The sequence below is a fragment of the Trichosurus vulpecula genome, chromosome 6 (genome assembly GCF_011100635.1).
Source record: "Trichosurus vulpecula isolate mTriVul1 chromosome 6, mTriVul1.pri, whole genome shotgun sequence".
In the NCBI taxonomy this organism is placed as follows: Eukaryota; Metazoa; Chordata; class Mammalia; order Diprotodontia; family Phalangeridae; genus Trichosurus; species Trichosurus vulpecula.
The window spans coordinates 168,553,398-168,841,755 of record NC_050578.1 but is presented as its reverse complement, the minus strand read 5'-3'; the positions used below and the strand labels follow the sequence as shown (position 1 = coordinate 168,841,755).

Here is a 288,358-nt window from a genome sequence, read left to right as displayed (position 1 = left end):
TTTAATTCTTTGTAGTTCTGTTTCAAAATATATTTCTTGTAATAGTATATTGTTGGATTATGTTTTCTAATCCATTCTGCTACCCTCTTCCTTTTTATGGGTGAGTTCATCCTTTTCCCATTCACTGTTGTGATTATTATTTCCCTCTTTTACAACCTCTCATGCTTTTTCCTCTCTTTTCTCTTTACTCTTTTCCTAATAAAGAATGGGGTATAGAAAAGGAAGGAATTTATTCAACACATAATCTATAATTGAAGCAATTTCTTTTGACTCATGTTCCTCCCTCTTAGCCAAGCAGAGGCCCTGATGTCTTTTTTTTTTTTTTACATTTTTATCTCTTTTTAATCCCACTTTATGATCCTCCTCTAGAGTTGAAATTTGTTTTGCTGATGACTCTTTCCTGTCCTTAATCAATGAATATTTATTAAATACTTGCTATGTGCCAGGCACTGTGCTAAGTGCTGGGGATATGAAAAGAGGCAAAAGACAGTCCCTGCCCTCTAATAGAGGAGTCAACATGCAAACAAATATATACAAAGCAAGCTAGATACAGAACAAATAGGAAATAATTAACAGAGGGAAGGTACTAGAGTTAAGATGGATTGGGGAAGGCTTCAAGTAAAAAATGGGATTTTACCTGAGCCTTAAAGGAATCCATGGAGGTATATGTATGGTGGGGGTGGGTAGAAGTGTGTACACGACATAATCAGACCTGCATTTTAGGAAAATCACTTCAGTGGCTGAATGGAGGATGGATTGGAGTGAGGAGAGACTTGAGGCAGGAAGCCCCACCAGCAGTCTATTGCAATAGTCCAGCAGTGAAATGATAAGGGCCTGCACTAGAGTGGTAACAGTGTCAGATGAGAGAGAGGGCATATTTGAGAGATATTGGAAAAATAAAATCAACAGGCCTTGGCACAGCTTGGATGTGGGGGGGGGGTGTGAGAGATAGTGAAGAGTGGAAGATGACTCCTAGATTATGAGACTGAGGGACTTGGAGGATGGTGTTGCCCTCTATAGTAATAGGGAAGATAGGGGCAGGGAGAGGGGTTAGGGGAAAAGATGATGAGTTCAGTTTTAGACATGCTGAATTTAAGATGTGTACTAGACATCTAGTCCGAAATGTCCTTGCCTTTTTGCCTGTTGCATAAAATGTATTTCTACACTAAGTCAGTGTGTACATGTTTGTTTAAATCTCCTTTGTCCAGTTCATATAAGAATGAGGTTCATGTGATACCTGCCTCACATCTCCTTCTATATGTACATATACTCTTTTTGTATTTCATTTATGAGGAAGAGTAATTTCTTTTCCCTTTTTCATTTCTTCTCTAATTTTTTTTCCTTTTCCCCCTCATTTTTCTTTCCTCTTAGAACTGACAGAACAGAACAAAACCAACTCAGCCTCTCTATTTGTCTTATTTAACTCCCTCTGTGACCGTTTTGATACTATAAGATTATGAAGATATTTGCCTTTTCTCCCCCAATTAAGAATGTAAGCAATTGATCATCATTTGTCTGCTTCTAATTACTTAAATGTAGTTTCCTTTCTAGTTTTCTCTTCACTAATGTGTTTACATTTCAAAGTTTTGATTCAGCTCTGGCCTTTTCATCAGAAATGCTTGAAAAGTCTTTTGGTAAGGATCCATTTCTTCCCAACTAGGATTATACTCAGTTTTTCAGGTTAAGTTATTTTGGGTTATATGTCTTTATTTTTAGCTTTTTTGCATCTTATATTCCAAGATTTTCTTTCCTTTTAAAGTATTTCAGCCTGGCCATGTGTGATCCTGACTTTAGGTCTTCTTTGCTGGCTCCTTGCTAAACTATTTGACTTGCTAAACTATTTGACTAGGAAGCTCTAGATTTTGACTATAAGATTTGAGATTGCCCAATTTGAGGTTTCTCTCAGGTGGTGGTGATTGGTACATCTATTTTTCTTTTTGCCCTCTGGTTCTGGTAGATCTGAGCAGTTTTCATTTATGATTTCTTGAAATCAAGGATCCAGTTTTTTGAATTATTTCTCCTCAACCAGTTTTCTAGGTAGGTTGTTTTTGATAATCATTCCTTACGTTATTTTTTATTTTTTCAACCTTCTGACTTTGTTCTAATATTTCCTGTTGCCTCGTGGAGTAATTGAGTTCTATTTGCCTAATTCTTCAGGGAGTCTGCTACTTATGAGATTTTCTACTTTCTATTCTATTTATTCTCTTTCCATTTTTTTCCTCCAGAGCTCCAATTTCATTAATATTTTTCCCCCTCTTCATTTCTTTTAGCCAATCTTGTAGTTCCTGTGGCCCAGCCATTTTTTCCCTCTGAGTCCATGCTTATAATTTTAGGGGGTTATTCTCTTCTTTTGGACTTACCTCTTGGACTTCTCTTAACCCATAATATTTATTTATTGTGTTTGGTGGTTCCCCCCCATCCCTTTTCTCATTTATAGCCTCCAATTCTCAATTCTTTGTACTCAGGCCAATTCCTTCTGTCACTCTTGGATAGGTTAGGAAATGCTGTTTGGCCTGTTCCCTCTGTATGGTGTATGCTATTCTATTCTAGATGGAGTGACTGGAACAAGGCCCCACACTCTGCTCAATCCCTGGCTTTTTTCTCAGTCTGCTGGTGTTTCACATTCCCCCTTGCTCCCCCCATAACATGTAAACCATTCCTACATATTCTCTTTCCGTTAAAGAAATGTCTTGTTGAGTCATTTTCTTTTTGGTCCATTCTGATTTTTAGGGCATTCAGTTCTTTAATGAGGTTTTCTACCATCTTTTCTAAGGTTTCAATATTCCTTACTATCCTTTCCTCCCAACTTTTCATTTATTCAAGTATTTCGGAAGTGCTGTAGCCAGGACATTTTTTTTTTCTCCAAGGCTTACCTGGATTTGTGCTGGAGTCACCATCTTCTCTGGGGTTTACCTCTTGAGCATTTCTCAAGCCAAGGTATTTCTTGTTTGCTCACTTCATTCACCTCAATCTCTAATTGGCATCAAACTTTTAAAAATTCTTAAGGAAAGTTAAAGTGTTAAGTCATACAATGGATATGATAAAGTCAGAAACAGAAAAAAAGAGTTGCAAATCTTAGCCCTTGTTTTATGTGTTTTTGGCTTTCATTTAAAAATTTTTCACTGTCACGTAATATGGCTTATTGTCAGTGTTGTTTATCTATCTAACATTATTCATTATTATTATCTAACATTCATTATTCATAACATTATTCAACATTGAAGTGTTTTGGTGAATGACCTTTATAGAAAACTAAAGTTTACCATAAACTTTAAATACTGAGCTTAAAATTTAATAGTTTTAATGAAAATATCTAAAATGATGTATTTCTCTGCTTTAGTAAGCAGAGTATAATGATCAGAATTTAACTTTTTCATGATGACTTAATGTTATAATTATAAAAAAATTATTTTATTAAGGAATTATATTGTAATACCCTTAAATGACTAGTGGATTTTGCACTAAGCATCCCTAAGCTGTTTGTACTTTACTGGTTGCTATTTCTTCTGCTTGCTTGTTGTCAAGCTGTCACTTTTTATTGCCATCCCTTCACTACATCTACTCTGCTGTCTGTAACTTAGAAACAATTGAAAGTCAGCATGGAAAACTAGATAAATGAATTTGCCAAATCACTAATATCAGTTTTAAAGATAATACATTGCCAGTTGATTCTGATCCAAGGATAGCTGTGCTTCTCTCCTATGGAGAAAAGTGCATGGATTTTATGACAAATATTTTTCTTACTGCCAGAAGGACTTTTGAAAACACTTATTAATGTGTTTACTGTATTCAACATGGTTAGTTTGCTGGAAGTGTGGCAGTAAATGAAGTATTATTGTAGATTTTGTCATAGGCTAGAAAATAACATTTAATTTGTTAATCTTCAATATGCACAGAGAAATTGATACTGAAATTCCTTATTTAAAAAAGTTATGACACTAGAAATTAAGTGTTTTGATGGCTTTGTATATGGACAGAGAAAAAAATGAAGTGCCACAATTTTATGTCATTTAGGATAAGTGATGTAAATAATTTTTTGTTCATTCTGTTTCTTTATGTTACCAGTCATATTCATCTTATCTTTTCTGCCAATAATAGCCTTAAGAATAAGATTCTTATTTGTTTGTCGTGGAGCCTAATACTTTTTGTTTCTTTAATAAACGTTAAATGATAATAAAGACAATAATTCTCTTAACAGTGATGCAAAATAGCAAAGAGAATAGATGGAGGGTTCACAGAATTTACTATTTAAACAAGTTATTGCTGAACTAATACCAAATGTTTGATTATGATCATTAGATAAGATCTGGTGAAGCTGAAATATAGTTATACAGATGTAACTAAACCAAATCAAGAAAAATTACATGTGTTAGTGAAACTATGACACACTATAAACATCCATTATAAATAGCTCACAATTAGTAATGAAGTAGGAACAAATTAGTAACAGACCTAGAAGTTATTTTCTCAGAGTTAATTAGTAATATCAAGCTTCAAAAATCTATGCATACTATACAATAACATGATAAAAACTGGGTTCAAACTCTAGTCTACCCAGAATGTACACTGATATCATTTGCAACAACCCTTTTTGTGGAAGAACATGGTAGTTTCCCTGCATGATGATCATCTCAAGAAGTTAATGACTTTCATAAAATTATCCAGGTTGCCAGTCTTTGTGTATTCCTTCCCCACTGTCCTTTCTCTCTCTCCCTCTCCAGTTATAACTTTTAGATTTAGTGTATTGTTAACAGATTAAACTTACCAAATTCCGTCATATTCTTTCCCTGTTCAAAAATCTTTAATGGTTTCCCATTGGCCACATTAACTTTTGTCTCCAATTTTAGGATCCAAGGAACCATAAGATGTATAGAAAGGTCAGGAAAGCTCCTCAGGAATAAAACAAAATAAAACAAAAACACTTATTTCTCAGCCTGCTAGGTAACATAAAGCAATGTGCCTGTCAGCGTATAGTCTTAGTATTCTACTATTTGGTTCAGTTGAAAGAATTTTGAATTTGGAATCAGATAACATGGATTTGAATTCAGGCTGAGCTGGTATGTGAACTTGGACAAGTCACTTAACCTCTCTGAAACTCAGTTCCTTATTTGTAAAATGAGGGGACTGAACTAGATGATGTCTGAAGTCCTGTCTACAAAATATTTGGTGTTATGATCCTAGTTCTCTGAGAGAATTGTCCCTTCCAGCCAAACTAATACCAGTTCAACTCATTGTTCCACAAATACTTGAGCTTTCCTACTTTAATTTCTTGCTCAGAATGGTCACCTTGCCTGAAATGCATTACTTCTTCCCGTTTTCCCATTTGAATCCTGCATATATTTAAAGGCCCAGTTCAAATTTCACCTCATCCATGCTTCCTTCCCTGACCTTTTCAGCTGAGAGATTTCTCCCTACTTTGAATCCTATAGCTCTTATCTGAATAATTTGTAAGTTCCTTGAAGGTAGTGATGATGTTTTATATTTTTTTCCATAACCTGCCCACCCCCATATAACATGGCATATAACATAGTACTTTGTATGTTACAGTCACTGAAGAAATATTTATTGTTTGAACAGTAGTATACTTTTCTGTAGCAAGGGGATAATTGGGAGCTTTTAAAAATTTTTTTGAACTTTAACACCCCTCCAAAAAGAGTGTTTTTATAACAGAACACAAAGAGGATTCCATGTGAAAATGTCTCCATTTCGTAGGCCTTTAAAAAAATTCCACGTGTTATTCTCAAAACAGTCTTGTCTGTGCTTCTTTCTGTTTTTTCCATGCATTTTGAAAAATGTTGCAGAGCTTTTCTTTTTTGGCATCACTTTTGTAAACTTCTCCTCTCCACAAGAACCCTACATTTAAAAAAAGAGAGAAAGAAAAAATAACCATTGTAACACATAAGCATAGACAAGTAAAATGAGTCATATAATGCATTGATCAGAGTACTTGTCTTTCAAAGTTGTTTTCTTTACAATATTATTGTCCATGTTCTTTTGGTTCTGCTCATTTCTCTCTCTATCTGATCATACTATCCAGGATTCTTTGAAAGTGTCTCTTTCATCATTTCTTATGGCATGATAATATTCCATTGCATTCACGGTTTGTTCAGCTATTCCCCAGCTGTCTAGTTCTTGTCTTTTCTCTTCCTCCCCATGTCCCCTTTAAATTCTTCCTTTCAAGATCAGGAAGTTTGTTTTGCTTGTAACTGTTCCCTTCCCAGTATTATTCTCCTTAAGTTAACCCATAATATCCTCACTATCCCTGCTTATTTTCTTGTTGAGTTTGGTGTGTTTCTACACTAAAATATGTGTGTGTGTGTGTGTGTGTGTGTGTGTGTGTGTTTCAGATAAAAGTGAGATTTATCTGGTGCCTGTTGTCTTTACCCCTTCTTCTGTGTTGGTACTCTCTTCTCACCCATTTCAATTGTGAAAAATAAAAAGTTCTCCGTTTTCTTTCCTGCAGTAGCCTATTTCTTTTATCCTGCTATCTCTTTCCCCTCTTCAAACCCTTAGAGCAGAACCAATTTAACCCCAGGACCGCTATTTTATTTATTTAGTAATTCTCTCAATACCTTTTAAAGACATTAAAGTTTTACTTATTTCTTCTCCCCCTTTTATAATCTTAGCACTGCATCATCATAGAGCTCTTTTCATTGGCTCAAATAAACTTACCTAAGTTTCTCTAGACAATTGTGTTTTGAATTTCAAGATTCCTATTTAGCTTTGGTCTTTTCCTTATAATGCTTGAAAGTCCTTTATTCCATTAAATGTTCATTTCTCCTGTAAGATTATATTCAGCTTTGCAGAGTAAATTATTCTTGGTTATACCCCATTTCTTTTGCTTTTTGGAGTGCTGTATTCCAGGGTCTCCTCTTATTTGTAGTAATTCTACCTGGTATTGTGTGATCCTGATCATGAATTGTTGGTATTTAAACTCCGTCTTTCTGGGTACTTGCAGTATTTTTTTTTCCTTTGGTGGGAGCTCTGAATTTTGTCTGTGATATTCCTGGGATTTTTCCTTTCGGGTTTCTTTCACGATATGTTTTGTGAGATCTTTCTATAATTTGCATGCTGATTCTAATAAACCTACACAGTTTTCACTTATGATTTAGTGAAATATAGTGTCTAGGCAGTGGTTGGCTAGTAAATGTTTAACAACTGGTTCTTGGAGGGCTTCTGGGCGGGGTGGAATGTATATGTAACACATTATGTTTAACCTGCATTATTAACATTTTCTTTATAACTTTTTAAAGTCAAGAACCAACAAAACAACAAACCAAGCCATGATTTGGAATGTTTGCCGAATTCTGAGGTATAAATTCTCCCATTGAAAATTTAACAATCAGTACTCCTAAGCCATAAACTAGTTTGAGCTCGTTCTAGCACACCCTTATATTTAAGGTTTTTTTAAAATCATAGTTTTTAGGGAGTCTGATGATTCTTAAATGATATTTCTTTGACCTGTTTTCCAGTTGTTTTGATATCAACTGTTTTGTATTTTCTTCTATTTTTCAAACTTTTGATTTTGTTCTAATATTTCTTGATGTCTCATGTAGTAACTGATTTTTTTTTGGTCTATTCTAACATTCAAGGAGTCCATTTCTTGGGTGGGGTTTACCATTCTCCCTTTCAATCCTTTCCTCTAGAGCTTTTATTTCATTTTTTAATCTCTTGCTTCATTTTTTTTAGGTATATATGTAGACCTAGTGGAAAATTTATTTTCATTTAAGTCTTTGAGAGAGCCAGGTTCCAAGAAGCTGGGGAAAGCTATGGTGATGTTATAAATAAACATCAATAAAAACTTATTTTAAAACCATATATATATATAGCCAATCCAGAGATCCCCCAAAGAAAGCAAAATGAGAGATGAGAATCTTTGTATACCATCCCTACCACTCAAGTTTGGAGGAAAGGGAGTATGGTAATTAATTTCATGAGTCTTTTTTTTTTTTTTTTTTTTTTTTTTTGCTGTAAAACACCCATGGTGCCTTCTGGAACCTTCTCAGTAACACCAAACTTCTCACATCTAATATAATTTCCACTAAAGCTGATGTAGCCTCTGGTAAGGGACCTCAAGACTGAACATAAGGAGGTTGATCCAGATTTCCTGGAAGTACTGCTTCTCAGAGAAGCACTTCCTCAGAGGAAACCAAACCTAAAGTTTCATCAAGTTGCTGATGTAAAACTAAGTATCTAAATATCTTAGTAACTAAGTATCTAACTAAGTATCTAACTTTACATATCTGCCTGGTTCTCAAGGGGAGCCAAATAGATTTGTGATTGGTTCTCTCAGTATCTAGAAAACTCAGGAAACTATCTGGATGATTATACTTGTCTCTAAGGGAAAGTGATTTTTTTTTTCTGTATAGTGCATCACCCTGCAGATGAATGGGAAAAGCCCAAATCTAACTGGATTTGGCTCAGGTCAGTAATATGGAATAAATGTCCTGTGTGTGGTCTATGTGGCCACATATGCCTACTGCTTAATAACATTTTTTTTCATAATAATCCAATGGCCCAGCACAAAGCCAAACTTAGTAGAACAGAAATTTGGAGGCTTTCATTCTGATTCATGGTTGTAGTAATATCCCAACAACTAAACGTATTACAACAATTCAACAAATCTAAGGAAAATTTCTAGATTTTAAATTTTTGTTGAATTTTATTTTCTTGTTAATGGCATCACCAGGTTAATTTTGATTAATTTGGTGTATATTAGAGTAATGGGTAAAGCAGTCATGCTAATTATTAAAATACACGTAACCTTATTTAGCTCACTTTTCATTTTTTACTTGCCTGCCACCGAGGCATTAGAACTTATATGAGCTTCAAGAATACCTCCAAAGACCATTTGGTTTTCACGTTATGCCACTGATGCTCTGTAAGCTCTCAGAAAATAGCCATAGCTATTTGGAGGGTTGCCAGAGAGGAGAAAATAATCACATGTGTCTGTGGAACTTGGCCCAGGGTGAGCAGATGCCTTCTGTCTTTGGGGTCATCTGTTAGTTCTTATTTACAATAATTGTGTTAAGCATATTTTATTGTGTGACGTGTACTATGCTATGCTTATTTTTTTTGTTTTTTATTTGTTCCAAATTTTGTCAGATCATATATTCAAAAGTATTTAGTTTACCCTGTACATATAAAATCTAAATAGCATTTTGTACTTTCTTATATCTTCTTTAAATAAAATAAGACTGAATAATTGAAACTCGGATACTGGTTTTTGTGTTGACTATACAGAAAGGAATTATGCTAAAGAGAGTGGCTGATACTATAAACCTTCCTTTTTAAAATCAGAAAGTTGATCAATTCACTGCAGAATTTTTCTAATGAGCTAAATAAGTGTATCCAGTTGTAATTTTTTGTAACTTTTCCTTTTTGGGTTTGATCAGACATGTTCATTTTTCCTGAAAAAGGTAGTTTTTTTTTTTTAGAATAAAGGTGGGGTGCACTATTTTCAATTGTCAAAATTTTTAGTTTTTTACATCAAATTATATAAGCACCTTCACTTTTCCTGTAGCACATTTCAGTCATTCATTTTGTAAGTTAGACTTTTTCCCTTTCTCAGTTTCTCTACTACTTTTTAAAATATGCCCTTTTGGTTATTAGGTGCAGTACATGGAGTACTTAGATTCAGGAAGACCTGAATTCAAATTTGGCCTCAGACACTTACAAGCTGTGTGATGCTGGGCAAATCACTTAACCTCCATTTGCCTCAATTTCCTCAACTGTAAAATGAAATAATGACAGCACCTATTTCCCAGGGTGGTTGTGAGGATCAAATGAAATATTTGTAAAGTGCTTAAAGACACAATGTCTGGCATCATAGTATATGCTATATAAATGCATATTCCTTCTTTTCTTCTAACAATAAACTAATTGCTTATAAATTACTCATAAATATTTACTTATTATTATTACAAAATGCCCAGTTTGGATAATAACTTTATTCCAAGTACATTTTGTCTTTTGCTTAAAAATGATTAATATTTGAAAGAATGAATTTTATTTGTAATCTTATCAGGTTTTTTGCATATACATAAGTCATTTCTCAATTATCTTCCCCCTCTCATACCTTCTTCTTATATTAGAGGAAAAAACAATCAAAGCCAAATAATAGTGAATGCATCTGACTAATAATGTATGCAGAATTCTGTACTGACAGTCCACCATCTCTACTGAGATGAAGAAAGTGTGATTTATATTATATATCTGGCACTAAGATTCACCATTACATTTAAACTGCTTTATGATATTTTTAGGGTTATTTTCATTTAGTCACTGTATATATTTCCACTCTCTTCAATATGCATAAGTTCATATAGATTTTTCATGTTTCTTTGAGTTTATTATATTCATAATTTATTGTAATTTGTTTACTATGGTAATTTATTATAGTGTAATAGTATTCTATTATATTCAGATACCACGTATATTTAGTGATTCTCCAGAGTGCACTTATATCTAAGACTTTAGCTCCAAGTTTCCAAAATCTGACATTTACAAGGCAAGGAAACTGAATGTCATCAGTATATGGATAACTTTCTCTCCTGTTTAATTGCTGGCTTTCTACTTGTTATTGAAGAAGAACATTTTTAGAGAAATTTCTTTTAATGTTTACTCATTAATAAAGGGCCTCTGACAAAAGTATTAAAATCAACTGAAGAGTAAATAACTTAATCCTAAAGAAATTGTAAAGTCAAAGAACTAATAATAACAATAATGATAACATCTACATACTGTCAGTGGTGTGCCAGATACTGTACTAAGTGCTTTATAAGTATTATCTCATAGAAACAATAAATAATTTCATTAAAGATAATGACAACGATGTGACAACATGCCAGAATTTCAGGGCTGTAACCAAAGTACTCCTAAGGGGAAAATTTATATCCCTAAACAGTTTTATTAACAAAAGATAAGAAGAACAGATGAATGAATTGGGGAGGCAACTAAAAATACTAGATAATCCCAAAAATTAAAAAAACCCAATTAAACACTAAAAAAAATCCTGACAATCAAAGCAGAGATTAATTAAATTGAAAACAAAAAAACCTCCTTTTAATTAATAAAACCAGGAGCTAAGTGTTTTTTTTAAAAGCCAATAAAATATCAAAGGAAAAGAAAAACCAAATGACTAGTATCCAAAATGAAAAAGAAATCATAACGAATGAAGAAGAAATAAAGGTTTTATCAGAAACTTTTGCCCAGATATGTGCCAATAAAACAGACAATTTAAATGAAATAAATGAATATTACAAAAATACAAAATACCCAGATTAACAGAACAAGAAATAGAAAATTTAAACAACTCATTTTCATAGGAAAAAATGAGTGAATTATAAAATGAACTTCCAAAGGAAAAAAAAATTGAGAACCAGATGTATTATTCAGAAAGGAATTATATCAAGCATTCAAAGAACAATTACTTTCAATATTACATAAACTGTTGCAAAAATACTTAAAGAGGGGACCCTACCAATTTACTTCTCTGATACAAATACGGTCTTGATACATAAATCAGGGATAACTAAAGCAGAAAAAGAAAACTATAGATCAATATCGCTAATGATCAAGGAGAAAAAATATGTAAGAATCATTGGTCTGACTGCACAATCTTATGAAAAGAAAGAAAGAGGAAGAGGAATACTGTGGGGGTAGAGGGGAAAATTTGGGAGAGGAAGGTTAGGGAAAATCTGACATAATCAGGGTGTACAAATGAACATCTGAATAAACAAGGAAGAAGGAAAGAGGTAGCAGCTGACACTTGAACTGCACTCAACTGAATTGGTCAAAAGAAGGACACAGAAAATACATACATTTCACTCAGGGAAATAAGGAAAAGAGAGGAAGGAAGGGGAACTTAAGGGAGGATAGATTAAGGGAGGGATTAGTCCTAAGCAAAATGAGGATCCACGAAAACAGATCTTTGAGGTGGCAAAGAATGGGAATCTTGAGGAGAATGCCTATAAATTGGGAATAGATGAACAAGCTATGATATATAAATATGATGGAATATTATTGTATTGAACTTTTATCAGCATAATGACCAGAGGACTAAAGATGGAATGTGCTACCCACCTTATGTTAGAGTGAAAGACTTGGGATGCCAGATGAGATAAAAAATAGTTTTGGATGTGGCTAGTGTAGAAATTTATTTTGACTGACTATACATGTTTGTCTTGGGAGGCTAGGTGGCGCAGTGGATAGAACACTGGGCTTGGAATCAGAAAGACCCATCTTCATGAGTTCAAATCTAGCTTCAGACACCTAACTAGCTGTGCGACCCTGGGCAAATTACTTAACCCTGTGTGCCTCAGAAGGAAATGGTGAACAACTCAAATACTCTTGCCAAGAAAACCCCAGATGGGGTCACAAAGAGTCAGACACAAGTGAAACAACAACATACATGTTTGTAATGGGTTTTGGTTTTGTGTTCTCATTTGGTGGAGGGTGAGGAGGATCTTGGTTGATTAAAACAAAATATTTTTTTAAAATAAAGAAATGCTGGCTCTAGCAATAAGATATGAAAATAAGTGGAGAGAATAAACATAGATAAGCAAAATTATTACTTTTGCAGATGGCATATTTAACCCTAAATTCGATAAAAATTAATTAAAACAAAAACTTGTAGGGTGTGTACTAAATCCATACAAATCATTAACATTTCTATATAATAGCAATAAAACCCCAACAGAAAGAGCTAGAAAGAGAAATTCCATTTAAAATAACTACAGATTATATAAAATTCTTTGGAATCTACTTATCAAGATAAACATGAGAATTATATGAATATAACTACGAACCATTGTTTATGGAAATAATTGAAAAAACATTAATTGCTCATGAGTAGGACAAGTCAATTTAATAAAAATAGCAATGCTGCCTAAACATATTTATGCAATGTCATACCAATTAAAGGATTTCTTCACAGAACTAGAAAAAACAATAAAAAAATTCATATGGGGGGCAAAAAAGATCTAGTATCTCAAAGAAAATAATGAAAAGAAGTGGAAATGAAGGGGAACTCTCAGTGCCAGATATTAAACCAATACAAAGCAGTAATTCTCAAAGCAATTTGATACTTGTTAAAAAAAATAGATTAATCAGTGGGACAAATTATATACACAACATACAGAAGCAAATGAACCTAGTATTCACTGAACACAAATCAGCTACTAGAATAAGGACTCATTATTTAACAATAACTGCTGGAGAAATTGGACAACAGTATGGATGAAATTAGAATTAGAACACCTCATACTGTTACCAAGGTAAACTCCAAGTATAAATGTGACCTAGATATAAAAGGTCACTACATAAACAAATTAATGAAATATTGAAAAATTACCTATCAGATCTATACATAGAAGAAAAGCTCATGACCAAACAAGGAATATAGTCATAGAAGATAAATTGGATAATTTTGATTACAGAAAATTAAAAGCTATTTTCACAAACCCAATACAGCTAAAATTAAAAGGGAAACAATTAACTGGGAAATATTTACCCCTTAAATTATTTGCTAAATGTTAATATCTTTCTACCTGTAATGAGAATTCTGTTCAGCAGTCTGGCCCCATGGTGATATTCTAAATTCCTTACAGAGTTGAAGATCAAATAAGATAATATAGGTAAAGTACTTTATCACCAAAAATTATTACTTAGATTTCATTATTATTACAAAGAATATATAGTAGGCCAATTTCCATAAATTTTTAAATTGCTTAGTTTTGTATGTATCAAGGAATGTATTTCATAATATGACTTTAGATCACTGAGCAAAAATAGAACAATTTTTGCAAACATTTAATCTCTAAACAGTGGAAATAGAAGATATAATTAATTCCACAAATAATTATCATTTCCTAGTATTTAGGCATGGTTCCTAGATAGATCTTGTGAAGGATACTTTGATTAAGATGAAGATAACACACCTTTGCTCCTTATCATCTAGAACAAGGGTGGGGAACCTGCAGCCTTGAAGCCACGTGTTGCCTTCTAGGTCCTTGGATGAGGCCTTTTGACTGAGTCCAAGTTTTATAGAACAAATCCTTTTATTAAGGGGATTTGTTCTGTGAAGTTTGGATTCAATCAAAGGGCCACATTTGAGGACCTAGAGGACTACATGTACCCCCGAGGCTGCGTGTTCCCCACCCTTGATCCAGAAGATTGTGATGAATATAGACTCCTAGAATTATAGAACTAAGAGGCATTTTATAGATAATTTAGTATGACCCTATAATTTTACAAATAAGGAATTTGAGACTAAGAGTTTTCAAGTATTACCACTCTACAATATATCTTTAATTCATTTCCTTTCCACTCACTGCTACTACCCTAGTTCAAGCCTTTCTTGGTTCTCTCCCAGTCTATTAAGTAACTGTTAACTGGTTTCCTTGTCTTTCCTTTTTCTGATCTATACTTCACACATCTACCAAAATAATATTCCCACTTTTTGTACAAATCTGACTATGTTGGCTCCTTACTTTAAAATCTTCAGTGGTGTCTTACTGTCTATAAGTCAAAATATACATTCTTTAACCTGGTATATAAGACCTTTCGTATGTTAGCTTCAGCTTTCCATTTCAGCCTTATTTCATGTTATACACTGGTTTCCCCAAAGTTAGGAGATTTTAATCTTTAAAAATTTATTTTTAGTTTTCAACATTCACTTCTATAAGATTTTAAGTTTTAAATTTTCTCTCCCTTGCCTCTCGCCTCCCCAAGATGGCATACAATCTGATAAAGGCTATACATATACATTCATATTAAACATTTCCACATTAGTCACATTGTAAAGAAGAATTAGAACCAAAGGGAAAAACCCTTGAGAAAGAAGACACCAAAACAAAACAAAAAAATAGAGAAAATAGTATGCATTGATCTGCATTCAGACTGCATAGATCTTTCTCTGGATGAGGATAGCATTTTCCATCATGAGTCTTTTGGAGTTGTTTTAGATCCTTGCATTGCTGAGAAGAGATAAGTCTATCAGTTGGTCATTGCACAATGTTGCTGTTAATACGTACCGCGTCCTTCTGGTTCTACTCCACTCAGCATCAGTTCATGTAAGACTTTTCAGATTTCTCTGAAGTCCACCTGCCCATCATTTCTTATGGAACAAAAGTATTCCATTGCATTCATATACCACAACTTGTTCAGCCACTTTCCAGTTGGGCAGCTCCTCAATTTCTGATTCTTGACCACCACAGAAAGAGCTGCTATAGATATCTTTGTACATGTGGGTCCTTTTATATTATGTACTTTTATTCAATATACATTCCAGTTCTAGAAAGACTAGACTACTTTTACCTTTCTATTTTCTACCCTTTTGCCTATAAACATTCATGCAGGCTGTACGCACTGTCTGGGATGTGCTTTTTCTTCATCTTTGCCTATTGAAATTGTTTTCTTCGTTTAAGTTCTCATTCAGGGGACATATATCCAAAAAATTCTTTCTGATCTCTCTTCTCTCTAACCCTGCCTCAGGCTGAAAATGATCTTTTCTCCCGAGCACTTTGTCTGGATTTCTCCTTTGCCCCTGTTACATTGTACTTTATATTATATGTATGTATGTTGCCATTCTTGCTATAAATAAAACCAAAGGTTGCGCTTAGTTCTCCTTAGGGATATAAATAAAGCAGGTGGCAGAATTTGTTTCATCACATACCCAAAGGCAAAAAGAAACAAGTAATTGGTCATCTTGCTCTGTAGTGTTCGTGATGAGCATAAGCAAGGAGACCACCATGTAGATGAGTCCAGTTTACGGGCAACCCTATGTGGTAGAGAAGGAAGAAATAGAAAAATTCTATAAATGACTTCACAAAGCCCTCCAAACTAAGTCAATCAAAACTTTACTCAATGACTTTAATGTAAAGGTGGGCACAGGGGATTAGGGTATAAAACATATTCAGAATTAAGAAATTATAGGCTAAAGTTCTTTTGGCACTACTCGAAAGCCTGACTCCTATTTATGATGTATATATACTTCCTTTAAAAGTTAAGAGGTATCAGACATGAAAAGCACCAAATATTATGTTGAGATTGACTTTATCTTGAATGCAAATGACTGTGTTTGGGAGTTATTCTAGAATTTCGGTAGAACAAAAGTCAAAATTGATGCACAGTTAGAATAAAGGATAAAGATGAGAAGATAATTCAGTGGATCTGTGATCTTATTGATTTAGGTGTCCCTTTCAATAGCACACATGACAACCCATCCACTCTTTTTTATCTTGTGTAGTTTCCATGTCTATCCTCACATACATTTTTCATAAGGAGAAAGAGGTGGGAAATCCACCAGATACTTGGAGGTCTTCTAGGGTCTTTGGACAATATATGAATACCAGTATAGCATTTGAACTGTCTAATCTCTTATCCCTTGATCTTGCTATATGATTAGCCCATCTTCTTTTCAAGTCATTCATCTCCAGGAAATCTTTTATGCCTTTTTGTATGAGTCATTGCTGGCAATATACAATGGCCTATTTACAATCACCAGCATATTTCTCCATCACCCTTTGTATGAACCACAATTTTAATTTTTCAAAGATCATGGTATTCTGTGATTCATCACTGAAAGAATAGTGATTAGTATTAAAAGATGGATAGTTGTACCAGAAAATATCTTGGAATGCCCTCAAGTATTTGAATAGAGCCTGCTCTTTCCATAAGAACACTAGTACAATTAAACTAGCTTTAAGCTCTAGCTATAAAACAAGGTAATGAGAAAAAAATGAGAAAACGCATTTGACTCTGATTATCACCATTTTTTTTTCAAAGTAGTATTGCTACCTTCTGTTCATAAATCATAGTCATTTGGGGGCATTACCTGCTTTACCCCCTCCTCACTGAATCCTTCTTTATAATAAAGAAAAAGAGTTAAGCAAAACTAACAACCACAAACTGACTATGATGCCAATATATGCAACATTCTGCCCTGATAATGTGTCTGCTGCTCTAATATTGATTATTTCAATTTTTTGTTACTTTTGCCAACTTGATGGGTGTGAGGTAAACGTCAGAATTGCTTTTATTTTTGATTTCTTACTATTAAGTTATTTATAACATGATTTCATGTGAGTGTTTGCTGTTCTTTTGAAAACTGTTCCTGTTCTTTGACCACTTACTGGGGACTGGCTCTTGGTATTGCATATTTATGTCAATTTCCTATATGTCCTTGGTATCAGATTTTTGTCAGTAATATTTGATGCGAAGATTTTTTCATCACCATTACTTTTCCCCTTTATTCCAGTTGCATTGATTTTGTTCACATAAAAACTTTTTAAACTATTTGTAATAAAAATTGTTTTATATTTTATGATCTCTCTCTTCTCCAGCCATATTTCTGAAATGTACTTCTTAAAATTTTTTACATCATGTGAACTTGTATTTTCTTTTTTTTTTTTTTGCAGGGGGGAAGGCAGGGCAATTGGGGTTAAGTGACTTGCCCAAGGTCACATAGCTAGTAAATGTATCAAGTGTCTGAGGCTGGATTTGAACTCAGGTACTTCTGACTCCAGGGCCAGTGCTCTAATCACTGTGCCACCTAGCTGCCCCATGAACTTGTATTTTCAAGTTGAATATCTATTTGAAGCTTATTGTGGCATATGTTATAAGATTCTGGTCTAAAAGAGCATTCTACAAACTGCTTCCTAAGTTTTCCATTCAGCTCTTTTCAAATAAGGAATCATGCTTTAGTCATTTGTGTTCTTGGGTTCATTAAGTACTAGTCTGTTTTCAATCAATCTTGTTCATCTAGCATGCTTAATCTATTTTTCATCTTTTTAATCAGTAGCAAATAAATTGTATATAAACACATATATGTATTTACTTTAAATGATAGTTTCAGGTCTGATAATACTATACCTTCTTTATACTTTTTCCTCATTATTTCCCTTGAGATTTTAGGCTTTTGTTCCTTCAAATGAGTTTCATTATTATTTTATCTAGTACTATAAAGTGTCCTCTCTGTAATTTGATTGTTGCAGCACTAAGTCTGTAAATTAAGTTAGGTAATAATGTCATTTTTATTGTATCTCTTAGACCAACCATGATCCTTAATTATCTCCAATTACTTGGCTTTATTTCTGTAAAGAACATTTTATAGTTGTACTTATATACCTAAAATATGTCTTGGTACATCCACCCCAGATATTTTATTAATTTTGTAGTTTTTTTATTTAAGTTAATTATTTTTAAACATTCTTTTATAATTTTCAGTCTAGATTCTCTCTCTCCCTCACTCCTTCCTCACCCACTGAGAAGGCAAACAATGTATCAATTATACATGTGAAATGATAGAAAATGTTTCTATATTAGCCATATTGCAAAAAAGCAAACAAAATAAAGAAAATTTGAATGAACTTCAGTTTGCTTTCACAGTTCATCAGTTCTCTCTCTAGAAGTAGATAGCATTTTTTCATCATGAGTCCTTTGAACTTGACTTGGATTGTTGCATTTATCAGAATAGCCAACTTTCACAGTTGATCATCGTTACAACATGGTGTTACTGTGCACAATTCTCACTTCATTTTGCATCAGTTCACAGAGGTCTTGCCATGATTTTCTGAAACCCTCTCCCTTCATCATTTCTTATAGCACAATAGTATTCCATCACAAGAAGCAGGGAGGTGGCTTGGGATAAAATGCTGGACCTGAAGTCAGGAAGACCTGAATTCAAATATAGCTTCAGACAGGGCCCTGAGGTCTGTCCACCTCTTCCCTACCTTTCCAAAGTCCCAGTCCTTTTCCATCTACTCATTCCACTGTAATCTCTGGAATGCCTGCTCTATAATGAACAAAATTCCTTTTATCTTAAACTTTATCCTTTCTTCATATTTATTCCATCCTCTGTACATCTCTTCATCATCTTCCCTCTCCAGTCTTTCCAGTACTGGCTACTGTTTTCCTCAAACTCCCTGACTTTGGTGGGGGAGTGAAATACTCCTTCCTCCCCATTGCCACTTTCAGGTTCTCTGATTCACTAAGCAATCTCTCCTCCTTTGACCCAGGACATTCAGATCCTTGTGACTATCAGTCTCCAGGACATTCTTCTCTCCTCAAAAATTCAGGATCTGACTCAGAGTCTTTTCCTCTTATTTCATGCCCTCATACTAGGGGATTTCAACTTACATATTTGATACTTCTTAAATACCCTAACTTCCATGTTCCTCAATCTACTCAATTTGCATTATCCCAGGTTCTAAATCTTTCACTTTATCTCAGCTACAACATGATCCTGCTATCACTAACAAGTGTTCCACTTTCATGTTCTTGAACTCCAGAACTCCTTTCCCTGATTGTAGTTTTTTATCATTTCATCTTTCCCAGTGTTTTATGATCACTAACCCTATTCTTCATCCTCAATACGACTTCAATTTTCTTTTCCATTCACTTCTTTCCCAGGCAATGCGTCCTGTACTATCCTATCCTTTCCCTATCTCAGACTCTTAATAACTCTACACTATTTTCTATACTCGAATCCCTTTCCCCTTCATCTTGTCATTGATTACAACTTGCAAATTTCCAAAGCTGGATTATGCCCACTATCTGCTTCCTTCACTTCTATTCATGTACTACGTACTGGACCTGGAGTACATTGCAAAACTATGCAGTTTGGCTTTACTACAAATTTTCTATCTAATTTCAAAGTAGCCCTCACTACAAGGCAAAAATTCTTTTCCTTCCTAACTGACTTGCTTTCCCACTCCCTACAATGGCTGTTCCATACCTCATTTCTCCTTAAGCCTCTCATCCTATCCCTACCTCCAGCTGAGTATCTTGACTCATATTTCACTGGAAAAATTGAGGACATTGGCCAAGAACTTTCCCTCCTCCACTCCTCATCTTGCACCATTCAGATATCTCCTACTGTCTTCATTTCTATCTCAGATGAAGAGGTAGGTGGCCCTTTTCCTTACCATAGTCAGTCTCTCCACACGCATGTTCGGTTCTGTCATCATCTGCTTCCCCAGCAGATTGCACCCAACATTGTTCTCACTTTCTTTCTTTTTTATTTTCAATCTCTCCCTTATGGCTTATTCATTGCTCCCTATAAGCAGATTTATGTCTCCCCCATCCTTAAATACCCTCATTAGAACCTAATATCGCCATTAGCTATCATCATATATCTCTTCTCTTTGTAACTGAATTCCTGAAGAAAGCCATTCACACCTGGTACCACCATTTTCTCTCCTCTCACTTTTAGACCCTTTGCTGTCTGCCTTCCGGTCCCATCATTCAACTGAAACTACTTAATTACCAAATCTAATGACCTTTTGTCAGTTCTCATTCTAATTGAATACAGCATTTGGTGCCATTGATCAATTCCTCAATATTCTTTGCTCTGGGTTTTCATGGCACTATTCTCTCCTGGTTCTCCTCCTATGTGTCTAGCTGCTCCTTCTCAGTCTCCTTTGTTGGATCTTCATCCATGTTGGGCCTGCTAACTGGGTATTCATTCCCTCAATACTCTGTCCTGGACCCTGAATTTTTTTATCTCTAAACTATCACTTTGAGATCCTATCAGCTCTTATGAGTTCATTTACAATCACTGTGCAGAAGATTCCCAGTATGTATTTACATAGCCCTAGTCTTTCTCCTGAGCTCCAATCCCACAAATTTAGTTACATGTAACAACATGCCTGGAAATGTATGATAGGCATCTCAAACTCAATTTGTCTAAAACAACTTATCTTTTCCTAAAAACCCTGCATCTTCTCAAGTTCCTTATTACTGTCAAGGGCACTATTATCTTCGTAGTCGCCCAGGCTTTCAACCTCAGTGTCATTCCAGACTTTCCCCTCTTGTTCATCCCATAGACATCCAATCTGTCACCATATCTTGTCATTATTGTTACCTTCACAAGATTTATCTCACCTCTCCTTTCTCTACACTCAATAATCACTGCTCCTTCAGGCCCCTATCACCACTTGTGACTGAATTTTCATGGTGGCCTTCTAACTGGTCTCCTGGCTTCCCATCTTTGCTCATTCTGGTCCATCCTGCACTCAGCTGCTAAGGGTGTATCTAATTCTGTTACTCTCCTGCTGAGGGAGCTAGTGTGGGTCTCCAGTACTTCAAAGATCAAATATAAACTCCTTTGGCATTTAAATCTCTTTATAACTCTGCCCATTCCTACCTTTCTAGTCTTATCATACTTTACTCTCCCCCACAACTTTACATTCCAGCAGCACTGGCCTAATTCGTTTTAGTTCTTTGAATATAGCTCTCCATCTCCCTACGCTGCACCTTTGGACTATAACTGTCTTTAGTTGTCCCTGCCTAAAATACTCTGTCCCGTCACCTCCCCTTTTGATTTCTCTGGTTTCCTTCCTAATTCAGCTCAGATCCTACTTATTCCAGAAGGCCTTTCCTAGTCCTCCCAGCTGCTAATACCTTCCCCTCTCATATTTTCCTTCCATTTTCTCTGTATATATCTTATATATACATATATGTGGTTGTTTACGTATTGTCTCCCCTATTAGATCATAAGCTTCTGGAGGGCAGGGACTATTTTTGCCTTAGCATAGCACCTGATATATAAGTTAAAGAGACTTGCAGCTTAACTTTCAAGATAGTGTAACAGAGAAGTACTTTAAAATATGGGGAAAAAATCATGAACAGTACTATCATTCTAAAAATGTCTGCTGAGATAATATTAGCAATGTCAATTGGACTAGAACTGGCCTCTAACCTGTGGGTGGCTGGAGCCCCACAAAGCAGGCTAGAGACAGAGGAGTCAGGAATCAAATAGAAGTTTAATTTCAAAGTAAGGAAAACAGCTTGTAAGCAGGGACCATGTGCAGGAGCCCCATCCCTAGTGGGGTATGGTGGCCCCAGGCAATGTAGGGAGACCTCAGTACTTATCCCTATGGCTATGCAGTGAGCTCTAGCCCTGACTATGAGGGGTAACAGTAATAATGTGACAAGTTTGATTCATAGCAGGGTTTCATGACTAGAAACAATTTTGGGATTTTGCTGTGGCTGAGGTCATCCAGAGTGTGAGTGCAAAGGATTGTTGATATGCCAAGCTCAGGGTACAACCTGCTTTCTGGGCCTTAGCTCTGGAAAACAGGGTATCTCTTAATATCTTGACAGCAACTACCACCTCCTATGTCTACATTGTTTTCATCTCCCTAAAATTGTAAGGTATAAAATTATTGTGTTATAATTGTATCTTGTTCTGGTCCCCCTGGCCATCCCTTACCCTTCTAGTCAGTGACTTGCCAGGGTCACACAGCTAATAAATGTCTGAGGCTGGATTTGAATTCATGAAGACTAATCTTTCTGACTTTAGGACTGGCACTCTATCCACTGTGCCACCTAGCTGCCCAATACTTGTACTACCTACCCAAAATTATTATAGGGAAGGTTGAATAAGTTGATGAATGTAAAAGTGCTTTTTAGCCCTATATCGATGTTAGCTATTAACTTTGTGCTGCTCTAATCGCGTCGTCACAAGGAAGGAAGAAGACAAGCTTTTCTTAAGCATTTATGTAATAGGTATTGTAGTAAAGCATTACAAATATCTTATTTAATTCTCACAGTAATCCTGGGATGTAGGTACTATTGTTACTCTCATTTTACAATTGAGGAAACTGAGGCTGATAGGGGTTAAGTGACTTGCCCAGGGTCACACAGCTAGTAAGTGTCTGAAGCCAGATGAGAATCCAGGTCTTCCTGACTCTGGGCCTATCATCTGTCCACTGCATCACAGCTGCCTCACTCAGTCCTTTCCTTTTCCTGAAAGTGTTCAGTTCTCCAAAGACTCCTATTTCCTCAGCTAGGTTTTAGGTAGAAAAGTCTACAGTTAATCTTCAACAACTTCTGGGGTAACGTTTCTCAAAAATGGCACAAAAGTGAAAAAATGCAAATGTTAATATATTGAAACTATGGGAAATAGGGGGTTAGATTCCTGTGACTTCCAAAAATTCATCTTTCACTAGAGATTGCTGAAAATACACTTTTTGAATACAATTCTTTATAACAAAACATTAATTCTGATAACATGCACTTTTCTTAGCACTGTAACTGTGAAATAATAATTTTAATGCAGTACACGAACTAAAATTGATGACATGAAAAACATTCTTTCTCACTAGCAATTGCCTAGAATTTTGTGACCTTTTGTGGTAATATTTCAATTAAAAAAACATTGGTTTCAGACAATATCCACTTTTCATAATACATGAAGTCTATAGTACCATAAATACTCTCCTCCTTTTTGCAGATATAACAAATCATTGATTCATTAACACCAGACTCACAGCCTGACACCCACTGCAGGCAATCAGGCATGAAGTTTATTTAACACTTGTTTTCTCACCAAGCCACATCACTGACTTTGCACACTTGGACTTAGAGCCCAAAGGACTTGCACTGTGCTTTGGGGGCATAATTATAAAAGTTGAGTTTTAAAGGCAATGAAAATATTCCATGGATACACAGTGGTACCCTTCACAAGGGTAGGTTGAATAAGACTAGTGAAGAGCCTAGTAGGACACCAGCTACTTCACAAACTTGTGCTCATTTTTCTTTCTGCCGCACATAGCCATGCAAATGTGTGCAGATGCCAATGCAAAAGTGAAAATGAGGTTACTAATAAAATCACAGGAATGCTTGAAGATGCAAAAGTTAAATACATGAATGTTGAGGATTGACTGCAATTAATTTATACCAAGGTGTGAGGGAGAGTTGTCCACTTAATTCTTTCAGAGGTACTAGCACTTTTAAAAAGGAAATCCATGTATCCAAATGAATCTCTCATTGATGAAGTTTCATTTAGCACGACAAAGTTAATTGAAGATTTTCAGGTGTTGTGAGAGAGCTATTTGGGGAGAGCAGAGCTACTCCAAAATATAGGTGCTTGGTAGTCTGTCTCTGAGACCAGATCTTTTCAGCTGTTCTTGATTTTATAGCCTTTTCCCTTTTACCATTTCTCAAGAACGTTGAGTCTCCAATAGCTCCAAGTTTTTCCAGAAATTCTACCCTCCTTTTCTACCTCTCACTACTATTTCCAGCCTATACGGGTGTCATTGGGATCACAGTTGAATTTTCCAGATCTCCATTGGTGGAGTGGAAGAGTAAGGGAGAGAGAGAGAGATGAGCGTAAGAGTTCTAGGGCATTGGTAGCTCTTGAGACTGGGTTCCAAAGGGCAAGACCAGAAGCTAAGGGGATCCAGAGAGGGGTTAATATTGCATGATTGGTCTTTAGACATCATATAGCCTGTGACCAGACATGTACTCCAGTCCTTTCCATCTTGATATTATCTGTTAGAGTTTGTATTCCATCAGCACAACTTTCAAAAACGCAGGGTCACTACTACAACAAGATGAGGCATGATAACAGGACTTTATTGTGACCATAGAAAGGGGAGAGGGAGGGTCACATGATCAGCAAGCCTAAAACTAAGATTGCTTTCTCCAAACCATATTAGCTTCTAACTGCTCCACCCTTGCCCCAAAAGTGACTCTGCACCAGGTAGAGTAGTTACAGTTAGATGCTGTTAAGAGGTCCCCTCAACTTGTTTTTTTAGTTGCCATTTTTTCCAGGAACACTGGATCCAGAGCATTCAGGAGGCCCTGAATGTGTCAAGGACAAAGCCCCTCCCCCTCAGCTGTTGTTTGTACTACAAGCTGGATTGTCTCTATATCCTTGGGAGGCAATATAGGTACCATTAAGTCTAGTGTCAGGCTGGGGGAAATGCTTGTGCAGCTGGAGTCCTTTGCAGATCAGCAGACCTTCCTATCTTCATAGTCTAGCAGTTCCTAAGGGAAAAGAATATGGCTTTTGCCATTGCCATGCTCCTCCCCTTTGGGAGGAGTTACTGAACCTTTCCCTTCCCATGCCATGCCCCTTCCTATTTTCTCCTTTTTTTGTACTGTCATAAATATGCAAACTTCTATAAGATCTGTGAACTTATTAGTTCCACAGGCATGTTCATTTCTCTTGTAATAAATCTGGTTTTCAAATAAGTCTTATGACATGATTGCCTGTTGACAATACACAGGAGTAAGAAGACAGAAACCCAGCACAATAAATTTTTTATGAATTAACACTAGCAAACTTGAGTACTTAAAGTACTTGTTCAGTGTCCACCTTCCTACAAACACCAGCCTCTTTGTGCCTCCTAGAGGAGAACAAATTAACTCAGAGGTTTGTACAGGGGCCTGTCATGGGATCTCCACTGTTGGAATGACTGTCCAATCATCCCTGCCCTCCTCTTCATCCCACAAGAAGTAGCAATTATTGATTCTGCCCAGCCATGTCTACGTAAAGTAGAGGAGATGTTTGACAGTCTGAAAATGTTACCTTTTGATTGGGGTACCACCTTAGCTTGGCACCACCCACCTAAGACCTCAGTGATTATCAGAACATACTCACCTTATTCTCCTGGCACACTACAGGAACTGAGAGATTCTGAATTGGAAAAAAAAAACAGCTCTAAAATTTAGAGCTGAAAGACTTACGGCATCATCTAAATGCAAACACAAAAGAATAGATGTATTTTGGAGTACCACATGGTATCTTTACAAAAAGAGGAATTACAAATAAATCTAGAAAAGTAGAAGCACTAACCAAATCCTTTACTCACTATTGTGTAATAACAAAAATAGTAATTAGTACAGAAAACATAAAACAAAAAGTTCAGATCCAAATGGAGACTTCATGGCATCATGAATAATAAGTAGATCAAAAAACAAATCATAGATCAGTAGTTATGTCAAAAATAATGAGTAGACAACATACCAAATTGGGGGGGGTATAGCTAAAGCCCATCCTCAGTTAAAACATCTTATCTCTGAGAACATGCATTAATGAAAAAATGAATAAACTAAAAATTAAGTTTTAAATATTAGAAAAAATTTCCACATTAGCCATATTCGGGGGGGGGGGGAGGAGTAAGAAAATATAAAGAAAAAATATGCTTCAATCTGCACTGTGACCATCAGTTCTGTATGTGGGGATGGATAATATTTTTCATCATTAGTCCTTTGGAGTTCTGGTGGATCATTGTATTGAGCAGAATAAGTCTTTCACAGTTTCATATCTTTATGAAATTGCTTTTAACTGTATGCATTGTTCTGTTGGTTCTGCTCACTTCACTCTAAATCAGTTCATATAAATCTTCCCATCTTTTTTTCAGAAATCATCTCCATCATTTCTCACAGCATGATAGTATGGAAAACAGTTGGACAGCAATTAGGTTTAGATAAAAAAATTTTACACCATAGACCACAATAAGCTCAAAATGGATCTATGACCTGAGTGTTAAAGGTCATACAGTTTTTAAAAATGGAGGGTACCAATCAGGCATCTTTCACAGTTATGGCTAGAATGTTAGTTCTTAACAAGACATAAACAAAAATAATATAATAGAGGTGGTCACGAAAGATAAAATAGGCCATTTTTATTTCATGAAATTGAAAAGGTTTTGCATGAAAAAAATGAAAATAGGTGAAAAGGGGAAATAGTCAATTGGGGAAAAACATCTTTCATTCAACTATCTCTGGTAAGGGTCTGATGTGTTTGTGCATGTCTCATGTGTATGTGTGATATGTATAACTATCAGCAAAACATAGGAACAAAAACATTTACCCAATAGTAGGAAAGTAACCAAAGAATATGAAAATCACTTCTCAAAAGAATCACAGTCACACGAGAACAACTACTAACAACCACATGAAAGTTTGTTCCAAGTCATTAATAATGAGAGAGATGCAAATCAGAACATCTCTGAGGTTTTATCTCATACTCAGCAGATTGGCAAAGATGACAAAAGAATGGAACTAGTCAATGTCAAAGACATTGGGGAAAGATGGGCACAATAATGCTTTGTTAGAGCTATGAACTGAGTCAGCCATTCTGGAAAGCAATATGGAATTATACTAAAAAAAATGTGACAAAAATGTCTGTGTCCACTGCTAGGCATATATCCCAAGGAGGTCATATAGGGGCCAAAATATTGTTTAGTAGCAGACAACTATAAGCAAAGTAGATACCTCTCTATTAGAAAATAGTTAAAGTGTGGTATGTAAGTACAATGAAAGATGTACTTACTAAGCTGTAAGTAATAACATGACAGATGCAGAAAAGCATAGTAAGACATAAACTGATGCAAAATGAAGTAAGCAACCGCCAGTAAATCTGACAGTCTAAGTGAAATGGATGAATATTACAAAAATATAAATTGGCCAGATTAACAGAAGAAGAAATAGAATAAACAACCCTATCTTAGAAAAAGAAATTGAATAAGCCATAAATTAGCTTCCTAAGAAAAAATTTTAGGACCAGATGGATTTAAAAGTGAATTCTACCAAACATTTAAGGAACAATTAATTCCAATGTTTATATATAAACTGTTTGAAAAAATAGATGAAGAAGGAATCCTACCAAATTTCTTTTATGACACAAATATGGTTTTGATACCTAAACCAGGGAGAGCAAAAACGGAAAGAAAACTATAGGCCAATTTCCATAATGTATATTGATGCAAAAATTTTAAATAAAATACTAGCAAAGAGATTTCAGCAATATTTCACAAAGATTATACAAAAACCAGACAAGATACAACATTCGTTTCTATGAAAAAAACAAGAGAAAGCATAGCAATAAATGGAGCTTTTCTTAAAAAATTAGTAGCTCTCTAAAACCAAGAGCAAGCATTCTCTGTAATGGAGATAAACTAAAAGCCTTTATAGTAAGATCAGGGGTGGCGCAAGGATGTCCATTATCATCATCATTATTGAATATTGTATTAGAAATGCTAACTATAGCAATAAGACAAGAAAAAGAAATTGAAGGAATAAGAATAAATAATGAAGAAACAAGATTATCACTCTTTGCAGATGATATGATCATATTATTAGAGAAACCTATAAAAATCAACTAAAAGGACTAACTGAAACAATTTACAACCTTAGCAAAATTTCAGGATATAAAATAAACTCACATAAATCATCTTGGAGTCAGGAGAACCAATTGTGATGGGTCACTTCTGTTATCCAGACATCTACTAGAGCACTCTTTCTGCCAAAAGACAAGTAAATATTAATTGTTGATTCGGCTTAATAATAATTTCACCTTTCAAAAGACAGAGGAAGTGACTAGGGGAATTACTATTCTGAACTTTGTTCTAATGAATAGGGAGGAGCTAATTAGTTGCTGGAGTAGAAACAATGTCTTATGGGACAAAGTTAAGTGGAGGTACCTCTTATACATGAACTTTTCAGGGAGTCTAGCCACAAAAGGGAGGAGAGACATGGGATGATAGGTAGTAGAGATGGGCAGATCAAGTAAGGTTTTTTTAGGACTGGGGGAGAAACATGGGTATGTTTATAGAAAGTAGGGAAGCAACCAATAAATAGAGAGAAAGTGAAGATTTACTAGTAAGAGAATAGGGATGTTAGAGGGGAATTCTGTTGGAGCAGATCATTTATGCATTTAGAGGGTTTTGCCTTGGCAAGGAAAAAGGCCACCTCTTCAGGTGAGGGAGGAATGAAAGAAGATAAAGTAGTGGAAGGCATCTGAGTCATGTGGGGGAGCAAGAGGGGATAGAGAACTCTCAGTGAATGGCCTCAATTATTGCAGTGAAATAGAAGGCAAGATTCCCAGGTTAACAAATATGAAATGAGGGATCAGTAGAAGGGGGATCCCACCTGTATATGCTCAGGCTTTCCTGTCCTTCACAGCCATAAATTCGAAGATGTAACAGTCCCTTCTCCCATAAGAATTCCGTTGTTTCTACTTTCACATAAGAAGAAACTTCCTAAGAAATAAAACTATTTTAAAAATACACTAGGTTGTTTCAGGACATCATGGCTTCCTTTTTGCTAAAGGATTTGTTGATCTCATCAGCTCCCATGATTCAGTTATCTCTATGCATGTGATTCACAGATCTATATATCCAGCCCTATTCTTTCTCCTGAGCTCCAGTCCTGTATCACCAACTGCTTTTTGGCCTCTCAAATTCAGTATGTCCAAAACAGAATTCATTACCTTTCCCTTCCAAACCCTCCTCTGTTCAGAACTTTCATGTTACAATCAAGACCACCATCTTAACTAAGCGTACAACTTGGTGTCAATATCTAATCTGTTGCCAAGTCTTGTCTCTACCTTTGCATCTTTTATATTCATCTCCATCTCCCCCCTCCCTCACACATACTACCTTCACCCTGGTGCAGGGCCTCCTCACCTCACACATGAGTGAAAATCTTACCACGTGTCATACGCACACATACACACACACAATCAATACATTCCAGTGGCTCCCTGTTACCTGCTGTTCAGTCATTTTAGTTGTATCCAACTCTCTGTGATCCCATTTGGGGTTTTCTTAGAGTAGTTTGCCATTTCCCTCTGCAGCTCATTTTACAGATGAGGAAACTGAGGCAAACAAGGTTAAGTGACTTGCCAGGGTCACACAGCTAGGAAGTGTCTGAGGCCAGATTTGAACTCAGGAAGATGAGTCTTCCCAACTTCAGGCCCAGCACTTTATGCACTGATCCACCTGATATAAAATAATCTGTGTTTGACTTTTAAAGCCCTTTCCCACCAAGCTCCTTCATACCTTTCCAGTATGAGTTAACCTAGGATCCAGAGACTCTAGCAGTCTTGGTACATGACACTCCACCTCCTAATTCAGTGTCTTCATTGGCTGTCCCATGCTTTAGGATGCTCCGCTTCCTGCCTCCCCTGGCTTTTTTCAAGGCAACTCAAATCCCAGCTTTGGTGAGAGACCTTTCCTAGTTCCATCTCCCCCATTCCCCAGTCCTCATTCTTTACCCCTTTTGCTAGGGCCTTCCTTTGCGTTACCTCCTGTATACACTCTATGTCTTATATGTACATGAATGTTTGCATGTTGTCTCCTCCGTTAGAATGGGAGCTTCTTGAGGACAAGAATTGTGTTTTTGCCATGGTATCTCCAGTGCTTAGCACGGTGCCTGGCACATATTTTGTGCTTAATAAATGCTGCTTGTTATTGTTGATGATGATGATGATTTTTTAAAAACAAGTCACAACCTTTATGGGCCTCAGTTTCTTTGTCTGTAAAGTAAAGGCATTAGACTAGATCTCCAAGGTACCCGCCAGCTTTAAATTTTATTATCTGGAAGTATTTGGAAATACTATGTCTTTATATAAGATATTTGTCAGTGTAAAGGAAATTACTGTCAAATAAATTTCCTGTGTCAGCAATAAAAGAGTTAACAGGGTAAGCTGTAGAGATTGAGATACATCATAGGAATTGTGCTCTCTGTCTCTGTGGTTTAAGAAAGGGAGCTGGTATTCTGCATTTGAAAGGACTTTAATGAATGCTGTCAGTGTTTGTGGAAGCTAATGGTCAGTACTGAAAGGGAGAGTAATAGAAAATTCTCTGGCTATTTCTATATAGGCTAAGGAGAGTTTTCTTTGACTGACTGAGACTGCCCTACCTTCTCTCTCTTTCTCTTCTTTTTTCATTATCCTTTGTTCTTTGTAGCCTGACATAGTGTTATGAAAGTGAATTCCAATTCATGTGTGAATGAAATTTGTTTTCCTCCAGAGTTGCTTGCAGTAGACAGCAGAGCATGTTCTTTTCTTGTCTTGGTTGGATGCACAAATCTTCTTTTATGTGCAGTGCTTCTTGTCCTGTTGCCTAGACGATCACTTGCTTTTTCTGAGGATGTCTGGTTCTCGTAAAGAGTTTGATGTGAAGCAGATTTTAAAAATCAGATGGAGATGGTTTGGCCATCAGGCATCATCTCCTAATTCTACCATTGACAGCCAGCAGGGAGATTTCTGGAATCGAGGACAAACCGGAACAAATGGTGATAGAAAGTTTTTAGATCCATGTAGCCTACAGTTACCATTGGCTTCAATTGGTTACCGAAGGTCCAGCCAACTAGATTTTCAGAATTCACCTTCTTGGCCAATGGCATCTACCTCTGAAGTCCCTGCGTTTGAGTTTACAACTGAAGATTGTGAAGGTGCACATTGGCTTGATAGACCAGAAGTAGATGATGGAACTAGTGAAGAAGAAAATGAATCTGACACCAGTTCATGCAGGTTAATTATTATTTTCTTATGTTAGAAGTTGGTATTTGTTTACTAGTGTTTTAAAATACTTTGGTATTTACTATATGTACTATACATATATATATATGTTTATAAAAAAATCAGAAATCCTGTATTGACAAAAACATGTAGCTTTTTGATAGGACAAATGAATATGGCATTAAAAATGTGTATTTCCCTATAAAATTGTAAGGGAAGCAGACAGTATATTCATTTATTTAATAATTTCATTTTTAGATTCATTTATTTTTTTAATAATTTGTATGTACATCATGCATGTTTTGAAACGTCTTTATATATTCCATATAACTCATATCCATAATTAACATAGATTTGTCAGTGCCTTGAATTTTATAAAAGAATTTTTACATATAGATGCTTTAAGTTTGAACCATCCTATTACATTCTATAATCATAAGAAAGCTATGGTCAGTTTTTAATTTCTATGAAAATGAAAGGTTAGAGATGTCATTTTTATTAGGATTATAATTCTCAATAACAGTCTCATTCTGTAAAGCTCTCTTTGTCCTCTATGTGTAGCTCCATAGAGATGATACAGAATATAGTAACATGTCTCTTTCCAAGATGACAGCTACTAATTCATGGTACATTTATTTTCAATGCAATTTGCAGCTGATTATTGAGTGGAATGTAATATATTCTTTTAGGAGTATTTAAGGGAATATTAGGAAGGTAACTGTTATCAGATGTTGGAAAGGGAACAAGAAAGGGGGAAAGGAACCAAAAAAGGGGTTAAAAGGGAAATGAAAGGGGAAGGAGGAGAGAAGGGATGGGGGTCAGAGTCTTTCTGTTCCTTTCATTCGCTCTCTAAGATCCTGGTTGTGCCTTCGAAATGTTTTTCTTAAAGTCATCCATTAAAACTACTTACGTAATTAACTAAAAGATTAAGATATATCTCTGATGCACCTTAATTCAAAAATTCCTTTTTGGATTTTCAAAAACCTTGTCTAGGATATATTGATTGTCATTGCAAAAGGAATGCTAAGGAACTGGTAGAAAATAAGCTATGTGGCTTTTTTTTAGCATCTCTTTACTGTAATGATATAATATGGATTTCTGCAGCATGTTTGTATGTGCTGATGGTTACATATACAGCTGAATTGTAATTATTTGTACTTTTAAGTCAATTGAACTTAAAAGAGAAAAGGGCATTATATTTTGCATAGGTAGACAGCATATTTTAATTTTAGGTTTTCTTTTTTGGTCACTTAATGTTATAAAAAATTTATCTGTAGAGTTAAAGTGCTACTAATAATTTAGAGACAGAGCAATTGAGTTAATGTGGTTTCAGTATTTTGTATTCCTGTTAGAAACTTGTTATATTATCGAGAATAGTTTATTTAATGAAAGGGTAGTATTCATAGTTTATCTTTTTTCCAAAATCAAATTGTATTTCTCTATTTAGAAAATAATATAGTATGTCATTAAGGTGTAATGAAAAAAAATTTTTTAGAATTTCAAGCCAGTGTTTTATAAACTGAGGAAGTGTATCTGTCATCATAGCTAGAAAAAAGTTTTTAACATGTAACTTATTTTTGAGGAGGATTAAGTATGTATTTCATATATACATATATTTGAATAGATATGATATCAGATTTGCCTTTCTTCCCCTAAAAATAGTTGCCATAGTTAATATGATACACAATTAACTTCTGCTGTAATGCTACATAATGAAGAATCATCTTAATGGGATATTCTTAGAGTGATATAAAAATAATCACCTCTTTTTGAGAGATTGATGAATGTATTAAAGTATAAGCCAGACATTTTGATTTGTGAAGAAAACAGAGCAACAAAAAAGGAATCATTTCAAAAGGGAATCATGTAAAAATCTAGGGAAAATGTATTATCATTTTTTCTTTAGAAATGAGGATTAAGTAAATCTGTATGGAATAAATGAATCACAGGCAAGAAGAATTCTGTTCACTTTTGTAAATAAAATACTGAGGGACAGTTTGAACATTAATTTCTCAAAAATAAAATAAGAAAATTGAAATGGCTCTCTTTACTTCTTTGAGTCATAGCCAGTTTATTTTTTTAAGTTTTGTTCGTACATTTTGGGTTTTTTTTCTCACATTATTTTCCAAGTGTATTCTTTCTTCTTCCCTGTCCTGTGAGCCTTCTTTTGTTAAAAGAAAGGAAGGAAAAAAAGAAGTAAACAAAACTAACTGAAAAATTAATCTAATTTGAAACAATATATAGTAGTGCATACTCATAGCTCCAACTTCTCCAACAAAAGGAGGGAAATGCATTTCTATATCTCTTCTTAGGTACCTACAGTAGTTATTATAATTACACCCTTAATTTTCTTTTTGTTTACATTTTCTTAGCCATTATTTTTTATTGCTTTCCTATATCTGTTTATTTCATAACATTTCATGCATGTCTCATATTTCTCTGAATTCTTCAGATTAATTGTTTCCTCTGGAAAAATAATATTCAATTATATTCATGTATCACAATTTGTATAACTACTTTGCAATCAATGTCTAGCACTTTGTTTCCATTTTTTTTCCTATCACAAAAAAGTACTACTAGGTATATTTTAATTTATGGTAGACCTTTTTTCTCAAGGCCTCTTTGGGGGTATATTCCTACTGATGAAATCTCTGGGTTAAAAGGGAATAGACATTTTGATCACCTTTTTCAAAGTGTTTTCTTATATAGTTAAACCAATTCATAGCCTTACCAACAGTTATTAGTGTACCTATCTTCCCATAGTCCTTCCAACATTGACTATTTCCATCCACATAATTTTGATCAATTTACTGATTGTAAGGTGAAGCTTTCAGGGTTGTCTCAGTTTACATTTCTCGTTAGTGTTTTGGAGCAGTCTTTCATGAGATTAATAGTTTGCAAATCCTTTTTTGAGAACTGTTTGTTGATAGCCTTTGACCATTTTTTGGTTGGTCAGTCAACCAGCCTATTCTTCTTTATGGTTTGTGTTTTTTCTTCTATGATGAATTTTTAAAATCTTACTCATATTTCTTTATCCCAAAAGAAAATAAGCTGTACATTTAAGTCTTAGACTTAGAAAAGGTCATTTTTACATATGATGTATGTTATCTGGATTCTCATAATTTCAAATATGTTTGAAGTACCTCATTTAATAAATATTTGTGGGGTGTTATGCTAGCACAAGGAAGAAAAAGATACAGTTCCTACCCTCAAAAAGCTAATAATAGTGATGATAATAATAGCTAACATTTATATAGCACTTACTGTATGCCAGGCATTAGGCTAAGGGCTTTAAAAATGTTATCTCATTTGATCCTCATAACAGCCCTGGGAGGGAGGTACTATTATTATCCCCATTTTATAGAAGAGGAAACTGAGACAAATAGATTAAATGACACAGCTAGTAAGTAGTTGAGGCTCGATTTGAACTTGGGGCTTCCTGACACTGTGCATGTGTGTATAAATATATGTTTAAAAAATATGTGTATATGTCACATATCACTCTGGTACTAAGTACAATGTACTATCATAATATAGAGAGAAGCAAAGTGCTATGGCTTTCAGAGAAGAGAGAGTACTTTCTGCAGTAAATAATCTTCCTTTCATCTCTAGCCTTTTTCAAAAGAAAGGAGTTTTTCATGGTATCCTCTTTTTGCTGCCATTATTTAATTCGTTGAGCAAATCTCTTAGGGGTTGCCTCTCTACTATGCACAAACCCACACTCTGTCACTTTTAATGTAGAAGAATACACACATCTTCAGCTGATGTTCAATCCAATTTTTATACGTGCTTTTAGAAGAATTTACTTTCATACATATCTGTAAAGACTAGAAATAACTTTCTATAATAAATTTTTGCTTGAGAGCACTATGAATTGAGATTCTTTTTTTCAGATATAGTAATGTCTTGAGCATTTGTTATTTAGAAATTTGTATTCTAAGAAATGTCATTTACTTAATGCCTAAAGCTTAGACCAACAAATGAGGGAGTGGAGAGTACATAATGATTCTATACCATTCAAAGAAAACCAAAAAACAGCCACCACTAATGCTAATGATGATGTTTCTATGCAGTACTTACAGATTATAAAATTTTTTCACATATATTATGTGTATATATACATATATATATTTTATGTATTTGATCCTCAGAGTGAGAGCTAAGACTCAGAGAGCTTAATTGACTTGCCCAAGGTCACAAAATTCAATTCAGTTAACAAAAAGTAAACTGCTATGTTCAAGGCTAGTGTACATGCTAGCCTTGAGATAGGAAGAGAAAAAGAGGAAGAGGGAAGAGCCCTCAGCATTTTAAGTGGACATCTGGCCCCTCTCCATCCTTCTGCTGGGGTAAATCTATCTGAAGACATTGATAAGAATCACACAGGATGGGCAGGCATGGTTGGGTTATAATTTGCAATACTGGAAGGAATACCTACATGTATGAAATCACAGATCCGTTTGAGAATTTGAGTACATAAAAGGCACACAACCAATAAGATCTTTGGATTCTTCTTTTCTTTGCATCATTTTTTTCTCAAGTACTTCAGGAATGATGATATATTTTTCAGTTGCATGCTAGCTATACGAAGATTCTGGCCTGAATTTTATGCTAATACTAGGGATATGTGTGTAAGTGTGTGTGTATTTTTGTGTGTAATTCATGGCCCAACATGGGACTGAACCCAAAATTCAGTCTTGGGGGCATCTCCAAGAATGGTATCTCTTTAGCTTATTTTATTTCTATCCATTGTTCCTTATAACAACTTCATCATATTGCTCATGTCTAGGTGTCTCCACTGTTAAAGTAAAAGGGTTCCCAGTGTCTTTATTAGGATGCAAGTTCGCGTACTAGATATAGACCCTACTTTCATGCCATAGAATATACAACAAAAAAATTCACAGTAGCCCATAAATAGGCAATGCAATTCTTACTCCCTTCCTGGTGAGACCCAGCTTCACCCTAGAGATCTCTAAATAAATGTATAGTCTTATAATATTACCTTAAGAATTAGATTCCTGGGCAGCTAGGTGGCGCAATGAGTAGAGCACTGGCCCTGGAGTCAGGAGGACCAGAGTTGAAATCTTGCCTCAGACACTTCACACACTTACTAGCTGTGTGACCTTGGGCAAGTCACTTAACCCCAATTGCCCGGCCTTCCCTCCTCCAAAAAAAATAATTAGATTCCTGCTTTGAAGAAAATCAAATTTGGGGTTGCTAAAGCAACAACTCTTCATTCTCTATTGGACCTCTGTGACCAAATAATTTATAGTAGTGCTCCAGTATTCCAGTTGTTCCATGATCTCATTAATGTGAATATTCCCTCCAGTGAAGCAGATTACAATCCAGCCATGCTTGCCTATCCTATATAACTCTTATCTATGTCCTTCCATGAAACTGCCATGAGGGCCCACCCAAATCTTCCCACATTTCACAGATATCAATGGAGTACAGGCATACATTGGAGACATTGCGGGTTTGGTTCCAGACCACCACAATAAAGCGAATATTATAGTAAAGCGAATCATATGAAATTTTTGGTTCATATAAAAGTTACGTTTACACTATACTATAGTCTATTAAGTGTGCAATAGTATTATGTCTAATAAAACAAATAAAAAATAGCTTAATTTAAAAATACTTTATTGCTAAAATGTTAACCATTGTCTGAGCCTTCAGCAAATCATAATATTTTTGTTGATGAAGGGTCTTGCCTCGATGTTGACAGCTGCTGTCTCATCAGGATAGTGGTTGTTGTTGTTATTATTATTATTATTAAAATAAGACAACAATGAAGTTTGCCACATCAGAACAATTAGAGGCCATTGTAGGGTTATTAATTGGTATAATTTCAATATTGTTGTTTCTCAAGGAATAGGGAAGCCTCAGGAGAGGGACAGAGACAGGGGACTGGCCAGGTGGTGGAGCAGCCAGAACTCATAGCATTTATCAATTAAGTTTGCTATCTTACATAGGTGCGGTCCATGGAGCCCCAAAACAATTATAATAGTAACATCAAAGATCACTGATCACAGAGCACCATAATAGATAAAACAGTAAGGAAAAAGTTTGAAATATTGCAAGGATTACCGAAGTGTGACACAGAAACACAATATGAGCACATGCTGTTGGGGAATTGGCACCAATGGACTTCGCTCAACATAGGGTTACAACATCTGCAAAGTACAATAAAGTGAAGAGCAATCAAACATGGCATGCCTGCACATGCTGCGTGCCCATGCTGCATGCCCATCAGTAGGTAGCATTTCATGCTTCCTGCATTCCTGGCCTCTATGTCTTACAGTCATGAATTTCTTTGATGAAATCCTCTATAGCCTTTCTCTTATGTAATTCCTTGTTTGTAATGTATTGCAGCCTGCTGAGAGTAGATCCTTCTAGGATAAAGCCCAAGGTCACAAACTCCAAGTGGGAATGCAAATACACTGACATGAAGAATAATCTGGAAGAAGAGTCAGTCAATGAGCATTTATTAAGTGCCAGGCACTGTGCTAAGTACTGGAGACAGAAAGACAAAAGATAGTCCCTGCCCTCAGAGCTCACAATCTAAAAGAGACGACAACAAGCAAGCAAATACATACAAACAAGCTATATATAGGATAAATAGGAAATAATTAACAGGGAAGGAACTAGAATTAAGAAGGATTAAGGAGCTTCCTGTAGAAGTTGGGATTTTGGTTGCAACTTGAAGGAAGCCAGGGAAGCCAAGAGGCGGGGATGAGTAAGGAGGATATTCCAGGCATGGAACACAGCCAGAGAAAATATCTTGTATGAAGAACAGCAAGGAGACTAGTGTCACTGGATTGAAGAATGTATGGGAGGGGTGTAAAGTATAAGAAGCCTGGAAAGGTGGGGGGTAGGTTATAAAGAGCTTTGAATGTCAAATTGTATTTTATATTTGATCCTGGAGGTGACAGTGAGTCACTGGAGTTTATTAAGTAGACTGGTGGCATGATGGAACCTGTGCTTTCAGAAAATCATTTCACAGCTGAATGGAGGGTGGATTAGCCTGTGGAGGCACTTGTGGCAGGTAAACTAATCAGTAAGCTATTGCAGTAGTCCAGGTGTGAGATGATGAGGGCTTGCACCAGAGTAGTGGTAGTATCAAAGGATCAAATGGGCCTATTCAAGAGATGTTACAGATAAAATCGATAGGCCTTAGCAACAGATTGGATATAGGTGGTGAGAGTGAGGAACTAAGGATGACACCCACTTTATGAACCTGAGGACCTGGGAAGATGATGTCACCTTCACCAGTAATAAAGAAGTTAGGAGGTGGAGGAGAGTTTATGGGAAAAGAAAATGAATTCACTTTTGGACATGTTGAATTTAAGATGTCTACTGGACATCCAGCTTTAGGTGCTAGTCTTGGAGGTCCCACAGTGAAGTTAGGGCTAGATAAGTATATTTGAGAATCAACATTTGAGATGATAATTAGTTGTTGAAATTACCAAATGGAGTAGGATAACAGGATAAAAGAAGAGGACCCAGGACAGAATTCTTTGGGTCATCTAAAATTAGATGTCACAATGTGGGTAATGGAGACTGAAAAGGAGTTTGTCAGATAGGTGGTAGGGGGACCAGGAAAGAATGGCATCCAGAAGACCTAGAAAGGAGAGAGTTTCAAGAAGTGGATGAATGATAATGTCACAGACTGCAGAAAAATCAAGAAGAATGAAGATTGAGAAAAGGTCAGTGGATTTGCTAATTAAAAGATCTTTGGTAACTTTGGAAAGAGCAGTTTCAGTTGAATAATGAGGTCAGAAGTTTAATTGAATAGAGTTAAGAGAGTGAGAGGAGAGGAAGTGGAGGCACGTATTGTAGATGGCCTTCTGAAGGAGTTTAGTCAGAAAGGGCAGAGGGGAGATAGGATGACGGTTAGCAGGGATGGAAGGAGCAAGTGAGGTTTTTTTGAGCATATTTGGGCAGATATGGGCATATTTGTAGATAGTAGAGAAGGGGCCAACAGACAAGAAGAGATTAAAGATAAGTTAGAATGAGGATGATAGAAGAGAAGCAAAAAGCAATAACATTAAAAGAAATCATGCTCTCCATATAGGCAAATATGAAAGATAGGATGCATAGAGACAAGCTTACTTATTATAGGTCTCCCAGAAGAATATGACAAGTCAAAAAATCTGACCACTATAATGCAAGAAATAATACAAAAAAACCACCTACAACTTCTGAACACAGAAAACAAAATGCCAATCAAAGGAACCCACAGATCCTTCTGGGAAAAAGCCCAAGGCCACAAACTCCAAGACACGTTGTGGTTAAATTTAACAATGCCATTGAGAAGAAAACAAATTCTGCAAGTCACCAGGAGAAAGACCTTCAAATATAATGAAAAGGAAAACTTTAATAACCAAGACTATTCTGCATCCAGAATGGAGTACTACATTCCTCAGAGCAGTGGAGCTCCAGATGCAACCCAAGATGATCTAACCAGCAGATCTAAGCTTAACTACAAAAGGAAAAAAATATGGATGTTCAATAATGAATTCATTCCAAGAATTCTTTAAAAAGCTCAATGCATTAAGTCTAAAGTAGCTGAGAGAAGGTAAGAGTAAGGAAGTAGTAAAGCAACAGAATATACAGACCCAGAGGCCAAAGAACAGCTTGATTAGGTGATGTTACTTTCTTTTTTGGTAATACAGAAATCACTTACTCATCAACAGTAAGTCAAAGGGTGACCACAGCAAGAAGGTACCTGAGGGAGTGAAAGAAACATTTTGTGCTGGTCAAGCCAAAAATCCCCATTACCACCTTAGGCCCTGATTGAGCTAGCCTAGAACCCTGAGCCCAAGAGTCTTGGGAATAGCAGTACTCCTCAGAACACTGGCACCCTTCCCAGCCTGGGCCATGCAGCTGTCATTGAGGGGAGCAATCACTGTAGCAGTATGGTACAGTTAGTAAAATACTATACTTCAAGAAGAAAAGAAATGGAGAAAGGGGCCATCTTTGCTACCACCAACACTAATTGCTGCCACTGACTGGCAAGTAAGCCTGAAAGCCCTGGGAGTGGCAACAACCCCCTTTCAAAATATCACTCATGCTTCTGTCCCAGCCCCCTCAGCCACCATCTGGGAAAACAACCCCTCTGCAGACTCACAACTCACAACTGCTTAACTGAAGACCTAGAAAAGAAAGTTGTCACCATTAAAATCCTTGGTGCTGTCAAATAGTTCAGCATCAGAAACTGATATGATTTTATCCTTGGAAATGACATTAAAGGCACTACCCTGTCTTCTGCTGCTGTACCCCAAGGACCATGGTAGCTTTCCATCTGACTTGCAGCTGAAACTTTCTGTAGGTGTTGTCTCCTCCACTGGAATGTGTACTCCTTGAGAGTGGTACTGTCTCATGTTAATTTGTATCTCCAGACCTTATTTCTTCATTCAGATAGCAATGAACTGTTTTTCCTAGAGTCTTGGAGTTGAATGTGAACTTAAAGATCAGCTATTCTAACCTCAAATAAAATTTAAAAATCTCTTTTAAAATACCTATCTTCTACATGTATGCTTCCAGAAAAGGGGATTTGGCTACCTCAGGAGATAACCCATTTCATTTTTGGACAACTCTAGGTAGAAAGTTCTTTATTAACTGCAGTCAAAATCTGTTTCCCAGTAACTTCCACTCATTAGTTCAAATTCTGTCCCCTGGGGGAGGGGGAGGGACAAAAGAACATTTATTCCCCTTTCTAGGAGGAAAAGGAATAAGCATTTATATAGTACCTACTATGCACCAGATACTGTAATTTTTAAACTTTTTAAACACTTTTTAAACAAATATTATCTCATCTACAGGATAGCCTTTTAAATAGTTTAAGATTGTTATTATACTAATAGTTATTATTGATTAAAAATGTTGAACAGGTCAGGGCCAAGACATAAGATCCGTAGTTCTAGCATCTGTTTTTCCAGGTCCTGGAAAAAATGGGAATATATGCCACATTCACTGCCTCTTTTCCTTCATTCTCATATTTTCAACTCTGACTATATAAACAAATATTTCAGCAGTATTTTGAGTGGTTTTTGGAAACTTCTTAAATAGATAATACTATTCCAGTATTTGATCTCGTGAAAATGGATTGTGTCTAGTCCACACTAATTTAAAACTATCTGTTTTGTCTGTTTTGATTCTATGGATATGTAATGAATTTTTGGTTTACATCAATGAAAATATATAGGTGTTCGAATAATCCAATACAATGATAACCTATCTGAAGGACAATGGGGGAGCCAAGAAAGCTGTCTCTTTTCTTAGGCCTGCCTAATAAGCTCCCTGTTCTCCTGAGAATGAATATTATCACCTTTAGACTAGTGCCGTGAAACAGTCTAAGGCCCTTTTCTCTTTCATTTGGAGCAATGGAGAATGGCTACTGGGGCAATTATAATGAATAGTATAATGAATAGAGCACTGGGCCTGGAGTCGGGAATACCTGGCCTCAGACACTTACTAACTGTGTGACCCTGGACAAGTTACTTAACCTCTGTTTGCCTCAGTTTATCCAGCTGTAAAATGGGGATAAGAATAGCACATGGACCTCCCAGGCTTGTTGTGAGGATCAAATGAGGTAATAATTGTAAAGCATTTAAGTATAGTGCCTGGTACTGGTCAGGAGTTTGGGGAGATGCATTTAAAGAGCTAAAGGCAAATGAAAAGGGCAAAGATAAGGTTGCGAAACTAAGAGTAGGAATTATTAACAAAGGAGTGAAAAAATGGGTAGGTTGAAGCCAGGAAGAAATAGGCCGAATTCCAGAAAGCCACAGTGGCACAGCCCTGTTCTGATATATAAGCATGATCATGAACATAGATGATACTGGTCAAATAAGGAGAAAGCTTAATTAACTAATTGTCACAGAGAGATAATGTGTTTGCTTAGTAAATGATGATATTTGAAGCTTGGTCTTTTAAAGCTGCTTCTACTTTGAAAACAAATAGAAGTATTTGAAATATTAATTCATTTGCTGCCACATCCTTTGTTGTCTTTTGTCCTTTGTTCTGGAAGAGGACCATGGCATCAGGAAGGTGATGCATGACTTGCAGGTGGATTTGAATTTACTTTAGCGGATCTATGATTTTATGAGTATGGGCATTCCTTCCACCAGTGAATATTGCAGCCTGTCCATTCCTTCTTATCCTTCATGTTCTTCCATATGTCTTTAATAAAGTAGCTATCCAATGTGATGGAAACCTATCTGTAGGTCTTCTTAAAAAATTTTATTTAGTTTTTCCCCAGTTACATGTAAAAACAATTTTTAACATTTTTTTTTAAACTTTGAGTTCCAAATTCACTCCCTTCCTCCCTCCACACTCACCCATCTCCATTGAGAGGGCAAACAATTCCCTATAAGTGATATATGTGTAGTCATGCAAAACATATCCATAATAGTCATGTTGTGAAAGAAAACATAGACAAAAAAACTCAAGAAAAAAAGTTTTTAAAAAATATGCTTCAATCTGTATTCAGAGATCATTAGTTCTTTCTCTGGGGATGGATAGCATTTTTCATTCTAAGTCCTTCAGAGTTGTCATGTATCATTGTATTGCTGGGATTCGCCAAGTCATCCACAACTGATCATCTTGTAATATTGCTGTTACTTTGTACCCAGTATATTTCACTTTGCATCAATCCATGCAAGTCTTTCCAGGTTTTTCTGAGAGCATCCTACTTATCATTTCTTATAGTACAATAGCATTCCCTCATTTTTACATACCACAGCTTGTTCAGCCACTCCCCAATTGATGTGCATCCCCTCAATTTCTACTCCTTTACCCCTAGAAAAGAGCTGCTATAAATATTTTTGTACATATAGGGATACAGACCTAGTAATGGTATTGCTATGTCAGAGGGTATGCATGGTTTTATAGCCCTTTAGACATATTTCCAAATTGCTCTATAAAATGGTTTAATCAATTCACAACTCCGACAATAGTACATTAATGTCTCATTTTTCCCACATCCCCTCCAACATTTGTCATTTGCCTTTTCTGTCCCATTAGTTAATCTAATAGGTATGAGGTAGTACCTCAGAATTGTTTTAATTTGCATTTGTCCAATCAATAATGAGTTAGAGTATTTTTTTCATGTGGCTGTAGATAGCTTTAATTATTTCATCTGAAAACTGATTATATCTTTTGATCATTTATCAGTTGGGGAATAGCTCTAATTTTTATAAATTTGACACAGTTTTCTATATGTTAGAAAAATGAGGTCTTTATCAGAGAAACTTGCTTCAAAATTTTTTTCACAGTATTGTTAATTGTATTTCTCTCCATCCTATTCCCCTCCCCACGCTTATTCTGTTCTCTCTCTCCTTTCACCCCGTCCCTCCTCAAAAGTGTTTTGCTTCTGACTACCCCTTCCCCCTATCTGCCCTCCCTTCTATTACCTCCCCCCATATCTTATGCCTTTCCCTTTCTATATTCCTGTAGGGTGAGATAGATTTATATACCCAATTGCCTGTGTATCTCATTTCCCAGTTACATGTAAAAATGATTTTTAACATTCATTATTAAAACTTTGAGTTCCAAATTCTCTCCCTTCCTCCCTTCCCATCCACCCCCATTAAGAAGGCAAGCATGTGTAGTGGTGCAAAACACTTCCATAATAGTCATGTTGTGAAAAGACTATTTTTCACTCCATCCTATCCCACCCTCCATTTATTCTTTTCTCTCCTTTCACCCTGTCCCTCCTCAAAACTGTTTGCTTCTGATAACCCCCGCCAACCTGCCCTCCCTTCTATCACCCTCCCCCCCCCATTTTATCACCTTCCCCCTTACTTTCCTGTAGGGTGAGATAGATTTCTATACCCAATTGAGTGTGTATGTTATTCCCTCTCAAGCCAATTCTGATGAGAGTTAAGGTTCATTCATTCCCTCTCACTTCCCCCCTCTTCCCCTCCACTGTAAAAGCTTTTTCTTGCCTCTTTTATGTGAGATAATTTACACCATTCTACCTCTCCCTTTCTCTTTTTCCCAGTACATTCCTCTCTCACTCCTTAATTTTATTTTTTAGATATCATCTCTCCATATTCAAGTCACCCCGTGCCCTCTGTCTATATATATTCCTTCTAACTACCCTAATAATGAGAAAGGTCTTATGAGTTATGTCTAGGTCTTTTAACCTAGACCATAAAATACTTCAGTTATCATTTTATTAAGTATTAGGATAAGATATATATATATATATATAGTTGCTGAGTTTAATAATTACCATAAATTAAATATATTTATCAATTGCATGTTTTAATTTTGTATTGCGAGGTTATTCAGTATGTATAAAAACCTCAATAATTACCTTTGCTAAAAATAATAAATTATTTCTAAATCAATCTTACTATTAACAACAATAAAAATAATTTATAATCAGGATGCTTTTCTCATGAGAGCTGAGTATAATTTGATCAAGATGCCTCTGATTACATTTGCTTTAGAAAGTTCTTGCTTATTCATAGTTTGATTATACAAACCCTTCATTCTTTCTTTCAATTACTGGTTTTTAGTTGTTTTACTGACACATTCATATACTCATAGATTTAGAGCTAGAAGGAACTTCAGAGGTCATCCAGTCCCACAGCCTTCTTCTATAATTGAGTAAACAGACCTAACAAGGTTCTTGGCCAAGGTCAAATAGGTAGTAAATGGTAGAGAGCTAGGATTCACATTTAGGTCACAGAAGCACAAATTCCAAGGGTTGGAAGAGTATCATTGGCCATCTAATAACCTGTACCTAAAAGGAATCCCTGACAAGTGGTCATCCAGCTTTTGCTTAAATACCTCCAAGAAGGAGAAAGCCACCACATCTAAAAATAACCCATTCCACTTTTGGATAGCACTGGTTGTTAGGAAATTTTTCCTGACATTAAAGTTGAATTTGCCTCTTTGCAACTTTTACACATTTCTCCTGGTTCTACCTTTTGAGGCAGACAGAACAAGTGTAATCTCTGTAATCTCCACATGACAGCCCTTTAGATGCTTGGAGATAGCTATCCTTTTTCCCCTGCATCTTGTCTTTTCCATACTAATATCTTTAGCTCCTTCAAATGATCCTCATATGACACAGATTCAGTATCCTTTATCATTCTGGTTGTCTTCTTCTGCACACTTTCCAACTTAGTCCATCTTAACTTGTGATGTCCAGATGAGGTCTGCTTAGGACAAAGTAGAGAGGGACTATGTTAAGGGATATTAAGGGATCCCTTGAACTTCTCTTTTTGAGTTGCCATATTTTCCAGAAACACTGGACCCAGAGCATTAAGGAGGCCCTGAATGTCTCAAGGACAAAACCCCTATCTGACATAATTTGTTTGTACCTCAAGTTGGATCGTCTCTGTGTCCTTGGGAGGCAAGATTGGTGCCAGCCAGTCTGTGCCAGGCTGGGGAAAATGCTTGTAGGATCCTTTGCAGATAAGCAGACCCTCCTGTCTTCATAGTCTAGCAGTTCCCAAGAGGAAAGAATGTAGCTTCTGCCATTGCCTTGCTCCTCCCCTTTGTGAAAGATCAGTGAACCTTTCCCCTCCCATCCCATGCCCCTTCCAGTTTTCTCCTCTTTTTTTTGTACTGCCATAAATATGCAAACTTCTATAAGAACTGTGAACTCACTGGCTTCCACATGCATGTTCATTTCTCTTGTAATAAATCTGATTTTCTCATAAGTCTCATGACTTATTGTCTATTGACAACTCTCATTGTCTTATTCCTGGAGGCTCTGCTTCTATTAATGCAGCCCAGGACCAAATTAGCTTTTTTTGTTCCATTGCACTGCTAAGTCACATTGAAGACAAAGCCCACCAAAACCACTGAACCTTTTTTTCAGACAAACTGGTACCTAAGCATGCCTCTTCTGTTTTATCATTTTGAAATTATTTCTTTGTATCCAAGTATAAAGTTTTGCATTAATAACCCCAAATAAATGTCATCTTATTTGATTCAGCCTAGTGTTCTAGCTTATCAGGAATTTTGGATCCTGATTCTATCATCCAATGTTTTAGCTACCTCTGCTTTGTGTCATCTCCAAATTCAATGAGCATGTAATTAGTACCTTTATCCAAATCACTGATGAATTCAATTTGCTATTTAAAACTTACTTATAAAAACTTATTTATTATAAAATGGGTTAAGTAATAACATAAAATGACTATTTTTAATTATAGTTTAACTTAGAGTTTTGAAACCATTTTTGGTAAATGTTGGCTTACAAAGCTAATATTACTTAATCGAATTTTAACTATTCAAAAAAACTTTGGAAAATTTCTGATTTAGTTTATTACAATTATATTTTTTCCTCAGTAATTTAATGACTTCTAGAAATATTTTGGTATATATGACATAGAGCATCTCTTCCTTTGTACACAACTCATACTCTGAACATGCTAAATAAAATAATTTGCACTTTTGGGTGTTAGGTGATTTTGAAGACTAACAGAAACCTTTGCCATGGTTTAGCAAACATAATTCTAGGTACACAGACAATAGATGTTTATTAAATGAACATACCTTTAACTAAACCCTTGACACCCCCTAATTTGTAAGAAACGTGAAGATTAAGAGTTACTTTTATCTTGTGTTGGGCATTACAAATGATGGCCCCAAATTTGTACTTCCAGCCTTTTGTATTTTAGGTGTAATGGAGATTGTAGATTATGAATTAAATGGAGTTTTTATGGACTGACCTGGGAATTTAAATACAGCTTATAACATTGTTTCTATTATACTCATTCTAAGTTTCATATAATGGATTTACAAGTGAACTTTTGGGACAAAGTAATTCTTATAATTTAGGGGTCAGCCTATATTTATTTTTCTGAATTAATTTAATTGCCTTCCTGTTCTGAGAAAAATGAATGGACTAGGTGACCTCTTTAGGTCTATAGTTGTTTGATTTAGAGTTACGAATATTTAGATGGCTGTGGTGGAACTGAATACAGGTGTACAAACATGAGAATGAAGCAATCTCAAATGATGATAAGTTCAGTGATAGCTGGAATTTGAGGAGGTAGTGGAGGTAGGAGTGGGGATATTCACACATGTGGAGATGACCAGGAATGTGTAGAGGCCTGGATCTGAGCAAATTAAGGTGAAAATTCACTATCAAAACCAAAGGACCCAAGAGCCAAGTCCAAAGTTTCAGTGGCCAAAGTATAGGAAGTATTTTTTGGAGATGTCTTGAAAGCAGAGTGGAGGTACAGTGGTTCTGGGCAAAGTAAGACAAAAGCATCCTACCTGATGGGGGACAAAAGTTATGGTGTTGAGGATGATGTATTAATGTAAGCAAGTATGGTGAGGAGATGGCCAGGAATATGGATTATTTCATGCAATTTCTTAGTTTCAGTGTACAGATTTTTTGTGGGTGGGGATATGATTGTAATATTTCAAGCCAGTTGTATTCTGTATTTTTTTCCAGGACTTCTAACAGCAGTCAGACATTGTCATCTTGCCATAACATGGAGCCGTGTTCATCAGATGAATTTTTCCAGGCCCTTAACCATGCTGAACAAACTTTTAAAAAGATGGAAAACTATTTGAGACACAAACAATTATGTGATGTGGTTTTAGTTGCTGGTGATCGAAGGATTCCAGCTCACAGGTACAATTTTTTAAAAATTAACTACTTTTTTTAGAAAATGTTTATTCATACATCTGCTTTAAATATGAACTTTAAATACATCTGGTTACAACTGTAAGTAGTCTCTTAATTCATTGTAAAATCTTAATAGCAAATTACATGTGACTTCACCTAGTTATATTGTATAATCTATATAAAAAATTCATGAAGAAAAGTGTTAAACTGTTCAAATGTTGCACATAGATAAACCCTAGGTAATGCCATTTTAAACTTTAAGGTGTTCACCTTAAAGCAGTGGTATCACTTGGTGCTTCTGCTCCTCTAAACAAATCTTGTACCCCATTATATCTCTAAGTCCTCAATATCAATGTGGAGAGTGTTCAGTGGTAAGGAGTGCTTAGAGGTACAAGCTTGTAGAATAGGATTGCTAAGAGTATATGAAGCTTAGAACCAGCTTCAGTTTGATGTGCTACTACAAGCAGGCCATTGATGTCAGTGAGAATCCAATGAAATTGATGAACTGTCCTTTTTTTGAGTGAGGAATAGGGGAGACATGGCAGTGACACTTAATGAATAATAATTTCATGAATGTCATTTTCCTTTTGGCAATTTCAATTTCATGGTTAATCATTGCTGTGGTCCCAAAAGTCTATTAAATACTTCAAAACTAGCCACCACTACTATATGATCCTAAAGGGTTTTCAAGCGCTCCAAAATTGAAGTAAAACTCACATATTATTTTTAAGAATGGTACTTGATAAGAGTAACCGACAATTTAATGAATAAGTCAACAAGTATTTATTGGAAACATGACTACTTCCTTCAAGAAGCTTACAAATGACTTGGAGAGACACAACAAAGAGACAGAATTGTCTGACTCCCTACAGTAGTGTTTGACAGCATAGAAGCAGGAGTGGAGATTAACGGTGGGAAAGATCCAAGGTTGTGGTCTGGAAAGGCATGAGTGGCAATGGAATAATGAAGGATCCAGAAGAGTTCAAAGCTGAGCTAGCTATCGAAAGAGTTGAGCTTTTGAAGGGAAGAAAGTGAGTCCAGAAGATGGGTAATGATGGCCTGGGAAACAGGAGAGGTGTAGTAACTAGAGGTTGTTGTGTGAGCAGAGAATGAGTTTTAGAAGGATGGAATAGGTATATCCAGGAGAGGAGGTTATAGTCCGACATGGGACTTTGAGAGTTGTAGATTGTAAAAGTGGAGTGCTTGTGAGTGATGGTAAGATCAAGGGTATCACCATCCCTGCGTGTGTTTAAGGTAGAGTGAACGTACAGGTCACGGGAGTTGGAGTATCTTTGGAAGAGTTGACAGTATACACTGGATTTTCCCAGTTGTTGTCAGGTGCTAATATATTGCCTTCACCGGGTAGCTGTGTTTTTGAAATAAGTTGAAACTTTAAAATGATGAAAAACTATAATTGGAATTTTAAGAAATTTCAAGAGAAGTAGATTATCCAAGAAATTGAGCATACGAAGTCATCCTTATGTAATTTATTTCAAGGTAATATAATAAAATTGCTGAGCCATTGAAGTGAAGAGACTTTATATTTCAAGGAATGTTGAAAGTCATCTAGTCCAATTCTTTCCTTTTACAAGTGAGGAAGCTAAAATTTACTGAGGTTTATTGCCTAATATCACACAAGTGACAGAACTAGAATCCAGGCATCCTAATTGTTAGCACCTTCAAAACTTTTAATATCATAACTGAGCATAGAAAAGTAGAAAATTTTCATTTTAAAAGTCAGATTTTAATAGTTATATTCTACAATTTACATAATGTTATTAAATGATTTTGTGAAAATAGTCAAAGTAATATTAAAAGGGGCATATCAGTGCCTAGGGACAGCATTAAAAAGAGATAATCACCCAAATGATATTAAGAAAGAGCCTTCACAGTTTTACTGATGGGCTTTGTTTATGTTATCTTAACAGTGTTACAGCAACCTTATATGACGTATGCTCATAATGGAAAAATACAAGTAATAAAAAAATAAAATACTAGAAGCGTGTCTAAGTTCTTTAAAACAAAGAGTATTGTAAACTGATCTGCTAAACCTACCCTAAAATGTTCTACCATTTGTTTACTCTCTAACAATGCATTTCTAAAGCACATTCTTAACAAAATTTTAGATTTTTTTGTCATTGTAAAATATAGCAAGGTTGTTTCTCAGTTTCATTTGATATTGTAGTTGATTTAATCTTCTTTGTGGTAACTTTTTCCCTTCTGGTTATTACAGATAGATTTACACAATGAAAGGATAAATCATTTACCTCAACAGAAAATATAGTGTCAGTAATGTTAATTTATAATTCAAAAGGGGGAACTGGAGCATGAAGACATTGTTAAATTTAAAATGAATCCCCCATAATAGTATACTTTCAAAGGATTTTTTTTTAAATAGAAGGAAGTATTTAGTAATGGACATTAGCTTGGATAAGGTCATTGAATTTTTCTTTTTTCCTAATGTATTCTCAGATTGGTACTCTCTGCTGTCTCTGATTATTTTGCTGCCATGTTTACTAATGATGTGAGGGAAGCAAGACAAGAAGAAATCAAAATGGAAGGTGTAGAGCCAAATTCACTTTGGGCTTTGGTTCAGTATGCATATACAGGTAGTAAATTTTTCTGAAACAGATAACAGAAATTTATCTTCATTTTATTTATATTACGGAGTAAAAAGTATACCCTGTCATTAAATTTCTCATGCCTTGTATCAGGAAGATTCCATAGAATGTGACAGTTTTTTATTCCAACTATTGTTACCACATTGACATAAACCATATCATATTCCATATACTACAGTAAGGGGCCATAAAGCCCCCTAGTTGATAATCCAATTTAAAAAAAACCAACAACTATGTACTTTTAATGGAGGATGGATTTTTTTAGTATACTTTGTGTTTCATGAACTTTTTAAAATTTTTATTAATTTATTTTAAACAAATACTAAAACTTGAATACATATAAGAAAAAGAAACATTATAAACTTAAATACCAATACTTAAACACAAATTGGAAAAGAAAAAAAGCATTGCCATGTGCACAGCAGAACATAAAAGAGGATTCAAAATATATAGCAATAAATTTCCATTTCAAGAAAGCCTGTATAATAAATAGTACACATTGTATTCCAAGCTGTCCATCTTTTCTTTGCTTCCTTGTAATTTTTCTTTTGTTCCCTATTGTGCACTTTTTATTTTGTTCTTTTCCGTCCCCCTGCCTCTCCACCCCCAAGAAGGCCACAATTAAGCACAGATTTTTTATGTATGTGTGTGCATATACACACATACATATATACATACATATACACACACATACACTCACTTACATACTCATACATATACTTATCTATAATCATATATAGACATACACATTCATATGCATCTATGTAAGATTGTACTATACTTGTTTGTCCCCTATTTCTCTGAGGGTGGATAACCTCTTCCTTCACAGGTGCAAATCTTCCCATATTTTTCTAAGTCCACCAACTCATTGTTTCCTATACCACAGCACTATTCGAACCTTATACAGTCCAGTTATTTTAAATAGTCTAAAATAATATTGATTAATATGGCTGACATATTTAGTGTAGTTTCCCTTTTCTTTCCTTTTGATTAAATCTATTTTAGCTTTAACTTTATCTGAGATCATGATTATTACCCCTGCTTTCTTTCCCATAGTAAATTCTACTCTTAATCTTTATTTTATGTTTGTATACATCTCCTATTTCCTATCCCTCCTGACTCTTCTGTGTTCTACCCACTACCTTGTCCTCCTGTTACTTAACTTGCTCCCACCAAAGATCCCTCCCTTACTCTCTCTCCCCACCATGAAATCCCTCCCCTATCCTTTCCCCCTCCCTATCCCCTTAGCCTTTCTTTCTGAATTTAGAAGACTTTTATGCCCTTCCAGATATATATGTATTGTTCCCTCTTTAATCCATTCCCGGTGAAAGCAGGGTTCCAGAACTACCAGCCCTCCTCCCCCATCTAATTTCTCTGTGTCAGTTCTTCCTCTCTTGTTTTATTCATATAAGATAATTGCTCTTATTACCTTTTCTAGTTTACTTTTTAGTATTATAAACATTTGTTTTAAAAAATCATAAACTAGTCATGTAATGAGTGTCATTGTAAAATTCAATATTTGTGGAAAGTGGAACATCCATGGATTCTTCTGATTTAAGAGAAGAATCCAAGGAGTTAGAATTATTCTTCTATTTGTTCAGTATTGTATTTACTTTTAGAATGCCTTAAAATACATGAGACCAAAGAGAAAATAAGAGCTTTTGTTAGAAATAGTGCAGATAGCTTCAGGTTTTTTGTTGTTTTAAAGCTAAAGTGCAATTAATATAGTTTCACAATTAACTGGATTTCTTTTCACCATTAAGGTCGTCTTGAATTAAAGGAAGATAATATTGAGTGCCTGTTATCTACAGCTTGCCTTCTTCAACTCTCTCAGGTTGTAGAAGCATGTTGCAGGTTCTTAATGAAACAACTTCATCCATCCAACTGCCTTGGAATTCGTTCTTTTGCTGATGCACAGGGTTGTACAGATTTGCACAAAGTGGCTCACAATTACACAATGGTATGTTTTTGTTGGAATATATGAAATTATGTGGCTATGAATTATTTGTTAGTCTAAAACAAATGAAATGTTAATAATTATAGTTCAGAACAAGTAACAGTAATTTCCTTTTCTCTAAGTTCCGTCATCAGGAGTAACAATGCCTGTGAATACCTCTAGGTGTTAGTAATAGAGTTAAAGCAGTGGGCAAGAAAGAAATAGGAAAGAAGCAAGAAAAAGATTAGAAGAGAGAAAAATAGCAGACGAAGAAATAAACTTAAAGAGAAACTAGGAAAAAGAAAGAAATGCATCTGATAAGGAAAAGTAGTTACTAAGAAAAAAGCTCTTGTGTTATAGACTATCCCCTTATCTAATTATCTTTACTCAGACTGGGGTTGGTTTGGAATGCTGAAGTCCTATATAAGGAAAGGCAACAAGCTTCCTTATCTGCCACTTGTTTTGCCAGGAAGAAAAACCTTAGGGGTATGAGGCTGGGACACAGCCCTAGTCACAGTGCTGGTTTCAGGGTGAAGTAGGGAGACCTTGCTGTCAAGGTATGTGCTTCCACATTCAGTCCTTGATTAAAGACTTGGAAATTAGGTGTAGCTACTAACCAAACTGCAACATGGGAAGGGAGCAGACAGAAAGTACAGTAAGCAGGCTTTATTTGGGGAAGATACACAGTTCAGGGGTGATGAGGGAAGTTGGACACACACAGACTGGTCCTTGATGGACTTAGACACCTGTTGTAGGGAATGTGAGTGAGATGGGTGTTTAGAGGATCAAGCAGGCCCAGGCATTGGTGGCAGGGCCAGTGAAGCTTGAAGCTAGAGTGTGGGTCAAGGTTCTGGTGCTGACACATGCTAGGGGAATGCAGATGGAAATTTAAGGTAGATGATATTCAAACTCTCTGATGTACCATTACTGCTCATCTTATTCTGGCAGGTTAACCAAGATTTTTTCAGTTTCCTAATTTAGCAGATCGGGAAGTCTACTATATTTCTTACACTAATATATCTTACTATTCCAGGCTATCTCTTCTACCTTTTTCTATTATTTCACAACTGGGCCACATAGTTTAAAGTGTTATTTTCCATTATGACCTATTAGTGTATTGTAAAGTAATAGTCCTGAGGCATAGACTGACAATGTCTTTTCCCTGCTTAACTTCTCTGTTGCCTATAAAATATAAACTTCTGTTTGACACATTAGAGCATTTCACGACCTGACTCCAGTCTGCCTTTCCATCACTGCCTTTCACATACTTTTTGGTCTTCCCATATAGACCTTCATACTGTTTCTCACATACAGCATTCAATTTCCTATCTCCAGGGATGTGCCAGGAAATATTTAACAATCGGTTCTCTGGGGGAAAAAACGTACCCACAACACATTTTTAAGTTAAATCTGTATTATTAACATTTTTCTCCATCACTTGAGCCTAGATAATCAGCAAAACAATAAATCAAACCCTGATATATAGCATTTGCCAATTTCTGAAGTATAAATGCTTGTACTGAAAACTTAACAATTGCTTGTGAACCAGTACTAGCTAGCTACAGGGCACCCCTGCCTCTATCTTTACCTTTGGATAAGCTGATCCCGCATACTAAATTGTACTCTTCTTTACTTCTGCCTTTTAAATTCCTAGTTTCCTTAAAGTTCAGCCAAACCACTACTCAGCCACTCAACCCCATGTTGCCATGAGACCTTTCCTGATCCTTCTAGCCATTAATATTTCCTCACAAAAATTACCTGGTATTTATTTCTCATCTACTTATATGTTTCTGTGTTATATCTTTACAGAAAATCAGGTTCTTGAGGACAAAGATGGTTCCATTTTTTGTGCTTAGATCTCTAGCACTTAGCACAGTGCCTGGCTTATAATAGTTGCTTAATATTGATTAAGAAAACAGAACAACATTACAGGACCATCAGTAGAGTCAACAATTTTCTGATCTCTTGATCAGAAGGCAGTGCTTCCCTTAATATTTTTCAATCTATAGCATGCCTGTGAGTTTTAGAATATGTTGCCATGGCTATTGATGGAAAGGTAGAAGAGAAGTAGATTGTGTATTAACAACACATATAACTATAGTAATGAGTATCCATGGGATAGAAGAAGGTCATATTCAGTAATTCAGATATTGAATACTTGAGAGTTATGCTCCAAGTGGAATGGAAAATGAGATATATATATGTATACATATGTATATATACATATTCATATTTTTGTTGGAAAAATAAGAGTACAACTCTTCAGGTGATCAGTGTAGGGGAGAAATGAAACCCTTAAGAAAAGTTCACTCTCTTCTCCCAATAGTAGTGTTTTCACAGTCATTGGAAAGGTTTCTTTTTTTCCTACTTACAATTTTTTATTAATATTTTATTTTTCCTAATTACATGTAAAAACAATTTTTAGCATTTGTTTGCTAGTAAGTGTCAAGTGTCTAAGGCTGGATTTGAACTCAAGTCCTCCCAACTCCAGGGCCAGTGTTCTATCTACTGTGCCACCTACCTCCCCCTTAAAATTTATTTTTTAAAATTTTGAGTTCCAAATTCTCTGCTTCCTTCCCTCACTTCACCCTTTCCTGAGAAGGCAAGCAATTAGATTGGTCATGCAAAACATATTTACATATTAGCTATATTGAAAAAGAAAACAGAGACGAAAAAAATCCAAAAAAAGTTTTAAAAAGTATACTTTCATCTGCATTCAGATTCCCATCAGTTCTTTCTCTGTAGGTGGATAGCAATTTACATCACAAGTCTTGAATTGTCTTGGATCACGGTATTGCTGAGAATAGCTAAGTCATTCACTAGCTATCAACTAGTACAATGTGTACAGTTTTCTTCTGGTTCTGCTTATTTCACTTTGCGTCAGTTCATATAAGTCTTTCCAGGTTTTTCTGAAACCACCTGCTCATTATTTCTTACAGCACAATAGTATTCTATCACAATCATATACCACAACTTGTTCAGCCACTCTTCAATTGAAAGACATCCTTGTAATTTCCAATTTTTTACCACTACAAAAAGAGTTGCATAATATTTTTATACATGTAGGTCCTTTTCCCTTTTTTTTGATCTTTTTGGAATACAGACCTGGTGGTAGTATTGCTGGATCAAAGGGTATGCACAGTTTTATAGCCCTTTGGGCATAGTTCCAAATAGTTTTCCAGAATGAGTGAATCAGTTCACAGCTCCACCAACAGCACATGTCCCAATTTTTCCACAGCCCCTCCAACATTTGGCATTTCCCTTTCTGCCATATTAGTCAATCTGATAAGTGTGAGGTGGTACCTCTGAGTTATTTTGATTTGCCTTTCTCTAATCATTATTGATTTAGACCATTTTTTTCATGACTATATATATACACACACACACATATATATCTTTGATTTCTTCTTCTGAAACTGCCTCTTCATATCATTTGACCATTTGTCAATTGGGGAATGACTCATATTCTTATAGATTTGACTGCTTTCTCTATATATCTGAGAAATGGGGCCTTTATCAGAAAAAATTGCTTTAAAAAGTTTCCCCCAATTTTCTGCTTTCCTTCTAATCTTGGCTGCATTGGATTTATTTGTGCAAAACCTTTTAAATTTAATGTAATCAATTTATTCATTTTATATCCCATAATGTTCTCTATCTCTTGTGTTATCATAAATTCTTCCCTTATCCACAGTTCTAACAGGTAACATGCTCCCCTAATTTGTTTATGCTCTTTCCCTTTATGTCTAAGTACCAATTTTGACCTTATCTTGGTACACGGTGTGAGATGTTGGTCTACATAATTGTTCAGTTGTTTCAGTCATATCTGACTCTTTGTGACCCCATTTGGGGTTTTCTTGACAGAGATACGAAATGGTTTGCATTTCCTTCTCCAGCTCATTTTACAGATGAGGAAACTAAGGCAAACAGGGTTAAGTGATTTATCCAATGTTACACAGCTAGTAAGCGTCTGAGGTCGGATTTGAACTCAGGTCTTCCTGACTCCAGGCCTGGCACTCTATGTACTGCACCACCTAGCTGCCATGTGTGTGCATATGTATGTATGTATGTATGTTGGTGGTGGTGGTGGTTGTTTAGTTTTTCAGTTTTGTCCGTGACCCCATTTGGGGTTTTTCTGGCAAAGATACTGAAGTGGTTTGCCATTTCCTTCCACAGATCATTTTACAGATGAGGCAAACAGTGTTAAGTGACTTGCCCAGGGTCACACAGCTAGTAAGTGTCTGAGGCTAGATTTGAACTCAGGAAGATAAGTCTTGCTGACCCCGGGCCCAGCACTATCCACTATACCACCATGTAGTTTCTACCAAACTTCTTTCCAGTTTTCCAAGCAATTTTTGTCAAATAGTGAGTTCTTGTATTTGTATGAAAAGTGTTTTGTAATTGTGTTCATATGGTTCCTGGGTTTGTCTTGGCAGGTAGACTCCAAAATATTTTATAGTGTCTACAGTAACTTTAAATGGAATTTCTCTATCTCTTGCTGCTAGGTTTTGTTGGCAATATATGGAAATGCTGATGATTTATGTGTATTTTATAAGCTGCAACTTATCTGAAATTGTTAATTATTTCAACTAGCTTTTTATTTTATGCTCTAGGATTCTCTTAGAATACCATGCTATCATCTGCAAAGAATGAAAGTTTTGTTTCCTTATTTCCTATTCTTTTTTTTAGCTCTAGTTTTTTTTTTTAAAAATCATAAATTTTTTATTTATTTTAAACTTAGAAAATAAGAAAAAAAGAAAGAACATTGCCATGTACATAGCAGAACATGAGAGAGGATTCAATATAAAACAATAAATTTCCATTTCAAGAAAAACTACATAATAAATATTACTCATTGTTTTCAAAACTACCTAGCTTTTCTTTGCTTCCTTGTAGGTTTTTTTTTCACTCTTGCTGTGCACTTTTTTACTTTATTTTTTCCTCTCCCCTCCCACCTGAAAGATGTCTACAATTAAACGTGGATATATATATGCATATATGTGTACATATATACATACATATGTACATATCTATAAACATACCCATATATGTAAGATTGTACTGTGTTTATTTCCACTCGTCATCTCTTTCTCTAAAAGTGGATATCATCCTCCTTCATAAGTCCAATTCTTTCCATATTTTTCTAAATCAACCAACTCATGATTTCCTACATCACAACAATATTACAGCACAATCACATCCTACCTGAGAGATTGTTTATGAAAGTTTTTTCCCTTTCTGCATTCCCTCTATTCCTGGCTACATTGATTTTATTTGTACAAGAAAATCTTAATTTAAAATAATCAAAATTATCAATTTTATACTTCAATGATGCTTTTACCTTATAATATAGTTTAAAGTTATAGGTTATAGGTTAAGCTGAGTCTGCTTTCTTTACATCTTTTTTCCCTGGTTTCCTTGAAATTCCTGACCTTTTGTCATTCCAAATGAGCTTTATTATTATTTTTTCTAACTCAGTAAGATAATTTTTAGTAATTTAATTGGGATGGCATTGAATATATAGGTTAGTTAGGTAAACCCCTGAATAATAAATATTACTCCAGTTATCTAGATCTGAGCTTATTTGTGTAGAAAGTGTTTTATGTTTATGTTCATATAGTTCCTGTGTTTGTCTTGGCAGGTGTGCTCTCAGGTATTTTATACTAATGATTTTAAATGGTCTAAAACAATATTAAATAATATTATTGACATATAGTGTAGTTTCCCTATTTCTTTCTTTTGATAAAATCTATTTTAGCTTTAACTTTGAGATCGTGATTGCTATCTCTGATTATTTTACATAATAAATTCTACTCCTGGCATTTATTTTATATTTGTATGTATCACTCATTTTTATTATCTTTGGGTGTATCTTATTTTTATAGTGTTTCCTGAATGAAACATATGAATTCACGTTTTTAATCTGCTATATTTTCCATTTTATGGGTAAATTCATTCCATTCACATCCATTTTTCCCCCAATGGTCCAACTTTTTGTTTGTTTGTTTTTTAATTTATTTATTTAATTTATTTAATATATTTAGTTTTCAGCATTGATTTTCACAAGAGTTTGAATTGCGAATTTTCTCCCCATTTCTGCCCTCCCCCCCACTCCAAGATGGCGTATATTCTGGTTGCCATGTTCCCCAGTCAGTCCTCCCTTCTGTCACCCCACTCCCCTCCCATCCCCTTTTCCCTTCCTTTCTTGTAGGGCAAGATAAATTTCTACACCCCATTGCTTGTGTATCTTATTTCCTAGTTGCAAGCAAAAGCTTTTTTTGTTGTTGTTTTTGAACATCTGTTTTTAAAATTTTGAGTTCCAAATTTTCTCCCCTCTTCCCTCCCCAACCACCCTCCCTAAAAAGGCAAGCAATTCAACGTAGGCCACGTGCATATCATTATGTAAAACCCTTCCACAATACTCATGATGTGAAAGACTAACTATGTTTTGCTCCTTCCTAACCTATCCCCCTTCATTGAATTTTCTCTCTTGACCCTGTCCCTTTTCAAAAGTGTTTGTTTTTGATTACCTCCTCCCTATTTGCCCTCCTTTCTGTCATCCCCCCTTCCTCCTTCTTTCCTGTGGGGTAAGATACCCAATTGAGTGTGTATGGTATTCCCTCGCAAGATTCACTCATTCCCCTTCACCTGCCCCCTCTTCCCTTCCTACAGAACTGCTTTTTCTTGCCACTTTTATGCGAGATAATTTACCCCATTCTATCTCTCCCTTTCTCCCTCTCTCAATATATTCCTCTCTCATCCCTTAATTTGATTTTATTTTTTTAGATATCATCCCTTCATATTCAACTCACCCTGTGCCCTCTGTCTATGTGTGTGTGTATACACACGCACACACACACATATATGCATATTCCCTTCAGCTACCCTAATACTGAGGTCTCATGAATCATACACATCATCTTTCCATGTAGGAATGTAAACAAAACAATTCAACTTTAGTAAGTCCCTTGTGATTTCTTTTTCTTGTTTACCTTTTCATGCTTCTCTTGATTCTTGTGTTTGAAAGGCAAATTTTCTGTTCAGTTCTGGTCTTTTCACTGAGAAAGTTTGAAAGTCATCTATTTTATTGAAAGTCCATATTTTGCCTTGGAGCATGATACTCAGTTTTGCTGGGTAGGTGATTCTTGGTTTTAGTCCTAGCTCCATTGACCTTTGGGATGTCGTATTACAAGCCCTTCAATCCCTTAATGTAGAAGCTGCTAGATCTTGTGTTATTCTGATTGTTTTTCCACAATACTCAAATTGTTTCTTTCTGGCTGCTTGCAGTATTTTCTCCTTGATCTGGGAGCTCTGGAATTTGGCAACAATATTCCTGGGAGATATCTTTTTGGGATGTTTTCAAGGAGGCAATCTGTGGATTCTTTCAATTTCTATTTTATCCTCTGGCTCTAGAATATCAGGGCAGTTGTCCTTGATAATTTCTTGAAAGATGATGTCTAGGCTCTTTTTTTGATCATGGCTTTCAAGTAGTCCAATAATCCATTCACATTCTAAGCTTTAGTTACTTGTTGTGTATTTTCCTCCTTCCTATTTTTCTTCACTATCCTTCTCACCCTATTTGCCCTACCCCTCCTCTTGCCCTCTAAGAATCTGTCCCTAATCCTCTCCCCCAACCCTACCCCCTGGCCTGGCCCTCTTCTTTCTGAATTTAGAAGACTTTTACACCCTTTCCCTTCTCTCTCTCTCTCTCTCTCTCTTTCTCTCTCTCTCTCTCTCTCTCTTTCTCTCTCTGCACATGTATGCATATACACACACACATACACATATATATATATGTATGTATATATACTTATATGTTCCTACACAGTTTTTTTAGAATCACCTCATCATGCACAATTCAGCCCAAGCCTTTCTTTCAAACTACTCAAATAATGATGACAGTCATAAAAGTATTGATAATATTTTCAGACATAAGAACTAGACAACTTGACCTTATATTTCTCCTGGATCTTATATGTCCCTTAGGTTTGACTGTTTGTCACAAATACCTGAAAGTCTTTCAGTTTATTAAATGTCCATTTTTTTTCATTCAGGACTATGCTTAACTTTACTAGGTAAGTTACCCTTGGCTATAACCCCAGGTCTTTTGCTCTATGAAATATATATAGTATTACAAGACTTACAGTCCTTCAATGTAATAGCTGCTAGGTCTTGTGTAATCTTTATTGTAGCTCCCTCAGTTCCTATTCTAATTCCTTTAATTTTTTTTCTTCTCTAATTACTATAGCTAGTACTTCTAGTACAATATTGAATAATAGTAGTTATAAATGGTCGTCCTAACTTCACTGCTGATCTTATTGGTTTGGCTTCTAGCTTATCCCCATTACAGATAATGCTTGCTGATGGTTTTAGATAGATACTGCTTATCATTTTAAGGAAAGTTCCATCTATTCTTATGCTTTCCAGTGTTTTTATTAGGAATGAATGTTGTATTTTGTCAAAAGCTTTTTCTGTATCTATTGAGATAATCATATGATTTTTGTTGGTTTTGCTATTGATATAGTAAGTTATACTTATAGTTTTTTCAATATTGAACCAGCCCTGCATTCCTTGATATAAGTACCACTTGGTCATAGTATATGAGCATTGTGATATATTGCTGTAATTTCATTGCTAGTATTTTATTTAAAATGTTTGCATCAATTTTCATTATGGAAGTTGGTCTGTAGTTTTCTTTCTCTATTTTTGCTCTTTCTGGTTTAGGTATCACCACCATATTTGTGTCATAAAAGAAATTTGGTATGACACTTTCTTCCTCTCTTTTCCCACATAGTTTATTATAGTATTGTAATTACTTGTTCTTTTAATTTTTGGTAGAATTCACTTGTGAATCCTTCTGATCCTAGGAATTCTTTCTTAGGGAGCTCACTGATGGCTTATTCAATTTCTTTTTCTAAGATTTATTTAAGTATTTTATTTTCTCTTCTGGGCAATTTATGTTTTTGTAAATATTCATCCATTTCACTTAGATTGTCAGATTTTGGGGGCATATGATTGGGCAACTTAACTCCTAATAATTTCTTCTTCATTGGTGGTAAATTCACTTTTTGTTTTTGATACTACTAATTTGTTTTTCCTCATTCGTTTTTTTAATCAACTCAACCAATGGTTTATTTTATTGTTGTTTTTCATAAAACAAACTCCTAGTTGTATTTATTAGTTCAATGGTTTTCTTACTTTTAATTTTGTTAATCTCTTTTTTGATTTTCAGGATTTCCAACATGGTGTTTAATTGGGGATTTTTAATTTGTTCTTTTTCTAGCTTTTTTAGTTGCATGCCCAATTCATTGATCTGGTTTTTCTGTATTTTATTGATGGTAAGCATTTAGAGATATAAATCATCCCCCCAAGTACTACTTTTTCTGCATCCCATAAATTTTGGGATTAATGAAATTATTGATTGTTTCTATGATTTGTTTTTTTTTTTACCCACTCATTCTTTAGGATTAGATTGTTTAGTTTCCTGTTAATTTTTAATCTGTGTTTCCACACTCCTTTATTGAATGTAATTTTTTTGCATTATGATCTGAAAATGATTTGTTTACTATTTCTGCTTTTCTGAATTTGGTTGTAAAGTTTTTATGCACTAATACATGGTCAATTTTTGTATAGGTGCCATATACATGTGAGAAAAAGGTATGTTCCTTTTGTTGTTGTTGTTCAGTTGTTTTAATTGTCTCCAACTTTTCATTGACTCCATTAGGTTACATTTGTGTGACCCTGGGCACTTAACTTATGTTTGTGTGACCCTGGGCACTTAACTTATGTTTGCCTCAGTTTCTTCATCTGTAAAATGGGAATAAGAATAGTACCTATGTCCCAGGGCTCTATCCACTGAGCCACCTAGCTGCCCTATATTCCTTTCTATTCTTATTCGGTTTTCTTCAAAGGTCTGTCATATCTAACTTTTTAAAAATTCTACTCATCTTCTTAACTTCTTTCTTGTTTACTTTTTAGTTAGATTTATGTAGTTCTGAGAGGGGAAAGTTGAGGTCCCTCACTAGCATGATTTTTCTTCCTGTTTATCCTTCTATCTCTCCTTTTATCCTGTCCCTCATCAGAAGTTTGTTTTTCCTCTGACCCTTGTCTCCCCCAACCTTCCTTCCCTTCTATCACTGTCCCCTTTCTTTGTCCTCCCCTCTCCACTTCTTTGTAAAGCAAGATAGATTTCTATATGCAACTGAGTGTGTATGTTATTCCCTCTTTAAGCCAATTCTGATGAGAGTGAAATTGAAGCATTACCCACCATCCCTCTTCCTATCTTCGCCTTCACTATAAAAGCTGTTCCTTTTGCACGTCTTTTGTATGTAGTAATTTATTCCATTCTACCTTTCCCTTCACCCACTTTCCCAGTGAATTCCTTTTTCTCCCCCCTTAATTTCATTTTTTTGAAATCATCTCATCATAGTCAACCTACACTCTATGTATACTTCTAATTGTCCTAATAATGATAGTTCTTAGGAGTTACGGGTACCGTCTTCCCATGTAGGAAGGTATTGAATCCCTTATAATTTCTTTTTCATGTTTACCTTTTTGTGCTTCTCTTGAATCTTGTATTTGAGAGACAAATTTTCTATTTGCCTCTGGTCTTTTCAGCAAGATGCTTGAAAGTCCTCTATTTCACTAAATATTCATTTTTCCCCTGAAGAATTATACTCAGTTTTGCTGGGTAGTTGATTCTCAGTTGTAATTCTAGCTCATTTGTCCTCTGGCCCTCTGGAATATCACATTCCACGCTCTCTGATCCTTTAATGTAGAAACTCCTAAATCTTTTTGTGCTCCTGACTGTGGCTTCATGGTATTTAAATTGTTTCTTTCTGGCTGCTTGCGATATTTTCTCCTTAACCTGGGAACTCTGAAATTTGACTATAATATTCCTGGGAGTTTTGATTTTGGCTATTCTTTCAGGAGGTGATTGGTGGGTTCTTTCAATTTCTGTTTTACTCTCTGAGAGTTCCAGGATATCAGGGTAGTTTTCTTTGATAATTTCTTGAAAGATGATGTCTAGGCTCTTGTTTTGATCATGGCTTTCAGGTAAACAATTCTTACATTATTTCTCCTGGATGTGCTTTCCAGGACAGTTGTTTTTCTAATAAGGTATTTCACATTTTCTTCTATTTTTGTATTATTTTAAATTTGTTTTATTATTTCTTGATGTCTCATGGAGTCATCAGCTTCCACTTCCCAATTCTAATTTTTGAGTTATAATTTCTTCAGTGAGTTTTTGTACCTTCTTTTCCATTTGCCGAATTCTCTTTTTTAAGGTGTAATTTTCTTCAGTATTTTTGTGCCCCCTTTACCAAGCTTTTCATGATTTTCTTGCATGACTCTCATTTATTTTCTCAGTTTTCACTCTACTTTTCTTATTTGGTTTTTAATATTTTTTGAGCTCTTCTAGAAATTCTTTTTATGCCTTTGACCAATTCACAGTTTTCTTTGATGTTTTGCATGTAGCTGTTTGGGGTTTGTGTCTTGGTCTTCTCTTTCACCATAGTAACTTTCAGTGGTCAGCTTCTTCTTTTGTTGTTTGCTCATTTTTTCCAGCCCATTTTTTGATGTATAACTTTATGTTAAAGTTGAGTCGTTCCCCTACGGTAGAGGGGCCATTGTCCCAAGCTTGAAGCCTTTCTTTTCTTTTCACTGCTAGCTCTGGGGGTCTGTAGGTTTTTGGCTCTTCCACTATGGTATGCTCTAAGGAGAGGTTCAGTCTCTGCTCTCCTGGCCTATGCTTTTATCAGTAAGTGACCATAAGTACTCTTTTCTGCCCTGGAACTATAACCTGGAATAGGGCCTCTGTACCCCTACCTCTGCAAGCAATAGTGAACTAGTACTCCATTTAGGTCTGGAAGTGCAACCCAGAACTGTGTATGGGCAATGCAACAGAGTCCTGCACCCAGTCCCAGCAGAGGGTCCCTTGTAATCTTCTGACCAGTTGTTCAACACCCTTACTGAGTGTGGGTGGAGATCTCCCAAAGCTCTCCTGCTGGCAGCCCAGCATGCCTGATCTGCATTGGGCTCCAAGTCCCACCACCACGCTGCTGAGACAGACCTTTCCTACCAACCTCCTAAGTTGTGGGCTAGAAAAGTGTTTCACTCCAATCTTCTGTGGGTTCTGCCACTCCAGAATTCACTTTGAGGTGAATTTTTACTTTACTCCACCATCTTCAGAAATGTTTTTTTAAAAGCCATACACCATGTAGAAGAAAGGCAGTTTTCCACTGAAAACAAGATGTATACAGTTTCAAGTTCAGTAGCTCCCTATGTGGATGTGGTTTGCTACTAGTGATCTCTTCATATTTCTAAACTCTTTCTCCCATGTTTAACAGAGAGATTTCCTGATACTAAGCCAAGCTGACCATGAAATATAGTATAGTCATGAGTCTCAGAGCCTTGGTTTAGAAACTAGAAATTGTGTCATTATAGTGACGTTTTAAAAATTAGCACAATATTAGCTTAACATGTTTTAAGAAAATTGTTTTGGTGGATTTCTTTTACTACCACCACTCCTCCTTCTGCCTTTTTCGCTTTTTAAGATTTTAATCTTTAGATCCCTGTAGATGGTTAAATTGTTGTCTTTTCCCTTTATAATCAGTTTGATTGGGTAACAAACCAAACATCTATTTCTTTTTCTGTTCATGGGATTATATTTGTGTGCATTTAGGTCACTGATTATTTATTTTAGAGAGAATTAGTGCTTTGGCATGAATGAAATTTAAATTAGTTAGATTTTTAAAAGCTATTTTAACTACTTAATTGTGGTAGATGGTTTTTCCCAAGGCTATCTTTTGGTATTATTTAGTTCCAACAGAGACATGAAATTGAATTCTAGTAATAATGAGTAATTCAGAGGCAGATCCTTTGGTTTTAAATGTTACTATGGAAACTACATAAAAATGTATAGCCAAATCAAATCTTCAATTAAAGTACCTCCTCAAGTAATTTCGTTTGCTTAAAAACTACTTACAATTTTTTTAAAAAAAATACACTATCAAGCATTTTGCAGCATTCTAGCTATGTTCTATAGAGGAGAATTAAAACAAATAGGAATAAAGCATAGATGGCTTTTCCTGTCAATTCAGGTATGAAAGCAATACTCAAGATGTGGGTGGTTCATGCAGTAATGGCTATTGAGATGATAATGCATTCTTTTGTCATGTGAACTGGGAGCCTGGAGATCTCCTGATTCTTTTTCTGCCTTTGCTATTAACTGGCTTTCAGAAAAGCCATTTACCTACTCCTCAAATGAAAGGATTATACTGTATATTCTTAAAAGTTTGTTCTGGCTCTAAAATTTTAAGGATACATTGCCTCCACCAGAGTCTTACTCCAGTATCTCATCATGGCACAGGAATGCACCTGAGCTCTGAAAGGCTATGCTACCAAGCTGGGAAAGTTTCAAGTACTTGGTTAGGGATATACAGTGTCTGCTGTCTGAAAATGAACCTAAGCTCAGACAGGCTCTGTTACCAAGTTGGCCACTGGGCAATGAGTTTTTCAGCCACACCAATTCTCAAAGATAGCCTTACTAATTGCATTGGTGGAGAGAGCACCCTCACTAATGAAATCTTTTTTGTCATTCAGTCCTTTTGTTATACCAGAAGCGAGTGAGACACTCCACAGAGTATAAGTTTTAAATGGAGAACTTATTAGCCGGTGGCCATTCGGGGAATTCATCCCAAATCAAAATGGCCTCATTTTGAAGTGCAAGTGTAGTTTATATAGAGAATACAGGGTACAATGGTTATTATCTCTTGAAGTTTACATATGTTATTTTGCAGACTCGGCAAGCCTGTGTTATTTCACTTTTTATGACCATGATACAATAAGAGGAACCTCCTGAATAGATTGTAAATACAACATATCAGATAGCTGACAAAGTGTCAACTGAAATTACAACCCAGGATCTCCGTGTTTAATTTGCCATTAACATTCCATAATATAGTGTATGCCTATAAAATATTAAGATAAGGAAAAGTCACATAATTCAAGATAGTGTCTGGGGTCAAGGTTTTCATCCTTAATGGCCATGGACGGAGCAAGGAATGCTCTAAGTGTGTTGACATAAGATAGAGACATCTCTGAGCCCACCCAGTTAGACAAGGAAGATCATCAGGCATTAGGCTTTTCCCGGTAATTAGCTTACATTCCTTGGAAAAAGTCTTAGGGGCCCAGGACACTCGCCAAACGGCAGGAACTTAATCTGGTTTTTTTCTTATGCAGACTGGGGTTTGCAGTTAGGGGCTGGGGGCAGGGTTTTTCTAGCAATAGCTAGCTACTCAGTCATATCCAACTCTTCATGAGACTTTTTTGGGTTTTCTTGGCAGAGATACTGAAGTGGTTTGCCATTTCCTTCTCCAGCTCATTTTCCAGATGAGGAACTGAGAAAACCAGGCTTAAGTGACTTGCCCAGGGTCACACAGCTAGCAAGGGTCTGAGATCAGATTTGAACTCAGGAAGATGAGTCTTCCTGACTTAATGCCTGGCACTTTGCCCATTGTACCACCTAGCTGCCCAAAATGAAATCTTAGTGTCCTGAAATATTGAAGTATGAGGTTAACCATACATATCATTGCTCCCCTTTAAAGGTAGGACATATTTAAGTTAGTTGATAAATATTAAATATCTACTATGTTCCAGGCACTGTGCTAGGTGCTAGGTACACAAAAAGAGTCAAAAAGATAGTCCCTTCCCTCAAGGAGCTCACAGACTAATAGGCGAGACAACAAGGAAACATGTGTATATGCAATCTATATACAGGATAAGTAAGAAATAATTAACAGAGGAAAGGCACTAAAATTAAGAGGGGTTCAGAAAAACTACCTGTAGAAAATGGGATTTTAGTTGGTACTTTAGGGAAATCATTTTGGTGGCTGAATGGAGACTAGATTGGAGTGAATAGAGATGAGTCAGGCTGACCCACCAGCTTTAGAAAATGAGGGTCCACACCAGAGTGGTGGAGTGTCAGAGGAGAAAGGAGGACATGTTTGGGAGATGTCACGTGAGTAAAATTGACAACAGCTTGGATATTGGGGGTGAGAAATAGAGCAGTCAAGGAGGATACCGAAGTTGTGAGCCTGAGGGACGGGGAGGCTAGTGCTGGCCTCTACAATAATAGGGAAAGGATGAGAGAAGGAGAGCGTTTAGGGAGAAAGAGAATGATTTTGATTTTGGACATGTTGAGTTTGAGATGTCTATTGGACATCCAGTTCTAGATGTGTGAAAATCTAATTTAAGAAACAAACAGTTAATGGGACAGTCAAAATTGCTTTGTCTAAGGATATGAACAGGCAGTTTTCAAGGAAAGAAATCCACGTTATCAATAACCATATGAGAAAATGCTCCAAATCACCAATAATTAGAGAAATGAAAATTAAAGTAAGTTTGAAGTTCTGCCCATCAGATTGTCAAAGATGGACAAATGGGCTGTGGACAAACAGAAATGGTAACGCACTGCTGGTGTAGCTTTGAATTTGTCCAGCCATTTTGGAAAGCAATTTGGAATTATGCTCAAAATATAACTAAAATAGTCATACCCTTTGATGCAGTGATGCCACAACTAGATCTATATACCCCAGAGATTTTTTTTTTAAAAAAAGGTCAATTCCAGAGGTCTGAAGATGAAGTAAACTACCCATTTCCCGACAGACAAGGGGATAGACTCAAGATTCAGACTGAGGCGGACATTTTTGAACTTGGCCAATGCAAGAAATAAATTTTCTGGACTATGCATATTTATTATGAGGGTTTTATTTTTCTTTTCTGGTGTTCATTTGGGCAAAGGGAGTAAAGTGGGAAGAAGAGAAAATAAAGGCTTGTTAGTTGAAAACTTTTTAAAACTCAGATACCCCCCAAATAAGAAATAAATAAAATAACTACATAATTCAAAAATTTTTTCCTAATAAAATGTCTTATGTTTTTTTATAAACTCTTCAATAGCTTATTTTTACTTATGTATGTTTCTGTTTGAAACCAACAATTCAGCTGGAATGGACATTTCCCCAAAATAATGAGGTCTGTTACTGAATTATCTCAGCTGGTGCAGCTGTACTAAAAAAGCCTGTTTCTCAATGAACAGTTTTGATTAATGTCATTTGAAAGTGTTGCATAATTTCCATCAGTGCTACATGATGATGATTTTGTAGGAGAGCTTCGAATACCTTTTATATTTAAAATATTTAAGTAAGATGCTACTTTACTAAAACTAAACTCTGCTTTACTGCAGAGGCAACTTGGTGTGGCAGATAACATGTTGAACTTGAAGTCAGGAAAATCTAAGTTCAAATTCTGCCCTAGACACTTCCTGGCAGTATGTCCATAGATAAGTCACTTAACTTCTCTCAGCTCAGTTCATTCATAGGTAAAGTAGCTATAACAATGGCACCTACCTCACAGAGTTGTTGTGAATATCAAATGAGATAACATATATAAAGCTCTTTACAAATATTAAGGTGCCTTATCAGTGTTAACTTATCATTGTTATTATTGTTGGTCCATTTATCATTTAAGGAATATAGTTAAATGTGTCTGCATGTAGTTAAAGCTACAATTGTTATGCATGCTCATTATTTAACGTATACTGGACAAGTTTCCTAAATGTCTCCATTCTTTATCTTTATCACTTTTAATCATATTCTTCATATTGTTAGGATACATAAGGTAAAACTAATAAAATTTCTATACATAGTAATACACAAAATATCATAAAATCACAATGTTCAGAAAACATTAGACCATGTTATTATAAAATTATTTAATGTTATTTTAAAAGCCCAGGTATAATTTAAGTATGCCTTTGGGTAGAAAATTGAGTATACATTTTCTCTTCTTTTATTGGCAAAAAAAAATTATTAGACTCTTGCTGCCATCCCTTTATAAAACCAAAGTCTTTGTCTTTTTCTATGGTGACTTTTGAGCTATTACCATTAACTCAATATTGTTGATATAAGGGAGCCATGCTTCAATATTTTCTCTTGGAATAGGATATTCTTAGATAATATTCTAAATCCTATTTTGATGCTTTGTATCTTTTTTTAAAAAAATTCTCAAATTAGTTTATAATGGTATAGTTCATTCAATATTAAATATTTAAAATTAATTAAATATATAAATTTTAATAAGCTAGTGATTCAAAATCTGATTTTTTTCAAATACTATATTTGCTTATGCTTTTTTTCCTCTTAAAAGTCTGAGTGTGTATGTGTATATGCATACACATATATGGTTGTAGATATAAACTATCTACATAATTTTGTAGTTATCCTGATTTAGTAGAATAATTCAAAATATTTCAGTTCATCAGATGCCCCCATATCAATCAGTGGTGAAAAAATACTTATCTGCATATCTGTATACATAGACAGGTATCAACTGATCATTAGACAAATAGACTATAACTAAAAGGAGTACTAGACCCACAGAAATATTTTGGATTATTATCTAAACAAGCTGTAATTCACAGATACTAACTGCAATATATAGGTAGAGATAGCTACAATACAGAGATTATATTAACCTTAAATCTAGTTCAGAAGGTACATTATTTAATCTAAATAGGCTGACATTTTCAATTCAACAAACATTTATTAAGTATCTGCAATATTATGTGCAAAGAATTGATCTTTTCAGTAAGACTGTGTGCTGAGACAGGGTAAATGGACTGACTATAAGGGAATTAGAAGAAAAGTAGAGTTTAAATTGTTGGGGTTTTTTTTAACAAAATGAAAGGATCATAGTAATTACATATTATGTTATATTAAGACTAGTACCCTTGCACAGTAAAAATGTAATTTTATTCTTCTCAGAGACAGTTTATTAAATAGTTCAGGGAAAGCTACTCTTCAGATTTAAGGGCATTTATTTTTATATATATACATACATACATATGTATATGTATGTATGTATATATGTATATATGTATATGTATAGGACAATCCTAGTGACTTGGTTTTAATCTGAGGTCAGACTTTTTCTTATCCTCCCTCCATAACACTTGGGAATACAGATCCCCATTCCAGAGCCATCCTTGGGTCAGCCTTACTTCAGTCAATAAACATTTCTTAAATGCATACTCTGTTCCAGCCACTGTGCTAAGGACTGGACATCAGACAGATCCGATGAGTTCCATATGTAAATTATATTTAACATATACAAATCCCTAGGACAAACTTGCTTTCAAGTTTATTTTAAACTCTACTAATACATCCAAAGTTTGGTTCTAGGGTTCTAAAAATAAGGGTTTGGAAAGGCCTAAATTTAAAAGAAATCTCAAAAATATCCCAGCTTCTGAGAAAAGGAAATGAATGCAAAGTATTCACATCTCTCTCCATAAGTCCTACTGGGTCATCCACTTCTGAGGGAGAGTGGTGCCTAAATGCTTCTATCCAATTACAAAATATATCCAAGCCAGTCTATGTTTAATCTTACTTGTAAAGCAATAAAATTTGATTAAGTATTATTTTCACTGTATTTCCTTTTACACAGTCATTTATTTTATGAAAGGCTTAAAGGATAAATTATGCTTTGGTGTTTCTGCAAATGACTTTCAGAAACTTCGGGTTTCTATTAAATAAGCTGCAGTATCAGGAATATTTTTAAAAGTTTGTATTATTAACCTTTTTTTATCTTCAGGAGCATTTCATGGAAGTCATTAGAAACCAAGAATTTGTATTATTACCAGCTAATGAAATTGCAAAGCTCTTGGCAAGTGATGATATGAATATACCTAATGAAGAGACAATACTAAATGCACTGCTTACCTGGGTCCGTCATGATTTAGAGCAGAGGCGAAAAGATCTAAGTAAACTTTTGGCTTACATTAGGCTACCTCTTCTTGCTCCACAGGTAAGCATTAAAAGTGTTTTATAACTTTATCATATATTAACCACCTGTTTTCTTAATTATATTAGCATCTACTAATCTATACTGATTTAATTGCCTGTCCTAACTGGTGAGATATTTATTTACAAAGAACTCAATGTTAATTGAATGTAGTGAATAGATGGTAGAATTAAGGAGACAATGTTTTTGCTCAAAAGCAAAAACAGAAGACACATTAGACCTTTAGCTATGTTACTTGACTCTGTTTCAAACCATTCCAACAATAAGAGTTACTGGATACTCTGAGCAGATTTATGCCTGTACATAGGAATTAAATTTTTATATTTATTCGTTTACAAGGTATCCCCAAAGTCTTAGGGCAGTTCTAAGCTTTAGTAGCTTTAACAGCTTAGAAATATACTAAGACTTTTGGTATGCTATATTTTTCCTACTCCAGATTATGAAGCAAAAAAAAATACAAAATTGTTGGCCCAAATTAATTTTAAGCTGACATTTTAGTAACCCTAAACTTCTGTAGAAGTTCAGTAAGGTCAGTGCTTGTAATCTCCAGATAATGTCTTGTGTACTTTTTATAAAGTATTAGCAATGTTTACTAATTTGTGTTGTGGAAAAGATTCCTGCTATTTGTGGGGAAACTTAATTATATTTGGCTTAATAGAGACTGATAGCAGTGATGCATTTTGGGGAAAATCTGTATGGTAAGATGCTGTTCTTTTAGTCTATCCTGACTGTGAACTCACAATCCTATATTTTAAAGTCATTTATCTCTTGATTTTCTTTATGAAAAAATCTGAGGACAAGGAACAAAGAGACTATTTCTGTGTGCTATTCCTGCTACTTAGAAGGGATTAATTTTTTATCTTTCCTATAGGATTGAAAATCAAATCTAACATCCTAACTGGATTCTGATATGGATATCAACAAGTTGTTAGGGGAAGAGCAGAGGAGGAGTGATGCTGTCAAGAGTCATGGGGATGGGAAATATGAAATGTAACTTAAGACATACAGGGCAGGTATCTGGATACTCCATAGCCACACCAAGCCCATGCCACATGTCTTTAGCTAGAGTTCCATAGCTACATAAGGTACTTAGATAAATCTAGGTTTGTTCTAAGTTACTTGGTGATTTTGGAAAGGCAGCAGGGATCGGGGGGAGAGGCAGTGGAAAAAAAGTATTGGCTCTGGAGTTAGACAGCTTGGGTTCTAATCCTACTTCTGCCACTTGCTACCTGAATGACTTTGGGCAAGTCATTTAACCTTTCTGAGCCCTGGTTTCCTCATCTGTAAGATGAAGGGATTAAACTATATGGTCTATAAGGTCTATTCCATCACTGAATCTATGATTCTTATGAGAAATGATTCTTAGGTCTGTGATTTTTTTAAAGAATATTTTAGTAATTACATTTCAACAAATTTTTCCCTTTGTGATCCTGTGTTTTATTTTATACATATAAAAAATTATTCTAAGAATTAATCCAATGACTTCTCCAGACTGCCCAAAAGTCACACAAAAAGATAAGAATCCTTGCTTAAGGGTGACCTTTTAAGAGGCTATTAAAGAGGTAAAGGGGATTGGAAAGAGGGGTAGTAAAGAAAATTTGTTCTTGTGCAGTGGCAGTAGAACTAGAAATGAGAAAAATACTCCAGAGTTGAAATCCACACAATTTGATGACAACATGAATATAAAAGGTGGAGAAGGAAGAATTCAAAAGCATACCAAGTTTTTATGGTCGTACCAGTGCAAAAAATAGTGAAGTCAGGAGAAAATGCATATTTCAGAAGAGTAATAAGCCCAGCTTGGGAAATGTTGCATTTTAGTCACCATGACTAGATATTTTGTGAACCTTTATCCGTCTTTAACTCATTTAACACATTTAACACAATACTCAAATAGATCTTTGATTTATTTCATTGATTTAGAAGTTCCTTCCAACAAAACAGAAAGCAATGCATTCCATGCCTGCCCAACCTGTATGACTCTTATCCATATCTTTCAATAACTTCACCACAGGGAATCCACCCAACATGCTGGAGACCTTCCTTGATTTGTTTGTTTGTTTGTTTTTTTCTTCCTTGATTTCTCTTGACATTGCAAGCGTCCTAGTAGAACATCCTGACTGTCCACATTAGATATCATATGCAGGCACTGGGGATAAAATTAGAGACCTATGTACATAATAGCCCTGTGTCTTTAGTTTTACTAGAAGATGAGAATAAATTAATTATTTGGCTTCTACTTTCAATCTACTTTTTTCTTTTTATGATTTGCCATTCTTTTATAACCCATAAAGTTACAGAAAAGGACTGATTCAAGTAGGATTTGAATATGGGCAAAGTGTGTCTTTTGCAGCTTTGCTTTAATAAATACCTAATAATTTTATGTATGTCTTGCCATCTGAAGTACTATAATATGAAACATTGATTTCTGTCTTTTCTGTTTAATTACTGATTTTTAAATTTGATCTATAAATTTTTTAATATAAACAAATTTTAGAGGCATTGCCTACAAGCTAGAGAGTTTATATATCTATTGACAAATTTTTGTCAGTGTTGCTCCCACTGGCCTTAGGAGAATTGGTTTCAGGAGAATTGATTCAGGCCCACATAATTTATCTCAAATTGTAACCATTGTTATGGCTCATGGCAATTTCCTCTTACTATTTTTTCCCAGTTTTATTTTTGTTTAAAGTGAGCCACATTAATTATACTTATCAAACCTAATGTGATGAACATGGACGTTAATCTCAATAAATTTAATTTAATTCATATTTTTGTTGGATCATAATAATCTTTCACATGAATAGAAAATACCACAAAGCGATTAAACTCAAAATGTATGTTCAAGCATTTGGTGGTGGTAATTTCTAATCTGGCAATTAGCCTTTGGCATACTGTGCTCATTTTCTCAACTCTATGTGCCATTTCTTTCTCTTACTTTTGAGAGACTCACATAGCTCTTCTATATTATTACATCATGACTAAATATGATCACTAGAGGCAGTACGGCATAATGGATATAGGGCTGGCCTAGGAGCCAGGAAGACCAGGTTCAAGTCCACCTCAGACATCCTGGCTGTGTGACCCTGAGCACTTAACCTATCAATGCTTTAGGCAGAAAGACTGTTGCAAAAGGATTGATATGGTAGAAGGAATTTAATTATCTCAGAGTTCAGCAGTGAAATTACAATCCCTATCCCCGTCCCTTTTATCACTGCCATGAACTACATAATTATTTAGTATCTTTGCAGGCAGTATAATGAAATCAAGAGATGGGGGGTCCCATTTGCCAGTGTCACCGGGTCAAAGAGTAGTAGGGAGGAAGGTATAAGAAGACTGGAATAGTGGAAGGAGGATAGGTTATGAAGGGCTTGGAATGCCAAACAGAGAGTCCTGTATTTGATCCTGAATGTGTTTGGGAGCCACTGAAATTTATTGAATAGGAGAGTGAAATGGTAGAACCTGTGCTTTAGGAAAATTAGTTTGATAGCTGGAAGATGAATTGGAGTGGGGAGAGACTTGAGGCAGGCAGATGCACAAGCATGCTATTTTAATAATCTAGCCAAGGGGTGATGAGGGCCTGCATTAGAGTGGTGGCAGTATCTGAGAGAAGAGAGCTTATTCAAGAGATGTTGCAAAGGTGAAACCAATAGGCCTTAGCAACAGCTTGGATATGAGGAATGAGAAATAGTGAGGAGTTCAGGATGACTCCTAGGTTGTGGGCCTGAGGGACTAGGAGGATGGTATTGCCCTCTAAAGTAATAGGGAAGCTAGGAAGGGGAGAGGATTAAGGAGAAAAGATAATGAGTTTGGTTTTGGACATGTTCATTTTAAGATGTCTGAAAGGCAATTGGAAGTATGAGATTACAGGTCAGCAGAGAGGTTGAGTCATAATGGGAAGATTTGAGAATCGTCAGTGTAGATATGGTAATTCAATCCAGTTAATGAACTGGAGCTAATGAGATCTCCAAGTGAAGTAGTATAGAAGGAGAAGAGAAGAAGGCCTAGGACAGAACCCTGTAGGATACCTAGTTAGTGGGTGGGATCTGAATGAAGATCCAGCAAAAGAGTCAGAGAAAGCAGTCAGACAGGTAGAAAGAAAACCAGGAAAGACTGATGCCCCAAAAATGTAGAGAGAAGAAAGACACACAGAAGTCATCACTGGCTTTGTGTTAAGTACCAGTTGTATTTCTCCACTCAGGAAAAAGGTGAAGGGGATTGAGAAATGCCTCTTCATACCTAGCAGGAAGGGCAAGCAGTTCTTTGACAGGATGAAAAAAATTATCCAAGAAAGTTGTAAGAAAGTAAAGGATATTGAGGAATCAGAGGGGAATCTGAATTAAGATCAACAGATTGCTAAGTGGAGCATATGCAAAAAAAGCAGCTATCAGTCAAGATCATCAGTGACTAATTGTGGGAGATATATATGGAGACAGCCATACATAGGCATGACACCTCCTGATTCACCATTTCATGCATAGGCATAGATATGGTTTACCGTGTTTCCATGAATTCTATTCCCATCATTCTTGAACCTTTAGTTAAGTAGTTCAGTAGACACTTCTTATTTGCTCTTGTCTTTCTGGCTCCCTTGAATTTCTTTCATTTATGCCCTATAAATCCTCAACCCCAAGTCACTTCTATCATATAACTTCTCTGCTTCTATTGCAGAGAAGCTGCTGAATGATATTCCTGTTTGAGGATGTCACTCAGTTGTGCTACAAATTCATGTTATCTGATATCAACCAGGTCCTCAAGGGCTGTTCTTCTCATCTTCCTGATTGGATCTCCTTTTATTCCCTTGCATCATTCCAGTAAGATCTGTACTTACATTCCCTGAAAACTCCACTGTCCTCCAGCCCCCAATGCCATCGCATTTGCTCCTTCTCTCTGCAGATGACTTCACTTTCAAGTTAGAAAACAGAGGTCATTTATCAGATGAATTCTCTCATCTTTTACACTTCATTCCTCAAAACCTCTATAATTTCACCTATCCTTATTTTCCTTTGCTTCAATCTCCAAGGAAAAGATGATCACTCTACTTTACAAAGGGAAATCCCTCTGGGTTTGCTCTTGATCCCATCTCCACCTATTTCTCCAGCAGGTTGCCCCTTAAGTCATTCCTTTTTCATATTCAGCTCTCTTACAGTCTACTTCCCTACCACGGTGGTATGTGAATTCACTAGGACAAAGTACAGTAATTAAATCTATTGACCCATGAGTCTTACAACCTTTAAAAAAACCCTTTTCATATGCAATACATCCTTCCTTTTCTATAATCACATGTTTTAGATGATTTGGCATTAAGTTCATAAGATCTTGAAATACATTAATTCTTCATCATGAAACGACACTTTTATACCTTTGAATATAAGTGTACCTTGGACAAATAGCCCAATTGTCAAGGTTTGTGTTGAGGAGTAAGAAGAGAGGAAGTGAAGGCAGCAAATATAGATAGCTTTATAAGGAAAAAGGAAGGACAGGGAGTGAAGGTGATGTCTAGTGAATTATTTAGGGAAAGAACCAGGAGAAGGGGAAAGGTTAAATATTCTAGAGCAGGAATTCTTAACCTGACATCCATGGACCATTATTTCCTTTAATATAACATCTGTGGATAAATTCTAGGAGGTATCTAAATTTGATTAAGAAAAAAATGACATCTTAATTTTTGCTAACCTCTGACTAAAATTTAGCATTTCTTTCAATTGTTAATTCAAAAAAATAACAATATTTTGATGAGTCCATAGGCATCACTAAGCTGTCAAAGAAATCTGTAACTAATACACACACATGCACGCACGCACGCACACACGGCTAAGAACTCGAAAAAGAGGAGATGTTTGAGGTTGCAGTCTATGGAAAAAGACAAGAAAGGATGAGATCAAGTGCACATGTAGAACAGTTGCCCTTGGCAAGGAGAAGAGGTACCTCACCCCCCACCAACAGCCACTGCACTATCCCTAACAGTCATTGAAGTGTGCTCTTTAATAGCTTGAAGTTTTGCCTACTTCCTTGGAGTAATATCCATTCTTAAAAACCACAGATTTAAGAACAGAAGAGAGCAATGAAACCCATACATAGGGCACAAATTCCCACACTCAGCTGACAAAAGATCTAATTAAAGCTCGATCTCATTTCACCTGATCTTCAAGGTCTGACTTTATCTGGTCAGAAATTCTAAGTCAGTATAACTATTACTATCATAAAATGAAACCATATAAAAATCATTTCTTGTTTAAAGTAATTTTCACACCCACACAATTTTTGTTTATCTCCATCTTAAAAAAAAAACTACTTAAAATGAGATGCTTTGCCCTCTATCATCTTATCTTGTGTTTTCCCTTTCACTGTCAACTTCTTAGAAAAAATAGGCTATACTTCCTTGCAACTAACTTCTGAATCCCTTTCACTCTAGCCTCTGAACCTACCACAGAACCAAAATGAAATTTTCCAAAGTTGCAGATGAATTCTTAACTGACAAGTCCAATGGACTTCACTCAGTCCTTATCCACCTTGACCAGTCTTATAGATTTTGATACTTTTGATCAGCCCTTCTTCCTGAATATTCTCTGTACCCCCTTGACTTCCATGGAACTTTTTCTCTCTTGTTGGAATTGAATTGAATTAGCACTCACCTTTAGAATCTTTGTTCTAGGAGCATTTCTTGGAACACAGTTCCTTAAGTTCCTTTAGACCATTACCTACTAGACCCTATGAGCTCCATTCTTGGTATTTTATTGAATTCCATTAAACTGTAGCTAATATCACAGTCACAGTTTGAGTTAAAAGGGACTTCAGTGACCATCTTATCCAATTCAAATAAAACCTTTAAAATTAAGGATTCATTTAAGTATGTTTATAGGACTTTTTAAAATTTCTTAGAATATTTAACATTTGACGTTTTCAACCGTTCCTCCCCTTAAGAAATCAGGAGGTACCATTTTACCATATTTCACCACGTAATCATTGCACCCTATTTTTTTAGTCCAAAAATTTCATCACGTAATTGTCACAAGGTATAATTCTGTTCATCACATTGCTTAAAAGGTAAACAGAGCAGTAATGTATTCACCAATGGCATATGGATACGAATTTATCTCTTGTACATTGTGAGCTGCCAGCCTAGGATTCTCAGCTCAGGCACATTGTCATTATTCAATTTTAATGTATATTCACTAGTATTCTGTGCATCCTGATCTTACACCAAAGACAGTTTAGTAATTAATGATTTTTAAGTAATACCAGCATAGTTTTTAAAAGCTTCACATAATAATCGCACCCCACTTTTTCGCAAAAGTTTTGGCATAAAATCTACAATGATTACACAGTGAAATACAGCAGGTTAACACTTACTGAGAATGTTCAGAGGCTTTTCATTTTGAATAATGAAGCTGAATGTTCCCCCTCTTTTTTTGGTGAAGGGAAAAAGTATTAAGGGAGGAATATTTGACAGGAATCTGTTAAATATGTTCTACTCAAATCAGATTTCTATTGTAACACCTTCCTCAATTATCACTTTTCTAAAAAGATTTAAATTGTGCATTTTACAAATGTTGCATATTCGAGTCTCATTTCATTTTACAAAATGCTTGTTTGGCCTTCTACATTTTAAAATAGTGCATAGTATTTTTTGTCAATTACATATTTCTTTTATTTTTATTTACTTATCATTTGGCATACTTCTTTTTTAGTTCCTTGCTGACATGGAAAATAACGCACTCTTTCGGGATGACATCGAGTGTCAGAAGCTTATTATGGAAGCAATGAAATACCATTTGTTGCCGGAGAGACGACCCATGTTACAAAGTCCTCGCACAAAACCTAGAAAGTCAACTGTTGGCACATTATTTGCAGTTGGAGGAATGGATTCAACTAAAGGTATTATGAAGAAGCCTCCTTTATTTTGTATACCAAAGAAAACAAATGCTTATTTGGTATTAGCATATGATTGATAATTGCTTTATCAAGAAATCTAAGCCTCCTTCCCTCAGCCAACCACTTACATAACAGAGAGGTGGAAATCTGAATTGGAAAATGTTGATTGTAGGCTCTCCAGAGATCAAAATATAAAATACAAAGGTGTTAAGGGAACTGATCAAAGAGAGGAAATATTATCCTAAATATTTGTTTCAACAATCCAGCTAGCAGCTGCTGTGGGAGTGAAAAACCAACAGTAGCCCAACAACAAGAATGCTGCCAAAGCCCAGGTTCTTTTGATCTGCTTTACTAAGGAAAGCAACGTTAAGGGGTTAACAATCTTATTTCAATCCAACGTACAGACATCAGTCACTTAGTTAAGGGGGAAAAGCCAGCACCCTGAACTTCAGAGCAAATACAAATACAAAGATACATTAGAAACAGACCAAATCACAATTCATAGTTACCAAGAAAACCAAGTCCGGACATCCGGGCAAGCTGGAGGGCTCTTAACTACAGCTGCCGGAGTCTCCACATCAGCGCGCCACCAAGAGTGAGGGCCCTGAGCAAATGGCTCTGTCTTCTCTTCTTATACCATTTCAGACGTCATCAAACGTCATCTGAATGTCCAGAACTTAGGCTGCTATGATTGGCTCTGGAGTTAGCACCTCCCCTTAGGACACTGGGAGCTTCACACTCACATAGGCTTAGCACCTAGTAATTAGGGGTTTGAGGCAAACTTAGGAGCAAAGATCTAGTCAGGCTTCCCTCAGTTAGCCCCACCTGGGGCCCCACCTTAGTTACCAATTCACACCCACATAGGTTTAACACCTAATCAGGGTTTGGGCCTGGGGCTTAGCACCTAGTAAGACTTAAAGACACTTAATTAATCATTTTAAAACAGTAAGAAAGTCCCAACTTAATTGATATTACAAACCTCCTTTCCTCAGCCAAACACTTACATAATAGAGAGGTGGAAATCTGAATGGGAAAATGTTCACTGTAGGCTCTCCAAAGATCAAAATATAAAATACAAAGGGGTTCAGGGAACTGAGCAAAGAGAGGAAATATTATCATAAATATTATGAAGAATTGAGTCTTCTATACCTCCATATCTATTGCTCTTTTAGCCTTAGCCTTAACAGACCTACAAAACTGAACCCCCAAAAGAACTGCACAGTCTTGCTGCAGAGGGAAAGATATTTATTAGAGAAACATACCAGTATAGTATAATTTGAACTACCAAGAATATGGACCATCGGGAGAATCATCAGATCAGCAACATGCAGATCTATCAGTAATGACTTCTGTATAACAGATATGCAATCTTAGAAATATATGGGCACACAGTTATTTCTATAAAGAGGATTACAAGTGATCCTGGGGGCATGGACAGGACTCAGTGGATAGAGGACTGAACCAGGAGTCAAGAAGACCCGAGTTCAAATGCAGCCTCAGACACTCACTAACTCTCATTTGTAAAATGGAAGATAATAATAGCACCCCCCCCGCCAAGGTTTGTTGTAAGTATAAAATGAGACAAATCCTAACTATTATTATCTCTTGTTATCTGTACTAAGAACCAGTGGAACTCAAAAGCACATTGACTTCTCAGCTTCTGGGATAGAAGCAGAGAAATGAGAGACTCGGCTGCAAAGAGACCACTACTTCCTCACAGTTGCTTGAAAGTGGGAAAGCCATGAATGTAGCCCAGAGGCCACCCATCTTGTCCACTGACAGAAGTGAGAAAAGAGGAAGAGAAAACTCTCGTTCCTTCTTTAGGCAAGAGAGTGACAAGAAAGGTCAAAGTCACAATTTCAGAATCCCAGCAGTCCTATCAAATTAAGTCATCTGTTCATTCACGTGCTCCCTCAGCTCCACCTCCTTGGAATTGATGCATCCCCTCTTCATAGTAAAAGCTCTGCCAGAAATATGTTATTTTGGAAGAAGGGGAATTAGACAACCGCTGAAGGAATAGAGATTTTACTCTCTCCTCCAGGTTCACAGTGTTGAATCAAAAGAAAGGTTTTAGTTGGCAGATGTGCTTATTAATAACAAGTAGGGCACAGGTGAGGATACAGCTATAAGGTATCAGTTATTAACTATGACATTACCAAGAAAAGTAACAAACCTGAAACAATTTTTGGTGACCTAGAAAATTATTTGGTGTTACAGCTTTTACTTTTCTCCTTCCCTTTCCCCACAAACATATTTGCCAGGTAGATTTGGGCACATTGGGAAAACATGATTATTTCCTAGTTGGAGCAAACCCAGAAGTGTTATTTTATTTAGTGTGAATGCTGAAAGTTATTTCTGCAGCAACTAAGAATATTCAATAATACTACACTGATACTTCAGCCACAGCTGCCACCACTATTATTGATGAAACCCTTTCCAAATTATTACAGACTTACCTTCAGAGGCCACGTCTGGGGCTGCTGAGTGTTCAAGGGTTGTGACTACAGGTTCTAGTAGATGGCTCCCACTTTTTCCCTCTGAACATGGCAGTTGCTGCTCCTCTTAAGAATTACCACTGAAAGGCTTTGACTTCTCCAAATGACTAGCTAAATTTCACTTGACCCTGCAGCTACTAGGCCATCAATTGAGAAAGGACTACATAGAACCAGAAAGGAAGGGGCTAGAACTTTCCTACTTAGGGTGGACCTTGTATCTGGTCACTGGTAGAGGCTTTTCAAAGACCGGTAGTAGGAAACAATTGTTATGTATAGAAGAAAACAGTACCTGTCTACTGTTAACTGCTAAAGCTTGACCAAGTCTCTAAGCATGATTCATACATATACACACAGAAACATATACATATATACATATATTTACATACACGTGTGTGTGTGTGTGTGTGTGTATATATATAGATAGATAAATAGATATAATACTGCTTTCAGCATATCACTCTTCTTGCTCAAAAGCTTGAATTGGTTCTCCTTACCTGAAATTTTTAGCGTGAATTTCAAAGTTATATAATTTGACCCTCATATACTTTTTGGGGGAGGCAGTTGGGATTAAGTGACTTGTCCAGGGTCACACAGCTAATAAGTGTCTGAGACTGAATTTAAACTCAGGTCCTCCTGACTCCAAGGCCAGTGCTTTTATCCATTGCACCATTCTGTTACAGGAATCCAATCCAGTCAAATTGGTCTATTCTTTGTGTTTTGAACTACCGTACGCATGGATTAGGGCCATTGTTAGTTCATTAGATGATTAAAAGCAACCTTGCTTTCCTCGGTGTCTTTCATCTCCTTTCCAATAATCATCCTCTAAGTGACCGAGTCTGGGTACTTTGTTTCTATTCTTCTTCATTCAATTATTATCATTATAGACCAGAATAGATCATGATTTATTTTGCATTTGAAATTATTTGTGTCATGGCTTCTTGTTAGGTTCTTAGTTCCATTAGAGCAGGATCTTATTTATCTTTGTATCTCTATCAGCACCAGTAGGTGCTTAATAAATATTTGCTGTGCTGGATTGGATTGGATTGAAATAAAGTTTCAGCACCTCCAAGAAGCCTTGGGCCTAGTCACTTCAGAATACAATAATTTCTTCTTCCTGCGAACTCACAAAACTTTCTTATCCCTCTTTTAGCCTTTAATCATATACTGTCTTGTGACATCTCTTGAATCATTGTTTTGTATTACTATAATTAAACTATAAGCTCTTGGACGAAAGGAACCCTTTCTCATAAGTCTTTGTATCCACCACAGAATACGGCACATAGCATGTAATGTGTGTTCAATCAGTATTTGAATGAGTGATACAGTGACATAACTGGAAAAGATAAGGGTAATCAATATTTAGCAGCACACAAGTGGCCGTGTGGGACTGGCACATTCTCACAGTCCAAAGCTCTGAAAAGTAAAATAACAATTCTCTGCACTGCTAGGAAAGGCTTTGATGAGAGATATGAGATTTAGTCTGGGCCCTGCAGAAGAGGTAGGGTTTAAAGAACAGAAAAGAGAATGGGGAGGCATTCTGGGGAAGAGAAGCACACAATGGTGTTCAGGGACCATGAGCACTGGCCATTTTGACTAGAGTAGGTTTTGTGATGAGGAATACAATTGAAAGGTATGTTGGGGCCCAGTTGTGGTCCATAGGGTGCAGCGGCAAAGCAAGCAGATGGTAATGCCTCTTCTTTAACATCATTCCACAGATAAAAATTATATCTATTTCTGATGTTGAATCATTTGACAGTGCCAAGGACTTTGATGACAAGAACTTTTTTTCTGGATTTCCAGTAACAGTAACTGTAGCATCTGTAGGAACAAATGCCAGGCTGCGTACCTACAGGGTTTGTTTCCCAAGATGATCATGTCTGAGGGCACTGGGCTGGAAGCATTGCTATTTCCCAAGCCTTTGAGGTTCTAATTGGGCTATCCCAATTAGAGACAAGGTGATGATGGTTTGACTTAACCTGTAACATACAGTCTCCTATTCCTCTCTCAGGGTGCCTGACTACTTCATTTAGGCCAGCTTGCCTACTCTGAATGTGGCAGTTGGTTGGCAGTTGTTGGGGATGGCTTGACCTCTTTGTCACAGGAGTTGCCTTCCCAGATGATGGCCTTGAGGGCTAGTCTAAAAGCAGAACCAGTGGGCTGAGGGTGCTGCCACTCTCAGGGCTCCTATGCCCATTTGCCTGTAGGTTGGTCAGTAGTTGTTACTGGTAGTGATGATGAAGGTGGGCTTCCTCTCTACAATGATTTTTCCCTTCAGCTGTTAAGCTGCTAAAATGTGTCTGATACCAGCATAGGTATATCATGCTTTAGGTATGATTCAAATGCCTGTGGACCTTCCAGTTGGTAGTTTTAGAGTTTTAGAGTTAGCAGTAAGGAAAGGGAGAGGGGAACGGAGCTTAGGGCAGTGCATTTCACCTGCCACAATTTTTTTAGCTTACCCATGAATCCTGGAAGGGTCCCTTCTAGATAAAACAACTTACCTTCATCCTGGAGTTGACTCAGGACCCAATTTGCTTTTGAAAGTAAATATTACCTCACCCTAGAATTTTGAAGTAATACTATTTCTCTAGGATTGTAAGGTATACATGAACAGAAGAACTCATTGAGTTCTCCTACCCATTTAATTCCTACATTTGGCAGCAAATACTTCTCCAAATGAACAAATCATTGTCCATGTTGACTAGGGGGAAAGAAAGCAAAAACTTAGGCATCCAAATAAGATTTACAGAAGGATATTCTTTAGAGCTGATTGAGACCTCAGAAGGACTAATTGCAACAGGGTAAAATGAAGCACTTTGTGGGGTGTCAGGGCAGTGGGGAAGAGTAAGGGAAGAAACCTCTAAAGATGTCTTCCCAGCTTTCCATTTTTGTTCAGGAAAGGCAATGTCTTCTCTAGGAGGTCTAAGACATTAATTTGTGGAGAAGCTAGACTTTGGGATATTCAGTCATTGTGATTGATTAAATAGGATGTGGAGCATTTGCTGCTGTGGAAGTTCATTAATAGAGGGATGCCAAGGTCTGTTCTGTGATCCTAGGTTGGCCTTTCTGGCCCAAGGTACATATATCTATGAAGTCATAATTTTGAAGACAAGGAAGACATTTTTGGCTGGTTTAGGGATGTAAAGCAAGAAATGATGAGAAGCAATTAACACTACTTATGTGTACGGGATAATAAAGGATGGCATGAGAATAGTATTCCCAGTGACCTCCATCTTTAAATTGCTTGGCCATTACCAGGAAAATAGCCTTTGGCTGTTATCTCTAGTTTAAGAACAAAGTCCCTTTGATAGAAGTTCTTGCAACTTGTTTTGGACCCAAAATGCTAACCTAGGTCGTTCAGGTGGAAAGGCATGGAGAGGGAAGGCCAGAGATATCATGAGCTTCTAATACCCAAAGATTCTAATATTAGATGAAAGAGTGTCTTCATTATTAATAAAGTTATATAGAAATGTGTGTGCATTTATGCATCCTCTAGTAATCAGCATCTGTTTATATTCTAAGAGGATGGTATTTGTATTTACAAAAGTCCTAAATACCAGATATTTTCTTTTGGAAGAAAGGTCACACTGTAGCAGCCACAAATCAGTCATTATGTGGTAAGTTGTTGTAGTCATAGTTTATCTGGACCTGAACAAAAACAAAACAAAGACTCCTTAGAGTATGTCAGGAATTTACATTATTTAGGAGATGCCTTTAAAAGTCACACAACCCCTCCAAATGTCAGGGAATTTGTGGTCTGTTACCATCACAGTTGACTTTAGAGTAGAGGAAAGGATTTCAGGAAATTCATGTTGGACGACCCAAATCTTTTCATATGTCATCTGCTACAAGCTAGAGTTTTTTGTTCATTTTCTAATATTGTCATAAATAATTTTTTTTATTTTATAATGTATATCATATTGTACATGTTATAAATGGATATGCATGTGAATATTGAAAGTGCCCTTAAAGATCTTATTTAAGTAAAAATCTTAAATATGTCCAGTTAATGCTAAATAACTATTATTTCTGTATATGAATAGCTCAATTAAAAGTACCAATTATGATGAAACAAAAGTAAATGTAATTTTGATATATGTTACCATTAAGGAGCAACAAGCATTGAAAAATATGATCTCCGTACAAACATGTGGACTCCAGTAGCTAATATGAATGGGCGGAGACTACAGTTTGGTGTTGCAGTATTGGATGACAAGCTATATGTTGTTGGTGGTAGAGACGGACTGAAGACCTTGAATACTGTAGAGTGTTATAATCCCAAAACAAAAACTTGGAGTGTGATGCCACCTATGTCTACACACCGGCATGGCCTTGGTAAGTATAACCAATCTACTTATTTTATAAAAATTTGCTTCATTATCATACCTAAAGAGTCAATATGGGTAAACATCCTACACAATTTAGTAGATGGTTCGATTAGTTCAAATTCAACATCTATTGGCCAGTCATTTGAGAACTGTGATAAAAATTATCTGAGGACATGTTGATAGGTGCTACTGCCAATCATAAAAATCAACAACACAGAGAAAGGGAAAACCTGCTTTATTCTACTCAGAGCGTAGGCAGCACTGTATACAAAATCAGGGAGCGCAGAACATCGGCTTCAACAGCATTATATAGGCGTTGGTTACATAAGCAGATTGGGTACAGTGGAATTTCAAGGAGTAAATAAGGGAAAATAATGATTTACAGACCAAAGAACAGACAACAGAAGATTTATGTCAGGTAAAATAGGAAACTAGCCCATTAAATAGCATCAGACCTGTAGCTGATAAGCTTGATTTTGCACATTCTAGTTAACTACACGCCCTGCTCATCTTAAGTTAATGGTGGTGAGAAAGTTAAGTCAGAAATTCTCTAATGAGCCTTGCAGAATTTAACTTAGTGATAGGTATATAGCCCATTACCAGACCTGTACTCAAAGCCTTTGGGGACTTCAAGATGCCACAGTTTTTACATTTTTATGAGGCTGAAATACAGAAACAGGAGAAAGTTCTTTGCAGTGGCACTTCTGGCAGGGTGTGTAGGGCACCTTAATAATGGGGAAGGGGCTACTGTATATTCAGTCAAACTAGCCTGTGTTTGGTCAGTATAGTAAGAGTGTGATGAAAGGAATGGTATGAGTGCAGGGGAGAAACCAACTGAGGTTAGAAATGTAGTATGGCTACAGTGCCTGTGGTGTTTGCATACAAATCCAGAGGCTTTTTCCTCTCTTTGTAATCAGTGGAGACGTTTGCAAGTTGTCTGTGTTGGTCTGGGTTTATGGTTTATGCTCTTCTAGACCTACTACACATCTTCTATCAAAACTGTAGTAAGCAGTGATGAAAGCTGTAGAGAGATCCAGCCTAGAGATACCTATTTGAATTGTACTAGGTGAATTTATTCCTCATTTCCTGTCCTTGAAGAAGAAACAAAGTTTTTTCTACCTTTTAGCAGAGGGGTGGATGAACGGGTGGGGTAGACTGAGGCAAATATTTTTGTATATGAGCAATGTGTTGTTTTGTTTTGCTTCACCATTCTTTTTTGTTATTATGGTAGGCTGGGGGAAAGTGGAATCAGTGCTTGGGCAGGGTGAAAAGTGATAGTCATATAAAAAAAATCAGTGAAACTTAATTTTTAAAATGGAATGAAGCAGTTATCACATGTATATATAGCACCATTTACCATCCCCCAATTGACTGATTTTGTTGTTGTTCATTGTGTAACTACTATTGCCCTGCTTCCATACAGGAATTACAATTGATCACTAGACAGCCATGTTAACATAAATTCTTAATAAGAATTTTAGGATGTCATTGCACTTAAGAGTGTAAATTTAAGTGAGCTCCAGAAGAAGGTTTAAATCATTTCTTTTTTTTTTCCTCTTTGCAGGTGTGGCTGTATTGGAGGGTCCTATGTATGCTGTAGGTGGGCATGATGGCTGGAGCTACCTAAATACAGTGGAGAGATGGGACCCTCAGGCTCGTCAGTGGAATTTTGTTGCTAGTATGTCCACACCCAGGAGCACAGTTGGTGTGGCAGTATTAAGTGGAAAGTAAGGAAATATTAATATTTAAATGAATGAGGCAGGGGAGAAGGAAGGATTGGGGACGCCATTTACAAAACTGAATATCAAACTTTGCAATTAAATTCAAATCCAAGTATTTATATGAATAATTCATAAACAGGAATTACTTGTAAAGCGAAATATTAAAGCTTTTTGAATGGTATGGTTTCTTAACCATAGTATTAAATATCAAAATGTTAACTGCAATTTTAAATCTAGTTTGAAGATTCAATTTCAAGAAAATCAAACATTCTTCATTTAAATACTTAGATTATAAATTTCTAGGTGCTCTGGGTAAGGAAAATTTATTTAAGTATTTATTACAATCCATCATTAAACAGTATTTAGTGACTAGTCATTTCTACTATTAAAAATTTTATTTTTTGATACTAAAATATCTCAGTGAATTAACTAATTTATATTCCTTCTGCTTTTTTACCCTCTGGTTTGTCTTCTTCCTTTTCTCTGCTGGTTCAATGATTTCTTGTCCTTAGGAAAGGATTGATGGTGGAATTTGAATAAATATAAAGTCTTCTTTTCTCTTGATAATGTGTATCTATGATTTTTCAGTGCCCTATTTTTCATAAGATGAAGCCCAATAGATTATTAATTACAAGCCAATCATTACACTCCTTTTGTTTCTCCACCAGAAAGTTAAAAATGCCAGTGAGTCTATTTTTTCAAATAGGAACTTATAAAAGTTAATTAGAATTTTGGTTTATCTTTGGATTTCAATTATCTATCATTTTTCCCCACTAGCACAAATAATCATTGACTATTATTTATATGTCTTCTGTTTTATAGAATTATTAGGAAGTAGGGAGAAATGAAACGTCCTTTATTATTTTATTATTATTACTATATTACTTTAACACTATTATTATTTAATTTTTTGCTAACCTTTACCTTAGGTAAAATTTTATTTTTCCTAAAAGGAAAATGCTCCAAGCTTTAATTTGAAAACAACGTGCACTCTCCTCATTGTAGAAGAGGTTCTGATTTGCCCAGTGTCACCTAGCTGTCAAGTGGCACATCCAGGTTGTCAATCCTACTCCTCTTACTCCATCCAAATATTCTTTCCAATACACTGAGGTCCCTTTGAAACTCTAAAATTCTGAGTTTAGTCAGAGAAAATTTTGCAAAGTAAGTAGGATCGGAAAATAGGATTCAAATAGCAAAAAGGGGGAAGAGAGAATAATTCTAGGTAAGAGGAAGAAAGGCACGAAAGCAAGAATGCACGAAGTATCTGAAGGACAGTCTGTGTGCATCAGAACACTTGGGTGGCAGAACAGGTAACAAGAAAGTTGAAAAGGCAGACTGTGGTCAGCTTTTGAAAGGCCTTGACTTTCTTGTTAGTTATTGCATCCTGTTCCACATCTACCATGTGCCTTTCCATTGAAATAACTGTACTCTATTGTTGAATTAAGAATAGCTGCTTCTGTGTTTTAAAAAATAATGTTCTCATTTCTCCCAAACTTTCATTGACTTTGACCCTACTCACCTAGGGTCCATGATTCTTCTGTTTGTACTTTTTAGAATTATGCCACCATGCTATAGGTAAACAAGAATTTACCTACTGCTAAATCACTAAATAATTCATCTGCAAGTACACCTGTGAAAACTTAGAAAACATCTTAGGGGTTCTTCTGTTTTCAGTTTACCTATGTATATGCCCATTCTAACTAAGGGAATAATTTTCTCTGATATTTGGACATTTTAGTTTCTTGTCAGAGACACCATAAGTGTGAAAGAAAAGAATCAAAAGAAGTGAACTAGTTGTTTTTTTTGTTACATTGATGTATAGGAATAGAAATGAAACTATATCATTGTTTAGACAAACAACACAGAATCCTATAGATCAGAAAAATATATAGTTCTCTCTTATTTGGCCTTTAGGATTAGAATATGATACAGGTCACTTGGAAGTTTTTCACAGTAGATGATATAGCACTTCCTTCTAATAGAAGAGAGGTTCTTAACTTGGGGTTGGTGAACTTAAAAAAATATACATATGCATATATATACGCATACACATATATATATACATGTATGTACACACATGCACATACATATGTACGTATATGTGTATAACTGTTTTTTTCCAATATAATTGGTTTCCTTTGTAATCCTCTCATTTCATCTCCAACTGCCTGAACTTAGCATGGTGTGAACTCATCTTTTCCCCAAAGCCCTCTCGTCTTCCAAACTGCTCTGTTGCTGTAGAGGGTACCACCATCTTTCCAGTCACCCAGACTCAAAATGTACGTGTCATCCTCTACTCCTCACACTCATCCCCCATATCCAATCACTTGCCAAGTTTGTCAATTTTACCTTCTTAGTATTAGTTACCTTAACATCTCTCAACACACCCCCTTATGTCTGCTGACATTGTCACCACATTATGGGCCCTCATGTTCTTACACCTGAACTATTGTAGACTGATGGTTGGTCTCCTTGACAACAAGTGTTGCCACACTCCAATTCATCCTCCATTCAGCTGCCAAAGTGATCTTGCCTGCAGGTCTGATCCTCTCACTGCCCCCCTTCCCAAGTAAGCACCTCCAAGATCAAAATCACCTGGTTGGAATTCAAAGCCTTTCATAATTTGTCGCCTCCCTCCCTTACCTTTTCAGACTTCTTATACTTAATTGCCCACCACACCACTTTGCTATCCAATGGCACTGGCCTCTTTGCTGTATGTACCCCCATACAAGATACTCCATCTCCCAACACTGGGCACTTTTACTAGCTGTCTCCCATGCTCTGGAATGCTGTCTTTATCTCTGTCTTCTAGCTTCCCCAGCTTCCTTAAAGTCCCAACTAAAATTCTCTTTCACGTCACAGATGTCAAACACACTGAGGCCACATTAGGCCCATTCCCAAGGGCCACTGGAACCAGATTAAAATGTAATTAGGAAATATTTTTTAAAATTCAATAATACGTAGAGAACATTACATTTTTTAAAAAAATATATAGCCCACAAGGATCCTTACATATATATATATATTAGTGGCTCCCATTTCTATTTTAATTTGACACCACTGTTCCAAGGGGAAGGCTTTCTTAGTGGGCAGTGGTTCAGTGAATAAAGTATCAGGCCTGGAGTTAGGAGGACCTGAGTTCAATGTGGACTCAATTACTAGCTGTGTGAATTTGGGTGAGTCACTTAGCCCTGTGTGATTCGGTTTCCTCATTTGTAACATGAGCCAGAGAAGGAAATGGCAAACCACTCCAGTATCTTTGCCAAGAAAACCACAAATGAGGTCACGAAGAGTCAAACACTACTGAAAAATGACTGAACAACAGCAACATTAATGCTAGCGTCTGTTCTGTTGATTATTTCCAATTTATCCTGTATATATCTTCTTTACATACAGTTGTTTGTGTATTGTCTCCCCCATTACATTGCCAGCTCTTTGAGAGGGGGACTATCTTTTGTTTTCCTTTGTGTCCCCAGTGCTTAGCACAATACCTGGGGCACTTAATAAATGTTGATTAGCTAATCCTATGTATTTTATTTTATTCATTTAACTGTTTATCTGAGAAGGGGTCCGTGATACAAAAATGGTTACAAACCCCAGTAATAGAGGTAAAAGAAATAAATTCTTCTTCAGTACTTCAATGGATTGGATATGTCATCAGTGCAAGTACTTTCTTTTCAACAGCACAGATGTCAGCCTTGCAGTGTTTTGCAATTCTTGTCTGTATAAATCCTACATGGAAGATCATAGGACCACAGGTTTAAAGCTGGAAGGAACTTCAGCAGTCATTTAGCCCAGTTCCCTTATTTTACAGATGAGGAAACTGAGGCTCCAGGAGGTAACGTGATTTGCACAAAGTTATGTTGCAGCATTGGTGGGATTTAAACCCAGGCCTGATAATTGTAGAACCAGTTCTTGTTCCCAGGTACCAGATCTTGCAAACATGCTAGAAGCTTTCTTCTGTGTTCCATAATATTGCATGCATACAAATGCAGCAGTCAGGTTGTCAAAAGGTTCTCTTTTGTTCTGGTTTATATGCCCAGCTCTTCTCCTTTTTATACATTTCTTGGATGGCATCTTTCCTTGACACCATTTTTTGGTGCAGATCCTAACTGGCAATGAGCTGCAGCCTACCTATGCCAACACTGAATTTCTCCATTGCTCTTTAGGTCACCTGCAAAATTTTGATTGAGTGAATGAATGAAGCGTTGAATAAGAACTCTGCTAAAAGTGCTGGAAATGCAAATGTGCAAACGGTCCCTCCCTTCAAGGGTCTTACATTCTAAAGGGAATACAGTGCATACCTGTATGTATATAATGTGTACAAACACACACACTATATACATACGTGTATATAAAATGTGCACATTTGTGCATCATACGTATAGGAATGGTGGCCAAGGAGAGGTATTTTGACCTGAAAACTACTAAGATGGTGAATGGAGCCATAAAAGAATAAATTGACAAACGCATTAACAGAAATTGGCAGTATTTGATTATATTTCTAGAACGATAGAGTTTGGGGATATAGGGTACAAAAGGGGTTTTATGCTCAGCAGCATAGCACCTGGTGAGAAGATAGTTAGAGAGAAGAGTGAAATATGTCTGGAGCCCATCTGAAATATTGGGCCAGGTGAGATACTAATCAAACCAGTGCAGTCCCACAGCAAGAATTCCAGTGCTGAAATGGTTTTAAATCAACAGGACATGGACTCTGGTCTGGTCACAATTATGGACAAGAGGCTACCTATTCAACTCTATATAATAATCTGGGTAATAGGCATTCTTCATTCATTTGGCTTTTCTTGTATAGATTTTTAGATTAGTCTCCATATCACTGAGGAGATCTTATGCAGTTCTGAGGCTTGGTTTTATCAGCACTGTGTCATCCACAAATAGCATCTGGAGGACATTGCTACAAGAGATCCATTTGGGACTGCACTACATACTCCATGACAATTATCAAAAAACTTTGAGCATATAGCTACCTGTTTTATGCCTTGCTTAATATTGATGATTATAAGATTACTGAACAAAGTTCTGTTTTTGTAGTTCTGGCTATCAAGACATCTTGTGTGATTTTAGCATATGCGTGGGAGATAAAGGATTAAATGAGAGTATTTCAGGTACATTTAGCTCTATTAAGACAAATGCTTTTTTCTTTATGAAGATTTTATAGAAATAAAGCGTGAGTTAGTAGCTATTAATATTCGCTTACAACTTTTTTGTTTATATGTTTTGTGTGACATGCATTTCCCAATATAGCCATATCACCTCTCTTCCATCCCCTAGGGAGCCTTCCCTTATAACAAATAAAATAGAGGGAGGGAAAGCAGTTTAGTAAAACTAACCAATGCATCAACAGTGACACTATTTGAAAAGCACTAGACCCATTTTCCACCTAGCCCATAGCCCTCTTCCTTACAAAGGCGGGAGGAAGATATGTTCTCATTTCTTCTTTGGAGCCAAGCTGCAATATTTAAATACATAATGCTCTGTTTCAATTTTTGGTTTTGTTCTTTCCATTTAAATTTTTGGTGTAATTGAAGATACTGTTTTCTTGGTCCTACTTACTTTGTATCAGTTCATATGTTTTACCATGCTTCTCTATATTCTTCATTTTCATAGTTTCTTGCTAAGTCATTTTCAGTTATGTCCAACTCTTTCTTGGCAAAGATACTGGAGTGGCTTACCATTTCCTTCTCCAGCTCATTTTAAAGATGAGGAAACTGAGGCAAACAGGGTTACGTGACTTGCCCAGGATTAAGCAGCTAATAAGTGGTTGAGGCCAGATTTGAATTGAAGATGAGTCTTTCTGACTTCAGGCCAGGCACTCTAGCTGCCATATGGAAGAGGGTTTAAGGAGAAAGATAATGAGTTCAGTTTTGGACATGTTGAATTTAAGGTGTCTACTAGAATCCAGTTCAAGATATCTGCAAAGCAGATGGAAAGGTAAGAATGGAGGTGAGAAGAGAGAATAGGACAGGATAGATTTGAGAATCATCAATATAGAGATGGTATTTTAATCCAAGGGAGCTACGATCAAATAGAGTAGTTTAAAGGGAGATGAGAAGGCAGCCTAGGACAGCACCCTGTGGGACCTGTAGTAATCCAGGGATGACTTTGGATGAGGATCTTCCAGGTGTCTTGAAAATTGATTGCTTATTGCTTGTGTTGTCTCTAGAATGGATTTCTTCTGTATGAATTGAGGTCTGGACCAGTTATTCCTATCTTTGTCTTCTTTACTGCTACCTCCATTTCCTTATATAGTATAAAGGTGAGGTTGATTGATTTCACAAATCCTACCATACTTAAATTAATTAGATGCTCAGTCAATCAATCATAAACTGTTATATCCTTGAAAGCCTCTTGATGAAGTGCAATGATGACAGACAGGAATAAATCCTTGTACATTTATAAATAATTCAAGACTTAATTTAGATTCCTTTTCAAAAATATTTTATTTCAACTTCTAATTGTTCCTTTGTAGGCTACCTCTTTCTGTTTTTATCTGGAATGCAACAGTTTTTGAAAGAAAATAAAAATGATTAATTAAAATTCTTGTTCCCCACCATATTTTGGGAAGCGATACTTTAATTAAATTACTTTTAATTATTCAAACTGCATTCTACAGCATTGATTCCTCAGTAGCTGCCTCCAATGAAATTGAATTCACTATGTCAACCCACTATAAAACTTGTTCATGCTAGTGACATCTCCCAAAATAACCATTCTCAAAAAAAAAATCATACTTCTCAAAGATAGATTCCATGCTGTAGCCTGGAATTTAATTATTATAAAGGCCCTCAAAAGCCTATACTAGCCCAATTATTCTTCTTCTCTAGTTGCTGATCCCATCTAATACTGCAGTTCCTAAACTTGTTCAGAGTATTATATCACCAAATAATGGAAAAGAAACAGCCCAGTATTAAAGATTAGCAGAATCTTTGAACAAAGAATAACAGAAACAAAGATTAATATACAAATATAGCATACTTTCCTATACATTTTTCAGTTTCTATATTACTAACTATATTGATATGATAATTTGTTTAGTTTAGGATTGGTTATTATTCTACTACTATTGGCAGTTAATAAGCTTTTATTAAGCACCTGCTGTGTGCCAGGCTCTGTGCTAAACATTTATAAAGAATAAGTATATAAGTGCTTGTCATATTACTGTATAATTACAAAGATGAGGCAGGAGAGTATATTTTAGAAAAGTCAGTGTATTAGGAAACAAAAATCATAACACTAGGTAGTGATTTTGTCATGTCAGGCTTATCTCAGTTTCTTCATCTGTAAAATGGGGATAATGATATTCAGTTTGCCCGTATCACAAATTTGTTGCAAGGATTAAAGGTGAATTTTCTTGTGAAAATATGTAAAATCTCTTGCCACAGCAATAAAACTGTTAAAATGGGAATAACAAACATTTCCATTTAACCTATTTCACAAGATTGGTTGGTGATTAAGGCATGGTAGTATATGCAAAAAGTCTTTTAAAATTAAAAAATATTATATAAATGCAAAGTATAATATTTGCATATACCAAGTACTAAGTTGGAATAGCCATTTAGGCAAAAACTAACTAAAAACTAACAAAAACTAAAAAACATACTGTTTTAGGAAATAAGAAAACACAGCAAAGCAAACAGTTCCAATAAGATATGCAGACTCCCAAATCTATCTAGCTCCCTCTTTCTGAGCTCATCTGCCTTTTAGACATCTTTAGATGTTCCATATGCATCTTAAACTCCACTTGTCCAAACAGAACTCATTGTTTTTCTTCCAAAAGCCAACTTCTTCCTAATTTTCTTCTGTCAAGTGTACCTCTGTCCTTCCAGTCACTTAAGTTTGTAACTTTGGATCCATCCTTATTTCTTCCCTTTCCATCAAATCCCCAAGCCATTTAGTCTCCCAGTATTGTCAGGTCTACCTCCGCTTCACACCTCACACCTGTCCCCTTCACTCACATGGCCACCCCCCCAGTTCCAACTTTAATGTCTTCTCACATCAACTACCACAATAGCATCCTAATCAGTCACCAGACTGATATTCCTAAAAAGTAGTTATGACCATGGATGCCATAGTCCTTCTCAAGAAGCTTTAGCACTTTCGCTTCTAGGATAAAATGCAAATTGCTTTTTTTGGTATTTAAAATCTTTCATAACATGTATAACATATCAAATTGCTTACTGTCTCTGAGGGGGAGGTGAGGGAGGGAGAGTGAAAATTTGGAACTCAAATTTTTTTTAAATGAATGTTAAAAATTGTCTTTACATGTAACTGGGGAAATTTTTAAGAAATCCGTTATAACCTGGCTGCCACCATTTTTTATGTCTCTCCCCCTCATAACTCAGAGGTCTAGCCAAATTATCTTATGATCTTTCCATAGCACTCCCAGTGCCCCCATCTCTAGCTTCTTTGCCCTTTCACAGACTGTCTCCCAAGCATAGAAAGGTCTCCCTCCTCACTTTGCCTCTTGAAATCTAGCTCCATACAGGGGTGAATGGGGTGTTCATGAGGACTAGTATGAGGGCATACTGAGTCCTTTTCAGGGGTGCTTGCCCACCTTCAGTATCCACCTGATTCACCCAACTCTCACCTGTGGCTTCTAGAAGCTGTAGCATGCATGGTGGCCACACCCCAGTAAACCATCTTGGCAGATGGGTTAAACCAGGTTGAGGGTAACCAACAACCTGTAAATGAGTTCTGGGGATGTCTACGGCAAGCATGTGAAGACTTTCCCAGGTGGAATGGCCCAATAAGAACAATTTGTTCCAACAGCCATGAAGGCAGCAGAAACAGCTGTGGAGGGCTTAGAGTTTGGTCAGGCATCAAAGATGCCAAGGTCATCCAGGAGTCATCTACAGTTTCTTGACTTTTGTCCTGCCATTGAACTTCCATGACTCAGGAAGAGAGGGTGAATCCAATGTTTTTGTGCAACTCTGCCTCACTTAAATCCAATTCACACACAAGTCAAGACATTTCCCTGTGATGTCATTAGTCTTCTTCAAAAACAAAGACAAACCACAGTAAGAGCTCCATGCTCGCCTCAATTGCTTTATCCTACCTACAATATAAATTTGTTTGGCCTTTCCTGATCCCTCCCCTCAATTACTTTGTGTTTACTTTGCATTTATTTTGTATTTATTTGTCTGTGAATTCTCTACCACATGGACAACCTTCCACAGGAATACCTATAATAAGCTCCTTGAGGGCAGGGACCATTTCTGTCTTTGTCTCAGTAGCACCTAGCTCAGTTCTAGCATATAGTATAGGGACAAATCAGTCAGTTAAGAAGCATTTATTGATTGATTAAGTGCTTAGTATTTTCCAGGCACTGTGCTAAACCCTGGGGATATAAAGAAAGGGAAAAAAAGCTCAGTATGTTTCCTCTCCCAAGGAACTCATTGTAATAGTGCTTAACAAATATTTGCTCAATTGAATTGAATCTGATAAGATGTCTATAATCTAAAATTCAGATGATTTGGCTACAAGCTAGACTGGTTTACTTTTGAAAAAAGTTATATTTAGGCTTTGTTAGTTAAACAGTAAATAAGATTAGAAAAGCAGCATTTCCCATTTAAGAGAAAAAAAATTATTCAAGTACTATAGAAGTTCCAATTTATATTCAAACAATGTATTTTAATTTTAATATGAGAAGCTGGCCTCACTTCTGCTAATGTTTAGTATGCCAATTACTAATAATTTAATCTGTTTATAAAATCACAACTAGAATGTTGATATAATTGCATTTCTTTACAAATATTTTATTATGATTCAGTCTTGTACTAATTTACCCAGAACTTCCCCAAATTAGTCAATTTATTATATACTTAGCAATTATTAAGATGTAGCACTATTCTTTTTGCTCATCCTGCTTTCACAAATACTACTTGATTTTATAAGCCATACATTTGCTTTATTCTTTTTAACAAATGGCTTGACATTTTCCTTTTCAAACAAAGCTCTATTCACCTGTTCTATCCCTGTTCTATCTCTAACTAGGGTAACAATTTTCATGTTCTTTCTTTCTCTTTTCTTTTTCCCGTAATTAGACTGAAGTGCATACTTTCACTACCTTTTTGTCAGGTACTTTTATCAGCTACTACTAGGGGCAAGGCTAGTCAATTTCATCTTCACCCAGAGGAAATGCTACCCGGCTATGCTGAGGGAGCAGCACTAAGGAATGGAAATTCCTCCATTTTCTCCTTGTGTTTGTAAATTTTATTTCAAAATAGTTTCATATGGAGTAAGTCAGTACTGATTTAATGATATATGAGAACTCTTATTTGTGTTCCAGAAAGCAGCTCTGTTCATTAATTTATGTCCTTTTTTTCCCAAAAAGGACAATATATCCACAAACACTTTTCAAAATTAATTGTAGAAATTCCTAAAAGATGTGAGTACAATTTGGGGAACTTACAAGCTTGATAAGTATTTTATATTTTGATATTTATTTAAAAAATGTTGCACACAGTTAAATTCCACTTGGCTCCAAGAGAATCATGCTAACTTCTCTTCATGTCCATTAATTTGAAAGAGTACCTCAGAATCTCAATGTCATAACATAACTGAAAAAATGCTGAAGTCATAAAAATGACATTGCGTTTCTCTAAAGCAATAGTCCTGAAACTGTTGTCTCATTTTAATGATCACTCTAGATAGGAAGATGACACTGAAAATCATCTACCCCACCCATTCCCATTTGTCCCATATATTAAAAACCTCACCAGAATTAGCAGGAAGTAATGTGGTTGCTTTGGAGGAAAAATAAACAAATGCTTTAAAATTAAGTCTCATAAGTAGATTATGTCAGGAGTAAATATATAGACTCTATAATGGTCTAAATACTAATAGTATAATAAATCAGCCTGCAGTCTGTCTTGGAGGACTTCTTGGATCACCAGCGATTCTGGAACTATGTCCCCAGAGCTATCACACACACACACACACACACACACACACACACATACACACACATACACACACACGTATGAGTGTGTGGGTATACATATGTGTGTATACCCACACACATATAATGAAGTACAGTGATTTTTTTCTTTCTAGTTAAAGCTACTAATTTTTATATAAATAAAAAGAAATATTTACCCCAAAATTTTGGATTAACTTTCACAAAATAAACAACAATGCAAATAGAAATAATAAGTCCAAAAATATAATTTTACTGGGTGTAGTTTTGGCTAGGTTTGAAAGGGGGCGTAAATTAGCTCTGCTCCAAGAAAAAAATGTAATACCAAACTGTAACAATAAGGCAAGATTCATGACCTCAGAGATGACCACGAACATGCCTGTATAGTTCAGAAACGCAAAGTAGAGGATCAAACCCCAAGACCAACTCCAACCCGACATAGCAGTAATTGTATTCCAAAACCAGTAAGTCCACCTCAATGTAACAAGGAGATAATAACACAGTATGACAGCAAAGAACCAAGTCACCCTGTAACCATCCGCCCTGCTGGGGCCTTCCTGTAGACACAAATCCCAACTGTCTGCTTGCCTCTGTTCTCTCCCCCCTCAGCTCCCTGGTTTCCATTCTCTGCAGCTCTGTCAACTCAGAGTTCTTACTCCTTCTCCTTGGGCTGAATTCTGACCTTACAATGGCTACCTTCCGGGTATATATACTCTTTTTAGGGCCCGCGGGCTTTACTCCCAGTCAGCCAAAGGGTATAGACCTGGGTTTTAGCACTTAGTAAGTAAAGTGTAGACCTGCCTCTAATTAAGCCTCCCTTAGCCCCACCTGAGTCCTATTGAATGGACAGGAAAGATCTTTAATCACTGATTGGCATCACACATACAAGCCACTGTGTTAGGTTATAGTTTCCCAATCTGTGAACCCTTCATTCCTCAGAGTATGGGAAGTTTGTTTTCCAGAAAACCAGACTTGCAGCAACAGGAGATAGAACTTGGTGCACATAGTTCACACAGCTGGCTGGTAGCTAATGTTTAGATATATTAGTAGATCTAGACAGATGATGGGTTAAAATGTTTTAGTTAGAGTCATGATTCATACCAGCTTTATGTGATATACAGAAACTAGGATGGGAACTAGGATGGAGCGCAATAGGTACTCCTTCCAATGCTTTTTTGAATAAAGAGTAACATTGATTTCTAGAATTGTTACTTCACAAAGTGACTAAAGGTGAAAGAAGGGGACCTTGGCTCTCTGTGAGGAAGAGATGAGTCTGGAAATAATATATAAGAAAGAGGCAATTTGGGAAAGACTCAAGTCATGTTAGATTTTCATTTTACTGAGTTGTGTTTTTTTTCCCATTCACTTTTCTTTCTTTTTTTTTTTTTTTTTTTTTTGAGCAGGGGAAAGCAGGACAATTGGAGTTGAGTGACTTGCCCAAGGTCACAGAGCTAATGAGTGTGCCAGGTGTCTGAGGCCAGATTTGAACTCAGGTCCTCCTGACTTCAGGTCCGGTGCTCTACTCTCTGTGCCACCTAGCTATCCCTCCATTTGCTTTTGAAGTATAAAAGCAGACAATGTGGTTAGAAGTAGAAGTTATAACTTATGTGGCAGGCTTATCTTAAGCAGAAATAGGGTATAGAAAAAGGATACTGGATCTGAAAGTCAGGAAACCCAAGTTCCTATCCCAACTCTAATACTTTTGAGCTTTGTGACCTTGGACAAATCCCTTAAGGTCTCTGTGCCTTAAGGCACATTCATCTGTAAAGTGGGAATAGTAATTCTTGTGTAATCTATCTTGGAATTATTGTGAGGAAAACATGTTGCAAATCTTAAATATGAGCTGTCACCTGCAGAGTAACAGTCAGGGGACGTGTGGTATCACATAGAGCATCCAGCCGGTGTTAGACCTTGCCTGCTTGCACTCTTGGTATTAATTGCCATTACCCATTTCTCTTGCCTAGAGCTCATTGTGTACAAAGATGTGGGTTTCCAATTGTTCTTTTACCTTTCTGGCTCATAAATAAGCACATAACCCATCTTAATGTTTTCTAAGAGCTTTTTACTCCTAGTAACCAACTAAAGCAAACCATACTAGAGATTTAAAATAACAAAAGGGGAAAGCGACAAGATATCTTAAAAGATAAACCTGCCTTAAAGATTTGTATGAACTGATACAGAATGAAATTAGCAGAATCAAACAAAATACATGATTTCTATTACAATATAAATTTTAAAATTATTATAGAAAACTCTTGAGTACAGTGTGGCCCCAGAAAGGAGATAATGAAATATATAACTCCTCCTGTAGGCAGAGAGGTGGGAAACTGCTAATACATAATTTATGTTGCATATGTTTTTTTTTTTTTAAACAAATCAGCTTCATTGGTTTTTTCTTAATTGTTCTGCCTTGTAAGGTAAAGCTTGCCTCAGTTCCCCAAGGTGGGACAGAAGTTGGAAAGAGGGTATATACATGACTGTCCACAAATAACAGTAATATAAAAACAAAAAATCGTTAAAACATTTCAAAAACTTTTTAAAATTGCCTCTGTGTTAAATGGAAAATGTAAATGGAGCTAGGCTCAGTCTTTGGATCCCTTGTATTTCCTCTGACTCTTTTTTTTCCACCAAATACTTTGTTCCTAGAGTCAACTCTCCCTAAAGCTTGTAGCTTTTTTACTTCAAGGATTTGGGCTCTTGGGTCTCATTGTTCCTTTGCATATATAGAAACATCTCTTCCCTCAGTCTATCAGCTTAAACCCTGCAGGCTCCTGAGTTAAATGACAATCTATAGAAATTAATGGTGGTTCATTCATTTGCACAGAGAACTTAAGAATGTTCATTTAAATCTCAAAAGGAAACCTTAGCATCTCTATTCCCCAGATCCCCCTAATTCATATATCTAAGTCACCTTAGATCATTTCCTCTTCAGACACCCCAAGAAAACATTCCTCCAAACATTGGGCTCCCAGCATCCCAGGAAATTCCATAAGAATGAATGAGATAATTGAGAAGAAGAATATTAAAATAAAAAATAGTAAAACATAGCTTTCTCAACAACACTGGCTGCAGTACCACTGAACATCTCTCCCTTATTACCTTGGAAACACCTACTATAACCTGCTGGCCCCTCGTCTTCTATCTCCCAGAGTCCATTTTGGGGAAAAGAACAGAAATCTCTTAACAAGGTGGGAATTGGTTGCAGGGAGGGGTGGGAGGTTGTTTAGTTTCCTATGGCTTCAGATTGTGGAATTGTAAGTCAATTTATTGGTTTTGTGAAAAGTCCCTTTGACATTTAACAAAATTTGTCAGATTGCCATTGCTTTGCACTCTGAGAGATTAGGCCTGTCTCATTCCACTGTACCTAATGACTTTATTTAGAATTAGTATTATTTCATTGTTCTGTCTTTTTAAAAAAAAATACATTTTAAGGCTTTTCTTTCTCTTTGCTTTTTTCCCCACTGTAAGAAATGGGGGGGGTGTTTCTGCAGAGTTAAAGTATTCCTCTTCCTCCCCTTCTCCTCCCAGTTTTAACAGAAACTAGGTCTCTGGTCGGTCAGGTGAAAGGTTAGACACATGCTTAAATGAGCCATTTGAGGAGGGCATGACATAGGCAGTCAAGGGTTTGCATCTGACCAATGAAGAGCCTGGAGGGAGATGTGATATTGGGGTCAATAAAAGGACTGGCATCCATCTGAGTCATTTGTACTTTCTCCCGTACTCTGCTCAGGGGGATGTACCCCTTTATGCAGGAGGAATAAATGTAAACTATAATTAAAATGTTCTTGGCTTCCCAGCAAGTATTGTTTATTCCTAGACAATGTAAGTATCTTTCTAACAGTTGGGGGCTTGTCCAGGATCAGTATGGCATCAGAAGAAAGAGATATTTCACACAGAGAATGGATAGTGCCCCCACTGTTTTGTAGTGGGCCCTAGTGTCTGCAGGTGAGAATTAACTTCTTCAGACTGATAATTTCCCAGGAGTATTTTTCTGGAATTTTTGGGAACCCAGGAATGTGAGTAAAGGGGAAAAAGGAAAGGAAATGGCCATAGACAGCGCAAGTCAGATGCCTGAGCATGGGGGGAGTCCTGCTTTTTCATGTCTGGATTCGCTCCAAGTTCAGAAATAAGATTTGCTTGGAACAGGGAAAAGAGCTCTCAAAATATTTGACCTAGTTGGGAGAATGGATTTCTCTTAGTGCTTTGAAGAAGAGTGCTGGTGGGTTGACCCAGGGAAAAGGGATTTGGAAGTTTGGTAGGTGGTAAAAAATTCTCTGTCAGGGAGAGGTAGATTGATTTGCATTTCAAAACCTTTCACTGCTTCATGGAAAGGAGGTTTATGTGTGGGGGAATACACAGCCTTGAGGGGAGATGTGGAACATGAAATGTGTTATTTTTAATTTAATGCTTGAGATGGGTCTGAATTCAAATTCTAAATTGTTCATGTGCAATGTATTGTCTAATGTCTTGTCTGTGTATTTAAGAAAAGTTTTATGTTCTATGTTCCAGTAGAAATTTTTAACTCTAGGAATGGGCAGGTTAAAAGGAACTAATTAGCAAAAGAAAGATCCCTGGAAGGCTGTGGAAAAAGAAAACAGGTTGGGGGACAGAAATGGGCTCCTTTAGTATGCAAATTGTCAGTAATTAAACTTTAAGTTTTCAGCTGGAAAAGAAGCTGGGTGAGTATAATATATTTTTATTTACTTGAAATGTTTGAGGTAGTTTGGGTCAAGATTAGGAAAGAGATTGAAGTTGGAGTGAGAATACAGAGGGTAAAATGTTTCAGTAAAGATTGGGAAAGAAAGATAGAAGCTGGAGGTAAGGAGTGACTGTGAAACTACAGCTAAGTCCACATGGTTTTGGGTCCATGTGCTCTTAGCCACCCCCTTCCTCTACCCTCCACGTTGGAAGACTGTGGGTGGGTCAGTCAGGAGCTGGGGCTGAAAGAAGCCTGTAGCCTGATTGGAAAATAAGGCAGATTAGTTAAGTAGTGAAAGGTCTTATTGAATCTGGGTATTGACTATAGTAAAGATATTGATTTGTATAATTCTTAGACTCTTTAGCAATTGAGAAAAATCCTTTCTCAAATTATCTGAGGTGGACAAACGGAAAGGAAACTAAAATACTTTAGCTTGATATAAAGAATTGGTGTGTATGAAGATGAGAGGGGTGGGGGAGCAGCAAACCCATGTGCTCTTAAGAGCCACTCCCTCCTCATCTTTCTTTAGAGGACTAGAGGACTTTATAAAGAGTCCAGAGCTTTTTTTTTTTTTTTGCTTGGAAGGGAAGTGACCGCACCTCCCTCAGATTCCGTAGGCATTTTATTTTGACTAAGTTAATTGAATTCAAATCTTTTTGCAAAATCTCTGAAGAATATGAGTAAGGAATTAGAATGCCTCAGATGAGGTTTGGTAAAAGCTGACCAGTGAGGGTCAGGGCAGGAACTTCAAATCTGGATGATTTATAAAAGTGAGTAATGATATGAAATAAAAATCTTTTTTTTCTGGGTTCGCTCGTGGCCAGGCAAAATATTCCTAATACCTGGGCCAGAGGCAGCAGTTAGCTAAGAAAAACTGTACAGTGCTAAATAAATATGTAAAATGTATTTAAGGTATTAATGTATTAATATATGTTACATATGTATTTATATATATATTAATGTATTAATATGTAAATACCAGAAGTAATAGGATCAATAATTTCTATATGTGATAATCTGAAAATGCAATTGAAGTCATCTTATTTCTAAATTGTATTTTTAGATGTCTCTTGGGCTGTAAAATATGAGACACCCTTGTGAGGTCTAAATTTTGTTATATATATGAATTGATCTTTTTAAAAGGGCGTGATAAAAATGTGATAGTTTGAAACTGTTATATTTGGTTATGAACAAATAATATTACTTTTAATCTCCACATGTTGGTAATGAGATGAGTGACTTCCTGTGTAAGGAGATTTAAAAATGCATTCACCTAATTTGATGGGTAGCTTCAAATTTTAAATACATAAAAATGTCGAAGACATTATCACATTTGTGTGATTTCAATGTTGTTAAGAATTGTACTATCAGAAAAAAATGATGAATGGGTTAAAAAGCTGTTATTGTTCAGTTAAAATTGTTTTTCTGTCACTTAATAGCATTTGTGAGATTGTTAACTAAGACTTTGTGAGATCTCCTCTTGTAATTTTTATGTGCAAGAGGTTTTGTGAATAGAAAATTTGGGAACTTTGTGATATCTAACAAGGAATTTAGTTGTTATAATACTTGGGGAATTTATGAAAAAGCAATTTTTCTTATAATCTAGATGTTAGGCTAAGAATTGTGCAAAATATGTATGTGTACACACACACTATACATATATATTATATAAATATAATTATATATATGTGTGTGTGTGGTGTGTGTGTGTGTGTGTGTGTGTGTGTGTATACCTAAATAAAACGAAGAATGAATAAACTAGGATGGACTTCCAAACTCTGTCTCTGTGCAAAAGGTTTAGGTGTTGTAGAATTCCTGTTGAGCAAATGCGAATCCTTGGAAAAATATAGAGGTGTGATTTTCAAGCCTGTATCATCTAAAGATATATTTATGTATGTTAATTTGGAGGTTTATGGACTAATTGTGATGGCACTGTGGGAATTTGTGAATGAATCCCAGTGTTTAAAGGTTTATTTTTGCTTTAAGGAGGAGAGAGAGATACATCATTTTCGAGCTGTCCAGCTGATTTTCTTCCTGAAAATTCAGTGACTATTCCTCTTGATATCAGGATATAATTTATTACTAAATTAATGTAATGAGTTGTAAAGCACAAAAGACTTTACTGTCTGGATCTGAATTTGTAGCTATTCCATGGCCTAAGCAAGGGTTAAAACTAGTGTTTGAACTTATCATATGTAAAAGATTTGATTCCTGAAGTGTCTCTCTCTCCCAGACAGAGTATAACTAGAAAGGGGTAAACAAGCTTGAGAAACAAAGGTGTGTATCTATTCAGTAGTGAGATCAAAGTCAGGAACCTCTTTTGTTTAAGGCAGGTAAGGAGGTTTGGGGGAAAATGGAGGTTATCCAAGCCCCTCCTGTCCCTAGATAGTTGTTATGTTGAGAGAGTGTGAGGAAGTATTTTTTTAAGACAGGAAAATTATATAACTTGATTTGATATTTAATAGCTTAATTGAATTTGAGAACAGGATCAGATTGATTCCTCTAAGAATTATATACATATGTATATGTTTTGGTAAATAGATCATAAGTTTGGACTTTTGAGATATCTGTCTGATAATTTTAAAAGGTAGATGAGCTCATTTTCTGTTAATTAAAACAAGGATTCTTGGCAGAAATTCTTATCAACCATGTGTGAAGTCTTGAATTTTATGAGTCCCTGGATGGGACCACTGACTGAAGAAAAGGCAGAGACAGGAAATTCTGAAGGAGTTAAAGCTGAAAAAGTTCGGGCTGCTTTGAAAAGCCAGTCTCTCCCCTTACCTCTCCTTTTGTCTGGATAAGGATATATTCCCACCTGGTAGAAGGGAAGGAAGGGGGAGGGGCAGCAGTTACTGGGATTTAAGTTTTACTGAAAGAGGGAGAACAACAGGGGTTAGAAGCCAGCAGACCTCCAAACCTGGCTTTTTAAAGTCAGCAAAAAATGATTGGTTTTTAGGATAAGATTAGATTTTGAGATGTGGGTCTTGGTAGTTTTTATTCGTGAAACTTGCCATCTGATATAAAAGAACCAACCATCTAGGGGAGATGATATGATGCTGCCTTTTTTATGGTCTCTTTAATCAAAAGTAAGTAATTAGTGATAAAAGGAAAAGTATCTGTCAGAATCTGTTACTATTATGAAGTGAAGTTGTGGTACCTAAAGACCTAGAAGGTTTTATGGCAAGAAATGGAAAATTTGATTAACACAAATATGTGGAATCTTGCTGTTTTTAATCAAATGATTGGGTACATTGTACTCTTGTATAGTCATATGAAGGATAACATTCTTTCTAAATATTAATGGGAGTAATTAGACAAAGGGAAAAGAAGTTTGTGAAATAAAGATACAAATGTAAGGTTGAATCATAATCCATAGACTAAGGCTGGGATTTAAAGTTACTTTGTATCTATGTGGAATAAGGTTCTTAAATGTTTTAAGGAAATGTAAGACCAATTGGGTAGTAATACAAATGGTGTAATTAATTACTGGAATTAAATCAGACATTTCCAGTTTGGGGGAAAGTATTCCAGTATAAGTCTCTTAAAGAGAGTTAAGTTGTAGAATGTTTTTGCATTTATGGGAAAAGTTAAATGTGGCTATTTGAATTTGAATTCATTCCATGGTCTAAAACGTAAACCTGTTTGAACCTATCATACTTACATGGTTCAATTCTTGAAGAATATCTCATTCTTTCAGATCAGGCATAGTTAGAGGAGAATAGAAAAGCCTGGGAAACTGATGCGAATGTGTTAGAGCAGTAACTTATGATCTTAATGGGAAGGATGTTCCTTAAGCAATGTGAGATTATAGTCATATTTTAAACTCATTATTGGGACTTGCTATTCAAAGACTTAATAGGACTGTTAACTGACTGTTTTTCTGAGTCTAACTCCAGGTATGAATATCGAGGAAAGCTGATCTAAGATGCCAGCAGCCCTGGGGGCGGGAGGGGATGGGAGGCAGGCATGAACTGCAGGTATGATTTCATGGTAAAGTTAAGAGGGCAACTATTCAGCTTGTGCTGAGGTGGGACCCTCTTGACCTGACCCCTTAACTGAAACCTGGCAGACTTTAAGCCTGACTCAATACAGCTTGCAGTTTGTCATAACACCTGCCTGGAGAAGCTGGGGAAATATCATCCCCTTACTATAAGTCCCTAATCTCTTAGTGGCAAATTTCTGTAATCAGAAGGTTTTGTAAGTACAGTAACAAATGTATTAAAATAATTGATTACAGAACATCTTAGGTTGCCATAGGCCTGGGACTAGTGTGCCTGTGTGTGTTCTGTATAAGTTAGGGTAATTTATAAGGGCCTTGTATACGGTCATGTATAAGTTAGGGTCCTTTAATTCTTGGTAATGGTATGGAGACAATTGGGTCAAGGGTTTGTGAGAATATTATTTTGTTAATATCATGCTTGTCTAAAGCTTTGTTACAGTTAGTAATGTTAAAAGAAGAATGACTTGTGGTTTATTTTGTAAATGCCATCAAAGAAACATGGCATGACTAAAGGTTAAGACTTTATATGTACTGTGTTAAAATTGATTATTTAATGTATTTATGTATGTACTGGAGCCTGTTGTTAATTCCTTAGTGAAATCTCATCCTCCTGGTGTAGAAATTAATAATGGGTTAATGTAAATATAAGAAACTGGATTCTGATGTGAATTTCTTAAACATGACAGTTGGCCAAGGTTCCAATTTTGAATTTGTAAAAGTGATCAGGGTTATAAGGATTAGAAATGGTAACTTAAAATTGTGCTAAGGTCACTTTTGTAGGAGAATGGAAAGAAAGCTGGTTTCTACAAGAACACAAGAAAAAGAAGATGCTGAGATGCTGTGCTGGAGATGGCTGGAACAAATACTAAGGACCAGAAGATGTCATTGATGATGTTCCCTGCCAGACAGCTATATAGGAAGAGACTTTTGAATCCTAAAGGGACAATTGCATTATTGTTTTCTTTTGGATCTCTGTATCTGTATTTCTAAAGGGGACCGCCCTCTTTGATTTGTCAATGCGTCGATCAACCTTTACCCCTTCCCATATTTACTTAAAGGGGTGATGGTTAAGGGGAAAAATTCAGATGAGAAAGAATAAGGGAGTATTAAAGACGTGGAAACAAAAAATTTTTTGAATAAAAGAAGAGGGGGAAATTGTGAGAAATGGGGGGAACAATTTTGTTTCCACAGAGTTAAAAAAAGTATTCCTCTTCCTCCCCCTCCCCCCCCCCCAGCTTTAGCAGAAACCAGGCCTCTGGTTGGTCAGGTGAAAGGTTAAACACATGCCTAAACAAGCCATTTGAGGAGGGCATTATGTAGCCTGTCAGGGTTTGTATCTGGCCAATGAAGAGCCTGGCAGGAGATTTCGAGGTGGAGGTCAATAAAAGGACTGATGTCCATCTGAGTCCTTTGTACTTTCTCCTGCACTCTGTTCAGGGGATGTACCCATTTATTTAGGAGGAATAATTGCAAACTATAATTAAAAAGTTCCTGGCTTCCCAACGAATATTGTTTATTCCTGGACGATGTAAGTATGTTTCTAATACCCAGTTACTCCTATTGTATATAAGCAAGCTTTAGTCTGTCATATCCTCAGATGTCCCAAAAAGAGGTGAAGATTGGCCATTTTCCTCAGAAAATATGAGGGGCTTCAAGGATAGAATTTTTGTAACCACATACTCTATTGGATTTTGGGGCTCCGAAAGAAGAAAATCTACTTCATGACAGTTGAAATTCAGTTAATTTAGTTCTGCTATCATTTCAGGTTTAATTGTTACATGCTTCTAAGATATTTACCCTTTCAGTTACTCTTTAGCTTGATTTTGCTGTCATTTTCAGTAACTCTTTGTCTTAAGTATGGTGGGGCATATCTTTCCTTATTTGCTATTTCATTTGCTCTCTTTACAGACTGTATGCAGTTGGGGGTCGTGACGGTAGTTCTTGTCTCAAATCTGTAGAATGCTTTGATCCGCATACTAATAAATGGACACTTTGTGCACAAATGTCAAAAAGAAGAGGTGGAGTAGGAGTAACTACCTGGAATGGATTATTATACGCTATTGGAGGACATGATGCACCAGCATCCAACTTGACTTCCAGACTGTCAGACTGTGTTGAAAGGTAGCATCCACAAGTTGTAGCACTAAAGTTATTTGAAATGCTGGCTTGTTTGTTTTGGATGAAGGAATGAAAAAGCATTATTAAGGATTCACTGTGTACTAACTATGCTACATTCTGAGGATACAAATAACAAGCAAGATGGTCTATGTTCTCAAGAAGCTCTCCAATGGGGGAAGCTCCACCCCAAGAAGGAGGTTTCAGCTGCAAGTCAAATAGAAAGGCTCCGTAGGCCTTAGGGTGTAGTGGTACATTTCTAATAATGAAACCATGGTTCTAACATTGAACCATTTAATAGTACCTTGGACTTTGGTCAAAAAGAAATTTCTTTTCAGGTCATCAGTAACTATAGCTTGCTAAGGAGACAGCGACTATAGCACCAGAAGAAGCAGTTGCCAGGTTGTGTCTCCATAGGAATTACTTCCTTGGATGATGGCTGTGGAGGCTGGGCTGTGTGTAGGGACGGTGGTCAGGGGAGCGCTGTTATTCAGTTACCCATTAGTGGCAGTTCATCCGAAGATGGTATTGGTGGTGGCCAGGATGGTTGACCCCTTCTTTCCTTTCAGATGCCCTCTTTGAGATCTACCCTGAGGTTAGAGGTATTTTTGCTTAGGACCAATTCTTCCCTGAATCTGATCTCCCTCTATTCCCTACCCCATTCGATTTTCCTTCTGTTTCCCTGTAGAATGAAATGTATTTCTGCACCCTACTGAGGGTGTGTATTCTCTCTGCCTTTATTTAACTAGTTCAGATGAAAGTGAAATTCTGGTGTGGCCGGTCTCCACAACCCTACCTCCTTTTTTTTGTATAGTCTTCTCCTTGTATAGCCCAATTATATGAGATAAATTCCCTCATCTTTCCTCCCCTTTGTATTCATTTACCTTCCCTTTTCTTTGTTCTTTTAAGATCATCAAATTATAACAAAATCGTTCCTACCCCCCTTATTTAACTCCTTAATTAAATTAAAGTTCTGAGGGTGATACTTGTATCATTACCCAGGATTTACCCGGTAAACACTTTGCCCGGCTTAGTCCCCTTCATTTGATTGTATTTTACCTTTTTAAGTATCTTTTTACTCCTCTATTTGTATTTGAAAGTCCCTACTCAGCTCTGGTCTTCAGGAAGACTTAGAAGTAGCCTATCTCATTAAAATTTCATTTTTTTTCATGTGTGGGATTATATTCAGTGTTGCTAGGTAAGTTAGTCTCCATTGCAAACTTTTGCTTTTAGAGTATCTTTTATCTTTAGAATATCTTTTGCTTTTTAGAATATTGTATTCAAAGCTCTGCTCCCTTTATGGTTGTGGCTGCTAAATTCCTATGTGATCCTGACTTTAGCTCCTTAATGTTTGAATTCTTTCCGTTTGCTAAAAGAATGAGCTTATCTTTTGTGCATAGTGTGAGGTGTTGGTCTAAACTCAGTTTCTGTTAAACCTCGTATACAGTTTTCCAAGCACTTTTTTTCAAGGAATGAGTCCTACCGCCAGTTATGGCGTCTTGTTTCACCAAACTCCGTACTGCTGTGTTTGTTTTCTTCTGTATGTTGTATATACTGAGTCTTTTTGACTGACTTCATTTTTTTAAACTAGCACCAAATCATTTTAATGAGTACTCTTTTATACTTCAGGGTGAGCTCTAATCATAGTAATAATAGCTAACATTTATAAAGTGCTTACTGTGCGCCAGGCACTATGCTAAGCACTTCACAATTTTAATCTCAGTTTGTCCATTCTCACAACAGCCCTGCAGGGTTAGTGCTATTAATATCCTTACTTCACAGATGAGCAAACAGAGGTTAAGTGACTTGTTTAGAGTCACACAGCTACTAAGTGTCTGAGGCCCCCCTTCCTTCCCACTTTTTTCATTATTACAATTGAAATTTTTGACTTTTTGTTCCTACATATGTATTTGGTTATTTTTTTCTCGATCTATAAAATATTCTTTTAGGAGTTTGGTTGATATACAGTGAATAAATTAATTTACATAGTATTATCATTTTTATTATATTTGCTTGATCTACCCATGAGCAATTAATGTTTCTCCAATTATTTAGGTATTTATTTCTGCAAAGAGTCTTTTATAGTTGAATTTATATAGACTCTGGGTGAATCTTAGAAGATATATTCACAAGCATTTTATCACTTTATAGTTATTTTTAACGACATTTCTCTTTCTAACTCCTTTTACTAGGTTTTCTGGGTTACATGTAATAATGCTGATGATATGTAGATTTGTCTTTTATCTTGTAACTTATTATTTGTTAAAGTTGTTAGCAAATAATAAATATTAAATTAATGGAATTGTTTCAATTAATTTTATTTCCCTTTGCCTATACTCATTCCCTCAATTTGTTTTTCTTGTCGATTGTTACCACCAGCATTTCAAGTAGTATGTAAAGTAGTGATAATGAATATCCTTTTTCCCCCCTGATTTTATTGGAAAGCTCTGTTAACTTTCTCTATTTCATATGTTTAGATTTGGATTAAAAAAACTATCTACTATATTAAGGAAAAATCCATTTAGTCTTATGATTTCTAGACTTTTTTAAAAGAAATGATTGTTGCACTTTTAGCATCTGATAAAATCATGGTTCTTATTATTTATATTATTGTGTTTTATTGTATTTTATCATCTTCCTTATACAGAACCAATCCTGTATCAATGATATAAATTGAACCTGGTCATGATCTTTCTAAGACATTATTGTAGTCAACTTGCTAATGTTTTATTTTAAATATTTTTATCACTGTTCTTTAGAGATATTGGCCTTTTTTCTTTCTCTGCTTTGTCTCTCCTTGGTTTAGTTTATCAAAATTATTATCATTATTATCTTTATCAAAAACATATTTGTATCATAGAAAGAGATTGGCAGGGTACCTTCTTTGAATGTTTGGATTTATCAAACACTAGATTACTATGGTTATTTACTACTGTGTATTGTGTACCTAATTTATTCCATTGATCACTGTACTTCTTAGCAAGTAAGAGATTATTTTGATGATTACCACTTTGTAATATATAGTTTGAAATCTGGTACTACTGGGTTGCCTCCCTTCACATTTTTTTTCATTGATCCCCTTCATGTTCTTGACCTTTTATTCTTCCAGATGAACTTTATTATTTTTTTCTAGATCTATAAAATAAATTTTGATAGTCTGGTATTGCACTGAATAAGCAAATTAATTTAGGTACAATTGTCATTTTTATTATATTGGCTCAACCTGGTACCTTTATTCACCAGAAAGATGAAGGAAATTAAAAATATTTTACAGGAAATCCTGAAAAAAAATGTGTGCTACAAGTGAAAAGAACCAAATATTGAGATCTGGCATACTGGGGGGGGGCGGGGGGGAGGGCGGTTGGGAATGAAGGAATAAATAGTAAAAACAATATTTTTAAAATGGAAATTTGCCCAGTCAAGTGAAAACAAGCCCCAAAAGTAAGCTAGAAATTAGGTCAACCAAAAGGTCATTCGGGAAGTAGCTTAGAGGATACTACAAAATCAATCATAAAGGATTATTTTAATATTTCAAAGACAAGGCAGCCAAAGAGAGAGATCACTTAATAATCATCATCAAAAGAGTTCTAACAAAGAATCAATGAATTATGTCCTTTGGTCTTCTTAAGAGAAATTCCCATTCCCAAATCGCCAGGACCAGGTAGTATCTAAGAATTTTAAAGGAATTCAAACATGAAATTGCATAAACATATAACTATTAGTCAAACTGTATAACATGTTAAACCAGCCACTATGCCAGACACCTAGCAAATTGTCAGTGTAGAACCATCCACAAGAAGGGTTCCAGAAGAGACCCTAGGCCTAGTTAATCATAATAGAGAATAAAAACATTGAGTATTCAACCAAGTTTAACATATTCCAGAGAAATGATTCCATAAAGAAAAAATAACTTTGCTTCCATTCTCTAAGTATGTAAATAATCTTATGGACAAGGGCTAATAATCTTATGGATCAATGACTACAATTTATTTTCTTTTTTTAAACTTCCATACTTTATCATTTAATATTTATTAGTTTTCAGCATTGATTTCCACAAAATTTTGAGTTACAAATTTTCTCCCCATTTCTACCCTCCCCCCACTCCAAGATGGCATACATTCTGATTGCCCCATTCCCCAGTCAGCCCTCCCTTCTGTCACCCACTCTCCTTCCCCCTCCCATCCCTTTTCCCCTTACTTTCTTGTAGGGAAAGATGGACTTCTATGCCCCTTTGCCTGTATATCTTATTTCCCAGTTGCTTGCAAAAATAACTTTTTTTTGAGCATCTTCTTTTAAAACTTTGAATTCCAAATTCTCTCCCCTCTTCCCTCCCTGCTCATTCTCCCTAAGAAGGCAAGCAATTCAACATAGGCCACACATGTATCACTATGCAAAAGTCCCATAGTCATATTGTGAAAGACTTAACTATATTTCCCTCCATCCTATCCTGTCCCCCTTTATTCAATTTTCTCCCTTGACCCTGTCCCTTTTCAAAAGTGTTTGCTTTTGATTATTTCTTCCCCCATCTGCCCTCCCTTCCATGGTCCCCTCTTTCTTATCTCCTTCCCCCTACTTTCATGTGGGATAAGATACCCAATTGAGTGTGCATGTTATTCCCTCCTCAAGTCAAATCTGATGTGAGCAAGATTCACTCATTCCCCCTCACCTGCCCCCTCTACCCTTCCAATGAACTGCTTTTTATTGGCACCTTTATGTGAGATAATTTACCCCATTCTATCTCTCCCTTTCTCCCTCTCTCAATATATTCCTCTCTCATCCCTTAATTTTATTTCGTTTTTTAAGATATCATGCCTTCATGTTGAACTCACCCTGTGGCCCCTGTCTATATATATATGTATATTCCCTTCAACTACCCTAATACTGAGAAAGGTCTCATGAATTACATACATCATCTTTCCATATAGGAATGTAAGAAGAACAGTTCCACTTTAGTAAGTCCCTTATGATTTCTCTTTCTTGTTTACCTTTTCATGCTTCTCTTGATTCTTGTGTTTGAAAGTCAAATTTTCTATTCAGCTCTGGTCTTTTCACTGAGAAAGAGTGAAAGTCTTCTATTTTATTGAAAACCCATATTTTGCCTTGGAGCATGATACTCAGTTTTGCTGGGTAGGTCATTCTTGGTTTTAATCCTAACTCCTTTGACTTCCAGAATATCATATTCCAAGCCCTTCGATCCCTTAATGTGCAAGCTGCTAGATCTTGTGTTATCCTGATTGTGTTTCCACAATACTCAAATTGTTTCTTTCTGGCTGCTTGCAGTATTTTCTCCTTGACCTGGGAGCCCTGGAATTTGGTGACAATATTCCTAGGAGTTTTCTTTTTGGGATCTTTTTGAGGAGGTGATCTGTGGATTCTTTCAATTTCTATTTTACCCTCTGGCTCTAGCATGTGAGGGCAATTTTCCTTGATAATTTCTTGAAAGATGATATCTAGGCCCTTTTTTTGATCCTGGCTTTCAGGTAGTCCAATCATTTTTAAATTATCTCTCCTGGATCTATTTTCCAGGTCAGTGGTTTTTCCAATGAGATATTTCACATTGTCTTCCATTTTTTCATTCCTTTGGTTCTGTTTTATAATATCTTGATTTCTCATCAAGTCACTAGCTTCCACTTGCTCCAATCTAATTTTTAAGGTGGTATTTTCTTCAGTGGTCTTTTGGACCTCCTTTTCCATTTGGCTAATTCTGCCTTTCAAGGTATTCTTCTCCTCGGTGGCTTTTTGGAGCTCTTTTGCCATTTGAATTAGTCTATTTTTAAGGTGTTATTTTCTTCAGTATTTTTGGGTCTCCTTTAGCAAGTCATTGACTTGTTTTTAATGGTTTTCTTTCATCACTCTCGTTTCTCTTCTCAATTTTTCCTCTACTTCTCTCATTTGCTTTTCCAAATCCTTTTTGAGCTCTTCCAAGGCCTGAGCCAAATTCATATTTTTCTTGGAGGGTTTTGATGTAGGCTCTTTGACTTTATATAGACTTCTTCTGGCTGTATGTTTTGATCTTCTTTGTCACCAAAGAAAGATTCCAAAATCTGAGTCTGAATCTGAGTCCGTTTTCGCTGCCTGTTCATGTTCCCAGCCAACTACTTGACCCTTGAGCTTTTTGTCAGGGTATGACTGCTTGTAGAGAGTACTTTGTCCCAAGCTTAAGGGGCCGTGCTGTTTTCAGAGCTACTTCTACACAGCAAACTCTGCCACACCAGTGCCCCTCCTCCCCCAAGAACCACCAACCAGGACCGTGACCCAGATCCAAGCAGGCTCTGCACTGCCACTCTGATCCACCACTTAATTCCTCCCACATGGTGGGCCTGGGGCCGGAAGCAACCACAACTGGAGCTCTGGAAGCAGCCCCAGAGCTGCACCATTTCCGTGCCCCCAGGGCTAGGGCTGACTGGGAACTCCTTTCACTCTAGCAGTTTTTCCACTAACCTTCTCTGTTGTCTTTGGCATTTGTAGGTTAAGAAGTCTGGTAACTTCCATAGCTCAATGATTCAGAGCCCTACCGCCTGTTTCGCCTGGCTCCCGGTCTGGTTGGTCCTAGCACAGCCCATGCTGCACTGTGCTCTGCTCCACTCCCAGCTCCATGCAATAGACCCTTGCCAGCAACCATCCAGGCTTTCCTGGGCTGGAGCCCTGCTTCCCTCTGCTATTTTCGTGGGTTCTGCAGCTGTAGAATTTGTTCAGAGCCATTTTTTACAGGGACCTGGGGGAGAGCTTAAGCAAGTCCCTGCTTTCCAGCCTCCATCTTGGCTCTGCCCCCTACAATTTATTTTCACACTAGAGTTTCACACTAAAAACTCTTTTGTAAATTGAGTTGCCAAAAAACTAGGAGTACTGCTTTTTCATGAACAAGGAAAATAGATACATTCAGGGGATAGGTGCTCAGTTCAGTCTTAGTTTACATTTCAAAAATAAATTATGTAGAAGCCTAACAGTACCTTGGCACATAACAGACACTTACAAATACGTATTGTCTTGGCTTGGGCATGTATAATGAGATGTGCCGATTTGCAGGTGATCCATTTAGTTTCTTTTGGGCAAAATCTTATGACACACTTTAACTGAACAGGAAAGTGACTGATTAGCTTCATTATGAGCTAGTATATGATCATGTGTTAAGCGAAAGCAATCTGGACTATAATTAAAAGGTGATGAGTTCTGACATTATAATGGGTCTAATGAAATACTGTAGTCAAGAAAGCCAAGCCAATACTGTATTGAGGTCATTAGGAGAGTATCAAAAATGAAATAGAAAACATTATTCTACCATTATTTAAAAACAGGGTTTGTTTATCCCTAGAATACTGCAGGCAGTTTAGTTTCTCTTATATTGATTAAAAGTACTTTGAGGACAACAGGATAACAATACATTTTTAAAAATATTTTATTCTTCATAAGAAGATTCTCAAATTCTTAGATTTCCAATAAATTTCATGAGATCCTGATTTTTACATTGAACATTTGGGGGATGTTATAAGAGAACAAGTATTATAATTATTTTTCAGATATGATCCTAAAACTGATATGTGGACTGCAGTTGCATCTATGAGCATTAGTAGAGATGCAGTTGGAGTATGTTTACTTGGTGATAAATTGTATGCAGTTGGAGGATATGATGGACAAACCTACCTTAACACAGTGGAGGCCTATGATCCCCAAACGAATGAATGGACACAGGTATGCTATTTAATTTCTATCTAATTTCTCATCTTCATATATTATTGGAGTTAGACTTATATATGATAGATAGATAGATAGATAGATAGATAGATAGATAGATAGATAGATAGAATGAATCGCCTTTATTTGAATTATAGACTTGTTAGGAATTAAAGCTGGTCTTTTCTGGTGGCAAAGAATTGGAAATTGTGGAGATGCCCATCAGTTGGGGAATGACTGAACAAGTTGCGATATATGAATGTGATGGAAAATACTATTGTGCTATAAGAAATGATGAGCAGGATGCTCTCAGGAAGACCTGGAAAGACTTACATGAACTGATGCTGAGTGAAATGAGTAGAATAGGGATAACATTGTACACAGTGACAGCTATATTGTACGACGATCAGCTGTGAATGACAGTTCTTCTCAGCAATATAATGATCCAACACAACTCTAAAGTATTTATGATGAAAAATGCTATCCATCCCCAGAAAAAGAACTGATGGAGTCTGAATACAGATCAAAACAGACTTTTTACTTTCTTTATTTTTCTTGGGGTTTTTTTTCGGGGGGAGTATCTATGCTTTCTTTTACAATATGACTAATACGGAAATATGTTTTACATGACTACACTAACCAATATCAAATTGCTTGCCTTGTCATTGAGGGTGGTGGGGAGGGAGGGAGAGAATTTGGAACTCAGAATTTTAAAAACCCGTGTTAAAATTGTTTTTACATGTAACTGGGGAAAATAAAATACTTAAATACTTTAAAGAAAAAAAATTTTAAAGGAATTCTAGCTGGTAGGAACTCTAGAGATCATTTACTCCAGTCCCCTCGTTTCTTTCTTTTTTTAAAATTTAATTTAATTTTAGACTCAAGGGCCAGAACACAAATACAGAATAGACAAAAGGAACAAAACATAAAATAAACTTAATTATTAAAACTTAAATATAAAGTAAGAAAGGAAGAAAAGCATGTCGTATGCATAGCGGAACGTAAAAGAAGATTTAAAATATGTAACAATAGATTTTTATTTCAAGAAAGCCTATATGATAAATAATACATGTTGTGTTAAGAATTTTTTCTTTGCATCTCTGGAGCTTAACACAGTGCCTGGCATGTATTAGGCACTTAATAAATACTAGTTGACTAACTTTACAGAAACATTACATTGTTAATATTTTTCCTCACTTAGCTCAAATGAATATAGCTGTCATGTTGTTTCTTTTTTGTTTTAGGTTGCACCATTATGCCTAGGAAGAGCTGGGGCATGCGTTGTGACTGTAAAACTCTAATCTAATAATTATTTTATATATGAAGATATCCTACTTCTTTATAAAAATCTAAGACAAATGGATTACATTTTAAGGAAATTTCAAGTGCAGCATGTCTTCTGTCAGGTATACGGTATCTGATGTGAAATTGAAGATGAAAAGGGGGAGCGATAAATAAACAAATATTAAGCACCTTAAAAAATAAGATTCCATCATTTTCTTGATAAACTAATACAGGCAGACTGATATGAAATATGATTATCAGTTAACTCTTCCACACAGAAGCAAATGTCAGTCAAGAATTTCATTTTTCATAGCTGGAATAAACCATTATTTAAGTTTTGTTTTTCAACTAAAGGAACTCTAAAAGCCTCTGCCTCGTAACAGAATATATACATATGCATCCTTGGTGTACTTTTTCACCATATCTGAGGTTCAGAAACTTTTTTATTTAACCAAAGCCTCAGCAACATCTTATGCTAAACAATATTCTAATTAATATTTTTGGAAAGAGCTTTATTATATATGTACTAGATGTGAACTTTATTTTAAAAAAAAAGAGTTCATTTATTCCACTTAGCAAATAAAAAACATGTAAGGTAACCCAATAAAATATAATATGGACTTTTGGGGGAATATTTGGATACTTCACTCAATCTAGTTAACCAAGAGTTACATATTATATTTTCAAAATGCAATTGAATCATGATTTTGTAGTAATTTAAGAAATACAATCTTATTTGGGGAAAAAACATGTATTGCCTATAATATTACTCCTACACATGACAAGTATCCAGTCATAAGGCAATAGCCCCAAATACAGCGTGGGGAAGGTTTTTTTTCCCTTTATTAGAGAACTGGTTTTTGATTTATCTTTTGATATATCATTATAAATAAATTACTTTGTTATTTCATGTATGTTTTCTTATATTTGTATTTGCTTCTTGTGCCTTGTTTCTTATGTTCTGCACAGTATATATAACTCATTATTGTGCTTCACTATAGACAATTTGAAATTCCATACCTGGTAGGAAAATGTTTTTTAAGGTGCCTGATGCCTAAAGTATTTGTATATTTGTAAAGTACATATGTGAATGTCAATGCTCTCAGTGAATTATTTATTGTTTACCAAAAAAGAGCAGAAACATTTTGTGATGTTTGTGATAAAAGTTTCATCTCTTAATGTAAAGTAATGATCAATATTGAGTATAAACTAAAAAAACTTTTTAAATACAATTTAATGATTAATGTGCTTTCTTGTTTGTCTCTGTCCTGAATATATTTGTAGGAAGAAGAAAAAGAGCAAAAAATGTTAGGACAAAAGGAAGATCTTTAAAAATCAGAACATAATCATATCATTACCTTCCTATACTTGCTAAAGGAATTATTAGAATCTGTGATTTGAAAAAAAGCTTTTCTGACTATGTCAGAAACCTCTGATATGTAGTGCCAATGAAAAGTCATTCTATCAATTCTTTACCTCCCTCTGGGGTTCCAGAGTAAAGCTTAAAAAAACTATGTTAATTCATAGTTTTGAGACTTAATAAAAGGGTTTTTTTCTTTAAAGATCTCTATGCAAAAATTTCATTAATTAAATAACTCACCTCTCCATTTTATTGCATAGCATTAAGGTTCTCCAACACATCTATTTGTAGCAGCCACTCTCCTAAAACTAGGCAAAAAGAGTATCATAATATATAGTCATCAACTCTCTCCCCCAATCAGAAGTTTCATGAATTTTAGAGCAGGAATCAAAGAGTCAGGAAGAGCTGGTTCTGAATCCTACCTCAAATATTTATGTGATCTTATGCAACTCACTCCACTTTGGTTTCCCCATCTGTAAAACAGGGATAAAATATACATGTGGTACTTAACTCTCAGGGCTGGTGTGAAGGTCAAATGAGATACTGAATGTAAAGTGCTTTGAAAAGCTTAAAGCACTATGTAAATATCAGCTATTGACCTCTTCCCACCATTACTGACTCACTTTTCTCATTCCAAACTACTTACTCTTCTTTAGATTAATAAACAGAAGCTAGGAGGGCTAATAGTCCAATCATCTGTAGGTTCAATCTATTAAAAAAAAATTTAAATCTTTTGAGTTATTGTATATGTATATTGTATATTTTGAGTTATTGTATAAATTTAATAGGATATAAAAAATCTAGCCAAAAACTTGGAATTTTTCCCAAAAATTCCACACCATTCCTGGTCATTTAGTCAATCTAAGAAGTTTATTTGTACTTAAATATTAGTGTAGTTTGATTTAAAAATAATAAACATAAGAAAATATTATATATTCATAACAAATGACATGCCTATCAATTTATAACTTGTGTTTTAGATAAACAATACCATTTTATCAAAAGCATTCTTCATCTATAAATAAACCATAAAATGCCATACAAATGTTATCCAGCAATTAACAACAGATTAACTTTGAAAAAATAAAAAGTCATTTTTAATATAAAACTTCATCTTCTCTTTAAGTAGAACATATCCAATTAAGGAAGTTGCCTTAATGTCATTAAGCTGGATTGAAAGATCTGAAAATAAAAAAATATTTTTGTTAATGCTTGGATTATCAAAGAAAACACAATAGAACATTATTACAGTATAGCTTACCATTGCATGGATTTGACTATGGTTGAATGGATCAAAACACTGTACAGTCCACATCCAAAGCAATGACACACTGTAAAAGCCTGATATAACCTATATTTAATACAATCTTATATTCTAACACCTAACACTAGCTATAACAGGAGAAAAAGTTCTATTTGTTGCAGCATTCTAAAGGGGGAGGCTAAGTGACTTTATCAAAATGTATATATTAGTAAAAATGTCAGGCAATCAATTCCCCTTAGTCTAGTCTGCATGAAGAATTTATACTCATGAATAGTCACTTTTTAAAATTTCTCTGGATGCTGGCAATCTACTCCTTAATATGAAAAGATTATTAACTAATCAGACTAGAATATAACTTGAAAGGCTTTTTAAAAAGTCACCTCTACCAATAATAGTATCATCAATATTATTTTGGACCCTCATAAATCTGAATTTCTGGTTTAGGCCATTTATAGTTGAGGCTAGAACTAGAACAGATCCGAAGGGTAGATAATAGTCTTTTAAGAATAAACTTCAATCATACTTTGAAAGATTGTGTCAGTATAGTAAATACTACCTGGGCATAGGTAAGGATCTTTTAAAAATACTTTAAAATTTAAGCTGTCATTTAGTAAGCTGCCATTTTCACGTAAAACGATAAAGACACATTAAGCGTACTGAATGAACACAATGGATTTCAAAGTGCTATTTCTTTCCCTTCCTTACTTCATATTAATCCCCTCCAACATACACCAGCCAAACTAGAATACTTCCCAACTCTCAAAATGGCTGTGCTAAGGAAATATAGAACAAAGATCTTATCATAGCAGGATTAATAAAGAAAAGCTTTCTGGAGAAAGGAAACTCTTAGCTGGATCTTGAAGAAGGTGACTGACATAGATCAGCAGAAAGTAGTGTATTCCTGATGTTAAATGCCATAACACTTCTATTCCTTATATTATCATTAGATTTATATGTAAATATCAGAAATTTTTAAATGTACACCTTAAACGAACTGTTTATATTACCTTATTGTTAAGTTCCTGTATTTTTATGTCATTGAATTAGTATTGGAAGGGACTTTAGAGATCATTTAGTCTAAACTCCCTGATGCATGAATACCCTCTACCAGATCCATGAGGAGTCATCCAGCTCCTGCCTGATCAGTTACACTAACAAGAAATGAATTACCTAACAAAGTAATTCATTCCATTTGCAGACATCATTTAGTCCTCATCCTATGCCAAGCTTTTCTGTGTTTTACCAAGGATCTTCTATACAAGATACACCCAATATAATGGAGGCTACTGTGAGGTTCCATTGCACCTTGTGAGGCCGTTCATTTATTATCCTTATATACTTAATAGGCCCACTTCCTTTTCTGATCATACATTTCCTCAATGATAACTGTTATAGCACTTTATGAATATAAGTTATCATTCACAATATGCTACATGAATGGATTCAGATCTAGTTAAATGATTGGATCCAAAGAAAGTCATTACTGATTAAATGTAAACTTGAAATGAAGTCTCAAGTAGAGTGATCCAAGGACCTATGCTTGGTCCTATACTGTTAATTTAAAAAACGACTTGGATAAAGACATGAAAAATATGAGTATCAAAGTATACTGGATGACAATATTACAAAGCTCTTAACAGGCTAGATCCTTTCAAGAATGGTCTGGATTAGATGGCCCAGAGGTACTTTCCTAATTTCAAATTCTTGAAGCAACATCTAATATAATGAACTTTGATAGAAATAAATGCAAAGTCTCATACCTGGGTTCAAAAGTTAGCTTCATTATTAAAAGATGGAGGAGGGTTAAACGGAATTTCTTACAAAGCTCTAGAGTTTTACTAGATTACAAACTGACTGAGTCATCAGTGTGATATGGCAGCCAAGAAAGCTAATAAATACAAATCAGAGAATGCATTAAGAGAAGCACAGCATCTAAAGGTAGGAAGATGATAGTCTTTTTATATTATTCCATGATCAGACCGCATAGGGAATATTTAATTCAGTTCTAGGTACCACATTTTAGGAAGAATAAGCTGGAGGTTGCCCAGAGGAAGGCAACTAGGACAGTCGAAGGCCACAAATTCATGCCATGTGAGGATTGGCTTAAAAAACTGGGGATGGTTAGCCTGGAGAATTGAAGACTCGGGGAGTAAAGTGACTGCTATTTTCTAAATTGCAAAGAAGCAAAATTAAGGTTGATATAAAGAAAAATTCCCTAGCAATTAGAAATATCCAAAAGTGGTTTAGGCTGCTTCAAAAAATAGTATGTTCACTCTCAAGTGAGCTCTTTAAGTTGGATGACTTCTTCTTAAAAGGGTTCATTTTCTAGCTAGATTAGATGGCTTTTGAAGCCCCTCCCAAATCTAAAATTCTGATTGTGTGATCTTATTAATGTCACCTCATCGCTGGCAGTCTGTCAAGAATTTTTTAAACAAAAATTCTGATACACTAATTTGGTAATTAGCCCATCTATGCTTTTATTCAAATTATTGATAAAAATGTTAAGCAACACGGAGATAAGGGCACAGGCAAATGGTGATCCACTAGAGACCTCCCTCCAAGTTGACAATAAATCCATATATCAACAGTCTTTCTATTCAAGAGGTCAACCAATTCTCAGTCCAGCTAGCTTCCTTTGTTTTATGAAATCAAGCTACATTAAGACAGTGGCATTTCTCTGATTTACCTATCTAATAAATAGTTTAAAAAAATAAAAGGAAATGAGGTTAGTCTGGCATGACCTGTCCTGAATGAACAAGTTGGTTCTTGGTGATCACCTCTAAGTGATCATAAGAAATTTTCCCAATTAAGCTGTCCTAGGATTTTACCAGGAAAAAAAAAATCAACATTACTAGCTTATAGTCTGAACAATCTACTTCTCTTTTTCAAAATTGGTACATTGTTTGCTTTCTCCAACCCAGTGACAACTCTCTTACTCACAATAACTCTTCAAAGGTTACTGACTGACTTAGCAATCATAGCTACAGGGTTTTTTATCAGTGCTTTCTGCAGTGCTATGGAGTGTTTCTCTAGCCTGTAATTCCAGGAATTTTTGGTGCCTTCTTCGAGTTTAAGGCTGCCTGAACTCCCCCTAGAGCATACTGGTTCTAAATGTTTTTCCACCACCCTGTCCCCTTACCTGACTCCTTGAAAACAGCAAAGCAATCTATGTGAGTGAATTAGAAGTTTTACTATGAAGTACTACAGAGGATTTATACAAGAAGGAGGAGTTGGGAAGAAAGGCATAGTAAAGGATAAAAAACAGACAAGTTCAAGGCTTCTTGCAGTTTGATCATGGCCCTCAACACCAATTAGAGGATATATGCCCATTTTCTGTACCTCCTCCCTCCAACCTACCTTTCTCTTTCTTAGTCTGGGTCTTGATTTTAGCTCAATTACAGTTTCATCACTGTATAGCCCTCTGAAATCTGCTTCTCTAGTCTTAAAGCATATAGCAAGCTCAGGCCTAGCCAGGCACTTCCCTTACATAGTCCTCCAACTCAGTCACCTCATGATGTTAGCTTCAACCTACTAACCAAAGCTTTGGTCCATGCTACACCCTTAAACTTGAACACAAAAGAATGCTTCCTACATAGGCCTTAGAGCCACCTTTTTCCTATCTAAAAGCTGCTACATTCTAGCCCAGGAGTGGGGAACCTGTGGCCTTCTGGGTCCTTGGATACAGCCCTCCAAGTTTTACAGAACAAATCCTTTTATTAAGGGGATTTGTTCTGTCAAGTTTGGACTCAGTCAAAGGGCTAAGTTCCCCACCCCTGTATCACCCTTGATCATGCCCTGCATCTTGCGACCACTCACAAATGTGCCACCTCAGTGTTCAAGAATTCTGAAATCCCTTTGTCTGACTATGATCAGGGAAAAGAGCCTTTTCACCTCTCCTGTCTGCCCTTACACAATCCTGCTCTTCCTCCGCACCATGACCTCCAATCTCTCGACCTTTCAATTTTCTCCTAGGTCATCTCCTGTGCACTAGCCACTCTTTCCTCTTTTCCCTATCTTGACTCCTTGGTAAACCAGTTCAACTCTATGTTGTCTTCCTCTCTTGATTCCATAGCCCCCTTATTATATCTCAGATTATGTCTCAGCCTTGGATCACTGTCACTATTTGTTGCCTTCACACCTACACATGTGCTGCTGAATGAAGATGGAGAAAATCACAAACTGTTCTGACTAGGTCCACTACCAGTTTATGTCATGCAACCTCAGCTGGTCCCTCACTGCTGCTAACCAAGCCTACTATATACCTCCATTATAAAATCACTATCCTTCTTTCCACAGCAGCTTTTCCAAACCTCCTTCTACCCCCACTCTCTCAGCTGAGAACTTTGCCTCATATTGTACAGGAAAAAATTAGGTCATTCACCATGAACTCCCTCTTCTCTTCTCTTCCTCATCTCCTATCACTCAGGTGTCTGACTCTGCCACTTTCTCTTCCTTTACCCGTCTCACATGACAAAGTAGCCTTTCTCCATACCAAGGCTAACCCTTCGTCTTTATTCAAGTGGTCCCATTCCATCCTGTCTCCTTGTTTTAACAACCCAGCTAGCAGCTTCTGTTGGGGCGTAAGATGCACCCAGGACGCTGCCGGGATGCTGGAAAAGCACAGGTTCCTTTTATCTGCTTAAGCAAGGAAAGCACGGTGAAGGGGTTGACCAGCTTACTTTAATCCTGCATTCAGTTAGCATACAGACAACATTCATTTAGTTCGGGGGAAAAACGCCAGCATTCAGTTAGTTCAGGGGAGCATACAGACAAGCATCAAGAGACAGACCAAATACAGATTCATTGACTTACTTCAGGGGAAAAAACCAGCACCCTGAGGTTCAAAACATTCATTTAGTTCAGGGGAAAACAAACCAGCACCCCGAACCTCAAAACCAAAATACAAGCAAATTACAAATATCAACAGACAGACCCAATACAATTCATAGTTACCAACATCTGGGCTCGCCCGAGAGCAAGGGCTGGCCCAGAGTCACACTTACTTGCTGCTGCTTCCCACACCAACCGGAAAAGGAAAGAGAGCTTCAAGCTGTCCTCTCCCCTCTTATAGGGTTTTTGACATCATCAAGCGCCGCCTGAATGACCAGGGCTGATTGGTTCTTGACTTGGCCCCTCCCCCTAGCGTAGACATTAACACCTCCCCTCAGCCAGCCCCATGACTCATCACACAGGAAGTTTTCTGCTTCCTGACATGCTCTTTAGGCTTCCTGCCCCGGAAGAGCAAGCCACAGCATCCAGAGGCTCAATGAGGTAAGCTGAGTCATTCAAAGAAAACAAAGGCCATTCTGGTTACACTCCTCCAGTAGATTGTCGTCCCTCCCCCCATCCAGTCATCCCCACTTTCATTTATTTTCAGTCTCTTCCTGTCTGCTGGCTCATTCCTTACTGCCAACAAACATACCCATGTCTCCCCTATCCTGAAAAAAATTCTCACTTGATCCTTCCACCCCTGCTAACCATTATCCTCTATCTTCTACCCTTTGGAGTTAACTCCTCTAAAAGACCCTGTATAATACGTGCCTCCACTTATGTCTTCTTCTTAACCCCTTACAATCTGGCTTCCAACATTATCATTCCACTGAAACTTCTCTCTCCAAAGTTACTAATGATCTCTTGGTTGCCAAATTCAGGGGTCTTTTCTCTGTCTTCATTCTCCTTGACACCTTTGCAGTCTTTGACACTGCTGATCACTCTCTCTTCCTTGATGTTCTTTTCTCTCTAGGTTTTTAGAGCACCACTCTCTCCTGGTTTTCCTCTTAACTTGTCTGACTGATCATTTTTTTTCCTTTGCTGGATCCTCCTCCAGATCATGCCCTCTAACCATCAGTGTCTCTCAGGCACCTTCAATCTCTTCTCCCTCAATACTATTTCATTGATGAACTTATCAGCTTCCATGGATTTAATTACCATCTCTATTCTACCATCTTTGTGACACTTCTCAAATGTACCTATCCTGCCCAACCTCTCTGCTGACCTCCAATCTTGCATCTCCACCTGCCTTTCAGACATCTTGAGCTGGATGCCCAGTAGATATTTTAAACTCAGTATATCCAAAACAGAACTCATATTTCCTTCTCAACACTCTCCAACTCCTACCTTCCCTTTCACTATAGTGGGCAATACCATCCTCTCACTCTCTCAGGCTCACAACCTAGTAGTCACCCTGGAACCCTCGCTATCTCACCTCCACATCCAATCTGTTGCCAAGGCCTGCTGATTTCACCTTTGTAACATTTCCCAAATATGCCCCCTTCTCTATGACACTGCCACCACTCTAGTGCAGGTCCTTACTATCTCATGCCTGGATTATTTCAAGAGCCTGCTGGTGGATCTGCTTGCCTCAAGTCTCTCCCCACTCTAATCCATCCTTCAGCTACTAAAGTGATTTTTCCTAAAGTACAGGTCTGATGATGTCACATATACAAACAAACTATATATGGGAAAAAAAGGAAATAATTAAAAGAGGGAAGGCATTAGACAATATCCCCCAAATCTCAGCAAATACAAAAATAACTTTGTTTTGGCATTCAAAGCCCTTCATAATCTAGCCCTCTCTTCCCTTTCTGATCTTCTTATACTTTACTCCACAACATATATTCTTCAGTCCAACGATGTTGGTTCTTCTGGCTGTTCCGCAAACAAGACACTCCATCTCTTGTCTCAGGCATTTTCTCTGGCTGTCTCCCATGCCAGGAAGGCTCTCCCTCCATTCCAACTACTGACTTCCCTGGCTTCCTTTAAGTCCTAACTAAAATCCCATCTTCTCCAGTAAGCCTTCCCTAATCTCTCATTTCCGGTGTTTATCCTCTTTTAATTATTTCCTATTTATTCTGTATAACTTGTTTGTATATATTTGTTTGCATGTTGTCTCCTCCATCAGATGGTAACCTCTTTGAGGGCAGGGGTTGTCTTTTGCCTCTTTTTGTTTCCCCAGCACTTAACACAGTACCTGGTACATAGTCGGCACTTAATAAATGTTCATTGATGAATTGCCTCATATTCACAGAAAAAAACTGAGACTATTTTTCATCTCATATCATTCAGATGCCTTTTGCCCCCATTCCTCCTTTACTCCTGTCTCTCACAAATAGGTGGCCTTATTCCTTACGAAGTCCACCTTAGATGTAAATTTGCAGAAGCAATTTCATTCCATTCTGTTCTCTTCCAGAAGATTGCCCTGCTTGTTATCTCCATTCTCTCACTTATCTTCAAGACCTCCCTGTCTACTGGATCATTCTCTACAAACATGACCATTTCTCCTCTCATCCTCAAAGAAAAAATCCTTATGTGATCCTTCCATCCCTGCTAATGATTGTTGTATATTTCTTCTGCCCTTTGTGGCCATACTTCTTGAAAAGGCCATCTATGATAAGTGCCTCCACTTTCTTCTCACTCACTTTTTAACTCCTTATAGTCTGGTTTCTGACCTCATCATTCTACCAAAATTGCTTTCTTCAAAATGACCAGTGATCTCTTACCAAATCCAATAACGTTTTCTCAAACTTCATTCTTCTTGACTTCTCTGTAGCCTTCAACACTACTGATCACCGGCTTCTCCTTGATACTTTCTTCTTCCTAGATTTTTTGGGACACTATTCTCTCCTAGCTCTACCCCCTACCTATTAGGCCACTCTTTCTCAAATCTTTTCTGCTGAATCCTCATCCAGGTCACACTCCTCTGCCCACAGATGTCCCACAAGGTTCTATCTTGGACCTTCTCTTCTCCTGTACTTGGAGATCTCATCAGTTCCCACATATCTCCTATAGAGCTCCCATCTCTATTCTTACCATGTTTATAACAATTCTCAAATCTGCCTATCTTGTCCTAACCTCTCTGCTGATCTCCAGTCTCACACATCCAAATGTCTTTCAGATATCTCAGAATGCATGTCCAATAGACATTTAAATTCAACATGCCCAAAATAGAATTTGTTTCCTTTCCCTTAAACCTTCTCCCTCTCCTATTTTCCTATTATTGTTGAAGGCAAAACCATCCTCCCAGTCCCTTAGTCTCACACCCTAGGTGTCAGTCTCAGCTCCTCATTCTGTCTCATCCCCCAAATCTCAGCCTGTTGCCAAGGCCTGTCAATTTCACCCTTGCAACATCTCTCAAATATGCCCCCCTCCCTACACTGATACTACCACCACCCTAGTGCAGGCCCTCATCAACTCTCCCCTAGATTATTACAGTCATCCTGCTGGTGGATCTGCCTGCCTCAGGTTTCTCCCTACTCCAATCCATTTGCCATTCAGCCTCTAAAGTGATTTTCCTATAATGCAGGTCCTTTCATGTCCTTCCATAAAACAAACACACACACACACACACACACACACACACACACACACACTCACACACACACACACACACACACACACACACACACACACACACACCCTTTACAGTCTTCTCACACTCTGCTCCCCACCACATACTCTTTGATCCAGTGACAGTGGCCTCTTTGCTGTTCCAGGAACAAGACAGTCTTTCAGTTCTGTGAATTTTCTCTGGCTGTCCCCCATGCTTGGAATACTCTTCCTCCTAATCTCTGCCTCCTGGCTTCACACCTAAAATCCCATCTTCTACAGGAAGCATTACTCAACCTATCTTAGTCTAATGGCTTCCCTCTTTTAATTATATCCTTTTTTCCTTTATATAGTTTGTTTGTACATATTTGTCTGTGGTCTCCTCCATCAAATTGTGAACTCTTGAGGGCAGGGACTGTCTTTTACCTCTTTTTGTATCCCCAGAATTTAGCACAGTTCCTGGCACATAGTGGGTGTTTATATATGCTTACTGACTGATAGATGGGATGACATAGAATCATTGCATATAAATATGTATATAGTGCTACTATAGTAACCTATCATTTTTATCCCTTTTGGAGAAGGTGTAACCTTTACTGCTGTGTTCTAGTAGTCTCATGCTATAAACTTTTAATATATTAAAATATCCCATTAAATTCATTAATCTATATCCCATGCATTGACATATCTTGGGACAATTAAATATTATTTATATCCCTCTACCCCATTTTCTCCTGTGTATATTTTAAAAACACGTATAAGAATATATGCTTCAATCTAAATCTTTGTTTTTGTTAGCACTAGATGTTTTGCTATCTCTCCTGTTAGATTTTAAACTCATTAGGATTTTACTATACTCTCTAAATTTCCATATAGTGTTATGTCCACAGAAAGGGGTAATGATAAGGATAACTTATTACCCCACAGTCACCTACACAGCTAGATAGTATTCCTGATATGAAATGAACAATCTTTTAAAATATAAAATACGTTCTTAGAACTTTTAAGATTACTTTTTATCATCATTGATAAAATATTTGCCACAATATTTACCTGAAACCATTAATGATCTCCTGCTTCTGGCTTGAGATAAGGTGTACAGTCAGCTATTTTTTTAATATTAGCAGTGTTCAATGTTTCTGAACACATAGGACAGGTGCTTTCTGTATGCAGCATTCTGTTTTAAAAAAAAACATTTAGAGACAAATTGTATGTTAATATTTGGTTTTGCTAGAAAAGTATACAGCATTAACTATAATTTACCACTGAGTGCCATTCCCAAGAGAATCTCCCCTATCTAGCATTAGAACTTTTACCCCTCATTTCTAATTTGGTGTAGAGCTCACTTCATATACCCCTGGTATTCATTAGAACCATTCTTCCTAATTGGGAAAAGAAAAAGGGTTGTATTTCCTATTGCCTATCGCTCTCCTTATTTCACTCCATAGTTTTAATTCTGAAAAATACCTTAAGAAAAGCTGCTCTTGGGGTCATCCTAACTTCCTAATTCTCTCCATGCTTAGCCTACGTTGGTAGGTAAGAATGTCTAGCCCTTGATGTAAAACAACCCCTAGGATATCACTCAAACTGCCAATATTTTATGTACAGCTGGAAATTTTTCTCCTGAAAGTAAGACATGAATCATGTTGCATCATTTGATGGTTTCATTAAAAAATTTTCCCTTACTTTTTCATTCTTAAAAAAATTTAAAAATATTAGGAAGTTAAATTTTTTACTTTTTAAAAAAATAACTTTGTCTTATCACCTATTAGCCCTGCTGTCTCTTTATGTTGGCAAACTCCACCAGCAAGGGTTTGAGGGATGATTTGCTACCAGATATCCCTCAGTCTGAAAATAATAAAAGGAACTGTTCATAACTTTCAGAATAAGGATAACTACTAATGAAGAGGATGCATTACAACAATTTTCACTTCTTGTTCAGAAGCATTACAGCTAGGGGTGCAGTGGATAAGAGTGCCGGGCCTGGAATTAAAAAAGACTCACCTCAGACACTTAACTAGGTCTGTGACCCTGGGCAAGTCACTTAACCTTGTTTGCCTCAGTTTCCTCATCTGTAAAATCAGAAATGGCAAACCATTCCAGTATCTTTGCCAAGAAAACCCAAAATGGGGTCACAAAAAGTTGGAACCAACTGAGAAAGGATTGAGTGAGAACAACAAGAGGCAGAGAATCCATTTCAGGATGTGGATTCCCTCCCCCTTTGTAGGACACTATCACTTAGGCATCCTTTCCATCCCCTTCAAAGGAGGAAAGCAACAGTCTTGGCTTGCCTGGTGCTACTTCATCTCTGGGGATAATTCTCTGACATACAACACAGTCCAGTTGACAGATCCCTCAGAGATGACTGGGCCCATGTGGATCCTTGGGCTGTAGCTCTTCCTGTTCCTAGGCATACCCATGAAAAGCCTGTCCCTGAGGTAGCATCATTGCCTCCGCTGCTGCTGCCCCTACTGTCACTGACCCAGAACTAAGAGGACTGGAACTTGTTCAAATTTGCTTCTCCAAGGCAGATTTTGTTAAAAGGAATTTTATTCTCGGAGGAGTTGTTCATACATAAGACAGTTTTCTCTTTTTTAAATTAAAGGCAAGTCATCACCAAATATTAGTTTGATTCAATTCAATAAACATATGTTTATTATTAAACTGTGTAAGGCACATAATCATTATTGATGATACAAAGTTAATAATATAAAGAGTCACTGGGCCATCTTCATTGAAAAGAATAATCAAGAGTGGAGTCAGCAACTGTTTAAGTCATTAAAGGTACATAATCTACTACTTCTTGCCTAAGATGTACAGTCAGCTTCCTCTCACTCCTTTCCCTCACTCTCTCCCCACTATGTCCATATCGGTGATTTTAACAGTGAGATTTCCCACAATGTGGGAACTCCCTTCAACACCAATACATTTATGGCATTCCTTCACAAAGTGTTCTTGTGATGCCTCATCATGTTACAGAGATAAACCTAAGTTCTCAAAGGCTATGCTAACAAAAGTCAGTCAACAGTCAATAAACATTTATCAAGCATTACTTGCCAGGTACTATGCTAAGCCTCTGGGATATAAAGGTAAAAACATAAACCCTGCCCTCAAGTTTTGGCAGGTTCTGCCATGCTGGAAAGGCCGCAAGCATATGATTAATTCTTTGGCTATGACAATCTACAAAACAAATGAAAATAAAATGCAAAACAGTCCCTAGTACTCTGCAAAATCTTTCACTTATACCATAATGGTGAGAGTGCACATAATGGAGAGAGCACAAGGGAACAGAAGGTACCAAGAATCAGTTTTTTTAGCATGCCTCCAATCTTTAACTTAGCTGTTGATGTGCTTGACCAGTGCCCAGCAAGTAGATATATTTCTGTTGGAAGTGAATCATATCAATATTAACATTTTCACTATAAATGAAGTAAGTAGATAAAAGGAAAGTTCCTCTCAATGAAAGGATGGCTCATAGCTTTCTCCTTGGAAAGAAAAATAAAGGAGTTGGTAGAGTTGGTGTAAATATGTATCAAGGCAACAAGATACATTATTTCATAGGATCGTGGTCAGCTGTTACAGTGCTCACAATAAGATTGGGAAGAGGCCATCATGAAGGTAACTGCAGCCTACGCATCAATAGCTGTGGCAGAGGAGGAAGAGGAAGAACCTCTTATGACTCTCCAAATTAAATCAAAATATACTTCAAATACTTTAATATTCAGTGAGTAAGGAATGAGAGACCTCTTATCTATATTTCATTAATATTTTCCTTTGAGAAAAGAGTTTGGAGCCAGTGTACTTAATAAGCATCAGATGACATCACCAAAAAAAGATCACATTTTTTAACAAACAGAAAACAGTTTAATTAGCCTCTGATTACTAACACCAAGCAAGGCATAAAATGGGGAGATGTCTACTCCACAAAGATCTTTGCCATTATCATGGGAAAAGTTCAACTTGGAGTCCAAGTTGAAGAACTCCCTATATCTAGTGAAGTTCTTCGCATACTTCTTGTTTATGGATGATATTATATTGACTACATCAATCACTGGAAGAATACAGTCACCTAAATGAGACCCATCATCACTGAAAAGGGTTCACTCTAACTGTCCTCAAAGGAAAAACCACATAAAGGAAGACGGTTCATTGAACAAACCATAGCTCTTGCCCACTAAATACATATATCTTGAACAGAAACTTCAATGAGGAAACTGGACCATAACTGAATAGGAAGAGGAATGTATAACTCTAAGAAACTATACAATATTCTTTAATGATCCCTAAGCTTCATCCTGAAATGAGAGACTATATTTTTAGTAACAGCACTTTTTCAGTGATGCTGAATGGCTGCAAGCCATTAATATATATATGTATGTGTGTGTGTGTATACACACACACATGCACGCACACACACATATATATATACATACATACATACACACATATAGTATATGGTATAGTGTATATGTATGTGCATATATATATTTATATGTGTATAGAGATATATATATGTATAGATATAGATATAGATATACTATAGTCTCTGAAGAATGAAAGTTGTTGATTACCCAAAGGGCAATGGGGAGAACCATGGTAGGCCCAAGTCAGCTACAGTTTATTATTTATATGTGCCATCCATGTATAAAGTAGTATTATAGTATAAAGAATAGTATAAAGAGTTAGACACCTAGAAAAGTAGCTGAGCCAGTCATGTGTCAAGAGCAAGGGACACAAGATGCACATGCAGAGCCCTCGTAACAAAGTGGAATCCATACAAGGTCCAGAGCGCCAAAGGAAGGCTCCCAGAACAGTGTCTAGACCACCTCCCTCTTCCAGCAAAAATTGTCCCACCCCCCTCCACCCCCCCCACCCTGTCAGGTTCAAGAATCACAGTATGAGAAGGCAACAATCTGCACCATTGGAGGGAGTCTCCATATCACTGAGATCAGTTTCATTATATATTTGCACTTAAATCTGTTTTAGAAAGAACTATCTTTTTGTCATGTTTCCCCATTAGATTTTTAAGTAAACAGCAGGTGTTTTTTTCATGCTTACTAAATTTATATAGTGCCTACTTAGCAACATGTCCCATATACATGTAAAACAATACTTACTGTTTTTATACACATGGGACAATGAGTTTGGTCAACTGTAACATTACTAATTGCCAAAAAATTCCATTTCATTAATTTCTAGTTTCTATGGTAATCCATCCTCTTAGAAATTCTGATGACAAATATTACCAAAATTATTTCCTTACCAATCACCTGGCTTTTATGCTTCTTGCAGTAAGTGGAGAAAATATACATTAGTTGCCTTAGCAACCCATTTCCTTGAGGCTGATGCGTTCAGCAGAAAAGAACATATACCTGTTGCTATAGTAACTTGATCTGTTTCAAAAAAGATTTTCTCTTTGCTATTAAATGCATCTCTTCCTCGATGTTGGTATGTCAAAAGGAAAAATATGCATTTTAGGGCAAGAACTGTGCCCTTTGTATCCTACACCAAGTCTAGCATAGGATCTTATACTTAATAGTATTTGCTGTTGCTATTCAGTTGTATCCAGCTCTTCATGACCCTATGGACCACACCGTCCGTGGGGTTTTCTTGGCAAGGATATGGTTTGCCATTTCCCTGTTCAGTAGTAAGGCAAATAGAGGTTGAGTGACTTGCCCAGGGTTACATAGCTAGTAAGTGTCTGAAGACAGATTTGAACTCAGGTCTTCCTGACTGAAGGCCCAGCATTTTATCCACTGGGCCACCTAGTTGCTTCCACACAGTGGTATACAATAGTGCAATTCTTCATTATCGGCTGACTGAGTAATCATAAATCTCCAGTGTATCCATACTGAAGTATAAGACCTTGTGTTTGTACATTAAAGATAAGTTTTCAAAGCACTTTTCATATTTTTAATGCTCCATAAAAATTTCAAGATAAAAAGTCCCTTAAGAAAAGCAATGGAGAAATTTCTTTCCTATACCTACTTTTAGGATATTACTGACACACCTTAAGAAGAGCCGATAAAAATTTTAATTTTGTGTAAAACAAAATTTCTTTGGATAAAAAAAGCTCAAAAAGTATAGTAATAAGTACAAATTGCAAGGTGTAAGACTAATTAAGATGTCAAATCATAAATCATCCTGGAAAATTGCACAAAAGCAGTTAGATAAGAGAAACAAAAAGATAGCTTGAAATGAGAAAGTGTGATATTTGGGAGGTTTTAAAGTGTTAGAATTAAAACAACTCAAACTTACATTCTCATCTCTGAATATAAAGCAGGAAAGTCACAGTAAGGGCAAACGGTCCAATCATCCTTTATCATATGTCTACCCTTTAAATAAAAGTTTTACAGAAAAATTATTTGAATAATGATTGAATAATTTATTTCATACTACATTTTATATAGTCTGCCAATTCACAAAATCTCTTACCATGACCTATGGTCAGATAATATTAAGTTTCCTCAAGTTTCATTACTTTACATCTCTCAATTTTTAAAAAATATTGTAATTGTAAAATATTGTAATGGTGTAATTCCTCATTTTAAAATTAAACATCAGACTTGTCTAACAGCTAATAAGTAATACAGCATCTCAGGGATTAAAATGCTTTAAAATAGTCATGTTTTTTGTACTAAGTAAATTATCTGTTGTATTTGCTTAACTATTTGACATATATCTAATTGATAAATTAAAATATAGATTTACAAAGATAGATAAAACCAATTAATAATTGATTTCTTTTTTTACAAAAAGATTACCCAGATGATTCATTTACAGAGTGAGACTGTATTTTAGAAATGAAGTTAGAGATGAAATTAATCTTAGAGGTCTAACTTCCTCCCCAGTGATGCAATGATCTCTGATTGAAAACCTCCAATAATGATGGGTAGTTCACTGTTCATATGAGAAGCCATTCCACTACTGATCAGCTCTAATTTTAAGGACGTCTTTATACTAAGTTGAAAATCTGCTCCCCTGAAAATTCTCCTATGGTTCTTGTCATGCCCTATGGAGTGACAGGGCAATAAATCTAAACTCTACTTCCTAAACAGGTCACTCCATAGGGCATGCCTTTTTGTTCTCACTCTTTCCTGCCTGACTGCATTCTGGTGAGATAAGAAAGGGAAGAGGCCTCAGGTCCTCTCCATCCAAGGCTCACATATGGCCTATGAATATGTGCTTCAGTTCTTTGCCTCAATGTTTGTTCTTTTCTGTTTTAGATGAAGGAAATTGGCGATGGCTATGATTTTGTGAGCTTTGTTTCAAAAGGTCAAGAGAATAAGTCACCAGGAGGTCAAAAAGCAGAGTCCAAGCTAGGCTTTTGAGCCATTCAGACTAGCATAAAGGTCCTGGGTAGGGCAACTATTGTGGCACAGTGGACAAAGCACTGGCCCTGGAGTCAGGAGGACCTGAATTCAAATCCAGCCTCAGATACTTACTAGCTGTGTGACCCTGAGCAAGTCACTTAACCCTATTTGCCTCTGAAAGAAAAAAAGAGCATAAGACTTGGCACCATGAGATCTGAGTGCTCCTACTGCTGTCTCTTTCACTTGAATAAACGTAGGAATTTCACAATCTTCTTTTTTTGGTTCTGTTTCTTCTTTCTCATGATTCATTCCATTGGACATAGCACTTTACAACTTGACTATGGTGCAAATTAGTTCAATGTGAAGTTATATGTAGAAGATATATCGGATTCCATGCTATCTTGGGGAGGGAGTGGAGAGCGGGGAAGAAAATCTGGAACTCAAAATTATATAGAACTGAGTGTTGTAAACTAAAACTAAAAAATCTCAAAAAAAAAAAAAAGGCCCTGGGGAGTAAAGAGCAATTTTCAGTACCCATCCCAAAGGTAACTGAAACATGAACTCAACCAGCCAGTGTACCGCATTGGATGTGAACTTTGTGGGACCAATACTGTGGAGGAACTGTTAGGTTTGATCCCATTCTTCGCATAGACTAAGGTGCTATAGAAAAGAATGTGCCTCTGAGGCATTTGGGGGTAAATGTTTGTGCTTCCTTTCTCACTATACCTGCTTGTATCAGTAAGGCAAGTGTCACAATATTGATGGTGACCATGAATATGCCTGTATAGTTCTGTATCACAGAATGAGAGACTCTTCATATAGAAGGCAGAAGTAAAACATTTATTCAGACACCGGAGGATCAGATCCCAAACTCAATAACTCCAATTCAACATAGTAGGAATTATATCCCCAAACCAGCAAGTCCACTTCATTACAACGGCAAAGAATTTAAAACACACTATCACAGCAGGGAGCCAAGCCATACCATAACCTTTCCTTCTGCTGGGGCTTTCCTGTAAACACTCACTCACAAGTCCTAGCTGCCTGCTTGCCTGCATCCTCTCTTCCTGAAGTTCTGAGAGGGAGCTTAACAGCTACCCTCAGTGTATATATACCCTTTTTAGAGCCAGAGGGCTTCACAATCCTCATGATCTAATTAGGAAGAGGGTGTGGGCCTTCCTACAAACCAGCCTCCCCTAATCAAGCTTCCCTTGACTAGCTCCACCTGAGACCTATTAATGGGATTAATGGGTAGGGAAGATCTTTAATCACATTAATACCACATTGCTAAGTAAATATTTCTCTGTAAAAGCTAAGAAAAAAATACATCTGAACTTATTTTACATATGACTTTTAGTTAGGAATGATAATAATATATTTATTGTATAAAGTGAAATAGATTTATACTATTCAAGGTTTGTGTATGTAAGATTAGAGCTGTTCTGCTTGATGCCATTCATATAAACTAGAAGCAATGGTTGGAAAACACATAAAGGTAGATTTTGACTCAATATAACTATTAACAAGTAGAACTATCCAAAAGTGAAAACTTGTATATTCAGAGTTCTAAGTATGTAATAGCTTTGTAAAGAAAATCATCATATTGTTTATGAGTTTAATTTTATTCCCACTATCCAAAATGCAATAAACAAATGGTAATATTGATTAGGTATCACTACAATAGGCTTTAAAGAGATTATAAATCCATTTTATTGTACTAAAATGCAGAAGCACTAAATGTTTTTTTTTCCAAATTAAGGGTACCACCATGGTGGGGGGTGGGGGAGAACGAGATTAATTTTAATTCTAATGAAATTTAGTGGTAATGGTGGCTGCAGTCAATTTATTATAGGTGCAACTGCCAACTAAGTAGCTACTGCATATCTTTGGGGGCCTGGAGGATAATAGGGCCCCAAGTAACTGACCTAGAAGTGACAATATTAACTACTGAAAGGCTAGTCTGTGGCATGGTAAGCTTTTGGAGTAGCACAGTAATTATGTTGGTTTTTTAAAAACTTTGGCATACATGACAAGATTTTCACTGAATAAATAATACACATTTATATTAAGGAATGTTTAAAAATTCACCTAAAAATGAAACATGATTCTTCCAATCACCCACGATTCTGATATTTTACTTCGAGAAGGGTTTCCAATGATAAGAATAAATTATAATTCATCTTTTCCATATGAAATTTTCTTCTTTATTTCTCTCTACATTCATGTGAACATTTTCATTTTCTTGTTTTGGTTCTTCTAGTCTATCTTCTTCAACCTCTCCTCCCAACTGGCATCAGGGACAATGAGTAAGCTTAAGTGAAGCATGGTTTCACTTCTGTCTTCATATGGACAGCTAGGTGGTGCAGTGGATAGAATGTTAGACTTGGGGTGAGAAAGCCTTCCTCAGAATACTACTTCAGAAACTTAGAAGCTGTGTAACTCTGGGCAGTCTCTTTCTTATCTGAAAAATGGGGATAATAAGAGTACCTAACTCATAAGGCTATGGCAAAGATGGAACGAGTTAACATGTGTAAAGTGCTTTATAAATCTTAAGTGCTATATAAATGCTAGCTCTTATTATTACTACTAATAGTATTTATTGCCATTATTAACTAGTATATGATGCAGATAGCTTCATCTCAGTGTTGCCATTTTCAAATTAAACCACATTGAGATCTAAAACTTCTGTCATTTTCATTTTTCTTAACCATTTGAAAGATGTGATCAAAAGATATCCAGGTTAAATTTCAAGTGTTTTCCTTTGATTTATATAATAATTTTCAAGGATAACACATACGGCCAGACTAGACATATCAGCTGCCACAACTGTACATTTGAGTATATATAGTAACACCCTATTCCACCCTCTTTTATCTATTCTCTCTCTTTTGCATAAGGTATACTCTTCCAATCAATGAACAAACATTTATTAAGCCTCTACTACAGGCCTGTCTGTGCTAAGTTCTGAGGATACAGACAAAAAGCAAAAATAGTCCTTACTCTCAAAGTGCTTACATTTTAATGGGAGAGAAAATATATGAATGAGAACCTATTTGATAAATACCAAGTCACTAGAGGATAACCTTATGGAGAATGATCCTAAGAGCTGAGAAAAGGTTTTACAGAGGAAGGATCATTGTTGTTGTTCCAGCCTTTGTTCTGAAGAGGACAATGACATCAGGAGTGGGGTGTCTTGACTTACGAGTGAATTGGATTTAAGCAAGACAGAGTTGGGTAGTCATCAGCCCCACTCTCTCCTCCAGAGGAAGGAAGAGGAAGAAGGAAGGAAGGGTGAGATGTGTCTACAATGAAGCAAGGGATTCTAAGAGTTGGAGGCTGGAATGGAGCCACAGTCCAGCCGTGTTTTTTACCCCAGCAAATGTGAGTCATATGAAGTCAAATTTGTCTCCTAGAAAATCTCTAGTTCATCTTGCTTGTTACTATGACTTTGTGCATCTGTAGATAGATAGCTGAGGCTATAAATTTTATTGCTGGCTCCGTCCTTGGATTTTGTCTTCTGTGAATTACTGGACACCACTACTGCTATTCTTATGTTACCACTACTTTCTATGACATCTAGATTTTTAGCTACGTCTAGATAGCTTTCTTCTACCTATTACCTTTTCTGCTTAAAGCCCTTTTGATTAGATTGGTAAGATTTCAGGCAGATATACTTTCACTAGACCTTTTGGGTTGTATTCTGTCTCTAGATGATCTTTCTTCTGGTTCTTCCTTGAGATCCACATTTTTAGGTTTTTAGGACTTTAGGAGAGGAAGAGAAGGGAAGAAAAGGGGAAGAGAATAAGCATTTCTATAGTGCTGTTATTTGCCAGGAACTGTGCTAAGAGCTTTTTACAAATATCTCATTTGATTCTCATAACAATACTGAGAGACAGGTACTGTTATTATCCCCATTTAACAGTTGGGGAAACTGAGGCAAAAAGAGGTTAAGTGACTTGCCCAGGGTTGCACAGCTAGTAGCACCTGAGGCCAAATCTGAACTCAAGTTTTCCTGACTCCAGGTTATGTGATGCCACATCACAATTTCTTAGGAGACAAGCATCTTTCTTCCTGGAAGGGTATCATTATCCCCTCATTGGGAAGAGCTTTATATCAATTATTTAGTTCCATGTTCGATGGTTCTTCTTCTTCCCTGTCTTCTATATCTCTTTTTTTTTCACCAAACCTCTTGACACAGGTCAGGATTACTGTCTGCTTCCTCCTTCTTCTTTGTTTTTACTTTAAAACATCAATTCTACTTTTTCAAGACATGTAACTCTTGGTAAACTGAAGAGAGAAGAGGCACTCAAGCACTTTTACCTTTTTCTAGGAGAGAAGCTCACCTGAATTTAAGCTATCACTTTAATTTAAGGAAAATATCAGTTACTTGACCATGGTAGAAAGATAAAAATCAAGTGCTTTATGCAATTCCCTGCAAAATTTTTCTTGCACTTCGTACTTGCTGAACTGAAATTCTCAGGCATCCTTTATTCTTGTTGGTGGCTCTTAGGACCAATTTCTCCATAGTGAATTTGTGCTGCAAAAATCCAGCCTTATTAGAGGCTCAATGTGCAGACACTTTGAGAGAGGATCTGAAACATTTATTTTGCTTTCTTCACCAAGGAAATAAGCTTCCTGCTAAAAATCCATTGCAATGTTTTTCATCTTTATATTCTAAACACCTAATAAGGTGCCCAGCTTTTAGCAGCTGTTTAGTAAGTATTGGTTGGATTGTTGAGTATAATCCATACTTCAGCTAAATGCTCTAAACCTTCAGGAATTGCTAAATGTTTCTCAGTTTAACACCCCATCTACTATAGTGGAGAGAGTGCTGGACTTAGACTCAGTGGATCCCTGTGTGGAATCTCACTTTTGATGCTCACTAATTTCATGATTATGGACATGAACTTGGGCCTCAATTTCCTCATTTGTAAAATGGTAATATTAACACTTCTACTATCTAAGCCACAGGGTGGTTGTAAAGTTGGTGCTTTATATACCTTCATACACAAGATGAGTTATTTATTTTAATTGAGGTTTACTCTGATCTGAATTGAGCTTCACAAATCCATGCCCATTTCTTTCAGAAATATTTAACATTGATCTAGTGGTTTTTTTAAATGACTTAAATTTAACTACTTAAGTCTAGAATAGTGTTGACAGCTTATGTTTTGACTCCTCTTATGAAAAGATAGTGATCGTCTTATAAAATACTAGAAAAGATAAAAAAGGAAAGACCCTAATAGAAAAAAAAGATTTTTAAATTATCAATCCTCTTCCTGTGTAAAATACATTTCTAAGAAGCTTACAGTTGCAATGCAGTATGGGAGATTATTTTTACACCCTGGACAGAGTAGTTCACACTCAGGGAGAAGGAATTCACAAAATGGGCATGGTGTGGTTGTCTCTTCTGTCTCTGATGTATCTGGTCTCCTATTAAAAAAAATTAAAAGGATAGCTTTAAAATTAATTATATACCTCATTTCTCCTAAAATTTGGTATAAGTAATAAGACTATATCCTTTTAAGAATAGTAGCACTTCCTTAAAGAAAACTATAGAAATTACACATAAGTTTAGATAATTACTTCCAGTTCTGATTTTTTGTTGTACAATCTAGGTTGTACAAGTTACAACCTATCTGCTGTGCTTTCCCACTGTATATTATAACTGATCCAAAGGGTCATTGTGAAAAGTATTTAAATAACTGTACAGAAAAAATTATAGGATTTTAAAATTCTTTGCATTAATAGAACTAAAACATGAAATTCTCCTCTCTGATTAAAATTTCCTTCTACTTCTTTTAGTCCATTCAGCCATACAGAACCTGGTCTTTGTTTTCAAAAAGATCTCTATTCTTCTAGCCCCTTCCAAATTCATATAAGTCTTATTAAACTCCTAGTGTCAATTGTCTCCCTACCCAACAGAGATACTATGACTGGCTATCTTAATGCTTTTTATTTTTTTAGCACTTCATAATCCCCAGGTCCTCACAACCTTCTGACATACCTCTTTGGGGTATATTCCTAGTAGTAAAAATCCTTGGATTAAATAATAGGAAATTTAGTACATTTTCTTACATAACTCCAAATTATTTTTCTGAACAAATAACCAGTTTATATCTCGTTCAAGAGTATATTTCTGTGCCTGACTTCCCACAGTCCCATATAACATTGACTATTTCTATCCTTTATCAACTTTGCCAATTTAATGTTCATTTGCTTCAGCATACTAATCAATCTTACAGTTTTTTAATGGTTTGAGGGTTATTATCTCACATTTTACCTCAGAGTTGTTTGAATTTATATTTTTCTTTTTATTAATGAATTGGAGCATTTTTAACATGACTGTTGATAATTTGTATTTCCTTTTTCGGAGTGTGTTTGTTCATATCCTCTGACCATTAATCTACTGGGGAATGGTTTGTGATTTTATATATTTGTATCAACTCCATATGTATCTTTATATTAGGCTTTTACCAGAAAAGTTTGATGTAAATGTGTTTCCAACTCAACATCTCTTATTCTAGGACTACAGAATCACAGATTATTAATAGCATTAGAGCTGGAACAGACCTAAGAAGTTATCTGATCCTTCATTTTATGGAAAAGGTAGCAAAGCTGAGAAAGATTTAAGTAAGGTCATATATAGGTGCTAAGAAGCAGATCTGAGATTTGAATCCAAGTCTGCTGACTCCAAATCCTGCCTTCTTTCCACCACAACATGCTTAGAAGCATCGATTTCATTTTTGAAAAAGTATTTTGGTTTTTTTTTAATTCAAGTTGTCTATTTTGTCTTTATATCCCCCATTCCTTTTTGGTTATGAATTTTCCCCTTAGACATAATTCTGCAAGATAACTCCTTATATTTACTATAATATTTGTATGATGTGACCTTTGGCACTTAGGTCATTTATCCATTTGGAAATTATTTTGTGCTAGTCTAATTGTCAAATTGTGTCAATTTTCCAAATTAGCTAAAAGTTTTTCTTCAGCAGGGAAAACTTTACCAAGTTACTTTTGTTCTTAGATTTATCAAATACTAGGCTATTGTGTTCATTTGCTTCAATAACAATTCACTAATCTACTTTACAATTTTTAACCAATACCAAATATTTTTGGTGATTGCTGCATTATACTGTTTACAATTGATAAAGCTAGAAATGCTTCATTGCTGCTAATTTTTTATTTTGTATTTTTGGTCTAGGTATATGATTTCATAAGTGTAAGGACCTTTCAGGGACAACACACTCTCCACCAAAACAAATCAATAATTATTCTGTGATTTATAGTCTTGTAGAGTTGCCTGGGGTAGTAAGAGATTGAGTAATTTGCCCAGGGTAACATAGCCAGGACATGTTAGAAGTAGAACTTTTAAAATTTTTCCTTTAAATTCTTGACCTTTTACTCCTCCAAAAGAATTTTGTTATTGTTTTGTCCAACATAATAATTCCTTGGTAGACTGATTAACACACACTAAATCTGTAAATTAAGTAGCATCACCATTTGTATTATGTGAGATGGCTGATTCAACAATGAACCAAATATGAATGTCTTTCATTATTTGTCTTTCTAAAAGAATATTTTATAGTTAAACTTATATGAATTCACTGTGTGTTTCTGGTACATCAGCTCCCAGATATTTATATGTTTTATGGTTATTTTGAATATTTTCCCTATTATTTTTTCATGATTTTTGTTATAGCTGTATATAAATGCTAATGATTTTGTTGTTTTAATTTTCTAAGCTATTACTTTATACTATAATGGGAACAAGAGAAGTAATGACTGGTCAATGAGGGATCAGTGCCTAACGTATGCACAACTGTGTTCTGCCTGCTGCAGGATCTTTATGGAGGCATCATGAATTTGCTTCCCAAAACGAGTAGTGGTGACTCTTTCCATCTCAGTTTAGAGTACATACAGGTATCTTCTCTTTCCTGTCTGTTTACTGATTGGCTAGAAAAAAATCTTTTAATTGACTGCTGAGCTACAACTGATTGTGTCTTTCTTTTGGTGGCAGTTGATTGGCAGTTGTTGCTAGTGTTGGTAAGCATGCATGGAGGTAGGTTCTATTATTTTATATTTACATTTCATCTCATTTTATAGATGAGGAAACTGAATCACAGAACGTTAAAGTATTTAAGATGACACAACTAGTAAACTCATCCTACTGCTACCTGATTGCCAGCCCCCTCAGGTGAGAAGAGGAGCCATAGCTCAAGCACCTTGTGCTGTCCATCTCCTGCTGGGCTCAACATATTCCCTGAGGTTAGACTGCAAGGGGTCAGGCCAAGCTTCTTCCATATCCAATCTGCTGCCATGGCCTGTCAATGTCACCTTTGCAACATCTCTATAATACACCCCTTCTCTCCTCTGACATTGCCATCAGTCTAGTGCAGGTCCTTATCACCTTCCATTAAGTCCCAACTAAAATCCCTTGTTTTACTAGACACCTTCCGCATTCCCTCTTAATTTGAGTGCCTTCCCTTAGTTAATTATTTCCTATTTGTCCTGTACATTAATTTTGTTTGTACATTGTCTTGAACCATGACTGCATACAAAAAGTTGGAATGTATGCACTCTCTACGGTATTGGTAAACATGATGAGAACCATTGTAAACCTCTTGCCCTCTCACCCAGCTGCCAGTCAGCTGTGAATGCAAGGTACTACTTTACTTCTGTCTCTGTTGTGTTTATTCTTTCCTGATCCTAGGTAAATAAGTACTAAAGATGGAAAGGTCCCAGCTAAGAACTTCAAAGGGTTAGAAGAATCATCAAAAATCCAACAACTGGAGTCTATAGCAGAGTCTACTGTAGCCAGAACAGCCAAGTTTGGTGAGAAGCCTGCCCTCAGGAGCAACCTGACTTAGCCGACACTGACCTGGCAACTGAGACAAGCATCCTGACAGCGATGCAGCAGCTTATCTATCAAGTTCACACCCAGGAGTAAACTTGGTAGGGGGGACACTATGAAGCAACTACTTGTGCTTATTTTTCCAGGAATTGTTTGAGTGCATAGAGGAGAGAACCAGGCAGCTTTGAGCACAATTTTGTTTTTAACACAGGTATTAATTGTCTTGTTCCCCCACACTACTAGCCTAAATGTCTCAAGAAATCCAAACTTATTTCCTTGGTACGTGAAGGGCTTTCTCCTGGCTACCTCCAATATTTATTTGTTTGAAATTAAAATACTGAAATTTTACCACTCTTTCTTGGGGTTTGAGTTAAACTTGTGGTTTCTTTCAACATCCTGTGGATTCTAACTTTTCCCTCTATTTCCAAATTTTCTATACCATCTTCCTCGCTATGGAATTTAGGCCTGTGATTTCATGGTGGATTTGTGGAAAACCTTTGATTTTTATATTATATTATCCTTATGCACTTTAATTTCTTTCTTTTTGGGGGGTAGGGGAGGCAATAGGAGTTAAATGACTTGCCTAGGGTTACACAGCTAGTAAGTGTCTGAGGCTGGATTTGAACTCAAATCCTCTTGACTCCAGGGCCAGTGCTCCATCCACTGCACCACTGAGCTCCCCTGTGCACTTTAATTTCAAAGTCAGTCTCTTTGTCTTGTGTCACACTCTTTGACTTGGACCACTTGAATCATACTCATATGCTCTCCTCATGTCGTTGTCTTTTGATTTTGTTCCATCAAACTTTCCCTCACTTATGTATTTTATTTTATTCCTGCAAACTTTCCTTCTGTTAACTCATTCCCAAGACTATAATCATCACCTCTAAGATGCTCAAATTTTATTTCCAGACTTCATCTATCTTACAAATTCCGGTTCCATACATCCACTTGCCTGCTAGACATTTCAAGCTGGATATCTCATATACAAGTCTAATACTAATTCAGTATGTCAAAAACAATTCAAACTTTTCCCCCCAAACTAGCTCACAGTGACTGCTAGAGGCAATTTACCTTATGGCCACTAAATTCAACAAAAATATCCTAGAATTTTAGAGCTGGAAGAGATACCAGAAATCATTTAGCCCAATCCCATCATTTTTCAGATGAGAAAAATTGAAACCTTAGTTGGTTAAGATCACCCAATTAATGGCAAAAAAGCCAAGATTAAAAACCCAGACCTCTTGACTCTCCACTACAATATTCTTTCTATTATACTATGCCTCTCTCTCCTGGTGCATATATTTATATATCTCTATCTATAATACATATATAATAAAGATTAACCAGAAAAAAATTCACCTGACCATTGCTTCTATCTTTTTTCTGTATTTCATATCTATTTTATTGCGATATTCAGGCCTCATCAACATGGCTGCAAAACTGAAAGCTGAATTTTTCAAACCTGCTCTGTGACATTCAATTACTGTTGAAGTCAGAATTGGCACAATATCTGCAATGCAAGTAAAAAACAGAAAAATTGTGTTTCCTTATTTCTTAACATTAAAAAGAAAAGAATTAGGCTTAGCTAAATGAAGTTATAAAGCATATAAATATCTCACTATGTGAATGTTCTTATTATAATGACTACTTTAAACAATTTTTTGCAATTTTCTTTATTATAAAAACTTATTAAGTGCCTGCTATGTGCCAGGCACTGTATCCTGGGGATAAAAAAAAGCAAAAGATAGTCCCTGCCTTCAAGGAGCTTATAAACTAGTGGGGGAGACAACAGGCAAACAAATATGTATAGAGCAAGCTCTAGACAAGATTAATTAACAGAGGGAAGGCACTGGAATTAAGAGGAGATGGGGAAGGCTTCATATAGAAGGTGGGATTTTAGTTGAGAAAGGAAGAGAGTGGAGGGAGAGCATTTCAGACATGGAAGAGAAGCACTGAAAATGCTTAGAGTCAAGAAATGGAGTGTCTCATTCATGGAACAGCCAGGAGGCCAGCGTCATTGACTCCAAGAGTATGTGGCAGGGAGCAAGGTATAAGGAAACTGGAAAGGTAGGAGGGGGCTAGGTTATGAATGGCTTTGAATGCTAAACAGAGAATTTTAAAATTTAATCCCGGAGGCAATAGGGATCCACTAGAGTTTATTGAGGGGGCTAGTGGGATAACACGATCATACCTGCGCTTTAAGAAAATCACTTCAGTAACTGAATGAAGGACAAATTGGAGTGGGGAAGAGAGCTGGTGCAAGCTGACCCACCAGTAGGCTACTGTATAAATCGAGGCATGAGATGATGAGGTCCTGTACAAGAGTAGCGGCTGCGTCAGAGGATAGAAGGAGGGAGGGGCGGTGTAAATTTGGAAGATGTTGCAGGGGTAAAATCAATAGGCCTTGAAAATGGGGTGGGGTGAGAAATAGTGAGGAGCCCAGGGTGACTCTGAGGCTGTGAGGCTGGTGTTATCTTCTACAGTATAAGGGAAGGTAGGAGAGGAGAATGGTTTAGGAGGAAAGTTAATACACGTGTTTTGGACTTACTGAGTTTAAGATGTCTCCTGGACATCTAGTTCAAGATGTCTAAAGGGCAGTTGAAGAAGTGAGATTAGAGGTCACCAGGGAAATTGAAGCAGGAAAGGTAGATCTGAGAATCATCAACATAGAGATGGCAAGTAAATCCATGGGAGCTGATGAGATCACCAAAAGAAGCAGTATAGAGGGAGAAGAGAAGAAAAGAGGGCCCAGAACAGAACCCTGAGGGGCCCCTACCATAGAGGGCATGATCATTGAGGACATTTCACAATAATCTGTCCTAATTCATCTATTCTTATTTCTCTACACACTAACCCACACCAGTTGTCTATTAAACATTTTGTTGATTTATTCATTTGTTCTACAAAATTTATCTAGTGCTTATTGTGTGCAAAGCATTGTGCTCAGTAGTACATGGTCCCTGCTCTCAAAGACTCTGCAAATATCTCCAGTGCCAAGGTGATACACACAGCGGCTGCTATGAATATGCCAGCATAGTCCTGAATTGCAAAATAAAACACACTCTCCATAGAAGATGAAACAAAAACATTTATTACAACACCAGAAAGTCAAATCCATCATAGCAACAAATAAATCTATACACATTATCCATGCAGGGGGCACCACCATCCCCAAGCCTTTCCTCTGTCTGGCTCCCCACAAGCAGACTCTCTTCACTCCCTCTCTCATTCATGCCGGCTGCTGCTGCCTGCTCTCTCTCTATCCAAGCCACAATTCCCACAGTCTTTCTCCCAGCTCTGACTCACTTCAACTTCCTGCTCCACCCCTTCCTGCTCTACTGTTCAGCAAGCTCCTCCCACCACAGGCTCACGTGACTTAGGCAGGTCATATGGGCCTATTAATGGATGGGAAAGATCTTCCCATGTTCATTAACGTAATATCCCACTAGCACCTTAAGGGTAATATATTTAAAACTAAATTCACCATCTATCGATCACACTACCATTCTCCTAGACCAAGGCTAAAAAGCTGGATTCATCATCATTGACTCCACCCTCTCCTTTATCACAATACTGCCAAATCTTGTGATTAAATTTTTAAAAAATTCAAATTCAATAAACATGTATTAAGCACCTATAATGTATAAATCACTATGCTGGCTTCTGAGAAATATATAAAAACAAACAAAGACAATGAAATCCCTGCCCTTAAGGAGCTTACAGTCTTAGGATCATAGATTTAAAGCTAGAAGCGATTTCAAAAGCCTTGGACTCCAACGCCCTCATTTCATAAATGAGGTAATTGTAGCACAGTGGGATTAAGAGATTTGCCCAGAGTCACAGCGCTAGTGTGTAAGACAGAAGTTGAACCCAAGTCATCCTGACTCTCCTAGAGGAGTTAAGATAAATATACAAATGGTATACTAAAACATATTTGCATATTTCCAAAGAGGGAGAGGCCATTTTTGATGGAGGTGTGGATCACAACACAATGTGGCAAGTCCTCAAAGAGATGGGAATACCAGATCATCTTACTAGTCTCCTAAAGAACCTATATGTGGCCCAAGAAGCAACAGATAGAATCAAACATAGAACCAATGGTTGGTTTAAGATTGGGAAAGAAGTATGACAAGGCTGGATATTGTCACATTATTTATTTAACAAAAGTGCAGAGTACATGAAATGCTAGGCTGGATGAATCAAAAGCCAGAATTAAGGATGTTGGAAGAAATATCCGCAACCTCAGCTATGCAGATGATACCACTCTGATGGCAGAAAGTGAAAAGGAATTAAAAAGCCTCTTGATAAGGGTGAAAGAGGAGTGTAAAAGCTGGCTTGAAGCTTAACATAAAAAAACGAAGATGTTGGCAACTGGTTCCATCACTTCCTGGCAAACAGAGGGAAAGAAATAGAAGCAGTGTCAGACTTTATGTTCTTGGGCTCAAAGATCACTGCAGATGATGACTGCATCCATGAAATTAGAAAACACTCCTTGGAAGGAAAGCAAATCTGGACAGCATACTAAAAAGCAGACATGTCATCTTGCCAACAAAAGTCCATAAAGTCAAAGCTATGATTTTCTAGTAGCAATGTGTGGCTATAAGAGTTGGATTGTTAAGTAAGCTGAACACTTCAGAATTGACACTTTCGAATTATGATGCTGGAGAAGACTTTTGAGAGTCCCTTTGGATAGTAAGGAGATCAAATCAATCAACACTTAATTCAGGCTATCCACTGGAAAGTCAAATACTGAAGCTGAAGCTTAAATACTTTGGCCACGTAATGAGAAGACAGGATCCATTGGAAAAGATCTTAATGTTGGGAAAGAGTGAAGGCAAAAGGAAAAGGAGATGGTAGAGGGTGAGATGGACATGTAGCATCATGGAAACAAAGAACATGAACTTGGAAAGACTTTGAGAGATAATGAGGGATAAAGAACCTGGCATGTTATGGTCCATGGGGTCATGAAGAGTCAGACACAACTGAATGACTAAACAACAACAACAAAGGCAAAGAATCAGATAATCTAACAAAAGAATTGAAAGACAGGTATGATTTCAAGAGGTAGAGGTGGTGAGGAAAGGCTTAGAGAATAGCATGAGCAAAACTACCAAATCATGAAAGCTTGGAATGGTTGTTCATGGAACAGTGGATCATACAATTTGACTGGAGTGTAGCTGTGTGAAAAGGAATTGTGTAGATAAAGTTAAAAATTTGGAAAGGAAGCAAATTGTAAAAGATCTTGAATTTTAGGATAGTATTATATATGTTATTGATGTGGGTGAGGTGGGGAGATGGGGTAAGGGTGCTAAAAAACTTTTTTAACAATACATTAATACTATCAAATCTGTACATTATAAAGATTAGCTTAGCATCAGTATGATGGGTGGATGGATGGGGGAAAGGGGTAAGTGGAAGAGAATGGAGATAGGAAAACATAATCTTTCTCACATCTATCTCTTCCATTTTCATAACCTGGATTAATTCAACATCTTCTTTTCCCCCTTCTAAAAAAATCATGCGCGCCAGAGACAGATTTGTCTTTCTAAAGAACTTCTTGATTTGTTACACCTCTGCTAAAAATTCTTCCATTACTTACCAAACAAGTTCTAATCACTTTAACCTGATGCTTAAAGAGTTCTACAATTTGACCCAATACACCGTTTCCAACTTCATTACTCACTATCTTCAGACAAACTCTACATTCTATCCAAAATGATCTACTCCTCTCATAAAATGCCATACACTTTCCTTACATCCATATTTTCTAATTTTACCAATTTTATTTACGTTATTCTCTTCACCTACAATGGCCTTATCTTAGGATTTCTCCTTATTGAAATTCTCCTTATCATTCAAGGGTCAACATGTTCCATAAAATCTTCTCTGAACATCCTCTAGTGAGTGATCTCTTCCTCCTCTGAAAATTGGTGCTTTATATGTATGACTCATATGACTTTACATTGTGCACGTTTTACCTCCCTACTAGATTTTAAACTCCTTGAGGGTAGGAGTCTTATTTTTTATCTTCCCTTTCCCCACCCCACACCCAGTACTTAGAATAATTTATTATATGTAAAAAGCAATCAAATGTTGAACAAAGGAATGATTAATTTTCACAACACACACACACACACACACACAAAGAATGATGTCTGGAAAAAAGACAATGTATTTGGCACTTACGTGATGGGAATTTGCTGATGTTATTGGAGACACGAATAAGCATACGTGCTCCCTTTAAGTGATCTCCACGTTTAACATGAATCTGAAATAAATAATGTGAAGTATTCTAGCCTGTTAGCTATCATATATACGAATACATTTTTAAAGTTTTTATTGGCATGTATAAGTGCTTAAAACAAACATACACAGAAAAATTTTAAACTCTATTTATAAGAATACAGAGTGGCAACAGATTTGGGAATATAGTTTCATGCAATCAATATTCAGGAGTAAATAATCAAAAATACTTTCAGCACAATTAAATTAGCCATGACTTTGTACAGAGACTCTCATCTATTAAAGATTTCATAATCAACTAGGGTGATTCTACCAATATATTATGAACCATTCAGGCCCTTTCTAGAGTATCATTTGAGTCCCTCATTCCTCAAATTGAATAAGATAAAGAAACTTAAATAAAAGGTTCACTGAAGAGTCACAAAAATAGTTAAAGGGGCAGGAGAAAATGTCAAACAATATAATCCTGCCCCATAAGCCAATTAACAGATAATTCCATTTTAACCTGATTTCATGATTAGAGGTTCCCAGCTGGCTATAAGAATAGATCAGTGTCCAAGTTAGCCTGAAGATCTGCTACATCTCCCATGGATGTCTTTTGCTTATGCTCTTCCCTGTGCTTGGAAGCTCGTTCCATTGTCTCCAAGCACCCACTTCCATCTTTGGAGAAACTATCCACCAGCCATCGAGAACCAGATCAAATGTTACCTAGTCTATAAAGCTTTCCCTCTCCTGCCCAGTACAAAATGACCCTTCTTAAGAAAGCCATTTCTATTTCTCTTACACAAAATTATGTAGTATGTCACATTTTATAGTTTTGTATCTATCCTACGAGATTGTAAGTTTGATAAGACTAAAGACTGTGTCTTATATTTTTATCTTTCCTAGCACCTCACACAGCGCTTTTCAGGTGACAGGCTGTGTATGGAATGGAACTGAATTGTCCTTAGCTCATTTCTGAGCTAAAGAAATGCCAAGAGCTAGGATTGTTCTGAGGTTACATGTTATTGGGCATACTCTGAGGATTTGGGTTCATTCCAGAGCACACCAGAGTCATTTTTTATGCATTAAGTTTTCTATGTTTCAAAAAATGTCACATAATAGAGACAAGTTCTCAATTTTTAAATGGAGGTGTTTCATATTCTTTTTAATTTTGCCTCTACATTTTACAGTATATGATTTTGAACAATGGCAAAGAAAAAATTCTACTATACCCCTTCCCCTTCTCACTTATTTGCACAGAGAATAAACTGTCCCTAAAATCTCAGATTTAGAGTGGGAAGGGATCTTAGATGTCATCTAGTTAAACTACCACTTCTGAGACCATTGACTAACAGGGTACAAAGTGATTAAAATTCCCTTGAGGACATTGTCAGAGTCAGATAAGTGCTCTCAATAGCAACCTGTTTCCATCCCAGAGAAAATCCACTACCTACTCATTCTATACTCTCAGAGAAAGCTACTTTGGAGATGATATATCAGATGAATCTGCTTAGTAACCAATGTGGGAGGTAATAAACTCTTTATGGCTTTTTCATTTTTGTTTTTCTAAAAAGATACACTTCCATTTAGTATTAATGGATGATGATAATGGGTTTACATAGGGACAATGATTTGAACATAGTTGCAGGAATACAGGACAAAGGTCATTAGTTCTACTTCTTCCCTTCAGTGTAGCTAAGTTTCAGGATAATCTGTATGGACCTGCAATATTAATCAAAAGCATGATGGAAACTGAAGGGAAATTATGCCACCTCAACACAAATATGTAAAGAAACGTGGGAGAATTCCCACAGAGAGGGAAGTAATTTTAAAAAAAACTTGCCAAGTAACTCTGAGGCCAAGTTACAGGTGTGGAAAAAACATTGCCTCTGGAATGAGAGGTTTGGGGTTCAAATCTCACTTTTGATATTAACTATATTACTTTGTACAAGTCACTTAACATCCCTGCCTCAATTTCCCCATTTGTAAAATGAAGGGACTGGGCCAGATGCCCTGTAAAATCCCTCCTGGCTCTCACCCTATGATCCTATTATCATATGACTTTAGAGCTGAAATGGCCCTGAGGCTCCAAGCTGCCTCACAAAAGAGCTGAAAACATTCCATGAGAAAGAAGTTGCCCAGCAACAACAACTGAATGGAGAAACTGCAGATGGTAGGAGCAGCAAAACAACCCACAAGTTGTCACGGCCAGCTCCTCAGGGAAACAGTGAGTGGCATATCTGGAGGCAGAAGGTTGCTCCATTCGAGACACAACCCTGCTAGTGTGAGCTGTCAGGGTAACAAGAGCTATTTCTCTCATTAGAGACATGGGAATCTTTGAGACTGTTTGCCCCTCTGTGATTGGGGTGGGTGTTTTCCTTGTCAGTTACACAACTGTTCCGTGTAATTAACACCTTTGGTCTGGTAAAAGGGAAGCATCAAATGGGGGCTTATAAGCCATGGCTTAGCACAGAGTACCAAAGAGAACAATGAAGCTGGGCATAGCCCAGGTTCAGGGTGCCATGTTGAGAGGACTCCAGGCCACTTCACTTGGGTACATATAGTTTGCACTGTGTAGGCACTGAAGAATATAAAAAAGATGTGGACTCTGTTGCTTTCAAAATGATGTTTATACATTAACAAATATAACACATGACAAGTCTATAAGGGGAGCATAAAATATGTTTTTAAGATACTTACATTATGTAACATGTTCAACAAATTTTTAATGGCTGGGCATAAATATACAAATAGAATTTAGTTATAGATATCTAAGACATTTAATGTTTATATTTTATTAAAATGTGCAAATCACAAATTTCTAATTAAATTACCTTCACTAAAATATAGCTGTGCAGAATCATAAGGTTTGTGGCCATCTCAGATGGAATTTTAATTTTCTGGTTTCTCAGTTCTGCATACATACTGAAGAGAACATCATGGGCATTTCGATAATTTCCTGGAAAATGGTTTGCATTATATGTAATTATTAAAAATCACAAAATAGTAAAATATAAAGTTCAAATCTAGGACTTTATAAACATTCAAGAAAATCAGTATAATCTAAGCAGCTAAACACAAAATTTCTTCAATTTTGAATAAAAATGAGATATCCTTTGTAAAACATGTGACCAATAAAATCTCATTTCTTAATGTTACAGATATTTAGTAAAACAAGTATGTCTCATTAAGATTTAATAATTCCTGTAATATTTTCACAAAAAAAATGAAATAGCAAAGTGAATCACAGAATTTAGAATTGGAAAGGATCTCAGAGGTTTGATAGTTCAACCAAGACCAGAAAGGGATCTCACTATACCATAACCAGTGGTCATCTAGATTATGCTTGGATATATCCAACAAGGGAAGGATCCCACCGTCTCCCAAAACAGCCTGTTCCACTTTTTGACAGCTGTAATTATTACAAAACTTTTTCTAAAATCAAGCCTAAATTTTCCTGTTTGCTATTTCCATCCATTTGCTTCTGGTCCCTGTGGGATCAAGTAGAATGTCTAATATTTTTTCCTAAATGAATGCCCTTTAAATACTTAAACATATCTATCACATCTCCTTCTTCCCTGCATCTTCTCTCCACTATGCTAAACACTGCTAGTGCCATCAACCAACGTTCAAATAGTATGGACTTGAAGCTCTTTACCATCCTGGTCATCCTCTTCAGCTTATCAGTATTCTCCCTAAACTGTGGTGCCCACGACTGAATACAATTCTCCATATGTGGTCTGACCAGGGCAGAGTGCAGCAAAAGTACCTTATTACTAGAAGCTTCCCCTCTCTTAATGTAGCCCAATATCAAAGTGGCTTTTTAGGCTGCCACATTTCACCATAAACTCTGAGCTTTCAGTCTGCTGAAAACTAAAATTTTTTTTAGACTAACTTATTTAACCATATCTTCCCCATCTTATACTTAAGTATAATTTTATTTTATTTGAATTTAATTTATTTGAACCCTGGTGTAAAACTTTACTTTTTCCCTATTAAATTTCATCTTATTAAATTTGGCCCAGTACTCTAGCCTATTGAGATCTTTTAGGACCCTGACTCTTTATCCAGTGTGTTAGCTCTCTCTCCCAGCTTCTGAGAGGCATCTGCAAATTTGATGGGCCTGCCAGATGAGCCTTCATCCAATTCACTGAAGAGAATGTTAAACAGCTTAGGGCCAATCACAAATCTCTGAAGCACTCAGCTAAAGACTTCTTGCATACATTCTAATGGAGGAGGTAACATGTAAGTAGATAGCCCCATACAAGACAGAGTACGGAGGAGTACAGAGTATAAGAAGACAAGACAGAAAGGGACCAGGTTGTGAAGAACTTTAAATGCCAAAGAGAGGATTTCATATTTTATCCTAGAGGTAATAGGGAGCCATTGGGATTTTCTGAATAGAAAGGGGTCACATGGGCAGATCTATACTTTAGGAAAATCTTTCTAGATTCTTAGAAAGCAATTGCAATTAAATTTATTAAATTAAAATTGCAATTAAAAGCAATTAGAAAAGTCATTGCAATAGTCCAGAACAGAGATGATGAGGCCCTGTACTAGGTTCACAGCTGGATAAGTGGAGAAAAAAGGAAGTATATGCAAGATGTTGTGAAAGTAGAAAAAATAAGATTTGGCAAATGACTGAATATATGGGGTGGATGAGAGTGAGGAATTAAAGGTGACACTGAGGTTCAAACCTGGGTTACTGGGAGGTTTGTTGTACCTTCAACAGTAACAGGGAGATCTGGAAAAGGGGACAGTAGGGACAAGGAGGTAGGAAGGAATTCTATTGTAGATATGTTTGAGATACCTACAGTAGAACATTAGGTGATGCAGATCTACTAAGGACATCAGGGAATGATATATGTAGATCTAGGAATCATCTGCACAGACATAGCTGAACACACCGGAGCAAATCAGACCACTGACAGAGTATAAAGAAAAAGGGGCTCAGGACTAAGTCTTAAGGGAAACCCACAGTTAGTAGGCATGACATAGATGAAAAACCAACAAAGGAGACTGAGAAGGAACAGTTAAACAGGTAGGAGAATCATGATAGAGCAATATCATGAAAACACAGGGGTGAATGCTTGTTCAGGAGAAAATGACCAATATCGTCAAAAGCTTCACATAGATCGAAAATAATAAGGACTGAGAAAAAGCCTTTACATCTGGCAACGAAGAGACCATTAATAACTTTGGAGAGGGCAGTTTCAATTGAATGATGATGTTAGATGCAATATTACAAAGGGTTTAGAAGAGAGGGAAAAAATAGAAACCAGAGATACAGTACAAATGACTTTTTTCAAGGAGCTTAGCTGAGAAAAGAAGGTGAGATATAGAATGATCATTAGCAGGCATGGTAATGACAATACTAGCACTCCATGGAAAAGGCTGGCAATAAAGGTCTGAACTCTTGAGAGCAAGAAGAATGGTCTCTAGAACCTCCCTCTGCTAAGGGTAACTCTTTACTCAAAATCATCACTTTCAGTAAATAAAAGCCAGGCAGTGTCTCTGGGCTAAAATTAAATTTTTCATTTTTGGCCAGAAATCAAAGTCTTCTATTATAGATCTAACAGCATCTGGCAGCTTGCAGACTTCCAAGATGCTTTTTGACTCAGCTGCAAATGAATGTGAGTCAGAATAGACTTCCACCAACTTAAGTAGATTCTTTTATTGATTATATATAATACATATACATTCAAAGGCTGAGTATTTTCATAGTGTATTTTAAAACTCAAATTTCCCCAGGATAAAATCTAGATAAATTACATCTCTAGTCTTTCCCTGCTCTATTAGTTTTGCAACTCTTCCCAAAAAAAGGAAATAAGGTTAGTGTGGTGTAACCAGCTGTTCTTGATGAAGCCATGCTGGCTTGTTATAATCATAGCTTCCTTTTCTCTGTGTCCTCTGACCATCTCATTAATGGTCCATTTTATAATTTCCAAGGAATCAAATTCAAACTCACTGGCTTTATTTTTTTAATTTTGTTTTGTTTCTCTGCCAATGCAGATCAATACCACTTCTGAAACTTAATAGTCTCAGAAAGATGCCTTGGGTACTAAAAGGTTAAGTAATTTTCTCAGAGTCTCAGAGTCAGTACACATCAGACAGACCAGAACCCAAATCTTTGTGACTTTAAGGGAAGCTCTCTATCCACTATGCTGTGCTTCTTCTTTTGGTATAGATTATAAACTGTTTTGTTCCATTTTTTAAAAATCAGGAAAATTGGTAAATTTGCTCTTTTCCTGGGCTATATAGTACATTTCTCATTTTCCAAATTTAAATTCAATATGTACAAAGCCGAATTCAGTATCTTTCTCCAAAAAATCTCCTTCCAAACTTCCCCTATTTCTGATGAAGGCACCACCATCCTTCAAGTGTCTCAGGCTTTTATCTGTGCTATTATCTTTGAATTCTCACTCTCCTTCACCCCACATAGCCAATCAGTTGCCAAATCTTGCAATTTCAACCTCTACAATTTCTACCTCTACTATCTTTTGCATCCAGCCCCTCCTACTCACACAGCTATTACCATAGTTCAGCCCCTTAATCACCTCTCACTTAGAATATTGTAAGTCTCCTAATTGGTCTCCCTGCTTCAGGTCTCTCACCATTCCAGTCTATCCTACACCTTTCTGTAAAAGTGATTTTACTTTAGTACAGATATGACTGTGTGACATCTTCTTGTTGCCTCTAGTATAGTATATAAATTTCTCTAATTAGATTTTACGGTTCTTTACCACCTGGCTCCAAACTTATCTTTCCAGTCTTGCTGCATATTACTCTCCCACCTGCGCTCCTCAATCCATCCAAACTGGCTTTCTCTCTATTCCTCACACATGACACTCCGTGTCTCATCTCCACGCCTTTACCCAGCTTATGTATGGGGAAATACCTGGAATACAGTCCCTTCCATCTCACAGAATCATACTCTTCCTTCAAGACACACCTTGAACACCAACCCCCTTCTACACAGAACCTTTCCTGATTCCCCCAACTAAGCCTTCTCGACTACCTTATGTTTAACCACTTTGTATTTATTCTCTGTATACATTCTCTTTATCCTATATATTCTCACAGATGTTCTTCTTGTCTCCCTCACTGGAATGCTGGATCCATTTGAGCAGGGATTGTTTCAGTCTTTACCATCTAGCACAGTGCTTAGCAGGCAGTGGGTAGTTAATACTTGTTGAATGACTCACTGATTAATATTCTTATGTGGCTAACAGTGGACAATGCAGGCATATCTGCTAGATCTCTCATTAACTGGGGATATGGTTCATCTGAAGAGGTGACCAGAATTCACACAAGTAACTGGATGTTTTCTCACTTGGATATCAACTCCCCGTTAGCTATGCTTGTCATTTCCAATGTAAAAAATCATTTTCTTAGGAAATGAAGACAGAAGCAAAAAAGAATTGAGCAGCTTTACCTTCTCTCTACTATCCATCCTCATTGTTCCCTTCGCCCTGGGCGGCAGTTCTGTCCCTTCTTTGAACCTTCTCCTTGCCCCAGTATTAGCTGCTCTGAGAAATTCAAACCCTTTTTGGTGGTCCTTAGCTTCCCTCATTCTGAGAATTAGTACTCCTAACCCCATTTTTAAAGTACCATGCCATACTCTATATTTATTCTTTGTTACTTGCCCTTAGTGCTACCCATTGTGTAGATCTTTTAAAAATCTAAGTTGTTTGGTGAATTCCCAATGCATCCACATAATTCCTGTTTTTCCTACTCATAAGAATTGTTTTCCTTTCTGTCTTCATAATTTCATTCTTCAAAGTTTCCTAACCTTCCTTGGCTTCTCCTGTAGAACTTTAGTCCACAGGATCCTACACATCCTTTCTCTGAACCATCTGAAATATGCTTTCCTAACATCTATGTACCATATCAGACTAAGGCTCAGCTTACCGGCCTTCTTTCACGAATTCTAGGAAGGAATGGTTAATTTTTCTCAATATCTCCATAATTTCTATCTCAGCAACCAGTTCTTTTTGTTAATGAGAATCAGATATCTAGCTTTTAAAGAATGAAATTATCTATTAACTGCACTACTTTTGACAGGAAGTATTTGTATCTCAAATATATTTATATCACAAATTTACATCTCAAGGCTCACTAATACACCTCTGTGCTAGGTTTGTGGTCTGTTTCCTGAATTCACTTATTTCCTCTTTCTGTCCAAGTAATCTGTAGTCTCTATAGAAAAAATCACTTCTATCTCCCCCAACCTACCCTACAGTCAAATTAATCTTCACCTAAATGCTTTCCACCATGGTTGTCCTGTCTGATTTCTGGGTTTCCTCATATAAATATACCTTAATATACGATACTACCCTACATCACTCCCTTTTACCTACTCTGTTTCTTTTCAATAAGGTATGCCTAGCTAGACCTATATTCCAGTCTTGGGTTTTATCTCACCAAATTAGTGATATTTATTAGGTTGAATTTGTCTCCTTGGTTAGTCCTCTAGTCCTTTTTACTTGCTGCCTAAATTTTTGGCATTTGTGTATAAATATTTGAGGTCACTGGTTTTACTCCTGGTTCCCTTCTTGGATTTTGTGAATTATGAACTTCAGATATATCATTGCGATTCTTCCTTAATTGTAGCTGCCACTATGATATCAAGAATGGAGGATATACATAGTTTTATCTCTCCATCTACGCTTTTTCAGTTTAAACCCTTTTATTCCATTTTCAGGTCAAGAGACGGTCATTCCTGTTTCTAAATGGTGGCCCAGGAATCCAAATCCTGTTATTAGAAAACACCTTATTGGTTACATGTTCTTTCCCCAAATCAGTTTTCTCTTCTTCATCTTTTGCCTTCAATAGGAGTAAAGAAAATATGAGCTATGCTTCTCTGATCTTATGGGTTTTTTGCTCAAGACTTAATAATAATATCATGGGATTATTTAGTCAATAAACATTTTTTAAGCACCTACTATGTGCCAGATATTGTGCTAATCATTAAGGATACAAAGACAATCAAAAAACAGTCCTTACTCTCAAGAGGCTCTCAAACTAATAGGGAAGATAACATACAAAAAGGAAGGAGTAAAAGGGGGAGGGGAGAGAAAAGGTATCTGGAACAGGGACATGGTGGAGAAGTCCAGAGGAGTGCAGCAAGGTGGGAAACGAAGAGGTGAATGATCTGGGTTCCCTCCTTAAGTGGAGATTCTGGGAAGAAAAGCTTCCATATTCCAATCAGAGGATGGCAGGGTCCCTGTGGGCAGACTAATATTTTGATAAATGCATTTTAATATAATTGGTTCCTTTGTAATCCTATTTATTTTGTTTTATGCATTTAAATGTTTAAATGTTTTATGCACTGTTAAATGTTATTGTTAAAGTACACTAGATATTAAATGGTTTGCACATTTGTACATCTGAGAAGGGGTCCACAGCTTCACCAGGCTACCAAAAGGTTGATGACACAAAAAAGGTTAAAAGTCAAAGGAAAAAGGGAAAATTAGAAAGAATCCACCAGTAATATCCTTAAAGAAACTGTAAAATGGATGTTCCCAGAAATATCAGCCAAAAATCAGAATTTTTAATTTAAAGAAAAAATACTGTAAGCAGACAGGCCAAAAAAAAAAAAAGATCAAATACAAATGACCATGTTCAGGATCACACAAGACTTAGCAGCAATACTATAAATGAATGGAAATCTTGGAATGTGATATATCAAGAGCTGAAAGGAAGAAAAGCTTCCAAACAAAAATAACTTATCCTGCAAATTCCAGTATAATTCCATAGGAGAAAAATGTACTTTTAGTAGAACAGATAAATTTCAAACATTCCTGTTGAGAAAACAAAAGCTGGGTAGAATCTCTGAAATATAAACATAAGGAACAAGAGAAATTTAGAAGCATAAGTATTGCTGAGCTCATTGAAGGGGCTAAAATATGATAAAATATTTATATCCCAATAGTTGGAAAAGAGGTCACTGTTTCATCAAAACCCTACTATCCTTAAATAAGCAAAGAACACAAACTCAGTACCTAAGAAGAATTTTGGACTGTTTTGTTTAATTTAAGGCAGTAAAGAAAAGGGAGAGGAAAAGAAATATACTAGAGAAGACATGAGGAAGAGGGAAGAATTTATTATTTAATGTAACTATGGCACATCAAAAGAAGAATATATAAATATGGAGGTAGGGATAGTAGGGGAGAACAGGCATTTCATGACCCTTACTCTTAAAATTAACTTTAAATTAACAGCAATAAGGAAATAGAAAGATACAGAAAGAGGAAAGAGATACAAACTAAGAGAGATCATAGAACTGGGGAAGGAATAGTCACAAGCAAAACAATCTAACTACAGGGGACAGATTATAAAAGGAGAAATTAAAAGATAAGAAAAAGTAAGACTTGGGTCTGGACTGAGTGAAAAGAGGGAGGGCAAATGAGTGAGAGCAGATGACTCCAATTATCTGTAATGGGGCTGGGGTATAGGCAGAAAGTGTCACTAATGGCATCTCCCCATGTGGAGATGCTGCAGAACACACCTTCTGCTTCTGGGAGTGTTAGGAGGATATAAAATGGAAGTACTTTGAAGAGTCTATAGAACATATGTAGATATTCCGTAATTGGTTCCGGACAGCTAACTACAAAGTGAAGAGCAGCCTCTTTGACTGGTTCCAGAGGCATTTAAAATATCCTGTCAACTTCTGTCACTTCTGAGCTTACCCAACCCTCTTGGGGGAGCTCAGTGATTCCTTCACTCATGGAAATTAGAGATAAGAGTGGATGACCTTGTTATTTCAAAAGGCCAGAGGGCACCTTGACATCCTAGCATTCCAAAGTTCTCACTTGTAGCCAGCGCAACATCAATGCCCACAGGAGCAAGACTCTAGCCAAGCAGCAGCTGAATAACTACACAAGCTATGTAGGAAGTGAGCTAAGTTAAACCTCTTCTCCTCAGAGTTATTGGGGAAAATGTTTGTACTTTGTTTCTGCTGTATCTTCAAAGTAAATATATTTCTATAAAAATTAATTGATGGGGGCAGGTAGGGGGCACAATGGATAGAGCACCGGCCCTGGAGTCAGGAGAATCTGAGTTCCAATCTGTCCTCAGACACATGACACTGTGTGACCCTGGCCAAGTCATTTAATCCTGACTGCCTTGCAAAAAAAAAAAAGTTAAGTGCTTTTTAGTGGTTAGATAGAATTGGGATACTAGTCACTTATACATAATAATGACAGGGACAAAGCAGGTGGGGGCTCAAGCCTACGGCAATAAAGACATCCCAGTCCCACTGGGTTACTCCCAAGGAGAGTGAGGATAAGAGGTAGTGGCCTGGCTCCAGGACAGTGAGATAGCATGTACTCACTACATACAGATAATTAAGGTTAATTTTAATCCCTTTCTTTTACCACTACTTTTTTTTAATGAAACAAAGAATGTGAAAGGCAAAGAAAGAAAACATAACAGTATGTGTGGAAAAATCATCTAATAATATAACTATCAATAGAAAAGGGTATCAGAATGAATCCAGCAATACATTATTGACAAGAAACATACTTGAAATATAAATATTCACACAAAATTAAGATGAGGACCTAGAATAAAATACATTATGCTTCAGGTGAATTCAAAAAATCAAGGGTAGCAAAAATTACCTCAAGGCTAAAATCAGATATGGTTATACATGTGTTGTAGCTGGAGATTGGATTGGAGTATTTCTCATGGAGCTGAGAACATGAACTTTAGCTCTACGAGGAGGAACATGTGCTCTGGCTCCTTGCTAAGGGAATGCATGGCAAAGCTTTTGGTAACTACTACCTAATACTGACTCCATGCTGTAGTTTTATTTTGTCCTTTTGTCCTTTTAAAATTTAAACAACTACTGGAAATTGAATTATTATATATGGTATATTGTTCTGGTACTGAGCAATTAAATTTCTTCTCACAATTGATATGTGGTTAAATCCTTTGAATCTTTGGGTGCAGTTTATCTTTGTTGCTACAATATTGTCTCATTTGTCACAGGATTCAAAATAATACATTGTGTACAATAATGGTTGTCCTAAATTTTAATGAATTTGCTTTGAAATACTTACATTATAATACTTCCATGACTCTATTATTATTCCATAAATATGAATACTTTCTCCACTAGTATACATCATGGTCCATCCATCCTGTATGATTTTATCCATGGCCTCGCATGGTTCCTAGTAACCAGGAACCTCTGGGCATGCACACTTTTTATCAAGGGGTCAGATCACATGTAATCCTCCCAAGGAGCCAAAGCACACTTCCTAGATCCCTCAGAAAGTGTTCCAATATAACTTCCTGCCAAAATGTTTTTAATTTAGACACAAACTATGATTTGGACAGAGTAGCAGAGAGAAAGAAATTTTTAAAATCCTTTGCCTTCAGGAATAGTCAAAAAGGAAGAATCGGATACAGTGATAATAAGACTACCTACCAGCAGATTGCTCCTCTCTGGCAATTATTATGGCAGTCTGAGCAGCTTCTCTGTATTGCTTCAATGCCATGTACAGACGAAAGAGATATTTGGCATCCTTAAATTAAATATATATTTAATTATATTAATATTATATTATATATTAATATATTATATAATCATATATTTATATATAAACTATATAATAAATATGTTGGAATTATGTTGGCCATGCTATATATTTTTACATATGTCATAAGGCAGATAGCATATGGTACAGAACACATTCCATGACAGTTACAAAGCCTGTATTCAAAATGTAGGAATATGTAGTCCCAGATCATATATGTCTTTCACATATAAACAACTATGCAGAATAAATGGTAACCACAGTTATTCCATCTCCTCAATTACCAGAATAACAGTAGCCACATACCCACCCCGAACTGCTTCCTGATAGGACTTTTCTTCCCTTCTTTTTTCTATTCCCTTTCCACTAGCTGTCCCCAGAACAGAAGTACAGTCTCTGCCTTCCCCAGGCTTGGTTCAGGACAGGGTCTATAGTGTCAGGACTAGTGGCATTAACAGGGAAGCCCTAGTGGTAACATCTCACATTAAAATCAGCTCACGGGGCAGCTAGGTGGCACAGTGAGTAGAGCACCGGCCCTGGAGTTAGGAGGACCTGAGTTCAAATACGGTCTCAGACACTTAACACACTTACTAGCTGTGTGACCTTGGGCAAGTCACTTAACCCCAATTGCCCTGCCTTCCCTCCTCCAAAAAAAAAAGAATAAAAAAAATTGGTTCACTCCTCTAGCCTTAGTATTAGTCTCAGCAATGTCCTCACCCATCTCCTCACTAATACCACCCCTCCTATCCTATTCTTTATCCCAGAAATTCAGATCCTATAGTATATGTTCAGGATAACTTGGGTGTGATTTTCTTGAAATTTGGATGACTTTTCCTACTGGGAGAATATATCACTACTTGCCACATGTCTGGGACCTTAAGAATTTAGTCACATATCCCAGTGCCCTGTCTTCCTCTGAGTATGGAATTAAAGAGAAAATGGGGAAAGATGTCTGACTAATGTGAGTTTGAGAGGAAAGGAGAAGAGGGATCTTTCGATGAATGACTTTTTTTGGTGATGTATGGGGCTGAGCAAAGATCCTCAGCAGAGAGTAGTGGGGAGAGGATGCCATTGTATATTTAAGATGAAAATGTTTTCAATGTCTCCTGGGGAGATTAGGTGACATAAATTTGTAGGGGATCCATCAGCTGTTTTGTGATATCCCCCAGCTCCAGTATTGTGTGAATAAGCACAAAGGAGTTGGATGGCAGGTGAAATTTAGTGTTGGGGTTAGACAAGGCATTATTGGCAATAAGAGAAGGCAGGGAACTCCAGAGTATAAGATCATGGAGAGATGGATTATCTCCCCAAAGGGTGAAGGTGGTGAAAGGAGGAGAGTGTAGCTAGTGAAGAGTGGTGGCCTGGTAAAGAACTGAGGGATGAAGAGATTGTAGGTAATTGTGGAGATGAAGAACAGGTTTAGAGATCATAAAGCAAAGGGAAAGATGTGAGGATAAAATGTGATCAGAAGAGGGAATTTCAGAGTTTATGATCATGGAAGCGGAACAATTGTAAGTGACCATCTCTTTGATTAAATAGACTAGGAAATAAGTCATGGGACTTGGACAGATTAAAGAACTGGGAATTTAGGGTACTTGAGGGAGTATCAATATGTATGTTGAAGTCCCCTAGTGTTAGGGTGGAGAGGAATGTGAACCAAGTCATAGTTTCAAATTGTTCTCCAGAATGGTTGGACCAGTTCACAACTCCACCAATAGCATGTTAGTATCCTTATTTTTCCATATCCTTCCAGGCTCTGTCCTTTTTCTTTTTCTGTCATGTTTGCCAATCTGATAGGTAAGAGGTAGTACCACACAGTGGTTTTAATTTGCATTTCTCTAATAAATAGTGATTTAGAGCATTTCTTCATATGACTATAGGTAGCTTTAATTTCTTCTGAAAACTACCTGTTCATATCCTTTGACCATTTATCAATTTGGTAATGGCCATTATAAATTTGACTTAGTTTCCCATATATTTGAGAAATGAGACCTTTATCAGAGAAACATGCTGTAAATCTTCCCTCCTTCATCCCTAGTTTCCTTCTAATTTTGTCTGCATTGGTTTTGTTTGTGCAAAACCTTTTTAATTTAGTGTAATGAGAATTATCCATTTTACTTCCCATGATCCCCTCTCTCTTGTGTGGTCATAAACGCCTCCCTTATCCATAAATCTGACAGCTAAATTTTTCAGTGCTCCCCTAATTTGCTTATGATATCGCTCTTTACATCTAAATCATGTACCTACATTGATCTTATTTTTGAATATGCTTTGAAATGTTGGTCTACACCTGGTTTCTGCCAAAATGCTTTTGAGTTTTACCAGCAATTTTTGTCAAATCATAGTCCCAAAGCTTGAATTACTGGATTTATCAAATAACAGATTACTATGGTCACTTACTGCTGTGTATTGTGCACCTAATCTGCCCCACTGATCCACCACTCTATTTCTTAATACTGGGTTGTTTTGATGATTACCATTTTGTATATAGTTTGAAATCTGATTCCAAGCCACCTTCCCTCACATTTCCCCCACTGATTCCCTTGATGTTCTTGACCTTTTCTTCTTCCATATGAATTTTATTATTTTTTCTAGATCATAAAATAATTCATGGAAGTCTGACTGGAATGGCACTAAATAGGTAAATTAATATAGATAGAATTGTCATTTTTATTATATTGATTTGGCTTTCCCATGAACAATGAATATTTCTCTGACTGTTTAGATCGGTCTTTGTATAAGTGAAAAGTGTTTTGTAATTGTGTTCATATAGTTTCTGGGTTTGTCTTGGCAGCTAGACTCAAGTATTTTATGCTATCTGTGGTTACTCTAAATGGAATTTCTCCTTCTATCTCTGCTTGCTGGGTTTTGTTGCTGGTATACAGAAATGCAGGTGATTTATGTGGGTTTATTTTATAACCCTCACTTTGTTGAAGTTGTTAATTGTTTCAACTAGGTTTTTAGTTGATTCTGTAACATTCTCTAAGTATACTATCATATCATCTGCAAAGAATGAGTTTGGTTTCCTCGTCGCCTATTCTAATTCCTTTAATTTTTTCTTCTCTAATTACTATAGCTAACATTTCTAGTACATTATTGAATTGAGTAACAGTGGTGATAATGCGCATCCTTGCTATTAGGAAGTCTTCTAGTTTATCCCCATTACAGATAATGCTTGCCCTTGGTTTTAGATAACTGTTACTTATGAAAGGGTCCAATTCTTCCTTTTCTTTCTAGTGTTTTTCATAGCAATGGGTATTATATTTTGTCAAAAGATTTTTTTTCATCTATTGAAATAATCATATGATTTTTGTTATTTTTCATTATTGATAGGGTCAACTATGCTTATAATTTTCAAATATTGAGCCAGTCCTGCATTCCTGGTATAACTCCCACCAGATCATAGTATATGATCTTTGTGATATATTGCTGTAATCTCCTTGCTAGTATTTTATATAAATTTTCTTGTACCACTTAATTCCAGCACTAGCATCCATAGTATGAGAATTAACTGTTATTTAACTATTTGGTAGTACTCTCTTGTAAATGTATCTGGTCCCAGGGATTTTTTCTTAGGGAGCACATTTATGGTTTTTTCAATTTATTATTCTAAGATAAGGCTACTTAAGTACAGTTATCCCTTCCATATCATGATATTCTGCCATATTGGCCTGCCCAGGGAGCTAAGTTTCAATGACTGCCAGAAGATGGAGTGAGAAAGGAAAGTTAGTTAATTTTGGTTCAGGTATTCCAGAGGGTACAATGGAGGGGTATGTGTGTGAAGAACTGGAATAGGACTTTTGGGGAGTTTGATTTGAGGTAAATAGAAGAAAGGGAGGGAGCAGTTGTCAACGAGGAAGTGTGCTTAGATATCACCTTGTACATTCCAGGATCATTGAGATAAAGTGAGTATAAGTGAGGTGGGACAATACTAACCTTGGAAAAATAATTCCAAGGCCAACCCCTCTATATGTGCGTGCTTGATCCCATCCTCTCCCACCTAATTCAGTTGATGCCATTATATCTGTTTTTAGATACTCTTAATACCTTGCATAGCACCTTGATCATATGAAACTATATCCCAGGTCAACTTGACAATTCACAAACACCACCACTAGTATCACCTTTACTGTGACTCTCTCTCCCCTACTTTGCTCCAGTCTTAGTTTCTGACCCCAACTTGTAGTGGTAAGAAGGGCAGGGTTTTTGCTGTTCTTCTCTTAAGCTCCTTTAATGAGTCTGGCCTTTGTTTGAATGGGGTAGGTAAAGTGGGATCTTTTTTGTCTTGGAATGTTTCTCAGCTCTAAAACAATTGGGAGTCATTGAATGGACACAATGTATAGGGTGGTACTAGGGATTAACTAACTTTCCCACACCTTAAATGGGACTTTTCACTGTTCTTTGTTTGAGTACTTCTCACCAGGGTACATAAGATCTGAGGCTGGCGTTTTGTTTTGGGGGTACACTCATTGGAGACTCTGGGCAAGCCGTTGAAATAGCCCCCTCTTTGAAAAAAACTCAAATGTTGGTGCTTCTCTGGTAGCTGTGGTAACTATGAACCGTGATTTGATCAGACAAGGTCTGTGATGTTTGTAACTTCTGTTTGTATTTGCCCTGAAGTTCAGGGGGCTGATCTTTTCCCCCTAAACTAAGTGAATGATATATGTATGTTTGATTAAACTGAGACTGTTAACTCCTTACAGTTGCTTTCCTTAGAAAAGCAGATCAAAGAACATGTGCTGGCAGCCTTCTTGTGCTCTTGTTGTTGGTCTTACACAGCCATAGTAGCTGCTAGCAAGATTGTTGCTACAGATATCAGGAAGATAACTAGGTAAGATTTTATATAAGTTCACACCTGCATTCTCCCCACCTCATGTCCAAATGCTACATTCTGAGCAGTGGTACTTCTTTTAAAAAATTCAACTTGTATACTTAAATATTTAAAAACTGACAAGTTTTCAATATGTTCAGACTTTAATTAAACTGTTTTTCTTTTAAAACTTTGTAATTCAAACTCTTCACCAACTCAAATTACTTCTTACTTTCATCCAACATTAGTCTGAATTAAGAAGGTTTTTACAATTTTTAGTAGGTGATAATGGGACTCAAGTAGAATTCACTTGAAGAAAACTTATGTGAAAGCATTTGACATAACAGAATATTTCTGAAAACAGCACAGGTATAATGACTTTAATACCTTTGGCATGCCATCACTTTCACCCATGAGATGATCTATGAGTTGATTGGTCAGTGATTCATCATTTGCCTGTCCAACCTATTAAAGGAAATCAATGACTTTTAATATTTCTCTAAAAATCCTTTGAACTATATTAAACAGAAATTAGATATCATCACTGAAAATGGATGTCAAGAGGTCTTCATGTTTCCCTGAGTTTATCACTGACACCCTCTCCTTCTCTGTGAACCTGCCCAGTAGAAGTAGTTCTCTAAGGTTGAAGGAAAGTGGTGGAGGCAGTAGAAACTAATTTTGCACACTTTTAGCCACAAATCATGAATCTAGCACCTACATAGGTATTAATGCCATTGTGCCAACGCTAAAAGAATTCAGTGTTAAAATTTGTGGTCATGGCAATCTAACTCTCTTTCATGTTTTTTAGAAGGATAAGATGCAATGAGCAATGGCCATGTGAAGTATAAGTCAATAATGGATAAGTATATGTGATTTAGGTTCCTCAGTTTGAGTGATTTGATCATATCATGCAAGGATTTAGTAGTGGGAGGAAAATTAAATATAATTTTCCTTTATTAAAAATGAAAGTTTGTGATAATGAATAGTACTCTTCTTTTGGTTTCCATAAAAAGATACTAGAAATAAATGTGAGGAAAGAGCAGAAAATAAAGATATTTAATTTGTCATCTTATAATAGCTTTGCAGCTTTTTTCCTTTAAAATTAAAAATAAATCACAAAATCTTAGAAGTTGGTTGAGACCTCAGAGGCCAGCTCTATCTGAATGGAAAACTCTTCTACAGAATCCATCAAGATAAGCTCTGCTTGAAGGCCTCCAATGAAAGCAAGCATAGTACCTTGTGAAATAGTCCATTCAGTTTTTGGACATCTCTAACTGCTAAGAAATTTTCTCTTCTATATGGCATAAATCATTATTATTGCAGTTTTCATTGCTCTTAATTCTGGAGCTAAGTAAAACAATCTAAATCACTCCCTTATATGACAGCCCTTCAAATACTTGAAAGCAAGCCACCATGTTTTCCCATGTCTTCTCTTCTCTAGGCTAACCATTCCCAACAGTTCCTTCAATATGATCTTCATGGCATGGTTTTTAGTCCCTTGATCAACTTGATCACTCTCTCTTTTGAACCTAATATAATTTTTTCAATGTCCTTCCTAAAATGTTGCATACAGAATAAAACATAATACTTCAAATGAAGTCTAACTACAGCAGATAACAGTAGGACCACTTTCATTGTGGATACCCTGTAAAATACAGAGAAAAAGGTAATTTGGCTGGATCACAAACAGTGGAAGAGGTAGTAATGTCCAATTAGGCTGGAGAGATAGTTTAGAGCCTGTCTTTCATAACCTTGAAGGATTTTGGCTAAACAGAGGAATTTATATTTTACCCTCGAAGTAAAAAGAAGCCACAGGAGCTGAGTAGCAGAATCACATGGTTAAATCTGCACTTAAGGAAAATTAACTTTTAGCAATATATGGCAACTAATTTGGATATGTAGAATGAGGAGCTGAGGATAACAACACATTTATAAATTGGACTGCAAGGATAGTGACAACTTCACCAGAAATAGGTAAGTTTGGGATAAGGGAGAGTTTGGGGGAAAAAATACTGAACTCCATTTTGGACACATTGAGTTTGAGATACCTATGGGACATCAAGTAAGAAATTTCCAATAGGCAGTGGTTCTAAGATGGAAGGGTGGAAGGAAATAAGCATTTAAATAGTGTCTACTATGTGCCAGTTACTCTGCTAAGAACTTTTCCAAATATTAGCTCATTTGATCCTCACACCAACCTTGAAAGACAGGTGCTGGTATTGTCCCCATTTTACAGTGGAGAGAACCAAGGCATACAAGGGTTAAGTAACCTACCCAAGGTTACACAGCTAGCAAATGTCTGAAGATTTAAACTCAGATTTTTCTGATTCCAGGCCCAGGCTCCACCCACTGCACCACCCAGTTGCCTCTTGCAGGTGGATATACAGATACATGAATAATCTATATAGAGATGATGATTGCACCCATGAGTGATATCAACCCTCTACTATATTGACTCTTCTTCCCATTCTCCTAGCTTCTCCAATAGACTGGCACCACTATCATTTTCTTTCTCTCCCCAATCTTTAACCTCTCCTTATCTATAGGTTCCTTCCCTATTATCTATAAAAATATCATAATCTCCCCCACACTTAAAAACTGTTACTAGATACTACTTTCTCCACTAGCTATCCTCTTATACCTCTCTTCCTGATAACTAAACTCCTTGACAAAGCTATCTATTTTGGGAGCCACTACTTTCTCTCCCCTTCCTCAAATCTAAATCCTATGCAATCTGCCTTCCGACCTCATCACTGAAGTGAAATTACCAAAATTACCCTTTTCAAAGTTACCAGTCATCTCATAACTGCCAAATTTAATGGATTTTTATCAGTTCTCATACTTCCTGACCTCCCTTCAGTATTTGACCCTGTTAACAATGCTCTGGGGTTTTGTGATACTGCTTTATGGTGGTTATCTTCTTGACTGGTTGCTCCTTATCCTTTGCTTAGAAGCTGAAACTATTTTATATGGAGTGGCCTAGTTTTCCTTTAAGGGGACAAGGAGGCTACACTCAGGATTTGATTGATCTGTGGGAATAAGGCTTAAATCATTGGTTTGGCCTCCTTGCCACCTAAGATATGTCTATAGAGAACTAGTGATACAGAAATGTATAGGAATTGTCACTGCTCTTCAGGGCTGGAATGAGAACTGGAATGAGAAATGAGAGTGATACAAGAAAACCATGAAAAACAAGTCAACAACTTGCTAAAGGAGACCCAAAAAATACTGAAGAAAATAACACCTTAAAGAATAGACTAACCCAAATGACAAAAGAGCTCCAAAAAGCCAATGAACTAAAGGTGATTATAAAAACTAAGCTATTACAATTTTTTAATGCATAGGCAAAGGAGAAAAAAATTCAACCATAGAGAGTTAATATGGGAATAAAGAAGACCGAGGTTCATCTTCAGAAAAGGATACTGAAGCAAAGAACCCTCTTCTACCCCAAAGAGTAATGTCAAATGGTCATCTTCTCAAAAAGAATTCATAGAAGAACTTTAAAAAGACTAAAAATCAAATGAGAGAGACTGAGGAAAAACTGGAAAAAAATAAGAACAGGAAAAACAAGAAGATTATGAAAAGAAAGTAAATCAATTACAAAAGGAAATCCAGAATCTTAAGGAAGAAAACAATTCCTTGAAAAACAGAATTGTGCAAGGGAAGCCAGCAGAGTCATAAGAGATCAAGAAATAATAAAACAAAATATAAAGAATGAAAAAATAGAAGAGAATGTGAAACATCTCATAAGAAAAACAACTGATCTGGAGAACAGATCAAGAAGAGAAAATGTAAGAATAATTGGAAGCCCTGAAGGCTATGATCTAATAAAGAATGTTGACACAATAATACAAGAAATAATTAAAGAAAATTGTCCTGAAGCATTAGAACCAGAGGGGAAAGTAGAAATAGAAAAAAATCCACTGATCACTACCTGAAAGACATCCTATGAGGAAAACACATAGGAATATTATAGTCAAAATGCGAAACCCCCAGCTCAAGAATAAAACATTATGAGCAAAAAGGAAAAAAAGCAATTTAAATATGGTGGTGCCACAATTGGAATCACACAAGACCTAGCAATGGTGACACTAAAAGACCACAGGTCTTGGAACACTATGTAGTGAAGAGCAAAAGGACTGGGGTTTTGGCTGAAAATATCATACCCAGCAAAGCTAAGCATAATCCTGAATGAAAAAAATGGACACTAAATTAATTGTCAGACTTTCAGCACTTTTTTAAAAAAAAACATGAACTTAATAGAAGATTTAACATACAAGAGCCAAGAGAAATATAAGGTACATACCAAAGACTAATTACAAGGGTTTCAATAAAGTCCAGTCCACGGAGAGCTGCTACTCTTCAGTTTAAGAACAAATCCTAAACCCTACAGGACTGCTTTTCTGATGTAGTGTCACCATTGCTATGGTGAGTGTGGAAGCAGAATGTATGTAAAATGTAAAACACATGTCTAAGATTGTTATTAGTAATTGGATAATTTATAAGAAAGATTAGGGTAGACTTGATATGACTTTAAAAAGTAGAACTGTTTAGGAACAGCTAAAAAGAATAATTATTTTATACAAATGAGGTGCAAGAGGAAGAATCAACACAGAGGAATTAAATGGGGGAGGAGGACTGTTAATTCTTGAAACCTACCTTCATCAGGAATGGGTTCAAGAGGGAACAATACATATATATCTAGAAGAGTACAGAAGTCTTCTAAATTTAGAAAGAAATAAAATTCTAAGGGGATAGGGAGAGAGGAGAGGATAAGAGAGGGTTCTCTAGAGGGGGGAGTGAGGGAATAGGTTAAAAAGGGTTATAGAAGGGTGTTTAGATTAACGGGAATGGAAAGACAAGGGAGGGATTCTTGGGAGGATAAGGGAGAGATCCTTGGAGGGGAGCTAGGTTAAGTAATAGGATGGCAAAGTAGAGGATAGCAGTAAAATAGAGAAGTTAGGAGGGATAGAAAACAAAAGATATGCACAAACATCAGAAGTAGAATTTGTTAGGGAAAGTATATGTATGTATATGTATGTGTGTATAAGTGTATGTATATCTACATATAAATACATCTATGCTTAATTGTAGCTTTCTGGGGGAAGGGAGAAAGGGAAAAAAGAACAAAGTAAAAAGTGCACAGCAGAAAAAGAAAATTAACAAAGAAGCAAAGAAAGCTCTCAAATACAACATGTAATACTTATTATGTAGGTCTCCTTGAAATGGAAATTTATTGCTACATATTTTGAATCCTCTCTTACATTCTGCTGTGCACATGACATTTTTTTTATTCTTTTCTTATTATGTATTTAAGTTTCAATATTTAAGTTTATGTTTCTTTTTTATTGTGTATTTAAGTTTCAGTAATAAAAAAGAAAAAATTAAGGGGGAGTCTTCAACAAAATCCCACAAAATAAGAAGGTAAACCCTCAGTAGAGGCCTCTAAAGGAACATAATTTAGTATCATCCCCCCAGTAAGGCTCTTAGGAAGACAGAGATTTTGGCAGGTGGGTCAGGAAACAGTGACTGGGTTGCAGTATAGAGTGAGTCTGGCTATCAATCAGGTCCTGGGACAGGTTACATGCAAGTGGTTTATTACCTTAGCTCCCTTGCTATATATGACCCTATTCTGCCATGGGTATAAATGATAGTGTTGTAGTTAATGTCATCTGTGCTGTGGACCTGATCCTGGTGATGATCCTATATATCACTGTTTTTACATCAGGAGGCATAACCTGAATTACCTTTAATTGTATTACCCATTGCATAGATTGTATTTTCAGAGGACTGTATTATTTTATCTTTTCATTATTTGCATTGTTTTTCCTCCAATGCTGCTTATGCTAGGCTTCTTCCCAAGACAAGAATTATTTTAAAACGATGTTAGAGGTAGAAGATTCACAAGAGAAATTTGGGACCTTGCCACCAAGCAGTGGGATGTGGTAGGAGTAGCATTTATTTTGTGTAGGCTGGATTGGTTTTCCATTAATGGGCAGGAAGGTTATCTTTAGGATTTGCTTAGTCCAAGGGTATAGGGCTTGAATCATTGGTCTGGTTTCCTGCAGCATAAAAGGTCCAGACTATGGAGAGCTGCTGCTCTTCAATTTAAGAACAAGTCCTAAACCCCAAAAAACTGCTTTTCTGATCTAGTGCTACCATTGCTATGGTGAATGTGGAAACAGAAAGAAGTAATATTTTATCTGAATTAGCAATTAGGAAGTGCATCTTTTTATACATTACTCTAAATAAAGTTGTTTTTATTGCATTTTGTGGTCCATAAATGTCGCACTACATTCCTATCACCAGACGAACCTAAGCTAAGACTGGCCAGAATATCCATGTCATAATGTGCTTACTAATTGTGGATACATCCCAAGGTTCTGTCCTAAGTCACCTTCTTTTCTCTTTTTACATTCTCTTTTTTGGTGACTTCATCAGATTCCATGGGTTAAATTACCATCTCTATAACACCATTTGCCAAATCTTTATGTCCAGCTATACACTCTTTTCTTAGCCCCAGTTCTATATCACCAATTGCCTATTGGACATTTCTAATTGGGATGCTCTGTAGGAATATCTAATTCAATATGTCCAAAACAGAACTTATTATATTATCCCTACCCCCAACCTATCCCTCTTTCCAAAGTACCTATTGCTGTCAAGGGCACTGCCACCCTTCCAGTCACCAAGGTTAACAGCCTTGCGGTCATCCTCGCTTTTTCACTTTTACTTGCTCTCCACAAATTCTCTAGCACAGATCACCTCTTCTACTCAGATATCCACCACTTTGGTTCAGGGCTTAATTAACTATCATAATAGCAATTGGTCTCCCTGCATCAAGTCTCTCCACCCTCCAATCCATCCTCCTTCCAGCTGGTAATATAAGTTTCCTAAAGCCCAGTTCTGACAATGTAACACTTCCCTGCCCACCAAATTCAATAAAGTTCAGTGGTTTTCTATTACTTCTATTATCAAGTATAAACTTTTCTATTTAACATTTAAATACCTTCACAACCTGGCCTTTTTGTATTTTTCTAGTTTTCTTATACATTTCTCCCCTCCCTCAACTTTATGATCCAACCATCCTGGTCTACTTCCTGTTCCACATGCACGATTCCATCTCTTGTCTCCATACCTCTGCACTGGATGTCTCTTATCCTTGAAATGCATTTTCTCTTCAACTCAGCTCCAGCACCACCTACTATACAAAGTCTTTCCTGCTCTTCCCAGATGCTCCCTCCCCAAATTACATTGTATTAATTTTGCATGTATTAAGTATATTCTTATATATGTACAAGTTGTCTCACCCACTAGAATGTAAGCTCCTAGAGGGCAAGAACTATTTCATTTTTGCCTTTGTATTCCCATTGCTTAATGCTCTGGCACATAGGTAATGGCTTAGCAAATACTTGTTGATTAATTGAAAAGAAACATATCACAAGGAAAACATTCAATGATCTTTCTTAGATGTAAGGTTAGCTTTACCCCCTGACTCATCCACATATTCCATTCATTTCTTGTGATTCACAGGAATATAAATACCACAATAACATGATAAATCCATTTAACTAAGTATGGGATCACTCAAAATAGAATGATGATTTTTTTCCCTTAATTCTGTCCAATCATCTACATTTCTTACGGTATCAATTGCCATTTCTATGGCCAGGTTATCTTCTGTGTTTGAACATTTCAGGAAATGTTTTAAAGCCTGTAACATAATAATAAATACATGAATAAAATTAACAAATAGTATAAAGAATTAGATCTGTATTAATTATCCCATAATAGTATAGTCCAACAGATGTGAATAAAGTAAGTAAAAAATTATATTTTATTAATATATATTACTTTAAGCAATAACCTATCATAGCAGGTGATAAAAGCCAAGAAAATTTCTAACATAAATTTAGTTTATGGGCTGTTTGATTACATCAAGGCATCTACAATTCACTTCTCATTGCTGATTTCTTACTGTAAGAATTTTTCTTTATTACTGTTGTCTACCCAAGATCAAAATAAATTTTCTGCTTCCACAGTAGCACAGGCATGTCTGACACTGAGTTCCATCAGTTACTGATGATCTGGAAGGATTAGTAAGGACTCATCAGTCCTTCACAGTTTCCCTAAGAATAAGTAATTAATGCTATTTACTATAGTCATATTTTACTCAATTTACTTTTTCTTTTTAAAAATTTTCTTATTTTTATTGATGCCTTTTGTCTTATATAGCTTTTATTTCTAAATATATCCCTTCCCTTTCTCCTACCACAGTGTTATCATTTGTAGTAGATTAAAAAGGAAAAAAAGGATTCAGCAAACAATAATCAGCATGTCAAGCATATATGATAAAACACAGAATGTTTCATATTCATAGTCTCTTAGCTCTACAATGAATGAAGGGAAGGGAATATATATATATATATATGTATATGTATACGGAGTGATGAGAAAGGTGGAACTTTGTAATGACAAGGAGATAAAAGGGGGTAACCTGGGATCGTCTCACTGAGGTTAGTTTTAAACAGAGTTGAAAATTTTACATTTAATTTAATTCAACAAATATTTACTGAGAACTTAATATGTGCAAGATATTGTTTTAGGTATTAGCGGGTGAGGGAGGCTGTGTACGAGCAGATATAATGACTTGTCTTCAAACAGTTTATAGTGTGGAGCAGTGGGATGAGGGTAGAGATAAAAAAGTATATAAATAAAAACATAAATAAATATGGAATGATGTCATAAATGCCACAAGAAAGGGACAAAGTACATGGGAGAGAGATCACATCTGGTTGGGATTTCTTGGAAAATTTCATGGCATTTGAACTTTATCTTGAAGAAAGGATAAGATAACAATGACAAATGCTATAAGAAGAAAACATTTGAAGCGGAGGAAATGGAATGAGCAAAGTCATTGAAGTAGGAAATTATGAAGCACATTTGGAATAATGAGTCATCTTTTTTGCCTGATGCATAAAACTAATCCCTCTAGGAGAATTACCAACAGCTCAGCTCTCTCAGTGAAGAGCTAATGGTTTGTTGTTTGGGTTTTTTTTCCCTTTCCAATACGTCCTCCATGTATGCCAAATTTATATTCCTAACACAAAGGTTTGAATACCTTATTACCTCATTACGAGAAACTTCAGTGGCTTCTATTGCTTCTGGTACAAAATACAAACTTCACTGTAAGTCCTTCACATTCTTGCCCCAACCAATCTTTTCAAACTTATTTATTATAACTGCTCTTCATGCTTTCTATATTTCATGTTCCTTGAGGTTCTGCCTTTGATCTGCTATTGTTTTCACTATATATTCTTTCCTTTAGCAATATCATCTGCTCCCACGGCTTCAGCTATCACTTCTACATTGATAATTCTCAAATTTTAGATTCCAGCCCCGAACTCTGTCTTAAGTCCTAGATATGCATTCTTAAATCTCTATACAACTCCATCTGAGTGCTACAATAGTACTTTAATTTAATATGGACAAAACTAAACCCCCAAATTTGATCATCTTTTGTATTTCTCTGCCCTTGTCAATGGCACCACTATTTACTCATGTGTGAAGATTCAGTGTTAACTTTGTTGCCTGACTTTTCCCTCAACCTCACTTCCAATAGTCAGTCAATTAGTCAAAGAACATACTTAATAAAACTTGCTATGTGCAGAGCACTGTGCTAAGTGCTAGGGATACAAATAAAAGCAAAAAGAGAGGCAGACCTTCCCCTGAAGGAATTTACATTCTAATGGGGGAAGATAACACATAAATGGGGAACTGAAATGGGAATGCAGGGAGATGCTCAACTCAAGTAGGTGCACGGGGTCACAAGAACCTTTTCCAAAATGGAGGTTCCTAAAGATTTCACCAGTGAGAGAAAGGGCCTGCGGAACCTAACCAGTTGTCAACTTGTGTCGATCCTACCTCTGAAATATCTCAGATAGAGATTCTGAATAACAGAGATGAGAAGGTAGTGGACCGTTAAGCATCAGAAAAGTTGGTGAGTCAGTAAAGACCTCCAAGTACAAGCTACTCAACCTCTCTGAGCCTCATTCTCATTCTTTCCTCTTATAGCCACCTGCCTCATTCAGTGTTTTAGCTTCATAACCAGTCTTCCCACACCTTTAGTCTCTCCCTACTTCATTCAACCTGTTATACCACTGTCCAGCAATCTTCTCAAGGGACAGGAATTCAGAAGAAAAGCCAATTCAGATGAAGCAAGTGATTAAACAGTTAGCAGGTAGTGAGGAAATAAAATATAGAGCTTATAGAGTTCTTTTTCAGAAATGTGGCAGTGAAAAGGCAAAAAGAAACAGGATAATGGCTTGAGACATTAACAGGATCAAGGAAAAGTTGTTTTTTCAGTTGATGGTACTATGAAGCATGTTTGTAGCCCCAGGGTCACAGTTCACACAACCGTTGTAAGGCTGTTAACTTCCTGCCAACCTTAGTCCCAGTTAAACAGGGCCTGAATGACAGAAATTTAGAATACATCCTTACCCTACTTGCAACATCACTCTGAAGACATATACATGTCTGCATGCCAACATTGATTGATCTGCCTCTGGATAAAATGGCTGGAAAATAGAAAGAGCTTAACCTTTTTCTCAGTCTGAACCATCTCACTGATCTGTAAATCATCCCACCAAATTGCCTAACAATCTGGCCACCTATTTGATAGTATATCACTTTGTACCTATTTAACCTTCGGACTAGCTGAGAACAATAAATGTTTGTTAAAATGGCTCCATAACTCAGTCACACTTATTTCAACATGGCCCACTGCCTTCCTCCTGAAATTGATTCTATCCACATTTCTAGTCCAACTCTTTGATATGGGTAAAAATCATGGTGATAACTTTCTATGCCTGCTGTGGCTCTCCTCCTTAAGCCTTTGTTTGTCCTCAAAATAACTGCTTATTCCAGTGAGAAGGGCCTTGAAAAAATAAGTGCTTAATAAAAAAACTTGCTTAATTTAATTAAACTAAAATAAATGACAGTTTTTGAAGGGTTGAATATATCATAATTTCATTTCGTGCCAATGGTTCAATATGAACCTAAAAGGAAAAGAAAGTCCCAGGGATCTATGCTACCCCCAACACTGTATATTTTAACACACCAAGTACAAAGTAAGAACAGTATGACTAAACATAAACTTTAAAATTCAAAGAATTTTAAATTTCATATGCCAATAATCAAAGATAAATGGAAATACTTGTATTATTTCTTAAGTTGAGAATAAAAAAGACTAGGGGTTCTTGGACAAGGTGCAATGGAAGAATGGTAGGACAAGAAAGTATAATAGTGAGGACAGTAATGAGTAAGTTGAATCTGGAGTTGTGGATATTGGAGTGGGAAAAGGGAACGGGAAACTAGGTTTGAACAGTCTCTTCTCTAGACTTCTTATACTTCAGAAAAATAAGGTCTGAGGGCCTAGGTCAAAGCAGCTAAAGAGGATGAAGGAAGCAGACATTTTAGTGGTCTCAAATGGCAGGGGGTAGGGGGAACAGCAGACTAAAGAGCCTTTATAGGAATACAATTTTATTGACTTTGTAACATTTTGGAAGAAATCTAGTAAAGGGAAAAATAGAAACCAGCTAAGGGATCACCAAAGTAATGTGCAGAAAGACATAAGGAAAAACAGGAAGTAAATTATGCAAGCAACACTTCACTGATCTCACTTCTTCCAAAACTATCTCTAAAATGAAGCCAATGATGTTTTCAGCTAAATACTGACCTGTGTTCCATGATTTAGACATAACAGGTGATGCCATAAGCAAATTAGGAGAGCAAGAAATAGTTTACCTGTCATATCTACAGAGAATGGAAGAATTTACGACCAAACAAGAGATAGAGAACATTATGAAATGCAAAATGGATAATTTTGATTACATTAAATTAACAACTTTTTGCACAAAGCCAATGCAACCAAGATTAGGAGGGAAGCAGAAAGCTGGGAAACAATTTTTATAGCCAATGTCTCTCATTAAGGCCTCATTTCTCAAATATATAGAGAAATGAGTCAAATTTATAAGAAAACAAGTCATTCCCCAATTGACAAATGGTCAAAGGATATGAACAGGCAGTTTTCAGGTAAAGAAATTAAACCTATCTATAGTCATATGAAAAAATGCTCTAAATCAATACTGATTAGAGAAATGCAAATCAAAACAACTCTGAGCTACCACCTCATACATATTACATTGGCTAATATGACAAAAAAGGAAAACGATAAATGTTGGAGATGTGGGAAAATTGGAACACCAATGCATTGTTAGTGTAGTTGTGAACTGATCCAACCATTCTGGAGAGCTACTTGGAATTATGCCCAAAGGGCTATAAAACTGTGTATACCCTTTGATCCAGCAAAATCACTAGTAGGTCTGTATCCCAAAGAGATTATAAAAAAACGGAAAAGGATCCACATGTACAAAAATACTTACAGTAGCTCTTTTTGTGGTGGAAAAGAATTGGAAATTGAGGGGATGCCCATCAACTGGGGAATAGCTAAACAAGTTTTGTTATATGAATGTAATAGAATACTACTGCTCTATAAGAAATGGTAAACAGGTAGATTTCAGGAAAATCTGGAAAGACTCACAGGAACTGAAGCTAAGTTAAGTGGGCAGAACCAAGAAAACACTGTACACAGTAACAGTGATACTGTGCAATGACCAACTTTGATAGACTGGGCTCTTCTCAGCAATACGATGATCCAACAATTCCAAAAGACTCAAGATGGATTATGCTGTCTACATCCAGAGAAAGAACTATGGAGTCTGAATGCAGATCGAAGCATACTATTTTCTCTTTTTTTTTCTTTACTGTAGTTTTTCCCTTTTGTTCTTATTCTTCCTTCACAACATGACTAATGTGGAAATGTGTCTAATAATATCCTACAGCACATTGCATGACATCTTGGGGAAGAGGTAGAGGAAGGAGGGGGAAAAATTTGGAATTCAAAGTCTTATAAAAGTGAATGTTGGAAACTATGTTTACATGTAATTGGAAAAAATTAAATTCTAATAAGTGGGGGGGGATTTTAAAAAGAGACTGACCCGTGCATACTGGCCACACAGCAAAAAGAATTTTCCAGCTGAAAAATGTTTCTTTTCTCCTTCAAAATATAAAGCAATGCTCTGATAGTCTTCATTAGTGGTATCCTCAGAACCTATAACCAGAAAGACTAAATGTAATTTCTATCTCTTCAATCCCAGGAAGTATGTTAACACCACCAATTCTTCCTGCCCACCTCCAATATCTTTCAGTCCAAATGGATTTACTCCTAGCAAAGCAGAGAATGGTCTAAGTCAGGGGTGGGGAACTTGCGGCCTCAAAGCCACTTGTGGCCTTCTTGGTCCTTGGATGCAGCCCTTTATTGAGTCCAAGTGTTACAGAACAACTACTTTTATTAAGGGGATTTTTTCTATGAAGTTTGGATTTGATCAAAGGGCCACACTTGAAGACCTAGAGAGCCACATGTGGCCTCGAGGCCATAGGTTCTCCACTCCTGGTGTGATAGCTTTGGCCATATAATGTGACAAGGAAATAAGTGGTCTATGCATGTCTTAGATTTGCAGTCTAAGTCTCCCAGGGGGTATAAAGAAGTTATGTTGATGTAAAAAAATTAGAATATCACATTTCCCTCTTCCATATTGTATTTACCTGCCCTGCCCAGGGAAACTGGGTTCACTTTAAATAAAGAAAAGAAAAGGGAAGAAATTATTGATAATTACAGAGGGAATCATGATAAGAGGAAAGAAAACAGAAAAAGGAGACAAAGGAGAAATGCTTTTGTACTCAAAGCACTTACAAAGTTTTATATTACATTTAAATGAAAATAATCCCATGAAAATTTCACAATATTTACCAATAATATCAGCATAAAGTTCCATCTGATTATGCTGCTGGGCCAGTGTGAAAGCTTCATTATTGCACTTGGACATAACCAGAAATTGGATAGCAGAACCATAATCACCCAGCTGGAGGAAGAATCTAATTCAAATAAGGATGTATATGACATAAAAAATTAATAAAAACTAACACATTTGGCTGAAAGCATGTTGTCCAGGTTTCAGAACCCTCCCCCATCATTATTCTTCATAGTTCAATCTTCTTGCCTTCCTCTGACACATAAGAAACAACAGGCACAGGAAGCAACTATCTGAGTAAATTCAACTGTCAATATTCCATATATAAATGCTCTCAATGATAGACAATACTTATATCCACATACCCAATTATAGAAGAGCTATTATGAAAATAATTTATAATAATATGATATCTGGTAGTCTCCCCAAGCCAAAGTTTAATTCCCTACCTTTTCCATTCAAGGAATATACCTGTAGTTAAAACAATCCTTTCATGGAAGATGTGAAAGAAAAAGAATAAAACCATGGGTAAGGTAAACAGATTATTCCTCAAATAATTCCTCAAAGCCTCTGGAGTTACATTAGAATAGCTTTAAGGAGATAAAAATGTCTTGCTAAGACAAACTTAAGAAACTTAAGAACTCAGAAAATAAACTTCCAAAATAGGCTTTTCATCTAACTTTTCAAAACTTCACTAACTGTGACCCCCAGATATTCAAAAGATATCACCTTAGTAACCCACACCAGAAAACCCAAGGAATATGAAGACTGACTATTCCCCAGATTATGACTATTCCCCAGATATGTGACACACTGAGTTTGTCCTTCAGTACCTACATTTTGGAGAGGCATTGAGGTAGAAAATGAGGTAGGCCAAGAACAGAATAGGAGGAGACTGGCCTAGACTGCATTTTGGAAAATTGTGCAGTGTCTTCAAAGATCCCAGGATGTTCTCTGATACAAAACTCCATGTTTTTATGAACAGTATTAGACTGGTAAAGATATATGTCTGCAAATCATGATGTTCTCCAAAAAAGCAAAACTGTGGAAAAATCTAAAAAGTAATGAAAAGACATCCCAGGATGCAAGAAGTGTAAAAGATATAGTGATAGGAAAAAGGAGGCAGACCAGTCATTTGGTAGCAGAAGAGTGCTACACTAACAAAACTTTAAAAAAAATACCTAAAGAAGGACATCCACTATGGTGGGTAAATCCTTCATAGAGAACTTATGAAAAATCGTGGACAAGAATCACACAGGATGAAAATTTATGGATGACTTCATGATCTGTACTAATGGGGAAACTACCCACATACTGATGAAATCACAGCTCCTTTGAAGTATAACTTTTCAAAATAGAAAAGTCACAAGAGTAAAAATGAGGCAGGTAAGATGAGCAGAACATCTAGTTCAGGAGCGCTATGATTAAACATTTTAAAAAATAAAAATAAGGGATCCAAGAAAAAAAAATTTGATTTTGTTATTTCCTCAGAAGTTTCCTATTTCCCTACCTCATTCTGCATTTCTAAATCTTCTGATATAAGTGAATTAGTCACTTCTATCTCCCCATTTTCTTGGAACTCTTCTTAATCTGCAAAAGGGCTGAAAGAAGCAGCAGACAAGAAATAGTCTGGATGCGTGACATTTCTATCACACTGACATCCAGTAGTATTACATTCCATTTAGAGTTACACTATCTTGACTAAAACACAAACTTTCTCTTGAAAATATCATTAAATATAACTGAATATATCAGCTTTCCACTCTGCAAAAAAAGAGTAGTTTTCATCATTGATGCACTGCCATCCACAACTATATCCCTATATTCTACTTAGTATCTCACAGATAGGAAACCTTAGATAGTATCAGCCATATTTCGATATACAATAGTCATGAAACAATTAGATAAAGTGCCCTCTCAAATTGTGTAATTATTTGTTTCCATTCCATTATCTAACTTGTCCAAAATTCCATTAATCTTAACTTCTTATTTATTTTATAGTTAGATTTGTCTAGTTTTGAGAGGGGTAAGTTCAGCTCCCCTACTAGTATTCTCTACTGTCTGCTTCCTTCTATAACTTATTTAACTTTTCCTTTAAGAATCCGGATGTTCTCCCATTTGATGCATATGTGTTTAGTATTGATATTATTTCATTGCCTATGGTACCTTTTAGCAAATGTAGTTTTCCTGATTATCTCTTTTAATTATGTCTACTTTTGCTTTTGCTTTGTCTGAGATCATGATCGCTCCTCCTGCCCTTTTTACCTCACCTGAAGCACAACATATTATATTTTAGCCCCTTATTTTTTTGGAGGGGGGAAGGCAGGGCAATTGGGGCTAAGTAACTTGCCCAAGGTCACACAGTTAGTAAATGTGTCAAGTGTCTGAGGCTGGACTTGAACTCAGGTCTTCCTGACTCCAGGGCTGATGCTCCACTCACTGTGCCACCTAGCTGCCCCTAGCCCCTTATTTTAACTGTTTGTGTCTTTATGTTTGAAGTCTCCTCCTTCTAAATGACATATTTGGATTCTGGTTTCTAATCCATTCTGCATTCCACTTCTGTTTTATGGGTGAGTTCATCCTATTCACATTCACAATTATGACTACTAACTGTGTATTTCCCTCTATCCTATTTTTTCTGTTTATCCTTCTCTCCTTTTGCCTTGTCCCTCTTCAAAAATCTGTTTTGCTTCTCATCACCACCTCACTTAATTTTCCCTCCTTTTTATCACTCCCCCCACCCCTTCTCTTATCTTCTTCCCTCCTATTTCCCTGTTGGCAGATTTCTATAACCGACTGAATATGTATATTCTTCCCTCTTTAAATCAATTCTGATGAAAGTGACATTCAAATCATATAAAATCTTATTATTTTTAGGTTGACAAATAGCATAAATATTATGGTGCTTTAGGCAGGTTCTTCAATAATGATCAAATCTCTAATAAGTTGTTTGTATCCAAGGAAATTTACCACTGGTAAAATCGCTTGAGTCTTCTTTCTCCCATCTGTACTATGAGGATAATAACCTGATTTGACATTATTTTGTTGATAGTATATTTTGAATAGAGAACAATTTTCCACATGGACATTAAATACCCTAACATTTTAACTATCTTTAAACACTGACTACTATGATTCTCTCATTTTCTCCTCCATTATAAGAGCTCTTCCTTATGCACCTCTTTTATGGGAGATAGTTTTCCCCATTCTTCCTCTCTCTTCCCCCTCCTCCCTGTGGTTCTTGTCCTTTTATTTTTTGAGATCATCCCATCATAGGAAGATAAATAGTTAAACTTTATTAAAGGCCTTTGATTGTTTTTTCATTTTTGCCTTTTTATGCTTTGAGTCTTGTGTGTGAATGTCAAGTTTTCTTTTCCACTCTGGTCTTTTCATAAAGAATGCTTGAAGGTCCTCTGTTTCATTAAAATCCATCCTCACAACAACCTGTGGCCAGAGTGGCCTTTGTTTTCTTTGAGTGACTCAGTTTATCTCATTGAGCCTTGCTGGGTGCTGGGTCTGCTGCTTCTCTTCCGGGGCAGGAAGCCCAGAGACCCATGCCTGGGAGCAGAGAACTTCCTGTGTGACCTCTTCCGGGGCAGGAAGCCCAGAGACCCATGCCTGGGAGCAGAGAACTTCCTGTGTGACGATTCATGGGGCTGGCTGAGGGGAGGTGTTGACTCCAGAGCCACGCCCTATTGGGTGTTACGTGGATGTGAACCTCCCAGGGTCCTAGGGGAAGGGGCCAACTCAAGAACCAATCAGCCCTGGTCATTCAGGCGGCGCTTGATGATGTCAAAAACTCTATAAGAGGGGAGAGGACAGCTTGAAGATCCTCTTTCTGGTTGGCGTGGCGGTGGCGAGTGTGACTGGGCCAGCCCCAGCTCTCGGGCTGAACCTAGATGTTGGTAACTATGAATTGTATTGGGTCTGTCTGTCGATATTTGTAATTTGTTTGTATTTTTTCCTGAAGTTCTGGGTGCTGGTTGTTTTTCCCCCGAACTAAATGAATGTCCTAAAGTTCAGGGTGCTGGCTGTTTTCCCCCTGAACTAACTGAATGTAGTCTGTATTTGGTCTGTCTGTTGATGTTTGTCTGTATGCTCCCCTGAACTAACTGAATGCTGGATTAAAGAAAGTTGGTCAACCCCTTCACCGTGCTTTCCTTATTTAAGCAGATGAAAAGAACCTGTGCTTTCCCAGCATGCCGGCAGCCTCCTGGGTGCTGGCTGTGGGTGGATCTTACGCCCCCACAGAAGCTGCTAGCCAGATTGTTAAAACACAACCTCATCAGATATGTAGCTATCCTAAAGGTATTTTTTTTATTGTACTTTGATTCAAAGACCTCATCATACTCAAGTCACTGTTCTAGGTACTGGCCATAGGAGAACAAAAACAAAATAGTCCCTTCCCCCAAGGAGCTCACATTTTACTGAAATACAAATATTGGTGGGTACTTAAAGGATAAAAGGAAAAATTAGAGAGTTCTAGGAATTTTTGAGGAAGAAGAGAGCATTAATAACAAAGGGAATCAGGAAAGGATTCATGAAGGAAAAAGTGGTTCTTATGCTGAGCCATCAAAGAAGGTAAGGTTTCTGAGTGACAAAGTTGAAGACATAGTACATTTCTAGGCATGAATGGGTAGACTTGGAGTCAAGAAGACCTGGGTTGAAATCAGACCTGACTAGTTGGTAAAATTTTTGGCACTTTTTTTGGCTCTTCAACCAATACATTGTTTTCTCATATTTATAGATTTTTCTTTGGTGATACATTTTACAAATGTTTTGTGTGATGCATATAAACATGTAGTTGGCCTATATTTGGAGGTAGTTACTGGTGTTCTTCTTTTCCTTACTATTTTTACAAGAATTACTATTTTATTACTATTATATGAACGCAGAATCAGAAGACTATTTTGATAGTCCAGGCGAGAGATGCTGAGAACCTAAACTAGAGTGGTGAGTAGAGAGATGAATGTGAGAGACATGGAGATAGAATCAAGAACAACTTGGCAACAAGATGTGTGGGTAGAAAGAAAAGAGTCAAAGATGGCTCTGAAGTTATGGACCTGGACTGAGAGAATGGTACTGTGAGATCCTGAACATACGTCCCATCTTACTCCCCTGTAAGTCTGGTCCTCTTAGTACCATATATTTTTACCACAAGAAGTTACAACATGACTATTATATTACCTGGCCACCATTTTGGCTCCCTCAAGAGACTGGGTCTCCCTGACAACACTAACAGCTTTTTCAGGATTACCGAGGTGATCCAAATATATACGTATTACATTATCCCACTGCTTGGCATTTTTATAAGCCACAACAGCTTCTTTATATCTGGAATAAATAATGGGCATGTCTTAAATTTCACATTTTGAATATTTTTTTTAAAGAACTAGAGGTCTGTAATCACAAATGTGACCTTTTTTACTTATCTTTCCAACACTACTGTTCTAATTTTCGTATTTCCTTTATTCTTCTTAGTTTTTACCCTCCTTTTTCCATTTATCTCTTCTTTCCCCAGTTTCCACTCCACTCATTCATTGTGTTTTCCCTTTGGTCTCCTGGTGGCAAACTCTTAATAGAAGTGAGCAGGTCAGGATTTTAGAAGTCATATCATTGCCATTGTCTGCCTGAAGAGAAGACATGGCCACTGAAGGCTACATTCCTGAGTCACTGCATGGCACTCTAGAGCTTTTTAATGGGGATCCAAATATGTAATTCAAAAGGAATCAAATCTCAAATTAAAGAATATTCAAAGTACTATCTAAACTAAAGAATTTTCAAAGTGAATACCTATAACTTTAGCCTAGAGCTAGCTCTTCATGCAAATAATGTAAAACCTAAAAGTACTTTTAAGTGGTGTCACAAGGTATTTTATGATACTATTTAAATAAATTCATTTGCAGAAAGGTAGATATTTATATTCCCATGAAAACTGAATTTTCTTTAAATAATATTTAGTGTTTATCTTTCTTGACATTTTATTAAAATAAAATGTTTGTTTTCTGAAATGAAACTTACCTTCCATCTGCTTCCTTAGATTTGGCATACTGTAGGTGAACCTTTGGAGAGGACACATGTGGAAGTAACTCACCAACTTTTGCCCTAGAAAACAAGAATTAATTGTCATATGCCTGAAATGAATTTTGCTTTTACATTTTTATACTTTTACATTTTTATACCCTTCACCCACAAACTAATATGTAACTTTTTTATTTTAAAAGATATATAACAGCAATAAAGTTCTTAGAAAAATTTTACAGATCTTTTTTGTCACTTATGTGATTTAAGAAGCCATTGTAAATACTGTAGAAGTTGTTACCCTGACCTGATGCTATTTTTCATACTGTCTTCGTTTCACTGCTTAGTGAGTTTGCCTCTTCAGCAGCTAAGTTCAGCAGACTAATTTTACTAAAATAAAACAGGAGACTCTCCTTCATAACGGTAGTAGTTCTGAAGTCCATAAACCCAAAGATATTGTAAAGAAATAGAGAGGTCATCAAGAAATACTTGAGCTAATTAAAGAGATAAGAACATGGTAGGAAAGCTTCTTTTACTCTTAATAGCTAATGCCTTTAAAATTTCATTACACTTTCATTTCCTTACCTCCCATCTCTGTGCTTATTTCTAAGTATGATCATTTATCACACTCCATCCCCTCTCATACTGACAGAACATTTTTGCTCTGAATTGTTTTACTAATTCTTTATAAACAATCCTGCACTACATAAAGTCACATCAAATTCTTACCAGTTTTTACATCGGATATACACAGATGCTGCTTTATCATAATATTGTCCTTTTTCATATAACTGAGCAGCTTCTGAAAATTGCTATAATAAAAGAAAGTTATTTGTAATAAAACAAATCCATTAGTTAAGTCACTTAATTATATAACTTTCAAAGAATACCTTCATGCTCTCTAGAATTGCTCCACAATCCTTTTTCAGCAGTCTGCTAGGATGTTTAATGGCTTGATTAACCCCTCGACGAATATCTCCCATGCGAATGGACATTTGAGCTACTCCAGCTTGACAGGCTTCATCATGTTCTTGATACTTAAATTTCAATGAGAAAAATATCTTTCATTTTTTCACAAAAAAGGTTGGTTTTAAAAAGTTCATAAAAATAGAGGAACAAACATTTTTAAAGAAGGAGCACAAATAATTTTATATTATTTTATTTTTCTATAAAACTTTTAGTTACATAAAAGTACTCTTTTTTTCAAGAATAATTCACCTGCAAATTACTTTTATTTTCCTATTTGAACACAGAATTTAGCCAAAATCTAAAAAAAAAATTTCCCATAATACTTTGAAAATATGTTGATTCTAATGTGGCTGGTGAGTTTATATAAAGAGCATTTTTCATTGAAAGCCTTTCCAAAGCATTCATTTTTTTATTCAGAATATACTAAACTTCTAAACTTTTACCTACAATGGTAGGGAACCGAAGTGGACCTCAATTAAATCCAGTTCTCAATTCAATTTAGTTTGGACCACAGCAAGTTTTCTAAAATTAATGGTTTGCCAATCATGTACATATACAAACATTTGCATAAACACAGATAAAAGTATCCATATTTGAAGGATGATTCTAGGTATTCCCATGGGAACAAAGATATCTCCTTTAGTACTTTGCATATTATGTAGAAGTTCTATAAATATATGTCATATAAACAAATGAAACAGTACTTTATTTTGGGATAGAAATCAGAGAACGGAAAACTGTGAGAAGGAAGGCATTGTGAGAGAGAGTGACAGTCAAGGAAGCGGTTCCCTGAAGTCAATTTTGATGATGGCATGTGAGTATGGAGAAATAGTAGTAGTAAAATCTCACCAGAGCTCTAATTTTCACACAGGTAAGGGGTTGGGTGTGTTCATGGGGATGCCATATTTCAGAACGTTGGGCAAGCCTGAATAGGCACTGTAAGAGGGAAAAAAACCTGAGAGGGGCATCAAAAAACCTGGGTTCTAGTCTTAGATTTACCACTAACTGTGTGGTCTCACTTAACTTCAATGAGTTTAAGCTTCCTCAGCTTTGAGATGAAGGTTTTGGAGTAAATGACCCCTAAGGTCCCTTCAAATTCCTCTATAGTTGTATGAGATTTCGTCAGCTGCAGAAGGGCAACAGGACTTCAAAGCAGGCTGAACAGGTCAGAAATTGTTTTGTTTGCTTTGCCAGGAAGGATAGCAAAGGGATGTTAAAACATAGGCATCATTCAAAAATAATTATTCAACAACCAAAAGGTTGCTATAGTAGAGCTGCAGATATGAAATGATCAGATTGAGCCTTGAGCGAAATAGGAATTAAAATTTACCTACAAGTGAAAGTTTGACTAGGAATTAGACCTTGGAAGCAGGGGCTAGGCAAACTAATATTCATCTTTGTCTCTCTTGGTCATCTTTGAAAGTTCTCTCTTTATCATCTTTGAAAAATGAGTAATCTGACTCCATTTCATTGGTATAACCGTATTTATAACCAGTCAATTCTGCCAAATAGTATATATACAAATCCCTTCTTTCATGAATTTCAGTAAACCTATCAAAGTAAATTTAATCTTACAATCAACCTTAAGTCTTACCTTATTGTTTCCAGTGATTCCCTTCTCATAGTGAGCCAAAGCATTGACATAATCACCCCTAAATGAAAATTAGATACATTTATTAATATAAAGCTAATAGCAGATACTGAGAGATTTTCCTCTTCTTCTTCCCTTTTTCCACTTGAGTGACTGGGGAGAGGAAATGGCATCTTAAGTTAGCAGTAACAACAGATGTTTATTGAATTGAATGGCAATGGGTAGAAACTGAAAACTGGCTTCACTGAAAAGGAAAAAGAAGAGCTGGAAGTAGGGAAGAGGGCAGTGGGGGTTTTGGCTTCATTTTCCATTGGAGAGATGCCACTGAAAATTAAGAGGTCCCTAAAGACTCATCCTCACAAAACTGGGAGTCATAAGTAATGGCAGGTTAGGGAGAGAAAAAAAACTTCCTTTCTCCACTAGTAGAACTTAGGGAAAAAGTATTTGACAGAGGAGCTTTTATATCCAAGATTTTAAGAGACTCTGGGGATTTACATATGTCTTTGGGGTTAATGTTCGTTTATTTAAAGAGATTTATTTTGTTTTCCCCCTTCTAAAAAAATCTTCTTCCTTAACATTGGAATACTAGGTTTAATGATAGGAAGTTGGTTTCACTATTCTAATAAGTACCAAGCATATATTTTTGCAGACTTCCTGGACTGGGAGACCATTATAAGCTAAGACAAGGAGAAAATTTCCCAAAGGGTAAGCATGCCTTCCCATCATAAAATTCTCTAATATAAGGGTTACAATAACTTAAAAATTAAACAGCAATGCAGAGCATATGCAAATATATATTACTTCTGACTAATGCCCCCTACTATATAATTCCTGTTCTACCCCCATCTGAACACAGAGGAGTTACCTTTGGCAATTACTGGAGCTACTTTCTTACCTCCAATTAAGCTGAGGAAATAACTCAAAATTATAGAATGGGTAGATAGAAAAATTTGGAAATGAGAGTAATGCAAGAAAATTATGAAAAAAAGAATGAGGAGCTTGGTAAAAGAGGCACAAAAATAAATACTGAAGGAAATAACAAGTTAAAAAATGAATTGCCCTAATGGCAAAAGAAACACAAAAATTCACTGATGAAAAGAACTCCTTAAAAAGTATAATTGGCCAAATGGAAAGGGAGGTACAAAAGCTAATTGAAGAAATAATTTCTTAAAAATCAGAATTGGACAAGTGGAAGCTAATGACTCCACGAGACATCAAGAAACAATAAAACAAAATCGAAAGAAAAAATAGAAAAAATGTGAAATATCTCATTGGAAAAACAACTGACCCAGAAAACACATTTGAGGAGATACAATTTAAGAATTACTGGACTACCTGAAAGCCATAATCAAAAAAGAGCCTAGATATTTTACTTCAAGAAATCATCAAAGAAAACTGCCCTGATATCTTAGAACCAGAAGGTAAAACAGAAATTGAAAGAATCCACCTATCACCTCCTGAAAGAGATCCCAAAATCAAAACTCCCAGGAATATTATAGCCAGATTCCAGAACTTCCAGGTCAAAATATTGAAAGCAGACGGAAAGAAACCATTCAGATGACATAGTCAGGCTCACACAAGATTTAGGAACTTCCCCATTAAAGAAACAGAGGGCTTGGAATATGATATTCCAAAAGGAAAGAGAGTTGAAATTACAATCAAGAATGACCTACCCAGCAAAACTAAGGATAATCTGGGGAGTGGAAAAGTAGGGGGTGGGATGAATTTTAATGAAATAGATGACTTTCAAGCATTCTTGATGAAAAGACCAGAGCTGAAAAGAAAATTTGACATTCAAACACAAGACTCAAGAGAAGTATAAAAAGGTAAAATTGAAAAAGAAATCAAAGGCACTTAATAAGGTTAAACTATTTACGTTCCTATATGGGACAATAATACATATATAACTACTAAGAAGTTTGTCATTATTAGGGAAGTTAGAAGGAGTCTACATAAATAGGGGGCACAGGTATGAGTCAATTATGATGAGATGATCCCAAAAAGATGAATGGGGAAGCACCAGGAGGAGGGGGGGAAAGATGGAAGAAAGAGGGAAATCATCTCACAATAAAACAGGCATACAAGAAACAGCTTTTATAATGGAGGAGAAAATGGAAGGGTCATGGTAGGCAATGCTTGAACCTTACTCTCATCAGAATTGGTTCTGATACAGACATACTCAATTGGGTATAGAAATCTACCATCAGGGAAGTAGGAGGGAAGAGGATAAGAGAAGGGGGAGAATGATAAAAAAGAAGGAAAATTAAGGAAGTTAGTGGTGAGAAGCAAAATAGACTTTTGAGGAGAGACAAGGCAAAAAGAGAGAAGAATAAACAGAAAAAAATAGGATAGAGGGAAATACACAGCAATCAAAACTGTGAATGTGAATGGGATGAACTCACCCATAAAGAAGTGAATAGCAGAATGAATTAGAAACCAGAATCCAAATATGTCATTTAGAAGGAGACTTCAAACATAAAGAAATAGAGTTAAAATAAGAGGCTAAAATAGAATCTATTGTGCTAAAGGTGAGGTAAAAAGGGCAGGAGGAGCTATCATGATCTCAGACAAAGCAAAAGCAAAAGTAGACATAATTAAAAGAGATAATCAGGAAAACTACTTTTTGCCAAGAGGTACCACAGGCAATGAAATAATATCAATACTAAATACATATGCACCAAATGGGAGAGCATCCAAATTCTTTTTTTTTGATTTTTTTTATTAATTTTTATTTTTAGTTTACAACATTCAGTTCTACATAATTTTGAGTTCCAGATTTTCTTCCCTCCCTCCTCTCTCCCTCCCCAAGACAGCATGGAATCCCATACAGCTTCCATGTATAACTTCGCATTGAATTAATTTACACACTAGTCAAGTTATGGAGAAGAACTGTGATCAATGAAATGAATCATGCAAGAGAAGAAACAGGACAAAAAAAAACAAAAAAAAAAACAACCCAAAAACAAAAACAAAAGAGAGAAAAGGAAAAGAAAAAAAAAGGAGGGGGGGAAAGGCTAGCATGAAGTGTGCCTCAATCTGCATTCATACTTCATAGTTCTTTCTCTGGATGTAGATAGCATTCTCCATCGTGAGTCCTTTGGAGTTGTCTTTGTACCTTGTGTTGCTGAAAAGAGCAAAGTCTGTCAGGGTTGGTCCTCACAGAATCCATATATCTGTGGTTGTGTATAATGTTCTCCTGGCTCTGCTCCGCTCACTCAGCATTATGTCGTGTAGGTTTTTCCAGGTTGTTATGAAGTCCGTATCATCCCCATTTCTTATGGCACAATAGTATTCCATTACCTTCATATACCACAGCTTGTTCAGCCATTCCCCAAATGATGGGCATCCCTTTGATTTCCAATTCTTAGCTACCACAAAAAGAGCCGCTATAAATATTTTTGTACATATGGGTCCTTTTCCCGCTTGTGTGATTTCTTTGGGATACAACCCTAGAAGTGGCATTGCTGGGTCAAAGGGTATGAACATTTTTATAGCCCTTTGGGTGTAGTTCCAAATTACTCTCCAAAATGGCTGGATCATCTCACAACTCCACCAGCAATGTAACAATGTTCCAATTTTCCCACATCCTCTCCAGCATTTATCATTTTCCTGTTTTGTTATTTTAGCCAATCTGACAGGAGAGATGTGGTATCTAAGAGTTGTTTTGATTTGTATTTCTCTAATCAGTAGTGATTGAGCATCCAAATTCTTAAAGGAAAAGTTAAATAAGTTATAGAAGGAAACAGACAGTAAAAGAATACTAGTGGGGGAGCTCAATTTACCCCTCTCAAAACTAGACAAATCTAACTATAAAATAAATAAGGAGTTCAGAAGATTAATAAAATTTTAGAAAAATTAGATGTGATAGACCTCTGGCGAAAATGGAATGGAAACAGAAGGAATATATCTTTTCTTATCTAAACATTCCAACTTCAGAAAAACTAACCATGCAATGGGCATGAAAACTTCACAAACAAATGCAGAAAAGCAGAAATTTTAAATGCACCCTTTGCAGACCATAATAGAATAAAAATTACACTCAATAAAGGGTATTAGAAGCATAAATTAAAAATTAATTGGAAACTACATACTTTAATCCTAAAGAATGAGGTGGTCAAAGAACAAATTATGAAACAATCAATAATTTCATTAAAGATAATGAGAACAATGAGAAAAGATAGCAAAATTTGGGGAATACAGCCAAAACAGTATTCAGGGGAAATTTTCTATCTCAAAATACTTAGTATCAATAAAAAAAATAAAAAGATCAGATCAATGAACTGGCCATGCCACTAAAAAAAACTAGGAAATAAAAACAAGTTAAAAAGCCAATTTAATATAAAAATAGAAATCCTGAAAACCAAAGGAGAGATTAATAAAACTGAAAGTGAAGGAAAAACATTGAACCAAATAAAAATAGGAGCTAGTTATATGAAAAAAATAGATAAACCATTGATTAATTTGATTAAAAAAAAAGATAAAACCATTATCAGTATCAAAAAAAATGGGCAGATTCACCACCAATGAAGAGAAAATTAGCTCAGTTATTTGGAGCTATTTTCTCCAATTATATGTCAATAAATCTGATAATCTAAGCAAAATGGTTGAATATTTAAAAAATATAAACTGTCCAGATTAAGAGAAGAGGAAATGGAATTCTTAAATATTCCTATGTTAGAAAAAAAATTGAAGACATGAATGAGCTCCCTAAGAAAAAAGCCCCAGAGCCAGATGGATTTTAGTGAACTCTAACACTTAACGAATAATTCTAATACTATATAAACTAAACGGGAAAAAGAGGCAAAGGAGGAGTCCTTCTGAAGTCCTTTTATAACACAAATTCATACATATAAAGACAGATTTAAACAACAGGAGAAATATTAATTGCTCATGAGTAGTCTGAGCCAACATAACAATCACAATTCTACCTAAATTAGTTTACTTGTACAGTGCCTTATGAATCAAACCACCAAAGAATTATTTTATACAGCTAGAAAAAAATAAAATTCATCTAGAAGAACAAAAGGTCAAGGATATCTAGGAAAATGATGAAAAATGTGAAGGAAGGCAGTCTAGCAGCATTTTACAAATTAGTAATTGTCAAAACAATCTGGTACTGGGGCAGCTAGGTGGTGAAGTGAGTAGAGCACCAGCCCTGGAGTCAGGAGAACCTGAGTTCAAATCCAGCCTCAGAGACTTGACACATTTACTAGCTGTGTGACCTTGGGCAAGTCACTTAACTCCAACTGCCCTGCCAAAAACCAAAACAAACAAACAAAACAATCTGGTACTGGCTAAGAAACAGAGTAGAAGATCAGTGGAATAGACTAGGTACACAACACACAGTAGTAAAATGTCCTTGGTAATCTAGTATTTGATAAACCCAAAGATCCAAGATTTTTGAGCAAGAACTCACTATTCCACAAAAATTGTTTGAAAAGCAGTAAGAACTCACTATTCCACAAAAATTGTTTGAAAAGCAGTAAAGCAGTTTGGCAGAAACTATATATAGACCAATATCTCATACTATATACCAAGATAAAAATGCTATATAATTTAGACATAAAGAGTGATATTATAAGCACATTAGGGGAGCATGGAAAATGCTGTCAGATCTATGGATAAGAGTTGTAAACTCTTATTTTTGACCAAACCAGAGATAGAGAGGATCATGGGAAGTAAAGTGGGATAATTTTGATTACATTAAATTTTAAAAGTTTTGCATGAAGGAAACCAATGTTGCCAAAGTTGGTTTCTCTGATAAGGACCTCATTTCTCAAATATATAGGGAAGTTGCAATATATGATTATGATGGAGTACTATTATGCTGTAAGAAATTATGTGGGGGATAGTTTCAGAAAAACCTGGGAAGATTTATATGAACTGATGCAAAGTGAACTGAGCAGAAAATATATTGTACATAGTAACAGATGATGATCAGCTATGAAAGCCTTGGTTACACTGAGCAATACAATGATACAACACAATTCCAAAGGACTCATGATGAAAAATGCTATCTATCTGCACAGAAAGAAGTGATGAATTCTGAGTGCAGAATGAAGCATAACTTTTTCACTTTATTTTTCTTGCTTTTCTTTTTGCAACATGGTTAAGACGGAAATGATTTCACAAGTATAGTTGATATGATATTGCTTGCCTTTTTGATGGTTTGGGGAGGGACGGGAGAGAGAGAATTTGGAAACCAAAAAAATTAAATGCATGTTTAAGATAAACAAACAATAACTTTTTTTTAAGATTCAGCTCAAATCCTCTTCTACAAGAGGCCTTTCCCAGGTCCCTCTACTACTAATGTCTTTTCTCTGAGATCACCTCCCATTTACTGTCTTTCTTTATAGTTTTATATGCACATAATTGTTTGTATATTATTTCTCCCCATTAGAATATGTATTCCTTGAGGGCAGAACTGTGTTTCTGCATTTCTTGGTATCCACAGCTCAGATAAGCCCTTGGAGTAAGACAGTTAAGCTATAAATTAAATAGGCTTCACTAGGCTAGCTTGGGAAATAACCTACATTAGCAAAATTGCTTCCAAGGGGATGCAATTCAAGCAACCAACTTACAAATGTTTGAAACCTGTTTGCAAGTTAGATATAGCCTGTATTGTCCTCTTTGTTTCTTCAATATAAATTAGTATCCTTATAAGCATACTAATAATAACTATGCTTCTCTATCAATATTCAGGCAATCCTGAGAATATTACTTTTTAAATATTTTTATAATAGTGCTTTTAATAAAATAGAACATACGTAAATTCCAATTGAATAGCATACTCCTTTGATATGAATGAAATCTGGTCTGGGGCCAAACATTTGGCTAGTTGAAGTGCATTGTCCCAATGCTGCAAATCTCGCCTCATCTGTCATCCAAAGAAATACTTATTATCAGAATTTAAATTCAATAAACAAAAAAAGCATGGCAAAGGGAAAACTTTAAGCAAGCAAAATATACCATGAATAACACAGATCTGTAAAATAATACCTCAAACAAGAAAAACAAAACAAAATAAAAAATACAGGAAAAAAATAAGAAAGTCAAATTTAAGAAAAATAATCTTCCTTGACCCATACTGGCAAAATATCACATGCCAAATTGGCAGAATGTATGATGATTTACATCTCATCCCATCATTTCCATAGATCTACAGAGTAACTTCAGGCACAGCAATAGGGGAAACAGTCTAGAAAATTAAATGAATTTTATATAATACAAGAAAAAAAGGTTATTTTCTATCTAACATGATACTTAAATTTATGGAAATCCCCTTAATTATCAACTAATAATAACTGAATGAGAGAATAAATAGGTACTTCAAGTGCTGCAGCAGGACAACTGGATGCCAGATACAGATCTTGTGCCAAATTGAAATCATTGGTAAACATGGCAAGATGGCCCGCTAACAGGTTGTGATCTTCTATTCCCTGTAAATAGAAATAAGTGTTAGTTGTACTGGAAAGTAGATTTACTTTTTTATATTTAATAGTATTTTTATTTTTTCCAGTTACATGTAAAGACAATTTTTAACATTCATTTTTATAAAATTTTGAATTCCAAATTTCCTCCCTCCCTAGAATGTAAGCAATTTGATATAGGTTATATATGTGCAATCATGTAAAACATATTTCCATATTAGTCATGTTGTGAAAGAAACAGAACAAAAGGGAAAAAACATATAAAAAATTCTAAAGTGAAAATAGTATGTTTTGATCTGCATTCAGACTTCATCAGTTCTTTCTCTGGATGTGTATAGCATTTTCCACCATGAGTCATTTGGATTTGTCTTGGATCATTAAGTTAAGTCAATCATACCTGATCACTGCATAATGTTGTTATTACTATGTACAGTATTCTCTTGGTTCTATTAACATCACTTTGCATCAGTTTTTGTAAGTCTTTCTAGGTTTTTCTGAAATTCACCTGCTCGTCATTTCTTTTTTTGTTAATTTATTTTTAGTTTTCAACATTCACTTCCCTACGTCTTAAATTTTCTCCTCTTACCTCCTCTCTCCCTCCCCAAGACAGCCTGCAATCTGATATAAGCTCTACATATACATTCTTATTACATACCTTAGTCATGTTGTATAGAAGAATTATTATGAATGGTATTAATCATTTCTTAAAGCACAATAATATTCCATTACATTCATATACCACAACTTGTTTAGCCATTCTCCAATTGATGGGCATCCCTCCAATTTCCAATTCTTGGCCACCAAAAAAAGAGCTGCTATAAATATTTTTGTACATGTAGGTCCTTTTACCTTTTTATCTCTAGACCTAGTAGTGGTATTGCTGGATAAAAGGGTATGCACAGTTTGGAGATAGCTCCAAATTGTTCTTCAAATGGTTTTACCAGTTCACAACTCTACCAATAATACATTAGTGTGTCCCAATTTTCCCACATTTTCTCTAACATTTATCATTTCCCTTTTTTGTCATATTAGCCAAACGGGTAAGTATGAGGTGATACCTCAGAGTTGTTTTAATTTGCACTTCTCTAATTAATAGTGATTTAGAGCATTTTTTCATATGACTATAGATAGCTTTGATTTCTTGAAATGAAAACTGCCTGTTCATATGCTTTGACCATTTATCAATTGGAGAATGACTTGTATTCTTATAAATTTGACTCATTTCTCTACGTATTTGAGAAATGAGGCCTTTATCAGAAACACTTGCTATAAAATTGTTTCCCAGCTTTCCGGTCTTTGGATTTATCAAACACTAGATTACTATGGTCATTTACTACTGTGTCATATGTACCTAATCTGTTCCACTGATCTACCACTCTATTTCTTAGCCATTACTAGATAGTTTTGATGACTGCCACTTTATAATAAAATTTTAGATCTGATTCAGCTAGGCCACCTTCCTTTGTATATTTTTCATTAATTCCCTTGATAGTCTTGCCTTTTCGTTCTTCCAAATGAATTGTTTTTTTTTTCTAGTTCTACAAAATGATCCTTTGGTAGTTTGATTGGTATAGCAATGAATAAGTAAATTAACTTAGGTAGAATTGTCACTTATATTAGTTTGGCCTCCTCATAAGCAAGTGATATTTTCCAATTGCTTAAATTTGACTTTATTTTATGTGAAAAGTGTTTTGTAACTGTGTTCACATAGTCCCTGGATTTGTCTTGGCAGGTAGACTCCAAAGTATTTTATGTTATCTTTTAAAAAGAATTTCTCTATCTCTTCCTGTTGGACTTTTTTGGTAATATATAGAAATGCTGATGACATATGTAGGTTTATTTTATATCCTGCAGCTTTGTTAAACTTGTTAATTATTTCAAGTAATTTTTATTTGATTCTCTAGGATTTTCTAAGTTTACCATCATATCACCTGCAGAGTGATAACTGTTTCCTTAATGCCTGTCCTAATTTCTTCAATTTCTTTTTCTTATTACTAAAGCTAACATTTCCAGTACAATATTGAATAATAGTGATGATAATGGATATCCTTGCTTCACCTCTAATCTTACTAAGAAAACTTATAGCTTATCCCCATTACAGATAATGCTTGCTGATGGTTTTAGATAGATACTATTTATCATTTTAAGGAAAACTCCATTTATGCCTATGGTCTCTAGTGTTTTTAATAGGAATGGGTGCTATATTTTGTCAAAAACTTTTTCTGCATCAATTGAGATAATTATATTATTTTGTTGGTTTTGTTATTGATATGGTCAATTATCCTTAGAGTTGAACTACCCTGCATTCCTGATATATATCCCACCTGCTCTTAGTGGTATGATCCTAGTGATATATTTTCTTCTTTCACAGCATGACTAAAGTGAAAATATGCTTAATATGATTGTACATGTATAGCCTATATTAGATTGAATGCCATCTTAGGGATGGGGGAGAAGAAGGAAGTAGAAAAAAAATCTAGACCTCAAAATTTTATAAAAGTAAGTGTTGAGGGGCAGAGCCAAGATGGCAGCTGGAAAGCAAGGACTAGCGTGACCTCCCTGCCGAGTCCCTCAAAAAACCTATAAAAAATGGCTCTGAACCAATTCTAGAATGGCAGAACCCACAAAACAGCAGAGGGAGGCGGGGCTCCAGCCCAGGACAGCTTTGATGGTCTCTGGGTGAGGTCTATCCCACGCAGAGCTGGGAGTAGAGGGGAGCCGAGCCCAGCGTGAGCTGCGTGGACCAACCAGACCAGAAGCTGGGTGGAAAGTGCCCTGGCGCCCTGAATCAGTGAGCTGCAGCAGTTACCAGACTTCTCAACCCACAAACACCAAGGACAGCAGAGAAGGTTAGTGGGAAAAGCTGCGGGAGTGGAAGGAGTTCGAGGTTCGGCTACCAGCCCCGGGGAGAGCGGAGGTGGGGCAGCTACAGCTGTTGTTGCTTCCAGCCCCAGGCCCACCTGGTGGGAGGAATTAGGTGGCGGATCAGAGCAGGAGTGCACAGCCTGCTGAAGATCTAAGCCCAGTCCGGGTTGGGGGTTCTTGGGGAAGGAGCAGTGCTGGTGTGGCAGAGCTGGCACCTCCCCCCCAAACGTGGAACATAGAACTCGTTAGTCTACAAGCAGTCATACCCCGCTGAAAAACTCAAGGATTGGGTTAGTTGGTTGGGAATATGGCCAGGCAGCGAAGGCACACCCAGATTCAGTCTCAGACTTTGGATTCTTTCTTTGGTGACAAAGAAGACCAAAACATACAGCCTAAAGAAGTCAACAAAGTGCAAGAGCCTACACCAAAAGCCTCCAAGAAAAACACGAACTGGTCCCAAGCCATGGAAGAGCTCAAAAAGGATTTGGAAAAGCAAGTTAGAGAAGTAGAGGAAAAATTGGGAAGAAAAATGAGAAGGATGCGAGAAAACCATGAAAAACAAGTCAAGGACTTGCTAAAGGAGACCCAAAAAAATACTGAAGAAAACAACACCTTAAAAAATAGACTAACTCAAATGGCAAAAGAGCTCCAAAAAGCCAATGAGGAGAAGAATGCCTTGAAAGGCAGAATTGGCCAAATGGAAAAGGAGGTCCAAAAGATCACTGAAGAAAATAGTACTTTAAAAATTAGATTGGAGCAAGTGGAAGCTACTGACTTGATGAGAAATCAAGATATTATAAAACAGAACCAAAGGAATGAAAAAATGGAAGACAATGTGAAATATCTCATTTGAAAAACAACTGACCTGGAAAATAGATCCAGGAGAGATAATTTAAAAATTATTGGACTACCTGAAAGCCATGATCAAAAAAAAGAGCCTAGATATCATCTTTCAAGAAATTATCAAGGAGAACTGCCCTGATATTCTAGAGCCACAGGGCAAAATAGAAATTGAAAGAATCCACTGATCGCCTCCTCAAATAGATCCCAAAAAGAAATCTCCTAGGAATATTGTCACCAAATTCCAGAGCTCCCAGATCAAGGAGAAAATACTTCAAGCAGCCAGAAAGAAACAATTTGAGTATTGTGGAAACCCAATCAGAATAACCCAAGATCTGGCAGCTTCTACATTAAGAGATCGAAGGGCTTGGAATACAATATTCTGGAGGTCAATGGAGCTAGGATTAAAACCTAGAATCACCTACCCAGCAAAACTGAGTATCATGCTCCAAGGCAAAATATGGACTTTGAATAAAATAGAGGACTTTCAAGCTTTCTCAGTGAAAAGACCAGAACTGAATAGAAAATCTGACTTTCAAACACAAGAATCAAGAGAAGCATGAAAAGGTAATCAAGAAAAAGAACAAGAAAAAGAAATTGAAAGGGACTTACTAAAGTTGAACTGTTTTGTTTACATTCCTACATGGAAAGATGATGTGTATGATGCATGAGACCTCAGTATTAGGGTAGCTGAAAGGAATATGCATATATGTATATTTGGTTATGTATATACGCATATATATATACATAAGTGAACGTGTATGTATGTATATATCTATGTGTATATATATATATATATATATAGAGAGAGAGAGAGAGAGAGAGAGAGAGAGCAGACACAAGGTGAGTTGAAGATGAAGGGAAGAGATCTAAAAGAAATAAAATCAAATTAAGGGATGAGAGAGGAACATATTGAGAGAGGGAGATAGGGAGAGACAGAATGGGGTGGATTATCTCGCATAAAGGTGGCAAGAGGAAGCAGTTCCGTGAGAGGAGGGGAGAGGGCAGGTGAGGGGGGAATGAGTGAATCTTGCTCTCATCAGATTGGGCCTGAAGAGAGAATACCATACATACCCAATTGGGTATCTTACCCCACAGGAAAGAAGAGGGAAGAAGATAAAAAAGGGGGAGATGATGGAGGGGAGGGCAGATGGGGGTGGAGGTAATCAAAAACAAACACTTTCAAAAGGGGACAGTGTCAAGGGAGAAAATTCAATAAAGGGGGATGGGTTGGGAAGGAGCAAAATATAGTTAGTCTCTCACAACATGAGTATTGTGGAAGGGTTATACATAATGATACACATGTGGCCTATGTTGAATTGCTTGACTTCTTGGGGAGGGTGGGTGGGAAGGGAGGAGGGGGGAGAATTTGGAACTCAAAGTTTTTAAAAACAGACGTTCAAAAACAAAAAAAAGTTTTTTGCATGCAACTAGAAAATAAGATACACAGGCAATGGGGAGTAGAAAATTAGCTTGCTCTACAAGAGGGGAAGGGAAAAGGGAATGGGAGGGGAGTGGGGTGACAGAAGGGAGGGCTGACTTGGAAACAGGGCAACCAGAATATACGCCATCTTGGAGTGGGGGGGTGGAGGGTAGAAATGGGGAGAAAATTTGTAATTCAAACTCTTGTGAAAACCAATGCTGAAAACTAAATATGTTAAATAAATAAATTAAATTAAAAAAAAATAAGTGTTGAAAACTAAAAAAAAAGATTTTTTAATGAATAGTTCTTTAAATGTTTGGTAGAATTCACTAAAATCCATCTAGCCCTGGGGATTTTTTATTAGGGAGTTCACTGACGGTTTTTAAAATTTCTTTTCCAAAAATGAGATTAAGTAGTTTATTTCCTCTTTTGTTAATTGTGGCATTTTATATTTTTGTAAATATCCATCCATTTCCCTTAGATTGTCAGATTCAGCGGCATGCAATTGGGAAAAATTATTCTTTTAATTTCCTCTTTGGTGGTGGTGAATTCATTCTTTGCATTTTTGATACTGGTAATTCAGTTTTCCTTTTTTTAAATCAAATTAACGAATGGCTTATCTATTTTATTGGTTTTTTCATAAAACCAGCTGTTATATTTATTCAATAGTTTTCTTAATTTCAATTTTATTAATCTCTCCTTTGGTTTTCAGAATTTCTAATTTGGTATTTAATTGGGGATTTTTAATTTGTTCTTTTTCTAACTTTTTTAGTTGTATGTCCAATTAATCTGCTTGTTCTCTAACTGATGTAAGCATTTAAAGATATGAATTTATCCTGAGTACTGCTTTGGCTGCATCTCATAAATTTTGGTATGTTGTCTCCATTGTCATTTTCTTTGATGAAATTATGGATTGTTTCTATCATTTGTTCTTTGACCCACTCATTTATTAGGAATGGATTATTTAGTTTCCAATTAATTTTAATCTATCTTTCTGGGCCCTTTATTAAATGTAATTTTATTGCATCATGATCTGAAAATGATGCATTTAATTTTTCTGCCCTTCTGCATTTGATTGTGAAGTTTTTTAATGCCCTAAAGCATGGTCAATTTTTGTGTGGGCACCACATACCACTGACCAGAAAGCTATCCCCATCTAATATTCTCCAGACTAATCTGAGTGTGTATGTTATTTCTTCTATGAGCCAAATTTGATGAGAGTAAGGTTGAAACAATGCTCACACCCCTCCCTTCTTTCCCTCTAGTGTAATGGTCTTTATGCCTCTTCATGTGATGTAATTTATTCTATTCTTCCTCTCCTTTCCCTCTTCTCCCAGTGCAATCTTCTTTCTCAGCCCTTAAAATTTTTTTCTATTATCCCATCAAAGTCAAAAAACAACTGTACCCTCTATGTGTACTCCTGCTAACTGCTCTAATACAGATACAGTTCTTAAGAGTTGTAAGCATTATCTTCCCATGTAGGGATGTAAACAGTTTAATTTTATTGAATAACTTACGCTTTTTCTTTCCTGTTTACCTTTTTATGCTTCCCTTGAGTCTTGTATTTGAAAGTTGAATTTTCTGTTCAGCGCTGATCTTTTCATCAGCAATGTTTGAAAGGTCTCTATTTTCATTGAATATCCATTTACCCCCTGAAAGATTATGCTCAGTTTTGCTGGGTAATTGATTCTTGGTTGTAATCTAAGCTTCTGAAATATCATATTCCAAGCCCTCAGATCCTTTAACATAGGCACTGTTAAATCCTATGTAATTCTGACTATGATATCTCCTCAATATTTGATTTCTTTCTGGCAGCTTGCAGTATGTTCTCCTATACCTAAGAATTCTGGAATTTGGCTATAATATTCCTAGGAGTTTTCATTTTGGGATGTCTTTCAGGAGCTGTATGGTAAATTCTTTCAATTTCTATTTTATTCTCTGGTTCTAGGATATTAGGGCAGTTTTCCTTGATAATTTCTTGAAAGATGCTATCTAGACCCTTTTTTTGATCATGGCTTTCAGGTTGTCCAATAATTCTTCAACTATGTCTGCTGGATCTACTTTCCAGGTCAGCTTTTTTTCCAGTGAGGTAGTTTACATTTTCTTTTATTTTTTCATTCTTTTGACTTTAATTGATTCTTGATGTCTCACAAAGTCATGAGCTTCCACAGGCCCAATTCTAGTTTTTAAGGAATTATTTTCTTCAGTGAGCTTTTTTTTTACCACCTTTTCCCTTTGGTCAATTCTACTTTTTAAGGAGTTGTTTTACTTGGTGAATTTTTGTGCATCTTTTTTCCATTTTTTGTGCTTCTTTTACCAAGTTTTTGAGTCCTTTTTTGTGATTCTCTTGAACAACTATTACTTATTTACCCAATACTTCTACCTCCCTTATTTGATTTCTGAAATCCTTTTTGATCTCTTCTAGGGGGACTTTTTGGGCCTGAGGTCAATTTATATTTCTCTTTCAGGCTTCATATGTAGGCATTTTGACATTGTTATCCTTTTCTGAGTTTGTGTTTTGATCTTCCTTGTCATATAGTAGTTTTCTATGGTTAGGGCTTTTTTTTGTTTTTTGCTCATTTCCCAGACTATTTAATGACTCTCAAAGTTAAGCTCTGATCCTGGAGCAAAGGAGGTATGGTCCCAAGCTTGTGCACCAGCGGCCAGGGGTCTATTCACTGGCTTGCTATGCTGGGGCCTCAAGGGCTAGTGGCTCACCTGTTGTGCCAGAAGGAGGAGAACTCCAGGGCTGGCAGCTCGCCTGCTCCACTGGGGCTTGAGGACTCACAGCTCGTGCTCTGGGTTTCTGGCCTGCTAAGCAGCAACCACAGGGCTTTGGTTGCTGATCTATGCTGGGGCTAGGGGCCTCCTGCTGGCTTGCCTGGACACAACCTGCACTGCTCCCCTTTTACACAAGTGAGACATATCTTTCCTATAGTCCTTCTGAGTTATCTTGGGCTGAAAAATTGTTTCATCCTGTCCTTTTGTGGGTTCTGTTGCTACAGAATTCATTTTGAGGTTTGATCTAAAGTTGTTTTGAGGGAAATTGGAGAGAGCTCAGGCAACATCCCGCTTTTTCTCTACCATTTTGGCTCCATCCTGGAAAGTAGATTTAGTGTAAAAAGTGTGCCATCTTTAAGAGACATCATGGTACGGTGGCAGGAATACTGGATATGGAGTCAAAGCTCCTACATTCAAGTTCTGATTCTGCCACGTACTAACTGTGTGGCCTTGGGCAAATCCCATAAGCTCTCTGGTTCTCACTTTCTCCTCTATAAAATAAGGAATCTAGACTAGATGATCTCAAAGTTACCTTCTATTTCTAAGCCTATGATCCTATAAGTAATAACATTGTAGAGCTTTATGCTTTCATGTATTTTTGTAGAACATCTTACTATGTGATGTGCCATTATATAATTTGCTGTATTCCATTTTTGTTGTAAGCCTGAGAATTGCCTTATTGCACTAAGAGCATGGAGCCAATTCTATTTAATTCAACAAATATTTATTTAATGCAAAGTATTGTGAGAGGCTCTGGGAATACAAAGAAAAAAAACTAAGCAGTCCAAGTCTTAAAATAATTTAGTGGGGTAATACAATATTTACACAGATAAGTAAATGCAATGTAATTTAAGGGGAAAAGCACTAATTAATAGCAGGGCAGGGATTAGAACTGCCTGCTGGGACACTTCTAATAGGTTATCCTATACGTATCTCAAACTCAACATGTCGAAAACAAAACTCATTATTTTTCCCCAAAACTTGGTGGTGTTCAGTTATTCAGACATATCTGACTCTTCATGATTCCATGGACCATAGCATGCCAGTCCCTTCTATCCTCCACTATCTCTTAAAGTCTGTCCAATTTCACATGCATTGCTTCCATGACACTATCTATCCATATCATATTCTCCCATCCCCTTTTCCTGCTGCCTTCAATCTTTCCCAATATCAGGGTCTTTTCCAATGAGTCCTGTCTTCTCATTATATGGCCAAAGTATTTAAGTTTCAGCTTCAGTATTTGACCTTCCAGTTAATAGCCTGAATTAATTTCTTCAAATATTGACTGATTTGATCTCCTTGCTGTCCAAGGGGCTCTCAAAAGTCTTCTCCAGCACCACAATTCGAAAGTGTGAATTCTGCAGTGCCCAGCTTTCCTTACAGTACAACTCTCACAGCCATACATTTCTCCTGGAAAAACCATAGCTTCAACTATATGGACCTTTATTGGCAAAGTGATGTCTCCACTTTTAAGCATGCTGTCCAGATCTGCCATACCCTTCCTTCCAAGAAGTAAGCATCTTTTAAATTCATGGATGCAGTAACCATCTGCAGTGATTTTTAAGCCTGAGAATATAAAGTCTGACATTGCTTCCATTTCTTCTCTATTTGCCGGGAAGTGATGGGACCAATTGCCATGATCTTGTTTTTTTTTATGTTAAACTACAAACCAGCTTTTATACCTTCTTCTTTCACCTTTATCAAGGGGCTTCTTAATTCCTCTTCACTTTCTGCCATCAGAGTGGTATCATCTGCAGATGTGAGATTGTTGATATTTCTCCTATCTATTTTAATTCTGGCTTTTGATTCATCCAGCCTGGCATTTCACATGCTGTATTCAGCACGTAAGTCAAATAAAGTGACAATATATAGCCTTGTCATATTTCTTTTCCAATTTTAAACCAGTCATTTGTTCCATGTTCAATTCTAACTGTTGCTTGTTGGCCCACATACAGTTCTTCAGGAGACAAGGAAGGTGATCTGGTACTCCCATTTCTAAAGATTTGCCACATTTTATTGTGATTCACACAAAGGCTTCAGTGTAGTCAATGAAGCAGTTGATGTTTTTCTGGAACTTCCTTGATTTTTCCACATTCCAGTAAATGTTAACAGTTTGGCCTCTAGTTCTTCTGCCTTGTCAAAAACCAGCCTGCTCTTCTGGTAATTCTCAGTTCACATATTGCTGAAGCCTAGCTTGCAGAATCTTAACCTTGCTGGCATGTGAAATGAGTACAATTGTTTGATAATTTGAACATTCCTCAGCATTGCCCTTCTTTAGGATTAGGATGTAAACTGATCTTTTCCAATCCTGTGGCCACTGCTGAGTTTTCCAAATTTGCTAGCATACAGAGTGCAGGACTTTAACAGTATCATCTTTTAGGATTTTAAGTAGCTCAGCTGGAATTCTGTGCCCAAAACCTCTTCTAAATTTCCTTATTACTGTTGAAGACATTATCATCATTACAATCCATTATATAGATTCGGTGTTAGCCTCACTCCTCACTCAGGCCACATATTCTAATCAGCAGCCAAATCCTGCTGTTTTTTAAGGAACTATACTGAGTCCAAGATTCCTCAGCTCCATCCTTCCTTTGAAACTTTGCTTTATTCATACAAGCCATAAGTGAAGGAAGATAGTGGCAGGACATGAATAATTTAATTGAAACAATTAGGAAATGTCAGATGTTTTAAATTACAGCAGTCATGAGATTTGTGCAGTCTTCTCATTTACAATCCCATGTCACCTTTCCAGAGAGTTCTAGAGGATTGTGACAACAACTTAACTCAGGAGACTTGGTCTTACGGGATTTTATCCAAGGATATGAAGCAAAGGTCCCACACCAACAATGCTAAAACATTAATAGCAGCACTTCTATAGTATCAAAACACTGGAAATCAATCAACAAGCATTTATTGAGCATCTACTATGTGCCAAGCACATAAAGCACAAAGACAGAACTAGGAGGCACAATAGATAGAGTGACAAACCTACACTCAGGAAGACTCAACTTCCTGAATTAAAATCTGACCTCAGTGGGGCAGCTAGCTGGAGTCAGGAGGACCTGAGTTCAAATCTAGCCTCAGACATTTGACACACTTACTAGCTGTGTGACCTTGGACAAGTCACTTATACAATTGTCCGGCCTTCCCTCCTCCAAAAAACAAAACAAAGAGACAACAAATAATTAATGAACTCCCTCTTTAACTTCTGCTACCTAGAATCCTTGACTTCTTTCAAGAATTAGGTCAAGTGCCACCTATTTGAGGCCTATCATGACCCTGCTGTAAATGCCCTACCACTAAAATTACTTTGTATTTGTTTGTTATGTATTTTATATTTATTTATCCATGGACATATTTTTCCCAATACATTACAGGCTTCCTGAGGTCAGGAGTTGTTTCATTTTTCTCTTTGTATTCCGAGCACTTAGCACAGTGCTTTTCACATTTGGATGCTTATTAGCTGCTTTAGAATGGGGAAAAAAGAGAAATTTTAAGAAACATCCTGGACAACTTATATGAACCAATGCAGAGTGAAAGCAGAATGAGGAGAGCAATATGCACAACAATTGTAATAATGTGAATGAAAACACTATAAAACAGATGAATTCAGGTTAAATCCAATGAACATTATTGGTTCTAGATCAATGGTGTCAAACTCAAATAAAAATGGAAAGCTACAGGCACATAATGATTTAGAAAACAATAAATGAACATTATCTATATTGTATTGTATTTTTATTTATTTTCTTTGACATTTCCCAATTACATTTAAATCTCGTTCAGGCCACTTGGGATATTTGCAGTCCACCTGTGGTCTGTGGTAGTACCTGGAGTTTGACACCTATGTTCTAGATTATAAATAATGAAACACAGCTTCCACCTCTTGTGAAAAGGCAAAGGGTAAAAGGAAATTATAGATGTCAAATGTCACATATATTGACAGTCATGGTGCTTTTTAGGGCCTTTTCCATGACATTCTCTATTCTCTCAAGCCTTCTCTTGGTTACTCATAGTTCCCCACTTCAGTGACTTACAGAAAGCCTTTCTTCTGGCATTCTCTCAACCTTTCCCTTTTCATTTTTCCTAATTAAAATGTCCCTTTTCTACAATGTTAATCCCTCCAGGCCCTGTTCTCTGCTAAGTGGTAATGGATTTAAATCATATATATTCATCTATGCTAATACATTGGCTAATTGATATGTGTCTCTCTGAGGTAATCTAATAACATAGATAATAGACTGTTAGAACTGGAAGGGACCTTAAAAATCATCTAGTCTAAATCTACTATTTTATAGATGCAAATATTCAGGTTTAGAGTGATTGTGACTCTTGCAAGGTCACACACTGCACCCTAGGTTTTCTAACTGCTAATCCAATATTCTCTCCACTAAAACATATTTTACCCCAATTAAATAAAACATTTTCAAAAATTGCCTTAAGACATGACCCTCAAAAGAGAAATTTCAGACATTCCAGGTCAATGAAGAAAATGTAACTGGGCAAGATATCCTTTCAGGATCATTCAAATCACATTACATAGGCAGTTCCTCATCCTTCCTGTTTGTAAGGCTGTCCCTATGTTTAATTAATAACAATATAATCATGCTAAACTATATTTTCCCATATTCTCACACAACATATATAAATTGCAATAACTTACTTTTATTTGTTCCAATGACATCACCATCCCAACGTTTCTAATTGTACGATACACACGTGTGGCAAATTCCACTTCCATGTGATGCAGACAGGAACTGCCCAATTCATTCCAAGCAGATGCTTCATTCAGAAGTTTGCACACTTCCCATGATTCAGAGAATCTATAGTAGACAGAAGAAATTTATCTGTCCAGTTACATTAGGGTACTGCAGTATACATGTTGATATCCCCTCAAATTTAATAGTATCTCAATTCTTCAGTCTCATCAGCTCCCTACTCTTCTACTCTACATGTTACACAAAGCAATGGTCATACCCTTGACTTCACCAACACCCACAAGTTTTCCATTTTCACAATCAAAAACTCTGAAATTTGTTTGTCAGATCATAGCCTACGCTCATCATCTCTCTCCTTAATTTCTAACTCCCTCACTAACAGTCCTTTCCCTACCACTTCAAATATACCCAATCCTTCCCTATCTTTAAAAATAACCTTCAAAATTAAAGCTGTCTATAGTCATGTGAAAAATACTCTAAATCACTACTGATCAGAGAAATGCAAATTAAAATAACTCTGAGGTACCACCTCACACCTATCAGATTGGCTAATATAACAAAACAGAAAAATGATAAATGTTGGAGAAGATGTGGGAAAATTTGGACTCTAAGGCAATGGAGAGCACTAATGCTCAACCATTCTGGAGAGCAATTTGGAACTGTACTCAAAGGGCAATCGAACTGTGCATACCCTTTGATCAGAGGTCATAAAAAAGGGAAAAGGGCCTAAATGTATAAAAATATTTATAGCAGTTCTTTTTGTGGTGGCAAAGAACTGGAAGTTGAAGGAGTGCCCATCAACTGGAGAATTGGCTGAACAAGTTACAGTGTATAAATTTAATGGAATACTATGGTGCTATAAGAAATGATGAGCAGGAAGATTTCAGAAAAGCCTAGAAAAACTTACATGAACTGATGCTGAGTGAAGAGAGCAGAACCAGGAGAACACTGTACACAATAACAGCAAAAATGTGCAATGATCAACTATGACTGACTTAGCTCTTCTCAACAATACAACAATCCAAGACAATTCCAAAAGATTCACAATGGAAAATGCTATCCACATCCAGAGAAAGAACTATGGAATCTGAATGCAGATCGAAGCATATTATTTTCTCTTTTTGTGCCTTTTCCCTTTTCATTTTGTTTCTTCTTTCACAGAATGACTAATGTGGAAATATGTTTACATGATTGCACATATATAACCTATATCAGATTGCTTGCCGTCTTGGCAGGGTGGGTAGGATGGAAAGGAGGGAGGGAGAAAAATTTGAAACTCAAAGTCTTATAAAAATGAGTGTTAAAAACTATCTTTACATGTAACTGGAAAAAATAAAATACTATTTACCAAAAATAAATAAATAGATATTTGATAGGGGAAAAAAATTACCTCATTAGACCCTACCATCCCCTCAAGCTACAGTCTTATGCTTCTCCATCCTTTCGAAAGCAAACTTTTAGAATAACTTCCTGACCTCTATTTCTTTCACTTCTCTTACTTCCCAACTTTATGTAATAAGGTTTTCTGACCTCATTACTCAATTGAAACAGTTCTCCCCAAAATTACATCCCCAAAATTACATGGCCTTTTCTCCATCCTCATTCTTCTCAATCTTTCTAAAACATTTGATACCATTGGTCACCCTCTCCTCTTAAGTACTCTTACCTCTTTGCGTTTTTTCCTTGTGTGACACTACTTCCTCTTAGTCCTTCTCCTACCTGAACACTCCATAGCAAATTACGGGTGTATCCCCAAAGTTCTGTCTTTGGTCCTCTTCTATCTCTTCACTTTCTCATTTGGTGACCTCATCAGCTCCAATGAATTTAATTATCATGTCTATGCAGATGATGCCCAAAACTATATATCCAACGCTAGTCTCTTCTAAGTTCTACTTGAGCTCCATGTCTATGAGACATTTCAAACTAGATGTCCCACAGGCATCTCAAAGTCAACAGGTCGAAAACAGAGCTCATTATCTTTTCACAAAAATCTACTCTTATTTCAAATTTCTCTCTTTCTGTTATGGGAACCAGAAGTCATCATCCTTCCAATCACCCATCACCCAAGTTCACAACTCTGGTATTATTCTCACTCTTCACTTATCCAATCACTTGGTAAATCATGTCACTTCTACAATTCTAAAATGCCTCTTGCAAACATTATTTTTCTCTCTACTCACATAGCTACCACCCTATTTCAGGCCCTCATCATCTCTAGGTAGACTATTTAAAATACCCTCTTTTTGATCTCCCTGACTAAAGTCTCTCCTAACTCCAATCCATTCTCCATGAAGCTGCTAAAGTGATTTTTCTAAAGCTCAGACCTTACCAAGTCACTTTCAACTTAGTAAACTTCAATGGCTTCCTATTGCCATTCGAATCACATACAGACAATTTGCCTTCTAAAATTCTTCACAACCTGGTCCTGTCCTACTTTTCTAGCCTTGGTATACATTACTCCCTTCCCAAACTCTCTAGACCAGCCAGACTACCCTACTTACTCTTCCTCACATGTGATACTCCATCTCATATATGTGCCTTTGCACTCTCCCCCACCCTGGAATGCATTTTCATCTCACCTCCACATGTAAGAATGTCAAGTTTCCTTTGAAACTCAGCTCAAACAGCCACTTACACCTGAAGTCTTTCCTCATCTCCCCTTCCCCCCATTGCCAGGGCCTTTCCTACCAAAATGACCTTGTCTTCATTTTACATATGTTTATATCTGTTCATGTCATATCTTGTGGCAGAATATAAGTTTCCTGAAAAAAAATACTTCATTTACCATATTCATAAAGAATGCCATTCACAAAGAGGAAGTCTTCAACTTGACAAAAATTTCAAAAATTTACTTGTAACTAAGACTATTCCCACTGAGATAACATAAATGGTGATTAGATTCTCAGGCTAGCCCACAAAAAGCCTTTCAAACCTATAATGTAGCTGAGTATTGTATATCTGCAATGAAAATGAGTGAGAGGAGGGAAAGGAAGAGAAGGGGAATAAGCATTTATGAAGCATGTACTATGACAGGCATCATGCTAACCACTTTTCAACTATTATCTCATTTAATCCTCATAACAACCGTGGAAGGTAGGTATTATTATCATTTCCATTTAACAGCTGAAGAAACTGAGGCAGACAGAGGTTAAGTGACTTGCCCAGTGTCACACAGCTAGTAAGTGTTTGAGTCTGGATTCAAACTCTCATCGTCTCGACTATAGGCCCAGTGCTCTACGCACTCTGACACCACCTGGGATGCTGGTAATTAAGAAAAACAATAAGAAAGTCTTAAAACTTAGTTTCAATTATAGTATTTGGGGGGAAAGGGTTTAATTAGAAAAATATGAGGAGGGCAGAGCCTTTTGGAAAGTCTGAAACAGGTTTTAAGGTGAGGTTACATATCACTTTAGAAGTCAATGGCACTTGTTCTTTGACAGAAACTCAGAGCTGGAAGAGAGTTTTCAGGAGTCCAGAAAGGTTATTGGAGCTCTCTTTCCCTTTGCATTTTTCCCCTCCTTCAGTGCCACGTAAAGAGAATATGCCCATAATACCAGGCCTCCCCACACCTCTCCTAAAGTCTCTGAGGGAGGAAGAAAGGGCAGAGCTAGCTTTGGTAGTGATGCAAAAAGGAAAGAAAGGGAGTTCACCCCTGCTACAATAATAAAGATTCCTATGCAAACATTTCCCTAAATCTTCATTTTCATTCTAAATATCTGGTTACTTTGTCCTCATCTCACATGGCCTCCAGTCTCCTCACCAACCTGGTCTCTCGCAACTTTGATCTTCCTAAAATGTGGTGCATAGAATAGAACATAATACATCAGATTTCCTCTCCCCCACCAATTTATAACTAAGTGATCAATTGCAAATCAATAAATTAAGAAGCCCCTGTCTTTCCCAATGTGATTACTAAAGAAAACAAAAGTTAACTTTTATGGAAAAGTCCTGGCTTAATGAACAGGAAGAGACTACCTTGAGAATTTCACACTTCTCAAACTAAGAATGTTAAGTTTAAATAGTATTCTATAAGTTTCACAATTCAATATAAAAGCATGGTACTAGCACACAGGAATGAAAAATTAGAGATGGTTCCACTTGCAGCTACCACAAAGGGGCACTGCTAATTGTGATTCACTCATTTATTGCCTAATATATTGGGCTTCATTCTGGATTCTGACATCAGTATGTATTTTGTGTCTACCAATGAACTCCCTGGGCTCCTGCTCTCCCTACTAGTTACTCTCTTTCCTTCCTATCTTCTTGCCTGTGCTTCATCAGGTCACTTCTGTTAAGTTTATAACTTTAGAAAGCATTTAATGGAATAAGAATGCATACACATATTAATATCTGGAGACTGTCCATGTGCACCAAACACCACAACATTCATTTAGTTCCCACTCTAATGCCTCAAGTAGCAGAGAAGACAAGAAACTGAAAAATCAGTTCTAAATTTCTTCCAGTCCCATCCTTTTCTCTACAGGTAGCTGGATAAAAAAGTAACTCATTCGCAGACAGTGCAGTCACTCAACTACACTGAGTATAGGAAAGGTCACTTCAGTGTTTCTCCTAGAGGAGAAGTGGAGAGGTAAGCAGCCTTTTTTTCACCTTCCCTGGACATCCTATCAGTTTCGCCATGCCTAGCTGCACCTCTCTTCTATCACATCATACATATATACATCTATCTCTGTCACTTGAGCACAACAACAAAGTCTATTTTATTTCCCCGAAGAGATTTGGTTAGTCAGGCTACTAAGCTCTCACGAAAAACAAACACCTAGAGCTGGACAGGAAGGGCTACTTTCTCCCTCTTCTCTTCCCAACTCACCTTTTCAAAACTGTCCATCCTTGTATCTGTCACCACTCAAATGCTTGGACGTATTCGTTACTAGGTTTCGTAATAAGAACCCTGCAATGCTAATTCAAGTGTTCAAATAAAGTAAATACAAACAACTCATTAGATTTCAAAAGTTTCCATAACAGGCAAGGAATCTCCCTTATAAATATAATAACCTGACTCTACTCCACTCACCTTGTGTGCTGACTATGTGATGTGAAAGGAGAAAGGAGTTACCAAATCCAATTATGATTGGGAAAGATCAAGAAGGAAATGTCATAATTATTGACCACTGGAAAATTTGAACACACAAAGACAGTCTGGTCAACTGAAGGACCAGAGGGACAAAGAAGCAAGATAGTGATTGGAATGGAGAGAGTTTTGCTCCATGTCTGATCCTGTCCTAGACTGTACCTCACTATTAGCCAACAAACAGGCAATAAAGTGATCAGAGTCCTATAAATTCCAATCAATTAAGCCAAGAAACAGTAAGAGAACAGAGTCAAAGGTTGACATCAATGATACAACCATGGTCAGAAAACAAGAGGAACTGAAAGACAACCTCAGCTCCTAATTTTCCATCCTACACCAAATCTGGACATTAATGCCCTGGAAGGCCATTAGTAGAGCAGCTTTAGGGAAAACTCCTGCTTGGATTGAGGATAGTCACATATTGTAGGTTTAGCCCATTTAGGTCTAGACTCCTGAAATTTCTGAGTTATGGGCAGCCAGAGCCTGGAAAAAGCCATAGGAATGCAACTATAAGATGGTGCTTAAATATGTTGTTCATTTTATTCTTATATTGATTCTATACATAATTTATTAAAAATGATTATATATAGTCAAGTATTGCATATCTGTTTGCTTGGATGATCAGACACCATTATTGTATGATGGCTCATTCAGGAAAGAAGCATTTCTCAGTGGAATGAAGACTCTGAGTTATTCTGAGCTAACCATACCTCTTGGACTAATGACCCAAGAATAGCCACCCATAGAGAGGTGGCATTCTCAAAAAACTGTAGAGTTAATCAGCCAATAAACATATATAAAGCATTCTACTATGTGCCAGGTAACATGCTAAGCACTGGGAATACAAAGAAAGGCGAAAGATAGACCCTGCTCTCAAGTAGCTTAGAGTCAAACTGGAGACTTAGCAGGGACTTTGAGAAAGTCAAGAAGCAGAGATAAGGAAGGAGAGATTTCCAGGCATGGGGACAGTCAATGAAAATGCCTAGATTTGGGAAACGGAATAGTTTGTGTAAGGAAAAATAAGAATGTCAGTTTTACCGGGAGAATAAAGTATAAGAATACTGGAAAAGAAGGAGGAAGCCAGGTTGTAAAGAGTTTTGAATAAGAAAAACTAACAACTAGAACTATCCAAAAGTGGAATGGTCAGCCTTGGGAGTTAGTAGTTTTCCTTTCATTAGAGTTCTTCAAGTAAAAGTTATATGAGCACATGAATATTTTATAAAGAGAATTCTTGTTCAGGTACAGGTTGGGCCAAATAATCTGCAAAGCCCTTTCCAACTCTCAAATTCTGTGATTTTGTGGAACATATGGAGTAGCTTTAAGACAGGCAAGGGGAAAAGAAGAAAAGGAGTAAATGACCTAGTCATCCATATGTTAGATATTGGAACTCAAGGGGTACCTAAAACCTTGAAGGACTTAGGATAATTTGTTATAATTATTTTCTGGTCAATTCATAGATCAATAATATATATAGTACCAGATAACAATATCACACCAGACAACGAAAGTAGATGATTATTCACAACCAAGTAAAAATGAGACTTACCTTTTTAGCATTAAAGTTTGCATCAGTATTTGTCTCAGCTCATTACTTTTTGAGTCTGTAAAATTGTTGAGAAAGCTATGGGTGCTAAGGCAGATATTGTTTATTTTTCCACTCTGTGTCTGGCAAGTTAATTCTCCATTATACAAGAGCAATGGCTTATGGGAAAAGGGAACCTTTGTGCCTCCTGCCAAGATTACTTTGGACCCTGCATTATAAAATCAGAAAATTATTTTTAGAAGCTTCTATATCTAATCCTTCCTTAGTGATTGATGAAACATAAAATACACTAGCATATGTGTCAGTATAACCAGTGAGGATATCCGTGGAAATGCTGAATATTCAAATATTGAGAAATGTAACTCTTATCATCCCTCCTCTTTATATATATTTTCAGTTCATTTATTGATGAACTCTATAGCTAAGAAAATTCAACAGAAATATTAGCAGGTACCTACTAAATAGAAGGCACATTTTTCTATGATTTAGCCACTTCTCTAGTTAAGCCTTTACCTTCTCCCCTTTACATCATTCAAATTCATATTTAACAAACGTAATGAAAAAAATAATTGATACCTAAAGAATATCTATTCTCTACAAAAGAATATTTGGCAAATATATATATATATATATATATATATGTGTGTGTGTGTGTGTGTGTGTGTATTGGTCTATGCCATCAAAAGAGTTTAGTTATGGAAAGACCAAAAAGGATCTTGTTACAAGGAAATCTTATCTTTGATGATGTCCCATACAGGTGGAGAGAATTATAATAAACGCCCAGTGAATTAAAATATTTCACTGATATCTTCTGACAGAAAGGTAAAAGAACAATTCTGGTCATTCAGATTTGAATTTTACTTAAAATTATATTTTAACTCAAATTATTTATCAGTTCTTAATATAAACCTATCATTTTTCCTTAATTTGAATATCATCCAGTGAGCACTTGCTCAATACATTGAATAAAAATCTTAATTTATCAAGCTTAATTTGAAATCCTGATTCAAGTATTAGATACAACAGGAAGTATTTACTATAAACTCAGTGAGTGACTGTTCGAGAGCCTGAGGATTAATGTTTCAGACTGAAAACATAGGCTAAACTGACACTGAAACATCATGTATTTCAATAACATACAAATGCAATGACAAAACCTTATTGCAATAATATCCAGCATTATCAAAAATATGTGTGAATTGAGCCATTCTCCAATGGCTAAGTGGTCAAAAGAAATGAACAAGCTTTTTTTCCAAAAAAAAAAAAGAAATGCAATCCATCAACAACTATATGAAAGATTCTCCAAATCACTAATAAAAAGAGAAATGCAAATTAAAACAACCCTGAGGGTCTACCTCAAATCCACTGAATTGACAAAGCTGACAAAAGGTGACATTGGTAAATATTGAAGGAGTTATGGAAGGAAGGACAAGTACATAAATGTATTCTTGGTATAACCTAAATTGTTTCAAACACTCTGATCATTTGGAAACATGCCCATAAAATCACTAAACTGTACCAGAAATACCAGTCAGATTCCCACCCAGAAGTCAAAGACAAAAAGACCTAAATATATATATACAAAAATAATCACAGCACCATTTTTTGTTGTGCTAAAGAAGTGGAAACAAAGTAGGTACCCATCAAATAATGAATAACTAATACAGAATGAAACATTATTGCACTGCAAGAAATGACAGATATTAAGACCTGGGCAGATTCATTTGACCTGATGATACAAAGTAAAATTAGCAGAAAGGAAACACAATTTACATGATAACCGCAATAACATAAAGGAAAGCAACACTGAAAGGTTTCAGAATTGATCAATATAGTAACTAGTCATGACTGATAATAAAGCATACCTTCAGCTTCCTGGCAAAGAGGTGATGGACCAGAGGTACAAAACCAGACATAAAAACATAAATAAAGGATAGATTTACTTTACTTGATCACTCTCATTTATTACAAGGGAAGGCATCTATTTAGGAGAGGGTAAGGTCAGCTAATGAGAAGTGATAAAAATTGAAAAAATAAAGAGTATTAATAAAATATTTTTAAAACACATAAAGCAAAAAGAAGCTCAGAAAGGGTTATAAAAGTCTAATTGTTTTTACTACTTTGTAAAATATAATGTATATTTTAAAACAAACCTTTATATCAGAAGTTCGTGGTTCCATATACAATTATATTTGTTCTTTGTGTATTGAAATATTTGTGTTTGCTTATGATTCTAAATTCATAATTAAAAGGAAAAAATTCCTTCTTTAGTACAGGGTGGGGAGGAAGAGAGGGGGACAGTTTAGAATTTAAAACGTAACAAAAACAAATTTAACTTAATTTTTAAAAAAGGAAAAAATTAATATATTTGAATATATGGCATTGAGTATTTTAATCAAAAAGAAATTATAGTACCTTGTATAGTATCCTTATGAAAGACATAAGTATATACTTTATCATCATCATAAGCCACAAATACACCTTTATCCATTGACCAGTTTTCCCAAAGAATGCATTTGATGGTTGGTGGAAAATTTGGAATTTCATACACTGCATCAATTACCTAGAATGAAACATACGTATTGAAAATATTCTATATACAAAAAGTTTCATGTATAATTATCTTTTGCAACCTCCAAATATTGTCCATATTTATTTTTATCAGGACTTACAGGGCAATACAGAAAGCCATCACTTTTATCATCAATGAATGCCAACCTGGTCCCATTTGGATCTGGAAAAATCTTTCTAACACTGACAGTATGCCGATATTCATTCACATGTTGCCAGTCTTCAATGTAAAAATAATGAATTACACCAGCCTAATAAAAAATGAAGTGTCATTTCTTAGTTTTAATATAAAACAGTAACTCACAAAATAGAAATCTACCACTTATTAACATATGATTTCTCTTATCTAAAACATAAATTGATAATACATATATATATATATGTATTTGCATGTCTGCAAATGTATTTATTTTGGTTACATTTTCTCCTTTGATTTGATATATTGTTACTGAGTATCTATTATCCACAAAGTACCATGCTATATGTGATGGGAGTATAGAGATGAATAAAAAAACAATCCTTATACCCAATAACAGGATAAAATGAGTGCTACATTTGAAATCAGAATATCTGGGTTCAAATTCCAGCTCGGCAACTTCCTGCCTACATGACCTTGGATGAACATAGAGTAATAGCTGAAAGGAATCTTAGAAATCATCAAGTCTGATTCTTCCTGTTTTGGAGATGAAAAAGCTGACCCTCAGAGAGGTTAAATGACAGCCATAAGGTAGCACAGCTGGAATTCAAACCCAGGTCCTTTGACTCTAACTCGAGTGTTCCTGTCATCATACTGTGCTGTGTCCCAATTCAACTCCTTCATTTTATAGAGGAAATTGAGGTCCAAAAAGTTTAATTGACTTATCCAAGTGACATGTTTAGAACTGTTCTTCAGGAAGATTTAATAAAACAGCAATGAAAGGATGGAATGCAAGGAGGAGAGACTGAAGTCAAAGACTAATTAGTATAACTGTTAAAATAGCTGGGGGAGAGAGAGGGAAGAGGCATTGACGACCTACATTTTGATGGTAGCAGTGGTAATGAAAGTAACTAACTGATGCAGAGCAAAATGAGCAGAACCAAGAAAACAGTTTACGTAAAGATAACAATAATATAAAAGAAAACAATTTTGGTGGACCTCAGAATTCTGATCAAAGTGCATTCAAAAGACTAATGATGAAACATATATCTCCTTAACAGAGAGGTAATGAACTAGAGATGCAAAATGAGACAGGCATCCTCAGATATATAGCTAATGTTTTGGTTTGCTCTGCTGGACTTTATATTTTTTATAAGTGAGGGCTATTACCTGATGGAAATGGGGGAGTGGTAGATTAATTAGGATCAGGAAAAAAAGAAAAGAACATAGAGATAGAGGAGGCAGGATATTATGTCTTAGAAACCAGAGGACAATAAAGTTTTCACAAAATCAAAGAAACTGGGTTGAAAATTAGTATGCACAAAAATATCAATAAAAATTTTAAATACACAAAATTATTTTTAAAAGTTATGAAAGAGGGGACAGAACCAAGATGGCAGCAGGAAAACCGGAACTCACTTAAGTTCTCCCCCAAATCCCTCCAAACACCTGTAAAAAAAATGGCTCTGAAAAAATTCTAGAGCTACGGAACCAACAAAACAACAGAGAGAAGCAGGTCTCCAGCCCAAGACAGCCTGAATGGTCATTGGGAAGTGTCTATCACACCGTGCTGGGAGTAGAGCACAGACCAGCATGGGCCACACCAGGACAGACCAGGCGCTGAGGAGATAGGATGGAGTAAGCCATAGGGCCCTGAATCACTGAGCTGTGGCACCTACCAGATTTCTCAACCCATAAACATCAAAGACAACTTAGCAGGTCAGTGGGAAAACTGCTGAATAGGGGTAAGAGGAGTATGTATTCGACCCCAGCCCCAGCCGCAGGGGCAGCGGAGGTAGTACAGAGCAACAGCTGCAGTGGCAGGAAGCTGCTGCAGTGGCAGGAAGCTCCTGCGGCTGCTTCCAGAGCTCCAGCTGCAGTTGCTTCAGGCCCCAGGCCCACCTGGTGGGAGGAATTAAGTGGCAGATCAGAGTGGGAGTACAGGGAGCACTTTGCTTGCCCGGAGCCTGGGTTGTCTTCCTTTGTCCTGCTTGGATCTGGATCGTAGTGCTGGTTGGCAGTTCCTGGGAGGAGGAGGAACACTGGTGTGGAAGAGCTTGCCATGTACAAGGAGCTCTGAAAACAGCAACGCAATGTCCCTGAAGTTTGGGACAAAGCATTTGTCATTCTGAAGGCAGTCATATCCTGACAAAAACCTCAAGGGTCAAGTAGTTGGCTGGGAACATGAGCAAGCAGTGAAAAACTCAGACTACTGAATCTTTTTTTGCTGACAAAGAAGATCAAAACAAACAGCCAGAAGAAGTCAACAAAGTCAAAGAACCTACATCAAAAGCCTCCAAGAAAAACAGGAATTGGGCTCACGCCATGGAAGAGCTCAACAAGGATTTGAAAAGGCAAGTAAGAGAAGTAGAGGAAAAAATGGGAAGAGAAATGAGAGTGATTCAAGAAAATCATGAAAAACAAGTCAATAACTCGCTAAAGGAGACCCAAAAAAATGCTGAAGAAAATAACACCTTAAAGAATAGACTAACCCAAATGGCAAAAGAGCTCCAAAAAGCCAATGAGGAGAAGAATGCCTTAAAAGGCAGAATTAGCCAAATGGAAAAGGAGGTCCAAAAGACCACTGAATAAAATACTACCTTAAAAATTTGAATGGAGCAAGTGGAAGCTAGTGACTTTATGAGAAATCAAGAAGTCACAAAATAGAACCAAAAGAATGAAAAAACGGAAGACAACGTGAAATACCTCATTGGAAAAACCACTGACCTGGAGAATAGATCCAGTAGAGATAACTTAAAAATTATTAGACTACCTGAAAGCCATGATCAAAAAAAGACCCTAAACATCATCTTTGAAGAAACTGTCAAGGAAAACTGCCCTGATATTCTAGAACCAGAAGGTAAAATAGAAATTGAAAGAATCCACTGATCACCTCTTGAAAAAGATCCCAAAAAGAAAACTCCTAGGAATATTATAGTCAAATTCCAGAGTTCCCAGGTCAAGGAGAAAATATTGAAGCAGCCAGAAAGAAACAATTTGAATACTGTGGAAACACAATCAGGATAACACAAGATCTAGCAGCTTCTACATTAAGGGATTGAAGGGCTTGGAATATGATATTCTGGAGGTCAAAGGAGCTAGGACTAAAACCAAGAATCACCTACCCAGCAAAACTGAGTACAGTACTCCAGGACAAAATATGGATTTTCAGTAAAATAGAAGACTTTCAAGTATTCTTGAAAAAGAAAAGACCAGATCTGAAGAGAAAATCTGACTTTCAAATACAAGAATCAAGAGAAGGATGAAAAGGTAAACAGAAAAGAGAATTCATAAGGGACTTACTAAAGTTGAACTGTTTCCTACATGGAAAGACGATATTTGTAACTCATGAAACTTTTCTAAGTATTAGGGTAGTTGAAGGGAATATACATACATACATACATATATATATATATATATATATATATATATGTATATATATATATATATATACACACACACACATATATATAGACAAAGGGCACAGGGTGAGTTGAATACGAAGGGATGATATCTAAAAATAAATAAATACAATTAAGGGGTGAGAGAGAAATCTATTGGAAGGAGGAGAAAGGGAGAGATAGAATGGAGTAAATTATCTCACATAAAAGTGGCAAGTAAAAGCAGTTCTCTTGGAAGGGAAGAGGGGGCAGGTGAAAGGGAATGAATGAATCTTGCTCTCATCAGACTTAAGGAGGGAATAACATACACACTCGATTGGGTATCTTACCCTACAGGAAAGTAGGGGGGAAAGGGGTAAGAAAGAGGGGATGATAGAAGGCAGGACAGAGTGGGGGAGGAGGTAATCAAAAGCAAACACTTTTGAAAAGGGCCAAGGTCAATGGGATAAAATTGAATAAAGGAGGACAGGATAGGATGGAGGGAAATATAGTTAGTCTTTCACAACATGACTGTTATGAAAGTGTTTTGCACAATGACACGTGTGGCCTATGTTGAATAGCTTGCCTTCACAAGGAGGGTGGGTGGGGAGGGAAGAAGGGAGAAAATTTGGAACTCAGAGTTCCAAAACCAAATGCTCAAAAAAAAAAGTTTTTTACACGCAACTGGGAAATAAGATACACAAGCAATGGGGTATAAAAATCTATCATGCCCTACAAGAAAGTAAGGGGAAAGAGGATGAGGGGGGCAGTGGGGTGACAGAAGGGAGGGCAGACTGGGGAAAGGAACAATCAGAATATATGCCATCTTGGGGTAGGAGGGGTAGAAATGGGGAGAAATTCTGTAACTCAAAATCTTGTGGAAATCAATGTTGAAAACTAAAAAATAATAAAGAAAACTGAAATTTTAAAAAAGGTATGAAATAAAACATATAGCAGTTTTGTTATTACTTTGCTAAACTATATGTTTGTATTGTCAAAGCTTAAAACGGCACTAAGACTTTGGGGACACCCTGCATTTCTTAAAATACGTTTATGTAACAGTTCAGATTTCTTATACAAATGTGTTTGTCCTTTACACATTTAAATGTGCATTGATTGATGATCATTAAGTTCATGATAAAAAAAAAAGGAAATGTGAGTAAAAATAATTTTAAAAAGAAAAAGGAAACCAATTTGAAAAACATTTCAGAAATATCTATAATACTTAACAACAAATCTTATGTATAGGATGAAAAAGGAGAAATCAAAGAGGACTACTAAAATTTAAGCCTGCATGACTAGATTAATCACAGTATCATTAACAGAACAGGAAAATCAGAAAGAAGAACAGGGAGTTTGAGGTGAGGAGGGTAGAATCCAGTTTCAGATATGCTGAATTTTAGATCTCAGTGGGACATCCAACATAGAGTCGTCAGTTGGAAATGTGAGATTGGAGCTAAGATATGAGTTCAGAGACTAGACATATAAATTTAAGATACATTTACCTGGCTGTGAAAATAGATGAAATTTCCAAGGGAAAACGTATAGAAATGAGGGCCAAGGGCAAAATCTTCAGAACTTAGATTTAGGGGATTTTGAGGAAGGAAGAGGAACCAACAAAAGGGAATGATCAGAGAGACATAAGAACTCGTTGCTCGGTCATTTTTTAGCTATATCTGACTCTTCATGACCCCATTTGGGGTTTCTTGGGAAAGAGACCAGAGTGGTTTGCCATATCCTCCTCCAAAAACTGGAATATTGTCATTATCTTAGAAACCAATGGAAGAGTCATAATCACAGAATCTGAGATGAAGACAAGTCTAACTTGAATAAGAATCTCCTCTGCAATATCTCTGCCAAGTGCATAGTGCCTGGCACTTGGTAATCGCTTAATAAATGCTTGCCATTGAATAACTACTTGGTCATTTAGCATCTCTTTGAAAACCTAAAGAGAAGGGAACTTTATATCTTCCAAGCCAGCTCTTTCCACTTTTGAACAGCTCTAGTTGTTGGGAAATTTCTCCTTACATTGAACCTAAAGTTGTCTCCCCATGACTTCAATCCATGACCTCCAATTCTGCATTCAGGGGTCATGCAGAACAAGTTTAATCCCTTTTTTGTGACAAACTTTAGAAGTAAAGATAGTATGAGAAACTTTTTAAAGGAGGAAATGGTTATCAGTAGAAAACAGAAAGACTGAGGATGGTGAAATCTGAGAAAATTTCAGCTGACACAAAAAGGTACTTTTGACCTCTGACACAGTGGTTTCAGTTGAGAGATGGAAATAGAAATAGCAAGAGAGTAGATGGGAAAATAGGATGAGGAAAAGGTATACTCAAGAAATTTGTCAGCAAAAAGATGGGGTGACAGTTTGAGGCAATGACAACATAGTTTTTTTCAGATAGAATAGATTTGAGTCTGTTTTTAGAAAAAAACAGGAGACTGAGGCTGCATGAAAGAAAAAGGATGACTAATGGAACAAAGGGATGAAAATCTTGTTGATGCATTATTTTTTTGAATAAGGTATAAATATGAAATGTACAAATGAATAAAATGACCCAGGTGAAGTAAAATAAGCACAAATTCACTTTAATAAATTAAGCATGCAACCTGCTTTTAACAAAATTTAGTTGATATAGATTTTTCTTACATTGCTAAAATTTCTCTGATTATCTTTTTCTCTTCTTTCCTAGAGAGCTTTCCTATGTAAGAAGTATTTTAAGAAAACAAAGAAAAATATTAGCAACACTGATCAATGTGTTGAAAAAAACTCAAAATATACATGATGTTCCATATCTGTGAACCTCCTCCCATCTCTTCAAAGAAGTGGGGTTGGAGTATCTTTGGGTAAAAATGAGGTGAAATTCCCATAAGTTTAAAGCAAGTTAAAGAATTTTCAGGTTCTATCTCACATATAATAGATTGGCAAAGACAGCCAGAAAAGAAAATGACAAATGTTAGGGGGCTGTCACTTGACAGGCACAGCTGTAAACTGGTTTGGCCATTTCGGAAAGCAGTTTGGAACCACACTCTAAAAGTCACTAAACTGTATGTAACCTTTAACCCAGCTATACTACCATTAGGCCTATACCTTCAAAGGGATCAAAGAAAGAGGAAAAAGACTCATTTATTAAAATATTTATAACAGATTTTTGTTGTGGTGATAGCAAAGAACTAGAAACTAAGGGAGTGCTTATCAATTGAGGAGTGGCTGAATAAATAAGATATGCAAATGTAATGGAATATTACTGAATCATAATGATGAAAGGGTTGATTTCAGAGAAACCTGAGAAGACTTGTATGAACTAATGCATAAGGAAGAGAGCAGAAACAAGAAATAATTTATACAGTAACAACATCGTAAAGAAAAATAACTGAAACATCTAAGAACTCTGATCAAAGCAATTACTGACCACAATTTCAGACAACATATGATGGGAAGAAGGGGGAAGGACTCAAAGTGCAGAATTAGACATATTTTAGACATAGCAAATGTGTGGATTGGTTTTGCTTCACTATGTTTATTTGTCACACAGACTGTGTTTTTCTTTTTTCAGTTCAGCACAAAAAAAAAAAGAAGTCTACTTAGTCATTTTATTAAATGCTAAAAAGATAATTGGAGGTTAAGGACACACAAACAAGCAAAATAGTTGTGAAAGTAATATGTTGGATACACAACTACAAAAATGCAAATGGAAAGAACCACAAAACAATTAAAAATGAATTTTATTTGACATTTTATTTAATTATGCAAAAATTTTAAAAAATAAGCACGGACCCAAATTAGAGATAAAAGAAGATACTCCAACCTCACTTCTTTGAAGGGATGGGAGGAGGTTCACAGATATGGAACATCACGTATATTTTGGGTTTTTTCAACATATTGATCAGTGTTGCTAATATTTTTCTTTGTTTTTTTTTAAATATTTCTTACATAGGAAAGCTCTCTGGGAAAGAGAAGAGAAAAAGATAATCGGAGAAATTTTAGCAATGTAAGAAAAAATATATATCAACTAAATTTTGTTAAAAGCAGGTAGCATGCTTAATTTATTATACATTTTAAAATCCAGCTATATGTAATCAAGATTCATGTTTTCACATATAGTTCCTCTTTTCTGTTCTATTTTATATATAGAAATATTCATTTTTTGTTATTAAGTTCAGAATTTTAAAAATAAAATTAAAAAAGAAATTCCTGTAAATTAAAATATTAAGATTAGAAAGAATGCTAATAATCTAAATATTTTATATGATGAAATTTTTAAACTGAAATGAGGAATTATTTCTAAATTGTTATTGTTATCAATCACCTAATCTCTAAACAGAACAATCAGGGAATTCACTTTTCCTTTAGCACATTAAAATTATATTTTCAAAAGAACAATGTACTAAAGGTTGAAAGCCTTTTTCAATAGCCTCAACACCTCGTCTTGAAACCTTCTACATACCATCTGAAACAGAGAGCAAGAGTCACAATAGGCATGATACACTACAAATGAAAGAGAAGTATATTTATGGCCATTTCAGCATACGAATACGAAATAAAACTCAAGAGAAGGGGAACCGGATCATCTCTAACATAACCTTCCTTTCAGGGCCAATACTTGGGGAAATATAGTGTGTGTTGTCACATAAGGCATTTTTACATAAAATAATTCCTTAGGACAAAGCTCTATATTGTGTTGGCTGGACAGAGAAGATATTGCAAACTGTATATTTCTTCTACACAATCAGCAACTGACACTAGGTTTTATATTTATTTCTAACATTTTCCCTAAAACATCTTAAATCTTTCAGCTGATTTCTTTAAATTCTCCTATGCACATTTCTGCATTTAATGTTAAGAAAAAAATCAAATGTTTTAATATGTTCTTCCATTATCATGGTTATCCTTTTTTAGTATATGATCATTTAAGTTGATGGTGATAGTTTAAGAATGGAAGGTTTTGGTCTAATATAGTTTATTTGTTGAATTCTTAGAGCTATTTTGGTATATGTCTTTGCAGCATAACAATTTTGTCTCCTAGTTTCTGAAGAATACTGAGCTTCTTATATATAATTTTAGCCACCAGGTTGTATCTTGCTGAATATTCAGTAATTTTTTTTTGCAATCTACAATGCTGTGTTGCATACTTCTCGCTGTTTCCTTGAATAATATGCACTGATCACAAAGTGTGGGTTTCTTAAATTACAAAACATTTATTAAGTGTTCACTATGTGCCAGGCACTGTGCCAAATGCTAAGAATACAAAAACAAGCAAGATAGTTCCAGCCCTCAAGGAGCATACTTTCGAATAGGAGAAGTCAATAGATAAAAGGCAGCTAGAGTGGGAAGTAGGGGACAAGATTAAACCAAAAGGATATTCTCATAGATAATCCTTCTATAATTTCTGATAGAGGTGAGTTATTAAATAGCTATCAAAAATCTCTACCTCTACCTTTCTATAAACAGAATGTTGCTTTTCTGCACAACCCATCCACTTAAAAATACTTCTGTCAACATATTGTTGGTTTATTTCATATTTATATCACTTATGATAGGCCCTTTGAGTCCACTGGAGGATCTAAGCTGTTCCATAAGGTCTGTTTAAAGGTAAACCACATTTGGTTATATTTGACCAATGGCAAATATCTATTGTTAGCCTTTACTATTTCTGGCTAAAGTAATATCTGCTTGTTTCAAGAGTTTTTAATCTATTTCTCATATCCTCTGAGAATGTTTATCAATCCCCTTCTTCCTTTCTGATGTTAATCTTTCTATACCTTAGGTTAATGGGCCCTGTATTTCCTTAATATTGTATGAATTTTTGTTCAGGTAACTTCCATACCTATTGTGATCCATTTTATGTGTCCAAAAATATGAATTAAGATTGATATTATACGAGTGGTGATTGGTATAGAACTGAATCTAAGGCTTAGTATTAAAGGTAATCAACAAAGTCAATACAAATATTATAGCATTTTTGGGTAGCTTATTCAATAATTATCAAATCAATAATAAGTCATTTACACTCCTTTTCAATAAACTCTTTCTGTGTCTCAGCCAATATAGATGTGACCCCTTTGGTAATTTGGCAATAATGCCGAAGCCTATTGGTAGGGGACTATTTCCTCAAGACTGGAGATGAATGCCCTACTTTACATGTGGGGCCGAGTGAAGCTGATGATTGGAAAGATCTACAGTTGCTTCAGTCTTCTTTGGGATTCCTCTAGCTTCTTAGGTCTTCTTCAAGCTTCAAATCACTTTGGGTGCTTCTGGCTTCCACCTTTGAGAGGGAAGATGGATGAAGCCAATCCCATTTCTGACTGCTGAAGGAAGACTCCAGAAAGACACAAAAGGAGCTGGCAGTCTCTGTCATGTCACTATCTTCAGCTTGCTACACTAGAGTCTTTGGGGAATTTCCCTTTGGGTGAGATCAAGTATTCTCTCTTCTGGTTGAGAGGAGTTACCTCCCCTTCCAATGGGAAAATTCCTTCACTCTGTTATCTGGTGTGTATATCCTCCCATGTATACCTTCTTTGATTTCTGTTTTGTTACCAATTCAAATAAATGGGCTTTCTTTACTAATCTTTATGTGTGTTCATTGTGAAATTGGTATGTAGTAGGAAAGGTGTAAAGCCTTGGATATACAGCTTGGGATCCTCCTTCCCTCCCTAAAAATGACAAAACATAAGAAATTAGATTAAATCACATCCTCTACACTAATAATATTTAAGAGACCACAGACATATCATTCTAGGTGAGTATACCTTCTCTCTGAGGGGACCAGAGAGGCCTCCAACCCCAACCTTCTGCTTCCCCTCCTGGCAAGAATGAAAGTTTCTCTTGTGGGGAAAAGAGACTAGTAAATCTCCTTGGATGGCACTGCCATTACACTTCCTGTGGACTCCTGGCATAAGTGAAAGGTTGAGCTTTGAAGGAGCTATTTTTATCATTTACTGAAACTACAAGTGTAACCTCCATTTTGATAGACTCCCTTCCTAAGCAGAAAAACATTTGTATTAAGCACAGTTTAATTTAATCCTTTTTTTGCTTATATTTAAGAGTTAATCATTTTCTTTGAAGTATATCTTTCTGTAGCCTCATAAATTTGTGTACCAAAAATTCAACAAGCTTTTTTTCCCTTTATAATTTTCTCAAAAGGCTTTCTCCTTTTTCTCCCCCCAAGTAGTTTCTATCACAATCATTCTCAGGATATTTATTACTATCCAAGATGAACAAGCTGCCCATCCTGAAGTGACTGCTATCTCCCAAGGACATTCACTATATATAACATTTAGTTTAATTTGAAGAACCAGCCTTTAATAGGTTTGTCCCCTGGCAACAAGCTCTCACATCTTAGGTTTCTGAGAGTCTTAAATATGTACCATAACTGAGCTATCTCAAAGTACGAGCATGGAAAAGACAGGTATGTATACCCTGGCCTGTTAGAGTTCTTAAATTTTCAAGAACACTGGAGAATCAGGGCCTCACTGACAAGAAAGTCAGAAGCAGAGCCTTTTCTTTATAAGAGCAATTCAGCCTCAAATTACATTGCTGCCAAACACTCATCATACGACCCTCACATAGATGTTCATGCTAGTATCAGAACAAAGAATGCTGGCAGAGTAATATGCCCATAAGGCAAAAAAATATCTAAATGGGGCCTTGAATTTTTCATGCTCCCTATAATTACCAGTAATACAAGATCTGGCCAGCTATAAAACTCATTTTCTTTAGTAACTCCTATCTTTCAATAAACTTTATTGGAACATAAGTGGTTTGTGTGTTGAGTTTTATTTTCACCTTTTAATGGCATTTACCACATTAACTCCACATTTATGAAAGCATTTTCTGCTAAATCTTGAGGAATGTGCGGGAGAACCTGATCACCTTTCTAATCCTTGCACTTATGCCCAGAAACAAAGGAATCTGTTGATACACCCACAAAAAAAATGGCAAATGCATAAAAGAATTTTTAAAAGGCACCCAAAAACAATTTCTTCTTAAGAGCAAAAGAGATAGACTGCATGACACAGAACTGCAGCTCAACCTTACTCAAAACTCTCACGATCAGCTTGAATTATCACCATTTACTAACTGATGTGAATCAAATGATACAATGAAGAGAACAAAAGCATCTAGGAACTACCTCAATCAATGAGAACTTGTCTCCTTGCCAAGGGAAGCGATATACAGCCAAGAATAACACTTTTGGAATATAAATAATTGGTAAAATTTTACAAAGACATAAACACGTACTATAAAATCAAGATCTTCTTACCAAAAGAAGTGTAAACTATCAAAATGTTATATCAATATGTATAGAATATGTACAAAAACATGTAATCATATATATGTACAGAAATATGTAAGCATCCTTCAAATCAATAAGAGAAGTTAAAACAAAACCAAGGTTTTATCTCGCAGTGATCAAATTGGCAAAGATAAAAGAAATATTCAATATTAGAGAGACTGTGAGAAAGTAAGCATGTTAATAGTTTTTAAAAATTGCAATTATGAAAGGTAAATCACTAACCTGTTTATACTCTTGACCCAGCAATATCACTACTAGACATTTATTTCAAAGAAGTCAAATACAGAAAGAAATGCCCCATGTATACAAAAATTTCTATGGTAGCACTTTTATGGTAGCAAAAATTACAAGCAAAGTTTGCCCCACTATTGAGGAATATCTAACTAAATTTTATTATGAATCGTAATAATCTATCACATAGTGCCATGGAAATGATGCATAAGAGGAACTCAAAAAGTATGAGAAGGGCTATGTGAACTGATGCAGTGAGGTAAGCAGAGCCAGAAGGACAATATACACAATGATTATAAGTGCAAACACCACTGAAAGGCAGGTAAATTGTGATTAATTGTAATAATCAATATTGGCCCCAAATAATAGATAATGAAAGATATTTCTTCTCAGCAGAGGTGGGGGACTGTGAATGTAGAATTTTATATAAACTGTAGGACCAATACAGTGTTGGTTGGTTAATGTAATTTTTTTTCCATGTTAACAAGGGAGAATTCAGTGTAGAAGGGTATATCAGAGATTAGTTGTGAAATTAAGAAAAAGAAATCATAAAACTTTTTAAAAAATTTCATGGGGGATGGTAAAATATTATAAACATCGTCACATAATTTTTTAAAAAGCAAGTAATGCAAGGGTGGGTGGAAAGGGTATAGAGAGGATAGTGAGAAAACCAACTAAGCAAAGTCATCCCAAGAGCATTTAAGGATGCACCTAGGAAGAGAACTGACCACAAAAAAAAGCACAACATATTTAAAAATTTTTATCTTTTTTTCATGAATGACACTGGAGCCACTACATTTGTACCCTAATCAGATTACCTGAGGAGAAAATTTTCCTCATTGATTCCTCTCCCTTTAAGCAGATTAAATTATCATTAAGGAAAGTTGAGAAAATACTAGTTCTTCTGCTTCTGAGAGAGACCAAGACAGAGAAATAGAGAGAGACAGAGAAAGAGAGAGCTCCAACATATTTTAAATTAAAGTCCCATCATTTAAATATCATGTTGCTGTACCAGGTCTGTGATGTTTCCCAGTTCCTCATGTGTTTCTTCTTCCCATCCAGGTGGTCTGTAGTATACTCCAATAGAGTATGCTGCAATGTTCCTTCATCCTTCGTGCATTCCCACCCTGGTGTGTGGTTTTATCTTCTTAATATGCAATGATTTTCTACCATTACTCCCTTTATCTATCTTGTACTTTTTGAACGAAGAATACCTCTACCCAACTCCTTTTAGTTATAGGTCCTATCCCACCAATTCTTAACGGTAAATTTGCCTGAGCTAAAATTTGCAGTGGATAGAGTGCTGGACCTGGAGTCAGGAAGACTCATCTTCCTGAGTTCAAGCCTGGCCTCAGACACTTACTTGTGATGCTGGGAAAGTCACTTAAGTCTGTTTGCCTCAGTTTCTTCATCTATAAAATGAGCTGGAGAGGGTAACAGCAAACCACTCCAGTATCTTTGCCAAGAAAACCCCAAATGGGGTCATGAAGCATCAGATACAAATGAAAAATGATTGAACAATAAAATCTTCCTTCTTGACTTAGGAGAACTAATCTTGCTAGTTACCTATACTTTGTGCATCTGGACAAAGACATGGAATTTAATCAACTCAACAGTAAGCTCCTTGACATTAGGAAATGTGGATTATTTATCTTTGTATAACTGAGAGGCTAGAATTGTACCTTTCCTGTAGTATTTAATCAATGTTTGTTGAGATGAATTTGATTTAGTTCAATTCTTATTCAAAAGAGTTTTCCCACTCTTTATTTTCAATATGAAGACATATGCATTGTAAACAAGGTGGTCACTTCCATTTAAAAGGTCTGATACAATTTAATTAATGAATGATACTCTTAGTATTACTGGCAATAGTTCACTGTTACTATTCCAATACACGAAATAGTACAACAGTGACCTGAAACACCCAGTTAGCCCAATTTTCAACAAACTATGCCTTTCAAATTAAAAAAATAATTACATAAAAGTATTGAGTACGAAAAATAAGTTTTTTAAGCCCTTTAAAAATAAAAAAGATTTCAAGAGGCCAAGTAATCTAATTCCTCACATGGAACATATAAATATTCCAAGCAAGATAGGCAAAGCCAAGATGGCAGAGTAAAGACAAGGACTCATCGGAGCTTTCCCCCAACCCCCTCCAAATACCTTTAAAAATGACAATAAACAAATTCTAGAGCAGCAGAACCCACAAAAAGACAGAGTGGAAAAAATTTCTAGCCTAAGACAGCCTGGAAAGTCAACAGGAAAGGTCTGTTGCACCAGAGTAAGAGAGGAGTGCAGTCCAGCACAGGCCATGCCAGCAAGACTGGGCCCCAGGAAACCAGGAGCAGGCCTTGGGAGTGACTGAATTAGCAGTGGCAGCAGCTCCTTCTGGAGTTCTCACCCCACAGGTGGTAAGGGGGTCAAACAACTGGTCAGAAGGAGATTACAGGGGTCTTTTTGTTAGCACTGAGGCAGGACTTTGTTGCTTTGCCCATACTTAGATCTGGGTCCCAGTCTTGGGTGGAAGTCCCAGGGCAAAGAGGAGCACTAGCAGAGAAAAGCTTGCAGTCATGGTGGAGGTGGGACCCTCGTCACAGTTCCAGGGCAGAACAGAGAGCTTGCGGTTGCTCACGGACCACAGCACAGTCCAGGAGATCAAGAAATACCTCTCCTTAGATCATACCACCTTCAAAGAACTGAAAACTTACAGATCCCTAGAAGTATCTCTGAAAAATATCTGCCCAAAATCCCTCAAGCTTGGAACAGTGCACCCTCCACCATGAAAGCAGAGCCCTACCTTAACAGAGTTTAAAAAGTCAAGAAATAGGGTGGGAAAATGAGCAAACAATGGGAAAAAATTGTGACTATAGAAACTTACTTGGGAGACAAGGAAGATCAAAAAACACACTCAGAAGACAACAAAGTCAAAACTCCTACATCCAAAGCCTCCAAGAAAAAATATGAATTGGACTCAGGCCATGGAAGAGCTCAAAAAGGATTTTGAAAATCAAGTGAAAGAGGTAGAGGAAAAATTGGGAAGAGAAATGAGAATAATGCAAGAAAATCATGAAAAACAAGTCAACAACTTGGTAAAGTTAACACAAAAAATCCTGAAGAAAACAACACATTAAAAAACAGACTAGGCCAAATGGTAAAAGAGGTCCAAAAAGCCAATGAGGAGAAGAATGTCTTAAAAAGTAGAATTGATCAAATGAAAAAGGAGGTCCAAAAGCTCACTAAAGAAAATAATTCCTTAAAAATTAGGACAGAGCAAATGGAAGCTAATGACTTTATGAGCAATCAAGGAAGCAAAAGAATGAAAAACCAAATGACAAACCAAAACCAAAAGAATGAAAAAATGGAAGACAATAGGAAATATCTCACTGGAAAAACAACTGACCAGGAAAACAGATCCAGAAGAAATCATTTAAAAATTACTGACTACCTGAAAGCCATGATCAAAAAAAAAGAGCCTACACATAATCTTTCAAGAAATTATCAAGCAAAACTGCCCTGATATTCTAGAACCAGAGGGTAAAATAGAAATTGAAAGAATCCATCAATCACCTCGTGAAAGAGATCCCAAAATGAAAACTGCCAAGAATATTACAGCCAAATTCCAGAGTTCCCAGATCAAGGAGAAAATATTCCAAGCAGCCAGAAAGAAATAATTTGAGTATTGTGGAAACACTATCAGGATAACACAAGATTTTGCAGCTTCTACATTAAAGAATCAGGGAGCTTGGAATATTATATTCCAAAGGGCAAAGGAGCTAGAATTACAACCAAGAATCACTTACCCATCAAAACTAAATATAATCCTTCAAGGGAAAAATGGACATTCAATGAGATAGCGGAATTTCAAGCATTCTTGAAAAAGGACCAGAGCTAAATAGAATATTTGACTTTCGAATACATGACTCAAGAGAAGCATGAAAAGGTAAACAAGAAAGAGAAATTGTAAGGGATTTATTAAAGTTAAACTGTTTATATTCCTACATGGAAAGATGCTATTTGTAACTCATAAGACACTTCTCATTATTAGGATAGTTAGAAGGAGTATGCAGAGACAGAGGGCACAGGCGTGAGTTGAATATGAATGGATGATATCTAAAAAATAAAATTAAGAGGTGACAGAGGAATGTACTGGGAGAAATAGAAAGGGAGAGGCAGAATGGGGTAAATTAACTCATACAAAAGAGACAAGAAAAAGCTTTTACAGTGGAGGGGTAAAGGGGGGAGGTGAAGGGGAGTCAATGAACCTTACTTTCATCAGAATTGACTCAAAGATGGAATCACATATGCAGTCAATTGGGTAGAAAAATCTATCTTACCTTACAGGAAAGTAGGGGGAAGGGGTTGGGATGGAAGGTGATAGAAGGGAGGGCAGATTAGAGGAGGGACAGTCAGAAGCAAAATAATTTTGAGGAGGGACAGGGTGAAAGGAGAGGGAGACTAGAATAAACAAAGTGGGGGAATAGGATGTAGGGCAATACAATTAAGTCTTTCACAACATGACTATTATGGAAGTGTGTTATATGACTACACACGTATAACCTATATTGAATTGCTTGTCTTCTCAGTGGCGGGGGGGAAGGGAGAGAATATGGAACTCAAAATTAAAAATGAATGTTAAAATTGTTTTTACATGTAACTAGGGAAAAATAAAATACTAAATAAATATGTAATTCAAGTAAGATGGTTGTTTTTTTGGGCGGGGGGTGGGGAGTGGTTTACATTCTTAGCCATCTCCAGGGTAAAAGATTAGATGATTTCTTATGATAAATTTTTCTCTTGGGTTTTTGTAGGTTACAAAAAGTAAAAAGAATAAAAATTAGTAACTCCTACATAATGAATTATATAACAAATAAAAATGACATACATACGTCAGTACCATAGATCAAAAAATCACCAGTTAATGTGTGACACAAAATTCTGTATTCATCAACTGTTGCTGGGAAAAGACGAGTTTCTCTTTCTTCTTGAGCATCCAAAATTTCACTTTCTATCTAAAATATGAAATGAAATACCAATGCAATGATATAGTAAATTAATTCTCAGCGTCCCACAATACCAGTGTTGTAGAGCTATGAAAGTACATGGCTGGCATGCTGCCAACATGGAAGAATGCTATATTTAGCAAGTCACTGAATGAAAATTTATCTTGTTCAGGTCTACTACTATTCTGTTTAATTCTTTCATTCTGGTTTATAAGAAACCAATTCCATAGATTTTTCAAATCACCTACTATAAACTCAGGCTCCCATCTCACCTTTCAGATCTGGTATTCTATCATACTTTGCACTCAATCTAGTCATGGAATTTAAGTTTGTGGGTTTTTCCCTTGAATCATGCCTTCATTTTCCCTTCAGTAGGATTCTTTCCTTCCTATGGACTGTTCTCAATTACTCTACAACTGGTCTCATAAACTAGTACATGGACCCACACTTATGGTGTCAGGAGTAAAATTTGAAATATTATAGATGGTGAAATATTAAGCACAAAAAATAAGACTTTCTCTTGTGACATGGATAATAATGTCAAAAAGACAGTGCAAATTAAGATACTGCATATTGTACTGCATATCAGTAATAATTTTTAAGATTATATAAGCAATAAGTAAATTGATCATTATCCAATACTCAATACCAGAAAGCCAAAAGAAAATAGATAATAGATAAGTTAGTCATTACACATTCTTCCTCAAAATTATCTTAATCATCAGTGCAGAAGGTAGAACCTGCTCTACACGTGGAAAGGCTCTTAAGGAATAACGACATTAAGGAAGTGAAGAAAAGGAAGTAAGGGAGACATAAAAGGATCACATAGAGAATCAAGAGGACAGCCATAAGGGTATGATGTTTATGAAGCTAGATCACGTAGAGAGTCAGGAGGACAGCCATAAGGGTGTGTTTATAAAGCTAAGGGAGAAAAAACATAGTAGAGAGGGGTGTTTTTCCCCTTCTCCTTCTGTTACCTATCGGGGTGCTCCTTCTCAGTCTCCTTTGCTGAATCATCATCCACATCTCATGTTATATATGCGAATATATCCAAGGGCTCTATCCTAGGCCTTCTCTTTTCTTTACAAACTCTTTCTCAGTGATCTCATCAGTTCCCAGGGGTTCATCTATCATCTCTATGCAAATAACTCCCCAGAACTATATATGCAATCCTACCTCTCTATTCTAAGGTCTATTTCTTCCACAGCCACCCTCTAATTCAGTATGTCCAAAACAGACTTCACTATCTTTTCCCCAAAATCATCCCTTTTTAACTTCCCTATTTCTGTGAGAGTACCACCACCCTCCCAGTCCCCTAGCTTTACAACTTCAGCATCTTCATCAACCATTCCCTCTCATTCACATCCTTCAGATCAAGTGGTTTATTACCAAGTCTTATTAATTCTACTTCCACAACATCTCTTAATTTCACCTCATCTTTCCACTCATAATGCCACTACCCTAGTTTTCAGTCCTCATCACTTCATCCTTTGAACTATTGAAGGAGCCATCTAATTGGGCCTCCAGGTTCCTCCCTCTCCAATCCATCTTCCACCCTACTGCCAAATTGGTATTCCTTAAGCACAGGTCTGACCATATGACTCCTGCATTCAAGAAGCTCCAGTGGACTCCCTTTTGCCTCTAGGATAAAATACAACCTCCTCAATGAAGACTTTAAAGTCCTTCACAATCCAGCTCCATCCTACATCTCCAGGCTTATTGCATACTACTTTCCTTTCCTCTCTAAGTTACAGTCAAACTGTTTCACTTACTGTTTCCCATACATCGTCTCCTATTTCCTGTCTCCATGCCTGTTTGAACAAGCCAAGCCCCATGACAGGTTGTTAGTATGTATCTGTAGCCTTATTCTACCTTTGTGGTCACAAATGGTAAAAATTGCCTTGGTTAAGCCAGAAAACACAAAGCACTGGGTTAATACTTCAATAATTGTAATTAATGTGATGGCCTCAGATGACAGCAAAGAAGTAATAGTTTACTGGTTAAAAATTTTGAGAATAGAAGGAAGTTTGTGAACAATAGATTCAGGTCTCTAAAAAGAACAGTAGAATCGGCTACATAATTATTGAACTATGTCACATTTGAGATAAGAGAGGCCACCTCAAATAGAATGAGTGAATGTTTTGGAGGAGGTATTTAGGTAAACTGCTTGTACCTAAGGAAGTAAGACCAAATGACTGGGACTATGGGTTCTGTACAATAGGATGTAAACTTGTTTAGCAGGCTCCATTGTCAGAATTACCCAATAGAAGATTTCAGAATCCATTCCAGAGAATCTATAATCAGAGCACAAATATAGTGTATCCTTACCATATGTAATTGAACTTTTCCCTCAAAGAGCACAGCAGCATAATCAGAATTAAGACTCATACTGACAACGGTCCCCAGATATTCCATATCTTTCAGTTTTTTGACACCTACATAAGTCAGGAAAAACAATTTAATATTTTAAGTTTTACCTCCTCTATATACTAAGGATTATATAATTCAACATTCAAAAAATGAAACTGGTTTTTCAGGGTATAGTAACACATGACTAGCAAGGTCATTTTTTGGTTGCCCACTTAGTGATTTTATTGTTTAAGTGGGTGGCAAGAAGAATCTCCCCAATATCAACAGACATGAATAGTTTTCAAAATAACCGCAAACTAGAAATTAGGTATTAACCAACATATCAAGAGCATATCAAGATAAATTCCTGCCAGATCTATGGATAGGGAAAGAGTTCATGACTACTGGAGTGATACAGAGGATCACAGAATATACAATGAATAATTCTGATCACCTAAAATTTAAAAGCTTTCTCAAACAGTATAATGCAGTTAAAATTAGAAGGAAAACAAGTAATAGGAAAAATCTTTCCAAGGTTCTCTGATAAAGGTCCCACATAAGAGACCAATAAGAATAGATTCAAATTTATTAGATTAAGACCTATTCCCCAGTAGACAAATAGTCAAATAATATCAACAGGCAGTTTTCAAAGGAAGAAATACAAACTAGCAATGACCATATAAAAAATATTCAAATCACTAGCAATGAGAAAAATACAAATTAAAGCATCTCTAAGATGCCACCATATATTCATCAAGTTGATAAAGATGACCAAAAAAAGAGAAAGGACAACTGTTGGAGGGGTCAAGCTCATTTGTGCACTGCTGGAGGCACTGTGAATTGGATCACCCATTCTGGAAAGCAACTGGGAACAATGCCCCCAAAGTTACTAAACTGTGCAAACCCTTTTACCCACCTAAACCTCTATTTGAGATCAGTGTGATGAGAAAAGCATCTGTGGGTTCAAAAATATTTATAGCAGCTCTTTTCATAGTAGTTGAAAACTGGAAACTAAGGTAGTACCCACATATTGAGGAATAACTAAACGAATTGTGGTATATGAATATAGTTTCAGCCACTCCGACAGCAAGCATTTATCAAGCACCTACTACGTGCTAGGCACTATGCTAAGCACAAGGGATACAAAGAAAAGCCAAAAAACAGTACTTGCTCTCCAGGATCTCACAACTTATTGGGGCAGTTGGGGAAACATCCAAACAACCACAAACAAACAAGGTATACACAGGATAAATTGAAGATACTCTCAGAAGGTATTTATTCTCAGTATTCTTAGCTCCAAACTCATTTATATCAAGAATCAGAGAATTGAATGTTATTTTTATTGGTTATAGAATTTAAAAATCTCTTGTACAAAAAATCATAAGCTTTGAGGCCAGTAACACTGTGCTTGAATTTTAAAAGTTGTTTAACTAAGACACTAATAAGAAAAGAAGGGAAGAGCCAGCAACAATTAATGAAAACTGTTTCTGAAATCAACAGCGTGACCTTTTGTGAAACCTGCACCAAACCTGGAGCTGTGCAAGTACAAATTGGCACAAAAAAGCACTCAAGAGTGTGCATAAAGACATCAATGGAGCCAGCAACCTCTCTTACTAGACATAGGCAGACTCCTTATGTTCAGGGAATCTTGTCTGATTTGTTATAGCCTCTTCGGGGGGCTGACCTGTGCCAGTAATCAAGGCCATCACTGGATCAGAGGAAAAACAGTCAAAATCAGGATCCAACTGGAATATAAACCAAAGGCCAGGAATCAGAATTCCTCAAGAATATCAATTTAAGGGACTGAAATATATGGAAACCAGGGTTTCAATGCAGAGAAGTCTACATAGAAAACAATACCAAGAATGTCAGGGGCAGCTAGGTGGCACCAGCCCTGGAGTCAGGAGGACCTGAGTTCAAATCCGGCCTCAGACACTTGACACACTTACTAGCTGTGTGACCTTGGGCAAGTCACTTAACCCCAATTGCCCTGCCTTCTCCCCTGCAAAAAAAAAAGAATGTCAACACAATAACAGTCGGATAAGGCCTTCTTCCTCAAAGCCATAATTCTGTAGTCTCTTTTTCACAAAACAGTAGTTGAAATAGAAAAACAGATGAATGCCCTCCTTCAATTTTCTTTAGAAAAGTCTCCTAGAGCTGCCTTTTCTATCCTAGTCAACAGTAGATCCTTCCAGAAATCTGGGCTTCTGAGGCTAGCTTAACAGCAAAATCATGTGGCCTATGTGAGACAACTTCTGTGCCTCAACTGCACTACAAATATCCCCATAACCCTGATACTGGAGAGGATATTCTAGCCTAGAATCTGGATGGATGCAACACAGACCTGCCTTGGGCAATAATTCTGGTGGTGCTGAATGTCCTAGAATACGACCTTCCCTAGTAACTTGACAAGACCAACTAATCCCCAAAACCTGGAAGTGAAAAGAATAGGGCCCCTTTTCAGGTAAGTATTTCACGCTATTTCTCCATGAAAACACAAAGATTTCGTTTCCTAGATTTCCGTTCCAGACCAAAGTGGACACCAGTAAATTGTTTTAATTACCTCCGGGGGAGATTATAGCATGTATTAAACACTTACTTTGTGCCAGGCATTCTGCTGAGCACTGGGGACCAAAAATAGGGAAATAAAATGGTCCCAACTCTCAAGGAGCTTACAAGGCAAGGCAACATATTAAAAAAAATTGGAAAGGGAGATACACTTAACAATGTATATAAGCATGTAAGACAGTCCTTGTGGTTAAGGAGATCATGAGGTGTTCAGGGAGCACCACTGGTGTGAGGGCTTGCCAAAGGCCATTTTGAGGGCTGCTCATCCACCTTTAGCGTCCATCTGTCACCCAATTCTCAACCTGTGGCACCAAGAAGCTGTAGCATGCACAGTGGCCATACCCCAGTAAAACCATCTCTGCAGAAGGGCTAAAACAGGTTGAGTGTAACCAACAGGCCTCAAACCCATTAGTGAGTTGGGGAGCAGATGTATACCCCAAGCATATGAAGACCTCCCCCAGAAGAATAGGTAGATGAGAACAATTTGTTCCAGAGGCCATGAAGGCTGCTAAAGCAGATACTCTGGAGAAATTAGAGCTTAGTTAGACATCAACAACACCAAGGTCATCCACTACATCTCAGACCATTGCCACTCATCCTGACTTTTGTCTTGTCACTGGACTCTGACAACTCTGGAAGACAGAGTTAGGCTGATGACTGTGGGCAACTCTACTTCAATTAAAGCCAATTCATGAGAAAGTCAAGATATCACGTATGATATCATTGGTCCTCTTCAAAAAAAAGGAGAAAAAACATTCTAACGGAGGAAGGCACACATAAAGGGGAGCTGTAAAAGGAAAGGAGTGGGCAAGATGATGTAAAAATAGCCAGGAAGTGGCACAGAGGTCTGGTCATGCCCCCTTATAAGAGCTCAACATCAAAAAGGCAGAGTCTCAGATTCTGGTGGAGATTAGGACGATGCCAGAGTGAAGGTAGCATGGTGTATAGATAGCCAAGAAGTGACGTTTCACAAGCACTTAAAAGTAGGTAGCTAAGTGACAGAGTGGATAAAGTGCCAGGCCTGGATTCAGGAAGACCTGAGTCCAAATCCAGTCTCAGACACTTACTAGCTGTGTGACCCAGGGCAAGTCATTTAACCCTATTTGCCTCACTTTCCTCATCTGTAAAATGAGCTAGAGAAGGAAATGGCAAAGCACTCCAGTATCTTTGCCAAGAAAATCCCAAGTGGAGTCACAAAGAGTCATATACAACTGAAACAACTGAGCAACAACAAAAAGAAGTAGGAATTATTAACAGCCAGCATGGCTTCATTAGGACTGTTATGCCAGATGGATTTCAGAAAAACCTGGAAAGACTTACATGAACTGATGCTGAGTGAAGTGAGCAGAATCAGGAGAACATTGTACACAGCAACAGTAACAGCAACATTGAATGATGACCAACTTTGATAGATTTAGCTCTTATCACCAATGCAATCAATGATCTAAGACAATTCCAAAAGACTTATGATGGAAAATGCTATCCACATCCAAAGAAAGAATTATGGAGTCTGAATGCAGATCGAAGCAGACTATTTTCCCTTTTTTTGTTATTTTTTCTATCTTATGGTTTTTCCCTTTGGTTCTGATTCTTCTTTACAACATGACTAATGTGGAAATATGTTTAATGTGATTGTACATGTATAGCCTATATCGGGCTGCAAGTTGTCTTAGAGAGGGGAGAGGAAAAGGAAGGGGAAAGATTTCGAACTCAAAATGTTATAAAAGTGAATGTTGAAAACTAAAAATAAATTAATTTTTAAAAAACTAAAAAATAGTAAGTTATGCCAGACAAATCATTTTATTTTGGAGTGTGGTTATTACACTGGTAATAAAAAATATCTCGGAGTTTGGGGTAGACTGTAAGTTCAGAATAAGTCAATAAGTGAAATATGTCAATCCAAAAAGCTAGTATTATAACAGGCTTTACTAAAGGAAGCATAGATCCAGAACAAGGGAGTTAACAGTGCTAGGATACTATTCCCTAGTCAGGCAATATCTAGACCATGTTCAGTTCTGGCCACCACCTTCTAGGAAGAAGTGAAGCATATACAGAGGAAGGTCACTAGGATTGTGAGGGGACTGGAAACTATGCCATATGAAGACTGAATATAGGAAATATAAATGTTCATTTTTGAGAAGATTTATCAGGTACATGATAGCTATCCTTATGTATTATAAAGGCTATCATGTAGAAGAAGGCCTTAAGTTCTGCTTACCTCCAGACAGCAGAACTAGGAGCAGGGAAAGGAATTTCAAGAGAATCATTACAATTTAATGTAAGAAAAACTGCCTAACAATAAGATTTATCCAAAAGTAAAACAGTCTCCCTCAAGAGCTGGTAGCTTCCTCTTCACTTAAGAGTTTTCAAGGGAAAGCTAAATAACCATTTATCAGCTATGTCAAACTTGCAAAGGGATTGTTGTTCTCATATAGGCCAGACTAGATGCCCTCGAGTTCTCTTCTAACACTGAGGTTCTGTGATTCTAGAGATTCTTCTGTCCTCTGTGCCCCTTAACATGTAGCACCGTGGGCACACAGCTATATTTCCCATGGCTTCAAAAGGAATGAATTACGTCCATTAGTTCTCAGAAAGGATAATGGCATAGGCAGCACATGTCCACATTGCTTGACTTCACAGGATATTCTAGAGTTTCATATTCAGTTGCCTGTTTAACACTTAATTTTGTTACTGAGATTGGCAGAATTAAATCTGCATACATATTAACTAATTTTAGATAAATCAAAGTCTTGAAAAATCTTACTTGTAGCAATACTGCCAAATAAAGAACACAATAAATTTAAAAATGAACATTAGCTCCTTAAAGATAACAGCCACACATATGTCATAATAAGATATTCCTATTCAATGACCAAATATTTATCAAATTGAAGAGGCAGAATTAATTTTATATTTACCTGTGTCTCCTAGTGCATAAAACCAGGCTCTATTATTCATCCCAACAGCCAAATGAAAAAGACCTACTGCAATAAAGGTAGGTTCCACTTCAACAGAAACAGTGACTGGTAGCTCCTATAAAAATAATTAGTCTTATTTATTAGAACTTTTGGAGATCTATCGTTTTAAATAAAATAAAATTGAAATATCATAGTTTTCATACTCCTTCAACAGGGTTGGCTACAGTTACTTCAAGGAGGGAGGTAAGGTAAGCAATCCGGGTACTAAAAGTGTCTCCAAGCACTGGAAGTTTTGTCAGGAAAACATGAAGTGAGCCTCTTTGTGTAGCCACTGCCAACAACTGTCCATCATCTGTCCAAGACATACAACCTAAACCTGAGATATTAAAAAAATTTTTTTGAAAAACAAAAACATACACAGAGATTAATTTTTCTTCAGAAAAAAATGTTCAAAATAACTAAAAAGTAATCATTTTGCAACTATATATTTTAATTTTGAATTTAGTCTCAGAATGCTCATCTGATTTTATAATCATAAGGTTAGATTAGACTAGATAATTTCTAACATTTCTATGACTCACTTTTTTAAAATTTATTTTTAGTTTTCAACATTCATTTCCACAAGATTTTAAGTTACAAATTTTCTACCCATCTCTACGCTCCCCCCCACCCCGAGATGACACGTATTCTGATTGCCCCTTTCCCCAGTCTTCCCTCCCTTCTATCACCCCAATCTCCCCCCTTGTCCCTGCATGGGATGGATAATTGTGAAGACTTCACAGGGTGTGTCTAATGGAGAGGTTTTGGGATTTGGCCTTGTAATTTTGGAAGGCATGCCCTTCCCTACCTCTCTCTCAGATGTTAGAAGATAATGAACTTCCTGTGAGCTATTTGTTCTCTGATCCAAGAAGGGTCTCTCCTTCCCCCACCCCATCTCTTCTCCTAGACTTTCAGATGCCACCTTGGCAGTTGAGTTCTGATAGGGAAAAACCTGAACCAACCGAATCAATCTTGGTTCTCTGTGTAGTTTTCGCGCCTAGACTGTAAGCCCACCCTTCAGCCAATGGTGAGAAGGGATAGAGGTGGGTGGGAATCTTTTTCATTAAGACTATAAATTAAGGCAGGTTCCCTTTTACCTCGCCTCCTCCATTATGGAGGTGTGCCCGAATCTTGCAAGGTTTGTAGAATAAATTTACTTTGTTTCTCTCAAAGATGTCTCTCCTATTATTTAAAAATTCTGTCCCATACATCCCCTTTCCCCTTACTTTCTTGTAGGGCAAGATAGATTTCTATACCTCACTGCCTGTGTATCTTATTTCCCAGGTGCATGTAAAAACAATTTTTTAACATTTGTTTTTAAAACTTTGAGTTTTAAAATTCTCTCCCTCGAATTTGGAACTCAAAGTTTTAAAAACAGATGTTCAAAAACAAAAAAAAAAAAAATTTTTGCATGCAACTAGAAAATAAGATACACAGGCAATGGGGTGTAGAAATTTATCTTGCCCTACAAGAAAGGAAGGGAAAAGGGGATGGGAGGAGAGTGGGATAATAGAGGGGAGGGCTGACTGGGGAACAGGGCAACCAGAATATATGCCATCTTGGAGTGGGGGGGAGGGTAGAAATGGGGAGAAAATTTGTAATTCAAACTCTTGTGAAAATCAATGCTGAAAACTAAATATGTTAAACAAATAAATTTAAATTTAAAAAAATAGAAAAAAAAATTCTCTCCCTCCTTCCCTCCCCACCCACCCTTCTTGAGAAGGCAAGCAATTCAATGTGGGTTACACATGTATCATTATGCAAAACAGTTCCATAATAGTCATGTTGTGAAAGACTAACTATATTTCCCTCCATCCTATCCTGTCCCCTTTTATTTAATTTTCTCCTTTGGCCCTGTCCCTTTTCAAAAGCGTCTGCTTTTGACTATCTCCTCCCCCAATCTCTCCTCCCTTCTATTCTATGACTCACTTTTAAAAACTTCTGTCCTAATATTCCTAATAACAATACTCATTAGTGAACTAGATTAAAAAATATAAGAAATGGAAACCAGACATAAAACATCTAAAAGGCATTCATTCATTATTCATTAGACATTCACTGTAACAACACATATTCAATAAATATGATAGTCTTTCATTGAGACAGTGGTTGAACATTTTATAAAGTATATTTTTACTTGTCCTTCAAAAGTACAGTATATGCAACTGCAATACAAAATGAAAAAGTTATTTCCTAATGTCAGTAAACAATAATCATTTAAAATAATATGGCAAAAAATAAACAGAAGTATTACATGATTCAGTTTGTCTTTATATAGCAGTTATGCCCATCTAAAACATGAATATCCTCTCTGGCAGAGTTGGCGAACATATGGCCCAGTACACAGGAACCAGATTAAAACATAATTAAGAAATATTTAACAAAATAAAGAAAAATGTAATATAACAGATAATGTGGTTTTCTAAGTCACTATGCTACCTGTAGTGATCCTTATGTACAGTTGAGTGGCCTTGTTTCTATTTGTGTTTGATACCTCTGCTCTATAAAATCCTTTATTCAGCTCTGCCTGAAAACCTCTTATCCTCATTTACATGCCAGTTCATTCCACTTTGAGCCACTCTATTTGTTGGGATTTTTTTTTTCTTTTATTGATCCAAAACCTATCCCCCAGTAACTTTTGAAGCACCAATCCTAACCTTCCCCTCAGGGCTAAACAAAATAAGTCTAATCTCCATTGCATGACAACTATTTGAACACAATGATCAATCCTGCCCCCCCCCCCCAATTTTTTTCACCTTCCAGTGGAGTTCCTCAGAGTTAGGAGCATATGTAATGATTTTTGCTATCTAGCAAATATTCTAATATAAAAAGACAGGCTTTCCCCTACATAGCAAAATCTGAAATTCAAGAATAAGTAACTTCCACGATATTCTCATCATTTTTTCTCCTTACTCAAGCATAACTTAGTTGGGGTACTAAAAATGATTCAAAACTGAGTTATCCTGATATAAGCAAAGAGGAGGATAAAGCTAACATTTCATATAATTAACTTCATATTCCTAAAATAAATATGGGTCAGGAAAAAATTGCCAAATCCAAAGACTATTTTTCAAAGTGAGTTCAAGCCCTTGTAACACACAATAAAAATAATTCTACTGCAAATTCTGTTACGTTTATTATAAAAATTATTTAAGGAAGCATATGCAATGTGACCTGGAAATGCAATAATGTTAAAAATCAGAGGTTAAATAATGTGATTATCAATGAATTTTGTTCAAAAGGAAATTGCCCCAAAAGGCCCAATACCATTCTTTCCCAAAACTGAAGCAAGGTACTATTTGAAATAGAAAATCAGATGAAAAATAGGAGCCAAAATATTCATAGTAATATTTTCAAATCAAAGAAGGAGAGCCTAGTATTTTGCTTTAGTCTAATAACTTCCTGATCTGAACCAATGTAAACTACTAGGAAAAACAAAAAATGAAAGGAGATAAGTGGATTTAGGTGAGTAAATGTTTTTTCCCCATGTATTTTCTTTCCGATGTGTTTTTACCTACAATTTTTCAACTTAGAAAAACTACTAAGTTTGAGAAGCTGTTACTATACCTTTATTTTCATCATCCAGATTTATTATGGCATACATTTCCTTCAGTTCTGATAAATCATGGATTTTAATACTGAAATAAATAAATAGATATTAACTTTACTCAATCCCATTCACCACAAGGTTGGCCACCAGATGACTGGTTTGCCACAGTTCATGAAAGAATTTTGATCCGCACCAAAACTCATCAAATCTCAGGTCTTTCAAACTAATAACATAAAAGATTTTCATTATTACCACATCAAGTGATCAACTAAATAAAAGACAGACAAGAAGAAGACAACTAAATAGACTGACAAGAGAAATAAAAATCAAGAAAAGGGTCTGTATCAATTATTTAGATTTAAATATTAACATCACAAGTGACCCTGTCAGTCTAAAAAACTGATAAATTAGTGAAATGAGATTTTTAAAAGGTATATAGAAGCAAAAGCTATATTTTGCTGTGAATTAAAGTAGCACGGAAAAGAACGTTAAACTTTCTAAATATAACATAAACAAAGGCAAAATGAAGTGGACTTAGTGTACAATTATCTAGATAAGTTCCCAAAATAGCAATTAAACAAAAGAGAAAGCATCCTTCTTTGTAATTATCCAGAATGCTTATTTACTTTGCTATTTTTCAAACTTCAGAGTCAGGACCCTTGGGAAAGTTAGGAGAGACAGTAAATTCCCCTTTCTGGGATTTTTTTAAATCCAAAATGAATGTGTAGCAATGATTTTAGGAGGAAAATTACTTAAATGATTTTGCAGTGAAATTTTTGGTAAGTCCAAATGTGGTATTTAATATAAAAACAAACACAATTTTAGTATAATTAAAGTAATTTGACTGTTACCTACCAGTTGTCTCCACATGTTGCAGCTTTATTTAGCGACTGAGATATTGCAATGTTGGTTAGGCTATCTTTGTGGTCACGGGTTTGAAAGATCTCTTGACCAATTTCTTGAAAATGTGTGGAGATAACCACAACATACCCATGTGAAAAACCAATCATGATGTACCCATCACCAAACCTGAAGTAAAAATGAATATTAAGTATGCAACACAAAGGTAAATGTGCAGGGTTTTTTTTTTTTTTGCTTAGTTTTAAAATAAAAGAGCTATACATCAACAATTCTATTATTCTCTAGTAGGTATCATTAAATTTCTTATAATATTAGGCCCCTAACTATAGAGCCTATGGATAGAGCTAAGATTAAATTTGTTTTTTTAATTCTATTATAGGCAAAATCCTGTTTAAGTGATGCTTAACATACAATATAAAATAATTCATACTACATGACACCGCTACAATATTTCCATGTTGTCTCAAGTGACTCAGTAGTACTTCGCTATACATACTACAGGTCCTGACCCTGGCTAGTGGCTACAGGAATGGAAAAGAAGGCATAAAAAGGATGAATTATGGCTGAAGAATTGACAGGAGTTAAGGAAGTTAAGCAATATGACATGAGCAAAGCGTAAAGGATGATTCTGAAGTAAGAGAGTTTGACTATAAATGAAAGCATTCAAGACTGGGGTAAAGAAATGATCTGATATAAAGTTGAGAAATGTGGACAGTATAAAGGTTAAAAGTAAATTAAAGGAATATACCTTAGTAAAGAAGGGATTATAACGTGTCTATGTGCAGATGATTCAATGGCATAGTTAAAGTTTTACCTAAGGTCACACAGGTAGCAATGTCAGAGGGAAGATTTAAACTCCAGAGCCAGTATATGTTCTATTACACCATCGTGACTCCTTAGAGTCACAGAGAATTCTTGGGGCATTGAGAGGCTGAGTGTCTTGCCCATCATCACAGTATATGTCAGAGGCAGGACTTGAACCAAGGGCTTTCTGATTCCTAGACTGGCTTTCTACCCACTGACTCCTTAAAATCTTTTAATCTTATTTTTTTAAAAAATAATCATTGCTAGGGGCAGCTAGGTGGCGCAGTGAGTAGAGCACTGGCCCTGGAGTCAGGAAGACCCTGAGTTCAATCGGGTCTCAGACACTTGGCACACTTACTAGCTGTGTGACCTTGAGCAAGTCACTTAACCCCAATTGCCCTGCCTTCCCCCCTCAAAAAAATAATGATTATAATTATGCAATCAACTATGCATCAATAGCTGATGCAGAGGATGAGGCTGTAGAGAAATTCTTTAAAAAATTAACAAGATCATCCAAATACTTAATATATTTTAATATCCTATAACTTCAAAGCAAAACTGGGCATAAGATGCAATATATGTATATGTATGTTTGCACATCTTATTATATGTACAAATATTACAAAACATTTTTCATAACTAAAGCAACAGAGGCAAAGAGGTTTATTGCCAGTATAGAAATTTCACTTTCTATATTTCAAAAATATCTTCTTCAAGAAGAGAGCTATGAGATGCAGGACATGATAAAGTCCAAATAAAATCATCCCCCAAAATGAAATGTATTCTATTTTGACAGGAAATGACTAGTCTTTAATGAATAGATAGATATGCCTACTATGTGCTAGGCACTACTCTAAGTACTGGGGACACATATACAAGCAAGATAGTCCTTACTTTTAGAGAGAAAGAGAAGACATTAGCAAAGTCATGACTAAGGACCATTCTGAAATAGTGGCAGTCAGTCACCAATCAGCAGAGTAGGGCCTCCAGACATAAGATTTCTCCAGGGGCAGCAAGTCATTTCTGAGTCAATGATCTGTATACAGTCAAACCACTAAATTTTTAGAAAAATAGAAAAGTCAATAATAAACTAGAAGAAAATAATAAATGAGAAGGTATGGCACACAATAGAGTCAATTCCAACCTGACCTATTTAAATGAACTGATACTGAAAGTGTTAAAAGAACTGACATTGTAGATTGGTGGGTAAGGGAAGAATTCATGACCCAAGAGCATTACAAAATACAAAATGGATATTATGTTAAATTGAAAAGTTTTTGTATAAACAAAGCCAATGCAACAAAGATTAGGAGGGAAGCAGAAAATTGGGAGAAAACTTTACAACTAATGTCTCTGATAAAGGCTTCATCTCTAAAATATACAGGGAACTGAGCCAAATTTATAGGAATACAAGTCATTCCCCAATTGAGAAATGGTCAAAGCATATGAACAGGCAGTTTTCAGAGGAAGAAATTAAAGATATCCATAGGCATATGAAAAAATGCTCTAAATCACTATTCATCAGAGAAATGCAAACCAAAACAACTCTTAGGTACCACATCTTTCCTGTCTGATTGGCTAACATGACAAAACAGGAAAATGATAAATGCTAGAGAGGATGTGGGAAAATTAGAACACTGTTACGTTGCTGGTGGAGTTGTGAACTGATCCAGCCATTTTGGAGAGCAATTTGGAACTATACCCAAAGGGCTATAAAAATGTACACACACTTTGACCCAGCAATACCACTTCTAGGGCTCTATACCAAAGAGATTACACAAGTGGGAAAAGGACCTGTATGTACAAAAATATTTATAGCAGCTTTTTTGTGGTAGCAAAGAATTGGAAATCAAGGGGATGCCCATCAATTGGGGAATGGCTAAACAAGTTATGATATATGAATGTAATGGAATACTATTGTGCTATAAAAAACGGGGAAGATACAGACTTCATAATAATCTGGAAAGACCTACATGATCTGATGCTGAGTGAGGGGAGCAGTACCAAGAGAACATTGTACACAACCACAATCATATTGCTTCTATGATGACTAACTTTGACAGACTTGGCTCTTCTCAACAATATAAAGTTCAAAGACAGCTCCAAAGGACTCATGATGGAGAGAGCTATGTACAGCCAGAGAAAGAACTGAATGCAGATTGAGACAAACTATTTGCTCTCTTTTTTTTCTTTTCTTCCCTCCTCGTTTTTTGGTTTTGTTTCCTTCTTTCTCATGATTCATTCCATTGGTCATAATTTTTCTTTACAACTTGACTATTGTGTAAATGAGTTTAATTCAAAGGTATACATAGAACATATATCAGATCCCATACCTTCTGGGGGGAAAGGGGGGAGGGGAGGGAGGGGAAGAAAATTTGGAATTCAAAAACTTGTGGAACTGAGTGTTGTAAACTAAAGATAAAAAATCTAATAAAAAATACTTAGAAAAACAAATAAATATATATATATATATATGTATATGTATATCTTCTTAGGAAAAAAAAGAACTGACATTGACACAGATTGTCACCTTTCCTAAGGATGTTTAACTAAGGATATTAATCAATTATTAGGATGTTCATAAGGATATATATAATCACTATAACAAAGGGACCAAAATAGCCTAGGAAGTGCCTCAGCCAGCAAACATGATCTCCTTGCCAAGTGAAGAGATATGGCATCCAGGGATAATAGTGGTTTGATAAAAACTCATTTTAAAGATTGGAGGACAGTAAAAGACTCTGAGCAATATTGCCTCATATAATCAATAGAAATAGCTGACAAATATGGTTATAAAAAACTTGGTGAAACACTCAAATAAGTCAAAACATCATAAGAGCAGTTACGGACAAAATTGGCCAATAAACATTTTTTTAAATAGAAAATATTGTAAAGATTTCTATAATCAATCAAAAATGTATTAAGCACCTAGTATGTTTCAAGAATTGTGTTAGGAAGGCTGCTGTGGATGCAAAGACAAAAATTAAATGGTCCCTTTCCTCAAGGAATTAACACACACTGAAGAAGACAATATTTACCTGCATAAGTATATAAAACAGATATGCAAAATATTAACAAGGTGATTTTGTGGGGCAACGAGGCATTAGCAACGGGGAGCATCTAGGAAAGGCGTCATGTAGAAGGTGACATGAGTTGAGTTTTGAAGGAAATTAGGACTTATTTTTAAATAAGGCAGAAGTGAGAAGGGACATTCTAGGCATGGGAGACAGCTTATGCAAAGACATGGAAACTAGATGAAATGTCATGTGTAAGGGCCAGTAAGGAGGTCAGTTTGGTTGGACTATAAAGTGCAAGAGAAATAATGTAAAATAAGGCTAGAATGGTAGTTTGAGACCAGATTGTGGAGGGTTTTAAATAACAAACTCTTTTTTTCTATGAATGACAAAGGAGTCATCACATTTGGATCTGACATCACAGGGCCCACAAAGCTACACAAGGAAATAAAAATGGCACTAAAGATAACATGGGAATAGCTGGACTACACAGTGGAATTCTGGGCAGGAAGGTCACATGACTTTAAGACTATTAAGGAGTGAACTGACTCCTTATCTGAGACCAGGACACTAATGGTTTGGGGGAAACAAAACCTTAGACCTCTCATTAAAACCATCAAAGGTTGGCATTTTGTAATATTTGTAACTCCCACCTTATATGGGTAATTTTGCACTTCTATAGAATGATAATATACAAGCATCAAAGATATCTTCAGTTAATTAATTCACACAAATAAACAAGTTTTTAACTATTAAGAGTCTACTATGTATAAGACCGAGTTCTAGGGATACAAAGACAAGAACAAAACAGTTCCTGTTCTCAAAAGCTTACGCTCTACTGATGGACACAGATAAGAAATATAAACTAATTTCAGAAGCAAATCAAAACTAGGACAAGCAAGAAAAAATTCCTAAAGGAGAGGGGCACCTGAGTTGAGTCTTGAAGGAAGCTAGGAAACTTAAGTGTGAGAAAGTAAAAAAAAAAAGGAGAGTACTCTAGTCACAGTGAACAGCTTATGAAAAGACATAGAGGTGGGCTATGGAATGCTGAGTTTCAGAACTAAAATGTAAATCATTCTATCTAGAACATAGACGGAAATATCTGTTCTGAACATGCTGGGTTTGTGGTGAGGGCTAGATATGTTGAGTCATCTACATAAAGACAAACAGGTTTAGGAGGAATGAGGTAGAGGGAAAGACTGAAATATAGGAGATTGTGATCAAAGAGCATATCAGAGTTCTGGTTTATAGAGGTCACATAGTTATGAGTGGCTGAGATGGAGTGAAGTTGGAGGTGACAGGAATCGAGGAATCTGATGCACTAGGAAGCCAGAATGCCTGAAAGGATATCAACATGCTGATTGATATATATATATGTCCCCAAGAATTTGAGCAGGGGTTGGCATGCAGAGGATGAATGTGGACTAGGCATTTAATTCCTCGGGGGAGAAAGGACTGAAGCCTAGTAGGCAATAGCAGTCAGGATCCGGATAAGATAACAGAGATGAATGGAATGAACCTCAATAGAGAAGTTGCTGAGTAATAAATTCAAAAAGTGAACCTGAAAGTTAGCACGAGGAACCAAAGGCAGAGTTAGTCTTCCTTTTGGCCATTTGTTGGAGGACATAAGTAAATGTACATCCAGTATGGAAGAAGAAAGGCAGGGACACAGAGGGTAGCCAGGTTTCCATGAATGTAAGGATAAGCTAAGCTGTCCTGAATGGGAAGCAAATGCAAAGTCAATCTCATTGTATCTAGCCAGTCCCCGGCTATGCTTCATATCCCATCCAGTCATCCATTCCAGGGATCTTGCCATCAACCCTTTTCCAGCCCTTTGTAATCTTAGTGCTTTCCATATGAGACTAGTCCCAATTTATCCTGTATAGATCTTGTTTGTATGTTGTCTTCCGCATTAGACTGTAAGCTCCTTGAAAATTGGGGCTGGTTTTAGGTTGTTTTTTCTGCCTTTCTCTGTATTCCCAGGGCTTAGCACAGTGCCCAGCATTACAGTACGCCCTTAATAAATGTTAGTTGCCCTGTCCCAATGTACATAACCCAATCCTCCTCCCCTGCTTTCCATTCCTTGCTAGGAATAGTAATCAATTCAATACTTTTGATCATTATTTCTTTAGTTCCTCAGATGAAAACTGCCTTCCCTGGGCAGCACCCCCTTTTAATGCTACCTCCTCATATAAGAATGTAAACTCATGGAGGTCAGAGACTATATCACTTCTGTATCTATATTCCCAACATTCGGTATAGTGCTTGGCACATAGCTGATGTTTAATAATTTTTTACTCATTTATAAATTGTGAAATGAAGAGATCTAATATAAAAAGAAGTTTATTAATGAAAGAACATAGGTTCCAGAAAAGACTGTGAGAGGGGAGAGTAGAGCAAAATAAAGGCTCTCTGAAAGGGCAGGGCTAAGGTAGATGGGAATGAATGATGTGGTGGCAAGGGAATGAGTTTTCACCTAAGTGACTCATAGCTCTGAATCACAGAAGAGGTGGAGGGGAAAAAGAGGTAGTTTGCTAGCCATAGGATGGTTGATCTCAGATTTCCCAATAAGCAGTGACAGCTCCTTTTTGGAAACCATCTCCATGGTAATAAAGAGGGAATCTCTGTTGTTTTCTTACTCTCCCCTATAACTGAAACTCTGGTCCTGGGATAGGTATACAAGGTTGCTGAATGGTTATAGAAGATGGAGACTTGTTAATTTTCTTAATATTCCCAAATAAGCAATAACATTTTTCACCCTTTGGTGGTAAGAGTACCGATTTTTTAACTCTTGCCAATGATAACAAGGTATGAGAATTGAATAGATAGGCTTTCATAAGCAAAATTCTCCAAAAGAGCACATCTTTACAGCCACATAGTTGACTGAGTAGTATAGAGTATAAAACATTGCACTGTGCCATTGACAATAACATTTGATTTCATAAAGAAAACATTACCTTCAAGACTCTCTTCCCACAAAGTGTTTGTCATCAACACCAAAATAATAAATGATTTCTTGAGATATCTTTGTTTGATGACCCTATAATTACTACGATTGAGGCAGAAAACAGACAGGTATATGCTTGGAAAGAGGTTGTCAATAAAGGTTGTTCAAGACAATCTTAAATTGAACAGATATTCCCTATAGAAGGTAAGGTCATGGGGGGCGGAGCCAAGATAGCGGCTGGTAAGCAGGAACTAGTGTGAGCTCCGTACCGAGTCCCTCCAAAAACCTATAAAAAATGGCTCTGAACCAATTCTAGAACGGCAGAATCCACAGAACAGCAGAGGGAAGCAGGGCTCCAGCCCAGGACAGCCTGGATGGTCTCTGGGTCAGGTCTATCCCACACGGAGCTGGGAGCTGGGAACGGAGTGGAGCAGAACCCAGCCTGAATGGCGTGGACCATCCAGACCAGAAGCTGGGTGGAGGGAGCCCTAGCGCCCTGAATCAGTGAGCTGCGGCAGTTACCAGACTCTTTAACCCACAAACACCAAATACTGCGGAGAAGGTTAGTGGGAAAAGCTGCGAGAGTAGAAGGAGTTCGCAGTTCGGCTTCCAGCCCCGGGGGCAGCAGAGGTGGGGCAGCTACAGCTGTTGTTACTTCCGGCTCCAGGCCCACCTGGTGGGAGGAATTAAGTGGCGGATCAGAGCAGGAGTGCACAGCCTGCTGAAGATCTAAGCCCAGTCCGGGTTGGGGAGGGAGCAGTGCTGGTGTGGCAGAGCTGGCACCTCCCCCCCAAATGTGGAACATAGAACTCTCTAATCTACAAGCAGTCATACCCCACTGAAAAACTGAAAGGTCAAGTTAGTTGGCTGGGAATATGGCCAGGCAGCGAAAACGCGCCCAGATTCAGTCTCAGACTTTGGATTCTTTCTTTGGTGACAAAGAAGACCAAAACATACAGCCTAAAGAAGACAACAAAGTCATAGAGCCTACAATAAAAGCCTCCAAGAAAAACATGAACTGGTCCCAGGTCATGGAAGAGCTCAAAAAGGATTTGGAAAAGCAAGTTAGAGAAGTAGAGGAAAAATTGGGAAGAGAAATGAGAAGGATTTGAGAAAACCATGAAAAACAAGTCAATGACTTCCTAAAGGAGACCCAAAAAAATAATGAAAAATACACTGAAGAAAACAACACCTTAAAAAACAGACTAACTCAAATGGCAAAAGAGCTCCAAAAAGCCAATGAGGAGAAGAATGCCTTGAAAGGCAGAATTAGCCAAATGGAAAAGGAGGTCCAAAAGACCACTGAAGAAAATACTACTTTAAAAATTAGACTGGAGCAAGTGGAAGCTAGTGATTTTATGAGAAATCAAGATATTATAAGACAGAACCAAAGGAATGAAAAAATGGAAGACAATGTGAAATATCTCATTGGAAAAACCACTGACCTGGAAAATAGATCCAGGAGAGATAATTTAAAAATTATTGAACTACCTGAAAGCCATGATCAAAAAAAGAGCCTAGATATCATCTTTCAAGAAATTATCAAGGAGAACTTCCCTGATATTCTAGAGCCACAGGGCAAAATAGAAATTGAAAGAATCCATCGATCGCCTCCTCAAATAGATCCCAAAAAGAAATCTCCTAGGAATATTGTTGCCAAATTCCAGAGCTCCCAGATCAAGGAGAAAATACTGCAAGCAGCCAGAAAGAAACAATTTGAGTATTGTGGAAACCCAATCAGAATAACCCAAGATCTGGCAGCCTCTATATTAAGAGATCGAAGGGCTTGGAATACGATATTCCGGAGGTCAATGGAGCTAGGATTAAAACCTAGAATCACCTACCCAGCAAAACTGAGTATCATGCTCCAAGGCAAAATATGGATTTTCAACAAAATAGAGGACTTTCAAGCTTTCTCAGTGAAAAGACCAGAACTGAATAGAAAATTTGACTTTCAAACACAAGAATCAAGAGAAGCATGAAAAGGTAATCAAGAAAAAGAACAAGAAAAAGAAATTGCAAGGGACTTACTAAAGGTGAACTGTTTTGTTGACATTCTTACATGGAAAGATGATGTGTATGATTCATGAGACCTCAGTATTAGGGTAGCTGAAGGGAATATGCATACATATATGTATATGTATATATATATATATGGGTGAATGTGTATGTATGTATATATTTATGTGTGTATGTATATATATATATATATATATATATATATATATATAGAGAGAGAGAGAGAGAGAGAGAGAGAGAGAGAGAGAGAGGGAGGGAGAGAGCGGACACAGAGTGAGTTGAAGATGAAGGGAAGATATCTAAAGGAAATAAAATCAAATTAAGGGATGAGAGAGGAACATACTGAGAGAGGGAGATAAGGAGAGATAGAATGGGATGGATTATCTCCCATAAAGGTGGCAAGAGGAAGCAGTTCTGTGGGAGGAGGGGAGAGGGCAGATGAGGGGGGAATGAGTGAACATTGCTCTCATCAGATTTGGCCTGGAATACCATACATATCCAATTGGGAATCTTACCCCACAGGAAAGAAGAGGGAAGAAGATAAAAAAATTGGGGGGGGATGATGGAGGGGAGGGCAGATGGGGGTGGAGGTAGTCAAAAACAAACACTTTCGAAAGGGGACAGGGTCAAGGGAGAAAATTCAATAAAGGGGGATGGGTTGGGAAGGAGCAAAATATAGTTAGTCTTTCACAACATGAATATTGTGGAAGGGTTATACATAATGATACACATGTGGCCTATGTTGAATTGCTTGACTTCTTAGGGAGGGTGGGTGGGAAGGGAAGAGGGGAGAGAATTTGGAACTCAAAGTTTTAAAAACAGATGTTCAAAAACAAACAAAAATGTTTTTGCATGCGACAAGAAAATAAGATACACAGGCAATGGGGCATAAAAATTTATCTTGCCCTACAAGAAAGGAAGGGAAGAGGGGATGGGAGGGGAGTGGGGTGACAGAGGGGAGCGCTGACTGGGGAACAGGACAACCAGAATATACGCCATCTTGGAGTGGGGGGGGAGGGTAGAAATGGGGAGAAAATTTGTAATCCAAACTCTTGTGAAAATCAATGCTGAAAACTAAATATGTTAAATAAATTAAAAATATATATAAAAAAAAGAAGGTAAGGTCATGCTGATGTTCCTGTTTTGGGATTATGCTAACTGCATAATCACTCAAAAGAATTAGGCCTAATTATCCACACAGAACAAAATGTCTATTGTCCAGACTATAAATGGAGCTGAATGGGCAATCCATAGAATTGATCCACCATGACATATATCTTTGCCAGATATTACTTGTGGACAATAATCTTCAAAATACTATGAATGAGGAGAGATGCACAAGAGAAGTGCCATAAAGGATATCATCAGATGAATGCATGACTGGAGAAGGAGGTGAGTTGGTTATGTAGAGTGAGGAATCAGCTGTGAAATGTCAAAGATCTAGAAGGATTCTCTGTGAAGGATTTGTATAGGGGTATAGTCACACAAGATGAGAAGACTGAAATCTACGCAGTTGTAGAACTACTGAGATCACAGAGTCATTGATAGATCAAAATGTAGTCTTAATTGAGTTGGGAATAATAAGTTCATAATCAAGAAAAGACCAACATAACAGCAAAAAAATAGAGACAAGACTAGGACCTATATGATTCCAGCTGAAGAAATAACCAAAGCGCTTAAAAAGTTAGTAAAAATAGTTCATTATCATGATGATGGCAATGACTTACCAATGATAGCAAACAATGTTGCCATAGTGCTGTTGGAATCCTAGATCAATTGGATTTTCTGGACAATTCACATTAAAGAGAAATAAATTTTTCTTGCCAACCACCACACTTACCTGTCAATGGACAAAGTATTAGCAACTTGAATTTAAAAACCTAATAAAATTAAACATTAATTTGTGGTATACACAATTAATATGGGCTCAAAAACTGTAAGACAATAAACTACTATAAAAATAATGCACTACGGGAGCCCAAGCAATGACTAAGGGTTTTAGGTAATTGCCTGTTGTACTAAAAGTTAGGTAACTTCCTCAGAGTCACACGTGCAGTAAGTGTGAGAGAGGAGATAAGAAGTCCTGATCCTTAGATTGGCTCTCTATCCACTGCATCACACTGCCTCCCACTGTATCTTACTAATTGGCAATAATAATAGCAAAGTTCTTTTAATGACTCTAAATTCTTCCCTAAAACAACTCATCTTTTCAATACCTATGTTCTACCAGTGCTGCTGTATGCCTACCAGTCATACATTCAAGAACAATAGAGAGGTACTTGCTAGGTGTAAGTAGGCTTCAATACATTACAAGCCAGGTGAAGAGAACTAGAGTAAAGGATATCCTCAAAGAAATGTACAATCAAATGAAAAGGTCCTGATCAGGAGGCAAGAGTGAAGGACAACCCATGGACAGCAATATACTTCACTAGTCTCAAGAGAAGTGAAGATTGCACATCCCCACCAAACTGCCAGCATGCTGGTGGGACTCCTGGGGCTACATTTTGGGAGGATGTGAACAAGAGCCATAGAGGAGATGGCTAGCTTGTAGTCTTCACTGTTACAGTTAATAGTCACCATAGTGAAATCAAGGATCCACTTAAACAACTGAGACATTAGGGAGAGCCAGTGTGATACAGTAGAAAGCATGCTGGACTTAGTATCACAATATCTGTGTCCTAGGCCTGGCTCAACAATTTACTTTCTATGTTATCATGGGCAGGTGACCTCATTCCTCTTAATCTCAATTTCTTCATCGGTAGAACTGAGACACTATTTGCAGCTTTCACAGGGCCATTATGAGAAAAGAACCTAGAAGGAAGTGAACTGCTATAATGCCCAAGATATTTTTAATGCCAAAACTTGTCAGTATTTCAATAATTTATAAGTACTTTGAGTTTTTAGGTTTTAGTACTTCACAGATCATACTTATGATTCCTCCACAGATCCTCAACATCTAGCAAATTGAGCTGTTGCAACAACCAAAAAACAAGTGGCTTTTTGATAATGAATTTTTATGATCTCTTCTACGCTATGATGAGGTATTAGTGCAAAATCTTATTAAAGCAGTTTATCTTTATGATTTTCAAAGATTATTATCAATTATTATTGAAAAATACCATGTTTATGTACATACAATTTTAAAACGTAAACAGTACTACTATGTTCATAAAAACTAAGAATGTGTAGCTATCCTGTCCTTGCAAAAGGTTTCACCAAGATGAATATGATTAAGTAATGGCTGAAATAGGACAGAAAACATATAAAAGTATCTCAACACTCTCCTATATCTCTCTTCTGAAGTAAATTTCATTTAATGCTCATATAGAAGGCTTCATCATATAAGGAAAAGAGCCCAAGAGTCAGTAGACCTGGACTCTATCCTCAGTTTTGACACTAACCTGCTGTATGAACTAGGGCAAGTTATTAATCTACTCAAACTCAGTTTCCTCACTTTTCAAATGAAGGGTTCAACAGAATTACTTTTAAGTTGTCTTCTAGGTTTAAAACTCTCTTCCACTCCTCAATATCCCTATATGAAAATTACTATGTGAGGTGCTACTGAGGACAGAAAGATGTCTAAGATGCAGTCCCTGGTTTCATGGAGCTTATAACCTAATAGGAAAGATAAGGCATGTTCAGGCAGGGTTTTGACAATATCCATACACACAAAGGCAACCACACAAGAGCATCTTGGTTTCAAACTGAGTTCTTACAGTATTTTCAGTTGTTATTGCTCTGTTTTCACTCCTCATCATTGAAAACTGCATATCACTAAGGTCTGTTTTCAAAAGAACCTAGAGGGAAAAATGCACAATCATGTTTTTAAATGTCTTAAATAATACATTTCAAACTTTAAAATTAAATCAATTATTTATTGAGCTCCTATTGTGCTGAAGATCCTACGAAAGATAACAAGAAGAAGAGAGAAGACCCTTGCCTTTCAAAGAGATTAAATCCAGTTGAGGAGTCCCAAACACATTAAAAGTCAAGTAACAATAGAATTTAATATTTAGATTATTTATTATAAATTATTATTTAGATAATGACTCAATACAATTGAAGAGATATATGCAAAAGGAAATAAAGTATTAATTATCAGGACCAGAGATAGTAAGTTCAAAAGAACTTGAAAAAGCAATAAAAAGTTATTTGGAGAGGTCACAAAAGATTGTATGGAATGGAAGGAGTTAGTAGGCAGAAAAGAAGGACAGGAATTCTGAGCAGGGAAAAATAGATATCAAAAACATGTAAGTAGAAAAGTACAGGCTGTACTTGGAGGGACAGTTTGTAAACCAATTTGGTTAGAAATATGTAGGAGATAAGACTGGAAAACTATGCAGAAGTCCCAAGAAATGTTCCAAATTTGTCAAAGGTACTACCATCCTTTTAGTCACAGAGGTTCACAATCTCTGAATTATCCCCAGTTCCTCATTCTCCACCTATCCCATTAATTGCCAAATTGTGTTTCTATCTCTATCAAGTCTGTCCCTTTCTCTCTGCTATCTGTCCCCACTTCAATACCTCCACCACAAAGCTGCCAAAGTGGTTTTCTCTAAGCACGGATCTGACCATATCACTCCCCTACTCAAGAAACTCCAGGAGTTCCCTATAGCTCCTAGGATAAAATAAAAACAGCTTGACTTTTCAAGCCCTTCACATCCTAGCCCCAACTCTCATTAAGCCTTATTATCATTACTCCCCTTGCTACACTCTATAGTCCCATCAAATTGGACTTCTCCCTGTTCCTAACAGACAACACTCTCTCATCTCCATGTGTAATGCCTGTACCTTTTCACTGGCCATCCTCCATGCCAGATATTGTTCTAAGCACTAGGGATACACATACAAGCAAGTCCCGTTCCTCAAGAAGCTTATATTCTAATAAGGGAAAGACAACATATATAGGGGAGCGGTGATCAAAAGGGATTGTTTTGATTTGATTACACATGGGATGATATGGCTTCTGCTAGAGCAGAAGGTAGAATACTCAGATGGGTGTGAAATAGAGGCTAAAGTGCGCAAGCACAGCAGCATGCAGATGGCCAGGGTCTGGGTGTGGATTCCATGTGGTAGACACATTCTTTCCTTTCTTCTGCCACAGAGAATTCCTCTCCATGTTCAAGATGTACCTCAAGTGGCACTTCTACATAAAACCTTTCCTGATCTTTTTAACTGCTAGTGCCTTTCCTCCCTAATTGTCCTGCATTTAGTTAACCTACAAGTTAACCTTGTCTTTATTCTATACACATTTATCTACTGTATACATTGTCTTCCCTGCTAGAATTGATTGCTGTGTCCGAGGAACAGCAAGAAGGCCAGTATCACTTGATTGCAAAGTATGTGATATGAAGAAAAATGTAAGTTGGAAATGTGGGAAGGGGTTTGAATGCCAAATAGAATTTTATATTTGACCAGAAGGTTATACAGAGCCATTGAAGTTCAAGTACAAGAACTGACACAGCCACACTTATGCTTTAGAAAGCTGGATCACTTTGGCAGCTGAGCGAAGTATGGACTGGAATGGGAAGACATAGCAGGGAGACTCACTAGCAGTCCAGGCATGAGGTGACAAGGGCCTGCACCAAAGTGGTGGCAGTGTCAGAAAGGAAGGGGCATATATGAAAAGCATTATGAATAAAGAAACAAGAAGACTGGATCAATCAATCAGATATTGTAGGGTGGGAGGGCAGCAGGGAGAAAGAGGAGAGAGATACAAGAGTCAAAGATGACACCTAGGTTTCCAACTTAGTTGACTAGGATGATGATACCCTTAATAATAATAGGGAAGTTAGGAAGAAGGAAGGTTTGGGGGGGGGGAAGATAACGAGTTCAATTATTATTTTGCTTCTAGTGCGTTCTCCTTCACACAAAGCTTCGGTGGCTCCCTATTGTCTCTATAGTAAAACACAAATGTAGTACCCTTAAATAAGGTGACTCCACCATATCTTTCCACGTTTATTACACAGATGTTATGGTCTTCCTCAAGAACAAAGGATAAATAACACAACGCTCTTCTTCATACACTCTCTAGGACATTCAGACTGGATGGATTTTTTCAATGACCAAAAATCTAGCTTCCCTCCCTCCAACTCACCACCACCCATTGCTACAAACACGTAAACTGAAGCAAAATAGATTTCCATGCTGCTCCTATTTTTTTTTAAAGTCTCATTTTACATTATGTCCTTCACCTTTCTGTCAGAAAGTGAACAGTTTTCATCATTACTCCTCTGGAATCATGGTTGGTCATTATGCTGATCAGAGTTCCTAAATCTTTCACAGTTTTTTGACTTTGCCTTATGGTCATTATATAAATTGTTCTCCTGGTTCTGTTCACTTCACTTTACTCTGTATCAGTTCATATAATCTCCCCAGGTTTCTCTGAAACCATTGCTTTCATCAATTCTTACAGTACAATAGTATCACAACACAATTATATACTATAATTTGATCAGTCATTCCCCAATTTATAGGCTCCTCCTCAGTTTCCAATTCTTTGCCACCAGATTTTTTGTACATCTCACTAGATTTTGTCCCATAGTCTACTCTCCCTTCTTCTTCCCTCTTCTCTTCTTTCCCTTCTATTGCCCTGTTGAGTAAAATAGATTTCTGCACCCAACTGCATCTGTGTATTCTTTGCTTCTTTGACCAGTTCAAATGAACGAGGCTTAAGTGTCAGCTGCTTCACCCATCCCTTCCTCCTTGTCAACTTCTACTTGCACACCTATGTAAAATGGTCTTCCCTAACCTTCCCTTTTCCCCCCATAATGTATTCCTCTTTCCCTCATTTTCTATTCTTTAAGATCATTGAGACATAACAGAACTACTTCCAGGCCTTCTAAGTAGTCTTCCTCTATGGCCCCTGATAATTGGGTTCACATGGGATGCATGTATCATCTCATATTTGAATATAAGCAAATTACTCGTTTAGACCTTGATCAATCCTCATTTGTGTTTACCTTTTTATGTTTTCCCTGATTCCTGTGTTTACACTTTAAAGTTCCTATGCAACTCTGGTGTTTTCGTCAGGAATTTTTGGAAGTCCTCTATTTCATTAAAGATCCATTTCCACACCCATCCCACTTCTCCCCCTGGAAGATTATTTTCAGTTTTCCCACGTGAGTTATTCTTAGTTATAAGCCTATATTCTTTGCCTTCTGAAATACTATAGTCAAGATCTCTGCTCTTTTGTAGTGGTGGCTGCTAAATCATATGTGATCTGATTGTGGCTCATTATATGAATTCTTTCTTTCTAGCTGGCTGCAGTATTTTTCCTTTGACCTAGAAAACTCTGGATTTTGGCTATAATCTTCCTGGGAGTTTTCTCTTTTGCAGGTAACCAGTAATTTCATTCTATTTTCACTTTGTCTTCTGGTTCTAAGACATCTTGGCAGTTGTGTAGAGAAGTCCATATGTTGTGAGGCTGTCCCCTTCATGTAGGACGTGGTTCAAAGTGAGGTAGAATAGGTATCTCTAGCCTCTTCTCTCACTCTTCTCCAAGGGATACTTCAATTCTTGTCAGAGGAAGCACTAAGTTGGAGCTAGAAGCTGCTCCTCGGCTCTCCTCAGAGAGAGGGGGTATCAGTCTATAATTATATCTATCTTCTCCTTTAAATATTATTAGTCTAGAGCAGGTTGTCCAAAATGTTGCCCATGGGCTGCATGGGGCCTGCAGTGCGATTTATGCAATCTGCCTACAAGCATAGAAATTTACATACATGCTTTAGTAAATGAAGCTGAGCTACTGCAGAGCTCTCACTAAAATGGCAAATCAAAATATATTGTCTATTGCTTCAATAAAAACCTAAGGTTGGACAGCCCTGGTCTAGAGGATGTGATCAGGTTCAATCTAATTTCTGATTATTGTATCATTATTGGAATGCAGCAGGACCTTAAGTTTTATATCCAAGCCTTAACCCTCTTCCACCAAATACCAGTTCCACAATGAAGACACATATCAAATAGCAAAGAAATCTATTTAGCCAAATAGAAAAACAAATCAGAGAAGGTATCCACAGGAAAATATACACGAAATAATAGAGAGTAAAGAAGTTTCTCCTATTGAGAACAAGATAATTCAGCTCAACCAAGCAAGTCCCATATCGCACTCAAAGGGAAGTTCCCTGAAGTCTTTAATGAGCAAGCTAAGGACAGCTATGTGAAGACTGCCAGTTCCTCTCATGTTTTCCCAGAGCATTTTCCTTCAGCAACCTGAAGTGAGGTTGGCTTCACCCATTTTCCCTCTCAAAGATGGAAGCCAGAAGCACCTAAAGTGACTGCAGGGTCTGAAGCAACTCAAAGCTTGAAGAGAACTTGAAGGAGACCAAAGATAATGAAGCACTCTCACTCACCAACTCCACCCCACCCTTATGAAAAGCTGGGCATGCCTCTCTACCAATGAGAATAAAGTCCCATACCAACAGGCTCTGGGACTGGGATTACATTATTATTTCTTAAAATATAATGTTTAGATTCTTTTTTGATCATAATTTTCAAGTAGCTCAATGATTCTTAAATTGTCTCTCATTAATATGCTTTCCAGATCATTTCTGCTATGAGATACCTTACATTTTCTTCTTTTTTAGTCTTTTGACTTATTTTTAGTATTTCTAGTTGTCTCATAAAGTCATTAGTTTGCATGAAGACCACTGCTTGGTCCATTCTAATTTTTTGCTTAAGCAAAGCTTTCTATCTCTTATACCAACAGTTAATTCTCTTTCCAACTCTTTTCTTCCACGGTTCTCATTTCTTTTCCAATTTTTTCCTCTAGCCCACTCATTTCACTAATAAAAAAACATTGTTTAATACTTTTAAAAACTTATTTCATCTCTTCTAGGAATTCTAGTTGAAACTGTTCCCAAGCTGTGTTTTTCTTTGAGACCTTCCTCGTAGAGGTTCTGGAGTCATTCTCTTCTGAGTTTGTATTCTGAAGCATTTATCACCATAATAATTTTTTATGATACAATTATTTTTTTTTGTTTGCTCATTCTTCCAGCCTACTTCCTGACTTAGGACTTGATGTTAGAGCCCAGTTCTATGCACTCCTACAATAAATGGTCCTGCTGGAGGTGTCGAACCTACTGACAGTTTCTTAGGATACTGAATGTTATATTATTCCAAGATCTCAGAAAGAGCTCACACTGGGGACCTATAAGTTTTTAGTGCTCCCTAAGCAGTCTGATTCAGAACAAAGTCTAGTCACTGACCGCATGGTCAGACCTTTACAAGTTTCTTATTTGCATTTGAGTCTGAGCCAACAAGCCTGTAGGACTGCTCCATTTGGAGTTTCAATAGACTCAGCTAGATTCAGCCACTATCAGCCATCAGGCTCCCCTTTGGTCTGGGATTCCTGCCTTAATTATTCCTCTTCAGTCTTCTTTAGTCTGGGGTAGAAATTCAAACTAAGATCCTATTCTGCTTCTGAGGTCTGAGTCACACAGCTACTATTTGTTTTTGACCTTGTGGTAATCCACTACTCACTTAGTATATTGGCCAGGGCCCTTGACTGCTTTTAACCCTGAACTCCACCCCTAGGTGAAGGTCCCTTCCTCAGTCAGTCTCTGGATCTGTGACTTGGAAGGATCAAAGATAACTGTTCCATCACTCAGCACAAGTTTAAATCTCCCTATGCTTGACCTGAGACCTCTTCTTGCCCAGGAACACAGCCTTTCCCTGTAGTGGAATGTTCAGTGTGGTATACTCCTATACAGACCCTATTCCAAGGGTCTACAAACTTCTCTGTATCTCTGTATGCTGACCTGAGCTAGAAAAATGACTCACTATGACTTTTTTTAATTTCCCAATCGAGAATCAGTCTGGTCCATTTTATAGACATGTTTGGATAAGTTGTCTGGTGGGGGAAAGAAGCTCATGTATTTCTTCCTGCTATTCTGCCATCTTTGCTTGCCCCCAGTAGTACTGTACATTAAGAAGACGTAGTCATGTATGGGAAAGAGGAGAAAACGTAGTTGAAAGAATCTGAGCAAAAAAAAAAATCAGTAGTCAGTACCAGAAGTAATATTGCAATTGGAGTCTATAATAGGCTACCTGGACAGAAAGAGGTAATAGATACAGAGTTTGGAAAACAGTTTAAAAACCTGGTACAGAGACAGGATGTAAATGTAATGAAGGACTTCAATTTTCTGAACATCTGTTTAAACTCTGCTCCAAGAACAGCTTATAATTTACTTTCTCTAACAAAAATTTTAATCTTCAAAAAGTAGAAGATTAAAGAAGGAAATAGCTTATTCCAGATCTTATTTTCAACAACATGTAACTGGTTTCTGATATTCAAATGATAGGAATATTGAAAGTGGCCATTCCACCTCAAAATTTGGGATAAAGAAAAGGAAAGATGGCTATGGTCCAACTAGCATTCAAGATATTAGGAAAGCAGATTTCAAAAGCTTGAGGGAAATGACAGGTAGATTCCTATAACCTAAAATTCCACAAGGAAAACAGCCTATGATGGATTAGAATGATATTCTGAAGAAAAATATAGAGAGAAATTGGGGTTTAGAATTCAGAAAGACCTTGTTTCAAAAGGACTTCTGACAAATCATATACCTAGAAGACCTTGGCTTGAATACAGCCTCTAACAGTTACTAACAATAAAATCACTCCTTGACCCTAATTTTGGCCAGCTATTTTCCATATGCTATTTAAGAGTGAATTGAGTAGCTATGGCCCTGGAGTTGTTTGTAAAAATTACCTGAATGCCTTTGGTCCTAGAGTTTCATATAAAAAGGATATAAATGGTTGTGGCTATGAAGTCTCAGGGTGATGTTTTTAAGTGGTAGCCATGTAGGGGGATACTTCCATGGCCCACACTAGTTGGCGGGGTAAAAGAACAGAGGAGGCAGGTGTGCAGCCCCAAGGTAAAGCTGAAGGAAAAGAAAGGAAGTTGATTTAACACACAAATGACACTGAACCAAATCCTATTCTTTTACACTTGGATTTGAATGTAACAGATAATATCAAGGAGATAACTGACAAGGAATAAAAGTCCACGAGATTTGGCAATTAGGGGACTTTAAAGAACAAATATACTTCCAGTACAGTGAAAGGGAAAGAGAGGAGCTAAAGTGGAAAGCCAGATTACTTTAAGTTAAAGGGAAAGAGGATTGCAAGGAAATGAAAGAAGTAGGTATAGACTGCTTGTTCTAGAAGCCTAGCAGTGAAAGGTAAAAAAGAAATAGAAGAGTAGGTCCACTGTGTTTAATATCAATTGCAGAGCAGGATGCTGTTTTATAAAAATAATAATAACCATGAGCTTATTAATGACTTTAAGAATATTAAAATAGAAACTGAAAATTTGCAGGTGCTACTTTTTACCTGTTTTATTGTATCACCTTCCTGATTACTAACTGTTATAATTTTATCTTCACTGCCTAGTGCCAGTAAGTTTTCAGAACTCCAACATCCACATGTTATTCGTTTAGTGTGCTTACCTGAAAAATAAATTAACATTATATACTACAACTATGTTACAATGCTTCCCTCAGGATCTATGATTACCTTTATAGATGAAGTCTTTTATTCCTTAAACAGGATTCAAAATTCCTCTTTCTAATGGAGAGTAATTACAGTGAGGTTCAAATGTTCATTAAGTGGAACTATTAATTTATTTAAATATTTGCCTAATTATTATTAATTTAATAATTTGATGACTTCTATTAAAGTACTAAAGACTAGATAAAAAAACTTCATAATACTACATACAGACAATATTGCTACTGCAGAAGAGTACACATGATGGGGTTTTTTTTGTTTTTTGGTTAACTTTGAAATCATGATTAAATTTGATTTAAGAAAATCAATAGTCTGACACTACATACCCAGTACAGGAATTTTGCGAGAAGTCTGGTGGTTATATATAAATAAGTTTCCTTTAACTGTTCCAATAGCAAGTAAGGCTCCAACTTTTGACCAGAGCAGAAAGGACATCTGATCCCTGGAATTTAAAAAAATTTATGAAAACTTTCTGCTTGAGGAATGAGGTATTTAAAATGGCTGTTTTGTACCATAATTAAGAATGCTCCTTTCTTTCACATTTTCACAACACATTCTTACACATGCAGTTGATATATCTGTTAACCCAATTCAGACATAAGCAGAGTCCAACCTCCTCATTTTTACATATGAGGAAATGGAAACCCAGAGCAATTAAAGGACTTTAGCTAAAGTCACATAAATAGTGAGTCTATTACTCAAAAAAAAAAATGTGGTAGTGGTCATTACCAATTTCTTAATTACCAAATCTAATGGCTTTTTCTCATTCTTCATCCTTCTTCACCTCTCACAGCATTTGATGCTATTAATCACCTTTCACTGAATACTCCTCTAAACATTTTCATAACACTGCTCTCTTAGCTCTCCTCCCATCTTTCTGACTGCTCCTTTTCAGTCTCCTTTGCTGAATCTTCATCCTTGTCATCTCCCCTCAGTGTAGGTGATCCCAAAAACCCTGCCCTAGTCCCTTCTTCTCTTTTCCCCCCAATGCCATCTCACTTGGTGATGTCATTAACTCGAACGGGTTCAATTATCATCTCTATGCAGATGATAATTCCAATCCCTCATCTCCAAATGCCTATTGGACATTTCAAATTGGATGTCTGTTAGTATCTCAGACTCAACATATACAGAATAGAATCCATTATCTCTCCCCCAAAACTCTCCTCTTTTCTGAACTTCCTTATTATAGTCAAGAACTTCATCATCCTCCCAGTTACCCAGGCATGAAACCTTGGTGTCATCCTCAACTCCTCACCCTCGCACACCCAACATATGCAGTTCACTGACAAATCTTTTCATTTTACCTTCACAACATTTTTCATCTATATCCTATTCTTTCTAATAACAAAGCCACCATACTAGTTCAGGCCCTCATCACCTTCCATTTATACTAATAGCCTTCTACTTGGTCTCTCTACCCCAAGTCTCCACACTCCAATCCATCCTCCACAGCTGCCAAAGTGAATTTCCTAAAGCATAGGCCTCACCATGTCATCCCACTGTTCAATAAACTCTTGGGGCTCTCTACCACTTCTAGGACCAAATACAAAATCCTCTGGTTGGCATTTAAGGCTCTTCACAACATTTCCTTTTTCTATTTTCAGGTTTTCTCACACATTACCCCCTCTACAAATTCTATAAGCAAATTATACTGGCCTATTTACTGTTCCTCACATGACACTTCATAACCTTGTACTGGCTGTCCCTCATACCTGGAATGCTCTTCCTTGTCACTTCCACTTCTTGATATCACTGGCTTCCCTAAGAATTCATTTTAAAGGCTACTTTCTGCAAGAGGCCTTCCTAATCATTTGTGCTTTCTCCATTAAGGTTACCTTCCTTCTACTCTGTCTTCTTATATGTACCCATTAATGTATGAGCTCCTTGAGAACAAGGACTTTTGTGATAAAAATTTTTTTATATCCCAACCACAGTACCTGGCACACAGTAAGCATTAAACAAATGCCTATTGGGTGTCACATGACAAACGTCTATAAATATGGATCTAGGATCTTTCGAAAATAATAAGGAACCTGAAAGCTAAAGCACTGGTATTCTGGGATGATTTGCTGGCACAGAAATGCACTCTTAGATGAGCTCTCCTCTGTCCTATTCCTTGGTCTTCCTCTTTCTCTTCTATCTATTTATTCTCACAATTAAATCTATAATCCATTTTACTGTATTTTTAAAACATATTCTTAAATAGATAGGCAGACTAGGTGGCTTGTGATCTGTATTACTGGAGGAAGAACCCACATTGATGAGATCACAGACCTGTCAAAATATCCAAGTATGTACAACAGGTAGGTAAAAGCACATTTCACTATTCAAGGTTCTTATTCTAAGAAACTGATCAAGTATACTTAATTCTAAGCATTGAAAGGTATTTGAGTCTGGGAAATCACAGGGATGGCGAGTAGAATAAAGCTGTTGATTGACATGATAGTATTTGACTATACAGTAGTTCCCACAAGAAGAAGTGAAAAGGGCAAGGGGGAAAGGTCCATTCAGCCTTCCTGTGGAAGACAAATGAGTTGAAGAAGCAAGGTCTAAGAAGATGAGGAATTTGGAGTTGAGTGGGTGATTCTTCCTCAGAATGGTATTTGGAAGTTCACTTTGGAAGGCAGAGTAGAAGCAGCAAGGTAGAAGATAGCCAGGGTAAAAAAAAAATGGTCTCAGAGGTCTTGGTGGTCTGGTTCTTATCCAGTCAGCTGATTATTTCATTACTTCTGTCAAGTATCTTCTGCTTTGTCTTCATCACTAATTTTGCCTTGGAGTTTCTCATCTTCCACTAAAGTCTTAATGTTGAAAGCATAAGATTCAGACAAGTTCTTACGACACTTTGTCTCTTTACTTAACTTCAGCCACATATTTCTGTTTCCTATACTAAAAGTCTTTTGTTCGGGTGACCTTTGTCTTCACAGATCTCATAGCAGACAGGGGATAACATTTTCATCAACATCAAAGCTTATATCAATCTAAGGAACACCACTGGGGGAAGGTGAATTCCTGTGAGTTCAAATTTGCCAAGTAGGTTGTTATCTTCTGTCATTGCTCTCTTACCTTCATAAATAAACACAGCAAGCAAGTTGTCTGAATAAGTGATAAAGGTCTGTGATTGCTTAGTAAGGACAGTGGTATTGCATTTGATCAGAACTCTCATAACAGCAGCAGTTTCAATACCAAAGGAACAAAGAATAACAACCAACAGCAGAAAGTCCTGAACGTTCTCAGATTCATCCACAGACAAGATGGCAGCCTGGACAACTGCACCGTAATCAACAGCTTCAATGGGATTGATACTCTTGTTTAGCTCCTTATCGCTGAAGAAGTCCTACAAAAGTTTATGGATCTTGGGGATGTGAGTGGAACCACCCACCAAGATAATGTCATAAATCTTTGAATTATGGAATCCTTTTTAAGGCCTTTTTCACAGGCTCTTGTGTACCACAGAAAAGATCAGCACTTAGCTCTTCAAAATGGGCATAAGTGATAAAGGTATATAGAAGCCAATACCTTCACAGAGGGAATCAATCTCAATACTGGCCTGGGTAGTAAAGGTATGCCTTGCACATTCACAAGAGGTAACAACCCTCTTGTTCTCACTGATGTCCTTCTTGTACTTTCACTTGAACTTAGCAATGAAATGGTTGGCCATGCAGTTGTCAAAGCCCCATTCAATTAGATGTCCCTGGGTGTGGATTTGACTTCAAAGATGCCATCTTTGATGGTTAGTAGAGGCATCTAAAGTGCTACCTATCTCCAAGGTCAATGATTCACACATTTTTCTTGGCACCCTTTTGTCTAAGCCATCATTAACAGCAACAGCAGTTGGTTCGTTGATGATTTGGAATACATGACATGTGATGTTCCATCATCTTTGTTGGCCTGACATTAGAAATCATTGAAGTAGGCTGGTACTGTGACCACAGCATTTTTAACAGTATTCCCAAGGTTAAGCTTCGTCAATTTCCTTTATCTTAGTCAAGACCATAAAAGATACTGCTCAATAGAAGATTTGGGTTTCTCTTTTCTCCACTTAGACCTCAGACATGCCTACATCCTTCACCACAGTGAAAGACCAATGCCTCATATCTGACTTTACATCATCAAATCTGCAACCAATCAGACACTTAGTAGAATTCACTGCAACTTGATTTTTTTGCAGCATCACCAATTAAATGTTCTATTTTGGTAAAGGCAACATTGTTTGGGGTGGTCCTATTTCCTTGGTCATTAGCAATGATCTTCACTTATCCATGTTGAAGACTCTGATACGGGAATAAGTGGGGCCAAGATCAATGCCAGCTGCAGGTTCCTCCTACATGGATGCTAAGACATCAGGGTTGTTGCTGATCAAAGAGGAATAACAAGGGCTGCTGCTATACTGTCTATGATTTTTTTTATAATAACTGACAAGTGTCTCAGCAATCATATCCACTAGTATTTCTGTTCCTTGTAGTTCTTCTGGTCCTGATGAATGAAACTCACAAATTAGAAGTCAGATTCAATTTCTTAGTTTTATATGCCAGTACCATGCTGTTGTATTGGTAAGTAAATACAACTAAATCCTATCTAAAACTGTATATTCTAAGTTAACAAGTGTGAAGTCCTTGTACTTGATTTCCTTTTGGTAGTAACACTTGTCCCTACATGAATCATCCAAACCAGGTGGTAGTCATTAGGTTTAAAGAGTCTCAAAAATCTCTCCACCATATGCCACATATACATGCCTCAGTAAGACAACATACCACACTACTGCTGATGTAAGAATGATTTTGGTACACTTGAACAGGGAGTGACCAATGTTCTAAGTTTTTAATATCCTTTCTATTTGGCTCCAGGATGGCCATTTTATTTGTAAGGAAAAATCATGTAAATGGCTGAGGCTTTCCTTATAGTATGAAATTTAGCTAAGACTTTCAATAGTTTACCTTGAATGATTAATTGCTTAAGAATAAAAGAATTTCTAGGTCATTTTTATTATTACCATTTGCTTGCTGTAAATTCCAGAGTAACTCACCTCAGGGTTTGTTAATCATTTTACAACTTGGCCTGACGTAATTTTCCCCCCTTTGCTACCTTTGACATGTAAACCTCCTTACTCTTCATCAGTCTGATATAATTTTATAAGTTTATTTTTGAAATGTAAACCTTTCCCTTTCCCTTTTGACAGCTATAAAATCTAATTATACTTTTAAAAAAACTAGAGACTGTCTTATGAAAACTTTCAGTATTCAGTGGCCATTTTTAGATACCCTGAGCCTGTGCTCTAAGTATATAAAATAAAACCTATTCTTTTTTAATTAATTTTTTTTATTTTCAGTTAACAACACTCAGTTCTGCATAATTTTGAGTTCCAGATTTTCTTCCTCCCCCTCCCCTCTCTCTTCTCCCAGATGGCATGGAATCCAATATATCTTCTACATATTAACTTCACGTTAAACTCATTTACACAATAGTCAAGTTGTAAAGAAGAATTATGACCAATGAAATGAATCATGAGAAAGAAGAAACAAAACCAAGGAAAACAAAAACAAAAGGGAATAAAAAGAAAAAAAGAGAGAGCAAACAGTTTGCTTCAATCTGCATTCAGACTCCACAGTTCTTTCTCTGGATGTAGATAGCTCTCTCCATCATGAGTCCTTTGGAGTTGTCTTTGAACCTTGTATTGCTGAGAGGAGCCAAGTCTATCAAGCTTATTCATCACAGAATCAATATATCTGTGGTTGTGCATAATGTTCTCCTATTTCTGCTCCACTGACTCAGCATATCATGTAGGTTTTTCCAGGTTATTATGGAATCCTTTATCTTCCCCTTCTCTTACAGCACAATAGTATTCCATTACATTCGCATACCACAATTCCCCAATTGATGGGCATCCCCTTGATTTCCAATTCTTTGCTACTACAAAAAGAGCCACTATAAAAATATTTTTGTGCATATAGATCCCTTTCCCACTTGTGTGATCTCTTTGGGATACAGCCCTAGAAGTGGTATTGCTGGGTCAAAGGGTATGAACATTTTTATAGCCCTTTGGGTATAGTTCCAAATTGCTCTCCAGAATGGCTGGATCAGTTCACAACTCCACCAGCAACATAACAGTGTTCCAGTTTTCCCACATATTCTCCAGCATTTATCATTTTCCTGTTTTGTCATGCTAGCCAATCTGACAAGAGAGATGTGGTAAATAAGAGTTGTTTTGATTTGCATTTCTCTAATCAATAGTGATTTAGAGCATTTTTTCATATGCCTATAGATATCTTTAATTTCTTCCTCTGAAAACTGCCTGTTCATATCCTTTGGCCATTTCTCAATTGGGGAATGACTTGTATTCCTATAAATTTGGCTCAGTTCCCTATATATTTTAGAAATGGGGCCTTTATCAGAGACACTAGTTGTAAAGATTTTCTCTCAATTTTCTGCATCCCTCCTAATATTTGTTGCATTGGCTTTTTTTATACAAAAACTTTTCAATTTAACATAATTAAAATTATCCATTTTGCATTTTGTAAGCTCTCTCTCTTGTTGTGTCATGAATTCTTTCCTTTCCAATAAATCTGATAGGTAAACTATTCCTTGCTCTCCCAAACTGCTTGCTTATAGTATCAGCCTTTATTCCTAAATCATGAACCCATTTTGACTTTATTTTGGTATATGGTATAAGATATTGGTCTATGCCCAGTTTCTGCCCTACCATTTTCCAATTTTCCCAGAAGTTGTTGTGAAATAGTGAATTCTTAGCCCAGAAGCTGGATTCTTTGGGTTTATCAAAGAGTAAATTGCCATAATCATTGACTACTGCGTCTTGTGTGCCTAACCTATTCCACTGATCCACCACTCTGTTTCTTAGCCAGTACCAAGAGTTTTGATGACTGATGCTTTATAGTACAGTTTAATATCTGGCATGGCTAGGCCACCTTCCCTAGCATTTCTTTTTATTAATTCTCTAGATGTTCTGGACCTCTTGTTCTTCCAGATGAATTTTGTTATTATTTTATCCAGCTCTGTAAAATAAAATTTTTGGTAGTTTGATTCGTATGGTGCTAAATAAGTAAATTAATTTAGGTATAACTGTCATTTTTATTATATTAGCTCGGCCTAACCAAATAAAACCTATTCTTAAAATGTCTCTTGTATATTGATACCTACAAGTGGTAGTAATGTTTATCAACAAATCACCAATGACCACTACCTATTTCTTCTGCCTCTGATCAGTACTGGATGACCACTTTCCTGACAGCATTTATGGATTCTCAAAATCATTTCTTGGAGCAAAGAGAGCTTTTTCCTTGTCAGATGGTCCATCTATACAGGAAATTACTATTACATAGGGATTCCTATTATATAGAAATTACATAGGAAAGAGAATTGCTATTATAAAGCTGTGAAAAGTTAGTATTCCTTCTTCCCTTTACCTCCAACCCTCAAACTTTCAAATACAGGCTAGAATTCTCCTGTGCCTCCTCATAATTTATCTGTTTTCCCTTTGGAACTCTTACATACATTCACCATACATCAGTTTCTAATAACCAGGGGATAAATAAGGCATCCTCCCAATCCTCTCACCTGTTCCTCTAATAAAAGACCAACTTGGCTTTCTTCCCCTGAACTGTTACTTGACACTGACAGAAACACAAAAAAAGAATCCTCTGCAGGTCATTTTTAAATTCCCTGTTATACATACTTTCTAGACTTGTCTGTTCTATCATTCTTCTGACTGCTCTGGCAAATTGCCCATTTGCCTCAACTATTCACCAGGCGCTCAGTTACAGCCTGGGCAAGGATTTATACTCAGTAGGTCTTGTTCAGCTGCCTTTGATCTGCAATTAGTAGATTGTTACCAAAGCCCTCGAGCAAGAAATTACCTAAAGCTGTCAACTAAAAGGTCTTAAGTAGTAACAATAATAATGCCAATATCAGTTAATATTTATAGTAGGGCTTCATGATTTCCAAAGCATTTTACCTCATTTTATCCTCACAACAACCCTAGGACATAGGTGCTATTATTATCCCCATTTTACAGATGAGGAAGCTGAAGCAGAAAGCTTGCCTACGGTCATACAGTTAATTTCCGAAACTGGACTTAAATTCAGGCCTTCCTGACTCCAGGTCCAACATTTTATCCACTGGACTACTAACTTGCAACCATTTCTCATTTCTTCCTTTCTCCCTACTGATGACATTCCTCTACTTTGGTGTCTTCTATCTACTGCCACTGGACATGGTTGTGGCTTTATTTATTCCTGGATATAGCTTTATTTATACCACGCTTGTCACGAAATAGAACGCTAGTTTTCTCAGCTGCCTTTGACCCACAATTAGCAAGTATCTACCAAAGCCCTATACCAAACAGAAGCTGACCTACACAGGATCCAAGGGCACTCTTACTACTGGTCTGAGACAGGAACAAATATTTTTTTATCTACTAATATGCCTCCAGGATCAAATATAAAAGGTTCTATTTGGCATTCAAAGCCCTTTATAACTTAGCCCATCCTATTTTTCCAAGCTTCTTACACTATAGATATTCCACCTCTCACCTGGCAATCTCCCAGACCTGGAATGTTCTCCTTCCATTATCTCTACCTCCTGGCTTCTCTGATATCCTTCACATCCCAGTTAAACTTCTAATTTCCAGAAGGCTTCCCTATTCTCTCTTAATTCCCTATCTTTTGCTTCTTTTTGTATCCCCAGTGCTTAGCACAGTGCCTGATACATAGTAGGCACTTAATAAACAATGATTTCTTGATTAATTACAGTCACACAACTGAGTCATTTGCTAATGGAAACAGATGGATTTGCCCACTTACAGCTTGAGTTAACCGCCCCAACCCCCGCACACACACCTTAACACATACTCACACACACATCCTCTCACCCATACTACCTACTGGAGCTGTATTGAACCAAAATACCATGGAGTAGACCTGAAGCAGATTGATTTAATTTTGTTCCCAGGTGCAATGATATGAGACCCAGCTGTGGACCTTTTGGACAAAGATTCCATAAAGACAGCTCTAGGATGCTCACAGAGAGCTCCTGAAACCCCAGGAAATTTCCTTAGATAAGGCTTTAGTGCTTGGCACAGTGTCAGGCACATAATAGGTACTTAATAAATGTTTATTTCCTGACTGACAGACCACTGAACCAAAAAAAAATTACACAAATTAAGTAAAATTCACTGACAAAACAATGACATGTAATTGTTTATAGCACATTCCACTCTTATAGTTCCTTACCTCTTTCATAAACATCTTTACAGATGTCTCTACCCTATAAGATACAATTTTTTTTAATTTCTGTTTTCTAGGACCAAGACTGGTTACAGCTCATGCTTTTACTATTGCTTACTCTCATAGTTTTACCAGCTATCTCCCTTCTACACTTAGGTTCAAAGTACTGTTGGGCTAATCAACTAAATAAATCCAAAACTCACAAGCTACTACCAATGCCTCCTTAACCAAATCAAAGTAGATGAATACAAATTCAAAGTAAAGACAATTAATAAAATAAGAAGAGTCACAGACTAGGCATTGCTGTATCCATTCCCAAATGACTTCTTTCGCTTCATGTGTCTCCCAAGGAACAATCATTTAAGCTGCCAATTAATCACTGCCTCCCCAATACAATAGAAAAGGTATCTCTCTATTCATGGATAGTAGCTAAGGAAACTTGCCACAACTATAGGGAATTCTAGGTATCTCTTCACAGTATAAAAGGATTTCTAACTTAAGTTTCTTACCACCACTTACTCATAGATGAGAATGTCCCCTAGTTAGCTAGAGTCTGCAAAATAGAGCTTGAGGTATTTACTACTGGCTTGTTTCTTGTTTATCTTATAAAGATTTTCCTTTTCTGTCATCTGTTCTTTGATGTAGAAATCATTACCTTCCTCAACTTGCTCTTTGAAATTCCACTCAACCCATCCTGCTTATGTAACAGAAACCTACATAAAGTAGCTTAAAACTGATGGCAAAGGGTTCTGATTTTTTGTTCAGTGACGCCTGCACTCTGAGCATAATAACCTGGGAGATTTCCCCTATCTCTGTGTTGTTGATTTTATAACTGACAGCAGTACATAATCAATGGATTCTCAAACAGTTTCTGTCAAAATGTAACTGGCAATAGCTAAAACTAAAGGCAAGTCTTGAAGTGCCACTCCTTTACACAAGAACAGGATGAGAACACAGCTACTATTTCTCTTCCATCTTTCTCATTTGGGTTTATTAAAATCCATGTCACAGGATCTAAAAGACTTCTTAGCTGGCCTCTTTCATGTCAATTTACATGTACCTACATATATTTAATGACCTTAATAGGTAGCTTCTAGGGACATCCAATCACACGTGGGTGCTTTCAAGCAAGCAATGCCAGGTTTATAGCACACTCTACAACTGCATCCACTCAAAACCATAGTTCATGAACCCCAACCAATAGCACCTGATGTACCCGCTTCTTGAATGTGGGGTCCTCAGAAAAGGTACCCTATGGGTCTGCATCCACTAAAAAAAACCACTTTATTTCATGAGACCATACCACTGTTATAACTTTTATTAGTTAACCAGAGGCCATAATTAATTCAAAGAAAAGGAATGCCTTGTACTATAAAGACTTTTACATAAATTATAATAATTTACATAAATAAATAATTATAATAAGTCTAGTGGAAAGAGTAAGGATTAAGAGTCTGGAAACTAGGATTCTAGTTCCAGTTCTGCCATTAACTAACTATGGGACCTTGGGCAGGTCACTTAACTACTTTGGATTCCAGTACCAGTTGAATTAAGTGGTTTCTGAGATCTCTTCCAACTCTGAGATTCTGGAAATGTAGAAGCTAAGATAGATAATCCAACACTAAAGTTCTGTGATCTTATAAATTCCTAGAACAATACCATATGATTAGGGATGCCTGTGTGTGGAACGAGTGAAGACTTCTCATAAAAGGGAATTAAATAGAAATAAGTAGGATAGTGAGTCCCATTTCTCTACTTAGATATTTTCCTTTCTGTAAAACCATTTCTCTACTTAGATGTTCTCCCCTCCATAAGCCAAGCTAGTGACCGTAAGGCCCCCAAGGTTAAGAATAGGACACAGGATGCTCACATCCTATGTGTTTACCTAATGGTGAGAGGCCTGAAAGAAAGAAGGTTGAGGTGAATAAGTCAGCAACCATAAAATTCTCTGAGAGTAAGGATAGGACACAGGATGCTCATCTCCTCTGCACTGACCCCAGGATAAGGGACCCCCAGCTCGGGAGAATGGATGAAAAGCCGGAAAGCCAGGTGCAAAGTAGACGTGGAAGACCACTCAGGTATGAATGATGGGAGACAAGGTATAAGGGTGCTGGGGATATCCGTCACAGATGTATGGGTGATGGGAAAGGTTAGTTTGCCACAAATGTGAAGATGATGAGGTAACCAACAACTGGCTTCTGCCTGTCACAGATAACCAAACCATTTGTTCATTGTTATTGTCATTAAGATAGATTTATCACTTCAGATCGATGGGAGAATGGGATAAGAATGGTGGGAAGGTTATGTCTGTCACCTGCTTGTCAAAAATAACCATACCGTTTGTTCTTTGCCATTGTCCCTGGGATAGATTTATCACATCCAGATTGTACCCTCAAAGCTTACATCTTCGAGCCAAGAGGAAGGAGGTTGGGAGGGGGAATTGCGGTTAGGGACCTATATAAATACCCCAATTCTCTGTGTCCAGCGCGCTGTGACACTGAGAGGACCCCCAGTCCTCTTGGTGCCTGGAGTTGCCCTTTCCCGCAGGATCGTAATAAATTTTACTTTCTACTTTCACCTTGAGATGCCTCTGTTTTTAATTTTTGGATTCTTAAATCCATCGCAAACACCTGTGAACAAATACAATTTTAAAACATTCCTTTTTTAAATTAAAGAATATTTTTCTTACCTCATGCCACTATCCAACTGACTAGTTTTATTTGTATTGGCATCCCACAAATAGATGCAGGTAGATTTTTCAGCAATTATTGCTAATGTATCTCCATCTACATCCCAATCCATAGCAACACAGGGGCTTTAAAAATTAGAGATGTGAATACAATTAGAATTCTTAAAATTTGCAAGAAACTGAACAAGCAAAATGCCATTGTTGTTTTTGTTATAATTTATCATAATACATTCCAGTGTGCTAGGGACTTAGAGTTCATAGAAAGTCAATCTTTAACCTGCTCTGGTTTATATTACCTTTTTCTCCTCTCTCACTCCCTTCTACTCTTAGCCTATTACTTTAGCTCAAGAGCCACATTTCCTATACTTCTATCCCAAAAGGTTCAAGGATTTAAGGTTGGCTTCAATTTTACAACTTGGACAATGACAATTTGTGACCACCGTTCTACTTTATTCAGTAGAAACCAATGGAAAATTTCGATCAATTAAAAGATCAGATCATGATTAGAAGCTTCAATCACCATATTTTCACTGACAAAAAATTAAAGCAGAAGTCGTCTTCACTGGAAAAATAAACATCTCATTTTTGTGAATTGCAACAACCTGCAATTTTCTCATACTGATAACAGCTAACATTTACATAGCACTTCAAGAGAATGATAATGTTAGAGGAACCAATCTGCTGTGGAATCAAGCACATATGTAGAAGGGCTAGCTTTCACAAGAAGGGCCACATCTTTCAGAGACTAGGGGTGAGGGGGGAGATGATATCAAGGTTTTAAGATTAAGAAAATAGAAGAGGGGATTTATATCAAATGGCATCAATATTCTCAGTCACAAAGTTAAGGTCCTCAGCTGGGGAAAGCAGGAGGGTTTGGGGAAGCGAAAGAGAGAAGCTTAAAGAGGGAAAGGAAAGTCTGAAAGAGAATCTATGGGGGGTGATATAGGCAATCAATTGGGGAAAAATAAAAAAATGGCCTTGTTACATCACACAGTCTCTCAAAATAAAGCACAGGGAGATAAAGTAACAACTATGGGTCACAAAATTAGTGAATGTCAAAGCTATGATTTGCAAATCTAGAATTCTTCCTGCTAAACCAACCCATAATATACCTTCTTTTTATGTATTCCATATTTATATATTTTATGAAAATTAATTCTGATTCTATCTTTATACTTACCCTTGAAGACTAATTTCATTTTTCTTTAGACCATGGCGATCAAAGATTTTTACTGTATTATCAGCTCTAAAAATGCAATATTAGATCTTTAAAATATAAAATGGTATATAACTTAAATTTTTTTGTTAGTAACATGCTAACTGAACTAATAAAACTTTCCAAAGTCAAACCAGTCAACCTATGCTTCAGTGCTAAAGTAAAATATCCTTTGAACTACTTTTACCTTCATTACTTAATGTTATATACATAAATGTCAAATAAAATAGATCACATAATTTTTAATATGCTGGCTACCTTACCCTGTAACTGCAATGTAATTTCCTTGTGCTTTCTGCCATTTGAACTGTATAGGAGCACCAAGCAAAGACTTTTCTAAGAGAATAAACACTTGCTAAGGGAGAAAAAAAATAAAATTACATATCATCTCTTAATAGTATAAAAACTCAGTGATATTAAAAGGTCACAAATGCACCAGACTGTATACAGGCCATGTGGCACTACATTCCTTCCAACCAAGAGACTGTTTCCCTGATATCCTATTTGTTTTTGTCAGATTTTTCATTGCTTGTAAATGATATTGTACATACCTGCCTAGAATAAATATTGACAGTAAAAAGGAATTCACAAGAATTGGCATTTCATTCTCTAGAAAATTTGAAACCAAAGTTACAAATAACTAAATTTACACTAGCATTTCTACAACAGCCTTACAAGATAAACAGGATAGGTATTATTATGCATATTTATACAACCTTCCAAGGTAAATAGGATAGATACTATTTTATATATTTTATAGGTGAGGAAAATGATACTTAAAAAATGTCAAATGGCTCATCAAATACAGACAGCTAACAAAGTGGCAGAATTGACTCTTACATGTGTCTCAAATTGCTCAAGCATAGAATTGAACTGTACTAAAAAATTGTACTGCAACAACATTAAAAACATCTAAAACCTTTGAATGTTCCAGAACGTAATTTTTTAATGAAATAAGCAATATATCAACTTTTAAAATTAATTCTCTATTTCCCCCTTTCAGGTATCCTTTTTTATGTTCTTTATGATGAACTCTTAGTAGTTTAAAGAGAAACAAAATTATCAATCAGCATATATTTAATGGATGGCAGTTATGTATTAGGTACTCTGTAAGATAGGAAATGTATACCCTCAGTCATTACCCACCATTTTACTCTCCTTTCTGTGTAGATTATGAAATGCTTGCCCTTACACCTCTCTGGTCAGTTCATAACCTCTGAAAGCAATACCTTGTCATTAAAAATGATTTATCTTATTGAATGTTCTCTACTAGTTCAATTACAATTCTAATCACTTCAGAATCCTTCATATTCTCCTACCCACACTATCCATTTTAGTCAAGCTAACTTATTCATAGGACCTTTTTTCACCTGGAAATTTATTTTGTTCTTCCAAGCTATGCCATATGCCTAAAACAGCTACCCTATCTCCCATAGGCTAATAACCTTCTCTCCTTATTCAAAACCCTCCTTGTGCAAATTATCCCAAAGTAAATGAATTTAAATACTCAGTTTCCTCAAATGTTTGTTTAATCACTTTCCATGTGTCTACCAAAAAAAAAGGAAAAGAAAAATAGGACAAAAAAAATTTAAAGCCATAAAAATATTAGAAAAGATGCTGGTGTGCCATTTCATACTTAATGAATAGATTGTGATATATTACATGTCACAATACCTTCAATTTAAAGTGTTCTGTATATATTCTGCACAGTGTAAAACACACTGTGGGTATTAATACCAACTATGATAATGACCTACTTAATAGAGCAAAAGGAAAGCTATGGATCCTGTGCAATGCCAACAATATCATAAATATTTTATGGATTGCAAAATTTCATACATTGTATTATGCTCACATTGAAAAAAAAGAGTGAAATCTAGCCATACATTTATATTCAGCAGTACTGCTACTGCTAATGACTCATGCATAAAAAGTAAAATCTGATGAGGTTGGAACTTGATAACATCTCAAAATGCTGACTGGCCAAAGTCAAAATGCAGGAAGTCTCCTAGGTATATAAAAATGTGTCTGTTCATTCTACTTTAAAAATAAATCTGAGGGATCTCTCAGGGAAAATACAGCACAGGCATTACACCAACCCAGAAAAGATAAACACCATAATTACATATTACACTGAAATTATTTTCTATGACAAATTATTTATGACTATACCATTACTTTAGCACAGAAAGACAATACCTGTTTGGTAGCACTTATAATAATAATACTAATGATAATTATAATTATACACATTACAGAATCTGATCATAGGACAGGGCCTCAGAGGCCATCTATCTTAGCCAAACGTACAAGCTAAAAATGATCATCTAAACTCCAAAGATTTTTTTATGAAGGAAAGCCCATCACCTCCAAGACAGCCTTTTTAGCTAGCTACAGAGTCATGTATCCCTTTGACAATCCAGTAAAGTCAAATGAGTGTATATAGGTAGGAAGGCAGGTACAACAACTACAACAATTTCTAAGTAGTAATGAGCATAAATATTTTGAGATATCTTTGGCAACTGTAATATGAAAATATGGTTCTGATGAAGTATTATTGTGCTATAAGGAATGATTAAGTGAATGGTTTCAGAAAAACATGGGAAGACCCATATAAACTGATGCAAAGTGAAGTGAGTAGAACCAGATCACTGTACACAGTAACAGCAATATTGTAATGATGACCAACTGTGAAAGACTTAGGTACTCGATCAATACAATGAACCAAGAAAATTCCAAAGGACTCATGATGAAAAATGCTGTTTACCTCCAGAGAAAGAACTGATGAACTTTGAGTACAAATTCAAGTATAGTTTTCTCACTTTATTTATTTTTCTTACATTTTTGTCATATGGCTAATATGGAAATGTTTTACATGATTTCACATGTATAATTGATATTATATTGCTTGCCTTCTCAGTGGGTGGGGGACAGTGAAAGGGAGAGAATTTAAAACTCGATTTAAAAAAAAGAATGCTAAAAGTAGTATTTTAAAAAAGAAAATGTCTATCATTTCTATTGGTGACAAAATCATAGATACTGCCAAAACTAATGTGGTTTGTTGCCTACATTTATAATTGAAGGAAACGCTAAATTTTAGTTAGAAGTTAGTGAAAACATATGAGCAATTATTTTTCCTGTACAAGGTCATGGATCCCCTGAAATCTATCAGTGGACTCCTTTGGGATCTATGTGCTCCAGATTTAGAACTGTGGCTCTAAAGGAAGCCAGATTTCTTTAAATCATGCTTTAAGATTTGCAATTTCTACCTGCTACTCCTAGTTCTGACCTCTGGCACCAAATAAAACAAGTCTATACTCTCTTCAATGTAATAGTCTTTCAAATATTTGACATTAACTAAAAAGGTATTGAGAGAATTTTATTAATCCATAATTTTGTGGGTAATCTGTTTTCAGCAATGGAAATTCAAGTATTGAGGCAATGTTTGAAATTCACAACTAAAAGTCATTAATATGCTAGAGTTTGTTTTTTTTTTCAATTTCTGGATCATGCCTTGATCATGCCACTAAATCTCTAAATTAGGATACAGGACCTACCAAGTAGCTCCAAAATGTAAAACAGGATTATTTCTTACAAATTAGAAGAAGAAAATTAGCCATACTACATCCAGAAGATTTTGCAACAGCTTTGCTGTTGCAACTATACACATATATAAAAAGCCACTATACACATATATAAAACATATAGACAGATATATTTTATATCTCAATTTCATTCTCCCTGTATCTGTTTTTTTACAGAGAAATGGTAAGAAACATGGAAGTTCACATTAGTTTATCCTATTCTTCCTAAAGAAAAAAATACCAGTATATGTTACTAAGGTGATTTTACTATTAATTTTTATTATAAGTTTCCAAATTGTTTCTTACAAATATGCTTAAAACTCATACTGATTGAAAGTTCAAGTTTATACTATAATAATTTTGGCAGTTTACTATTCAGAAGACCTGTAAAATCTGGCTAGTTTATAATTCGAGAATTCAAGCTTAAAATTCAAATTCTAATACACTAAAGCTTCCTTAGTTTAAAATATACTGCTAGGTGTATTATATTTTCCTTTAATGAAGGGAAAATACATATACGCTCTATATACAAACATACATACTTAATTTTGTAAGGTTTATCAGTTGTTTTATGCCATCTTTTGTTCTGAAGGTGGCTTGTGAGGTTAAAAAAAAGATAAAACAAAAATATAGATGCCCTAAATATCTTAGAGAAGCACAGCACTATGATATAGAATTACTCCTCCAGAAAGAGACAGTACAGAAAAAATATACATATATACACACACATATGTATATATTTATCTATATACCATATTTCCCCATGTATAAGATGCACCCTTTTTCAAAAAATTTGGGGTCTAAAAACCGAGTATGTCTTATACAGTAGTTACAGATTTTTTTACTTGCATTTCGTGCTCATTGAGCGTCTTTGCGCTCATTGTTTCGCATGCAGTTTGCAAAAGTGAATGGAAATCGTGCTGCTGAACCTAAGTTTGGTCCTCCTCCAACTCAGAAAATAATCTGAGACTGGCTACAGGAAGAAGAAACCCTACTGAAAACGCCATGGCAGAAGAAAGCCACGAGAGGCAAGTCAGCAAAGTGGCCTGATTTAGAGAGGGAATTGAAGACACAGATTGAAGAGCAAAGGGCAATTGGAATTCCTGTGTCCACAAAGATGGTTCAGCATGAGGCAAGAAGAACTGTTGATGAAAAAGAAGTTACTGATTTCAAAGGAGGACACAACTGGTGCTTCAGGTTCATGAAACAGAATGGACTAAGCATGCATTCACACACCACACCTGCCCAAGATGTCTGAAAGCTATGCGCAGATGAATAAAACTTGAGTTCAATACCTTTATGTAATACATTTTTTTTTCAAATTTTGGGCCCCAAAATTAAGGTGTGTCTTAAACTTGGGGAAATACAGTACATATACATATACATATGCTAAGATGAAGGTTAAAGACTACGTTTT

The 288,358-nt window shown here is 36.4% G+C and overlaps 2 protein-coding genes across 3 annotated transcripts in view; one reads left to right on the top strand and one right to left on the bottom strand.

Annotated features, from left to right (window-relative positions):
• The window catches only part of KLHL5 (kelch like family member 5), a 127,087-nt gene extending 7,479 nt beyond the window's left edge, over positions 1 to 119,608 (top strand). The window contains exons 1-11 of one of the 2 annotated variants that reach the window (XM_036765513.1): positions 30,652 to 31,054; positions 47,469 to 47,651; positions 50,118 to 50,254; positions 52,030 to 52,226; positions 70,848 to 71,060; positions 78,746 to 78,932; positions 85,532 to 85,756; positions 87,314 to 87,476; positions 109,017 to 109,229; positions 116,741 to 116,912; positions 118,139 to 119,608. In XM_036765513.1, the coding sequence (XP_036621408.1) occupies positions 30,672 to 31,054; positions 47,469 to 47,651; positions 50,118 to 50,254; positions 52,030 to 52,226; positions 70,848 to 71,060; positions 78,746 to 78,932; positions 85,532 to 85,756; positions 87,314 to 87,476; positions 109,017 to 109,229; positions 116,741 to 116,912; positions 118,139 to 118,195 (2,130 nt within the window). In that variant the 5' untranslated portion in view covers positions 30,652 to 30,671 and the 3' untranslated portion in view covers positions 118,196 to 119,608. Of the gene's footprint in view, positions 1 to 30,651; positions 31,055 to 47,468; positions 47,652 to 50,117; positions 50,255 to 52,029; positions 52,227 to 70,847; positions 71,061 to 78,745; positions 78,933 to 85,531; positions 85,757 to 87,313; positions 87,477 to 109,016; positions 109,230 to 116,740; positions 116,913 to 118,138 lie in introns of those variants that run through there. The other variant, XM_036765512.1, reaches the window with a different exon arrangement.
• A 10,581-nt stretch (positions 119,609 to 130,189) lies between these two features.
• On the bottom strand, positions 130,190 to 287,822 carry LOC118854835 (WD repeat-containing protein 19-like). Its single transcript, XM_036765055.1, is given in 36 exon segments — positions 130,190 to 130,304; positions 135,386 to 135,462; positions 141,750 to 141,873; positions 146,654 to 146,804; positions 151,481 to 151,562; positions 154,354 to 154,478; positions 163,956 to 164,052; positions 169,262 to 169,339; positions 176,520 to 176,588; positions 181,933 to 182,045; positions 182,745 to 182,869; positions 187,933 to 188,079; positions 188,767 to 188,850; positions 189,496 to 189,578; positions 189,657 to 189,803; positions 191,330 to 191,387; positions 198,094 to 198,203; positions 198,655 to 198,765; positions 211,329 to 211,512; positions 218,019 to 218,223; positions 220,431 to 220,578; positions 220,688 to 220,837; positions 237,517 to 237,639; positions 239,959 to 240,065; positions 245,466 to 245,580; positions 245,669 to 245,841; positions 249,072 to 249,142; positions 249,910 to 250,083; positions 260,427 to 260,539; positions 262,416 to 262,496; positions 270,037 to 270,152; positions 270,540 to 270,655; positions 282,142 to 282,267; positions 283,322 to 283,387; positions 283,621 to 283,712; positions 287,787 to 287,822. Coding segments are annotated over 36 exon segments (4,092 nt in total).
• Positions 287,823 to 288,358: the final 536 nt, after the last annotated feature.